Below are 236,416 nucleotides of genomic sequence, written 5' to 3'. Positions count from 1 at the left end.
TTGAAATAATTTAATTACCACAGCGTCAAATTAAAACACTACACAGTAAGAACATTTTCCAGTAACCACTTCCAGACCTTATTAACAATCGAATGTGAGATTTAACTTCTAAGTCTTAAAGGTATTTATTGAATAATGGCATTAGTGTAAGCGAACTCGATTGCAATTACTGGTAAAATACGTAAATGCCGCGGAGTCTGCCAGAAGATCACGGATTGGTCGGTGTGTGCGGGGAAAATGGCAAAGAGTAGATAACATACAGAAGGGAACCCATAACTGTATATCTATGCCCATTTTTTTGCATGGTCATGCGGTTGTTCTATGTGTCCTATTTTTTTTGTTCAAAGGGGAGGTTTTTTAAAAATTTGTGTTTTTTTTTTAAATAAATGAAGCATGAAGAATAATTTATTATTTTTTCATAAAAAACATGCTAAATAAAATAAGAAAAGTAATAAAAAGAAAACTAAGAAAAAAAAGAAAAGTAATAAAAATAAAAAATAAGTAATAAAAAAAGCTAATAAATACTCTTACTAACATTATTTTATTAGTAATCTGGCTAAAGCGCTGGATACCCCGGGTTCGATTCCTGACTGGAACATATGGATATCTTGACCGCGTCAATGCGTGTGTTTCGATGTTGTAAATAAAAAAAAATTAGAAAGTCTGCACATGGTCTGCACTGTGTACTCTATGGCCGTGTAGACGCTTTCCCGCGCGCGTGTGTGCGTGGCGCCATAACCCGCGGATTCTAACCTAAATCCGAATTCTGAGCTTTCCGACCAACCGAGCGAGCGCCCGTGCCGCGCTCGGCGAATTTAAAAATAAAACATTTCTTTTCGGCCAGCACGCCGACACCAAAAACTCCTTGGTTAAAAAAGAAAAAAGTTTTTACTGTTTTGTGAAAATTGCGAAAATTGGCGGCAAAGTGTAGTGCTTGGTGTGGATTATGGTTAAAAATAGTGTTTTTGCGTCATATACGAGACCGAGACCAGAAGTAGACGGAAAGCTGATAGTATTTCGGTGACATAGCGCAAAATTTTGTGTAGCGCGGGACGGTTTGACGGTCACATTGTGGATATGGCCTAGTTTTGTGTGTTTTATTTTGAAATGAGCGACTTTTTGTGATGTGACGGTGGTTGAGCTTCATTTTCAGGATAAGGAATATTAGGAAGATAAGGTAGGTACTTAATGCAATAATTGGAAGTTTTGTTATAATACAGTCATTATTGCTAGGCTGGTTTTCCCGCCTTTGCAGCACATGTAGCATGTGGGGACATCTCACTCACTGCCATCCGACCCCAAGATAGGCAGAGCTTGTAATATGGGTATCGGACAGCTGTTTTTACTACACAGATACATAGATAGGTGCATACATATTAACATCGAAGGGGTCTTACGGAGTACAAATACAGGGTGTTAACTAGAATGCGTTTGAGCGGGAAATGGGGGTTAGTATTAGTCTAACCAAGCACGTTTCTAAGAAAAAAAACATCAGAATCTCGAATATTTATGTTTAAAGTCTAAAGTAAAGTGGAAAGTTTTACCTTAATCAAAAACATGGTCACCCTACACAAACACATAACCAATGAGACATTCGATTGCAAAAGAACACACACTGTAAATTTGTTATCAACTTCACTTTTCATAATTTATTTGATGTAACTATGATTGTAATTAATTACACAGTAGGTAATAACAATTATTAAATAAAATTGAAATTATTCATGGTGATTAATGACATACTAATCAACAATTAAACAGCTGATGTGCATAAAGTTTCATAGATCGTACAGAATACAATTTATGACTTTCTAGGAGCTCAGAAAAATAATTAAACCTTTTTACTCAGAATAACGTTTTATTTTTCTTTTATTACCTAAAGATGCGTACAGACCGGCCCAACGAACGCCCACCGATGGACATTTATCACATAATACAGGGGCAGATTGAGCAACGAAGGTCAACAAAACCCGTTCGTTGGCGTTCGTTTGGCCGGTCTGTATGCAGCTAAAGATAAAAGCCCACAATGCATAACAGGATGATAACAGGGTCTACTTCAATGACGAATTGGTTTACTTACACTCGCTCATCTCGATTTGTGTTGTGTACTTGCGATTGAGACGTCTTTGATGACGAATAGTACGGAAATCCTCATAATAAGTATGGCCTCACTTTAAATACCAGTAGAATAATAACAATCTCCCGTATCATAACCATCGAGTATTTATGATAGTCATTACCTTCTCTGTGGATCTAGTCTGTCAGTCAGTCATTGTTGTTTACTTGTTTACAATCATTTTTTACAATTATTACCTAAAAGGGAAAAGGTACCTACAATTCTATCTTTTGATTACCAAGCCTTGTTCCTCATTTCGTTTTATGTTGTGCTGTGCTGTGAATACGTGTGACCTATGTTATTAAGCATAAAATGAAAATGTTCTGTATTCATAAAAGATAATTGTGTATCAATAAAGTCATACTTATGGAGTAAAATGAAATGTCTACAATGGATTGGGTACTTTGAGTACCCAAAATCTCGGTAGGTACCTTGACGATGTGGCTCCACGAGTGTGGTGCAGATACACGCATACTTTTTTATTGACCTTGGCTTTGAATTGTTTGGCCTTGATCTTGGCTTTCAAGTTCATGGTCATTCTGTCAAACGTACCTAAACCTGAATAGGGTGACTATGAAATTTTAAAATGTACTAAATAAAACTGTTTTATGTTGGTCAGCTTAAAGCAAATAAAATACGTTTTTTAATGTCTTATCGTGTTCAGTATCATCAGCTGTATCTACCATTTCCCGCTCCAACGCAATTAAGTTAACACCCTGTATATGTATCTTTAAACAAATATCTGCCCCGACCGGGAATCTAACCGGGCATGGTCACTGACCACCACGCGATATGAAAACCTACTACCTAAAGTTTCCAAACAGATCCTAGTCATATACTTACTTAGTAAAATTGCTCCAAATATTCTATACTTACATTGAGGAATTTCATCCAGAAGATTTGTTGATGTTAAGCTATAAATTCATAATGAAATAGAAATAGAAATAGAAATAGAAATATCTTTATTCATTTACAAACATCGGTAGTAGGTATACAACGTCAATTTTAAAGTAGGTACAACTATAATAGTGTGAGCATAAATGTTAACCTAACACAATACACATCGAAAACCAAACTAGGTAAACCCTGTATTATGGCTTTCGACGCCACCCTACGGACATCTTAAGCACACACTTAGAAAGTAGGTATTTATTTTATCATAGGTAAGGAAAGCAGTATCTAAATAACTAACTTAATTAGGTACTTACTTACATAAAGTTATCAACACGTAAAGTTAAGCAATACAATTTAACGGTTAAATATAGTTAGGTACAATCACCAGAATAGGTAAATAGGTATACTAATCATTTAATCACCCTCCTGCATGCCCTACGCTATGTGCTTGGGATCAGAATTACACTACATGACAAGAGGGTAATTAAAGCTTAGTCAAACAACAGCAAAAATAAATCACAACACTAAGTAATCTTTAATTCTTATGTTATCATGATCTGCATAAGTACAATTTCTAAATTATTAAATTCCGCAAGAACATGGAGGTAGTATTGAAACTAATGTACGCAGCCGTTGGTCAACGATACAAACAAGTTAGCGCAGAGAATCACAGGAATCTTAGGCGAACGCCATAAGGTGTAGTATTGATAAAAAATAATGTATACGCTTGTACACCGGTGAGGTGAGCCGGTTAGACCACTAAAACTGCGGAGTTATTGAATTTAAGAAGCTAACATGACGATAAAAATTTACATAAATGGTAAGTATTATTGTTACTTATATACACTAATTAATGAATAACAGTAGGTATTTTATTGCAATTTTAATCTAGGTAGGTACGTAATTGAACAGTGCATTTAAAGAAGCAAACATACATAAAATAGTTACTTATACCAATTAGTGAATAACAGCAGGCATTTTATTGCAATTTTAATCTAGGTAGGTAGGTAACAATAAGTCAATCTATTTTGTTTCTACAGTATAGCAACTTTTATAAAACAAAATAAAAAAAAATAAAAAATAAGTCCTTAATTATTGCTATAAAAAATAATTAACATTTTAATCTATTATTATAAGAAGATCCTCAGTAGAACTGTAGTTTAGCCCTTTCAGATAGTTAACCAACGTTGTTTTACAGCACTGCCTAGATAACCCACTAAGGTTTGTATATTTATTTATTAAGTTGTAGATATACGGGCCGCGGAAGTATGCAAAGTTTTGCGCAAATTTAGTGTTCAGTGTGGGTGAGATATAAACTTTATGCTGTAGTCTTTTGGTTGAGACATCTAATTTGGCATAGGTGTTTTGGCGAAGAACTAAATATTTTATATATAGTTGACGAACCGTAAGAACATTAGACTCCTCGTATAACTTAATAGTTGGGTAACGGAATTTCTTACTAAAAGCGACTTTTAGAACCCCTCGTTGCGCTCTTTCAACTTTGATAAGCCTCGATTTATCAGTTCCACCCCAAGATACTATTCCGTATGAAATAATAGATTCGCAGAGAGCGAAATAAGTCATTTTTATGATCTTGTTGTCATTTATATGTTTGATTTTTTTGAATATACACATTAATTTTCTAATTCTTTTACTAAGGGCATGAATGTGATCCGTCCATCGAAGGTTTCTGTCAACTACTAATCCTAGATATTTAACAGAGTTTGTTGGTGTTAGAACATAGCAGTTACAGATTGTTGGGTCATCACAGGCGTGTGCTTTAAGGTTGAGGTCTAATAATGGTTGTGTATTATTGCGGATGGAAAAGGTTATGTATTTAGTTTTGGTATAGTTCAGAGTCAGGAGATTCGAATTTAGCCATTTAATGATCTCACTAAACCCTTGCTCAGCCAGAGACTTAACTTCATCCCAAGACGAACCGTCAAACAACACAACTGTATCATCAGCAAAAGTTACGATTTTAGCGTTTTTTAATTCTTTTTTGCACAACTCATTAATGTAGACCAGGAATAAGGTTGGGCCCAGCACAGATCCTTGAGGAACACCAAAAGAGACACTAGCACTACAACTTAGCTCTCCGCCAACTCGAACCGATTGCGTTCGATTACTAAGGTAGTCTATGAGAAGTTGTAGTGGCACACCACGCACACCAATACACTCCAGTTTACGAATAAGTATTGGGATAGAGACAGTATCAAATGCTTTGGCTAAATCTAGATAGATTCCTAGACATTTCCTATGGTTATCCATTTTCTCAACTACATGAGTCACCATGGACTCAATGGCATCAGTAGTAGATGTATTGTGTCTGAAACCAAATTGATTGTTCGATAGTAAACCATGAGATTCGAGAAAGTTTAGGAGTCTTGAATTAATTACTTTTTCTATAATTTTAGCCAATGCAGGAAGAAGCGATATTGGTCTGTAATTGTCGATACTGCCTCTATCCCCAGATTTATGGACAGGAATAACAATAGCTTCTTTGAGTAAGAGCGGAAAAATACCTCTGTCCAAGCATAGATTTGTTATATGAACTATTGGCTGGGTTATATACTGGACCGCGTGCTTAAAGAAAATAGATGATATACCGTCACGACCTGTGGCTGAGGAGGATTTCATATTTAAAATAATCTTTCTGATTTCCAAATCATCTGTAGGCAATAACGTAATTGAAAAGGGGGTTCCATTAGTCAACTTAATTTTAGAAGCCAAGTCCATCTCAGATTGGTCCAACGTGTTTAGTGTTTTGTTAGCCAATGAACTACCCACGCTTACAAAAAAGTTATTTATGAAATCAGCAGAATCTTTTGGAGTTTTTTTGATATTTAGTAACTCAGAGGGCGAATCAGTGTTACTGTTAAAGTTACAAATTTGTTTAATAATGGTCCATGTTTTCTTAATGTTATTATGATATTTGTTAAGTTCTGATCTTTCATATTTCCTTTTTAGTTTATGAAGAATGTTAGTGCAGTAATTGCGATATCTTTTATATGATAGATGAAGGACAACATTTTCCGGATTCTTTTTATGCTTTTGGTGTAGTCTATCACGCCAACGCATACAACGTATAAGCCCAGGTGTTATCCAGGGCTTCAGAATGGCCTTCCGTTTAGGTATTGTATGTACAGAGGTATGTTTTTCGATCACAGATGATACGGTGGATAAGAAGATGCTGGTAGCCACATTTGGGTCGTTAGAATTAAAAAGATCGGACCAATTGATATCTTTTAGATCATTTACAACATTTTCATAGTCAACCCTAGTTGTAGTTAGCTGCGGTTTCGTTTTTTTGTCCCCTTTTTTCGCAACTGACACGACTACACTGCTATGGTCAGTGACAGATGATTTACATACTATACTCAAAGTTTTATCATTAATTTTTGCGAAAAAGTGGTCAATGCAATTAGGTCCATGAGTGGGAAATAAGTGACTAGGCAGGAGGCCATGCATAGCTAGAAGGTCTAGATAAAAAGCTGATCTTGGGTCGTCATTGTTGTCTTTTATGTCCACATTTATGTCACCTAACACATACGTGTTTGGAAATGCTTTAACTGAATCTATTACAACGCTTAAGGACGATAGAAACCGATCCAAACTATGGATTGAAGGTGACCGATATATACAAATAAATGCGTGATCATTACCAAGTTTAACAATGAGGCTATCCGCATCATCAATTTTTGGTTCAACAATATTAACATTAAGAGAGTTACGTGCATAAACTACAACACCACTATTTTGGTTTATGTGGTTCTGCGTGGTGTAAGCAGTGAAATTTGGTAAGACAGGTATATTTTGTAAATGTTGTAGCCAGCATTCAGTTAGAAAAATAAGATCAAAATCTATTTTAGATCTGTTGATGAGCACTGTAAAATCATCGAAATTGCAGTCAATACTGCGAATGTTTTGAAAAATTAAGTTGATTTTTTTCTCAGGATCAGTGAGATATTGACGGCAACTTTCAACATTATTTACTAAAAAGGAGTCACCAACATTGACATTAGTATCAATGTCGACTACAATTTCCTCAAGACTATTGAAGATAAATCCTGAAATGGTGGTCAAAAACATTGGTGGTTGATCTATTGAACATAATAACCCTACATATCATTGACGAGCATGCTGATACCTTAAGCTTTCCAAAAACATTTAAAATTAATGAGATTACAAAGATTATACCAAAATTTAATTGATATAGAGACTTTCTTATAACTATGATATTAAGTAATGGACTAATGTGGATAATCAGTCCGAACAAATAATCTCTGACCAAGAACAAAAGAGAAATACACAAAAAATACATGTTACCTAGTCAGGCGGATTTCAGTTGAGTGATTTGCGATTCGCTCTGTATCAGTACTGCGCTAGCTTCATCATTCTTTTTTACAAAAATCTTGCCATTGGTAGTCCAGCAATACTTGAACAGCTGAGATTTGACCAGATCACGTGCCAGGAAGAATAGTCGATTTGCAAGAGGCGTCAGGTGGTCAGACACATAAATGGGGGTAGTCTGCTTGAGGCCCATATGAGAAGCATTGAGCTTCACCGACTTGTTGCTCTTGTTATAATTCTTAGCTGCGGTAAGAATGCTCAACTTCGACTCCTTTGTAGTGAGTTCAACTATTAGGGGTTTGACAGCGTCCCGTTTGCCAGGAATTCTATAGATGCCTTTAATTTCCGAAGCAGATACATCAGACTTTATAGTTTTACATAAAGCGATGACAGCAGTGCCAAGCGTAGTCTTGTTTTCATTTGGTTCCACAGGTACGTTACGGATCTCTAGGACTGACTTCCGGGATTCTCGTTGCAGATGCTCCACTTCGTTTTTTAGAGCCGATATGACTTCATCCTGCACCTTAGTTTTCTGTTCAATATTATTCAATCTTATACACATTTCATCATGTACAGTTGATATAAAGTTCATGGCTTTCTCTAAATCCTGAGTAGTGCTTTTAATTTCACTCAGAGTACTCTCCCACTTCTTATGCTTTCCTTCATCCTCCGATCTCCAAGTTTGAAGCATTTCTAGTATCTCGGTTTTGAACGTCTTGAGTTCGCTGGATATAAGCGTCGAAATGTCTTCATCCGCACGCTTACGTTTTTGTCTTGTTAATATGGCTTCCCTACAAGGCGCGTCCTTATCCTTAGTAATTACTAAGTCGGAATCTGACCCGTACTTAGGAGACAGGCACTTAGCTGAAGACATTTTACCAAGTTCACTATTATAGTGGTCGCACCCTGCGCCTTATAGTGACCAGATACACTGACACTCGTACAGATGACACTTGTATGTTAACGAGGTTCACGATATATTGGACAAGTCACTGAATAGAACGATTTTTGCGAGATATTATTTAAAGTTTTACAACGATTCGCAGCAAATAACACGTCCACTCACTTGCGCTGTCCGGGCGGGGGGATGAAACACCACCATACCTAAAATTTACTGAAAATATGGACATCGTATCGGTACTAACTACAATAATGACACCCTTTTTGAATAATGGATGAGGCCGGGAGCGTTGACACGAAAACATCACTAGATATAAGATATTTATATTAAACAGACACAAGAAGATAAAAAAAAACAGTTATTTTTTTTACTTATTTATTACTTAGAAGGGCGTAGTATTGTACACAGGTATCCAATTAATTCTTCTACAGTATTTTGATATTTTAAATAAGTTTCATAAGTTCAGTCAGATCAAGCAGTACTTGTAAATTTTTAAGCTCCTTCTGAACTTATTATATTATTTAAACACTCGTTGAACGTCGATCTAGGTTTTGTGTGGTAACATAATAAAAATGAACATTATTAATCAAATTGAAGGCCGTTCAATTTCAGAACTTACAAAGTAATTATTATTAAAATTATAAACAGAAGCTTTGCATGAGAAAGTGTTATTTATCACGGTGTTAGTAGAAAAATAGCAACAAATATTTTAATTGGCAATCCTAATATGCTGTCAACATACCCTTAATTAGGCTAGTAAAATAAAAAAATCTGTGAATAAATTTATTACTCATTATTTAGAAACCCTAGCTACTTTAAGATGCTGGGAGTAGATGGATGAGATACTTAGGATAAGGAGAAAAAAAAACGGTTTCCCCATGTAGTCATAGAAAAAAGTTGTTCTGAATCCTGTTTTCGAGTCCCTTAAGTAACTAGGTAGGCATATATCCTTTTTTCATCTTCCTGTATAGCGGCACTTCTAAGCTGTTGCGACCTCTTCAAAAGAGTTAGGTAATTAATATTGCACAATGTAAAAAGAGTAGTTGCACAAATTGCACCATCAGGTGGACTTACTGCTAAAAACATTCTCTATCAGTTGGAAGTTCAGGAGCAGAAAGTTGGAAAGTTAATTTAGATCAGCAGGTTGAGGCCACCACTATACGATATAGCTGTTTTAATCTTATCATCTAACCACTTAATATGCTGGCTAAAGATAATTATATCGATTGCCTACCGCCCGCACTTTTGTCATAGTTTTACTACAGGATTACAGAACTAAAATAAGCTTTCTTTAACCATTTAACTGGAAAAAAGTTAAAAACTTAAACTTAAAAACCATTCTCATTCATAGCTTAAAAGTTCAAAATATGGTCGCTATAATATATAAAAAGTATGTTTATTTTATAATTTTCTTAATTGCAATGAATACAAGGTCTCCTATTAAGTAAACAAAAATGCCGCCACCCGCCACCCCACAACTTTTCGTTCCATACTTTCATGAAAATCCTCAATGAATGTATAAATACAATAAATGTATTTATAACTAGGTATGTTAATGTATCGAATACACTATACACACGATACTGTATAGTATATCGTATACAGTATCGCTTCAAAGTTTCAAATCTTGTTTGTGCCGGCGGGTGGTAAATAAAATACGTCACTTTCTCGTTTATTCGTACTAAAAGATCTGAGGAGCAGCGGGCGGCCCACAGAGCTTAGATTCTCATGCCGCATACACTGTTGTGTGACCATAGAGTAACCGTAAAATTAGATTCAGTCCCATGAAGGTTTTTTAGCGCTCACGCCATTTTATCCTAACTAATATTATAAGACGACCGAATGGCGTAGTGGTTAGTGACCCGACTACTGAGCCGATGGTCCCGGGTTCGATTCCCGGCTGGGGCAGATATTTGTTTAAACACAGATATTTGTTCTCGGGTCTTGGATGTGCCCGTAAAATGGCAATAGGCCCGCCCCCTATTACATTGAGACTAACATAACACTCTGGCGAAAAGTGGGTGCAGCAATGCACCTCTGCCTACCCCGCAAGGGAGTACATTAGTACAAGGCGTGAGTGCGTGTTTTTTTTTTTTTTTTTTTAATATTATAAATGCGAAAGTAACTGTGTCTGTCTATCTGTTACGCTTTCACGCCAAAACTACTGAGCTAATCTGAATGAAATTGGGTATACAGATGGTCCAGACCTTGAGAAAGAACATAGGCTACTTTTTATCGCGGAACTCCCACGGGAACACTTTTTAAGGCGAAGCGAAGCTCGCGGGAACAGCTAGTAGCAAATACGTTCAAAATGTGCAGTTCTCAAAATTAACAATTATTATAGGACATCAACTACTGAATGCAATGATTCTAGCCCCCTTATTCATAGAGAAGTTATAGGACGTTTTAGCTATTAAACTATTTTGTCCCTCTCTGTCAATGAACAATCTGTTCTTCGACAGAGAGGGACAAAACAGTGCGATAGCTAAAACGACCTATAACGTTTCTATTAATAAAAGGTCGGTTATAAACGTTTTTTTAACGGACCCTCGAAAACGTCGCGTTTGGAGTCTAAATTTAAAAATGAGCGTTTTCGATTTGTTTGCGACTGTATTTTAAGGAGAATAGACTCTCAGTTTGTATTCGATAGCCGAACCGAAGCTTTGTTACTAAAAGAATAACGACCAATTTAATAGCTTTCAGATACTGGCTGAATATTTTGTGCTACTTCCATTTACAATGATTGTGAGTCTATTGTTTTATCGTATCGGAGAGATCTGCCTCTTAAAAACAACAAAAGTGACAAAGCACAAAAGTGTAATTGCAGCCAACTTCCGACACTATCTCAAGTCGTTTGGACCGAACTGTAACTACGGAACCCTAAAAATCCTAATCCTAATCCTAACTAATATTATAAATGCGAAAGTAACTGTGTCTGTCTGTCTGTCTGTTACTCTTTCACGCCAAAACTACTGAACGGATTTGAATGAAATTTGGTATACATATGGTCTAGACCCTGAGAAAGAACATATGCTACTTTTTATCCCGGAATTCCCACGGGAAAACTTTTTAAGGCGAAGCGAAGCTCGCGGGAACAGCTAGTCATCAATAAATTAGTATTTATTTTGCTTTAGTAAGCAGCCACGTCTAATATTATAATATGGAGTATCTGGTTGACCTGGTTCCCGCTATGGCTGCGAGGCGACGCAAATAGACACGACGTGTCCGTCGATAGGTTTTAATGGCTAATAGTGAGCAATATTAGGGTTTCATCATTTTGTGTACAGTCAGCCAAAGAGATAAGTTTGCCACCCTGGTGTAAACAGCTTGATTTTAAGACTCATGGGAGACGCATGGACCGCGTGGCAGATAGATGCATGAATTAAATATCTAATATTTTTTAGATAAGTACATACAAATAATGTAATAAATATATAGGTTAAGTATTTTTGTTGTCACGTAGGTATTATCACGTAATACACTTACGAGTACGTGCAAAGAAACAGTCCCACTTACAAAATTCTGACAATTGCCCCCATTTTTTTTTTAAATTTCATGAGATATTTGAACAAAATATTCATGTTTTTTGTTGTTAATATTCTGATGCACCGTTATATTTACTTAAATATTGCAGAAAGCGTAATTAAGTTAGTTTTATCCGTTAAGGAGTAAATTGGCAATTTTCTCACTGGAACTTTTTCATTGCCCGTGAGTGTATTGGTGGCATTCGCGTATACATTATGTTTATTCGCGTATATATTATTTTTATTTATTTATCTTTATTATGGCAACAAACAGTCATGCATACAGACATTTATCAAAATAAACTTACATTCTATTATAGACCTTACTGTGCCGAAAATACATTTTTCTGACTCTACATAATTAGGTACACAATAATACAAGAACTTTTCCCGGCTCATGGCTCCTTTCCTGTGAACTACTGAGTATTGATATACTCAGGGCCTGTTTCACAATGTCTGGATGATTGCTACATGTAGGATAGTTAAAGTTAAACACATTTATTTACAAAAGCCCAATACAATTTACAGACACATAGATTTGCCAAACCGTGAGGCTTGTTGGCAAAAACATGCTCTCACTGTCTGTAATTATGTTTAAGACAGTGACACCATGACTTTTATCCCATAGGTAGCCATAATATTGTGAAATAGGCATTAAGTATAGATATTCAAATACGACGACCGAATGGCGTAGTGGTTGGTGACCCTGACTACTGAGCCGATGGTCCCGGGTTCGATTCCCGGCTGGGGCAGGTATTTGTTTAATCACAGATATTTGTTCTCGGGTCTTGGATGTGCCCGTAAAATGGCAATAGGCCCGCCCCCTATTACATTGGGACTAACATAACACTCTGGCGAAAAGTGGGTGCAGCAATGCACCTCTGCCTACCCCGCAAGGGAGTACATTAGTGCAAGGCGTGAGTGCGTGTGTTTTTTTTTTTTATTCAAATACATAATAATACAAGTTCAACGGTCTTATAACATTTGTTTAAGGGGTCAATCGGTCAGAGCTATTTATACTTATCGGAATTTATCATAATATATTTTTATGGCATTAGTTGCATTAAATGTAGCTACTTGAAATCTAAATTTGTAACCCAATGGAGCTTCCTGATACGTCTGTAACAGGTTTGATAGTTTGTCGAAAACTATAAGTAAAAGTTTACATTTTCAACTTTGCGGAAACTATCAAGTGCAAGGAAGCTTTTGACTGATGATTGATTGCAAATGACAGAACAAAATTGCAAAACATGTAAGGCCATGATTTTAAAGGAATATAGGTAAAGAAAATTTAGATATTGGGGACCATTTATGATAATCTATAAGTTTAGTAAATACTCTTTTTATATTAGAATAGGTATCAGTGTTTTTACTTATTACATTTTGTCCTTCACTCTTCATTGAAATAATATGAGATTATGAATCAGAGTTATTCAGAGGATAAAGTTCTAGTTGTAGATAATACTAGATCCTTGAGGACTAAATTATTGTCTAGACAAGTATATTAAATATTTCTGGCTAAGAACAGAGCTTTATTTATGATATAGGGTAATACTTGCTTATGATTATTATTTGTGTTTATTTATGTAGTGCGTGATGAATATTTATTTTGTAATATAAAAAGTACATAGGGTATCATTACAAATCTGTATGTAAATATTGTATATATTATTTATTCGCAGCTTCATACTAACCTTACTTATTGCCATTACATTTTCAGTTCCATCATTGACTCATTATAATACTTTCCATACTTACATTTTTTTCATACTTAGTCAAACTCAATAAGTCGTTTTATCATACCGCCCTTATGACCTACAACTTGACCCAACTTCTTGTTAAATACTAGCGTTGACCTTCGCAAGACTCACTATACTACCATAAAGACACACTTCGGCTTGATTGGACGTCGATTACTAAACTAAAAGGTTCCCCTTTTAATAAAAGTAACGTGCGATTAACAATACTGGGGTTCTTCTTCTTTGACACCGATGGAGAAGTGAATAAGTAAGCACGAATTTGTATGGCGTTAAAAAAAAACCTCTTCGGGGATTACAGTAATGAATTTCAGACTACGAACAAATACCAAGGTTTACATTTTACTGTTTCACCACAATACACTATAATAGTGTTTGTGTATTAGTTCGAAACCGTTTAATTATAGACAGATGTTTACTGAGATACGATTCGGTTGAAGATAATTTGTTTTGCTATAAATCAATAGTGCATTCGCATTTAGGTATTAGTACAAATACTATTTAAAAATATATTTAGTAAATAATAATATTAGACGACCGAATGGTTAGTGACCCTGACCACTGAGCCGAAGGTCCCGGTTCGATTCCCGGCTGGGGCAGATATTTGTTTAAACACAGATATTTGTTCTCGGGTCTTGAATGTGCCCGTAAAATGGCAATAGGCCCGCCCCCTATTACATTGAGACTAATATAACACTGGCGAAAAGTGGGTGCAGCAATGCACCTCTGCCTATATCAGTACAAGGTGTTAGTGTTACTGTTAATGTTATGTGTTTATGTAATAAATTGTAGTCATTAAAATAAAAAACCGACTTACTTTTTAGTGTATTTTTGTGAAGTCGGTTTTTTATTTTTTTAAATTATTATTTTATTTTATTCTTTTTAGTTTATTTGCAATAATTTTTAATCAAAAGTAACATGAAAATGATACCAATACTAGTCAATACGAATCATTCAAGCCTAAACACGAGGTAGTTATCATATACCGTTGAGGAGTTCCCTTGACTGCCTTCCGTTTCCATCATCAGATCAGCTCAAGGTCACCATCATATTTTTTTGTTATAAGAATTTAAGTTCTAAATTTCATTCCAATCGGTTAACAGGTCCCCAAAATGGAAATTCATATCCTGTTTTTACCCCATTTTTTTTCAGAATTTTAATCCACCATAAAATGGGACCACCCCTGAGCTTAACCCAATACATCAAAAAAGGAATTTTCAAAATCGGTCCATAAATGGCGGAGTAATCGGTGAACATACATAAAAAAAATACATACAGACGAATTGAGAACCTCCTCCTTTTTTCCAAGTCGGTTAATGAAAGGACACGGCACGGTATTCAATACAGATCTTCCACATTGAAAAATCGATCTACCTACAGAGGACAAATGAATCCGCTTTCTTCATAGTCACTCTTAATCTGTGCTTCTTAAGAATGGAATCACAATAGCAAATTCATTCCTATTGGTTTGGGAGGGGTCCACTGAATAAAGCTGTAAAATTAAGTGTCTCTCAATAAAATACGACATAAATCTGTTTATAGGAAGTGAATGCGTAAGTGAGTGAGGGGCCATTTTATAACCTGGAAATTAGGAGTCTAGAATCGTTTGATAGCAGGTTTCAATATTCAATATATTTCGGTAATAAACTTGCTAAGCAGGATAGCATTTTTGTCAGTATCGGTCGAATAGGTAACTTGAATTCCTGTAGGTTGAATGGGAGAAAATGCAATAAAGCGCTAAATCTGCCTGCTCAAATGTATAATGTACAATATTCAAATCACTACCATCTGTGTGCTTAAAACAGTATATAAAAGTACTTATAATGATACGTTGAGTTCATTGTCGTTTTATTATTTCTAATTCGTGAATCCCGGAACATCGCCACTTTGTAAATACAATATTACATACAACTGTTGTTATTTTTATTTTTATTCTGGACTGCGGCCAAGATAGTACAATAGCGACAGAGGATTATTAGCTGACTGATGGCTTTATTACGCCCAAGCATTAGAGAACGGTGAAAACAAGCGTTTATTTTACCTTATAGGCCGCGTCCCCAGTTGTCAAACTGTGCGTCCTTTACTACGCGTAGAATGAGTGCAAAGCTGATCGATAAATTGGTGTAGTGGTTTGTGACCCCGACTGCTATGCCAAAGGTCCCGGGTTCGATCCCCGGCCGGGGCAGATATTTGTACTTGGGCATTGGGTGTTTATCTGGTGTTATTATGTATAATACTTGCTCACTCGAGTGTATAATATGTATCTGCATAGATATTAAAATTATCAGAATTATCAGCTGTCCGATACCCAAATTGCAGGCTCAACCTAGGTTGAGGTCGGATGGACGTGTGTGAGATGTCTCCACACTAGCAAACTGGTGGCACTCAGCATACTAAACGAATACGCTGCTAAGTTGGCCAATGAACTATGACTTACAACGTCACCCTGTATACAGGCACTACCTCCCTCTACATCGACCCTAGATACCTATTTGTCTTTCAGGTGAAAATTTGGATTCTCGTGTGTTTGTGTTGAACAAGTGGGCATCTTTCATCATTCTAAGATTTAAGGTGAAGTTCTGGCAAATCAAAAGATTCTAAACACGCTGAATTGTAATGTACAGAAATATTGGTTCATAAAACAATTGCAAATGCTGAGAAAAATGGACTGCAGTATGAACGTTTCTTCGTCTTAGGATATGTACGATAGCTACTCATCCCCGAAATATCCCTACAAAAGTCCTCCAATTTCAACAACCGTCTCTCCCGTTCCAGGCAGCGATGGCGGACACAGCAGTGGCGGCATCAGCGACCCCTGGAGCCGACAGCACGGTGCTAGGTCCTGACGGCCAGCCAGTCCTGACGCAGCCCGCGCCCCGCAAGTCCACCAGGCCAAGGGGGAAACCGGTGCCAGAGAGGCCTAAGAGAAGTCTGTTCTGCCTAGGCCTAAAGAATCCGTTGAGGAACCTGTGCTATAATATTGTGGAGTGGAAGTATCCTTTTTAAATGTATATTGTATTTAAGTATTATTTATTAAGTACAACGTAAAGGTCGTGTCGTACCAAGAAATGAAAGAACTGGCTTGTGTTGTGAGTGTTGTGACAAATCGCGGTGCAGTGGTGAGAACTACACCGACCAGAGCAAGGCTCTTAAATTTAGTTTAGTTATTAAAGAAGAAGAAGTATTATTTAGTTACCTAGATATTTTCATCGCACGTTTTTTAGTTCCGTATGATCACAGTCTTTCAGTACCATAATGAGTTCTAGGGCCGGGAAGTTGGAGTAGGTATAAAAAAATATGGGTGAGATTTTCCAGGTCATTTCTAGTAGAACTTAAATATTGGATTGAATTTATGACTAAGTACATTTCTTTAGCCTTATCCCAGACCATTCGAGTACATGATCCTGACGACGATCTTCGCCAACTGCATCGCTCTCGCCGTGTTCACACCCTATCCCATGAGTGACACCAACGAGACCAACCAGATCTTGGTGAGTTTTGTCTTCTTCTTCATCATCATCATTATTATTTTCATCGTCGAAATCGTCATCATCTTCGTTACTATTCACCTTATCATCATTATCAACAACCTTATCACCATCGTCATCTTCATCACAATAATCACTATCATGGCGTTCATCATCATATTTATCTTTATCATTATCAGCCTTATCATTAATAATAATATCACTATCGTTGTCATCATAATCATTCACCAAAGCAAACAACTGCATCGCTCTCGCCGTCTTCACGCCCTACCCCATGAGCGACACCAACGAGACCAACCAGATCTTGGTGAGTATTGTCAAAAATTTTAACAAAATGTTACGTTTTTAGTTGGTAATATTCTTCTTCTTCTTCTTCTTCAATCCCGTTACTCCTCCGAGGAGTCTGGGGCTGACACCAGGCGCTTCCATCCTTCTCTGTCGTGGGCCAGCAAGTTGAGCTCTGGCCACGACTTCCCTTTCTCTTGGGCCTCGCTGTATATGGACCGCTTCCAAGTATGAGCTGGGTAATATTCTGGTGAGCATTTAAAGTACTTCAATATTGCAAACGGCGTCATTAAGCTAGCCTTTTCCGAAGCTTTTCCGCTAAGGAATAACTTGGTGCTTTTCTGACAGGAACGTTTTCATTGCCCGTGAGTGTATTATTGGTTTTTTGACATTCGAAATCCCATTCATTTTTGATGACTGCAAAGGAAAACCAACTTTACTTACCAGTCATAAGGAAACGTCAAAAATACAATAACATAGTGGAAGCTCTATAGTCAAAGCAAACAAAAGTTCGATGCCGCTCCCAAAAGGTGCCACAATACTTTGTTCTTGATTTTCAGCTGATGCTTCTATTAAAAATAAGTACCTAATGACTGAAATCCTTTTGCAACTTGGGTAGACATAGTAATTTATCTCATCCACGTGAGTTTGTACCAGAAGGCCTTTATAGTAGCGTAATGCTGATTTTTTTCTATATCTGTTTTCCATACTAAATATAATATTTTTATTATTATTATTGTAGTTTTAGAGGACAATTTAAAATAAAGATTTTAAACATTGGAGCATATCCGATAGATCAGTCGGTGTTGTATTCGTGTCATGTAAGTTATATGATATAAGTGATGGAATAGAAAGCTGCCCTTGTGTATTGAGCATACTCTTGGGAACTAATATCACTCAGGGAGATTGGCCGCCGTAGTCCACTTTAGGTTTGATGTTTACCACGATACCTATACAAATATTGATTAGAAAAATGGAATGCAATCTGTTATAAATAGGAAAAGTTTTCCAGAAAAACTGAACCTCGTAAAAATATAGTCTACTTATAACAACTGTCTATAGTTTTGCTACGTTAGAACCACTTTTGCTCCAAAGATTTTTATCAGTGGTCAAAACACGGTTCTATACCAGAACTATTATTATAAAGTTTCGCAAAAGCTCCTTGATTTTCCACATGTTGCCACCAGCAATAGGTACAGCAAAATGGTTGTTTTGGTTCTACAAAGTGTTATAAAACTTTTTCGTATCCGTTATCCGTAACATGCAAAGGAGAATGGCCATTTCTTTATGGTGCCATGACCCAGAGCGGCCATTGATGAAACATACACTGATGTGTAGTCCACGGACTACAGCATATACTGGTATTAATTTTATTATTATGAGGCATGGGAGAACGAAGATATAAGTGCTGAAAGATCAAGTCTTTCTACTGTAATAGATGTTACCCTCGAGCTAAAAATTGTTTTTAAAAGTGTTCCCGTGGGGATTCCTGGATAAAAAGTATTCTATTTTACTCCGGGATAGCGGGAAATTGAATAGAATAAAATAATTTTTGAAATTCGTCTCTTTATAAACATAGGTTTCTGAGTGTGAAATGTGCAAAAATAATTATAATATTATTTGCATAAATTAAATCATGTTATACATTTAGCGATGCACTATGTATTGGGAATCCCACGATTTACATTATAAAACTTATTTTGCGTGTAATATTCATCAAAATCCTCTAATTTACATAAATCTTTATTCAACGAAAAAATAAAAAATTTTTAATTAACTTTTGAACCCTAATATGTCAAGAACCCCATGGTTTAGATTTTTTTAAATATTTTTCCCTGATAGTAGACATTTTTATCAATAACTTAAAATAGGTTTGGTTAGTGGCTGCTAACTTACGCAAAGCGGGTCAGATTTCGCCATTCTTCTTTCATTTTAGAAAAACAAGTATTATATCTTCAGCCATGTCATAGATAGAATATTGAAGTCAATTCATTTTATTATAATCTATTAGTTATATCCCAAGCAGTTAATATAACAAACAATATTCTTGGAACTGTACCGCTCGTTACACGTTAGATTTAACTAAACAAATCACGTTATAATCTGCGAGCGCTGACTCACCCATTCATGTTCATGTGCATGGTACTTAGATTAAAGATATATGAACTAGATGGGGTGTCACGTAGTTACATACAAAAACACAGAAAAAAATACCACCCTGGAAAAGAACACAAAACATCAAAAAAATAATTATCAAAATCGGTCCATAAATGACTGAGTAATCGATGAACTTACATTAAAAAAAACATACAGATGAATTGAGTGGATGAATATCAAACTGCCATATGTCCACCTACCTGAAAAATTGACTTTTTGATTTGGTCGTGTTCTCCGTTAAAATGTCAGTTTGCCTATGCCCTTCAAGTTCCAATAAGTGCAAGGCATCCATGAGAAAAAAGCCGTTAAAAAAGTAAGTTTTTTCAAATCCTTTTAAGTCTAACCGTTTCGCATTACAAATTTTCACAAGTCCATTCCGGCCAGTCATAGAGCGTAATTTTTTCAACATGGCGTCATACTTGGTGAGAATTTCGAGGCTGTGGTGTGTGCTCCCAGTGTTTTATAACGAATATGAATGAAAATGTGATTGTGGACCCTGATAAAGCTCGGAAAAGGAACAGATTGAAGAGTGTAGCAAAAAAACGACAGAATACTATGGCGAAGTAAGTTTAAAACCCCTGTTTTTCCAACCCACGTGTCAAACACAAAGCATTTTCGTAGTAAACACAGGGCCGTATCGGGTAGAATATAATACGGTAGGTAGGTACTTTTCTACCGATAAATTTTGGTTGATTAACTTCATTGTATTTAATAGAATATAGACTATATTAGTCTTACTGAGTCCGGCCCATGATATTAGTATTTTTCAAACAACTATAAGTCCTTATGACTCATATCAAAACAGCATAAGTCTTGTATGGGCATATCAAACTGCTATAAGTCCAAACTGTTTATTAACTTTTACGCCTTTCTATGAGTGTTATAATGGATTTGTTTATTAAAATACATTCTTAAGGTCACAAGTCAACTGATTAAATCACGGGGCAAGTTCTATGACCATTAATTAATAGAGAAAACAAAAACCTCCATTTCCCAAATTTTGCGTGGACGTGACATATGGCAGTTTGATATTCATCCACTCAATTGAGAACCTCCTCCTTTTTTCGAAGTCGGTTAAAAACTGTCTACGGGAGGTCTACGGTTTGTTTACTGTCAAACTGTCTTAAGTTCAACCTAATGATTCTAATGACAACCATTGAATCAATCAATAAAGTCACACGTTTTCTAACCAAACTAATTCAAAATAAGAGTTACGCGGTAGAAATGGATTGTTGGTAGAAGTGGGGTGTTATTTCTTGTGACGTTTTCTTTGCACTGAGCACTGACACTCCATCTAGTTCGTATAAAAATATCGTTGGCGTGATATTATAAATACATTTTCACATCTCGGTGCGTCCCACATCGTTTATCACATGTGCTTTCATACGTACATTTTATAAATATCTGAAATATCTCGCAATTTTTATGGAATTTTCAGTCAAAGTATCAATGTCTCTTATTATCGTGTTGGTGACAAATGTAATGTATTATACTATATAGGGCTCATAGAATATAAAATATAGATTGTCAACGTGGAGGTTCTACCTTTTTTGGCATAACATTTATTTGCCTAATCTCGTATTGCATAGTAACGTTTGGTCAAAGTCTCGTTACGCCGAAAATCGTATGGCATAAATCTCGTTTAGTAAAAAGTTATTTCGCATAACACTGTTTAGCCTAATAATGGTATGGCCAAATCTTGAATAGTCTAATAATGCTATGGCATAGGTTTATTAGGTTTATACAAAGTAATAATATTCGTTTGGCTTTAACTTTGACGGAGCGTCTCCCTACATAGCGCAAACTGGTGCCTTGTATTGTTTCCGCTGTTTGGAAAACGCTCCGCTCCGCTTCGCTGCGCTCCGCTTTGGTTTTGATGAACATGTGCACCTAACACGCTCCTCCTCGCTTTGCTCGTCGTCGCACCTATTTTTAGGTTTCGATCTCATGGGGTTTGTAATAATTATATTGGTCGTTAACTTTCGATTTTTTGATCATACAATATCGTGATTTTCGGGATGTAGGAGAAAAATACCACAATTTGTACATTTACTACATACTTAATATATTATTTATTAAGATAAAATTAGGAGAAACAAGATTATACATAGGTATAGACGAACATAAATTTGAGCAAACGAAACTTAGGTGTTTAAAGATTGTGCCTAAAGAGTTTTAGACGAAACGAGCCTTATGCCACATAAGTCTTGGCAAAGTGATGGTTCGGCCAAAAAAGTTTAGACCATACGAGTTATGCGAAATGAGTTTTGGTCAATAAAGATTATGCGAGATGAGCGGAACCCCAACGTGGATAATAGCGTCAGTCTACTCAACGTAAGTCAGAAGGGCTGGCACGGGGATCAAGACGTGACAAAAGTCGTTCTCGAGGCCACGCGATGTGAGCTTCATGTGAGTGAACGCGATGCAAAACTCTTGTCATATCTTGGTGTGCATGTCTTGCGCCCCGTGCTAGCCCTTCAGTAACAAGTGATGAGGAGGCTGCGTTCATGGACAAAACTAACGTGATAGGTCGCGAGTTCCTGACCATGATATTATCTGCTTCGTAAATTCAGGAACTGACGTCATCTGCTCTTTAACGATAACCCGTGAAAGCTTTTTGTTATAAACATAACAATAAACCCGAATTTGTTTACAAAACATTCCAAATGGATCGGCAGCCTAAAAATAAGTATTTGTTCTGTTCGCTCGTAAACCGTACTTTTTAAATAAATATCAACTTTACGGTCAAATCTTACACATCAATTTTCATGGGTCGTGAAACTTTGGTATCTGAATACTTAAATTCTCTGATATGTCGTGAAAAATGTTTACGTTATTTATAACCTTATTGATAAATAGCTCAACGTTTTTCACAGTTCACATTTACAAAGCCATCTCTTCCAAAATATATCGTGTCATATGGTAGGTACTTACAAACCTATGTACTTTATCTTTGATAGAGCTTCTAACGTATCCCTGGTTTCTATCCTCCTGACCCCGAGAGGTATAAATGTATTCACTGTTATTAAATTTTTAAAAAAATTACAAAAATTACTACTGAACTGTTTTGTCACTTTGTCAAAGAACAAATTGTTTAAGGGATAGGTACTTTATAAAACTTTAAAGGAATAACAGGGATACTTTATAAAACTTTTAATATAGGTATTTTTAAACTATATATTATATTTTTTTTCAATGTCCTACTCATAGCACGCCAGGTGTCAGGAGGCTATGTATCTATATTTATGTATGGTTTAGATGAAGCTCCCTACCGTTCATCGATCGTTAACTTGAAACACTTAAGTACCTACCTAACCTACCCTTTACACTGGATTTGTTATGATTAGTTCCAAACCTTTCTATCTCCGTATTCCAGGAAAAGGTGGAATGGATCTTCATGGTGATCTTCACCGGCGAGTGCGTGATGAAGATCATCGCGTACGGCTTCCTGTTCCACCCAGGCGCCTACCTGCGCAACACGTGGAACAGCCTCGACTTCATCATCGTCACTATTGGGTAGGTTGAGAAAGAGAGGTGTTATAAGCGAGCGTGAAGCGGTGCTAGCTCAGAGAGAGATACGGGTTAGAATCTTCGCGTTTTTGACATATAGGTACCATGCACCAATGAGTTCTTTGGAATTTAAAAACAATGTATACCATCGCCCTTACGGTAAAAGCAAAAATAAGACGGAAAAGAAAAAGGTGCGGAACCAGGATTAGAAAGAAGTTTTAGACCTAGGGGATATTGGTCATATGGCCGACGGTTCTATTCGAGAGAGGCAGGTGCAGGTACCGGAATATAATAATAGAATAGAGGTGATATAAGTTTGTTTGTCTAAAGTAATAAAATTATTTTGTGTAATTGCAAAAATTGCATTTTACATAATAGGAACATCCCTTCCTTATTTCCTTAAAAATTAATAATACTATTTTTATAAACAAAAATATCATATATCTTATTTGCAGTATCATGAGTGTGGTTCTCCAGTACATCTGGAAGGACTTGTTCGACGTGAAAGCCTTGAGAGCCTTCAGAGTTCTGCGACCTCTTCGACTTGTGTCTGGTGTTCCAAGTGAGTATCATTATCAGTATCCTAATAATTATTGTCGTTAACATCATCATCGTCATCAGTCTGTAATGGTGCAGTGTCGTGCACTGCTGGATATCAGGCTTCCCTTTTAACTGGTCAATCCTTCCACGTGTGATTTGCCACCGTGGCTACCATAGAACCACACGGACCCGGGTGATGGTTACCGTTAAACCCTAGTCTTGTATTTGTTGCTGTCACAAAGAAGAAGGAGCATTTACCAAGGAGAAACCATGATCTATTATTATATCATGGGAGAAACATAAACTAATTTTGATCTGTCTCTGCACCAATCTGATAAAAGTGCAGTAGAGCAGTTCATTCGATGCAGCAATCTGCAATGACTTGGCCATGTATTATTTTTCATAAGTGCTCTTCTAATGCTCTAGCAAAAGCTGTTACAAATACATTTCAATTTGTCCAGGTCTTCAGATCGTGCTCAACTCGATCCTCAAGGCCATGGTGCCGCTGTTCCACATCGCGTTCCTGGTGCTCTTCGTCATCATCATCTACGCCATCATCGGGCTCGAGCTGTTCTCCGGGGCTCTGCACATGACTTGCTATACTATTGCTGATGGTGAGGTTCTGTTGTTCAAGTTATATAGGTATCATGATGGTGTTTGGCCATTTTGTTGGTGCGATGGAAAAGATAAAGCTAAAGAGAGTATTGTAATAGCGTATGTGATTTCAAAGGAATAAGAAATTGTATTGTGCATCAGCATATGGTGGTCAGGTTTTCATTGAATGGGTTTCCAATAAAAATCCCTATTGTATGTTTTTCTTAATCATCCCTAAAGGTAAGTTTACGTAGTATTTCGTAAACTTTGTACTTCGGTGGGAGTTAGAAAAGACCCAATTTTAGACTTCAACTGTGCTACCACAAAAAACTTTAAACACTGTTTAACTGGTGTTTGAAGCGAAATTTGACAGATTTCGTAGGCGTTTGACTCTAAACATCAGTTAAATCCTCTCTAAGTTTTTGTGGTAAGGCACCAAATATTTTACTAAAAATACGTTTATTCCAAGAACACGGAGTTCAAAACAACCTGATTATTAAAATCCCAGACAAAGAAGTAGACGGCGCCCACGCCTGCAGCAACGAGACCGACGTGGGCCTCAACTGTGATGAAGGCCAGGTCTGCAAGTCCCCGTGGCAAGGACCCAACTTCGGCATCACTAACTTCGACAACATCGGCTATTCCATGCTGACTGTCTTCCAGTGTATCACCCTTGAGGGGTGGACTGATATTATGTATGAGGTAATTTTTGGTTGGTTCTAAAATTTTGTGGTTATCTTTTTGGGGTTTTATGGTGAAGTTGGATTAAATAGTAACAATGAGATGGAAAGTAACTACCTACAAATAAAAACAAAACAATAACGTGTTAAATTCTTTGTTTCAGCTTTCTAATGTAAAAGGAAACACGTGGGTTTGGATTTATTTTGTATCAATGGTTATCTTCGGCAATTTTTTCGTCATGAATCTAATTCTCGGAGTGTTGTCTGGGTAATTATGAATTATTTATACTTTTTAACACATACGTAAGTATTATTGTTATAATTCATACATGAAAGTTTATTTTTCTTTTAGAGAGTTCTCCAAAGAAAGAGAAAAAGCTAAAAATCGGGGTGACTTTCAAAAATCTAGAGAAAGACAGCAGTTTGAGGAAGATCTTAAAGGTTACCTAAACTGGATCACTGTAGCCGAAGAAATAGATCTGGAAGACCAGCCCAAAGAAGATCAGGATAAAGATTCTCAAGGTAATTTTAATTGACATAAGTAATAAATTTGAAAGATTTAAATGAGGTGTAAGAAATAAATAACAATATCGTTATTGCAGGAAATAAAGACCGCACGAGTAATGATGGATCACAAAGCAATATGAATCAAAATGCAGAGAATGCAAAAACATCCACATGTAAAATATACTGCAAAAGATTTGATAAGGTAAGCAAATCTATTAAAATGTTGGATGCATTTAGTATGATTACTAGGAGCACTTTAATTATTATTTTTCACTTTGGTTTTAGATAAATCGCCGCATGCGCCGATCCTGTAGAAAAGCGGTCAAATCTCAAGCTTTTTATTGGGCTATCATTATCCTTGTTTTTCTCAACACTTTGGTGTTGGCTACTGAACATTATAAGTAAGTTACTTTTAATCATGAAATCATGATCCATTTTTGCATTATGTCACAAATTTGTTTCAATAATTACTTAGTAGTGGTTATAAGGATAATATCAGTTTTGTCAGTATTCGTTACGTTTTGTTTCCAGCCAGCCAGAATGGCTAGATGCATTCCAAAATTCGGCGAACTTTTTATTCGTCGTTCTATTTACAATGGAGATGTTAGTGAAAATGTACGCCTTGGGTATACAAGTAAGTTTTTTTAAATCGCCATGCTGTAAGACTTTGGCCTTTTCAAATTGACCAATCATGAATTCTTTAATTATATACTTATTATACTCTTTTGTTTCAGGGTTATTTCGTGTCTCTCTTCAATAGGTTCGATTGTTTCGTGATGTTTTGTTCCATAGTGGAGTTAGCTCTCACAATGACCCACACGATACCGCAGCTCGGTATATCTGTGTTGCGATGTGTCAGACTCCTTAGAGTTTTCAAAGTTACCAAGTAAGTTAATTTTTTGTAGTGTTGGCTAAAGTGATAAGTGATTGATATTGCGTTGGTAGGTATATAAGGATTAACGAATCCTCGTCCTTTTGATCTGAATTTGATTGGATGCAGTATATTCTTTAGTTTGGTCCATATTTATTTGTTTTGAATATTTATTCCATTAGTGCCCTTTGTAACATAATATACTTGTTTTTTTTTAGATATTGGCGGTCTCTGTCCAACCTAGTAGCCTCTCTCCTGAACTCTATCCAATCCATCTTCTCTCTCCTTCTACTTCTCTTCCTATTTATTATGATCTTCGCGCTACTCGGGATGCAAGTCTTTGGAGGAAGATTTGACTACGCTCCCGAAGAACAGAAAGAGAGACACAACTTTGACTCTTTCTGGCAAGCGGTGCTGACTATGTTTCAGGTTAGTCTTTCTATCTCATAAATAGTACAAACCTTTTTAAAATTTATAATTACCTACATTAGTTCCACCTAAACTATGCCTATTTTGTAACTCCATTAAGTCAACTCCAGTCATGTTGCAAAGTTGATCTGATTGTGGCATGTCTATTATTTTTGCCTAGTTCTACGAGTATATTTCATTTAATTTTTATTTTATTTTTCAGGTGCTAACAGGCGAAGATTGGAACGTGGTCATGTATCACGGCATCAATGCTTATGGTGGACATGACTCTTATGGAATGCTGGCCTCCATCTATTTCATTGTCATATTTATTTGTGGTAACTGTATCCTTTTCAAAAGATAACATATATTTATAATAAGATGCTTTGACAATACTGCTAGTTATCATTTTGCATAGAACAACGCAAACTAGGGTACATTCAATGTACCTACTTACATTTTTTTCATACAGACATTTGTAAAATTTGATATACATTGCTTACACATGGTGTTAGCATTATTTAGGTACCTACTCAATTTTTTTTAAAATAATCGGTATGATCATAATTTACTTACAACAATATAAAATCAGATATTTTACTGAACGTGTTCTTGGCTATCGCTGTCGACAATCTCGGCGATGCTGAAGAAATGGATGAAATACAAAAGGAAAAAGACGTAAGTGTTATTAGTAATGATGTCGTTACATTATTACCTTAACTTTTGTCATACTGGAAGGAAACGGTTTCAAAATGATTAACTAGAGACAGAAAAAGAGATTTGACTGGACTTCACACAAAATAAAAAGTAAATGTATCTATAAGAATACATATAGGCATCAATGGGTGCAATAGAAGAGGATGATGAAGTTTTAATATTAATGTGTTTGTAATTATTTCATAGGAAGCTGAGAATCCAGAAGCAGGTAATCCTCAACTTGACGAAGAAGGAGATCGTGGTGAGACTGAAGATGAATACAATGAGGATGAATTTGATACAGAAGGGTAAGTTGGTAATGTATTTGTAAACTATAATTTTACAAATTCAATGGGTAATTCTCAATTTTTCAAACTATATTTATTATACTTTTAAACAGCCGGCCATATAAGAAGGTACCGAGGTGGGTAAATAATATCAGAAACAATTTCAGTTGCTTTTCTAAGGACTTTTATTTAACTAAACTTGTGGTAATTTATAGATCTGATCGAGATTATGAAGAAACTGGATCAGAGCAAGACATTGAAGAGCAAGAACCTGAAGAAGGAGAGAATATTGAAAATGCACTTGTTTCTAATGAAATCAAACAGAACGGTACGAAGACCAACTATTTTCATTTTTATCATTAGTTCTCTAATCGTAGTGATATTGTCGCCTTCCAGGCCATTGAGACCAAAGTAGTTGATACTGAGTTAATTTTTCGACTATGTTACTATAGACTCATTATAGTCAAGTCGTAGTTTAAAATACTTCATCCTATAATCATTCAATATATTTCCAGGTGATATTATGAAAGACGCACCAAAAAGACAAGCCACGATATCGGCGCGGCCTCGCCGTCTCTCCGAGATCGAAATCAAGAACCAAGACAAACCCATTCCAGAAGGCACCTCGTTCTTCATATTCTCCAAGGATAACTGGTGAGTTTATATATAGGTACTATCAAAAGAGAAGAAGAGAATGCCTAAGTATACTAAACTGTATTTGAGCCCAGCAATATTCACGTTCTCTTTGTTCGTTGTGGTAATAACTAATATTATAATACTAAGATGTACTAATATTATAAACCTAAAAATTTGGCTAATTGACTACTGACGACTGGACCAGTTTTTATGAAATGGTAAGCTGACACTGTAAATAAACACATTTCTTTTAGGTTCATTTTATCCGTGAATGTATACGGGAAACTTTTTCAAGCAAAGCAAATGCCATAGCAAAAGCAATTTTAGTCGTCCTAAAGATAATTACTTAAAGGTATAATCTGTTGTCCGAAACAGCATATCAATGCATCCCTTTCATTTATTCACAGGTTCCGAGTGCTCTGCTACAACATCCAGAACAACTCGTGGTTCAAGAACTTGATTCTGCTGTGCATCCTCGCCTCTTCCCTCATGCTGGCCATGGAGGATCCAGTGCAGAGCAAAAGTGAAAAGGCTGAGGTATGAATCAAGTTATTTTTACTTCTGATTTATATGAAAATAATCTTAATTCCTAAAGAGTTAATCAGAACCGTAAGCTACTAATTTATTTAAAGCATTTTACTAAAACCGTAAGCTAGCTACAAATTTATTTAAAGCATTTGCTTAAATCTCCTTGTCGTTTATAATTTACATAAACTTTGTTTATGCGATGCGGCAAGCAACCTATGAAAAAAGTACATGTCATATTATTATGAACAACAAAAAGCGGGTGAATTACCTGTGACTACCCCTTCAGAGATGATAGTCGTGAGCATGTATGTGTAAACTTTGTTTAGTAATGATAGTAATATTCTTTCACAGATTCTGAAAAAGGTGGACTACTTCTTTACGGCAGTTTTTACGACAGAGTTGATGCTGAAATTGATCACATACGGCTTGATACTGCACAAAGACTCATTTTGCAGATCAGCATTCAACCTTTTGGACATGCTGGTCGTTTTTGTGTCCTTAGTCTCAATATTTTCGTAAGTGTTAAGTTTTTTATCTGGATTATATTTTACAGTATCTGTAATTTTAATTTTTTATTTATTTTCGATCAAGGATTGGCATCTTAAACTTAAATTTAATCTTTCAGGTCCAGTAGTGTTTCGTTTATTAAAATTCTCCGAGTATTCAGAGTTTTGAGGCCTCTCAGAGCAATCAACAGAGCTAAGGGTCTAAAGGTCAGTATTTAGGTACATTTCGCATTTCATTTTCATAAAAAATATACTTGAAAATATTTCAACGAATCCCTGAATATAGTTATTTCTTCTTCTGCTGCTAAGACGAGGCCTGTGTCCATTGGAATATTTAGTTAGGCACAAGAAAAATATCAAAATTAAGCTACAAAAATATTTTTCTAATTTTCTAGCACGTAGTCCAATGTGTAATCGTTGCTATAAAAACGATTGGAAACATTTTGTTGGTGACAAATCTTCTGCAATTCATGTTCGCCGTCATGGGAGTGCAAATGTTCAAGGTAGGAGGTAACACACGTTGTGACGACACCTTTGGGTCTATAACACAATCATACATTCTTGTCGTAGCAACGTAAGTACGGCTCTTCATCACAAAATTAAAGGAAAAAATACTTTGGATTCTTTAACTGTGAAGAAAAATACATTGCTTTGTTTTTCTGTATCTACTCACTATGTACTGGAAACCTCTATATTTTTGCATGTGTTTTAAATTTAAAGTAACGGGTTGAAAATCTAACACTTTTCTTTATAATGTTTTTGTTGCATTTACCTAATCATGATAAAAGCTTCATAGGGTTATTTTACCGCCAAATTCTTACATCATTTCATTCATCATGGGTCCAAAAAAATACTCACCTATAATAAAATCAAAGCATGATATTTATATTACGTTTATCATTTCGTAACTGAAACCCAAAGGTGTCGTCTGATACTCATAAAAAATCGGTTGCTGACTTTTTTTGGACTCAAAAATTGCTTTGTGTTTTTCTTTTGCACCTACCTTGACATTTCCACTCAAGTACCAGATATAAAGGTACTTTGATTATTCTTTGCGTGTGGGATTTAGTAACAGAATGAGAGTTAAAACTTGACAATACCTCTCTGTAATATTGTTTGAACCGAGGACTAATATCTCTGCAATGGCGCCTGGATTAAACCCTGTTTTGGTTTCTTTCGATTTTGTTTAATATTATGTTTATCATTTTTTATTTGGTCATGGTGTCAACTGGTGGATCGTTTTGGGATCATTTCATGAAATGTGGTAACTTTGTGTTGCGTGTTGTTTTTGAAATGTCCATTTTGCTAATAGTATGTCGTTAAATGCATCATAGCTGCGATAAGCTCTTTGGGAAATCTACTCATGATTAACTATATGCTTCAGTTTATGTTTGCCGTTGTGGGTGTACAGCTTTTTAAGGTACTTTATAACTTTCTGTTTGAACTTGTTCTTTGGTGTTGTTGCTTTATTGTGGTCTTGAGTATATCTATAACCTGGGGTCCATTACTATCCAATAGCGTTAAGTGGTGTACATAATATTTTATATATCTACCTACTGTTGTCCGTGCATGATCCGAGCTGCTTACTGGCTAAAACGTAATAGCTGAATTAAACATTGTTTAGTGCGAATGATTACTAGACCGGAAGGCCAAGGACTGAGTGTTGTGGCGCTCCTTGGGAGAGGTCTGTGTCCTGCAGTAGACGATTAGAAATAGTTAATAATATATTTGTTTGTAAATAGTAAACAAGACACCCAGCAATGTCTCCTAAACCCCAACTAATTACTCGCACCTAACAGTGTATTAATCAGCTTTTAGGCATTCGCGGGCAATGGTTGAATATAAATATTGTAAATCGTATCAGAAAATGGAAAACTCTATAAATGTTATCGTTACGCTATGTTTTCAAATAAGTAAACTTAATAATTGTTTTCAGGGTAAATTCTTTAAATGTTCAGACATCACAAAAATGACTGAGGAAGACTGCCAGTGAGTATAAATTAAAATTTGATAATTTTATTATTACAATTGTACCTACATTGTTCATAAATGTGAACTGATTTGCATAAAATATAAAATGTACTTATGTAACCCTCTTGATTGTGAAAAATAGAGTACCGAGTCAACTATCAACTACTTACTTTATATAAATACATATCTATTATAATTGTTTTATTGTAATTTTCAGTGGTCAATACCTTATATATGAGAATAGTCTTCCAACTGTAAAGGAAAGACTGTGGACTAAAAATAAGTTTAATTTCGACGACGTACTCAGCGGAATGCTTACTCTATTCACTGTTGCCACTTTTGAAGGATGGCCGGGGTAAGTTTAGAAACTAAAATTTAAAATTTTGTTATTTATCGTAACGTCTGGAACAGATGCTAGATATAAACCATAAGCGATAATATCTGGGTTGATATTATAATTGTCATTTTTTGTTGTCTTTTCAAGAAAGTTTATTAATAATTTTATTCTTTTGCAGTCTGCTATCGACATCGATGGATTCTAATGAAGAAAATAAAGGGCCAATCGAAAATTCTAGACCTTTGGTTGCGTTTTTCTACATCAGTTACATCATTGTCATTGCTTTCTTCATGGTATGTACGTTTGGTTCAATATTCTATTTCAATCTTCTTTACCTTTATACTGTCTGGTCAATTGGGCTGCGTTGTCTGGTCAAGTAGCTGGTCACTGCTGGTCTTAGATGGTTTTAGATTTTGTGCCTTCTAATCCTAAGTAACGTACTTAATCGACACATCGTTTAGAAAGAAAAATATCTACACTTATCCATGCCTTTCTTCGAAAATAACAACGTGAACTCATACAGAAATACTAACGTTATATATAATAAAATTTATCAATTTCCAGATGAATATCTTCGTAGGTTTTGTCATAGTGACATTCCAGAAGGAAGGAGAACAGGAGTTCAAGGACTGCGAACTGGATAAAAACCAAAGGAACTGTATAGAGTTTGCTCTGAAAGCTAAACCTGTTAGACGGTAGGTTTTACAATTATTATTTTTTAAAGACAGACTAGATGTTTAGTATACTCGTAGGGATGCCTTTGCCCAGCAGTGGGACACAGAAACGGTTTCAATTAAAGAAGAATATCGAATATAAATATAAGACTAATTTCAACCTCTCTGAAAAGATCCCGTAATTTAAGTTTAAACATATTTTTTACAGATACATACCAAAGCACCGTATACAATATAAGACGTGGTGGTTCGTGACATCACAACAGTTTGAATATGTGATATTTTTCTTCATCGTGCTCAACACTATTGCTCTAATGATGAAGTATCATGATGCACCGCCTTTATATCGACGGGTAATGTTTAGTCTTATTCATTTAAATTATTTTCTTCATCATCATCATCATCATTTGTCTACGACACTCTGTCCTCAACTTTCCTCATCTAACCACTACCGGTTCAAATACTACTGAACGTGTTACACAGATATACGAAGGAATTTTAAACTAAGGTTGACCTTAAATGTAATGTTACCTCGCTTCCAGAATGTACCTATGGACAGAAAGTAACAGACTTAGATTATATGTATTAGTATAGTATAGTAATTAGTATAGCTCTTTCATGCAACTTGGCTTGTTTGTTCGTTCTCTTCTAGCAAACTTTTCTACGCCTAGTGGGTCTCCGGCAAAACTCTATCATAAAATGTATTATGTTTTGTTTCAGTGTCTTGATTTCCTGAACATGTTGCTGACGACAGTTTTCATGCTGGAGTTTGTATTCAAGCTCGCCGCTTTTAGATTCAAGGTTTGTGAAGTTAAATCAATTAAAGTACTACTATGAGGTTTACTAATGTAAGAATTCTATAGTCATAGTAATTTTTATGCCTCAACACTTTTATACCACATGATTATGACGCGCTTACGATCTTACCACGCTTTTACGATCATGCATTCAGATCGATTCAATACTCGTGGAAAACTTTAATCTTTTAATGCTCTAGACCAAGAAATATTAGCTGGATTTGTATTTTATTTTTTTTACGTTTCAGAACTATTTTGGTGATGCATGGAATACGACAGATTTCATATTAGTGGTCGGTAGTATTATAGACATTGTGGTCACACAGGTGAACGAAAATAACCCTCGCTATTCTGTAAGTAGCACTCTTATTACTTGTACTTAAGTAAAATATTTATTTGTATATTTTTTTAAATCATTGATTATGTTTGTTTCAGGAAAGCAGTAAGGTGAGTGAACACTTTGTCCTACTTACTGTTTACCATAAACAAAAAATAAAATATAATAATCCTTGTAGGATATAAGTATACTTAACGTAAAATTTACAATAAGAGTCTAAGTAGAAACTAAATTCTTTCAAAAGTATCCAATACATTTTGTTATGTTGCATGATTTATTTTGAATTTTCAGTGTTATACATATAATAAACAACATTTTGGTCATTACACAAAAATGATTTAAATGATCAATAATTATCCAATTTCAAATTGTGTTCTTTAACTTCCATCCAATAGGTCAGCAACTTTTTTTCACCCCTGATTTCCACCTTTCCCCAGGGTTCCTCACTGCTCAAATACATCACATTCTTCCGTCTGTTCCGAGCCATGCGTCTGATCAAACTGCTGTCTCGAGGGGAGAGGATCAGGACTTTACTGTGGACCTTCATCAAGTCATTCCAGGCTTTACCTTATGTCGCCCTGCTGATTGTGCTACTGTTCTTCATTTATGCCGTTGTTGGGATGCAGGTTGGTATTGTCTTTGGTTCTTGTAGTTGGTAGAATTTGTTTTTGTTTGATTGCATCCGTTTTAAGTTGGTCACGTATATATCTGCCGTTTTGTGTAGAAAGTTAAAAACGGATGTTGGTACGAGAGTTTTTTAAAATATTTTATTTGGTAATTGTTTGTTCTGAATTAAATACGATGTCAATCAATTCCCTTTGTTTTACTGTTGGTCTCGTAATAAAAGTTGCTTATTGATATAATATATTCAATCTGTAATCTTCTCTCAATTACAGCTATTTGGTAAAGTGGAAGAAAACGACATAATAACAAGAAACAATAACTTCAGAACGTTTGGTGGTGCACTCATGGTGTTATTCAGATCAGCTACAGGTAAATAAACTAATTTCCAAGTAAGCTTCCTATCTGTATTCATTATATTCACAATTGTTATGTCAATTGAGGTAGTCAGAGGTGACTTGCAAGTGAGTTTCCCAATTTTTACTGTACCTACGTTATACGTACCACGTGATAAGTCTTGAGCAGTAATTCCGTTTTAGAATGAACACAATGTACGTAAATCTATGATTTCCTAACGATGTTTGACCGTACGAGCAAAATATTGTAAAGAAACCAAATTTTTTGACGTGTCAGGATTTCTACCCATGGCCCATCGAACAAGACCATATCACCAACGTCGCAATAGTTTTCTATTACTTACCAACAAACCCCTTATACCCCTCAGGAGAAGCATGGCAGGAGATAATGATGGCTCTCTCCACCAACGATGCGGAACACCCCGGGGTGCCCACCGGCTGCGTCAAGTCTGATGATGATGATGGCGATAGCAAGGGCGGCTGTGGGACCATCCTCGCCTTCCCTTACTTTATATCGTTCTCGCTGCTTTGTACTTTCCTTGTAAGTAATTAGACCTGCTACCGTAGGGGAGACCGGGGACAAAAGTAACAGCGGGTAGAAAGTAACAAAAACTCTGTGGACTTCCCCAATAGCCTTAACGTCCCAAGCGACAGCTGGTAGTCAGCATGCGATGCCCCCCACGCATTTCGTGATTTTACACACCCAAAGTAAGTTTTTTGGTGTTTATTCATTTAGTGTTTACGTAGAATTAAGATGCCCAGAACCATATGACTATTTGTTCATTGATTAATTATAAGATTGTCTGTAGCATGTCATAAATTGTTTTCGAATAACACGTGCTGTTTTAAAGTTATGTCGCCTGATATTTCAAAAATGGGGATGGGTACAAAAGTAACAGCTCGCGGCAGGTCAAAAGTAACGAATTACTTACGTAAGTTTGCCATGTCACATTATAAATTTTTATTTTTTCTTGTTTTGATTAGATATTTGTGTCATAATATTGTATATTATGGCACAAATAAAACAACTTCTTATCAAATAGTCAGTTTAAATGATGGATCTCATTTACAGTTTATATTAAGAAGTTTTTTTTAGTTTTGTCAATAAGTCATAAGCTTTTTTTAGTTTCGATAGTTTTTTAAGAAGTTTTCTTAACTAAATAATTTGCTTGTTTTTTTTGTTCTTTCTTTTGAATCGTATTTATAACATTGGGCAGAATTTATGGGTTGTTACTTTCGACCCATGCCTTGTTACTTTCGTCCTGACCATGGGGTCGAAAGTAACGATTTCCCTTTTTTTTGAGGCTTTAGAAATGCTAAGATTAGAGATGTATTAAGTAAAGTAATAATGGATATTTGTAGACTATATACGAAAGTTTTATGTGACTATATTTATTTTATCGTAAATGTTATTAATTACGAGAAATCAGACAGAATCTACAAACTGTTACTTTTGTCCCCGGTCTCCCCTACCACTGGCGTTGCAGTAGTCGTAGCTTATGGAACATTCAAATCAAGAACATAAAATAAATAATTTACGTAGAGGCGGTAGTCTGGCATGGAAACCCCTAAAATAGAAGGAAGTAACAAGAAAACAAATGATTATTAAAATCACTTTATATGAATTCATTTTGAATGCTTGCAAGAATTCGTATTTAGTAGTCTTGTCTTGTTCCAGATTATCAACCTATTCGTAGCCGTTATTATGGATAACTTCGACTATTTGACCAGAGACTGGTCTATATTGGGACCACATCACTTGGATGAGTTTGTCAGGTTTGTAATTTATCTTCTTACCTGACTATAGGTATTTTCTAAACACAGACATTCGTGTAATGTAATAGTTACATGTGCTTCCTTTCCGTATTTTACAGATTATGGAGCGAATATGATCCTGATGCCAAAGGCAGGATCAAACATTTAGATGTTGTCACTTTATTGCGAAAGATAAGTCCTCCATTAGGTAAGAATCAGTTTTCGCAGCCCGTATCCATCCATCGTTATACCTACTTATTTCGTTATAAGTGGTTTATGTTGTAAATATGTTTTATATTCTTACACATTATTATCCCTTTTTCCGTTTATAGGTTTTGGTAAACTATGTCCACATCGGACAGCCTGCAAGAGGCTGGTGTCGATGAATATGCCTCTGAACTCAGATGGCACTGTCAATTTCAACGCGACACTCTTCGCCGTGGTCAGGACACAGCTGCAGATAAAGACTTCAGGTTTGATCAATTTTTTTTATTCTGTTGGTCCACGGTGAAGCGGTCATTAGCAATAACTTTATTTTTCAATCCATCACCATATATACTTCTAAAATCCCAATCTTTCTAGTTTTCCTAACACCTACTTTCTTAGATCTGACTCCATTTACTCATTCATAATCATCATTAACCCGTAACAGCCCACTGCTGTAACCTGTTATTAATTTTTGGCTTCCCAAAAAGCGCCATTATACCCTGTGTTTAGCCTTCCTCATGAAACTGCTATATAATGAGTTCTTCAGTTCAGTGTGCTGATCCTACGCTATGTTTGCCTATTTAGGGTCCTTTAAATAACTCATTTTAATTCTCAGGTGTAATCGACGACTGCAATACAGAGCTCCGGGCGATAATCAAAAAAGTTTGGAAGAGGACGTCTCCCAAACTCCTAGACCAAGTGGTCCCTCCCCCTGGTGACCCCAACGAGATCACAGTCGGAAAGTTCTACGCTACATTCCTCATACAGGACTACTTTAGAAGGTACATCTGATTTTAGTGTTTTAGACGCGTCCGTCGTTCTGAATATTTGATGTTGTGGTTAGATCTGTAGTAGAAGCAAGTGCAATAAGTGTTTTAGATGACTCAATTATTTTGTTGAAATCATAAGTGTCTGTTTTTACAATTAAAATTACCTATATCACCGTCTTTTTTATATTTGCTGTAAGCTTTGATTTGTCAGCTAAAACATTTTATTGCCAATTAACTGTACCTAATTAGTTAGGTGTTTAGATTTCCCCCTCAGTTTCCAAAACCATCAAAACCTAGGGGATATTATTTTTGTTCTTCATGACATGTAGTATGTAGAAGATGCTGAATGTTTATTAATGTGTTTTGTTTGTTTTATAGGAACCATGCGTAAGTCCGTCTCAATTTTTAGCAACAAATACATAGCTGCTGTATTTTTTTGCTTACCCCGTTTTGCCATTTTGAATACTGTCCTGTGAAAGCTTGGTTTTTTGAGTTTGAATAAAGCTGAGTTGAAGTTCACTTGTAAAGTCATATAAAAGTGAATTTTGTGTAAGTACCTACCTATAAAGTCTTGATGAAAGGAATTTCGATATTTCTTTTCAGATATGGGACTATCGATTTTCAGCTTTATATCCGCACAGACTTAGGATGTTTCACACATTTCCATTTCAGCATGCCTTACAAGGTTTTTAAAACATTAATTTTCCAAAGCATGTTTTCTTCTGTAATTTCCTCCTTTTCCCACAATTCGTTTTATAATTTTGCTTACTAGCTTTCTTTATAAGTAAATGTTTTCTTTTGTGATTTTAGTGTGACCATTTTTGCATGATTACATGAAACTTTTCAGTTGTCTTGATACTATTCAAATTAATAATTTTAATAGCAAGAAAACATGTTTTGGAGAGTTAAAAGTGTTGGTTTCTGAATAATGCACCAATTCATGAGTTTTTGTTTGAATTGATTTAAATTACCATTTACGATAGAGACTGCTAGACTCTTCACCAGTCTAGTTCGACTATACTTACACCCAGTTCCCATTCTAGAACTCATTTTAGATTAGTGACCTAGTTGACCTAGCTGCCATCTAGCGGCCACCCTCATAACTAATTCCTCCGATAGCCCACCCATCGCTAAACCCTACTGTTTCCCCTCCGAAAAGATTCCGTAAGCGCAAGGAGCAAGCGGCAGCAGCTTCGGAAACGACCAATCAGATGACGCTACAGGCCGGCCTGAGGACGCTGCACGAGGCGGGTCCAGAGCTCAAGCGCGCCATCTCTGGGAATTTGGACGAAGTTGTGGCTGAGACTGTTGAGCCCATGCATAGGGTAAGTTTGCGCAACGGGAGGAAGTATACGGTGCGTTTTGACGCCGCACCGCAAATACTGTGCATTGTAATTTTGTCAGCAAAATACATATAATTAATTTATTTTTGTCTGACACGCTCCTAGCTAAAGTTTGTTTTTTAATCTCAGATACTGAATTCTGTCAAAACAGACTTTGTCATTGGACGATACGGTGAAGCGGTAGGCAAAGCCCGTTTTTAGAGCTAATTAATTTCAATGTTAAGATAACTTCTTGAAATTTCCCTTGTAGCGTAACCACACTCTGTTCGGTGCTGTGTGGACCAGTATAAAGAGGCATGGCCGGGAGAGTTTCTACAAACCGGATAAGAAGCCTAAATCCAAGTCAAGTGAGTACTCTACCATATGAGTATAATGGTGCATATTGTGATATTGATTACGTTTATCATTATAATATATCTGTGTTAGGTATACATTAAGTATAGATTAGTATTTAGTAGTATTAAGTATTTACTGTATTTTTATGTTTGTATTTGTTTGTTTCATGTGTTACAATGTTTTATGGACGTGGTCTGAAATAAAATTTTATTCTATTCTATTCTATTCTATTAAATGTTATTTTCTCAGGTACGATGTTGGAGAATCAATCTCTGACTTCAATGATGAGAAGAGAACTAGGATACGATGGAAAAATACCTGAAGAAGAAAATATGTTAGTATACCTGTAATACCTACATATTTTAACTAATTAACACTAATGATCTAGGTTAACGTGGACTTTTTTTCTTTGATCTTCACGGCAGCCGGTCAATAAACCAATATATTTGGTAGAGGAGCTGATTTTTTTCTATGTTGCTCACTGCTCCTTATGTTAGTCACATTGGACAGGCGTTGCGTTGTGAAGTCCACCGATAAAAAAACCAGTCTGTAAGCGACATTTTCAATATTTTGTTATATTTTAAAGGAGGTACGAAGACGGCAATCAAAGTGATGAAGAGATCGCGATGCAGCCGCTGCTGAACTGCAAGAAAGACTCGGAACGAATATTCCAGGCGATAGAGTAAGTCATACAGTTAATATAATACTAAATAATAATAATACTGCAATTTTCCAAGAAAAACTGTAACTTTAATTATATATTTTCATTTTATTTATTACTAGCTGTTCCCGCGAGCTTCGCTTCGCCTTAAAAAGTTTACCCGTGGGACTTCCGGGATAGTAGTCCTATGTTCTTTGTCAGGGTCTAGCTAGACCATATACCAAATTTCATTCAAATCCGTCCAGTAGTTTGGGCGTGAAAGAGTAACAGACAGACAGACACAGTTCCTTTCGCATTTATAATATTAGTTAGGATTTTCTGTCTTTTTTAAGCCAACTAGTAAACTATTTCACTTATCTTCTAAAGGATATTTTTTCATTTGTGGACCACATGTTTCTCTACGTCTCACGTTCTTTTTGCAATAACAAAGTATCGGTGTTGCTTTCATATTTTGCCAATATTATCCATTTTAATTACGTGTATATTTATGTAATTATTGAATGTCGTATAAGTTAGTAGAATGAATCTTTTCCATTGCTAAGAGATTGAAATCATAGCACATTAAAAACGCAAAATTAGTTTTACCTGGTTTGTGATAGCCTAAAAATATACTGCCATTAAAAACCGTTACAGAAAAACATCCAACGATTTAATGCTGACAATGAGAAGAAACAGTAAGTTTGGTTTTAGTGTGTTGTGATTGTTGGCCAATCTACCTTCGATTTACTTTTTGTGCATGAATGACTTTCTACCTACTGTAGTTTGCTATTGGGTAAAAGCTTTTCTCAAAGCACTTTGGCCTGAACTTTTTTACATTTAGTCTTTCGTTTCTGATCTAGACCATGTTTATTACCTCGCTGGTTAATTTCTGCATGAATGGTTTGTATGAATGTTTTAACATTTATGATACAAGACCACATAGTAAGGTGAATCATCTGTTTTTTCCATGAAATTTAGGTAGTTTGTAACATTTTCTATCATCATAATCCAATAATTTTAATTTTTCACCTGAATGAGGCAAGTTTTAATAAAAAAATAAGTTTTTCTAACAAAGTTTTGATTTATTACAACTAACGCTGTAATATGTATTAATTTATCCAAAGTAATAATTTGTAATGTACCTATAATAATATATTATTATAGAATAATCATCCTTATGTACGTTATTGCTAACTCTTCTTAACTACTCTTTACTCTTTTAACCGCGCCATCTAGTTTGGAATCATAGTTTATTACTTCTATGTTTTGAATACACTCATATCCAGTCCTTTCATCATACATCATTTTGTTCCCCCATCTTCGTTAATTTTTGCTAGGAACCTATAATGTGAGTACATTTGCCTTCAGATCGTGACAAGAAGCCAGGAGCTGTGAACAACAACGTGCCTTATTGTGTAGAGAGTCCAGCGGAGAATCTTATTACACGAGTAAGTACATCATCATTATCACCTTCATTATCATCATTGTCACTCCACTGTAAGCACTGATGGATTTGAGCCATTGTTATCATCATCATCGGCGTTAGAATGAAATGGCCCGTTTCTTATAGTGTCAGTGACAGATACATGGAAATAATAAGTAGGTACTTAGAAATGGTCGAAGCTTAGTAAGTACTTATTACTTCCATGGACAGATACAATAGAGCTAGACTAGGGTTTGCCACTGCGGTGAAATCAACCAGTGTTGCTTCTGCAGCAGCCTCTATGATCCTCCTATTATTATCTGTGAGGGTGCAAGTGGATATCCCCAAGACCTCAACTCTCTCCTAAGCTTCCTTTAATTTCCTGCCACGCTGGTCCATTGCCGCAGTGGGATCACACATCTAGACGTACAGGTTTCCTCACAATGATTTCCTACACCGTGTTTTCCTTCCACCAACCCACACTAGCCCAGCGTGGTGGATTAGGCCTAAACCCTTCCTGCATTAGAGGAGACCCGTGGCCCAGCAGTGGGGACGTGATGGGTCGTGATGATGTGTTTTCCTTCTCATATTTGTTGTTGATTCCTCTCTGTCCCCTATCATCCAGGTACTGACGGAGCAGGGCCTCGGGAAGTATTGTGACCGGGAGTTCGTGACGAACACCTCCCGCGAGATGCAGGAGGCGCTGGACCTGACGCAGGAGGAGATGGACACGTAAGGATCTTCTCTAGCCTGTCCCCGCAGCACGGGCCCTTTATGGACGTAGATAAATGACAATTTATGACGGTTTGAGTTTAACACGGCGGTGTGATTGGTATGGAACGAGCGAGTTTAAAGATGTCGGTAAAGGACCGATGTGCATGCCTCGGTGCCTGGCATATTATTTCTCATCCTACTAGTATTGTGAACGTTTGGATGGATTGCACGGCGAAACGGTTGGGCCATTTTTGAGGGACGTCAGAATGGATGTATGTATGTAAATACTTAGTAAGTTGGTTGTAATGAACAAATTTGTCCACAGTGCTGCCAATCAAATCATCCTCCAAGAGAAGATGAACCAATCAGTTGCATTGCCAAATAATGTGGTAAGTATCTATCACTGTTTAAGTACCTACTGTAGATACAGAACCCATGTTAAATGTAATCTTATAGTTACCTGAGACTTGAAAATACACTCACGGGCAATGAAAAGGTTCCACTGATAAAAGCACCAAATTATTCCTTAACGGAAAAGGTTAGCTTAATGTCGCCTTCTGCAACATTGAAGTACATTTGACAGAGCATCAGGATATTACCAACAAAATACGGTAATATTTTGTTACAATTTCAAATAGAATGTTTGAAAAAATTGGGGTCGTTTGGTGTCGGCATTTTGTGAGTGGAACTTTTTCATTGCCCGTGAGTGTAGATTATTGTTAATTCGTGTTAGTTAATATTATCTTTGCGCTGTGGGTTATACATATCTCTTTTTCTGACTGTACCTGCGCTCTTTTTTCAGGACAGTATACTGTCTCGGCAGTACCACCCGTTCCACCAGCCACCCATGCAGCCTCCTCGTCAAAGCTTCGTCTGACATCAGTAGATTTTGTACTTGTAAAGGATTTTTGAACGCAAACCTCCTCGGTTGGTAGCCGACTGGCGGTTTTTTTAACTCGAATTTTCGAGTTTTGTTTTTCCTTTGGGAAAGGCTGGCCCCGGAAGTAGGGGTCTTTTCAAGTTTTTGATGGGTGTGTAATTTTGCTATCGTAATATCCGAAACCAAAATAACTTAGGTACGTAACTGGTGGGAGAGCATTCATTGATGTTGATTCTGAAGGCAGAAATTCTAATTTTAACGCTGTCAAACTAAAAAATTTGCTAGCATAAAATGACATTTACGGAAACAATCATAGAGTCGAATTTTAAACAAAGAAATTAAGGTTTTGACATCGCTAAATTTAAAATTTCTGCCTTCAGAATCGATATCATTGTCATCCCATATCTCTCAACAATATCTTATTCAAATGCAATTTATGCAATACGTGTAGGTTTCCCAAGTCTTTTATTCACTCAAAGGTTGCCTCGACGAGATCGTTTTTAGCGTATTGAACTTAGTCGTCTTTAAAATTTAATTTAATTTACATAATAATGTTTTGTGTTTTATCAATAAAGATCTATTCTGATGTATTGTAAATACTATGTTCTCGGTTTTCCTCAACCAGTCGCTATCTGTGCAGCGAGCACCGGATTCGATACTATTTTCGAATCTACACGGACGGTCACTTTTACCAAACGCTAAACGTATTTAAATAAAATTTTAAATACAGACGTATGACAGGCTACTAAATACGTTTAGTGTTTGGTGAAATTCTACCTAACATAGAAAAACAAATGCCACTTTTGGAACCAACAAATTTGCCTTAGACCTGGTTTCTTATGATTCTGGTAGTTACAGTCTAAATCACGGATTTGCTGACGACTCGTTTAAGGATTAATACCCTTGTTAATTGGTTGAGTCCAATGACGAAAATTTAACAGACCATTCATAAATGGGGCATTCCACGGGTAGTGGGAAAATGAGATATTTTTTTATTAATCTAATCAAGATTATTTTATTGTTAATTCAATATTAGATATACATATTTACATGTTCTGTTATTTTTTTTTCTGAAAAAAACAGGAAAGTATTTTTTTACATACGTTTCATACGTTGTCTTTTTGTTCTGAACATGTGGTACGATTTTTTGGGTCATGTTCATGTCCCACCAGTCACAATTTATTTGGTCTATATTTCTTGCAGAAACAAAGCTTGCTCATAGTTTATAGTTCACGTCTTAATATATTTAATCATTTAATAGCACATTCAAATACATTTTGCTATGTTAAGTATTTGGACTAAAATCTCGTTTGACGGAGCAGAGGTCGGGGCTGAGGTATTTTTGGCTGTCCCACCAGTCACACTCCTTAAACCGTTAATATATCACCAATAAATGTACATGGGTTATTAATTTGGTAATCATTACATTACTTGGTTCATTATCTACTATACAGTATATATTTAATAAGACGACCGAATGGCGTAGTGGTTAGTGACCCTGACTACTGAGCCGAAGGTCCTGGGTTCGATTCCCGGCTGGGGCAGATATTTGTTTAAACACAGATATTTGTTCTCGGGTCTTGGATGTGCCCGTAAAATGGCAATAGGCTCGCCCCCTATTACATTGGGACTAACATAACACTCTGGCGAAAAGTGGGTGCAGCAATGCACCTCTGCCTACCCCGCAAGGGAGTCCATTAGTACAAGGCGTGAGTGCGTGTGTGATTTAATCATATTATTTGATTAAAATAAAAAGTTACAGGTCTAAACAATAGCAATTCTGGAGTAAACAGTCCCACCAGTCACTATGGAATGCCCCAAATCAAGCATTATGTGAATCATTCACTCACACTTCATTCAATATTCTGTCATATTCATTGAAATTGGTGTCTATGTCTCTGTAATGTCAAACAACCTCAAACTACCAAACTTTTTGGTTTTGAGGTTGCCATGGTTACTATTTATATCGAGGTTGTTTTTTGACATCCGTCATTGAAAATAATATTATTACGCCATGCTCTTTGAAAAACAATACAACGAACTAGATGGAGTGTCAGTGCAAAAGAAACGACTCAACAAATAACACCTCAATTTCTAAGTAAGGTCTTATTTTAAAATATTTTGTTAGAAGCTTTTTCACTTAATTCAATAGTTCTCATTAAGTCATAAGGTTTAACTTCTTGAATCTACCTTTGTGATCTAGTGGTAGAAGCTCAGCTACATCACCCAGGGATCCCAGGTTCGATTTTCAGGTAGGGCCATCAATTTGTGTTTCTATATTGCGGTTCCAAGTTAGGTTAGGACATTAAATTAAAACTTTTATCTCGGTTTGACAGTATATAAAACCCAGACAGTATTTCGCTTCATTTTTTATGTCACACAACATCTAGTTCGTATATTGTTTATCAAAGGCTCTGTTCATTTTTCCATCTTGAATTCTTGACAGATGTGTCAAAAGTCAACAACCCGTTGCCTGGTTACCGGTCTTAACAAAGTCTTAACGGAACCTCACAGCAGCAATTAAGTTAACCAACCGATAACCCCTTGATTTAGCATGGTGGGACACTCACTAACCTTAACAGTCCATCATGTAACCAAACCGAGGTATTTTTAACCTAACCGAATGGCGTGAAATTACAGTGCCACAAACTTATATATATAAATAAATAAATAAATAAATTATCTGTTCCGGTGAGAGCTCACGTAAATGTCTAATATTTCTTCATTTTTTAATATGTAAAGTTTTCCCGTAATGGTAATTTACCCTTGCGGTTTTAATAAACCCATCTAATCTATATCAATATATAATTTATTAGTAAATAATGAGATATGGACCAATTTAATTAACTGTCACCGGAACAGATAAGTTTGTCGCACTATAGGCCTTAGTGACAGTGACATTTGACGATACGCAACGTTAACGGAGGTTCGAAACTTGTGCTCGCGACTCTGATTTCTTACTTGTTGAGTGACGAATTTAAAACATACCAATGTGAGTTTTTATGCTACTTATCATAATTAGGTATTCGATATGGTATTTTGGTTTTGGAGATTAGGATACGTACCTACCCGATTTTGATATTGTAAATAGTTTTTGCGATGGAATGTTTTTGATGTAATATATTATCTACTATGATTTCGTGTGGGATAAGAGTATGTAACAGGTAAGTTTAGTCCAAAAATGCTTTTTAGGTAAGTTTGTATAGAGGGTGTTGAAAAACTGGTATTGTAAGCTGAAAGGGTGCCCAGTCTTCAACTCGTTATTCTGAAAAACTAATAAATATCTTTAAAAAAGATCTTCCATGCATGCAAGAAAATTGATAATTGTTGTTTAAAATTACCACCTGGATCACCTCTGTCGGCTCAAGATCATTTTTCTACCACCCTATGTAAGTATCTATATTTGATTGACCAAGTTTAAAGTTGTTATACCTTCTATCAGTGCCTAAGTAAATAAATAAAGTGCTTACCAAGGTAAGCACGTAAGGTAATATTTTAAAGATGGTGCATTAATAATAAATAAATAGTCATTTATTTCAGGCTATACACCCATATTACAATAAATGATAAAATAAAAATAAAAATTCTTAAACCTAAAATTAAGATATCGGTATTGTTCACAATGATAAAAACTTTTGTTATCATTATGGTTATCATGATTATTTTTGTTATTCAGTATCTAAAATATTAGAATGGATATAAATGAGTTATCTCTAGTCAAATAGCTTAAATTAACGGCTGAAATTAAAGCTGGAATCATAAGATTCATAAGCTAATAAGGCTTGAATTATATGCGCCGATAGAATAAAAAATCACAAGGACCTACTCCTTGTGACTGTAATGTCTAAAGATTTATATAAGTACCATAAAAAAATGTTAAGCTATCGATGTCGGGCCGGTAAACATGATACACTAAAATATATAATATTATGTAATTTATCTACTTTTAAAAACATGCTATGTTATTTATACTGCTGTTGAAATGACTGCTTAATATTTTACACTGTACAACGTATATTTTTATGTATCGAGAGACTAAGGGGAAATGAATGTTTATATTTTGTATATGATATTAAAAAATGTTATTGTGAATAAATATTGTTGCAAATTTTATTTTCTTTCACTTAAAAATGCTAAAATAGGTATATGTATGGCAGCGAAGACGCTGCGATGGTGCAACGCACCAATGTGGACCTCGCCATTATCCGTTGTGGTTAATGAAGATCTTCAGAACTTTTTCTATGACGCTTCTCGAGGGTTTACCCGAGTCCGCGTTGTTCTATGACAACGTGATTGTAAGGATAAATGCATAACTGAGTAAATTATTTGAAATTACATTGAGTAGTAGGTACTACTCTGATCCTACCCCTTCGGCCGCCGGCGAAACCACGCTACGTAATTCCTTAGCTTTGCCATGGCTTTGCTCACTTTGCCAGACGATATTGTAGACAAAGTTGGCAGCTTTGACGGTAGCATTCTCACAACAATATTGCCCTTACTAGTCTCTTTAAGATTTTAGCTGATAACTTGAAAAGTAAAACAAATTATTTATAAGAAAACCAATATTTATTTTTTTATCTCTTAAATTGCACAATTTTTAAGGTACCTATAAAATGTTTCATTTTATTCTTACTTGGTCCTGTTTGGTTCATAAATCATGTCAGTACTTTGTACCTTCAAAACAACAGTTTCTTCACGATTTTTGTATCGTTTTATAACGTGATGTTGTTTCCGTAAAATGTTAATATCTCCTAGCTGCCGGGTCAAAACATCTTCAGTACCTTTAGCATTCTTTACAATTTCCACACTCTCTATTTGTTTTGATGTGCATTCTTTAGCATGTTTGTTGGAATTTGCCATTTTGTTGAAATATTTTATTAATTTGTTACTTTTTCATAAACCAGACTAATAGTTGACAGTTCTTAATTTTTCCTCTGTCATTTACAACCTTTTCCTTTTTTTGGTTCTGGGACCACTTCTCGTCTGCTTACTGATATTATGATATCTGATGATGTACTAGCACAATCTTTCCGAGCCTTCCTAATAGCATCTTTATCCATTTTCACACTTTTTTTTATTACTTTTTCTGTACTCCCTCTAGCTTTCCTCATATTTGATTTAGAATTCGCTAGTCTTTTTTCAATTTTATCTTTACTACCTCTAGTGATGGATTTATTGCTGATGGATGGGCTTTTGATTCTTAAATCCTTGACTGACTTCATTTCTTGAAGTGAGCCATCGCTTAGCTGATTTAACGAAGTGATGGAATTTTGTCTTTTCTCTTCGATTTCCCATTCTTTGCACCTTTGATCCAAGTCGTCGTAAGGAGGCACGTTTTCTCTGCATTCTCTATCCTCTTCTTTAGTAAGTCTTCTGCCTACGGTGGGCTTAGATACTATCTTGGCATATTTGCCATCTTTGTAAGGACTGATAGTAACTTCTGATGAATGTTTACATTGCTTGGTAAATTTATTACTGAAAACGACTCCTGGAGGTATTTTGACATTATCAGTTCTTGCTTTCACTGCTGCATCGATGTAGTGAAATGTAGGCTCAACTAGCATGTCCGATCTTTTTTCCGTTTGTTTTCTCAGCTTGTTTTCGATCAAGGTCTTGGGTTGAATATTTTTCTTAGAAAATCCGCTATACAAAGTAAAGGGACACGATTGAACGCTGAGTGGGCTTGTATTGTTCTGAAATTCTGATGATTTCGTGGATATCGAGGTACTGGCTGATATTTTATGTGATTCTGATTCATCATCGATCACTCCATCTAATTTAGCTTGTAGTTTAATTATGCGAGTCTCTAGATGCGTTAATTTTTCATCAAAACTAAGCTGAGTTGGATTGTTCTTTGGAGATGTTTGTTTAGATGGTTCTGCTTGTGGCAAATTAGGCTTTTCCATAGACTCAGAATCACTATGATTCGATCGTTCCAAAGATTTATCCATTATGTTTATTAAATATAATGGATATGGATAATGGATTGGTATATTAACAAAGGAGACGTATTATATATACATATTTGTCAGTTCGTATCTTTTTTTGATTTTGTTTTGCCTTTAGCAGAGTTTTTCTGTATTTTGCTTCTGCAATGTGTTGTATCCTGCTTAGTGTTAATAACTAGTTCAGTATAATTTCCCGAAGGTTCAAACAATATATTCGCAACCGCTTCTTTTTGATGGGTTAACTTGTTCTCTATTATAGTTTTTTGAGTTACGTTCTTCTTACTCAATTTATTAGTTAACATGATTGGAAAAATATGTTTGGCATCTTGTGTATTCATGGAGGAAGTGCTATTCCCCGAGTAGGTTGAAAGACATCTAGATATTCCATCTTTTGTTTCAGTGCTGGAACTGATGTCATCAATTTCAGTTTGTAATCGAATAATTTCAGATTCAAGATGGGATAATCTTTTTTCAATGTTGTGATCAAGCTGTGGCTGTTGTAAATTATCATTGTGATGGCGATGGGAAACCACCTTCCCGTTTGCTGTAGTTTTTTGTTTATCCATGTTTTTGTTGAGTTTATAGTCGTATTAATGTTTATATTTATTGTGACAAGCTTTCATTCGTTGTTTTCTCTTGTATTCTTCACAAGGATCTAGTTCAAGCTCCGGTGGTGGTGGTGGTGGTGGTGGTGGTGGTATATCCTCCTTTTTTCTTTGTATATTGCAAAATGGGTTTGTTTGTTGAGTGTCGGCAACTTGGTCTTGTATTTTTTCTTCTGTAACTATAGTCTCTAAACCACAGGCTGCATGATTCTCCCCACGATCAGTATTCTCCTTTGAGTATTTTTTTTCGTTCTCTTTTATCTTCTCAGCTGCTCCCTCGCATATTTCATTAGTAGGTAACTTTCGTTGGACCCTACAAACTATTTGTTCTGTTTTTCCTGTACGATTAGTTTTATTTTTGTTATTTGGGTCACATATTTCTCCAGGGAGAGGAGGTACTTCTATGAATATTTCAGGGTTTTTTATCTTGTCAAAGCATAGTGCGTCATCACAAACCTCTTCTAATTCGGCTGGTTCTGGTTCCTTCTCGGCTGACTCCTGCTCGAGCGTCTGCTGCGCTTGCCGCCGGTCCGCTTGAGGCTGCTTCTTCTCCGCGTTTGTTTTGGTTGGCTTTTGGCAATTTTTCTTTCCTGTCGTTTCTCTTTGTTTTCTTCTGTATTCTTCGCATTTGTCGGCATTTTGCTGCTCTTTAAGTTTGTTTTCTTCAGTAATTTCACTAACAGTACTATTGATTACCTCAATTTCTTCTTTGAAGCATTTCTTAACATTCATTATATTTGAATAGATGTTGGGGCATGATTGAGAGATATGGTTGCTTGTAACTTCAGACTAATTTTATTTTATTTCATATTTATTGACCCGGCGTTTATGATGACATGATGTAAATTTTAAATAGTTGTTTTGACATGGTTTTGACATTGTTCTATGACAAATTATATATAAAAAAGAATTTTATTATAACATTCTTAAAAGAAGTACTACGTAAATAGGTTTGTAGAACAACGCAGAATCAGTTATCAGCATCAGAATAATAATGGCCAGTCGTTGTACGGGAGTCCCGTACAACGTCTGGTCATTATTATTCCGGGAGCAAGGAACATAACATGTACGGTGGCCTGCGCCTAAAAGTATACAGGCGGAGTTTTTATAATAGCGATCCCTTATGATGAAGGGACCAGCTACATCTGTTATAAATCTGGGGACGTGTTGTGTGTGATATGTGCAGCAGTGGTGTTTCTGGGGATGTGCTTGAGCAGCATGTGAGCTTGAGATCGCTATTTTAAAAACTCCGCCTGTATACTTTTAGGCGCAGGCCACCGTACTTCTCTAACAATAGGCGAGACCTATGCTGAACTCTCTTCATAGCGTAGCAGAGCGTAGCATAGGCTAAGTTTAGGATCACTAACCTCTACTCTATCTCGTTGTATTAAACGTACCCGTTGCTTTAAATACTCTTGAAATCTGGTTTTAATAAACTATAGTGATCCCCCTGTAACCATACCGCTCTTATCAAATAGGGGACTATAAACGACTCGTAAAAATAAATAGCGAGTGCCTTGAGTTTTTTATTTTAAGCATAGCTGGATGGACGCACCAGTCAGACGACCTTCGCCGAGAAAGAATTATGATTAGGTCATGTTCTTTATGAAGAGGAAAAAGGAGACCGTAATAAATTAATAAACAAACAAAGCAAGAAATAAATCAGATTTGCAAAAATATGGTTTATTTGGAATAAAAAATTTACAAAAACTTATATGAGCAGTAAAGTTGTGGATTAGCATTCATCATCTTTACTATCTTTTTTATCTGTTGGCTTAGAAGTGGGTGCTGGAGATGATGGCTTCGGTGGTGGTGCTGATGAAACTGGTTTTATATTTGCATTACTTTCAGGTTCACATTCTTCATCTGAAATACTGGTTGTTGATTTACCCCCAACATTTGCAGCGTTGACTGTCACTGAAGACTTTGATATATCCACAGCACTTTTACCGTCTTTCTTCAAAGAAGCTGTAGACGCCGGTGGCTTTGCAGTGATTGATTTTGCTGATGCTTCTGCTTTTGGTGGCGCTCCTTCATCCTCACATTCTTCCAGACCGGCTTTGGATGTTGGTTGTGCTGCTTTAGCAACTTCCTTCGGTGGATCTGGTTTTTTATCAGCTGGTTTAGCTGCATCTTTTGGTGGGTCTGGTTTTTTATCAGCTGGTTTAGCTGCATCTTTTGGTGGGTCTGGTTTTTTATCAGCTGGTTTAGCTGCATCTTTTGGTGGGTCCGGTTTTTTATCAGCTGGTTTAGCTGCATCTTTTGGTGGGTCGGGTTTTTTATCGGATGGTTTTGGTTCACAGTAAGGTAGATCTTTGTTTGGTTTGGCAGGTTCTGTTTTCTTATCTGAAGGAGGAACTGCTTTGGTATCAGGTGGCTTTGCCGTATCTTTTTGAGGCTCCTGTTTTTTATCTGATGGTTTCGCTGCTTCCTTTGGGGGCTCTGGTTTAGTATTAGGTGGCTTTGACGTATCTATTTGAGGCTCCTGTTTTTTATCTGATGGTTTCGCTGCTTCTTTTGGGGGTTCTGGTTTAGTATTAGGAGTTTCTGTTTTCTTAGGAATACACTCTTTTTTATCAGCTGTAGGCGCCGGTGCCTTAACAGGGTCAGGTTTTTTATCTGCTGGTGGTGTTGGTTTTACAGCTTCAGCAGGTTTAGAATCACTTGCAGGTTTGTCGGGAATTTTATCTGAAACTGGCGGTGCTTTAGCTCCTTCAGCGGATTTTAAATCACTGGCGGGTTTTTTTGGTATACATTCTTTCTTTTCTTTTGTTGATTGAGGTGCCACAGATGCACCTGTATTATCAGGTTTTTTATCCTTTGCGTCTGCTGGTTTGGAGGGTTCGTCCTTTTTTGGTTGCTCAGCCGTTGAACTTGAAGACCCCTGAATTTTTACACCAGTTTCTTCCTTCTTTTTTGGTACACATTCTTTCTTTTTATCACTCATGTTAATAATTTATTGATTGATTTTTTAGTAAAACTGTTTCCAATAGGTACCTAAATTGAGGTGAATATTGTAAAATGATTGTAAATTATTAAAATTTTTTGATTGACATGGTACTTTGTGGATTTATCCATTATAATATTCTAGTCTATGCATTGATCCTTCATGGATCCATCTAGGTCTATGGATCCATCCATCCATCTAAAGCTGCGTACAGACCGGGCCAACGAACGGCCAACGAAGGATATTTATCGTTCGCTAGCGTTGGCCTCCGCATGCTCGTTGGTGTTCGTTAATACGTCCAAATACAATTACTGCTCGAACGAACGTTCGTTGGCACTTGATTCCGGATCTTTTCTGTTTCATTCGCAATTTAATCATGGACGACGACGACATCATTATAATTGAAAACATATCGTCGTTACTCCATTCTTTGTTTTTCTGCATGATCTAAATGGCAGGAAATATCCAAGTAATTATCAAATTAGACGTCTACACGCTACGCTCTCTTGCTTCAACTGAGCGTTCGTTCGTTGGCCTTCGGCGACCGTCCAAACAGGGTTCGTTCAAATAGCTCGATTTTTTTGATGTTGCCGCCACGCTTTGGATCGCCGGCACACGCCAACGAAACCCGTTCGTTTGGCCGGTGTGTACGCAGCTTAAAATGACGAATTTAATCTCAAAAAAAAAAAAAAAAACACTATCAATATGCTATCAATAGTACTTATTAAGCCCGCTCTACACTCGCGCCGCGAAGTCGCTCCGTGAATCCGCGGCGTGAATTTACGCAGCGGATCGTCCACAACTGTGTCCCTCCGTCCCTCCACACCAACTCCACACTCACAAAGCTTCTACTTCCATGATACTACTATACTATACTACTTGAATACTATAGAGAAAGAGAAAAAAAACAACAAATCCTAGGCTATTGTTATTCTGAAGCCTGTGCTTATCTTTCGGTGGCCTTGGATCCTATTGATCCTAGAATCCCTATTCTTGAACATAAGTACTTCTCTGCTTTTGGTCTTCTCTACATAATATTGTATTCTTTGGTATACCGTGAGCGCAGAATACAGGTTCAAGTATACCACTTACCGGGTCTTGTATAAGTAGTAAGCTAAATGGCGGTGATTCTCTCAGAAAATTTACTATGTGTAACATTGATAATCGGTACAATCAATTTTAAGCATCCCAAGCCGTTTCGTGCGCCTCATCTCTTCGCCCCGCAACAGCGGACCCCGTACAGTCATTCGCATCACCCGTTTCCCTGCTGCATCACGCTCACTTGCGCCCCTTCGCGTACATTTAGTTTTATAAGCAGACTACCTAAGTTACATATGGACCGTGTCTGTAGAACTTTCAATACAGGGAGTGTTGTATAACGTATAACCCTGTATATTTGTTGTTACTGCCTACCACACCACCACAGTACCTTTCACATAATTATGAGAGAGCAGTTTGTATAAATAAAAAAAATTATGTCAGTATTTGTTTAATTTCATTAAATTTATACTAAATTAAAGCAATCATGTAATCTATTAGTTTAAAGTTAAAGTACTCACAAATTTTTCAAAAATGAGAGTTTCATACGATGGATTGCTTTATCACGTTAATTGCCATTAACATCAACAATATCAAGTTTTTTATTGGAGTTCGATGTTTTTTTCTATACTTTAGAGGTTTCGTCATTACATCTGCTGCCATTCCAAATATCTCTGGTTTTCGTAAACAGTGCTCCTACGGTAGCTCTTATAGATTCCGCAGCTTTCTCACCAAATATAGGTTTTTCTCTTTCTTTTTGAAATTTTTCAGGATCATTTGCGTCATCTTTGCAAGAATCATCTTTTTCACTCAAGATAAATGTTCCATCTTCGTTTCGTATCATCATTACAGGACTTTTTGGACCTTTTTTAGAATAGCAATATTTTTTTCCTTCTTTTCCTTCTTTTCCTTTTGATTGTGTTTCAGTTTCACAATCTTCGTCAGTTGCATTTTCTGATGGATTTTCCAGGGCCATTAGATTAGTATTGCAGTCATCTTCAGTTTCTGTTATTTGAGGTGGCTCTTCAGATATTTGGTCTTCACAATCATCGGTTCCGATCGCGAGGGGTTTAGATTTCATGTCAGTTTCACTTTTAAGTTCAGAATCTTTTTCCGTCTGCACTTCTTCTTTGCATACATTTTCTTTTTCAGATAAGCTTAATTGTAAAGGATCGCGAGTTTTAATAACTAACACATGATCTTTAGGTCCCTTGTTTGAATAGCAGTTTATTATCGGTGTTCGATTTTCTTCGTCATCATCACATTCTTCTACTTTAGAGTTATCCTTTTTTGAAACGTCGTTTTTTATCGATGCTCTGTTTTCTTCGTCATCATCACATTCTTCTACTTTAGAATTATCCTTTTTTGAATAGTCGTTTTTTATCGGTGTTCGGTTTTCTTCGCCATCATCACGTACGTCTACTTTAAAGTTATCCTTTTTCATATCATTTTCAGTTTCACTTGTTTGTTTTGTGATCTCTTTGGGTGTTTTGGGGGCTGGTCTTGTAGCAGAATTGGTATTTTTAGTGCATTTGTTTGAGGGTATCTCACAACCATCTTCATCTAAATCAGGTGGAGGGTTTACTTTTTTGCAACAGCAACCACACCTGTCTGTTCTACAATCCATCCTCTCAGTTGGATCTTATAAAATGCTTAATATTCAAGTTAATTTAAAACTGTCATGGGAGTTTACTACACGGCTGAATGTAGTTTGCATCTGAAATATATTCAAGATTTAAGTAATATTAAAATCAAAATCAAATTATTATTTGATCAGCTTCACTCGTTTCACTTATCCAGTAGGAAAATCATTATCATATTTACACTGGAGGGTGGAGGGCAACACACACCACAAACTTTTTGCTACTCATTGGAATTTAGAAACTGTGAAAGTTCTAGCCATTGTAGCTTATATTAAATAATTGAATCGACATCATTATGTACAATAATTAACACCTATTGGATTGAATTCGGATCTTCTAAGAAGATTCCAACTAAGGAATTACACCTTACCAGTATTGTTTATATTTTCATACTTTACTGAACATGCAGTTACCTGATTTGCTGGCATTGCATCATCACTTATAAAAAAGGGAGACTGTTGAACTGTTACAATTTTATTATTCTATTCCAAATTCCAATGACGAAAGAAATTCTATTCTTGTTTTGTATGGCACTTGTACTGTGCGTGACAATAATTTTATTATTTACATTTTGAATTCTGTGCCACTGGCGGTGGTGCAGTGATGTGGTGATGGCAGGGCAGATGAAGTAAGGTACCGTCACAGAGTACGTAATATAGGTACCGAATGGTACCGAAGAACCTAAAATAACCCGAATAATGACCTCTCCGATATAAACCCATCTCGACCTCTTCCACCACTATAAATAAGAGATAAATACAAAAAAGAAGTATCCTTGATACAATACTTTTAGTTATTATTCTGAGATAATTAGCTGTGTGACATAATAACAAAGTCCTTAAGGGTCAATTCAGACGTACCACAACCACACCACAGCCACAACCACACCACAACCACGCGGTGTGGTCGGGCGTATATTTTGTATTGACAATGAATAATCCAATTCACACGTGCCACATTTTGCCGTTGTCATCGACCACCTGTGTAATACGACCACATCGCAACCACATCGCAACCACAACGCAACCACATCGCAACGGCAACGCCGCCACGCGGCGGCAGCACCGCGGCAACCTGTTTTCCATATTAACTGCACACGACGACGTGGTTACCACATCGCAATGACAGCGACAACGCAACCACATCGACATTTTGTCGCTGCCACAACGCAACTGCAAAAAGCCGCTGTCACACAATTCACACGTAACCACAGCTTGACCACATTTTGTCGCTGCGACGTGGTGTGGTTGTGGTACGTGTGAATTGACGCTAACTGTGAACGCTCCTTGCCTCGAGGGGTTGTGGGATTGTGTCCCGGTGTGTCCCAAGTGTGTCCATTGGTTCCTAGATTATCGTGTTACCAACATAATTATCACAAACATTTCATATCACCATCATCCCTTCAACGTCCATTGCTGAAAACCATATTTTATCACTTAAGAAATTTGTACTAAAAGTTACGTGACCAACAAAATTTCCCAATTTGTTTATTACGAATTTTCAGAAGTAGTAGAGCATAAGTTGTTTTCAACACGTTTTCAATAACACGCCAAACTTTCACAAATCCAGTAAGAAAAAAATAAGTGTATGAATGTAAAACCATACTATAATTATAATTTCCAATTTAATTTATTTAAACTGTATCAATAAATTAAGTACACTTTGATTGAATTTTCACAACTCCGTCTGGTTCTGGGTTTTTAATTTTATCTTTTATCAGATGAGGAGGATAGCAAGCGCCTCTATTAGCTGCACAAACTTTGGCCTCACTCTCATCACAAGGATGATGAGGAGTACTTTGATTTACTTCATTTTCGTTATTATCTTCTTGTTCTTTATTTCCATTTTCGCTTTTGCCTCCGCAAGCACCAACACTCACAGACGCTCCGGGAAGGCACTTTGCTGAAAATTTATAATTGTTATGACAATGCTCTGAAACCAGAGCAATAATAATGTCTGCACGATAATCCTCAAAGTTGGTAACCAAGCAGGTAGCAAGATTGACTATTCAGTAAGCAAGTAAATCGAAGGCAACCGGTTGCCTGTTTGTTTTTTATTAGTAATTACATTGTTTACAAATAAGCCAGTCTTTTAAATCCAATTCACATCATGATACTCATATAGAGTCATAACTCTAGCGTAATAAAATATTGGTAAAGAAAGGAAATGCTTAAAACTTACTAATTTCTCCAGGCAATGCAGGATTTTTGAGTTTTCCTAAACAAAGGATCGGCTCTTTGCACAGCCTTTCTTCAGGGTCACAAGGTGGGGGTTTACCATCACATGGGTGCCAGTATATTTTCTTTTCTATACCTTTACCAATAGTAAATTTATTCAAATCTTCTTCATCTTCATTATCAGAGCTACTAGCTACTGTTAGTGAATATTTCTTATTTTTGCATTTTTTCATACTTTTTTTAGAAGAATCCATTCTCTTTAGAGTTATTTAATCCTTTGTTGTCATTAGTGGCAGTAGCTTTTTTAAGTAAGTATTCGTTTTTATTATTATGTTCTTCTAGAATTACTTATCTATATTCAAGAATTGCTGCCTTCCTCTATTGAGTTGATTACCAACTACTGAGTGAAAACCGTGTAGATGAAGACATAATATATTTTTAACTATTTCTTTGTGTTTAGGAATATTGATAATGATCATTTATTTTTCACCGAAAAAAGAGCTGATTTTACTTTTAATTTGTTTTAAAACTCCATTTGAAGAAGTTGGGGTCATCAGATCAGACTTTATCACTGGAACGTCATAGTTTGAGGGCTGATCATTAACTCTATCTTTCATTGAAAATATATCTTTTTGTTCGGGAAGATTTTGTGTTATTTTTTCTAGGGCTGAATTCAACTTTGTGCAGATCGTTGATTTTGTATTTTCCATTACAGTTATGGCATCTTTAGCTAAGTTTGGGGAGCTAACTTCTACAAAATCTATTTTCTTATTTGCCTCTGGCGCTGCTATGTTTTCAGTTGAATTTTCATTTACATCAATGTTAGATTTTTGCATAACAACAAACAAACTTTTAGATTTCTTACATATTACATCAAACGCATTTTTGACAGTCTCTACAGTCTGCTCTCCAAAAATTGGTGATTCTCTTTCTTGTTGATAACGCTTAGGATCATTAGTATCAATTGTATCACTCAAGGCTGTTTTGCACGCGTCCTTCCTATCACATAGTAAAAATTGATGTTTTTTGCCAGCAGGTTGCTCATTAAGTACTATAATAGGATCTTTAGGGCATAATTTTGAATAGCAGGGCTTTCTTGGTTCTGTTATTTCTATTCCATCATCTTTACGTGGTTGCGTTTCATAGTCATCGTCTTCGGGAGTTTCAGGGGCGGGTCTGGCCTGGGATTTGGTTGGTAATTCACTAGAATCTTCATCGACTATAGGTTCAGAATTCACAATCACGCGACAACAGGGACACTGGGGTGCCTCTTCGGAGTCAGCCATTGTGTCAGGGAATTACAACGAGTCTTGCGTGTTTAATTCAGTTAGTTCTGTAATTATTCGAACAAATAGTGAAGGCATTTTGATACTTGTAAGGTTTTCTCCCTGTAAATCACATAGAATAGAGAGTCAATAACGATAACGGTAGGAAAGGTACAATTTATTTACCGCAGCACAAAAATTACAAATTACCTTAGACCATCGCGATAAATAAAAAGTGGTCGATAGTAGTTTTACATAATTAATAGTTTTTGTAAGGTTTTTGTCGTGTTTTTATATACGGTTTTTGAGTGGTTTTTGCATTTTGATCCTCAGATTTTGATCATATTTTGATTTTTGATATAATTATCACAGAGTATATCTATGGTAGGTAATTAGCTTAGAGGCATATTATGTAGAATAATAACAGCCTAGACTTTGAATCCGTGAGTGTGAAAAAGACCGATGCTGATGGTTACAGTTAATATTTACGTTGGTTATGTTTGCGATGGGCATGGGGATAGTGGGAAAATGATTCCCACTATCCCCATCAATGGGGAATGGGGATGGGGATATTGGGATGCACCGTTATTTTATCTTGATTTTCGCTTCGCCCTAATGCCTGATCCAGACTCACGCCGAGACTTCTCGTGATCTCAATGAACGAGCGATGAACCGAGGAACCATCCACACTCACGGTGTGGTCTCACCATGGAAATAATAAGAACTGTTGTACGTAAGTACTTATTATGACCTATATGGCCTATGCTCGCGCCGGTTACCAGAGGCGCGAGCACAGGATTCGATACTATTTTCGAATCTACACGAAGGGTCGCTTTTACCAAACGCTAAACGTATATAAATCAAATTTTAAATACATTTTGTACCAACTGACAGACGTATGACAGGCTACTAAATACGTTTAGCGTTTGGTGAAATTCCACCTAACATGGAAAAAACAAATGCCACTTTTGGAACTAGGAACTAACAAATTTGCCTTACATTTTGACAGTGACATTTGACGATACGCAACGTAAACGGAGGTTTCGAATCCTGTGCTCGGGCAACTGATTATGCGAAAGTGCTCATGACATAAAAAAATGCGTAAATGCTCCGTGAGTGAGCGCTTTCGCATAATCAGGTTACCAGTACAGGTAGATACAGGGAACCCGATTCTCTATGTAAGCACCCTAATGCCTGATCCAGACTCACGAGAGTTATAAGCCTGCCTTCGCCTTATGTAATGCTCATAATTATAATCACTTCTCTTACAAAATTAAATACCAAAAGAATTTTACAAAATGGTTTATTGTTATCGTATTTTGAACTATATTACTAACAGTAAAGTTTGAACCTATTACAAACTGAATAACTATTACTTACAATATTTTTGATAGAAGACCGAAGAAAACAGAACAGACGGACATCAGAACTCATACTGTTTAGCATACACAACTTTCTGGAAGTTAAATGGACTCAATGTCTTGTCAACAAACGTTGGCGTTGGCATTGACTCCTTTGGATCCTTGAACAGTGGTTCCGAAATTGTGCTAATCATCTCTGGCTTAGGTTTCGGTGGTGGTTTTTCTATCTTTATGGTTGGTCGCTCAAACTCTTTGTACTTTCCTGCCAACATGAAATGTGGTTTGAAGTTTGGCCCTTGCGGAGATGACTCTATGTAAAGCAAGAAGGGCTCATCTGGAGAAACTTGAGACAAACTCAAAACGCACTCGATCCCTTTATTCTCATGAGTCCATGTGGTTTCGTCGTACTTTTTAGCCTTGAATTTGCCACATTCATGGCATGGTAAGTATGCCACAACTTTTGCTTCTTTTGCCACCTCAATGTTTATCCCACTTCTGCTGCTCTTCATTGCTAATTTCTGAGTCACCTTTTCCATGCCTCGTTTGAAATTGTTAAAATCAAACCCACTAGTCTTTTTTGGAATATCGCTCTGAGCTAGCATTGCTTGTTTCACAGCTTCTTTTAATTTTGACTTGTGAAGAGATCTTTTCATTGTCAGTTTATTCGTTAACTTCGATAAAGTCACCATTTTTAGTGTAAATGATTTTGTATTTTTTTTAAATTTATATTAAGTACTTACTAATGTGGATTTGGTGCTAGTGTACTATGGAATTGGTTTAAGTTTTTAATCAAACATCAGCGCCGTTACCATCTTTATTATCCGCCGCAGAAGTAATGATTGGTTCTGATTCCTTACGCTCGGGTCCTGATTGTTCGAAGCCGAATGCGGGTCCATCAAGGTGACAGGCAGCGTCTCTTAATATTAGTGTGGTAATGAATTGTTTTGTTTGTGTCCTGTTTGTAAGTTCGCCGTTTAGGTAAAGAATATTATTTCTTTTTTAAACATAGTATTTGGCTTCTTGTTGGAATTTCTTTTGTGGGTCCATTAAGTTTTGTTTTATTCTGAAAAAAAAAGACTTTTTTATTTACTATATCATATTCATGGCTTTACAGCAGTATTATACCAGTGAACTGCAGCTGTAGAGCTGTTGGTTGTAGCACATATATGTAGCTCCACCATAAAAGCTATACATAAGGCTATAAATTCATACATAGGCATCTCTTCAGTAATTATCGTATTCACTAATCATTTTTTTCAATGGTAAAATATTTTGATCTAAGCACGAATTACGAAATTTCTTACCACGGAGAAAAAATAATGTAAACTGCATTTTTACGGTGTTTTTATTTAGGTTTTACACATTAAGTTCGGTATTCATCTTGATGCGTATGAGAAACAAAATTACCAGGTCATTAGGACATAAAATGTATTATTGTTGATTGTTGATTATAATATTGTGGTATTATTTTATCTTTTATCTAGAAGAATGACAGTACACATCACAGCAATGAAATGTCATGTTCTTGTGACAAGCAAGTGACGGAAGAATGGGTATTTAAAAGTAAAAAGGTATACAAACTTACAAAAGCGAAAAACGTATTTCCTTCTTCTAAGTTTCACCAGCATCTGGCGCCACTACACGTCCGCGGATGCGTCCGGAGACGTCCGCGGATGCATCTGCAGACGAATCTCTACAAGCGACCACACGTCTGTTGATCGGTCAGTCTGAGTTGAATATCGGCAGACGCTACTCGTAAACATGGAAACGGCAGCCGCCGCAGCTATTTATTTGTTTAGTACTTTTAAATAGTTTTGGAAATTTTATCCAGTTTATGCGTAATTTCATGAGAATTATAAAGCAATATAATATATTTTAATTGTATAAGTACTTACTTACAACATTTTTTTCAATGATATTAATTGTTCTTTGGATTCCACAAGCAATTTTCTGCTTGATATAGGTAATTCTATAAACTGAAAAGTTTCTTCGATTGTCATAATACTCGTCATTTTACCTATTAGCACGCGTACTTTAGCTTCTGCGGTTTCTCAGTGACTGATGCGTTCGCGGACGTGTGGTCGCGAATGCAAGGCGCTCGCGCTTAAACCCTTTGATCTGTGCCACAAAAATCGACAACAAACGGATCGGTGGCAGATGCGTCTGCGGACGTGAAATACCTCGACAGATGCCCAAATCACCCCCTCTACACGTCCGCGGAGGTCATCTCCGGATGCATCTCCGGACGCATCCGAGGACGCCGTGTAGTGGGGCCTTGAGACCAAGATACCTTATGTTTCTTGCCATCAGCTATAGATACCAAAATGCAAAAGTGTAAGCATTCTTGAATATTATACCTAAAGATCTAATGTCAGAAAAATACAATTAACAGTTCTAGACCATTATAGTAATTTGCTATTGAGCAGGAGAGACTGTTTTACACGTCTGCAACCTGCTCATGCTGCACAAATGTTTGCCCTGGGCGGTATTCGAACCCGCGGCCACCAGCTTCGGAAGCAGCTTCACTACCGCCTTAGCTACGATGCCGTTCTAAACACTTTGCTTTGTGGTTCTTAATTTGGGACCACAATTTAGAAACAAAATATGGTGGTCTTACCCGGGAATCAAACCCGAGACCTCTGCTGGGCCATTCTCTGCATAATATTATGCATAGTGTAGGACCTACACTGTAGGTATTAAAGAAAATGTTACTTTCCTTCCTTCCTTAGTAACTGCATGTGTGGTCTAGAGGATTTTTTTTAATTTATTTTTTAAATATATTTTTTATTTTGGGACATTATTTTGAATGACAAACTTCGTGCTTGTTTTTTTTTTAACAGTTAGGGATTGTAGGCATTTTCACAATAATAAGATATTTACTTATAAACTCATATGCCTTTATTTCGTACTGGTGCGTTTTCCTTACTGATACTTAGTACAAATTAAACAAAATCTTTATTTTATTCCATCTATTATCATTAAAATGACATAATTAATTATATTATATCACTAAACTCGATATGCTCTCAGAAATTAAAGTTCGAAGTAACAATCAAATAAATAAGTAGTACAAAAATATAATACAAGAATAAACAATATTTGATGGATGCTTACATGACGTTATACAATGTTAGATTTCTTTGGTGATATACAAAAAATATTGCTTCGGAAAGAAAATAAAATAAAGTTAACTGGAATTGTAATACAGACATTTAAATATTTTACAAGTCTTTGGCATTCCACTAAACTGTATGCTGTTGATTCTCGATAAATAAAAAATAAAATAAGTATTACAGTAGAATGTTTCCATGGTACTTAAGGCGAAGAACAACTTAAGAGCTAAATATAATTTATATACAAAATAAAATATGGACGGAAATGATAAGATTCCCAACTAATAATACTAAGCATTAAGTATTCAAAAACATATAACCTACAACAATTTTGAACATAATATTTGTTGGAATAAAATATGCATTAAGTAATATAAATAATTATATCTACTTGTCCTTTGATGAAAAGGTTATTGACAGCTAAACATATATTTTGTAGCATATTTTAAGACATTAATACAAAAACCTAAAATATATAAAAAAGCGTCCATAATCTCAAAGTAATTTCAAAATAAATCCTGTCTACGCAGATTGCTTCGTGAAAATTGACAAGCATTTTTTATTTACAAGTAAAATCAATAAGTTATAATATCTTAAAATTAACTAAATTAAGTATATAACACATTTCACATCAAAGAAGACAACGTTTTCTATTTTGTGCTTTTAGACAACGGACTATAAAAAGATTTGTTTAACATAAAGCAATATATTATTAACTAGCTATGTATAGCATTGAGGTAAAGCAAAAGAAACTTACTCTTAATTGAATAATGACATCAAAATATAAATGATTACGATTTATCTAAAATAGTATTTACAGTTTATTATTAAAAAGTACATTTTATTGACACTTTGGCTTTACCGTATTTTTAACTTAATGAGTATAAAATGAACTGTCGGGAATTACTTAACTCGGAACTCTTATAATAAGTTGAGGAAATTTAATCAGCTAACTAAACAATAGAATTTCAATAAAGGTATTTAATTGGTATTACCCTTTTTTATTATTTGAGAATATTGGCCGTAAAATATTTCAGGTATGCACTATAAAGTACCGAAATAAAATGAAAAACTGGGCCTTTATAAAATCAATTTAACAAAAACTACATGTTTCAAACATTTGTACATTAATAATAGTAACTGACCAAAGCAAAATCTAATTTAAGAGAAGACATTTTATTATTTAGAAAATTTACAAAGATTCACAATGCCACATTGGTTTTGATAAGAGTGTCTTTTTGTTTATCACTTGATTATTTTTGTTCGTTGTTTTCCGCCGTCTGTCATTGCTCAGCGCACGGCGTTTTTTGATATCTGTGAAAAAAGGATAGTTATTTCTTTAATAATGTGGGTATACATTTTAAATAAGTACCTACAATGAAATTGTTATAAAAAATGCAGGCAGGCTTAATGATAAATTTTGCTGATATTTGAAATGTAGGAACCTAAAATTCACAAATGTGCAACAGCATAAACTGTTACAAAAATGGTTACCAATACAATAAAATGATTATTTTGACATAAAAAATATATATGGAAGTATGCGTGACATCGTAGCAATTTACGAATCCCGATGCAAAATCACAAAGAAGACAAAAGAAAATCAATTCAAGGGGTACATTACAAAGTTTTAAAGCATCGTAGTAGGGAATCACTTAAATTTAATGCCCTGTAAGTTATTGTAGTCCCTAGAGGTAGGCGGGACGTAGGGACGGTCCCTAGGGCCCCATCCCGGGTGTCGGCCGACAAATGTGCAAAAGGAATGCATATTCGACCTTTTCTCGCATTTGTTTTATAAGGTCTGTTTTTTGTACCGTCTAAACGATATTTATAACGCTTATTAAAAAGTATTGGTGTTATTTGAAGCCACAAGTAGCAAGTGTTAGATTGAATATTTTTTTGTGTGTAAGATTTTGCCGGCATTTTAAAATTTGGTATTGGTAAGTTTGTAAAAATTTTAAAAGTGGACTCGTTTCGTATTATTGATATTTATTTTACTTTCCGGGATATATCCTGCACAATTTCACACATTATTCACATTCAAAGCCGTGAAATCACTATATTCACCTTTCACAACTATCTCGATGACATATCAAATCTTCCTGATACTGCTGTGAATCCCCTTCGTATGTTCCGATACATTTCTCAGGTCCCCGGGGTTTCCGACTAATTTGATATTATGCTCAAAACAGTGCACCCTGTGAGTGATTTCATCCTCTAAGTATACTAACGTTATTGGGTTTTCATTGATCTCTCTGTCTGTTTTATTTGATAGGAGGAGGGGACTTTTTGTTAAATTCAGCGTAAGTTTAAAAATAGGTGATTGTTGTGACAATAAGAATAGTTTTTCATTGTAACACACTGTGGGTATAAAAATGCTATTATATTGTTTGTTATGCTTTGAAATACCTATACTCTTTTGTGTAAATCAATACAATGTAATTAATTATTTAAAAAATCTAGTGTAGCTTTACTGAATATACTATAAAGAATTGTATGTGTTCGGAGGTGCTAAAACACCTCCCTGCGGTACGCCCCGTAAACGCTTTGTAACGGGCAGTGGTTTCAGGTGATAAAATGGCTTAGATTTATTTGCGACATGAAAACATTTGTATTCCTGAACCACTGTAAGCGGATAGCCCATACGTAACAGTAAAGGGTGTAGATAAACCGAATAAATGTATTTTAACAATATATTTTAAGTTTTAATGGTATTTTTACCAATATCAAAATTATAATAACTCCCTTTTTAAGTAAGTAAGTATGTGGATTTATAACAAGGTTTATGTATAAAGGGTGGAACCTAAAATGCATCTGGTTAGCTTTTACTTTCAGTGCAGTTCGTTTAACGTCGGTATAGTGACTTTGGTTACTGTACATATAAACATGATAATTAATAAAATAAGAAAAAAAAATTAAAAACCTACTTCAAAAAACCACTAAAAAGTAAGAAATAATGTAAGATTTACACAAATTTCTTCAGATTACTTTGTCACCGCACCAACATCAAAAAAGAACAGTTCCTGCTTATGTATATTTGTACTGTCACATAGAATTGGTGTAAATCTTACATTATTTCTTACTTTTTAGTGGTTTTTTGAAGTCGGTTTTTATTTTTTTTATTTTACCAGCATGTGCTTAGATACAAACCTGCTAACCTAAACGTGAACCACGCAACAACGAATACAAACTCACCACTTGGACAGCAGCCCCGTGGCGGCGGAATGAGCAGCGTAAGGGCCCCCATACGCCGAGTACTGCGAGTACGGTGCCGCATACGCGTACTCGCTCGCTAGTGTTGTCGTACCTGAGGAATATAAGGCACAGAGTTATAATGACGTGAAAGTTTTCATACAAAATTATCAAAATTTTTGTTTTTTTTTTCTCGTAAACTAGAAATTTTTGATAGTTGAAACTTTGCATTAGGTATTGTATTAGTAGGTTATATGCGTGTGAATTTTTATAGGTAGATTGAAGACGGTCCGGTTACTAGCTTCCTAGCGGTGATTCAGTGTATCTGTGTCTACCTAAATGTTCTGTTTCTACCAGTTTCAATAACTCTATCTACCGATGTCTGGTAGTTACTTTTCATGGAAGTAGTAAATACTAAAGGCTTAGGTGAAGTTCCATGCATATTCTGTATTTTCGATTTATATTAACACTAATATTTTATTATATTATTATAATGTATCAATACTTCTACTGTAGGTATAGATCACTTAACGTAGTAACGGTTGAATGAACAAACTTTAACGAGCCGTAATCGGTTTAGTTACCGAACTAAGTAGATAATCAAAGGCGAAAGCTTAATGTAATTAACATAATATATCTAACATACATACGCTTTTCTACCCCTTAAACATAATGTAACAAGCGTAATCCGCGGAACCACGTATAAATAAGCCATCCTCACCCTCCAGAGTTACAGTTTAATATTTATAGCCGAAATATGGTTCAAAACTCGTTTGATGTACTCAAAGCCACTTCTGTCGCGTCACAGAGTAGTGTCTCGCTTCGTTACCCGCCACAGACAAAGCCCGTATGATTTCCCTCCACTCCGAAACCTCCTTGAAATTATTTGCATAGAGCCCCCGAATGAGCTATTAAAGTTGTCTGCCCGCCCCCTCCCACCTCTCTGCCCGGGATAAGCAGATTGCGGTAGATTAAAGACCAAAAGCATAAAGAGAAGTGGCGTCCCCAAGCGGGCGCCTTGCGGTACTCCATTTCGTGCCTCCCTCTAATATGCATAAGTGCGAAAATTCACTGCTTCTATATAAATTTTATGATATTATGAGCGCGGGGTGGGGGCTGGAGCGGCGGGGTCCGAGGGGAAAATTAGATTTTCCTCAAAGTGGCGTGCTCGACTCCGTCGAAAGCTTTCCTAAAGTCGTTTTGTTTTTTTTTCCTCGTGATTTCTCAACTGTTTTTCTGTTAGACCACATCTTGTTCGCTCTCATTGTTTTATTTCGGCTCGTGAATGGCCCTGTGATGTCTTTATTACGTTCCAACTTTACTGAGGGCGTATTTTGAATCTTTATTTTTGTAAGTGAAAATTTCTAACCTCGTTATTTGTCTACTTAATACTTACGAAAGAATGTTGTCTGTACATTTGGTAAAACCTTCGTTCAATATACAATAACGATATTCATACAGCCTATCTCTGCTGAAATGGCTGTTTCCGTTCGCTTTACGATAATATCTATGAGTACGAGTGAGATTACATGATCGTAAAATGTTACGATTTGTTGGAAGTACGGTGGCGCTGATGTATGTTATTATGTACCTATTGTCTTCCTATTCCTATGTGTAGAGAGATAATGTTATAGATTTGTCATCATTCGATGGACACTTATGGAATGATTTAATATAACAACAGAATATAACTTTTGTTTCGATTTGGGTTTATTCAACAGCTATCACATGAGCACAAAAATGTACAGCAGAAAGCGGATAGCTCCTTGCAATAAGTAACTATTATACATTTTTTTTTCTTTTCTTTGTGTATTACAGTCGTGAGAAGGTATGAATCTAAAGGGAAGAACGGATTGTCATAAGTGGATGGAGAAACGGCGGCTTCGGTAATGCGATGATGCCGAAAGGTGGTCGCTTGCTTTCAATATTTTCTATCATTTTTTCTTCGGGAATTACAGTCATGAGTACTGAGTATGTATTGTTTGAATCAAAGGATGAAACTGTTTTAGTTGTGACCGCGTATACGATTTGGTGACTGTAACTTGTATGGATCTGCCATGTTTGACGGGCGAGCGATGCTGCCTATGGATTGCTGCTAATGTTTCGATGGTGGTGCGGTATCCGTACTGTGCTGGTAACTCACCATCATAATGCGCGTAGGGCGGGTAGGGCGGCGCCGGGGGCTGCAGCACCACCAGGGCGGCGGCGTCGGGGCTCGCGGCGGCGGAGGGCGGCTCCCCGCCCGCGCCCCCGTTGGAGCCCGTCGAGTCGTTCGTTGCTGGAGAGGATGTAGACAATAAGTAAGATGAAGAGGATGGGGTACTGGATACAATGTTGGGAAATGGTAATGTTGCTTATCGGGTTAAGAAAATAACTTATAAAGGCTAATCAACAGTTTCACCATTATCTGTTAGATCATAACAAGGGATTAGTTGTTGACCTTTGACGCATCTGTCAAGAATTTAATATGGAGATGACGTATAATTGATATTATTAAAATGTAACAGGGGTGTTAATGATCTAACAGACTATGGTGAAACTAGGCATAAGTTAAGTTGTAAGTAGGACATAACCGATACATTTAAATTATAATAAACTGTACCTACTTAGTAAGAATATGTAGATATATTGCAAGAGTAAAATATACCCTTAGATACCTACAAATAATACTATTAGAAATATTTTTTTTATTGCCACTGTGAGTACAAGTTATAATGGATCGCTTGGCTTTTCACGAAAATTCAAAAACACAATCAGAAAGTACGACCAACCGCCATTGTTTTAAATGAACTCGCCAAACGCATGCACGCTGGCTGCAAAATTAATGCCATAGCCACTCGGTCGCGGCGGGAAAAAAGAAAACATTCACGTAAAAAATGGCGGGACTTGTTTTTCCGAGTGATATTTTTTGTTGTTGTTGTTGTGATTTATCAAGACTTTTTGCCTGAAAACTATGTAAGAGATTTTTTGTTCTAGATTAAGGAGTTGAGGATGTTACATACATTACATCCTTTGTAATCACCAAAATCTTTGAACGGCTAAAACAATTTCGATAGACCGTGGTCAAAACCACATTTTCAAGACCACAAACAAAAGCTTCTTCAACACGTAAAACTTATAGCACACATAGTTACAACCTATCACCGGACCAGAGTACAATGTCTATTATAAAACACCTATCCAATCTATATGATAGCAATAGCAGTGTAGATAAAATGAATCGAGGACGCGACAAAACCTGGGTAATTTATATTCGCAGAATTGGATGTATTTTTAAATTGAGTCGACACCGGCTGGCAAATGGCTCTGGTTTCATTTTAAAATACGTTTGGTTACATCACAGTCGCCTCAAAATAGGGAATGCATCTGTGTGTTCAAGTAGAAATGGCTTATTTTAATTGCTGAAAAGGTTCATTTTAAGCTTTAAACCACCACGCGACTTTCGCATCTCTCATTAACTCATTAAGTTCTTTTAAGTTTTTTCAAACAATTAAACCCTATCAATCTTGAACAAATAATCAATGAATTTCATCGATCATTTACTCACATATAATTCTATTAGATTTAACACCTTAAGAAAATAAAAGAAAGATGCCTAACCGTAGAGCGTCTTGCGGTCAGCAAACCGAATATCCGTTTCCACGGGAATTTCTCATTTATGTTTGTAGAAATGGTTTATTTATAGAACGCTTATTACGGAATTTAAAAGAACATATTTTAAGAGCTTCCTAAAACAATTGCATTAAAAAAACATAACGAAAATTGGATCAGTCGTTTGGGAGCTACGCAACCATTAAACTTATAACACCAATGTTTTTCCGTCAGGAGTCAGAAAAATGGTACACGAAAGGAGCATGTCCATAAGAACAATACAATAATGTACGACTTCGATCGCTGTTTTTTTTTGTTTATTGTTCATTTATTTATAATATTTCTTAATAATACAATGTACAGTTACTAATGGTTATTATTTCCCGACCAAAACAATCTCAGTGACAACGCAAATAAAACCTACCAACAGCAACATCCAAAGATCAAAAATCTAGGAAACATTCAAAACACAAGACTGTTGACCCTAGAAGATCATAAGGTTCACAATGCCGACCGCAACTAGACCAGCCTATCACATTACACTCTCATCTCACTTTACTGGGAAGAGTAGGGGGTCCCATTCACACAGAGGAAGTGGTCAAGGCAGGTGGTGATAGCACAGAATGTGGTATTGATATTGATCTCTTTGATGCTGACGGTGAGACCACGGATGCAAACGTTTGTCTTGTAGCTAATGGTGTAATGAGATATGGGATTGTTGCCATTTTGAACGAGGATTAGTATTTTGAAACTGAAGTCTTGATAATCGTTGAAAAAGACGAGTTCTCGGGTGGCCGCCTTGCCTACTTACTTTACTTGTAAAATAAATATTTTATTATTATTATCAATTTAGGTATATATACCATTGAATAGATTAAGGTTCCTCATTTATAAATTATTTAACCATAAGTCATTTATAACTACAATTCACTTAACCAAAATTGCCAAGTGTTCACAACAACAGTGCCATTATTATCACGATTAGCGCGATCTTCGCTACGCCCTAGAAACTGTTTTGCGGTGACATCGGCCCTTGACAGTGGTTTATCTAAGGTTTATCTTGACATTTACGGTGTTCGGTATTTTGATTGGATAACTGTTTTGTTGATTCCTCGTATAATTGGATATTTTATTAGTCAGCTGTCTCCTCCAGTTTGTGGTTGCATTGTTGGGGTCTGCCTTTTAAGGTTACATCTGCCGTTTAGTTGTGAGTTGCTGAGTTCTTGTCATTATGTGAAGAAGTGTACATCTGAAGTCGATTTGCAACAAAAAAATCAAGCTATAATACTGTGTCTCATTAAATCATTAGTTGAGCGTTGCTTTTTTAACTCACAACTTACATACTTAACTCGTTTCTATTTCAGTAACTGAGCGGCCTACTGCCACCATATTTTAGTAACTTGATGATACCTAATTGTTTATAGCACTCACCAGAATGTGGAGTATAGTGTGGATGCGCGGCGTGCTCGTAGGGCGCGTCGAACAGCTCGCCGTAGTACCCTGTGGCCGCCGTCGCAGTGGCGCCCCCTAGCTCCGACAGCAACTTGTACTCGTCCTTTAACGTCCATTTCGATGATGACCAGAGCTGTGGGAGGGATGTGAGGTTAGTATGTGTAGTATTGAAACTTGAAAGGTTCAAAGTCAAATGCTTTTAGAACGACGCGGAAACGGGTATAATATCCGTGTTTATCAATGGATACATACGGCCATACCCGAGTCCACGATGATATACCTACTTGTCTCAGGATGGATATTGTGAAATACTTTGTGTCTTCTCAAAAACTAAAGAGATTCTATTCTGGGAGGCAGAACAGTTCCTGTGGGTACGTGGCTGACACGATAGATTTATGTAAAGATTTTCATTATCAAGTTATGTCCTAGTGACTCCTAATGCTTGATTTGTAACCTAGAAGAAGTTAGTTTCCCTTTGGTTTCCCTTTCCTTGTTTTGTTTTGACACCATAAACATTCGCGCCAAAACAACACAAGAATGGCAACACAGAGAGCACATTAACCTCTGGTTTCAGGCGGCGGAAACGGAAGCTGCGTCGTTACCGCGCCACCGCCGCCATCAGTCAGATGAACAAAGATGGCCGCCGAATTTACTCGCTCATTCGCACTGAATTACCACTATTTTGCATCTACCGCCGAGACCAACGTTAATTTGCTAGTGAGAATGGATGTGTGTATTAACAGGCCGACGTATGGTCCAAGGATAATGTTGCCAGTAGAATATTACAGAGGTGAGAAGTTGAAACATGTATCCGGATAAAGAAAGGTGGCAAATATTAAGATCTTTACCACCCATTACACCACTGTATCTTTAAATTGGATTTGACAGCATACAAAAAGTCATTTTAGTTTCTGTTTTATGATAGTTCTTCACCGTTTTAATCAAACAGAAATAAATGCTGAGCACTGAAATGAAATTAAAACATAAAGTTGGTATGATGAACTCTACAACACTCACGTTAGAATATATTTGGTCTCCATTATAATGACTTCTTTGTCTCTTCACATCGTCTTCCGAATGACTATTGAAGTCTCGATTCTCATCTGAAAAATAAATTTAAATATAATTAGCAAACCCCGAGACAGGATAGTGCCTAACACTATATACTGTCAAAGCAAGACAGCAATAAGAGAATGAGTCCTCTCCTAATCAGAATCAAAGTACAAGAATAAGCCCACGCATGATACAAATTTCAAGCTTTGCAGCCCTTTCCATACACATTTTGAAGCAAGAGTTACTCGATAACTTTTTCCTTCATAGCTTCCTTAACTCTTTCCAACATTCATGGAATCTTCTTTCATGGTCCCATGCGGTTTGAATTAGGAAAGTTATGTAGTAATATAATATAAGTTCACAATTTCTGTTGTAAAATTAATAGCTCAGTAAATCTTGACGGTCATGCTCGGTGGTTGCCTCTACAAGGGGTAGTGTTGGGCTGCGGGGATTTGTCGATGGAAGGGAGACCTTATACGTTAATAACCCTATATTCTTTAAAATTGTAGCAATTCCGCTTATACACATGGATATTATTCGTGGAGAAAATTATATGTGTTTTGTTCCTCTTCATTATAAAAGTATATGGAAATATCAAACTAAAACAATCTAATGCAAATAGCAGAACCTTAATAAAAGTAGTTTTGATTTTGAAAAAATGTTGTGACTGCGACGCTCCTTAGAAGATGCCAATGCCCAGCAGTGATTTTAATGTGCTAAAGATGATGATGATGTAAATTTTTGATATCTCTGTACACTCGTGTTCTTGCAAAAAGTGTATTAAAATTTGAAAAAATCTACATTAGTTACTTAAATACGTATGTAATTCTTCTGTACATTCTAGCTTACTAACTTCTCCAATTTATCCATGATCAAAACCATCGACTATCGATAAACCCCATGCCTACGCGAGTCTCCCTGCTAAACCGAATACCTACCCTATTTTATTCCATATACTTTAGTGTACCACCGTGATATAACTTAGGGAAGTTTTCACTATGTCTCCACACTTTGCCGGGTTCTGTAGATATACATTACATTATGCAGGGTACTTGGAGCTATTCTTTATGGTAATTGGACCCAAGTGCGCAGTTCTTCTGAAGTTTCAGTGACTTGGCCTAAAGGTTTATTTAAAAGTTTAATTTCAATTGATTTAGGGACTTCTTAATGGTTCTTTTAGTCTTATCGATGGAGTGCATAATTAGGAAGAAATGCATATTTAAGAATTTAATTCCTACTTTATTTTAATCATCGCATCGTAATGTGAAGACGCGCGCAGTCGAAACAACGGTTGATGTGCGAATGTCTAAATATATGATAGACTCTAGACTCTAGACTGTCTACACCTCTACAATCCAATACTCACCTTGCTCCTCATGCCGTTTCCTCTTCAGCCCCCCTCCGTTATGCAGCCCCTCGACCTGCTCGATACCCAAGATCCCGTTGATGCTGTAGCTGCCAGAGTTGGTGACCTGGTGCTCGTTGCCAGCAGGCGACAGGACAGAGGTGGCGCCGGGCGCGTTGCCCGCGTGGGTTATTACCTGGAGGGAGATGGGAATATTAGATGAGGGTTTGTGGTGATGTTTGAGGAAGTTTATGTTTGAAAAGTGAAAATGTGAAGTTTGTTTCGTGCAAGTGGGGTATGCAAACATGGTGTTAAAAACCAAATTTGATTATTGGTCTGATATTATTAGTAGTCCTTAATTTGCTTGCCAAATAGAGCCCACTGCATCATTATGTAAAGTTGGGTGTTGTTTTGTGTAAATACCCTAGTCCAGCTCTAGAGCGCTAGGGTTTTCGAGATTGAGCTGGATGACATGATTGTTGCAGGCGTTGCAGCGTCATTTCATTGGGAAGAGGTTTGTGCACTGCTGGAAATGAGAATTGCGGCAAAATTTTTTCCATGGTTATAGAGTCCAGTTGCACTTTGGCACCTCCTGCCACAAAGATCGCAAGTGAAGCGTGAACACTTTCACCACGGTCTGTCGGTGACCAACCCTAGTCTGGGTTGTCACGTAGACCCCAATTAATCAGCTCTAGAGCACTAGGGTTGTCACTCATGTCCCAATTAATCAGTTCTAGAGCGCTAGATAGTGTCTGGAGATAGGACTGTCACCAATTAATGAAATAAGAACGAAGACTCCGAGAGACGCGCTGAGTTGTATGAAGAATGAGGCCCCAATTAATCAGTTATAAAGCGCTAGGGTTGTCGACCAATCAATCACATGAGAACATAGACTCACAGAGACCACGCTGCCCTGCGCGGAGCTGATCTCCTGCTCCTGCTGCTGCTGCTGGTTGTGCGCGTGCTTCGCCTTCTCCGCCGCCTTGTTGCGCACGATCCTGCCGGCGAACAGACAGGTGAGGGGTTAATTATTTCAAAGGTAAGAATGACAAACAGGTGAGAGATTAATGATTTCAAAAGTAAGAATGCACCCATCAGAACATTTTGCTTAAAGAATACCTTTGGTATTTTATTGGCAACGCGCGGGTGCCAGTTTCCTTAGTGGTCGGCCCGGTCCTTACGCTTGTAATATAGTGTGAACGGTGTATTTATGTGTAAACACTTTTTTGCACACAAAATAGACCTGCCTATACTGCATTTATTCATTCTTGGAACAGTAGGTAAACAATCTTATTGTGAATTTTTATTTGATTTTTGTTTAAACTAGGCTTTAAAATGAAACATTATAGTAGAAAAAGTAGAAAAATGATTAATTTCGCAATGAAACCATTTATTGATTGAAACATTTTTTACCTTGTATGCCAAGTATGCGTGAATGCTAGTTTAGATACTTATAGAGCTTACACTATGTTATTGTATTTTTGACGTTTCCTTATGTCTGGTAATTAAAGTTGGCTTTCCTTTGCAGTCATCAAATATGTATGGGATAGCGAATTTCAAAAAAACCAATAACAAGGTGGACAGAGATAACAGATAAAGAATAATCCGGGAGCATCAGACTCATAAAAATCCGACAACAATAATCCATTACTCAACAAAAATTAACCCCAAAAAACTGGTGCGCTCAATTCTCAAGTCGAAGTGCGGTAAATTAGACCCACGCAATGAATCATGCGAGCCACGCGGCACAACATCCTTTACCAATATCGCGAGCGTGCGCCGCGATTTGTTACGCTTCCGACGAAAGTGCGTATGCAAAAAGTGAGGTTAGTTTTTGAGGGTTGATCTGTCAAAACTGGGTTTTAGAATGTAGATGTTTTTGGACGTGAAACTGTAAATATCGGCTAGGAAAGGAATGCTGCATTAAGTAAATTTTACAGGTACCTACATGATTTACCATGTAGGTACCTGCCTACGTATATTTATATTATACGGTAGTATTTATTTTATTGTCCCCCCGTTTTCACTTTTGTGACAAATCACCCTGTCAAAGTCGAAACCAAATCCCAGCACCGCACACCTAAAACATGCTACAATAATGTGAAAATCGAGATTTTGTATGCAGCTCCAATGTGATTATTTTTGGTTTTCCCGCCATATTGCCGGCTGACAGTTCATTCCGCCATGATGGATGGCGCCGCGCGGTGAAATATGGCCAGTATCTCCTGGGTTGACATATGCAAAAATTGTTTCGCCAAGTTATTAAAAGGTCAGATTAGGATAATCTGAACTCGTGATAGACTCATCACCTTTAAAGCGAGGGGAGGTGATTTATTGTTCTTATTTTATGTTTATTATGAAATAAATTAAGTTAATTCAATGAGTATTATCTCTGAATTTATGCAAAAAATCCTCCGCTGAGTTTGCAAAATATATGCCCTGTAGGACTGTAGGTATGTAGCTAAAAGAACGTGGATGTAGTAGAATGTGTAGTAGGTCTATGTAGTAGAATGACTGTTATGACTGTATGACCTCATGCATCCGTTTCCGGCGGAAGGGTTACCAGCGATGTCCTAATATTTTACCCTAAAATTTTATTACCATTTCTTTAGCGAGGTTTTGCAAGTGCTCTTTTGTTGGCGAATATTTTGTGATTTATTTGAAAGCGCATTGCCGTTTCCTTGCTGTGTAAAAGCAGAATTAAATTAAGGTATCTGTATATAGCTCTACTCAGTAATTTTATACCATTGTACGTTTATTCTATGGTTGGAGTAAAAAAACGATTTTTCTTTTCAGAATAACTTAAGATACCTAACTGAAGAAAAAATGTACCATAATTATTAATACCGGCTTAGACATGAATATTATCTTGTGTAAAGTGGAGTCGGTGCATGGGACCGAAGTGATGGAAAATGATAGTTTAGACCTTAAAAGGATTATTTTTTATGTCATTTCTAAATTATTAACTGATCCTACTACGATTTTAAATTACGTTGACACTTTCATTACGATATTTTATACTAAATGACATATCTGACAAATTACCAGTTGAGCGCGGCAAAAATTTAAATGTCAAAATGGGGTTGCCAGAATTATTGCTTCAATTACCCGACAGGCAGCGGCGGGCCGGCCCTCGATTAAAAAATGTCTTGACGTTTTGCAACTCAGTCGTTTCTTTTTTCGAAGGGAATTTTTTATGATTATGGATTGTGATTATAATGCATCTACCAACTTAAGAACTAGACTATCCAAAGAGAGAATCAGTGCTTGGGAAACTAAATTCTACTCATTTAATTTATTTACTTTCATGATTCTAGTTGTTGAACATTGGGATGTTAGACACCTAGGTTGCAAACAAGGGTTTACACGCTAGCCTAGATATAAATCTATTTATTGTCCGTTCGAAAAATCCTCAATTCCCATCTTCCGGCAGCAGACTTCATCACGCTCGAATAGGTACACTTTCGACTCAATGAATTTTATTTAGACATTGCCCACATTTTGGAGTTCCGACACTCAGTGACATTAGCGTCACGTGACCGCCACGTGACTGGGCCTCGGGGGGTCTAAATGACCTTCGAATAGCATTTAGGGGTTAAGAATGGCTTTAAAATTTACTCTACTGTTATGGTGCTTGGAAATTGTGTATAGTGTTGAGTTGTTAACTGTTGATCTGATAATCTTATTGGATTTATCTGTTATCTTACGAAATTATTGGTTGGCGTAAGCATAGAAATTATAAATTGTAATAAAAGTGACCCAGTAAAAAACGCATATTTTTTTATAGCTGTCTAAAGACTATTTTAGATTGTCTAAGGGCATTTAAATGAAGCTGAAAAAGTACTGGGATTTGAGATATTTTAGAGAACAAATTAGATTTTATGTAAGTATTTTATAAATAAATACATTTAAAAAAAGATACAAAAGGTACGAGTATGTACAAAATTATCCATTAATTAATTTTATATTCTAATCCTGGCAATACACTAAACACCTTAAATTCAACAAACAAGCAGACACGACATCTTCAAACTTGTAACACAATTTGATTGTGACGGGGGTGAAAACAACATAGTGCAAAATGCAGCTATTTATTCCACCGACTGCCAAACGCATCAGACTCCATTTCAGAGGGGCGACAAACAACAGGGGTTCATTATTGGACAATAAAATAGTATTATTGGTATCAATAACTGAGCACTCACTTGAAGGGAGGGTTTTAAATTCGATTATTCGATTTCAATTGGCTGGTCCCCTTTAAAGTTTTCGAGACTTAAGGATTTTAAGAAGTGCAAAAGGTTTAGATTTTCCCTGCTTTGAGTATTTATAACTAAAAGCAGGGAAAATCTAATAATTCACACATAAAACTATGTCATTTAAATTTGTCTACCATTGAGGGATAAATCAATAGGTACTAGAGGTATACTAGTAGTACTAGTATGTATAACATTATGTTTATACGTAATTAAATACGTAATAATAAAGGTATTAATTATTTTACCTTCGGTTTACGATACTATTATCTATCCTAATCATAACATAACAGAAAGCGCCTCCAGTCACTGAAGTGTTACATACAATCCATACATCTAATTACGCGTGGTGATGCCAGATTAGATAATTTTCCCCACTTCTGGGCAAATATTTGCACAGGGTATCACTGATACGGCCCATCGACACGCTACCGTTTATTAATTTAGATAAAATGACAGTTGAATGGCGTGTATTTTTTTCAATAATCACTGATATGTTTAGTTCAGATAGTAATAAATTGGTTATTGTTTATTGGCTTACATTTTTGAGTTTTTACAATCAGTAATTTGAATATCGCTATCTTAGGAAACCCTTTTATTTTGCGGCTCGTATAGGTACCTCGACTACCTTGGTAAGTTCCTACATTAGAATAATTGGTTGGGCTAATACCAACATAAGTATTTTTATTAGTACATAGAACTTAACATACGGGTAAAAAATAAAATCCTAACAACAACGCTCGTAATGCACATTATTATTCTATTACCCTCTTTGGTGAATAGAAGTCAACATTTAGGAAATAGAAGGGATGCCAAACGATTCTGCCGAAACGACGACGTACCGAAACTTTCCCCTTTTCGCAAAAATAAAACTTTTCTAAGCTACGCATTTTGTGCGGTTATATTGTTCTATTAAGGACTTTGTATATGCAACAGTAAGATCCATTTTGATTCAGAGTAACCTGGGTTAGAATAGTTTGTTTATTGTGGAGGCTATACGATAAGCGAAATTATGTACGTAATGACTTGTTTCAGAAAACCTCAACTATGCTACTTACCTGACTAAAAGTTACCTTTAATTTATTAACATAATAATTTCGTAATAGGTATTACGCTGTACAACATTGAATAGTGAATTATACCCCAAAAAATCATAATAATATATCAATAGCTGACGGCAGTTTAATGCAGTAGGTCTATGCTCCCACGGAAGTAATACGTACGTACTTATTATTTACATGATGCTCCTGCATGTGCATGGCGATCACGAAAAATATAGAATCGAATGCGAGTGCGACTAGTGTCAACTTGACAGCACTTTCGAACACTTTTTACCTATAAAATTGACAGTCGCACTCGCATTCGATTCTATACGTTAGCTCTGTTTTTCGTGATCGCCCTGGTGATATATTTAATTTGACGAATTGACTAACCGACATTTAACACAGATTTTAAAACCAGCACTCAAGGTAAGAATTTTTAAAGTGCCTATTCTTTTTATTTATGACTGTTTAAGATAGCTGACCAATCGACTGCTTTTTAGTTATAAGCTAGATTAGATTATAAAACAACAACAATTACAATATTTGTACACCGAAAAGACGAGAATCTTCTAGCAAACTTTCAAATGACCTTATTTGGTTTTTCGCTCTTTTGCTGGCCCCAAAGAAGGGGTTGCGTGACTGAGCGGAGAGCAACACCGGAAGTGGGGGAAATAAAGATGGCGGCACCGGAACCAAAGACACGTGCTACACACCGGAAATCCCGCGCTCGCATCCATTGAATTATTGCCATTCTCCAAAAATAATAATATCATCTAAGTAAACTATCATTATTGTTGCCAGTTTTCCGTGAAAATAGAATAGACTCTGAAGTACATGGTTATGGTTTTAGCGCCTATTGTCGGTGTTAAAAGGGGCTATTATTGAGAAGAAAGGTTATTGATTTTTGCGCAGAAAGTAAAATGATTGATGTCTTCATATTCTTCGATTGGTATTGGTATTGGTATTACTATTATTTTTATTATATTACAGTTACAGCTCAACCGATTTTTCATTTGTTTTTTTTTTTGTACCATAGGTATCGCTACCACGAGTATTCTTAGCTATGTTTCATAAGAATCGGTTCAGCTGTCCAAAAGTTATGCGACTTATAAGAGTTGAATGTCCGGTGTTTTTAAGGTTTTAGAAAATCATTTCTTCAACGCAATAGGGCTAGTACACAATACTGCGTTTAGACGTCGTCGCATCGCAAAAACCAGCGACAGTAATCAAGCACTTGCCCTGAAAAGATTTTTTCGATGTGTCGTCGCAATGCTGTTTTGTGGGCAAGCCCTTAGGTAGTCATACAATCCTCTTACCTATTAATACTAGACACGCTGGGCACATTGTCCTGGCTGCAGATGCCCTCGCTCAGCAGCCGGTCCCGGATCTCCCACGCGAACATGGTGGGGTTCTCCCTCTTGTAGGCCGCGATGGCGTCCACCACGGGGGGTGTCGCCACCTTCGGCTTGGAGCCCCCGATCACGCCGGCTTTGAAGCTGCCGGTTTCGTAATACCTGGAATAGAGGGTGAGGTTGAGGTTTTGGTGATGTTGAGTGTTGTTGCAAGTTGTTGCCCAGGTATCGTATGGTTTGTTTAAAAAAATAGACATAGTGCCAATTTCTCCATAGTCGGTTAGAGCATAACCAGGTATTAGTGGTTGACTTTTGACACATCTGTCATGAATTTTATATGGAGATGACGTGTAATTGATAACCAATCCCTAGTTGGTTAGATAACCGACTATCGAGAAATTGGGGCTTAGAGTAGATTGTAACGCCATCGACACATTCATTTCCGCATAAGCAGTTTCTCTCTCTGATCCAATATATCTGAATAAGGTACCTATTTATTACCTAAGTCCATTTTGTAATTAAACAAAGGCTAGGTAGGTATGACAAGAATGAAAAAAGAAACCCAGAAACAGTAGTAAAAAAATGAGGTTAATTATGACAGTATCATGATTTTGGATTTAAAATAAGCTTAACAGACACCCTGGGCAACAATATAGCCGCAACACGCAAAACAAAGACGAATAATAATTTGACAAAAACACATCAAACAGCACAGATATAATTTCAATATCCACCAACAACAAGCGCGGGCCATCCATTGTTTGCTTTAAATTGAAAACTGGGGGTAGTGTTGGGACCAGTCGGCGCTAAAAGGGTTAAATGGAAAATCAAAACTGCGTTTATAAAACTGTTGGTTGATGAAAACTGATAGTTGTCAAGTTTACCGCTTTTAGGTGGAATTTCACCAAACGCTAAACATATTTAGTAGCCTGTCAAACGTGTGTCAGTTGGTACAAAATGTATTTAAAATTTGACTTAAATACAATTTTAAATACATTTAGCGTTTGGTAAAAGTGGCCCTTATACTTGTACCTAGGTATAAGTTAAAAAGAACCACTCTACTCAGACCCTTTAAAAATCAAAATTCCCGAACTTACAATTACCGTATTCGGCGAGCCCTTTTTCGAACGGAAAGTAAGGTTTGTAAAAAAAATACGTTCATCAGAAAGTTTTATATTTATATCTACGATGAATAAAAGCATTAACTATACATACACCTTTTTATTATTGTTTTACACAAACGAGTGTGTGAAGAGCAGGTAGGAGGGTACGCTGCACAACACTAGCGTCCCTGGGGACAGACCAACGGACAGAATAGAAACATAGACACAATGTGTATGGGGAATACCTTTGTTTTTCAATTTATTGTACTCTGAGGCTATTTCTGGACGGCCTTAGCTGCCGGGTAAAATAGACGGTTGTGAAATTGACGCTGTATGCGATTCTGCTTTGGAGATTACGAGTACTGTAAAGTATATCCCGTTTTGAATAAGTCATGAAAACGGAAATGGAGCCTTAGTTGTTTAAGCGGTATTTAATCGGCCTTTATTTAATTATTTAAGTACAAATCTGTTACAAATAGGTATATTTTCAATCGATAAGTATTTCATTTTTAACATAGAGTTTAGGTACCTAATAAATTAAATACCTTTAGTAAAAATGAGGTAAATAACTAAAAATGGTAAAAAGTTTAGGCAATTAACCATTCAAAATGTTTTTTTTTTAAACGTTCTAAATTTTAATAATTATTTGAACTGCAATGCTAGCTAGCAAGAGCTAAAATAGAGTTACCTATGTATGAAATCGTCAACGCAAATATTGAATCCCTGTTTCTGAAACAACAATAACAGTTACCCTCTCTTCATTACTTCCAATTAGGTACAAATGTAATCGCAACCAACGAAAGTAGTCCATCGGTCCTGAGTCCGTATAATAATTGCCCGGTTTTTCTGTCTGTCTGTTGGGCAGAAAGCGTGACGACCGGTACACTTCCGTTGAAAACTTTGTATCTGTGTGCGTTGTGATTTAATTTAGATTTTAATTCGATAATACTTAGTATAGCAGTGTTTTGTTTTAGGTTTAAACTGGAGGCAACGGGAATGGGGAATTCGTCAAGCGCGTGAGGCTGAGCCGGTAGTTGATGAATGAGCAAAGAGTATCCAGCGATAAACATGCATATTGATGATGATGATGATCATGATGCTGCCTCTTCAGTGACTAGGTGCGATAGAAGTGGGAACTGGGACACGAAAAGGAGAGTCCTGGAATAACGTAGCAATCACTTGTTGTTCCTTATATCATGTTCGGCGCATCCTCGGCCGTCAGCGACTGATGCTAATCTTTCTGCCAAACCTATCACCACACCACAGAATAATAACTAGTACCAGGTACAGAAGCCCATCTTCGCAATGGCCTGCAAAGAAATATGACTCCATCCCATAAGCAATAAGATCTATTTTAGATCGCGTTCCGGCCGCACACGTTTTTATTTACTTACCTACCAATTAATTTTTGAGGGAATATGCGCCTTATTTCACTGGACTACGGTGCATAATAAGTTATACGTGGTTATACGCATTGAAAAATAAGCCACCTTAGGGTTGCCTCAGCACCACAGACTACAACGTTTACTAAGCAACGGACTGACTTTGTAAAAAGAATGTCATGTTTTAAAACAAAATTAATTTGAATTTAGAATACAAAGCTATTCCAAACTTTTTTTCTATTGGAAATAACCAGTAAAAACAATAACAATTTCATAGTTAATATATTTTGAAGTACATAAAATGTGTATGAATACCTAAAACATTTAATTTTGTGAAAACATGTTTTTTTTTTCGTTATAATTTATATTATGGATATAATTTATATTATGATACAGAACGTGTTAGTTTCGTTAAGCACTAATCCCACTCAGCGCACATTTTATAATCGATTCATTAATGCATTTTGAAGGTAGTTGTGTCTGTAAATTTAATACTTTAACGAAAACAAAATTGGAATAGACTTTGTTCAACATGGAGAAAAAAAAGGGTTTGTAGTTCGGATTAATTTCATTTCAAATAAGGAACGTAGAAGAAATCAATAAAATACTTAGGACGTCTTGCACAACAAAGTTAAATAAAATTAAATCTATGACCTCTTGCTCTGACATTATACTGTCAGAGCAAGAGACAAACTATTTAATTTTATTTAACTTTGTTGTGCAAGACGCCCTTAGATTAGTTTTACCTGTCAGCATCTTTTGGTAATCTAAAAAAAAATTAAATTTGGATCCCGATCCGTATTTAAGCAATTAAATACATACAATATAATATTTTGCTGCTTTTTTTCTTTTTATGTCCATTTTTCTATTCATAATTTTTAATAAATACCTAAATACGACATTTATAAACTAGTACAAAATAGGAACAAATAGCGCGCGCGTGTATCGTCTTCCGCTTGCGGCAGCCGACTACCCAAGTAGCAAAAATATGTGCAATAAAGGTAACGGCCACGTTCCTGTTTTGCTAATATGTGCTGTAAAAGTCCCGTAATTAGTCGAATAATGGTCACGGCAGCGCTGTCTCGACGCGAAAAGGGCACAAATTATACAGCAATTCAGTGCTATGAAAGTCGAGTGATTGTAACCAAGAAGCTTATATAGTAGGTTAAAAGTCGAGTAAAAGTAAACTGTACCCAATTTAGGGTTGTCATAGCAATTTTGTTGCAGCTTCTACACTAAGGGTGCAGTAACAGCGATGTGGTGCTCATTAATCGACTAATAAGTAGAATAATAGCTGTCGAGTTGCTACAACTCTTCATTTTTGTGGGATAAATGCAACAAAATTACTTTTTCCCCACTATTTAGCTGAATTTTAGTCACACTGTTGCAGAAAAATATATGGAAGAAAATCTGTGGATTATTGTGACTGATCTATCGTAATGACTGATTACAAAAGCATAAAGGTAAGTAAGTCTCCATTAATAACTAAATGAGTTATTACTAGTGCAATTTCTATTGTTGCATTTTACACATTCGTATACGAAAAATCTTAGACGCATTTAACTTTATCGATAAAATAATAGGAATTCTTTAACATATGTTTAAGGGCTACGTTAAATCTTTCTTAAAAAATAGTAAATATGGTCAAAATTTATTAAATAAATTATAAAAATAAAATAATAGCCATGTTTGTTCGTATATCGCTATTACAGCACTATTAATCGATTTTTGATGCAATAATAGTTACAATGTTGCACTTATAGCAAAACAAGCAGCCATCATTAAATAAATTTAGGGTTCCTCAATGCGAAATCCTTAGCTTGACTAACCCGAGTTGGGGTGAATGTCATTTGATGTATTTTATTAAATGTAATTAATTAACGATTGGTTCATATTTGCTTCATTTCATACTTAATGATAAATTAGCAACTATATAATTATAAAAAAAAACTTCATTTTCTTCACACGATGAAAAATTTATTACATTGATTTTCAGAATAGAATATAGCAAACATTTAAAAGTGATTGATTGATTGCAAAGCAAGCAAGTATACAACTTGAATAAAGCAGAAAAGATACTAATCACGCTTTTTTTCCAGAATGGTTTTCAAGATTGTGCAGACAATTGAGAAGGGAGGATATGTTTTATGGACCGAGACACCAGGCCCACGATTTCTTCAGTTGTTTTCTGTGGAACAACGGAACCACTTGACGTTTCGGCCATCGCACTTGACGAATTTTGAGACAAATACTTTGTTTGAACCTTAGTTTGAATTTTTCCGTATCTTTGTTTTAATTTTCTTTTTTAATTTCCATGACTTGTAATCCATTTTATCACGTAATAAAAAAATGAATGTGCAATGGAATTATTTATTTGCTTGTCACATTAAAATACTATAAACTGTATAAACGTAACCAAAATGCTGTTACTGAATTATTTATCGAATTAATGTGCCATAAGAGCATTTCAAATAGTATGTGAGCTATTACAGTTATTTGAAAGCTTTTATTCGAAATGTCGATTAATGAAGCTATAAGAGTTACAATGATGCAGTATAGTAAAATAAAATCTTTTATTCAGCAAATTAGATCCAAATAATACAATGATGAGTAATAGTTCTATAATAGCAACCTGAACAATCAATAAGCGAATTAATAACTCTTAAAGCTCTCTTTCAGCACTAATGTGTGCGTTAAATAAAATAAAGCAGCTTTTATAGAAATGTCGAATAAACGGGCTATATAGGTCGAATATAGGTCGAGTAGATGTGTATTCGACATTGTTACAGCGCAAATTAGATAAAAATGCTTATTAATAGCTGTACCACTTTTATGGCACAATCTAGTAAAATTTCAGCTATTAATCAATACTTATTCGATTTTAAGTGCTATAAATGGGCCCTTATTCGACCATTTTGCTTGTTGGGTAGATTCGCCCCCTCGAGGCGGCAGGCGCCAGGCTGGCGCCTGCGCCGCCCATGCGCGGAGTGACACAGGCCTGACCACACTGACAAATCCTAGTCTGGCTCTTGTGTTTGTCACCGACACAAGAAGAAAAATAAGACTGTCTGTCTGTATGTCTAAAATAATAAGTTGACTCACATATATAATATTTATAATTTATACTTATTTATGTTTTAATTGCAATGCAATGTTTTAGGGTCGCTATAGATCATTATAATTTTGCATTAAAATTATAACACTCCATACCACAAACCCCCCGCACTTATAAAAACGGTAGCATATCAACACCACTCAAACACAAATTTCCCCAACAATTAACGCTTCCCGGCCACTCTAAGCCACTTTGAGCCAACATGAGCGGGATTAGGCCGGGGTAAGCCGGGATAACTCTATTAGAGCCAGCCCGCTCACGCTCCTATCTAGATCGGCAATATGTTGGAGACAAATTTGACGATATTGATGCGATGCGAGCTTGAGTGGCGAAGTATTGGCGTAGGTTATTAAGTTATTAGGCTTAAGGCCTGTTTCACAATTTCTGGACAATTGCTACCTGTGGGTATTGTACTCGTATTGTAATTATGTCTTAATTCTCTTGCGATGACATTAAACGGAATTGTAAGTGTCTGTTTTACAATATCTATCCGTATAAAGATTATCTTTGACATGGTGAAACACGATCAATAATAAATCAAGCCGCACATAACAACTAAGTCACATATATTTAGCCATAACCTGCAAAATCAAAATTCCAATTCAATACAAAAAGGCCATCAACATTATCCATTCAATCATGTCCGCTGCCCACGGACCCCTAAACTAGCTTTTATATACCTACGGGTCCCTCCGAAATGCCATTACAACAGTGTTGGCAAAAACAACCCCCTTGATACACTATCGACTGTCGCCCCTGTAAACTTATATCGTGTACTTGTGAGCACAAAAGTGATTGGTAAATATTTTTAAGTAAGTTTTAAACTGGATTAAATATAACAAGCCCTTTTAACAGATCCAAATTATTTAAAATCTGTCTATTCTAATCTTCTGTCAAGAAAATTGTAGGAGTATTTTTTGGTTTTTGTAGCCTCTTTTTAGCTACTTATAAACACACAAAATGACTCTTTATATTTCGACCTCTTTAGGTATTTATTCGACGTACTAGTTTATTTTGACTCAACATCTCAGGAAGCACAGTAGGCATCTCAATAGTCAAACATACTGAAAATTATCGTAATATTTTGGATTTTTCACTTTTGATCAAGCCAGTACCCAGCTACCAGCACTTAGGGTGCGAGCACACTATTAATTGACTTATCTCGGATGATTGTAATCTCACTAAACAGTCACCAGTGAAGATACGTCCTTACCCATGAGTGGTTTGTAAGCTTGTTATGGATTTGTTTTATTTTTATACGTCAGATTTAAGTTACAGTCAATCAAAGGTTGTCTGGTAGAAAATTATTTTTGGCAATAAGTCCGCTTTAGTGCGCAAATTATGTAGCTAGGTATGTTATCAAATCATTTTGTGCAAAATTAGTTTGCTATTGGGATTGACCTGGGCACAATAAACGTACAATGGATGATGAAGCGTCCGTAGTCGAGCGGGCCTCAGTGATCGTAACTGATCGCTGAGGTTAAGCAACAACTGACACGGTCAGCCATTGGATGGGTGACCAATTTCAAGTGGTGCTTTTCTGGACGCTTCCGTGCTTCGGACGGCACGTTAAGCCGTGGGTCCCGGTTGCTGCTTCGGCAGCAGTCGTTAAGCCTAGTCAGAGGCCTTCGGGCGGCTTGAAAACATCTGACAGTCGGGTTGCCCACTTACCCGACAACTTTCTCAGCACAAGCTTGCTTGTGCTGGGGTCCACCAACCCGCACTTGGCCAGCGTGGTGGACTAGGCCTAAACCCTTCCTTCATTGGAAGGAGACCCGTGCCCCAGCAGTGGGGACGTAATGGGTCGTGATGATGATGATGGATGATGATGATGATGAAATTGTACTCATAATATTTATTCTGTTAATCAAAGTTTCTACAAGGTACTTTCACAGCCATAATAAGAATTTAAAATAACATAAAAACGCTGGCAACACAAAGCAATAAATAAAAAATAATTGAAAAATAAATCAAACGTCAAACTACCCCGCGCTCACACAGCGTAGGGTGACCATGTATAATTAAATTGTCATAATACAGTCCCATTATTTTATTGAGGCCCCGGAATTTAATTCTCTCTCAGTGTTCCTAATGCCAGGTCCCATGGGACTGGCAGTGAGAGCTTTGTGGACACCCTATACTGAGTGTGTCAGCTAAATTGATGAGGTGAAGAAATGGAACTTAGAAGCTTTTTAAAATATTTTACTGAAGGTACTTAATATAATAATTAAAATAAAGTATATTTTTAAATCGCATGGATTTTGAATTCTGTGTTCTTTTGTTTTTTCAGTGACGTTAACTTGTGGTGGTATATGTATAAGGTACTTAGGGTGAATTCGTCCAAACATCACGTTACACGAGAATAACTATACCGGAATTAAAATTATACGCGAGTAAATATCTAGGATAAGTACATTTGCATTCTACCAAGTTATACCATGATTAAATTGAATGAACGAGGAACGAAAATGTAATGCAACTAAAATAAAAATAGCTGCGTTTCAAAGCATGCAATAGAAATGACATGCCAACTTAGTTTGAATGGATTATAAAAGTATGAAATTGTTTATGTTTTAATATTTTATTCGCTGTTTTTATTCTGAGACTTTGCCTTTTAACGTACTTTTGTTTATGTTTTGACAGATGTGTTTATATGTCATTATGACGGTTTTCTAATCAGCTGATGTGCTGCCGCCATTACAAAATTACTCTCGGATAAGCTCGTTACACGGTCAATTTTGGCGGTATAACATTTTATTCTTGGGATAAGCTAGTTATCTTGGTTTCAGGTTTGGTAGAATGCAAAATCTGCTTACTCGCGAGTAACTGGTACTTTACTCGTGAGTAAAAAGTTACTCGACGTTGGCCGAATCCGCCCTTAGTCGTAAACGTTATCGTTTTTTTTTATAAAATCTTCTTTGGATTTTTTTCCTTTTGATCTACGAAATATTTCAAAAACCAAACCCGAGTTGGAACATTTAAGTACATACCTATCTACACAATAAATCACGCTATACTAAAAAAACATCAACTCACGTTTTTTTGCCGCTAAAAATCTAAGTGTGAAACTTGCACTAACATGGAATAGGGCGCGATCCACTTGTTTATAAAGGGGTTGTAAGTTTATGGTAGATTAGGGAATATACCGGCACATTATAGGCCCATTGCCTCTGATTGCAACTGGTTCGCAATATGTTGAGATTTTACCATTACGAATGGCAGTGTGAAATTGGCTTTAGGTTTTTAGTGGTACCTAATACTCATCGTTTTTTTAGTAGGTAATTATACTTAAAAAATGAAGGCATTAGCCTAGGTATGTTTATGAAGAGCCACTTTATCCTAACTAATATTATAAATCCGAAAGTAATTGTGTCTGTCTGTCTGTCTGTCTGTTACTCTTTCACGCCAAAACTACTGAATCGATTTGATTGAAATTTGGTATACATACGGTCTAGACCCTGGGAAAGAACAAAGGCTACTTTTTATCCCGGAATTCCCACGGGAAAACTTTTTAAATCGAAGCGCGCGGGGACAGCTAGTTGTAACTATATACCTACAGGCTGTTGCAAAAGAGGGCAACTAAGCTCGACTATCTAAACCGCGACTGTCGAAATTCACGAATACCTACCTAAACTTTATCCTGAAATTATACCTACCTATAAATAGAGTAAAAAAACTATAGATAGATCCTAAAGTAGCCTATGGCTGGTAAATTTTAATGTGAGTAGTACTTAATAATAATCATAAGTGTTGCACCTAGTTCAAGTAATTTAGACCTAACAATATACACATCTGGTTAACCGCATTGGAAGCAAAGAGGTAATTAATGATATTCGCACATGCGAGGTATGTTCGTATGAATAATTGATTAATTAACTTCTTGAAATTCTGAACCAAGAGTAGGACTGGTAAATTGGTAGGAATATAATTGCTATAAAGATTTGAGTCATGTTAAATACTTTTTAAGGTTTAGTTAAGATAAAATGGAGTTTGACTACCGCGTGTATAAATATTTTACTATCTAGTCTATGCTGTTATTTTTCTAATTGAAATAGCAGAATAAAATAGAAAATTCAATTTTAATGATGCTTGTAAAATATTAACCTAGAAAAATGACAAAATAGGCCTGTCCATTTCGGCTTTACCACTTTTGCAACACCCTCGAACTCTAAGGTCCTGTTTCACAATGTCTGGTTAGTCGCTACCTGTCGGATAAAATACATGCTGTCACTGTCTAAAAAATAATAACAGAGAGTGACAGCATGTATTTTATCCGTCAGGTAGCCACTAATCAGACATTGTGAAACAGACCCTAAGTATAAAATCTAAACTATAAAACAAAACTGTACCATGCCTTAAAGAAGGCCAACCACACCGGTAAAGATCTGAGCGGACTACTTTTTTTTCACAATAAAACGTAAAACAAAAGAAAATGACATAAGTATGGGTGAATTCACTGAGAGGCGCACGCGCCGCTCAAACAGCGGAACCACAGATTATACACACACACACACACACACACACACAAGAAGGTATTGTTTGTCTGTGTACACTACAAACGCACCCAAAGACCTTTAGCAGGAGGGTTACTTTATACTGACGAAAAACGACCGAACAAGAGCTGTCGTGCAAACAGCACGTTCAATACAACGAGATACAGTCGTAGCTCTCACAGCAGCGCGTTTTTCGTCATATTATAGAATGACCCCCCATATACCTACACGTTACATACACCCATGTGTGTTCAGTTTGTATGCGTACCGTATAATATTGGTACATGAGGGGTTATCAAAACTGACGTAACTTGTATGGATCTGACAGGCATTTGTTTGACAGGCGAGCGGTTTCGGTGGTGATACGGTAGCAGTGTTGTTCGTTGGATACTCACAATACAGGGTGATATACTAAGAAATTTTATTAAGATTAAGATAAGATAAAGTATTTATTAAGATAATATTTGCAGAAACAGATCTTATATCTATTCATTACATCTAAATACACTTTGCCTTCATTGGATCTGGTACTCTGTCTTCTAAACTAGGACAGGGTCCTGTATCTTAGAAGACAGTTTTCCAGTTACAGGAGCTTTGTCGGTTGATACGCGTGTATCATTTCATAGGCCTAAGTTGTAGTGATTAAAAAAAAAGTATAAGTAATGTTAAGTAAAGTGGTCTACAAAGCAAAAGTACCTCATAGTAGTTTGTCCTTTTAATCTATATATTGGTTTTAGCTCAAAGGGCACACTAAACGTTCCGTGGAGTCGTAGTCAAAACCACGTAACCAATCTACCACAGCACTTTTGATCTTAATCCTATTGAGAATTCTAGTATTTGTATTTTTATTTAGTAAATTGTACAGTCTGGGAGCTTGGATATTGAAATGCCGATCCGCAAATGCCGTGCGCGTTCGGGGTACTGCTTACTATACTATCAGTGATGTTAAGTTACCGGGTCCATTTTCTTGACAATAACTTCCACAATTATAATAATAATGTAAAGAATTTCAACTGTCGATATATGTATTTAAAACGTAGGTATTAGATGATACATATAGCTCAATATTCCATAGTATTACTTTGCATACGTGAGAGTATGTACCTAAGTATTAAATATAATAAAAAATATACCTTTATCTAGGTAAGTAAATGGGACACAGAAAATTATTTAAAATACTTATTTTAAACTGAAACAACAGAATAGAGCAAAAGGTCTCCTAAAAAACGTAATCATGACCAATTTCATTATTCATCACATCCATTGTTCTATGCTTCCATTTCCTACTTTGCCCCAAAATGATAAACATACTATTACATTCATATGTCACAATGTTTATAACTTAAAAATCTAAACAAAATAGGAACATATAAACATAGATTTAGATTCTGAAATACTTCGGCAGAAGGCCACTCTAATTTTGTAAGAGCAACAGTATTTTGGACTCAGAAAAATAAAGTGTGGTCATTATTTTTGAAATAATAAAAACTTCTGAAGTGTAACGTATTGCTTTTAAAAGTTTTCTTTGATTATCTTACATACTTAGCACTATTAAGCTTTATTTAGAGCTTAAGAAATGCACAGTATTTTTAATTTAGATATAATTAGGTACTTATTATTTCAAAACTAGGCTCAGAAAAAAAACATGTTTGAAAAATCATTTTCCGTTTGTCTGTCACGTTTGCAACTGAGCAGTGGGGCTACCACCACCGAAAATCGGCAAACTCGCCTGTCAAACATCTGTCAGATCCATACAAGTAACTTTAGATTTGACAAGGATTTGCTTAAGGATTGTTAGTTGCTTGTTCAGTGGTGGTAACCCCAAGGAGCATCCTGAAGGGCTAGTACGGGGCGCATTTAAGACGTGACAAGAGTTTTGCATCGCGCTCACTCACATCGCGCAGCCTCAAGAGCGAGCGCGAAGGAGAACTCTTGTCACGTCTTAACAGCGCCCTGTGTTACAGGGCCTGGAGTGAACTACAGACAGTCAGCGACTGACCCTAGTCTGCCTGGTCAATCCTTCCACGGTGACAAACCCTATATAGTCTAGCTTTGTCACTGACACGGTAAAAAGTATCCATTGCCTCACTCACCTAGATAGTATCTTCGAAACGCACCCATGCGATACCCTGAGCTGTCTGCTGATGTCACACGGCCTGACTCCGCTGTGGGCCAGTTCCACTATCCTCTGCCTCACGACGTCGGGGAGCGGTCGGCCGTTCACGAAGACGCCGCCGAGCTGGTTCACGCCTCCGTGACCTGGTGGAGAGATGAGGTGGTTAGTGGAATTGGGTTGGAGGTGAAGAGAGAAAGATATAGAACATACATACATTGGTAAGATAAGCTGCTCGTGAGTTGGTGACCTCAATGAGATTGCTGGATAGGTTGATAAAGGGTTAAGAAGCCGCTACACGGCTTCGCTATTGACTTCGATAAACTGGTTTAATCACAGCGCAAAATAAGATTTCAGTGTAAATTCGCACAGTTGCTCAGTATGTATTAGGTTAAATTGACCTGACAACGGTAATATTTAACCCTACCAAAAATCTACCCGTCATTCATGATTTTCAGGTAGATATCGCAGTACGACTTCGAAATCTCTAAGAATCTATAACTAACTATAAATCTATGTGTTGTTTGTATCGCTATCGATCTCGCCCAGGTTTACCCGGCCGTGCGGCCCGGTTATCCGGGCTGGAACCCGGTTCATGGCCGAATGTTGTTTACATCGATACGGTTAACTTAGGGCACAAGTAGTTAGGTCTCAGTCGGATCTAGTATCCTTGGCATATTCGGTAGGATTAAGTTAACGCTGTATGACTACCAACGAACGTCTGTTGGTCGGATGTTGATTTAATTATGGCTTGTAAGCCTAATGAATTTGTACAAGTTATAATATTCAATCGTATAACACATATAAGATGATGGTAGGTACGAACTGGGCTGGGGCTGAATAGTTACTTAAATGCATGTATCAGGGCTGACCCAAATCGTTAGATAGAGACTTAATTCTTTAAGAAATGTCTGAAAAAATTTGGACTAAAAAGTATTTCAGCATTGTTGATCATTCTGCTTCGAGTGTTCCAAATGTTCTAACTATTAAAAGTCCCTGTACCACCCGAGTCTATCATCCGCCCAACAACAACCCAATATTCATAGAGCACAGATTCCCGCCCGCGATCAGCCCTGAAGTGCAATAGCCGTGTGGGGCGCATCGATCGCCTGACGAGGGGCGGGCGGGGACGGGGCGTCACGCTCCGTGCGCGGGGCGGCGAGTGTGTCTGTGAACGAACTTGGGGTATCTGGATCTTCGTCATAGGAGGAAGATGCGTTTGGAAGTTGCGTTTGGTTATGGAAGGAGTTTGAGGCTGTTGTGTTTATTTACTTAAAAGTAATTAAAAAGTTCCACTTGCAACAAAATGTTGACACTAATGTTCCAATATACCTACTGTGATATTTTGATGCGCAGTTATGTATTTCAAATTGCATACGGTAACTGTTTATTGCACATTTGATTTTCTTTCTAAACTGACCATTTATTGACAGATTCCAAACTTTAAGCTGGTCGAAAAAGAACATCTTGGGTCCAAAATCTGAAAGACTGGTACAAAACCGACACCACATCCTTGTCCCGAGCAGCAGTCTCGAAGGAAAGAATAAGCCAGATGATGGCCGACCTCCGATAGGAGATGGTACCAAAAGAAGAAGAAGAAGTAACTTTAAGCTACCGACGGCGGCGACGCGACGACGCCGACGGTGCAAGCATTATGGTTACCGACGGGATGTTCAGTGTTAACTAATAAAATCCCACCCCACATAAAACCTGGAGAAGTAAAACATTAAAGTATGGTACTTTGGCTAAAGCTATAGCTATAAATAATTTATCTAATGTAAATAATAAATACTGAGGCATTTTGATCGCCTCTGGGTAGGACAATAAAAAGGTGGGTATATAGGTTTAACTTCCTACCTATACTTAACCTAAATTCAGGGGTACCACCCGTACCACACTAAGACTTGTATTAAAGAATTCAATTTTTAATGCTTCCTCTTTTAATTTCTTCGTCAGATAAATCTTGACAAAACGAAACTGGCTAGTGGTAACAAGTGGGCAAGGAGAGTGGAAAAAATATATTATACGAAACTGCCCTTGTTTTCAGGGAGTAATTAACTGTAATGGCGGACAAGATGGCGTCCCGGAAGTGGGGCCGGAAGCGCGGGAAAACCTCTTAACTTCCGCTCTCGGCCAGGTGTCCGCTGTGGGAGTGCTTTGGGCTTTTTTCTTCTTTTTTTTCAAGATGAAAAAGCCTAGGAAATATGTTTCGGGCCTAATGAAAATGAGGGGAGTTTTTTTCATGATGAATTGAGGTAAACAAAAGACAGTTTATGATTTAAACAAATATTGCAATGCATGCATTTTTCTAAGTTACTGCTGGAATAGTCCAATTACTCTAGATACTTAGTACCTATGGTTTTGACGTAACAAATTATTTTTACTTCTAAATCCTGTAAAAAGATTCTTTTAAAAGAGGATTATTAGAAACACAAAAAATCCAACATAGGTTCCTTATATTCCTTAATTTATAGTCTTTCAGCGAGCGATAATAAATACGAATAACCCTTCAGAGCCTAATAATAATTCAAAATGGATCTAAACAGTAAACATCCGATTTGACCATAGACAGTAACAACTCCGAATGTCCGCCATTAACGAATCAAAGCGCAATCAAGCCCAGCATTCTAAATTCAAATTTGAATTTCCCTCCCAGCGGAAATGCGACCGGAAACGGGTCCCCTCCGCCACGCCGATTGGTCGCGGTGGTCACTTTTATTATCTCTTATTTTAGAAGGCTGTCAGCTTTGATTTTATAGTTTTGTTCCTCTCTTCTATAGGTACTACCTACGTAAATATATATATTTTTAATATTTTGAAGAAGTTTTATATTCGCCAATCCAGAATTTGCCTCAATAACAATAATGTATTGATAGAGAATTAAATTAATATTTAGATGAACTAACGGCTATTATACTTCTTATAGGCATAGGTATTATATTTTATTATTATCCTTGCCCCCACCGCGACTTTTAGCTAAAGATTTTGAGAAGAACAACAGATCTACTGCCTATTTTGAGAAGTTAGTTAGGTAGGTAACTACGTACACATCTTAGTTTTGTGACGGATTAATGTTGGTTACCATTACCTACCTACCCTTTAGATTACACGATACAAGGTGAGTTCTAGACATAATCATCTAACTGAGCATTTATTTTTGAATGTAGTGCAAGAAAATTCCATCGTGTTATTTGTTCAACCATACCAATCAGTACATCCATAAAGCCGCACACAACCTATTCCAACGGTCAAATTACAAAAAAAAAAACACAACACACAATCTATTCTCATTATAACCTCTCCAACGTGACCTTTACAAGAAACCCTTACCACTTTCCCTAGAGCCCTTTTTTCACTCCTAATTGTCATAAAACCTGACACAACTACTCATTTAACCTTTCGAACACCCTGTAAGTGCAAGTGCAAGCACCCTGTATACAGGTGCAAGGACATCGCGTCATGCGCCGGCGCACACCCTCGGTCCTGCTCGTTATAGCGTTTAACACAATTAGAGGGGTTCCCAGTCTGAGTGCTGGAATTCGATTCCCTGTTGAGGTATTTTTTGGTTGTGCACGCGATTTGTGACTTTGTATAGTGGAAGGATGGATGGATGGCTGATAGTCTGATTTCTGACTTATCTGATGATGACAAAAGTTAAATTCATAGGTTAATTTAGGGGATTAGGCAAAGGTATAGTGTAGGACGCCCTCCGGCTAGATGGGGTGACTTGTGAAAGGTGGCTGATGATGATTGGATGCAGAAAGTTGATAGAATGCATTCAGTAACAAGCTTTGGGAGAGGCCTTTAACCGCAGAGAGTCGAGCAGTGAGCTGCAATAGGCTGAAGATGATGATGATGAGTATGGCATAATAATATTGCCATCAATATGTGTGTACAACACCCAGGCTTGCTACTCCAGTTTACTCGGGAGCTAGGCCGGCTGAGCTGAAATCAAGGGGATATGTACAAAGGTTCCACTCGAGAGAGCCACGTACAGGAACTTCGCCCCTTCTCAGAATAGAATAGAATAGAATAGAATATGTGTGTACAGTTCGGTTCAAACAACTGGGTAGTCCTGTACGAACTGTAATATTGTCACTGTGATAATACAGTCACTATGCACACGCAATCCGTAAAATTATATCACTTTTAGCCTTTAAATCCTAACTAATATTATAAATGCGAAAGTAACTGTGTCTGTCTGTCTGTCTGTCTGTCTGTTACTCTTTCACGCCAAAACTACTGAACGGATTTTAATGAAATTTGGTATACATACGGTCTAGATCCTGGGAAAGAACATAGGCTACTTTTTATCCCGGAATTCCCACGGGAAAACTTTTTAAGGCGAAGCGAAGCGCGCGGGAACAGCTATTATTATAATAAATGGCTTTAGATGCATGAACATTATTTCTGGTTCCCTTTTTTAGTAAATAAAGATCCTTATTCCTTATGTTTATAGCAACAACCATTATCCTCGTCCTAAACGCATAAACTTTCCGATTAAAAAAAAGAAAGGCTCTCGGAAAAGCTTTTGAATTCCGTGCATTTGTACTTTATGAGTAAAACCAAGATGGTGGACAATGGCGTCGCGCGCACTTCCGGTTAGTATGGTAATGCAGCTTCCTCTGTCGTGTCTATGACCTTTGCGTGAGTGTGAGTGTTCTAAAGTTGAGTATGTTTGTTATTTCGGACATGTGAGTAATGAAAATACCATGAAAATATTTAATGATACCTAAAAATGAAAAAGGTTCAGGTGACAAATGGAACGTCAAAAATAGGTGGAACAATTTCATTGCTCATGAGTGTATCAATTATAAATTAATATCATGTAGGTACCTAGATATCAACTTAGCTGATTTTGAAAACTTGAGTTAGGTAAAGCCACTGAAAAATGATTTTTAAGAAGTTCGATATTTTGCCAGTTTAGAACAGAAGTGTTAAAGTCACTATCCACTTTTAGTAACAGTAGACTCGCAAGAGTATGAAATAGGTAAGCACTTAGTGTTATAATCTAAAATAGGTACTCCTCAATAGGTAGCTAGTTATAATTAGGTATTTTAAGTATTACGAAGATAGGCTACTATTAAATTATAACTAATGCAACCAGCCTAGATATAACAGACCGCCTTTACATAACTTGACATGTAAATAATCACCTATCAAGACCAATCTTTCCACCAGCCAATGGAGAGGCAGATATGCAACATATAACCAGTCCGTTACATTACAACAGACCTAAAACTAAAACACCTTTCTAAAATCTCCACAATTACCAACAAGGAAAACTGGTTTCAAAAGATCACCGTGATATATGCGCCCGCGCAGGCCTCCGGCCAATCAGGAGCGAGCGTTGTGTGTGTGCGTAGGTTATGTGATACCCGCGTTCGCATTTTGAATTGCGGGACCGTTGGATGGCCGCGCGCGAGTGTGCGTGCGTGACATATGAGAAGGTTTTGTGTTTACGTTTTTTGTGCATGTGTGCGTGTAATTTGTCGTCTCGGATTGATGTCATTCACATTGTCCGTGACGTCTTGTACTGTCTACTTTGTTGTTGTTTTGTCTCGATTTGTAGTTTTGTTACAAAGCACGAGGGCCTACTTTGAAATGGTAAAAGAGTGTTTGAATAAAATGAGTATTCTCTATTGTGTACCGGGCATTTTGATTAGATGTGTGCTATATGACTCAACATTTTGAAACGTGCGATGTGTCATATATATGATAAAAGTTTTATTGTTAATGTTTTTGAATCTACAGAAACACAAAACCTGAAAAAGCGGGAACATCCCTAAACCTGTATAGATCATAACTGTTAGATAAAGCTACTACATCTCGCCTAATTTGCCTCGGAGAGTTATCAACACAAGCAGCCTTAAGGCAGACACAGGCACAATAACCCTGGCAATTAATTCGAACGCATGCTCGCAAATTTGAACGCACCCGAGTAAGCCACGCCCCGCCCACTCCAGCCGGCCAATCGCGGCGCCGCAAACGCGCGGGAGGGCGACCGGCGAGCCCTGATTGGCTGGCACGGTAACGATCACGAATTTCGAGGGAATTTCGGCTGTTTTATGAAATCTCTTTCGCAGATGCGCGGTGGATGTTACAAGGTATTTTATAGAAGCATGATTGTAGCGCGGTTTTTATGTTACCGCTTTTGGTTATGATAATCTCGTTATGGTTGGTGGACTCGGTGTTTTTGCATAATGGGGATTTTCAGGATGGTTTTTTTTGGGGCGGGATTTTTGAGGATGAGCAATTGTTTGACAGAAATTAGAGATACTTAATTATGAATGTGTTTCAAATTGGTTTCAAATAAACTACTTAATAGGAGTAGGGTTAGGTATATGATGAGTACTAATACTACTAATGTTAGGTATAATTATATCCGAAGGCTGTCGGTTTTGTCAGTTCAAAAATATTACTTAGATCCTTTTGAGACCCCCCGAAACCGTAAATTTAATAAATACCTATATTCACCGTTGTAATTTTATAATTATACTCTAAACTTAGGTAAGTATTTGTCTTACACTATGTAATCATAGCAGGTATCTACCTATATCATTAAGCTTTTGAAAGGTCGATAGATTTTGTTAATACGTCGGTAGCTAAGCACACTCAAAATACTCACAATCACTAACAATAAACGCACTCTAGGTACTCAATCACAGATCTTCCTCAATCATGAGAATGTACCTACTCAGCAATGACCATCCAATATTTCGGAATCTTAATGAATTCCGCCATCGTTACCCTTCATGAAAATTTCACGACTACACAACCACACACTTTTATGTAGGTTGACAACACTTTGACAGTTAAAAAGACCGATTCAGAAACTTACACGTGTAGTATTCCATCATATTCTGGTTGTATCTGTAGGCCGCGGACAGGTCCACGCCGCCGCCGGCCCTCAGGCCGAAAAGGGCCGCGAACGTCGCTTTACTTTGGCCCTCCAGCTTGAAAACTCACTTCACTGTGGCCCTAAACACTCACACACAACCCCGTGTTAGTTCACCGAACATCACTCAACGTCTTTCGGAATTCAAATGCGGAAATAGTGATGCGTCACGTTTCGACTGTCATTTTTTAATTGCACTGGTTTTCGAATCGAGTTTTTCGAATCACTGCCCGGCTGGTTTATAAAGTCCTTGGTTGGTTTTTGTATTAGCACTATTCTGAATCATAAATAAATAGAAATTAGTAAAAGAAAGGAAAATTCTCTCCGCAATCCAATCGAGCAAAATCTATTTCATTTTTACCTAACCCGTCGGAAAAATCCTTCCTTTTTCAGACCAAACGGTGCTTAATTTCAATGCACTAATAGGTTCTTCGAAAAATAATAACAAAAACAGCGTGAAAGGGGCATGAAATCGTTAAGCGACGATTGGTCGGTTTTAAAGACGAATCGTTTATTGTAATTTCGCTGGTTTTCGGCCGATTTACCGGTGTTTGGCTACCGGTTTTCCGGTTCGGTAGAGGCAGGCGGGCCTGAAAGTTACTGTTTCTCACGAGAATCGCCTCTTTATGGTCTATGAACTTATAATTAGGAAACGACGGTTATTACAGTTTAGTTTTGCCTTGTTTTAATGGGCGGTCATTGATTAGGGTGGGTGATTTTTCGATACAGCCTCTTAAGTCTTAATCTGAAATAATTGGTGCAAAACCTTATGGACTGGGCATTTTTAGAAAATTTTAAGTTAATAAAGTGGATTAGTGAAATCGTACTTAATTTAATTGAGTACCTAGGCAATCTATCAAGTATTAAGATACCTATGTAGGAAAATATCCAAACAATCAGATTTTCCAGATGCCCAACAAAAATTTACAATGTAGACTTTGGGAGTTTTACACAAACATAATATCTGAGTCCGGATTTAGTTATGGGATAGATAATATTTTTCTTATACCGCACTACTTAACTACACTAGTAGGTAAACTGAAGCACTGTTTATCGACCGACAGTCAATATTATTTTTTACAAAACGCAATACTATGTGCGAATCACAAACTGTAGCACGAATCTTGATCCAAAAAACGCATCACTAGACACCCGCACTTAGTTTTTCTCAAAGTCTCTCCAGCCAGTAACGCGTTCCTTTTTTAATTATTCATCACTTCAAATTAGTAATCGAGATACGTCTTAATCGATCGCCGGACGGTCCAGCACAGATGGCGTGGTCTCGATTTTTGAGGTGTGTTTTACGCTCTATGCCTTCAGAATCGATGGACAGTGACAAGAGGATCGGTTTCAGATATCTTAGATGTCGGTATCCGGATCGACTGTTCCGTGGGATTGTCCCGGGTAAAAAAAACGCTTTGATCGTAGATCGACTGGTAATTTTGCTTATTTTTTGTCTACCTATGGGTGCCACCTTAAGTTTTGATATTCGTGATTATACTTAATTATTATTTTGAATTAATACACTAACATTTCGTTTGTTTTTTTTTTTTTATTAAAGATAATTATGACGTTTAAGACATTCATGTAGAGTTTTAGCATAGGAACTAAAATATAGTCACCAAGACTTAAATAAAGTTAAGGATGACCAGACATAGGTATTAATCGTGTGGGTTAATAATTTAAGACTATAAAAGTATCAAACATTTATAACGTAAATTTTTGGTGTGTTTATATTTAAACCTATAATTTACTAACACGTAGGTAACTAATGACTGGTTTTGTTTATAAAAAAATATGTGAGGTATATCCGAAGCAACAAAGGCTTGGGTTTATATAATTTCACACGGTCAGTCTCTTGTGTAGCGCAACCTGATCACGTAGAGTCCGATTTAGACGGGTATTAGAATTACATGCCGTATTAATTTACATATCCATCTATGTAAATAACTACATATTTATTGTATTGCAGAGAGAATGACGTACTTAGTGGAAAATATTATTTCTTTGAATATATATTTTTATTTTTATTAACACAGAAATTCCACTAAAACAAAAAAAAACTGCGCGCAAAAAATCACAACAATCATCACTTGTAAAAATTCGAATAAATCACAATCACCATTCTCGATTCGAATCCGATAAAAAACAACACTGGCTGGAATTTTCAAATATTTTCAAATTTGGAACAACGTTCTATTTTCGCGCGTTCCGCCCGAGTCCGCGGCCCGCGCCGGCGACATACTCTCTCTGGCACGTGGCGCCGCGCGCGGGTGCGTTCCGAAAGTGATGCTGGGGTTGAGGGAGGGTGTTTTCCACCCTTGACGGAAAAAAATGGGTGTTATAAATGCGGGCATACTGCATCTCGTTTTTTTTCCGAGAACAAAAGTTTTTCAAAGTGTTTTTCTTTACACGTATAGAGCTAATACTCTCAAGATCTTATTAAAGTGTTTTTTTATATTATTGGATAGGTTATTATTCTTAACAGTCAAAAATCTGTCAGTTGCAATATAATTATCTATCTATCCAGACCGTTTTCGGCCACAGCGACTGGGATCTGATTAGTAAGAGCTTTGTTCATGGGCTCTCATGTAACTAGAGTAGCCAATCTTTGCAATGCATGTGCGACCAATGCACAGCTGCTATTATAGAAGTTTGCGAAAGCTCCCCATTTTTTACTACGCTAACTTAAGATACTCGTATTTTGTTGACGACGACAACGGGTACATCAGAATTTAAGTAGCATCCGGTTCATTTTCAGATTAGGTACTGAATAAGATATTTCAGAGCATCTCGCTCAGATTTAAAGTCGCTCCCAATTTGTTATGACCTGTATAATAAAAGTTTATACTTAATTCATTTTATTAGGTAGGTACCTGCACAAATAAAAACAAAATACTCATCGTTATATAGTTCCAATAACATATATTATAAAATTGGAACGTTAATGGCAGGTGGAACTTTTTCATTGCACCTGAGTGTAATATTAAACTCACAATCCCCGATAACATTTTGAACGCACCTCCGTGACGTCACGTGCCATCCCTCTCCATCCCATTTTGTCACCCACTACCGCTATCTCCCTCGCACTGATAAAGAAGCTTTATCAACACCAGCGATAAAAAAAACTATCGCTGTCTCATCTATAATATTGCCAATTCTATTCTAATATCAAAAGTAAATTTTATCTCAGTCAGATACTTAATATGACAAGTGGAAATGTTAAGTTGATTGGAAATCAAAATTACAGAATTTGACATTTGCACTTGTCAATAATACCTACTTATTTATATATCTGAGACAAAATAATAGACTTATGGAAGGTGCTTTTAAAATTATTTCTAAAATTATGGTAATCTTCTTCTTAGCGTGTCGGCGACAAACACTGGAGCTTGACTAGGATTTGTCACCATGGTGGAAAGGGTTGGCCAGTCAAATGTAGGTTTTAGGTATATTTTACATTAGGTAAGTATGGTAAAGTTGATACCTAACTTGAAAAAGCTCCTTTCAAGCACCCCTGGATTATGGCAATGTCGATGCTAGAAATGGTAGTCACTATCTTTTTTGACAATAAAGACAGTTACCGTCTATAATCTACAGGATATGTTTCAAATTCGTATAGTAATCCGAAAGGAGGTTATACTCAGAGGGTCATTGTGTACTTACAACTTTTAGAAATTCACGTAAAAAGTTTGCTTCTTCATACTAAATTATCGGTCACGTGACCTTTAACTGTTGGTGTTCTATGGGGAAGCGAAACATTTTTACACGAATATCCAAAAGTTATGTGTAAAAATATAGCAGCAGTTTAACCTGTATCTAGGTATACTTGTACGAGTAGATTAATTATTATTGTATCTACACGACAGTCGAATCCTCTTTAGACGCTTAGTCTGGCTGAGAGCATTGTCGAATGATGAATTATAGTAATTTGATTTATAGCGAGTGCATGGTTCATTGCGCAGATGGCTTTACTAATTATGTCTCATTTGTAGCTTGTATAATGTTTGGCTAATGGATTGGAGGCTCCGTTAGATAGATTAAGATTGAGGATACAAATAGATAGCATTATATAGGTTTATTACAGGGTGTTCCACGTCGATGCTATATGGAAGTAGATACCTACCTGAAATATTGAAGTCAGGGCATTTTTATTATTATTTTATTATTTAGCATTATTGTTGGTTTGTCTACGACACGATAAGAAGAAGAAGGGCATTTTAATGAAAAATAGTATCTAAGGAATACAAATAGTATCTAAGGATTTTTTATTTGCGTAGGTACCTACAAACTTAAATAATAATAATCTAGGAAGAAAAGGATCAATATATATACCCTGGATCCCTGGATAAAATAAAAAAAACCACCAGTATAAGTGAAGTCTTAGCCTAGACTTTTGTCAAAAAAAAACATTTGAAATCAGAACACAAATGACGCTGCCAGTGAGCTCTGATTGGTCGGTGGACTGTCAAAATCGCGAGGCGGGACTAATGAAGCGGAACGAATGAATTGTATGGTTGTCTCTTTTGCACATCTTTAGTTTTTACTTTGAGTTAGTATACTGTATGCATTTGTGGAATCAATTGTTATAAACTGATAACCAAGTGATATAAGAAGTACGTGGGTCCTGGTAGGTCTTATTGGATTTTGTATTGGCATTAAAAAAAACTTACATGGGCTATTATGTAACTTACTACACAACAAACTAATAGTTATAAATTGATTCTTATCCAATCGTGTGGATTTCTAATTCATTAGTCTAATGTCAAATTTATCATCACCGCATCAGCCTTCAAGCATTCTTAATACAGCCTAGTTATTACTATGTGATACAGCCGTGATTCGAAACCCTGATCACTTTGTGAATGAAAGCAAAGATAGTAAAATGGTTCTCAGTGATCTAAAATGCTCTGGAATAGACAAGGGGGCCACTCTATTTGAAGAAAAACGGCGGGGGTCACTTTATGTTTCGGAGCGCCACTGCCCGCGCCACGACTCTCTCTCGTGGTTTTACTTGTGCCATTCTATTCTATTCTATTCTCTGTGGGGGTGTTAGTACCTGCACCTGGCTCTCTCGAGTGGAACCTTTGTGCATATCCCCAAGGTCTAAACTGCCTTCCTAAGCTTGGACCATTTCCCACCACGCTGGTCCACTGCGGGTTGGTGGGTTCACATATCTAGATGTGCTAAATCTAGATATGCAGGTTTCCTCACGATGTTTTCCTTCACCGTAAGAGCGATGGTATACATTGTACTTAAATTCAGAAAAGAACTCATTGGTACATGTCAGCGTCGGGATTCGAACCCGCATCTCTGGCGTGAGAAGCGGGCGCTTACCCGACTGAGCTACCACCGCTCCTCCGCACCGAGCCACGGCTCTATCTTGTGGTTTTTCTCGTGCCAGTTGCACGACAGCGTTATTTGTTAGTGTGGAGTAACCCTCAAGGTTTTGTTTTTATGAGTGACGCGGTGCTGTGGTAGAGATCTACTTGTTGGAAAGTTATCCCAGTTATACAGGGTGTTACAAAAGTTGTATGGTTAGCCGAAAAAGGGTTACTCGGGCAGTCATACTAAACAACTTTTTGAACTTTTTTCTACGACTTTTGGAAATTCTCTTCAACACCCTGTATTTTAGTACATAAGTAGTTACATTAAATATATCTTATGTACGGATACCTGGAAATAATTTCTGTATTGATTTTTTCTTTCGTTGTAAGTAGGTTTCTATAACATATTGGTGATAACAGTCTGGTTAGCGCCAAACACAGATCTATATGAAAAACAAATTTCCTCCCCGGAAAATAAAATGTTCAATAAATAAAAAATCACAACAGTACTTATTACCTTTTTTAGCCAAAAAAAATTACACAATAACTATTAAAAACTTCTTTAATCTTATTACTTCAATTCACAGTTCTTATCTAGAGCATATCCAGAGAGTGTAAGCACAAAGTCTCAGACACAAAGTATCGATATCACGGTGACCGCAGCCGCTTCCTTGGGAACTGATTTTTTAATACATTTTATAGGTAGGTACAGTCAGCTGCATAAGTAGCTATACACTTCTGTACCTTGTCAAACTGACGAACCGCCAATGTTTCAATGAATTGATAAGCGGTTTCAGATTGACAAGGTACAAAAGTGTATCTAGCTACTTATGCAGCTGACTGTACTTATTGAGTATTGACGTTGTTACATTATATTTTATTGGTAAAGGTAGGTTGTTGATAAGTGGAATTTATTTTATTACATTGTTGTAGGAAGTTCAGATTTCAAGGGTCCTCAGAAGACTAAGAACAATAGGATAATTTTGAATAACTTTAATTAAGTATATTAATTTATTCTGAGAAATTGAATAGGTTATGTTAGGTTCTATATAATATTATTATGAGTCTTGTAATATGTAGGTAAGTGTTAAATATAAATGCTATTGTTGTACCTACTTAATAGTGTAGTGAAGGTACCAAAGTATTATTAAAATCATTTAGCGTTAAGTCCACCCTTTGTACTTTTATTTGTAATATTTGTACAATAAAGAGTTAATAATAATAAAGCCTACACCAAGCCTCTATCAAGATAACTTTTCTCAGTTTTCTATTATTTATGTTACCTGTCCTATAGGTATTACATATATATTGTATATTGTGTAACATAATTTTAAAAAATAACAAAAATTACTACTTAAAAAATTCTTGTAGCCCTTGACCGATAACGATGAATTATAATAAATATTCTTTAGGTAATTTTCTAATTGCTTAATCTGTAACCCAATTACAAACTCCTGCACGTACACTACTTACACTTTATACTTTCACACGCCAACCAAAACCAAAACCTTCCGAAGGTAAACTCCAAACAGAGGCCCGCCTCAACATCAACAAAAAAAACATAACCTAAAAGGTGACACGTCAAGAATCGAACCCGTTCTACAACTTGTACACAATAAAAGCGCGGCCACGACGATCACGCGCCGGCCGACGAAAGCGAAATCGTTGCAGCTGTTTAAAAAAAAAAACTCGAGAAACTGCGACCAAAGAGGCGTAATCCGCTGAGGTTGACATGTCAAGTTGTGCAACCTTTTTGGGATTTTTTGAACCAAAAACTTGAACAAAAAGCTTTTTCGAACGGAGAGAAGTTTGTAAAAAAATAAGTTCATCAGAAATATTCAAATTTATATCTACCATGAATAAAAGCATTTCAAAATGAAAATAGTCACGTAAACCCTTTGTGACTGGGGTCACCTAAACAGCACCTATTATTTTGCAAAATAAGCGCCGTGACACAGCATTTGCTAATGCTTCTTGGGGCTCATGACAGCAATTTATTTTTGTTGTACATTTTACAGTGAGCCATAATCACGTTGTTATCAGCATCAAACATTTTTTTCGTCATTATATATCTTTGAAACGAAAACAATCTGCCAATATTTAAATATACTTACCATTACCAACATGTCTAAGGGCGTCTTGCTCTACAAATTCAATCAAAATTAAGTACCTAGTTTGTCTCTTGCTCTGAGAGTATAATATCAGAGCATGAGGTCATAGATTTAATTTTGATTAACTTTGTTGTGCAAGACACCCTAAATATACTTCAAGTTTAATTCATAAAACTTCATTCAAGTATCAAGACGTCACAGTCGCAGCACACGAGTGACTCGAGCGAGTGAATGGAGCGTTTTTTTGAGCGAGTACACTTGCCCAAATCAGTGTGAAATTAGTTTGGGCTACCGGCTCTCCGCGGCGTATGGAATTTGTATGTTTCTTCATATTTTCCTCATAATACCTATCTTGAATCTAGTATTTTGACTGCTACCGATTGGAGATCTTATTGATCATCATTGAAGAGATTCGAAGTTACTGTTTCAACATTATTTCTTTCATTTTAACCGACCGGCTACCGAAAAACATGCTGTTTCATAAGAGTTATTTTCCTAAAAAATACTGTAAATGCTTTTAGCATTAAGTTTACCCTTTGTACCTAATTTTATTTGTAATATTTGTACAGTAAAGAGTTAAATAATAATAAAAATCCCAAAGTATTGATGTCGGTTCTGAAGGCAAAAAGTTTAATTTTAGTGCCGTCAAAACCTTAAATTATTTGTTTAAATTTCTACTCTATGTGCCTTCTCGTAGATCTCATTATCCACTTGCATTTTTTTTCCCTTTAACATTGCTAAAATTAAATGTTATGCCATTCGACAGAATATTCATAAAAAGAAAGATCCCGACGAATGGAGAACCTCCTTCTTTTTTTGAAGTCGGCTAAAAACTGTCAATGTTATTACAAAATAATGTAAACAGTACTCACCATCACTGCTCTGGTTGCTCCCGTGCGCGTACTGCTCATCTGTGAAACCGTAATCTGACATCAGATTAGACCATCTGCTCTCGGCACTAATATTACACAATTGTGGGGCTTCGGGATTTATCATCACAACCCATCACGTCCCCACTGCTGGGACACGGGTCTCCTTCCAACGAAAAAAGGGTTTTGGCCTAGTCCACCAGTATGGTGGCTTAGTAACAAACTGGTTGGTTTCGAGGACCCCAAAACAAGCTTGTGCTAAGAATGCTGTCGGGTAATTTATATTTGGGAATATACATAAGTCCTGAAGGGAAAATTTACCAGACCACTGTTTTTTAAACAGTACAATTATTGTTGTAAAGATAAAAGAATAATAATATTGCTAACATAATAATATTATATAAGACAAAAAGTAAAATCATAGGAAACTATAAGTAGTAAAACCAACCTCCGTTCCGATGGTCGTTGCCCATCATATCCTGGCCCTGCATGGTCGGAGCGTGGATGAGCACCTTCTGCTGAGGACTGTGAGGGTCCAGACCCTCAACCTCCAACAGTGGGGCATGTGGCTCATAGCCATGGACCACCAGCTGAGGCGCGTGCAGATCCATCACGTGACACTGGCACAATTTGACAAAACTAAAATTTGAATTCCGAACTCTATATTCGAACTGGCAATTCGAATTCTGGCACGTGTTTGAATCGTTGGAGGTCGATGGACTTTTGACAGTTTTTTTGACACTTGAGTTGTTTTTGCACTGTTATTGGCACTTTTAATTGTTGTTTTGATGTGGTTTGTTAAACTAAATTTATAACTAGCGTGTGAAGAGAATTTGAGGAGTATTCTTGAATGTTAGGGAACTTTTTGTGTTAGTCTGACAGATTTGTCACTTTTAAGTCACATTGTCACTAAAGTTCTTATGGGGTGTCAGATGGTTTTTTTCCGGAATCTTGACTGTAGTTTCAGCATTTTGATGTCTGCAACAACAAAAAAAATAAAAATATTACAAGCTATTATTATAAGCTATTTACATTTAATTTTATACAACTTGATTCTTAATTAAAATAATACACATTTATACACTGATTTTGTTTATAATTTTCTTCCTTATCCCGGTTAAAAATAGCGTCCATTTTGTGAAACAAAGCTCGAAGGCGCGGGCATAACTCAAAAAGAAGCTTCCGTTTTGCAAATAAAATCTGGTCCCGGGTTCATGCCCCGGCCGGACCATTGTTCTACATCAGGCACATGGAGGTAGGAAGCAGGACTCACATAGACTTGACTATACAGGATGGGATATTATCAATGATTTGTCTGATGGCAAATTAATATACCATGCATCATCATGAATAACATCTATTCTGTAATCTTAATATTGATAAAATAGGAAAAATATGTTACTGAAATAAAATATGGAAAAGTATGTCAACTGTGCTTTCAGGTTTCTTCCAAATCATATTTTGTCAGTTCGTTTTTACCCTAAAAAATATATGGCATAAACAAAAACCAGAACATTAATTTTAGAGTGCGTTCATCTGCTTTTATATTGTTAATATTACGTAGGTATTATGTAGGTACTAAGTCACCAGTGTGCATTTTCTTAGTTCATTGTAATGTAAAGTCGTTGTTTAAAATATACTCTCATGATGCATCCTTTGTTTGCATAAATTCAAATGTTTCTGCATTTCTACTGGCTTACAAATTTTTACTACCTTAAAATATACCTGACTGGCTGGATGGTAAAGGACCAGCGAATAGTGGCGCACGTATACCTATTGGTATCGTATACGTATCGCACCAAACGGATTGTCATAAATGAATGGAGAGACGGCGTCGGCAATGCCGATGAAGTGGGCGCACATGTGTGTAATTCTATACCAATAATTGTTTATTCACTAACAAAATACACATCACAAATACGAAACAACATCAATAGGTACAGGGACATGAAGAATAACAACAATTGTGGAGTGTATTATGTCAGTAAAATGGCTCTGAAGCAGCATGTGCTGTACAAAAATGTATACAGCGCTGGTAATTATGCTATGCTTCCGTTGCGTACGTTGGCGAAAGGTGGACGCTCACCTCAAAGAAGCCTTCTTGACTGAAGTATCAACCAGAAGGCGTCATTAAGCTAGCCTTTTCCGTTTAGAAGTAATTTGGTGTTTTTCTTGGTGGAACCTTTTCATTGCCCGTGAGTGTAATACATAAATATACACCCACGAGCAAATACAAATTATACCTAAATCTGAAATATTGAAGTAGGTACGGTGGCCTGCGCCTAAAAGTATACAGGCAGAGTTTTTAAAATAGCGATCTCAAGCTCACATGCTGCTCAAGCACATCCACATAAACACCACTGCTACACACATCACACACAACACGTCCCCGGATTTATAACAGATGTAGCTGGTCCCTTCATCATCAGGGATCGCTATTTTAAAAACTCCGCCTGTATATACTTTTAGGCGCAGGCCACCGTACTTATATTAAATAAATTTAGGTAAAATTTCAGTAAGTTTATTTTTTTCGATTTAATAGATTTCATTGGCAGCTTAATAATTATAATAATAACAACATTTTTGAACCCACAATATTCAATATCTTCGTGTTTGACTGTCCATCCGTACGTAAAAAGGTTACCCCAAAGCACAGACAAGGCTGTGGGAAAAATTACAGAGACAATGCCCCTACCGACGCACATGATCGGAGTGGTCTCGAGATACGTCATAAGATAGTTAATTTTTTGTTATGATGGATACCTAAATTATTAGTTAAGGGGCTGGCTTGATTCCAATAGTTATAGTGATAATAATGTTTGTGTAGTGCCGTAGAGGTGTTAAGGCAAGCCTTTTGAATTTACACAAATGATTTCGTTTGGCATGGCTTTTCTATGTTAGACATTTCAATAACAGGTGACACATGACGTTAAAAGTAAGTAAAATCATATACATTATGATTCATAATTAGGTATAATTATAATAGCGTTCTTAAACGCAACATAAAATAAAAGGACAACACGATGTAACCGAAGACTCAAAATGACTGTTATACTTACGATAACATGACTGTATTGTTTCTTGTTGTCTTATTGTTTAATATTTAATTTTATAAAAAACATCTACTGCTTTGCCAAAAACAGACGTACCTATTTCACATTTTAATAAAAACAACAAAAACATTTTGTACTTAGGTTAGTTTAAAAAAATGAGTATATTTTATCTGAAGATCTTGTCTTATCCCCAGATAGCCATACCGTGTGCGTGGTGTCTCCCACGTTACCCTCATGTTGTGTCCGACGATGTTTATCGCGTCTGTATGGGTAAGTATTATCTTTACGAATGTATTTACTCGAAGGTACGTATTTTCAAATAACGTAAGTTTTATTACACCAATTTATTCGTCTTATTAACGTTAAAACAAGTTTTTTTAAGTGTCATCATTAGCATACAGAAAAACATAATATACTTATTACCTAACATCGGTGATTTCTCCATAAAAATATATAGTGCAGGTGGCTTATTCCGAATTTCGGGTAATTCCGATTTTTGTCAATTTCTTCCAAACGCAGCCATACTTTGAACCGTGGAACCATTCACCTTGATGGCAACTTAATCTTCTACCTTGGAAGAAATTCCTTCTCGTTTGGAAGAAATCGGCAAAAATCGGAATTATCCCAAATTCGGAATAACCCACCTGCACTTATTTAAAAAGAAAAGTTCATTTTTTGGTTGACAGAAAGATTTTTTTATGTAACTTTAATATTTAAAATATTGACATTACAAGTACCTCTATACAAGTAAGTAAAAACGTATTTTATCTGTTTGTTGTTCCATTTAGCACTAATAATTTAAGTTTTATTTCTCAGAAACCCTCGTTCCTTTGCACCTGACAATCAGATCCGTGAGTGTTGGTAATTCGGAATACAAGAAACAAGCATATAATAAAATAATCATTAATTCCGTGAGAACACCACCTCAAATCGAAACCCACAAACAATTGTTTTTTTTTTGTATATATATAAAGCTATAATCTTTGCTACCAGTTCTTGATCCTGATCGCTAAATAAATACCACTTGTCGCCTTGTACCTTATTTATATCTCTAAGTTATAAGAGTTAGGTTAACTAAAGGTGAAAATTAAAACAACAAAAATAAAATGGGTTTTTTGGTAATTTTTGTGTTGGGCTGTTATTTTACGTGTGAAAAGGGCATCATAATTTGAATAATATATTATTAGAACGTTTGTAATGTGATTGTTTTGTGTTGTGAATTGTACAAATCACTTTCAGTATAAACTACTCTGTTCTATTCTATTCTCTGTGGGGGTGTAAGTACCTGTTACTACTATGTTATTGTAAGGGTATGTTAGGAGCAATTCTAAATACAATTGGTCAAAACTCAAAAAGACAGACATCAGAGACAGGTAAATCCAAAATGGTTGCCAAAAATTTGATTGTTCTCACGTCAATTAAATACCGTCGGATACATCATGATGTTTTAATTTTAGGCGAAGACATTTAATTTTAGGGGGTGACCATGCAAACGTGAATACGTTATTTTATAATTAACTAGCTGTTCCCGCGAGCTTCGCTTCGCCTTAAAAAGTTTTCCCATGGGAATTCCGGGATAAAAAGTAGCCTATGTTCTTTCTCAGTGTTGCAAAAACTGTATACTTATTATTTTCGGACTTAGATTTAACATGCTGCACATGTAGGTTTCGGCTTATTATACATTTTTTTGCAATACCATGTATACGTTTCCTTGCCTAACCTAACTTAACCTAGCCAACCTTAAAAACCCCCGACATTCAACCCTAAAAGTCGCACTTTTCAACGGCTTAGCAGTTTTTTATATACTTAATAAAGCTAAGAACACTCGAGGTAACAATACCCATGACCAAAAAAAACAAATCCAAAATCGATTCAGCCGTTTGGAAACTACACTACCACTACATATGCTCTTACGACTGTAATCCCCGAAGGGGTAGTCAGAGGTGGCTCACAAGCGAGCCACCCACTTTTCGCAGCACATTAATTGTACTCACATGATAGGTTGCGAACCATATCGCCGTTTTGGAATAAGTACAATGCACTTAGGATACACATCTAGAATCTAGTCAGGGACTAAAAAGTCTATAAAACTACTTATAAAGCGGACTGTACCTGTATGTTGTTAGTCATCGTCGTGAATACTAAACTCGTTTTAAGGATTTTTACCGAAATGCGTAATTAGCATGTTGTTCAATAAGATTCATGTTTTATTCATTCAACTAAATTAAGTAATACTTACCTCACCCACTGTTTTAGTTTGCTTGCCTACATTATTTAATTTGAAGATTTCAGTTATTTATTATTCAGGGCAGGTTTTATTTAATAGCGATTATCGATAGGTTCTATCAAAACGTTATATATGTAAGTACTTTGTTCAAAGTTCTACTTTATAAATTCTTCTACCACGTGAGTACAAAATTATGTGCTGCGAAAAGTGGGTGGCTCGCTTTTTGTTTGACCCACCTCTGACTAACCCTGCGGGGATTACAGTCGTGAGTGCATATGTTTGTATGTATGTAATGATTCTTGATTGAGTTACAGTTTTACAGGATTTAAATTTATTTGTGTGCCTTTAGAATCATCCAAATTAAGGGTAAAAAAGATAAAGACTCAAACAGAACGGTCAAAAGTAGAATAGATTTCAAATTCTGTGAGTTTGCACAAAATGTCTGAAACATGGCCATTACTGGCATGACGCATCGGCCTTGGCCACTCCTGCTGTAATAATAATACCAATGATCACCTTACAGACACTACATACGAATAGGTAAGTATATAATATAGTATACTAGCTGTTCCCGCGCGCTTCGCTTCGCCATAAAAAGTTTTCCCGTGGGAATTCCGGGATAAAAAGTAGCCTATGTTCTTTCCCAGGGTCTAGACCGTATGTATACCAAATTTCATTCAAATCCGTTCAGTAGTTTTGGCGTGAAAGAGTAACAGACAGACAGACACATTTACTTTCACATTTATAATATTAGTTAGGATAGGTACCATTTAAATAAGTAGTTTACAATAAGTACAATATGAGTAGGGACTTACTGGGTGTTTTAAAAAATATACATAGACATCATAATTTTTAATTTTCAAAACTCATAAAACTCAATTTTGCTTAACCTGTATTGTATTTTGTATACTAGTAAATAGGTCAATAATGTTGCTTTCGGGATAGTAATGATATCCATACATTATTTTTATGATAAAAAGAAAATAGTATTTCCTATTAAAAAGTAACAGAAAAACGATTCCAAATTTAAACTTCACCATGATCTCGAAACACTGCTAGTGGCACCAACCTCATAATATTAAAAACAATTGACATACAGAACTCGGTCCCACGCACCAATGTCTAGGCCAGGCCTGTGAACTCTTCCAACATTGTTCAAATTGCCCCGTCCCATGAACAACACTGTTCATCCGACCCCATGACTCTTATACTGCAGTCATAGAGGCTTTTTTCGACTGTACTGGTGTAGAGGTAAAGGACAGGTTGTGATATGGAAGTTTGGTTCAGCTAGCATTACGTCAGGTTATGTGCTGATGAAAGGAAAATGCTCCCATAGTTATATTGTGTTACGATGGGTTAGTAAGACTTCTTTCTTGGTCTACTTACTCTAGTTTGTGTTAGTTATTTTGCTAAGGACCAGTATTTAAAATGTAACAAAACCTAGTTTTAAACCGTAACCTGTGAAATTTAGTTTTAACTTAAAAGTTATTTTGTTAAGGCAATTAAGTATTAAAATATTACCAAACCTAGTTTTAATCCCTAACGTTTGATAATAGTGTTTATGTTTAACTTGTTCCTCAGTATATTATGTCTATTTGTACATCAGAATCAACATTAACTCCGATCAAAATACATGGCGTGTTTATTTTTCACGCTAGGGATAGGCGATCGAAAAGCTCACTTTAATACACAGGGTTGATTGGGGCAAGTGCGACAGTGAAGGAATGTAACGCATGGCTTAATAGGGGGTCAGTTAGAACAGGGGGCGACCAATTATGCACAATGTTAATTTGTATTACTACCTGCTTTGCATAGTTTTATTCGTGTAATTTAGAAGTTTATGTGGGAAAATGCTAAATCGTTAGGGTGGTATGGATAAGTTCCGGAATATGGGTAAATATGACATTGCTATACTTTCACTAGGTCTAGGTGTAATGGAAAAGAGGCTAAGTTTATTTATTAAATTAATAAATTATGGATTAGTAACAGATCTGTAAGTTTGTTGTAATATAAACCTTTAATTCAATTGGGAATAAATTATGCATTTTTTTTTGTGATTATTAATTTTTATGTTCCTGCTATTTCAATTCTTTTGTTTTAGGTACGTAAGTACCTATATATAACATAATTAATGATTAATCTCGCATCATCAGCACCAACTATTAATAATTTAGATATTGTATATATTTTTGACATACTTAATATTGCTTAAAATAAGTCCATAAACACAAAAATGCATGTTCGTTTTTTTTACATTTCGTATTTGTTTTTCCATTTATCAAAGAAGGGTTGCTGACGGTCAGTAAAGGTAATCTACCGTAAAATTACCATTGTTTACTAAATAACTCATTTCTGTATTAAAAACAACTTCCTCTTCATCAAACGAACAAAAGGATGTACACGAAAATGCACTCTAAAATCGAAATTGTAGAGACAAAATTGAAACCGCCATCTTTTAGTATGTCCGTATTTTTAAGTCACTGAAAAATCGCTTCTAAGTACCGTCACTGTAGAGTCTCTAATCAATAAATCAATGGCGTAAAACAAATATAAAAATGATAGCGCTACATTCAGCTTTATTCCAGAATGATAAGGTACAAAATAACTAAGCACAAGAACAGTTGGCAAACACTACAGCTAAAATGACAATCAACAGGTTTTTTTTTACGTTACGCTCTATTGATAATTGGAGAACCTAGTTTAGTACGAAATAGAACAATTTGTACATTATTGGCGGGACAAATTCCGATTAGGTATGATTTTGCATTTCATATTTGTACTTTGCTTTTCCTCCTATACTTTGGACTGGAATTACTAAAATGATTTAGTTAAGGTTAAAATATACAGATACACAATTAATGGTGTTACAAAAATGATATTGTAAGCCAAAAGGCAAAATAAATGTTTAAAAACTGTTTTCTACTACTTTACAAAATCTGTGAAATAATTTTTAACTCTCCATAGAAAATTTTGTAGATCATGTGACTATACTTCATAATATGGAGAGTAAATATTTTTTAAATTAATTTTCGGTAGTCGATCAGAATAACCTCTTAAGTCACCCCTTTAGGCTTACTATATGTACTAGTAAAAAATACCGTAAATATTGGAAATTGAGTGTAATAATTCCATATTCACTTAAAGAAACAATTGCTTCCGTGGTTTACATCCGTTTTGCCCCATTCCACCCTTCCAAGTTTAAAAACTCCTGAGCAACGGTCTTACGGTATCTAAGTTCAAATTGTAACCGTTTTTACCGACTTGTCTTTCGAAGGAGGTTGTGGTTTGCAAAGAGTATTTTACTAGGATATTTATTAGAGTTCATTTTATGTAAATTAGTACCTAGATTATCTAGTACTCCTATGATTCTATCTCTCTTCTCTTATCTTCTCGTTATTTAAATGGTGTAGGGATGTAAAATATAAATCACTTCACACTTCAATAATTAATTAACTATAGTTTTACGGAGAGTTTTAGCTCATCTGTTTTGTTGAGTGAATAATTTGTGCGAGCTGTATTTTTGCTCAATAAGAACTTATTTTTACTTATTTTTACTAACATATGTGTGAAAACTTTTAATTGGCTATGTATTATTAATCGAAATTTCTTATGTATAATATTTAGCTGTAAGTTTTCCTATGAATAAATAAATAAATAAATAAATACCAACTAAAATGTAAACTTAGTAATAGTCTTTTTTAAATTAATTACTCCAAGTTTCCTTCTATTGTTTGCAGCTGGTAATTATTGGTCAATGAACTATGTAAGTAGGTAAATACATAGTATAATATCAACAGGGTAGGTATATGTTAATGTATCGGTGATACTTCGGCTTGGGTATAGGTACTAAAGTGTATAATTAAGAAAAAAATGAGTTAAGTAAATGAGTTTGTTTGATGCTACTCTTTAGGATAGGCCGAAGTAGGTATGTCCAGATTATCTAGGAGTGAGCGATAATGTTTTGACGATGATCCAGATGAAGAAAAGACCCCTAGGAAGTAGGAAGACTTGCACCAAAATCTAGATTTATAAGCGATAAATCTCGATTTAAGGCATACATTATTATGACACTAAAGCTAGATTTAAGATTTTGGTGCGAGTCACCCCTTGAACAAAATCAATTACATGTAATGTAACCTAACCTTAAAAAATACAAGACAAAACATAACCTCAAAATAACTCCCGCCAAATCCAACCAACTAATCTTGACAGTCAGCTGAGCCGTTGAAATTAAGAACGCGATAAGGGATCTCCCAACCTGTTCAGAAACGCTTGTTTCCTGGGGTTGGCCACCCCGCGGTCATTACTCGCGGGGGGAGGGGGGGTGCACCTGACAGTAACGGAATCCTGCGCACGTGCCGCCTCTATTTGTCTATGGCAGGTTTTGGCGGCAAGCTTGGAAAGAAAAAAGTGTTCGAGATTTGAATTTTTGAACAAAGATATTTTATTTTTTATTTTAGAACGTTGGGGTATTTAGGAACGTCGCGCACCTAGTAACTAAAATATTTTCCTTAGTACCTAACCTACTATACCTGCTAAGTCTTAAGATACTAGACATAATGTAGGAACTAACTTAAAAAAAACGTTTGATTTTAATTTTTGAGGGAAAATTACTGCCACATATTTTATTCCATATTTTTTTTAATATTTTAATTGTTATTTTTTTTAAAACAAAATCTCCCTGTTTGCGTAAAACCGTAATTTAACGTTAAAATTCTACCCCAACTTATCACTACTAACAAAATTACTAAGATAATTTAATTTTACCGACATTATGCAAAATAAACAACGTTCCCACATAAATTCCACACCTGTTATGAACTGAATTTTGTATTTATGCACTCATTTACATAAGGCATTCCTTCAGTTGCATTGTGGCAGTATATTTATTTTGTTAGGTCATTGAGGTAAGTCAGTCACAACGCATTTTTCAGTAAAAAAATCTTACTTTTTGTACAAAATCAGGATTAGGTATATTGATTAAGTAATAAAACTTACTTACATCGATCTACAATCTGATTAAACCAAATTGGCACCGTACCAGAGGCTGATTAGGTTTAACAAAAATAAACTAACATAATTGTAAAAATAATAATATTTACAGCCAGTGCTAACATAACGCTACTTCTTTTATTTGACCGAAAGGTATACATAGGATACTTGTATGTATAAAGTAGGTGAACCTGATGTATAAATCGGTAAGTTGGTTTCAGCCAACAACAGATACCTATATATTATGTAAACACCCACAATTAGAAAATGCTTTTAGCATTAAGTCCACCTTTTGTACACTTATATTTCATATTTGTGCAATAAAGTATCAAATAAATAAATAAATAAATAAATTATTTTTTTGTTACTTTTGTCAACTTATGTGAATCGTAGTGTACAGGCAGGGCATGCACTAGGGCAATGCACTAAAGCACCTTTTACACCCAGGGTTAACTGACCTACGAATGACATGAACAATTTATAATTGCATAAAAAAATCTTACTCCTTTAAGCAGGTGAAGTCAGGCTTCCGTATAGGAAAATATTCAAATACATTGTAAAGAGCCATTTCTAACCCCAGACGGAAAAAACGTGGTGTTATAAGCTTTACTTGTTTGTATATCTTTTTCGTAGATTTCTTGGTAACAAAATAATATGAGGTCTTATTATAATATGGTCCCCTCCGAGTACCTAATGTGACATCTGTAAGTAGGTACTAGGTTTTTTTGGGTTTTCTATAATTTAAAATCAATAATTATTATAGATCTAATTAATATTGAAACTGTATTTGATGGTTCCCAGGTATTATAAAACTTCTGCAATCTACCTAAAAAACTTTAATATAGATGATAGGAGGTTATCAAACCATAATTACTTATACGAAATTGTCACTATTAACTTTATCGACTGAATATTATCAATTTCATAGAGCCAACTGTCACTGGCAACATAGAGAATAGAACGAAAAATAAACGACAGAGAGACTATTAAGAAAATTTAAAATGGGAAGAAAAAACTCGAGCAACATGTTGCCAGTATTCAAATAACAATAAAGCGTTATTTTTTTAATTCTACGGCGCGTGTTCGGTATATCGACTTCAATTATTGGGGTGAAGTTATTTCCTGTGATGACAAAGATACGGAAAGAGCGTTTTTAGAAAAAAAAACCTGTCTCTAATTATGCGCGGGCGCTGGCCGTTTAACGGAACCCTGGATTTGGCGGGAAACACGACAATAGGTTAAAGGTGTGGAGAAAGGTTAAAATAGGGGAAGAAAAAGGTACTATTAATCAAAAATCTTGTCTTAACTTTTTCATAGTTAATAAAATCAGGTGTCTTTGGAAGTTTAGGTTTTACACGAAAAAAAAAGCTTACAGTAGGTACTAGCATTATAAGTGTTTCATATTTTTTAATAACCATTGTATAAAATGAAAATCTATGAGCATAAATACCTAATCAAAATAAAAACTGTAACTTATCCAAACCGGCCTTGGCATAAAGATTCAAAGCATAGACCTTCAATTAAGTAGAGAGAAAAAAAAGCGCGGCAAACCTTCAACGTATAAAACAGCTGATTGGGGTTGCCCACTACAAGTAAATAAAGAAAGGGGAAGATGATTTTTTACAGTAACGGAAGTTTACACCTGCCGGGTCACAGGTTGATAACCCTAGGTCTTAGACTGGTGATATTAATTGGAGCCTAGAAATGTTAGGGCTAAATTATAGTGGTTAGATAATTTGTTGAATACCTTGTTAACGTTTGCAATAGCGGTTCATGTTATTGATGAACCTATGATTAAAAGTGGATTTAAGAATCTCTAAAATAAAAGTGATGCCATTTTATATATAAAATTAAACAAAATAATATAAGTTTTACTATTCCACAGACACATTTTATGGCAGACGCCAAAAGCTTTGACTTATATATATTGAGCTTTTAATTTAAAATTTGAAACGATTTAATGTACATTTTAAGAAGTAGGTAAACCGATTTTTAAGTTATAGTGATTCTACTGTATATTGGAACTGTCTAGGGAAGGTACTCGTAAAATTAGCTATTATACAATACTAGCTGTTCCCGTGCGCTTCGCTTCGCCCTAAATAGTTTTCCCGTGGGAATTCCGGGATAAAAAGTAGCCTATGTTTTTTCTCAGGGTCTAGACCGTATGTATAGGTATGTAGTTTTGGCGTGAAAGAGTAACAGACAGACAGACAGACAGACAGACAAACAGACACAGTTACTTTCGCATTTATAATATTAGTTAGGATGGTAGAGGTACCTATTATCTTTTATTTCGAAGTCCTAGTAAGTTTGCATCTATTCCAACTTGAGCCTATGTCTGTGCACTATAAACTAGAGTTAGAGCCTTGGTAAGTAACAGTAAAGCTCAGGACTAGGTTATTTGATAGCATCTGATGATAGATGGATACTGACAGGCCAAAGGCAAACGGGATCAAGCGAATTTAATGCAAGAAAGTATAGTTACGAGAGCTTTCTATAAGGCTTAGGTTTTGACCAAAAGTTTAATAATACCTATAGTCTATACTATAACCACTACATTCTTTTATTAAAATAAAATTGTCATTTAAGGTTTAAACAATCTTACTGAGCATTTGAAAATAATTTATTTCAATAATTCTATTTATTTATGACGACTAAAATAAACGTGGAACATTTTTTTTTGCCGTTTTTAATTTCTTAGACATACCTAAAGCTAAATACTGTCCTCAGACCTCCTTCTGAAGTATTCATCCATAAGGCCATTTGTCTATCTTATCAAGCAAGTAATTCAATTACTATATCAACAATCTATCTAAACCTTTATCCAAATGCAAAAGAAAGTTACAAGCCTCTGGCGTTAGTGTGTATTTACTTTAGGTCCCTCTCTATAATCTGGAATATTCTAGACTCCAGTTAGGGCTAGTCTAAATCTAGCCGCAGGGGTTTCGGCTGACGTCTCTCTTAGATAGCCTTTAATGGAATTTGGACTAACATTTAGAGTGTGTTCACATCGATTGTTTTTAATGTTTTTATAAATTATATTAAAATAATAAGGTGTGTGACAAATTTATTAAAAAAAAAACAAACATTTACACCTTGTACTAATGTACTCCCTCGCGGGGTAGGCACCCACTTTTCGCCAGAGTGTTATATCAGTCCCAATGTAGTTGGGGGCGGGCCTATTGCCATTTTACGGGCACATACGAGACCCGAGAACAAATATCTGTGTTTAAAAAATATCTGCCCCAGCCGGGAATCGAACCCGGGACCTTCGGCTCAGTAGTCAGGGTCACTAACCACGACGCCATTCGGTTGTCAAATTTATTAATATTGTCTATTCGGGAGCTATCTGGCTTGTGTATGTCTATCCAATAGAATTCAATCCAAATCAAATGTTGGATATCCAAGGGCAATGTTAAAGGCCCTAAGTTTCAATCAGTGTTAGCCGTTTGCCGTATGTACAATCAGCAAAAGAGACAATATTTATAAAACACGCCAGCGGATACACTTTAATTTTACATACACTTTAATTTTACACAGCTTATTCACTGACGGAAGAAACATAGATAAACTTATTTACACAAAATCCAAACTTAAACTGCCTGTTATCTCAACTCAATAATAACAAAAAAAACTATCAGCAACTACAAGTTAAACCTTATCAGCACAAGCGTTGCTTGCGGGTGTACCGACCACAGCTTCTGCCGTTTGTGCCGCCGGGTGTACCGAGAATTAGGTCAGTGAGAGAAAAATCAATAGGAAAGAGAAATTTTCTATAAGTAGGAAAATATCGGATAAGAGACGAAAAAAATATTGTTAAGTATTACTAAAATTCTTTTGGAAGGATATTGTTGGTTTTTTAATGAAAGTGATTAAGTTTGTTTGTAAGTTTCAGTAGATCAGTAAAAAGTCAAAATCAAGTATATTTTTTTCTTACAATGTCTACAAATATGAAAGAAAATCAATTGAGACACCTCTATAATTTATTCGTAATGCCTTTCTGATCTTACCAACGGTAATCAAACAAAATTACTTCTTCAACCTTTCGTTTACCCCTTCACAATGTATCAATACAACAAAATCAAACAATAATCAAATCGGAGCCGTTCGGGATTCGAACCGGCGACCACAACCGCAGCTACCGCGGCTAACTGCGACAATTAGCGGTTTGTTTACGACTCCCGGCCATTATTGCGAGTGACCGATTTGTACGGTTTAACCGTAACATGCTCGGATGTTGCCGAGAATACGTTGTGTGCCTTGTTTTTTGGGATTCGGCGTGCTTTTGTTAGAATACTATTATCGAATGGTAGCAATATAACATCATGTTTCAAATATAATTTGTAAAATGTAGGATTTATTACGTTTGATTAACAGATGCTTATCCTTTTTTCAACGCCCTACCAGCACCTAAATACCTTATCAATAGAATACAAAGCATCTCTTGGACTTATCGAATACTCTTATCGAATATTCTACCTAACCAGTGCCGTAAAGTTATCGCGTTTTCACATAGAGAATGAAAAACCTTTGCCATCTATTTCCTGAATAAAGAATCTGCTTATATACAGTTTACTGAAACATGTGAGTAGCCATTTATCATAACTATAACCAGGCTCATGCAATATTCAATCAACCTCGATCATGAAAACAATAATAATGAAACGAGAGCGATCTACATTTCGTCGCAAGCGCACTCATTGTAACGTCTTCCCGCACCGGATGTGCCGCCATTGCTCGCTCGACCGTTCCGAATTCAAAACGGAGTCGTTTCCGCCGTGACGTCAGCGCGGCGGCCATTTTGTAGTCTCTGGCGCGTCTGCCCGGGTTTTTGTCTGTTGTCCGATCCATGGGAAGTCGAAGCGAGAGAAATGGATTTATTTCCCGTAGGAAAGAAGTTTTTTTTTAATGCGGTCGGAAATATAGGCTTTATGGGTCTTTGAACTTGGTTCACGTTGGGAGGTTATGGGATAGAGTGGGTTGTGCTTGTGACTGTCAGAATAAATATAGTTGTTGTACTGACTCACGGAAATTAAGTAAATCATCACGACCCATTACGTCCCCACTGCTGGGGCACGGGTCTCCTTCCAATGAAGGAAGGGTTAATAAAGTAAATAAGTACATTAAATAAATCTAGTTATGTTTCGTCATAAAAATACTGAAATAAAAATCAAATATTATTATACATTGTCCACGCTATGTCGATACCTTTAAAAATACGAGTATAAATATCTACTCTACAAAAAAAATACGAACGGGAGCTGTCATGCAATTGGCACGTCTGATACAACATGATAGAGTCGTGCTTAGTGCTAACCACGACGGCAGTAGAGCTCCAAAACTTTATCCATAAAAGCCACAGTTGCAGAAGGTACACTCAATGCGGTACCAGACCAGATAAGAGATAAGAAACAAATCTAAACATGCACAAAAAAGCGTGAAATCGATCAACCTCCGTACCAGCCGCGGTCTTGGCCTAGCCTCGACTGAAATTGAACGAGTATTTAAAATATAACTCCAATTTGCTTAATCTTAAAACTAAATTATGTAAAGATTCGATAGACGCAGTGAGACGAATTTTCTGATTGATTCAGTAAGTTTATCCTTCAAAACGTCTGTGGTTATCGAAAATATGCTATTATAGATGGATTAAAATATCATACATAGGCAAACTCTAATCCCACTAATCACAACGCAAAAAGAACCGAATTTAATAAGCCATTTTAAAATAAATAAAACCATAGACTAGGAAACAGGATGCCGGTAGAGAAGTGTGATACATTCTTTTTAAAAAACAAAACTTTACCAAGCGTGAAGTGGCCAGCACGCAACGGAGTTGCCAGTGTAAAAATTATAATTTCTCATTATATCGACACCGAGTGTGACACTTGCCGCATACAAAGCTAGGAATATACGTCACATGTATGATATTGAGCTGAATAATTAGTTTTAATTATATTAATTTACTTATCAACACTTTAGCGACAATAAGCTGCTTAAAAACAGAATACGTAATTACTTGCCCATATATTCAACTTCATTATACGAAAACTTACCCAGTTAGTTTTAAAATAACTTGAGTAAACGCTACCTGAGTAATAAAATTGTATTCTCAGTAAAGTAAGTATAGGTATAGATAGGAAGGTACATAGAATGACCTCGAAGGCGCTAACAAAAAGTTTGCTAGTCGACGTCTAACCTCCGAAGGTTTTTTCTAACCTAAGGATGACCAACGATGGCCATTTTTTAACAAATGAATAATCGGGTCAGTTTTAATTTGGAGTAGGCCGATCAGGCCATGACTTCCAACTGAATTAGATAATGATTGTTATGAAGAAATACTTATTACAATAACAGTAAGTACCTAAATGATCGTTTAACCTTCGATTACTTATATTATTTTATGATTATTCTGTGGACTAGGGATAGAGACAATTAACTAAGACTTATAAGCATTTATTATATTATATAGCAAGAACCTCATCATAAACCTACATTCCTACACTCTAACACCTAACCATAACTCCTGCCCACTCATAGACAAGTCTTACAACCAAACGTTCAGAAACGAAAAGCAATAGTGTCTTTCGAACGCACTACTAGGCTCGTGACGTCAGTTTCTGAACCAGTGGTCAGGATCGAGGAGATGCACCCAGCCCTGGCACCAGCCGAGCATGATGCCACGTGGGTCTTGCTCTGTAGCACCGGCAATTGTTTTTGTTTTTTAACCCACTCACGGATATAGGCGAACATTGAGTGTGGAGAGTATTGGGTTGCCGATTTTTCTTCAAGTTGTGAAGTCACCATTATTTTACAGTGTGCCTGAGCCTATTACAAATGACTTTAGTAACATCTACTTACCAAAGTCCACGACACACGCTCAGCTGTGGGACTTCACTGAAATCTCATGCGCTCTAATATCATCAGTTACTATAGACAGACGACTTTTATAAATATTTCCCACTGTCTAATTGTCCATATTCTATGCTTACATGGTGTGTAAATAAACTATTTTTGATACTACCACCACCAGTTAAAGGCGCTTTGCTTTTGGAATAACTTTCTGAAAAATACTTTTAGCTTACAGTGATGGTACCATCCGCTATTCCCACTGGCCTTTCATGATTTTCCTAACCTAATGTAACTACTACTGATTAAAGTGGTTGCTATAAATTATATCTCTATACTTAAGTTTCTGTTTTTTATAAACTTATAGTTACTTGACTTTCCTGTCCAGACTACTGCCCTTAAATTGTGTATCCTTCTTCTTATTTAAATGTTTGCTTATTAAACACACATCCATAGCACCGTTTCTCAGTTCAGCACACTGTATCAAACTTGAGCATAACTACGTCACAACAGAAGTCTCAGTGGAGCATGGCCCCAGTTTCTGAGCCACTGGTCAGCATCGAGGTATGTTTGATTCGCCCAGTGACCACCCCCAGCTGCCTCCAGCCATGTGGGAAGCCAAGGTTGAGAACTAACGGGTTACGATGATGATAATCTAGTAGCTAGTAAATCTGTGGATCCTAGGTTCGATCCCCAACCGGGGAAGTTTTTTTTGGGGTTTTTTTTTTTGTTTATTAGCAAGTGAATAATATGTATAATACATTGATTTCTGTAATAAAGTTGTATTAAGTGCTGTTTTCAGTTAATAGAATACGTAATTAGAATCACGAAGGTTACGCTTTTAAGGTTATCATTGCTTTAAACGACACTGCGGTTACGGAAGTAAAATAAAAGAAGATAGATAAACAACTGGCTAGGTTTACAGGTAACATGGCGACAAAAATTAGACTTTTTTTATACCTAAGTAGAAATAATTAAAATACATACAAAGGTATTTGATATAACTGAGTAGGCATGATGAGTATTTAAACCCTACAAATAAAACGGTACCTGTGTATGTTCAAACGATAGAAATTATACCTACCTAGTATAAATAGCTCCCCCAAGAGGCTCTACATTAGTAGGACCAAAATCTTCCTCAGTCACCCACTTACAGCCTATTCAATACATCTATTAAGTGCCAATTTTAACTGGGAAAATCAGATTTCCAATCCTAAAAAGCTAAGCTGCAGTGTGCGCCTAAAACCTGTCCTTTAAACAAATGGCTATAATATCCATCAACATCAGGCCATCAACGTATAATTCGATACAATGGCTCGATGAGTGACTGTGAGCAGTAGCTATCGCTTGTCCGTCATTTTAGAAAGTGCCCGGTTCTGACAAGACGGCCTTTGTTGTTTTTTTTATGCAGTTTTTTTAATGGCCGCTAAAATGCAATGGAAAGCCTGATTGAAGAAATGTTTATGTTTTGTTGATGTAATTAGGTGTATTGCAAAGATTTTGAGGTTTTTAATTAGGCGAGTGGGTTTATTTGAGGCGAGTGTTTTGTGTTTGTTTTCGTAACATTTTGAGTATTTTTTTTAATTTAGATTAAGAAATGAGCTTACTAAGTTAACTTGGTTTAAATTTATTGTGTGCATAACTTTGTTCTTCTGACTATTAAAGTGTACCTATGGATTATATTGTATCGCTACTATAATTATAATTTAATCAAGAAGTACTATGTAACTAATAAAGGTACCTATCGCTACTATCTATGTGTGTACTTACTTAATTTTATTTTGTTTTTTATAATATTGTCTTGTGTGTTATAATTAATTATGGGTAGGTATAATAGACCGGAATTAAATGAAATGTAAATTTTTCTGTTAACAGATAACAGCATAAATGATTGCTAGTTTTTCCTAAGATTTAACATTTTTTAATAGAATAAATATCAAAATATAGTAGGTAACCAGTCGTCTTGTTTCTAAAACCGTCCATGTCCAATGGGTTAAATCTCTGTTGCAAAAACTATACACGTGGATTTTAAAGTTAACTTTTAAGTACCTATAAAGTTTTTGTCACAAAACATCACCCATTTCTAGTGACAAATGAAGAGAACAACAAAGTGCAGTTAGATTCTTAGAAGTTTTATCTAAACTGTTCTTATTGGAATCTGGAAGATGAAAAAGTTTAGCCAGAATAATATTACTACTTGAGTTTGAAGTGGCAGTGGGCTGGTCATGTCTGCCGAAGAACCGTTGGAGTGTACGAGTTCTCGAGTGGAGACCACGAACAGGCAAACACAGCGTAGGACTCTCCTGCCCGCTAGACTGACGACCTTAGGCGGGTAGCCGGTAGTGGTTGGATGAGGAAGGCCGAGGACCGAGTGTTGTGGCGCTCCTTGGGAGAGGCCTATGTCCAGCAATGGATTATTATTGGCTGATGATTATGATGATGAGTTAAATTCCAGAAATTGTAGTTAGGTACAGCGGGCAATAGAACAAGGCGGTCTCAAATACACTATTGGATTGGTCAACTACTCAGATATACATAGGTCTGTGGTCAATTATTTGTTTTCGTAGTACATATACATTCGCAAGTTTTCGCCCGTGCTAACATTTCACCCTGTATACACCTAGCTATTAGACAACAGAAGTTACACCCAAACTTCTTCAGTGCTGAATTAATTTCAATAAGTAATTTTAAATAAAGTTGTTCAGACCAGTTTTTGTGACTTCAAGTTGTCTGGAAATAACTGATTAGTGTACCTACAATTTATAGACATGTTAAGTTGGTGCTATTTCAGTTTTTGTTTCCTACTTAATTTGCTTGTATTTTTAATTGCATATAAATATATGGTTATAACTCTAAGCCACGAAGGTATGTAGGTAGTCAGGGGGTAACTGAAAAGCATGATATTAGCTAGTTTTTGGTGCACATTTTGAACCCGTAATATGAGGGCATAATGGAAAAATATGAGGTTTTCAGTTTTAGTGATCCACGATCTAGAACTGCTAATTTAGTGCCCGTCCATCATAAAACTTCAAGCCTCTTTCATTTTGATTGGTCTCATTTTGACATGTACCTACCTATCTAACACAGAAGGCCTCTAAGACAAAAATAACAAAATGATAAATCTTAATCAAACAGCGTCGGTGAGCGTCAAAACTAAATTCACCAACAAAACCTCAAGTTTAAAGTCTTTTCCGTCATTAAACATGATTATACAAGCATTATCTCATATATTCAATAAAGCTTTACCCACATAATAGTGAGACAAAGAACTCAGTAACCTAGACCTCTCTCTGTACAATAGCTTTTCCCACACTTGAGTTTCCTACTTCGTTGTTGAGAAAAAGTGATGATTTTCACTTGTTTGTGCTCAAAAAGGTTATGTCACTGTGGTGTATGGTTGTACGTACATTTTCGTGTAAACAGGTGTTTTATTATGTAAAAGGATGTTTGGGTTTGAATGTGAAGCGATAATTTTTCCGACGGAAAAAAATCTGTTGGAATTGCAACATGTTTATTTATTTCTTATCGAACATAATGTTAAGACACTATATATAAGTAGTATGGTGTGGGATAAAGAACATTTTCATGAAATTTACAGGGTCTTAAATTTATATTAAAATAAATAATGTAATGAACAATACACGATTACATTATGTTTTTGTTGTAAAATTCAAACGTTTAAACAAACATAAACTGTAGCCCATATCGAATAAAAAATTGAAAATGTTTGCCTAGCTTAGTCGTGAAAAACTGAACCACTGAACAACAAACCAGGAACAAAAGGCTACAAATTATTTAACCCATAAATATCGGAGCGGACAAGTGAAAATGCAACAAAAAACGCACATACCTCGACCGGAAAATTATGACTTGGCCAGCAGAATCACGTAACTGGCTTTTTTCGTTGCAAAAACTGCCGAAAAAAAGTCGCTGCAACTTTCTACGAAACAACACTTTGTCATTCACAGATTAAAAAGTTACAACACTGGCCACACAGAAGCACGTTTTGAAAAAAGTTTGTGTTCGATTTTTGAATGCGCGCGAGACGTTCGGCCGGCGCGCCGGGCGGGAGCCAAATGCGGTTGAGTGGAACACCGTGCGCGGGCGCAGGTACTAGGTACGCTTCGCGAGCTATGTGCTATACAGGTTTTCCACACACGCACACATACACGGATTTTACATAAGGATCTTTATGTAAAGTGTGCGTGGCTGTAATGTTAAGTTTGGGACGGAAAGGCGTGATTACTCTGTGATGATGCGACGGTATATTTTTTTTTTCACTAATTGGGCTGTTAAGAGGATGTTTTTAATGTCAATTAAAATAATTAATTTGGTGTCTATCCTAGTACTTAAATAGTAAACGACTAAAGTACTTAAAGACAGAAAAACCTTTTTGAAACGGAGATTCAGTACATACTTTGTATAAAAAAATACGTTCATTTGAAAATGTTGTATTTAGGTATACGATGAATAAAGGCCTTTGGCTTTAATTTTACTCATCAGTCAGTAAAAAATATACATAGTCTGCGGACTTTATAACTTCAATGAAGTTGTCGTCGGTAAAACGACGTACTACGTAGTACCATCAGCTTTTCATAGTTCCGGACACATAAATCATAGAGAATAATATTAAATTTAGTGGATGTGAGTTTCATTTTTTACTGGCTAAACAATATAAAAATAATCATACAAAAGCTTATTATATTTTGTTCAAAAATGTATTTTCGGAAAATACGAAGGCTCCACGTTACCTACCTACTGTGTATGTAATGTAAATAGGTAGGTAGGTTCCATGTTGTTCCATATGATTTTATTAGGAAGGGTCTAAACATAGAGCTACTACTTTTTCTCTATAAATATTTTTGTGACATAATTACAGTATTCAATCCTGTGTTACAAAAAAAACTATTTTTTTTCACATATGTTACTTACGATATAGGTACTTTTAATCCAGAAAACGTGAAAAAAGTATCATAGTCTACCACGTTAGCTATACCAATTTCCAATAATAAAAAAATAGTAAAATGAAAAAAATTATCAGATATTATAGTACCCCGCTTAGTCCAAGTGATATTTTTCTTAAGAAAGAGTTCAACGGGCGCGCGCGCTTTCTTTCCAGGCATTTTCTAGAGACTCCACTTTTGTAACTATTATTAATTTGTTTATAATTGAGTATACTTTAGAAATTTTTCATCCCTAATAGAAAATACAAAATTTTATTATAGTTTGTCTAGTTTTTGGTCTTTGTAATCAAATTGAACAGAATTTGAAAGTAAAAAATAAGTAATTCTCATTAAAATAAGAATATCTTAGGATGTATGGCTTATAAAATAAATGAGATTATAAAAAAAAAGAATATCTGATTTTGAAAGAAGAATAGTCTCGGTCGATAATAACTTATAAGTACAAAATCGTATACGTATTTTAAGTCAAATGCCTATACAGACACCTAGGGCTTTACCACAAAAACTTGGACAGTGTTTAACAGATGTTTACTGCTGTTAATCGCCTACAAAATCTGTCAAATTTTGCTTTGAGCCCTTGTTAAACAGTGTTTAAAGTTTTTTGTGGTAGCACAGTTACAGTTTAAATGTTGATACCCCTTTTTTCGGGACACATAAAATATGTATGTAAAAGTTCCATGAAAGAGTGAAATTCAGGATTTAATTTATTTGCCTTTGAGATATCTGCTTTTAATTATATTAATTAGCCAAACAGATGTATTCTTATTACTAAAAATAACTCTATTTTATTCCTAGGGATTCTACAAATTATTCTACAAAGCGTGATGCTACCGAGTAACAGGTGGAACTGTGTCTGTCTCGCTCGCACCCGCGGCAGGTGGCATATCGCCGTCCCCGTCTACCGGAAGACTGATCTAAATTGTAACGGCCACTTGTAACTGACTTTTGTACATCTGCAGTTCTCAAAGTTTACTTAGTTTCGAAGCGAGGTTGCTGCTGGAAGAAATATTATTACAGTAAAACTTATCTGTATCTATTAAATAATATGAGGTAGGTAATTTGTTACAAACTAATTAGTAAGTACTATGGTGTACAAATAAAGAGTAAGTACTCTATCTATCTATCTATCTATCTATTATGATGAGACTAATTGGACGAAATAACGACGTATGTAAGCACCCCAATTTTTTTAAAAGAACAGTTCTTAAATTTCAAAATTACGCTTAAATAGTATTGCGAATTCTGTTTCAATTAATAACATTTCCTTGGATACTACACATACAATAAGTCAACAAAATCTATAGCATTTAGTTATGGTTATCAGAAAAACCCCAAAACTCAAAACGTCTCCATAACATCACAGAAATCATCTTAGCTGAAACGAGGTATGGGAGCACTTATAAAAAAATACTTACTTATTCGCCTATAAAAGTATAATAATAATAAATAACGTTTATTTCGTTTAAAGCTTAACCTAGATTACATACAAGGTTTCAAGTATTACCGTGGATATTCCGCGATAAAAGTAGCCTATGTATTAATCCAGGGTGTCAGCTAACTCCACACAAGCACGCACTCACAAACTTTCGTCTCCATAATATTAGTAGGATTATCTTATTATAATCCCATACCACAGTTTGAGAATCCCGGGTCACTAGTAGTGAAGACTGCAGGCCGCACGCGCCGGCAGCGCCACTGTAAAGTGCAATCTTATTATCTGCTAGTAACTTACCCGACTGTGGAGAAAGAGAGTTATGATTTTGACCGTGTCTGTATGTTTTATTATGTTTTGTAAAGTACTGGTCATTTTTTAAGATTACAGAGTTGGTCACATATTTGTTTAGTTCTTCAAATTCCTAGCTACATTCACCTAGCTAAGTCAATATAAGCCACCCTGTAAAGGGATTACAGTAGGTCGAATTATTAGTATTGATATTTGAGAGTTAGACCAATCAGATTTTTAATACATAAACAATTAAACATGTTTTTCGTCCATTGGAGATGGAAGGGAGGGCGTCCCGTGCTACTCATTCTAAAGAAGATATCGGATAGTACAGTAGATGCAGAGTTATTATATCTAATGTTAAATATCCCCCTTGTTCTTCTTCTCTTTAGTACAGCGGGCTCACTCTATAATATATAACCAAAAACTAAGTTTTAGAACGCTGCTGAACGAACCAATACTATCTCGTTGTATTAAAAGTGCCGATTATAAGACAGCTCTCGTTTGTTCGTTTTATACTAGAGTATGTACCCATAAATTTTAGTACACTCACGGGCAATTAATGAGTTCCAGTGACATATGGAACGTCAATGGCAGGTGGAACTTTTCCATTGCTCGGGAGTGTACTTTTTTAAATCAAAAGAAAATACTCATAATAAATAACTCCTATCCACCCATGCAACAATTTCCAATACATTCCATCACAACTCAAATGCCAACCAATCATTTATTCATACACAATACGCACAAGAGTTCATCAATTCATAAGTAAGTAGTATTATTATGTACGAGAGCTCGTTCCGAAGCTAAAAAGCTCGTCAACATTATCTTGTATCCTGCGCAGGCGCAATGCGAGGGGAAGACGGGAACAATTATAGTACTTCCGCTGAAGGAGGGTAGGGATGGGACGGGAGTTACAATAAGTCGATGGAAGCAGTCGAAAGGTAGCAATAAGGTTGCTGTTGACTGTTATTGTGGTGGCGCACAAAGCAGGAGGCCTATGTCCACCAGTAAGTGGACACAGGCTGATGATGATGATGACTGTTGTTGGGCGTGTTTTGAAACTATACAAGGCCAGAACGCAGAGGTTGGGACTGCTCGCGTATATTTTCAAATTAAAATTGTGCCATGATTTACTTGAAAGTATACAAGGCCATTACGCACTAATCGCGTATATTTTCAAGTAAGTTGGACCAAAATTATGGCTTGAAAATATACTGCAGCAGTTACCACTGCGTACTAATCGTGTATATTTTCAAGTGCCAAGCGGCCATGTGAGCACTTGAAACTATACGTGATTAGTTACCAGGTAGCCCTTTTGAATTGTTGCTCTCTCTTTCTTTCATGCGAAATAGTAATAAGTCTATTGCTTTCTAAACATTGCATCATCATTCCGCACTTGGCATTGCTTTCGTAACGTGTTTTTTGTTTACATCGTACAGTTAAAAAGTAAATTGATTTAAATTAAACTGTACAACTGTTGTAAATAGTAAAAAATATCTCAGAAGAGGGTGTAGAACAATTCGTATAAAAGACAATTACGGTGAATTCAAAACTTGATGAAAAATATGTCAGTAATAGGTCTATAGGGTAATACCTACTCACTAGCAATGAATAAGTCCAAGTAGCAAAAAGTCAACACCAAATGACCTAAATTTTTTAAAACCTTAGTTTAGAATTTGATCAAAATTTACGTTTTTAGTTGGTTATAATAATATTTTGATGCGCTGTTAAATGCACTTTAATATTGCCGAAGGCGTCATTATGCTAGACTTTTCCGTTCAGTAGCTATCGTAACTGGAACTTTTTGATTGCTCGTGAGTGTAGTAGGTATTACTCCTAATTCATATAAATAATAAGATATTAGTATTCTTACTTGCAAGTATTATTGCTATAAATATCAATTTATCAATCAGACACACACTCACGCCTTGTACTAATGTACTCCCTTGCGGGGTAGGCAGAGGTGCATTGCTGCACCCACTTTTCGCCAGAGAGTTATGTTAATCCCAATGTAATAGGGGGCGGGCTTATTGCCATTTTACGGGCACATCCAAGACCCGAGAACAAAAAATATCTGTGTTTAAACAAATATCTGCCCCAGCCGGGAATCGAACCCGGGACCTTCGGCTCAGTAGTCAGGGTCACTAACCACTACGCCATTCGGTCGTCTAATTCGGTGTGTATGTTTATCAATCAAATTAGAGCTCGTTCACCATTATTTATAAAAATTATAAATAATGGTGAACGAGCATAAGTAAGTATAAGTAAATTGTAGTCATGTACATTTTCCCGAAATTGTTAAGTAAATCAGAATCAGCATGTAGGTATAGGCCTCTCCTAACGATCGCCAAACGCTATCTCTCCTAACGATCCTGGCGATCGTTAGGAGAGGCCTATGTCCAACAGTGGACTACAGAAGGCTGAGAGAGATGTAGGTATAAATTATATGCGACAAGTACGCCAATCAAGCAATGTGCGTAATAGCAATGTATATTTTCAAGAACGATTCGGTAAATCCCAACTTGAAAGTATACGCGATTAGTACGCACAAATCGTGTATATTTTCAAGTAAAATTTTTTTTTTTTTCACTTGAAACTATACAGTGCTAGTACACTATGGGTGCGTTCTGGCCTTGTATAGTTTCAAAACACGCTGTTGTTGGACATAACAGACGTATTTTTCTGCCAAATCATAATCTTGCAATTCCCAAAGAAACAGCACGCATAATACCTACCTACAAGGATATAGAGTCGTGGCAAGCGCTGCAGTTTTGTTTTCCGAAGCTTCAGAACTTCGGAGTGCGGTGCCAACCACGGCTCTATCTCGTTGTATCTCGCGTGCCAATGACAAGATAATTCTGTTCGTTCGTTCGTTCGTCCAGCTTGAATCTACATTCATCTATTATTATTCATAAATTTTGTAAGCAAGTCCCTGCGTAGTCGTCCTGCAAGCTCCTCGATCACTTTACAATGCAGAAAAAGTATAGTGAAAAAGAGGGTGACAAAGGATCCATGCTGCAGGCCTATCACGGGGCCAAAGACGCGCACGTCAAGACGTGACAAAAGTTTCACTCACATCGCCCGATTTTTTTCACATCTTGACATGCGCCTCTTGCATGATATACATTCTGAGCAAGTCTTGTTCTACGACTATTGGAAATTAACTATCGAAACAACATTTCTCCTTGCACCAGCACATCCCTAGTTGCCAACCCCGCGGCGGCGCGCGGCGGAGCGCGACGAAGAAAGCCTCAACCGCCGCGGCAACGGACATACGGGAGCGCTGTTCTCTATTTGAAAATATGTACATTGTTTCTTAAAATATGGAGGTAAAGTCTGTTTTTTAATCTCAGATACTAAGTGCCAATTCCTCCTTCCTCGGTTAGAGCATAACCAAGGAGTAGTGGTTGACATTTGACATATCTGACAAGAATTTTATATGGAGATGACGTATAATTGATGAACCAATCCCTGGTCGGTTAGATAACCGACTATGGAGAAATTGGGGCTAAATTGGACATATTCTGAACGGTTCATCAACAGTCGATTGTCCCGCGATTACGTGACGTATCGTTCTATTGGCGGGACAATCGACTGTTGATGAACCATTCAGAATCTGTCAATTTAGTATCTAACATTAAAAAAACAGACTTTAGGTAAGTACTCTTACATGTAGAGGCAAAAAGTTGAATAGGTGATTCTGAAAAAATATAATTCAATCTTGAAAAATTTTTCTCAAAAGTATTTTTGTTCTGTAATATTTCTATTCGTGCTACCTACTCTACCTACCGAGTAACACTCACGGTGTTAATTTATGCTATGTGAAATATGGAAAAATACTTATACAGTTTTCTGTATGTAAATAATAAACACCTATTCGTACCATTTCCTCATACTAAGTAATTACTAAAGGAACGGTACAGTAATAACTTTTTAATCAGAGTCCATCTATCAACTTATGAAACCGTGTTATATGAAATTCCTTACGCAACCAGTAGTGTTCTAACTTCTAACTATGTATCATGTATGTACCTAATATTGTATATAGGTAACGTATTTCTTTGCAAATACATTTATTAATAGTTACGATTGTTATTACTACTGAGCCGATGGTCCTGGGTTCGATTCCCGGCTGGGGCAGATATTTGTTTAAACACAGATAGGTATTTGTTCTCAGGTCTTGGATGTGCCCGTAAAATGGCAATAGGCCCGCCCCCTATTACATTGGGACTAACATAACACTCTGGCGAAAAGTGGGTGCAGCAATGCACCTCTGCCTACCCCGCAAGGGAGTACATTAGTACAAGGCGTGAGTGCGTGTTTTTTGTTATTCCTGAAGGAGTAGTCAGAGGGGACTCGTAAGTGATTCGCCCGCTTTTCGCTATAAGTACCTACATTTGTACTCACGTGATAGGTCGTGAGCCGTGTCGCTGTTTTAAAATGAGTACAATGCCGTTTGAGTACACCGAGTTATAAATCTAGATGTCCAGGCTTTCAAAATCCACGTTTCTGCACCCCATCCTAACTAATCCTAATCCTAATCCTAACTAATATTATAAATGCGAAAGTAACTGTGTCTGTCTGTCTGTCTGTCTGTCAGTCTGTTACTCTTTCACGCCAAAACTACTGAACGGATTTGAATGAAATTTGGTATACATACGGTGTAGACCCTGGGAAAGAACATAGGCTACTTTTTATCCCGGAATTCCCACGGGAAAACTTTTTAAGTCGAAGCGAAGCGCGCGGGGACAGCTAGTAAGCTAATATAAGTAAGGTCTATAAACCCCCGGTTAAAGGCCACACCATTTACACAACCTATAGAAATAAAATAAGCAGGTGGGGTAACCCTCTAAATATTCATGTGTAACTATTTAATTCTCACGAAGACCACAGGTGGAATGGTTAACTTCTACACTGCCTCAAGCGCTGGAGATCCCGGGATCGATTTTGCCAGCTCGGACATACACAATACAGACAAACAAAATTTTCCTCTTAAGAGTGTCTTGCACAACAAAGTTAATCAAAATTAAATCCATGACCAGCAGGGCGATCACGAAAAATATAGAATCGAATGCGAGTGCGACTAGTGTCAACTTGACAGCACTTTCGAACACTTTTTACCTATTGAATTGACAGTTGTCGCACTCGCATTCGATTCTATGCGTTAGCTCTGGATCCCCCTGCTGTTGCTCTGACATTACACTGTCAGAGCAAGAGCCAAACTATTTAATTTTGATTAACTTTGTTGTGAAAGACAACGTTAGTGTATATTATATTATAAGATTAGGATTATTAGTATACTACTGTGCATTTTGAGCCTCAACCCCAATAACGACGCACCTTTTTTTAAAGGCTTTGTTACGTAGTTACACCTATAAGCTGTGTACTTAACAATAATATAATATGTATATCTATGTAAATAAATTGCCTGGAAATAATAAAGTCTGTAACTTCCTAAAACCATCACGTTTATTTCATTACAGCAGTTCTAATAGGAGTTCATTATTGTACAGATAAAGTTGCCATCATTAAAAAACCTACACAAACCGGTCATAGCAATAATATTATAAACTTTTATGTATGTGATAAAATCACTATACCGGAGGGACTATAAGATGAGTAATGTACGGAACAATTACATACTGGGTAATCTTCGAGTGCGACTGAGATAGCTACATCTCATTTAGAACGCGAGTAAAAGAGACGACACCACTCGTCTGACGTATGGCTCATGTATATGCGCACGCGCCTATTCTTTTTATTCTACACACACACACTGACATATCACTCACACACTCGCGTCACTCACACATGCAAAGGCATCGCAGTCGGTGTTTTAACGGAAATTTCTAGTACCTACTTATGATGGATGTTATTACTTGACATCATGAAGGCTCGATTGGGATCAGTAAATTGCTTTTAGCGATAAGTCTGGACCAATTAGGCGCTCGTGAAAGCCGGTGAGGTTGTAAATGTTGGGTTGGGATTTTTATGATTTCTTTCAGACGTAGGTATATGGTAGGTACTTACATATGGAAGTGATATAAGTACCACATCATCATCACAACCCATCGGGACCTCACTGCTGGGGAACGGGTCTCCTTCCTATGTAGAAATGGTTTGATTTTTAGGGTTCCGTAGCCAAAATGGCAAAAACGGAACCCTTATAGTTTCGTCATGTCCGTCTGTCCGTCTGTCCGTCTGTCCGTCTGTCACAGCCGATTTACTCGGAAACTATAAGTACTACAGTGATGAAATTTGATAGGAATATGTGTTGTATGAACCGCTACAAAAATATGACACTAAATAGTAAAAAAAAGAATTGGGGGTGGGGCCCCCCATACATGTAACTGAGGGATGAAATTTTTTTTTTCGATGTACATACCCGTGTGGGGTATCAATGGAAAGGTCTTTTAAAATGATATAAAGTTTTCTAAAAAACATTTTTCTTAAAGTGAACGGTTTTTGAGATATCAGCTCTCAAAGTCGTAAAAAGTATGTCCCCCCCCCTCTATTTTTATAACTACGGGGTATAAAATTCTAAAAAAAATAGAGGTGATGCATGCTAATTAACTCTTTCAACGATTTTTGGTTTGATCAAAGTATCTCTTATAGTTTTTGAGATAGGTTGATTTAACTGTAATTTGCTGCTACGGAACCCTTTGTGCGCGAGCCCGACTCGCACTTGGCCGGTTTTTGATTTTTAAACCTTATCCACCACGCGGACCTATTGCGGGTTGGTGGACGTAGAAATACCTATGATACGGAAAAGAGATTGTCATGATTATAAATTGTCATCACGTAATCATCCTCTGCCGGACTGTCTAACCCTTGCTGGTTGGAGGACCCAGCAAAAGCCTTATATTAAACCACATCGAGCTCCAGCTTCAGCTCTATGGCCGTCAATCCTGGCTGAAGGGTGACCCACGATACCTTTGCTCGAGTATGGTTTCAAGTACTGTGGGGTTATCACCACCGAATATTAGCAATTAACTAATTGTTAAGCTGCTTCTAATGTGTTTGTGGTGGTACGGTATCTGTTCTTGTACCCCACCTGATATCAGTTCTTATACAGCAAATATGACGATGCCACAGCGACGTCAGCTTGAATATTTTACTTCTGTAAGCTTCGTATATATTAAGTTGTCTGGTAGACATTGCCTTAAGCAATAAGACCGACTTTTGTTGTACTATTTTATGTATAAGTTGTGAAATTGTAATGTTTTTTTAATGGTACAAAATAAAGAGTATTCTATTCTATTATATTCTAGTATCTATGTAACTTAGGAACTTCTGACTAGCTGTTCCCGCGCGCTTCGCTTCACCTTAAAAAGTATTCCCGTGGGGATTCCGGGATAAAAAGTAGCCTATGTTCTTTCCCAGGGTCTAGAGTCTAGACCGTATGTATACCAAATTTCATTCAAATCCGTCCAGTAGTTTTGGCGTGAAAGAGTAACAGACAGACAGACACAGTTACTTTCGCATTTATAATATTAGTTAGGATGTGGTTCTCCGTAAAACCTGAAGCAGGGTGAGGGCTGAGCTACTTTAATTGAGTAAAAATTAGACCATCCAGATGCTAATATCTATGATTTGGCATCATACCTTATCCACCTATGGCCAAGGAGAATATATGCGACAAAGCTTCATGAAGAACAGAATAGAGTTTCTGCAATAAAAGTAAATCATTTGTGAAGATTATTTGATACTTACTTATAAGACTAAATCATTTGTCAAGATTATGTTCAGTTTTGTAGACCAAATAAGAAAAAAAGAGATGTGAAACTTACTGTACGAGTAAACTGTAAGTAGGTACTTAGCATATTTAATACACCATCACCTTATTAGAATTAACTATTGTAATAGGGTGCTGAGAATATAACAAGCTATGGCTTTGTCCGGCAGAAAGAAAGAAAGCTCGAAACCGCCCCCTAGAGTTCGCGCTAAAAGCTCGCGTTCGAAAACTTTCAACGCAACTTTCTTCAAAGTCTGTCTCGTGAGTTGTTGACCCAGCGGGCACGTGCCGAGGCATTTATTTATCAATTATACTGGAAGAGATTTGAACTTCTCGCTCTGTCGGCCGGCCGTATCGACGTGGAACGGCGGCCGCTACGTACAGACGGAGGCACGGGCGGTGCGAGCTGGGCCGTCTTAGATAAGTATACCGTCCTGTACATCATGTAGGTTGGCTGGTAGAAAAGGATCTTAGCATGAAGCCCTCCTTTTGAACTCATTTATTTATTTCAAATATTTGTCCAATAAATAAATAAAAAATAAGTCTAACTAGCGTAGGCACAACGTAGAGGCGTCGTTCGAGATTTAGAGAATACATTCATACATTCAATCGAGACAGTATCAGAATTTTGATAAGTATAGGACTGAATTAGATTTAAGACCTTAACTTGTAAACCTATGTTTCATACAAATAGGCGATTCTATTCCGTTTCTTTTGTTGAAAAAAATCATAGGGTTTCAAAATCATACATTAAGTTTCATTTTTGTAACTGTGTCTTCAGTATACAATAAAGTGTTAATAAATAAATAAATACATAAGATACATAATGTACCTAACATAAATTATTTTGCTCAGACGACTGGATAAGATGACACATTTTTAGTAATAGTGACAATAAATTTCGTACAGACTTAACTTTTCAATATCTTTTCATGTCCGATAGTCAGGTTTAGAAAATCCTTATCTAGCTTAGCTCAGCCCTAGAATCTGCTAATACTTACTTCTTACATTATAAATGCAAAAGTTTGCGACTAAGTTCCTCGATGCCATTTGTTACTCTTCCATGAAACATGAATTTATAGAGTAGAAACTTTACAGTAGACTAAATTAGAAGATCTAACTCACAAAAAAACCATGTAGATTCCTAATTTCATTTTATTTTATTGGCTCTATGTAAGTTTTTTACGATCTTCTACCACTCGTTCTAGAACAAAACAAAATTGTTTCATCATTCCTGGAGCACCAACCGTGTCGCTGACTGTACTCAACTCAGCCCGAGCAAGTAAGGCACACTTAACGCAATTTTTTTATTTCTCCCCTCAATTACTTACATACATACATGCATGTGTTGGAAACCTCTCTCTGTGTGCGTTACCCGGTTAACTGTTAACTTAATGAGCTCTTCACTTTACGTACCCACTAAGATTTTATAATGGTCAATAATTTATTTCTTAAATTGCATTTTTTGTCTTCCATACGGTTTTTGGATTCCGTTGTTTACTTCTTGCCTTCGGTGAACAATACTTTGTAACAGATGCTAGGTATAGGCATTCATTAAACAATATAGAGAGAGATAAGCAACGACGATACGGCTCGTAACCTATCACGTGAGTATAAATCTATAGCGAAAAGTGGGTGGCTTGTTTGGGAATCACCTCTGACTACCCCCTCGGGGATTACAGTCGTGAGAATGTGTATGAGAGAGACAAACATCAATAAAATAAAACAGACATAATTTCAACTTGTTTAAAATATCTAGAGAGGTATATGCGGATGTTTGAAAATGAAAATGAAAATAGTTTATTGTTCAAAAACATTACAATACAATAAAATAGCCAGAGCCCCTGTGCTAGGTTAAAAAATTGTATTACTGGGGCCCCACTACCAGCACGAGTTACAAAATGAACAATAACAAAATTAAACTAAAAAGACTCTAAATATACCTACTCTTAAAATTTATAAATTTAAGATGGCAATTTTATATTTAATTAGTAATAATTACACTTCCCTTCATGTTTCATGTTATAATTTACAGGTACACCTATAAAAAATCATATATTTAGCTCCTTGGTGGTAATGAGAACGAGACCTTAGTTACGTCAAAACATAGCTTATTCATTATTCATAATTTATTTGATTATTCACATTGATGAGATTCAGCAATAACATTCTTTTTTTAATTTTAGCTGACGCCTGTAAATGCGTGTAAGTAATTAAGATTTGAAGTAGGACTGTAACTCACACTTCACTCTGTCTTCAGCTTTTCGCATCTACCAGTCATCCATCTAAGGTCGTCATTCCAGCGGGCTGGAGGGCCTCCCACACTACGTTAGCCTGTTAGTGGCCAGACCCATTAGTAAGAATTTTCATCGTGAACGTGAAGTAAAATTACTCGATGAATTTTGTAGGAAAATTTTAGTTCTGCTATCGACCACCAGGGGCGCTGTTCATATTTTCATACAAAATTACTCGATGAATTTACTTCACGTTTACGATGAAAATTCATGCATAGGGGTCAGAACTTTAGTTATCCGAGAAATAACCATGACATAATAATGATGAAACGAGAAAGTAGCAGATTTTCTACTACTTAATGAAAAGTTTTCCTTTGAAAACCTAGTTATGCTATTCACCTACCCGTTCTATAGTGTAACATACTATTAATGTATGTAACCGAGCAATTAAAGGCAAAGCCAATACATCAGACATGCATTGGAGCGTAGATTATTGGATATAGGCAACATAAAGCACGGGTCGCCATCTTTGTTACAGGTAGCCTAGGAAGCCTAGGCTAGGACATAGACTACCCTAAAATTTCCAAAGGAGCTCTTAGATTAACAATATAGGAATAAGATGGTATGTCACACACAAAAACAAAGCGAAAAAAACGGCATTTTGTTTAAGTACTGTCAAACCGTTGAACGTTTGTATGTACGTCTTCTTCTTCTTCCTAGCCTTGTTCTTATTTAGGGTCGGCTTTGTACGTCATGTCACGCCATTTTACCCTATCCTCTGTCATATCCTCATTCACTCCACACTCTCTCATATCTTCTTTCACACAATCAAGCCACGTCTTTCTTGGTCGTCCTCTCTTACGCCTTCCTTCAGGTCTCATTTCCAACACTTTCCTAGTAATATGATTGTCTTCTCTTCTCCTGACATGCCCAAACCAAGAAAGGCGATGGCTTTTTGTATGTACGTACAGTGTGACAAACTTATCTATTGATCCATATCTCATTACCTACTAATGAATTATGTATTGATATTATAAACAAGATGGGTTTATTAAAACCGCAAGGGCGAATTACAACTAAAATGTTATAGAATAAAGAAGCATTTACGTTAGCTCTCACCGGAACAGATAAGTTTGTGGCACTGTAAATGACAATCATTGTACCAATGAATAAGGTCACAAATCATGTAACAGTACTTATTCAAAATAAGAGCTTAGTTGTAGAAGTAGGGTGTTATTTGTCAAGACGTTTCTTTTGCACTGACAATCCATCTTGTTTATAATAATAAATCCTAATACTAACTAATCCTAATCCTAACTAATCCTAATCCTAACTAATATTATAAATGCGAAAAAAACTGTGTCTGTCTGTCTGTCTGTCTGTCTGTCTGTCTGTCTGTCTGTCTGTCTGTTACTCTTTCACGCCAAAACTACTGAACGGATTTGAATGAAATTTGGTATACATACGGTTTAGATCCTGGGACAGAACATAGGCTACTTTTTATCCCGGAATTCCCACGGGAAAACTTTTTAAGGCGAAGCGATGCGCGCGGGACAGTTCAAAATAAGAGCTTAGTGGTAGAAGCGGGGTGTTATTTGTCAAGACGTTTCTTTTGCACTGACAATCCATCTTGTTTATAATAATATATTGTTCATATAAGGCAGAACAACACTCTGTCCCTGGCCTTCTTCCTCCATCATAATCCTTTTTTTTTGTTGCACCTTTCTACTAGTTTTTCTGTACCTCCTGTAGGTTGGCTGGTAGAAAATGCTTTTAGCATTAAGTCCACCTTTTGTACACTTACATTTCATATTTGTGCAATAAAGTATCAAATAAATAAATAAATAATCCAAGTAAACTAGAGTCCGTGCCACTACTGAAATTCGCACTGAAGCGCTGTTCTTAAAGAAGTCTTATTTACTCTTTGGCTGCACTAATATAGCACTAAAATAAAATAGGTGATTAATTAAAGTGAAGAAAATCGGTAGATATAGAGTGGCTCTGAAATTCATAGTAATAGTACAGACGAAACACATATTCATAGTACATAAGTACATCCAGAAATGCATTACACAGATCTGATGTCCTTATATCACCAGCTTTAATTTAGTTTTGATCATTGCTAAAAAAAAATGAGTCAGTAGGAGAAGAAATTTAGGTATTAATATAATACCAAATAACATATAAAATGCCACCTATCGCTTCACCTCCTGAACGACGTTGAACTAGAAGAGTACAGAACCATGCTTTTTATCACACGCGTTAACGACGACGCGACACATGAAACGTAGATAAAGTAGTACTCAATAACAGCGCTAGATGGCGTCATTCAACATTTTTTTATTAGCGGTATGGTAAGGTTGATATTTTCACATCGTCAAGGATAACATAATTAAATATTAAGTTATTAAATAATAATATTTGGTTAAAATCCTCGCGTTCCCGGAGTAAAAGGTTGTGAAAGAGTAACAGACAGACAGACAGACAGACAGACAGACAGACAAACCGACAACAAAGGTTTCTCTTTTACCAGCTAAGGTCCGCGGAATCCTAAAAACATAATGTAACTTCTGTTTAAAAGCGTTTTTTCTTACTGCTAGCTAAATTGACGAACATATACTGAGTGAAAATGTTTGAACCTATCCTAATACCACGGGCCATTATCGCGTAAATTGTTGTCAAAACAAGTTTGCGATATAACCTGTATACCGAGAGTATAGAAGTATTTTTTACAACGCTAAATTTGTACTTAGGTACTTACCTGGTGCTTCTGGATTGATGCAAGTTGCGCACGGCAGGATGGGCTGATGGTAATGTTGGGATGCGGAAAACTATACAGGGTGTTTCAAAATTGGTATTCTAAGCCGAAACCTACATCTGCAGCATGTTATATCTCTAACCCCGAAACTGAAATCAGAATTTGGAAATTCGCGAAAAAAAATATTTTTTTTCCATAGTAAAAGTCACGTGACCAACAAAGATTCTATGGAATAATTAAAAAAATATTCGCGAATTTTCAAATTCTAATTTTAGTTTCGGGCTTAGATATAACATGCTGCACATGTAGGTTTCGGCTTAGTATACCCTTTTTGCAACACCCTGTAGATCGCATCCAGTGCCATACTTTGGGAGACGTCCAATAGACTGACGAAGTGCGGGTAGTAAAATAAAACTTCCATGAACGACATAATTAATCGTTTTATACAATTAAATTTATTTTTTTCCAAAATAACAAAGAATTAAGCTAGAAGGTTTATAACCGAGGACCTTATCTACCTTATTACTTTATATAACTATAAGTACAATTAATTAATAATTAAAATAGTTAGAAATTAAATTTCAAAATCCATACACACTTTCCTAGACCGTTTTTTATTAAATCTCAAATGTGAGTTTCATATACAATGCCAAGTTTGGTCCATCAACTCTTCAAATATTCACATTGTTTAATATAAATATTATTCTTCTTCTTCAATGCAGACAAAAAAAACTGTATTTTTATTTAAACTTGAGGCAGTGGCTAAAGATAAATACATTTATTCGAATTTAAGTCATCCAAAAAAGTTATGTGGCACTTAATTCTCGACTTATGTAAACAAGTGGATTTCTTTTTATATTTAATTTTCCTGTGACTGTATTAAAATAGATTTGTAATACTATTCGTATTCACATTTAGGTATTTCTTATGTTAGGAAAATATGGATAGATAAATAAATAAGTACTTATTTTAGACTATTATTATTGTGTTAAAAATTGCATATTACCACTTTTTGCACTTACCTACTCCTTATAATATGGCAATTAAAATCTCTGTTTAAATTACACAGACGGTAAAAAAAAACAATTTAAATTCTTCGTAGGTTATTCATTTTTTTTCATTAAATTTAAAAGAAAATTTAAGTTTTGTGTATGTTCTTAACAGTCAATTATGTAAAGTGTAAGTAAGTATTTAATACTAATTAATAATTATTCAAGTCAGGACTAGGCAGGAGGTACTTGTAACATTGATAAATATTTTAATAAATAAACAAACATAGCAGGTAATTTAAAAATAATCATACCGAAGCATTATGTTAAATGTATAATAACAGCCTCAAAAAATCACAGGGCTTAAATAAATTTTGAAATATTAGAGACAATTGGAGATTCAAAAAACACTATTTACAATCAATCAGCATACCTAGCACGGGGCGCAATGCAAGACACGCACGACAAGACGTGTTACGTACCTAGGAATATTTATCGCTCTCGAGGTCGCACGGTGTGAGCACTCAATACTTTTTCTGTATACCTACGTAGGTATGCAGGAGTTGCAGGACAGGATATAATTCGATCGAAAAACTTAGGGTGGGTTGCACCATTTAACTTTAACTATTACAGACGTCAAATCTCTTGAAGATTGATCTGTCTCGCCAAGAGATTTGACGTTTGTAATAGTTAAAGTTAAATGGTGCAACCCACCCTTAAAAGTCAATAAAAAACTGAATTTATACGTAAGCAGGGCAGTATCCATCAAAAGCTTACGTCAACATTATTTGTTATAATAATTATAATGTTTCTCGAAATTTAGTTTTCGACCCCAATGCAAATTGTTATGATATTTCGTGTTTCTATTAAGTATATAATATTTTCAATGAAAGTTAATTTGGGCCAGTGTTTGATCCGTATTTAAATTAACCTTCGTTCATAAATTAATGGCAATGAGACTTGACTAATGATTAAATTTGACAACGGATCAAAAAACCGCCTTAGTTCTAGATACTGAGAGATTTGCTTCAGGGTCCTGTCTATGCAACTTCAATTAGACAGGTCCCCAATACGCTTTCAAACTGAATTATGCAAGTTATAGTACGGTCATGTGCAGAGAAACCTGACCCCCTCTCACAGTAACAAAACAATGCTTCTGAGAGGGGTCAGATTTCTCTACCTTATACTACTCGTGTGTATCTCATTTTTGTTTGAATGGGGCGACACTGAAAAAGTCATTATTATTATTATGTAGGTATCTAGTTTCAAGCCTATACCTAAAGAGTATTCATTGTGTGTTATTTAACGATGGCATATCGCTTTTTGATAAAAATTGAGGCAAATTTTGGAAGAGACACGGTAGGTCCTCATTGTCGAATTTGGATTTTAAACCTACAAATACCTTTCTAAATTAATCTCCTACTCGTAATGCATAATATCGATAAAATTGAATGCATTCAATGCTGTAAGAAACAATTGTCACATAAAACCATTATTAATAGGTACAACTCGTTTTGACTACTTTTATAAAAACCTACATTCATTTTAAACATATCTTTCTATCATAACCACATATATTCATCTATCTAAGTCAAATAGTTCAATCACTATTACATTCATAAGACATCAATTTCCTAGAATAGCTAACTTCATACAGTTATTCAAGAATTCATACTAACGAGATATTTTAATGGGAACAATCATAGTAGATTTTATGACTATTCTATAAACTCTGACTTTTAGAGTTATAAACGTTATTACTTTATACGAATTAGGATCCTATACCCCGCGTTCGTACTTAGTATGGAGGTAGTAACTAGTAGTAACCTCAAAATATGTTATGTTTTAACAACACACTAGTTAGGAAAAAAAATATCATAGTAAATAAAACAAGCCATACGAAAGTATAATGAATTTACTAAAAAAGTTCCTCAATGTTTATTAAAACTCTCGTACGTAAGTTTTTTTTACAACGCGCACGCGGGTACCTATGCATCTGACTGAATCTGACAAAAATATTTTTTGACAAATACCTACTTATAATATATTATTATGTCATTCGATTTGATTCCAACACTTTTGCAATTGCAAAGCTTTTTATGTTTTACCCGACAATCGCGAAGCAAAAAGGAGGGTTATGATTTTGACCGGTATGTATGTAGGTATTTACATTTACAAAAGAAATGCCATTACATTATACCAATGCAACTTTTATTTATCGACGTAAACAAACTCACAGATATGCTTAACGCGAATCACGATATAGTGTATTTATCTACGTCGATAAGGGTGGCCGTGCAGCAGGGACTGGAATCTTTTTTATATGAACACCTATTTTTACCTTAACTTTGTACAAAGTGTTAAAATTTATCATGTTATTTAAAATTACTTACTGAGAATTTAATAATAAAATGTAGTCAACACTACTCAATACTCGTCTCTCCGATCATATTCGTTTATGTATTTCTAAAAATCAATGTATTTATATATATAATTATTTCAGTAATTACAAGCTAAATTCGCAAACACTAGATCGTTTTAATTTCAATCACCAATTAAGTGTAAATGTTTTTAAAACTAATTTGTAAAAAATGATTACTTAATTACTCGGACTCGATTACCAATAGAACCTTACCGAGTTTTCCATGTATGTTCTTATATAGATACATATTTAAATTTCAGTGAAATTAATACACGTACTAACTAGGTACGTAAATACTTACACTTAGAACAATGACTGAGAAGTCGTATCATTTTATACAATATCAATCAACCTATAGTCTCACTAACATCAAGTAAGTAACAATTTTCATAATTAATTATTGATTTAAGGAAAAGATTTCAAAGGCACTAAAGTGTGCTAATTTTTTTATACAAAAGAAATTTGGGGTTATGCGACTTAAATACGAAATAAAAGACAAACCAAACTTTCAATAAGATTGAAACATTGAAACGACACAAACACACACGTCTTGTATAAATTAATCGTTACTTTAAATTTAAAAATAATTGGAAACTGCGAACCAATTATAATTGAAATATAAACATATAATGCGCATACTTGGACCCCAGATGAAACCAATGCCTTAGACTATGTATTACATTATGTACTTAGCTAGAATAGAATGTGTCTTAAATTCTCAGACGGTTATGATATCGATAAAATCATTACATCATTTAATAAAACAGTTCAGCAGTCAAATAAGTGATATTTCGTTTAAATTGTCTCTAACATTGATATGACTTGCACTAGTCTCTATTAAACAGCTACAATCATCTCAAAATTAAATAAAACACAAAAACAGTAAATGTATATCGTTGTTATAGATATTTTAAGAGGTAAGTTGTATCCAGCAATAATGACGAAAAGTTTTAACTTTACTTATATTATAGTTGTGAGTGTAATGTGACATTTAAATTATGTACAACAAATGATTAAGTATTTATATACTAACATAAATTGTAAGATTTCAAATGGCCGGTATTAAGAAATTTACAAGTTATGTAGTTTATTATACTTATTTGTTTTTTATATTTTAAACTTCACCTGACAATTAATTTACTATCACCTTAATCAACATATTAACATTATCATATTTACCGTCATCGTCATTGAATGCACAAATACAACCTTTCACAGAAAAATCTGAGAAGGAAAAGGAAACACTTTCTATCGTCATCTAAACATCATCATAAAAACGTGATAGTTAACATTAGGCAGTATTTTGTTAAAACACACGCATTCCATTATTATAACTAATAATTGCTGATTTATTTTTTATAACACCATAGTCTTTGGCAATTGAGGAAAAACGTCACTATTATTTATAGTTATACCCCGGAGGTATGTATAATCTTCCGTCACGGAAGGTCCAGTTAAACTCACACATAGCTTTCGGAGTGCAAGTTTGAGGTCGGACCCTAGAAAGATGCTTCCACTAAATAAGTTCCGTCCAGACCTGTATTCTGGTTACTTTGCACTGTGCTTCCAGCTGGAATGTATTTTCCGCACGCTTGCTGTAAAAGAAAAAAACATATTAACATTCCAAAATGGGAGATATCGGATAAAAAATAAATGTAACGAATAAATGGCACACGTATTTCGATAAGAAAATATTTTCGTACAGTTCTAGCACACATTTATCTTGATGACGCAATAATACAACAGTATGTAACAACTCTGAATACTCAGAAACGATTATGCCCAAAAAGTTATCCAGTCCTCAAACCCACCATTTTGATTGTTTGCATAATACTATTTAGTTTTGTATAATTTATCAATTTAATAGTACACTAAGTATATCATTTCTAGGGTATTCTGAGATTCACAATAAAAACATCAAAATACAACAATAAAAACGCTCACTAAATACAAACAAAACCTACCTACCTATAGAAGAATCTAACTACATAGTGTTTTCACAATATACGGCTTAAGCTTAAACTGAAATGATGAAATAAAAAAAAACATTGACACAGTACAAAAATAAAATAAAACCGTGATTTGTAAATCAGTAGATGAACGTATAGTAATGAAAAGTGGCAAGTAGCTAATTTTGTGGTCAGTGCTTTGTTGCTTACCTATTTACATAGATAGGTAGATTATAATTTAAAAATATATTTATGTAGGTAGATCCAATAGTGTTTGTGTTGTTTGTAAAAATGTACTGACATGAGTGTTACATAAATAGCTTTGTATAGATGTCGGTATAAATGGTTTTATTGAATCAGTTAACTTGCTTACTTGTATTTTTCTAAAATAGGTAGGTATTGTTGCCAATTGGTCAATGTGTGCAGTGTGTTGGCATTCTGTTACTGTATGTTGATTTGGTATTTCAACACATTCATCATAGGTAATACATTAATTAAAATATCAAAAAATCTACGACATCTTGATACATTAATTTATAATAACTATATTACAGCACTTCTGGATCTACTTGAATAACTTTGTCATCTTATTTTTTACGATTTAGTTGGGTACTTACATGTACTTCGTAAGTTGTTATAAAATAAGGTGACAAATGTACATTATTTCATAGGTTTCTGTATATTTACACAATTTCTCCACAAAATACAAATAAGTACAAGGACAAATAAAATACAATATAATCAAAAATACAGTATTGGCAGCATAGACAACAGCGGAAGCTTTACAAAAATAATACCACATTTATACAACAACAATAAATCAAGTATAAGTACATCGAAACGTTTTGAAAGCATTTTTTTAAGTAGCAGCCAACACCCTGCAGACATTCAAGTCTTAACTTAGGGCAGTGCTCAGTTACCACGTAGCGAAATAAACAACGATATTTTTAAATCGTTAAAGTAAGGAAATACAAAATGAAATTAGCTGTTTTTACAAAAGCTCGAAATAGCGCCATCTATATTACGTCACAACTACACCGTAAGGCCGGCAGTAGAGTGTGCGATTTCGCTGCGTGGCAACGCGACTGCGACACATACTTCTAACGGCTCGTCACTGGCCGCCGCTGAGACTGACGTGTCAGACGGCCTCGACGTGGCGGTGTATCTTCGTGAGCCGCTCTTGATGCGAACCTTCTTACTCGAGTCTAATAGCAGAACCTGCGAGCGCCAAGGAAAGCCTCAACTTTTGTGGTTTTTTATTACTTAGATAGATGGAAAGATAGATAGAATACTCGTTATATTGCACTATTACAAAATGACAACTTATATAAGTAAAATAGTACAAAATTATTATTTAGCTTAAAGGAATCTCTACCAGATAACCTTTGGATGGAAGAGACATCTTTAATAACATAATTTATGGGAGTTGAGGTGTAAAGTTAGACAGCAAGCTAAATACCGCTGTGCGCTGAACTTGGGGGTGAGTGGCTAGCTGAAGGTATTACATACAGTAGTATTTTGGTATGGAAAAGTGTAGTAGTAGCTTTTACTATAAGGTGTGGTGTATCAAGATCTACTTAGCCTGAATTTGTGAATTAGAATTAGTATTTTGAGATATAACATATGATATATGAGAGCTAAACTTAGAACCTTATTCTAAACACAGGTAGGTACAGATTTTTATCAAAAATACATAATAAATCTGTTCACATTTTCATCACATTACGAAAGTACTTACCATCACCACCCTGAATTTAATATTAGCTTGTACATAAAGAGCGAAATTCAATTAACTGTTAAGCTATAGCTCACAATAAAACATTACACATATTATTTTGTAAATGTATAAAATATGTAGGTAATATCATGTATAAGTACGTAAATAGCGAACGACATTGAATCGCGAGTTTGCGTCTAGCCTATATTTCACAGTTCTTTTTTATTTGCAAAGGCAAAGACGCGTACACACGCAGCCCGATGCTAGCGACACTAGCGGGAAAAAGCGACAACTTTGTTTATTTTTTAAATCTACCTCTCGACGCCGACACATTGGCCCCATTGGGCTCACGCAGCGAACTGACCGCCCTCGCTTCTGTTAGTGATAACGCAACTATACTTTACTTTAAAAGCATGTATTTTTTCTTAGAATGTATTGGCTTATTCAGACCTAAGCGATATCGCAACCGTGCGGCCGGAGTTGTTTCGAGACTGGGTTAATCTGAACCTTTATTCATATTAGAGAGTTTAACGAAAATTACTGGCAATAATGGCTCTACTAGATATTGTGATCGGTGACCAAATACATCTGTATCCGGCTCGAAGGACCATAAAAAAGGCTTGGGAGCCCTTTTTGCTAGGATTGCTGGTATATGAAGCAAAGTTTATTGATTTAGAACAAATGGTTAAGTAATAACAAGGAAGAAATATAGATACTCAATACTCAATACTCAATCTTTTATTGCATCCATAAGTAACGAGATAGTGACATCTATTGATACCTATTTACAACTGAACATATTTCCAACATTGCCAACATAATCTTGCTCGTTTAGATAGTCATTTACTGACTGGGTAAATGTCAAACTCGTATTTACTGCACCGCTATCGTTTAGGTCTGAATAATAACAACTGTTAAAGAAAAATGTAAAGTTAGGGTACCTAATTATAAAATATGCTTATTATATTATTGCCTATAAAGAGACATTATGGATATTTATGGAATCCTTAATTTTATGTAAATAATGTTTATCTAACAACCCCTAAATAAAACAACAATTCACAGTCTGTGATCTATGATTTATGCTTAAAAATGGAAGATCACTACTGCGTATGCTACGGTTTGTCAATTTGCAACTAACGGCTATCATCTCTTTCAGTACCCTCACCTATCAATCCCACACAACCTAACACATCCATATCCCCCACCCGTACCCTCACCGACCAATCACAATCATCCTAGTAACCCAACAGCCAATCACCTGATACTTCAGCAGCAGCGCGCGAGCAGCGCTTTCTAACATCCTATCCCTATCATCCCCCACCCGTACCCTCACCCACCAATGACAAAAAAGCTAAAATCCCAACAGCCAATCACCTGATACTTCTGCGGGCAGCAGCCGCAGCGCGCGCAGCACGCCAGCAGCGCCGGCGCGCGCCCCGAGTGGGCCGGCGACGCCATCGGGGACGGTGACCCCGGCCGCTTGGCCGCACCGTTGAAAGGGTTCTCTATTTCCACGAACTCACGGTCCTGCGAATGAAATGGAGTTTAAAAACGTTCAGGTTTTGTTGGGTGGATTGGATTGCGTAAAGGCTTGTTCAGGCGATACAGCTGCCATGCTGTGCGTGACAGTCGTATTGCTCAGATCTGAACACAGCTTTAGGTTTGATACACATTTGGTTTGTTGTAAGTTTTTGTTTTTTTTTTCAATACAGTGCCTTTAAAGTGATATGAAATAATTGGTATTTTACAGATCATAACGCAAATATCTTCGCCTTCAGAACATGATTATACGATCCGATTCCCCGATGACATTCCCGACGTTACATGAATAAAAATTACAATTACAATTTAAATCATCACCAAAAAAAATATTTGTACGCTAATAGGTACATTGCACCAAAAAAAATAATTAAAACCAAACTAATTAAACCAACTCCAAAATCAAAATCCTAAAGAAAAACATTTACGTTCCAAAATAAATAAACACGCCTCCAAATAATTGCAAGTTTACAATAGATAATCTTTTTAGTCACCAAAACGGATAAATCACCAAATCATGTTTCCTATAATATTGTAGAAATTTTGGCACTATTTACATAACATAAAAATTATATGAACATCATTAAAATTTATTTCAAACCAAATAAGGTATGTTGCCGTCCCCGTCCCGCCCCCAAGGTGTCCAAGGTGCCCAAGGTGCCCAAGATGCCCATTTTTTTTGGCTTAGCAGGGTTAATAAAATGATACTCATAAAATAAAATATTGGTTACATTTACTTAGCGACTATATATATAGCTTATCTGGTTTGAAATAAATTTAAATGGTATTCATATAGTTTTATGGTATACAGTAAAAAATTAATTGGTTCATTTCTGCAATATTATAGGACACATGATTTGGTGACGATTTATCCGTTTTGGCGGAGATTTCGAATTTATTGGAGGCAGAATTGAATATTTTTTGGTGGTGGTTGAAATACAAGCCATAAAAATTGACTTTCAATAGTGGTTGATTTGAATGCCTTGTAAAGATTTGTCCATAAGAAAGTGGATTGGATTTATTAGAAGCAGAAAGATGCGGTGTCTATTGAAAATTACATAAAATTGGTCTAATTTTAGTTTAAAACCAAAACACAAGGCAACGTCGCTACGTACAAAACGTCAAACGGACTTCATTCGGGAAATCGGATATAACAGTATGAGATTGCTATTGTAGTGGATGAAAATATTGAAATGTGGCGTGATGATTAGTAAAGTTAAAGGTGAATACAGAAGGGAGATGTTTGCAGTGGGGTTACCACCACCGAACATTAGTAATTAACAATCCTTAAGTAGCGTAGCTCGCTTGCCAAATCTGACGTAACTTGTATGCATCTGACAGATATTTGACAGGTGAGCGATGCTGATTATGGATTGTTAATGACTAATGTGGCGGTGGTGGTACGGTAGGAGGTAGTGAGAAGATAAAGTGGGAGTTTATCTAAAGAGATTTATGAAAGTATGAAATTAGTTTGGAAAGTGTTTCAAAATTGTGAAATAAGGTTTGTTTAAGTATCAAAAAATATCAGGTAAGTAGTGAAATAGAAAATTTAATTAGTGAACAGAAGCTAATTTAGATAATGAAGGTATTAATAATATTATAGTGGTAGGGGTTCAATTTCGTACTAAAGTAATCAGAGTTCCTCCTTGATTACTCTTTTGAAAAAAAAAAAAAAATTACACTTTATGTTTATTCATTGGAGGAAGAAATAATATCAACCAAAAATAATATGGATGAATTGAATAATGATAAGACAGTGAGATCAGATAGAGAAACAATTAGAGATAATCATTTTGGTAGGTACAGACGACATTTAGATGTAAAACTTCGAGTAAGTACCGTAACAATGTAATAAAACACAGCTATCACCATCATAAGAAAATCTATCAACTGAAATATCAAATAAACCAAAAAAAACTCAAATAACACTATACTAAACTAGAACACCAATACAAGCAACAACTTAAGGAGGCTACAGACAAACTACACCTCAAAAATCGCCCGCACAAGTAAGGAAAAACCGAAACCACTGTAACATTGGGGCGTCTTCAAACGAGCGACAGTTGCATGCGACACAAAGCATGCAATGGACAGCGAACACTGACATGCTGAAACCCCATACGATCGTGTGGCGCGCGGCATTTGTTTTCAGTCTTCTTAAATCGTAACACTAAACAGTTTATAAAGTCTTTGTTTTTATTTATAAAAGCAGCAACGGCAATGTCTCTTCGTCCGCGGTCTTCGCACGCTCGGTACGAGAATCGCGGTGTTGCATCGTTGCTGCGGCGCTACTTCAGTCGCATAGTTTGAAGGCGCCCTAAAAAAGAAATGATTTGTATGAGCGATGGACATTGCGACTGTGCGACCACGAAATGAGTCCAAACTAATCTAGCGTTTTATTCAAAGACGCTAGTCAGTGATAAGTTATGATTATGTTTGTATTCTGCTGCCGCTATACGGGATCGTTATGTTCGTGGTATCTTTATTCGCCATAAATACGGCGCTGTGATTGGTGGAAAGCGCGTTAAACGAGTTTATCGACGTCGATACCGAACCCGTGTAGCGGCCGCTGAAATGCCAATTGTTCAGCTCAGACTAATTTCGTGGGACGCCCTTTATAATTTTGCGACCGAACTTTGCTTGCAAATGGCTTCATATTTTGATCTAATTTATATGAATTACCTCCTGTGAGGTAACCACCACCGAACATTAGTAATTAACAATCCTTAAGTAGCGCCGCTCGCTTGTCAAATCTGACGTAACTTGTATGTATCTGACAGATGTTTGACAGGCGAGTGTTGCTGCTTATGGATTGTTAATTGCTAAAGTGTCGGTGGTGGTACGGTAGCAGAAGTGAGATCTATGATTGCTCTATGTCATGGTTCATAAGGTCACATCAATATACAGGGTGATATTTTATCATTTGAGTCCATCATAATGAATAATCAATCTATAACAAGCACATTGATAGGTTTAATAATTCATAAAATACCACGCTGTATATTTATTTTCCGAAACATAATGATGCCAGGGTGATATTTTTTCATTAAGTTCTTACGTTTATGAATATAGATACGTGCCTAGATGTAGATCATACAACCTTCATTATAAATCAATACCTAATTCATGACATGAAATGACTACAGCCCATTTAGCATTTAGCAAGCAAAACTATGAGAGATTAAGGATTTAATATATTCAGCTGAAAAGTCAAAAGATGTATAAATTATGCACTATTATCTGAAATAAATTAAGTTAGGTCTAGCTTTAATGCGATATGCTTCTAAGTTTCTATTTAGAAAAGCTTTAAACTATTTTCCTGTACCTACCAACTCCTTAGCTTACATCATCTTCCTAGACGGTACCTTACAAGTTTTTTTTCCACACACAACTTAATTACTGAATATTTCATTGCTTTACATTTTTGTAGCTTTCATTTTAACTAGGTATGTTGTGACGGAAATGGATGAAGTTTTTACAGCGAACGTGAAAATGATAGTTAGTATGGTGGTTGTTGAATCCTAACTAATATTATAAATGCGAAAGTAACTGTGTCTGTCTGTCTGTCTGTCTGTCTGTTACTCTTTCACGCCAAAACTACTGAACGGATTTGAATGAAATTTGGTATACATACGGTTTAGACCCTGGGAAAGAACATAGGCTACTTTTTATCCCGGAATTCCCACGGGAAAACCTTTTAAGGCGAAGCGAAGCGCGCGGGAACAGCTAGTACTGAATAAATTTCAATGCACTCCGATTCAGCGAGCATAGTCAGTGTCCGACATAGCAAACGACAGCAAGTCAGCAGCATTTTCTATCATGATCTCTGCCCCCCTAAACATTAATCATATTAACTCAACGGACTAACTTTTATTTTGTGTTGAGTTGACATCTGATAGAGCCGCCCAAAGTACTCATCAGCCCCAAATACCGAGGACTTGATGGGAGTTTTTAACCGTTCGAGCAGAGACTTGAGCGACCACTAGATGTCGCCGCCCGCGCCATCCAAAATCGAGTTTATACCACCACCACCGAACATAAGCAGAGTCGCTTGCTTGTCAATTCTGACGAAACTTTTATGGATCCTCAGACCAACAACAAATATGGATCTGAGAGATGTTTGACAGGCAAACGACGCTGCCGCTGCTTATGAATTGTTAATTGCTAATGTTTTGGTGGTGGTACGGTAGTACAACTTCGAAACCCCGCACACCGCTGCAATAACATCTCACGCGACGAAAACACCAATGACCACGATAGCCAACCGCCACACACACCGACCCCCACCCAACATACCGTGGTGCGTTCCAGACAACGCAGTAGATGGTGATGCTGCAACTCGAAGATGTCTTCGTCCCGGCCGGCGTCGTCCAACTCCACGCCTGACTCCTGGGCGGCCAGGCGGGCTTCGGCAGCCTTCTTCTTGGAGACGAAGGCGGCGCCTGATGAGGCTTTGGCGATGCGGATGCGGGCCAGACGCGCTTTCTGGAAGGGTTTTGGGAGGGAGGTTTAGGCTGGTGTTTTATAGAAAGAGTTATGCAATAATAATAATAGAATACCTACATAAAAAATAGAATTCAAAAGATTTTTTTTTAATGATCTCGCATTTTATAAGTAGGTACCAGTACCAATAACTAAATTACTTGTGGAAAATAATGTGGAACTTTTGGTTCACCTTGCATTTTTAACCCCCGATATAAAATAAGTGTGTTATAAGTTAACGTCACTATGTGTATCTGTGTGTCTGTATATCAGTCTGTGGTAGCGTAGCTCTCAAACGGCTGAACCGATTTTCGATTAGTTTCTTTTGTATCGTAGCCAATATTAACCCAAGTGTTCTGAGCCATATTTTATCAGAATCGGATTATCCGTACTAAAGCTATGCTACTTTTAGTGTTGACCGTGGAGGGTTTTGAAAAAGCCTTACCCTTTGCGCCTTCCGCTTGTCAGCGCGCTGGTTCTGGTGGTAGATGCGGGAGAAGTTGGACACGATGACGGGCACGGGCAGCGCGATCACGAGCACCCCCGACAGCGAGCACACGCCGCCCACGATCTTGCCGGCGATCGCTTAGGTTAACGTGTCTATGTATGTGTGTCTGTATATCTGTTTGTGGTACCGTAGCTCCCAAACGGCTAAACCGATTTTTGATTAGTTTCTTTTGGATCATAGATAATGTTACCTCAAGTGTTCTTGGCTTTACTTTACCAAAATCGGTTTAGCCGTTCAAAAGTTATGCGACTTTAAGTTGTCAATCTCGGAGTTTTTATAAAAAGCCTTACCCTTTGCGCCTTCCGCTTGTCAGCGCGCTGGTTCTGGTGGTAGATGCGGGAGAAGTTGGACACGATGACGGGCACGGGCAGCGCGATCACGAGCACCCCCGACAGCGAGCACACGCCGCCCACGATCTTACCCGCGATCGTTTAGTTTACCGTGTCTATGTATGTGTGTCTGTTTATTTGTTTGTGGTAGCTTAGCTCCCAAATGCCTGAACCGATTTTCGATTTGTTTTTTTTTTTTTTTATCATAGTAATGTTACTCTGAGTGTTCTAAGATATATTTCATGAAAATCGGCTAAGCCGTTCAAAAGTTACACAACTTATAGTGTCGAATGTCAGGAGTTTTTAGAAAAAACGCATTACCCTTTGCGCCTTCCGCTTGTCAGCGCGCTGGTTCTGGTGGTAGATGCGGGAGAAGTTGGACACGATGACGGGCACGGGCAGCGCGATCACGAGCACCCCCGACAGCGAGCACACGCCGCCCACGATCTTACCCGTGTCTATGTATGTGTGTTTGTATATCTGTTTGTGGTAGCGTAGCTCCTAAACGACTCAACCGATTTTAGATTTGTTTCTTTTGGATCGTAGTTAATGTTATCTCGAGTATTCTGAGCTATATTTCATCAAAATCGGCTGAGCCGTTCAAAAGTTATGCTTCTTTTAGTGTTCAATGTCGGGAAGTCTTAGAAAAAGCCTTACCCGTTGCGCCTTCCGCTTGTCAGCGCGCTGGTTCTGGTGGTAGATGCGCGAGAAGTTGGACACGATGACGGGCACGGGCAGCGCGATCACGAGCACCCCCGACAGGGAGCACACGCCGCCCACGATCTTGCCGGCGATCGTGCCGGGCACCATGTCGCCGTACCTGGAACGGGACATAGGGAGAGGTTATATAAAGAGTCAGAATTTGGGTAGTTCTTTACTGTCCTATAGGTTTAACCCTGAACTAATGTGTTCGACGTTGGTACGAGTGGGGCGCCGAACTGAAATGGGAGTGGGCGGGACACTTGGCTCGTCGCGAGGATGGAAGATGGACAAAGGCGGTGATAGAATTGAGGCCTAGAGACGGACGAAGAGCTGTTGGCAGACCAAGTGCTAGGTGGTCCAGAGTCTAGTGGGCCGGAGCGCAGCAGGATCGAAAAAAAGAGCCAGTGTCTCAATATCTGAATAAATAAATAGGTTTAAGACTTATATTTTAGGTACCTATATTTTTATGATACCGATAACTATTCTATTGTTGTCTAAAAACGTTTCGTCAGAAAACTTTCATTTTGCGCAGTTTTATCAATCACGTCAGTAGTACAATAGTAACACCTACACACCTTCTTCAAATAATTTCAACAATATGTTTGCATTGTACCGCCAGGATCATGTCTGCAGTTTCATGGCGGCGGTCGATGCCAAATCAACTTTTACGACACGAAAGTAGGCAAGCAAAATACACGTGAAATATGTAGTAGTGATAAAACCACGTAGCGAAGGTAATGGCTAAGTACGAATTGGGATAATTCGTTTAGAGATTTTTCATTTATAAAAAACACGGTAGTTAGATATTAGCAATTTTGTTTATCTGCATATATTATTGTTATTTAGCATTCATGAGTCAATTTTAATTTACCAGCTTTTCACTGTAAATTTGCACTCGCCTGATAGGTCGCAAGCCGTATCGCCGTAAACGTAACGTAATAAAACATTTCATGTTCGTTTATGACGCCTTGTCTTATCCCCATGCCACAGCTGCTGGGCCGGTTTGCGCAACATAAATATAATATTGAACATGATGTAATTACAAATTTACGAAGTCCCTAACGTATGGACTTTCCCGATATTCATACGACTGAAGGAATATTTAATAGGTAAATGTTTTCATAAAAAATATCAAGCGTCGTATCGTTTCGGTGGACAAATTCATAAAATATGGAGTAGGAATATTCGCTTATTCGTGTTATGGTAGAGACCTAGGTAAATGAATTTACTTTTTAAAGGTCAGCTTTGGATACAAAAATGTTGGGAGGAAAGTTAATACAAGCGTGTTTTTGAAAGCATAATTTACTCTTACCGAAGTTTGTTATAAGTTGTGGTTCAAATCTAACATGAACTTCTTTATTCATTACCACGAAGGTCCCGTAAAAGACACTCGCAAATATGCACTCGAAAACGTATGTTTGCGACTGTCATTTAAGGAGGAGAAATAGGAGAATAGACCAACTTGCCTTTCACCACGAGATTCTAGAGCGCCTAGTAGTCTGGAGCTTCTAGCGTTTGCCACCTACCCTAAGAAGAAGAAGGCTCGCAGAGTTTCCCACGCACCCCCAAAAGCCGGCGCGTCGCGACAGAGCTCTCGCAAAGTGTGTGATTTTAGACGCATCGTGTAAAATACAATGTTATTTGTTTATTGTTGCGCCGCGGTAATGGCGCCGTTACGGGACGCCTTTGTGGTTTCTCCTGTGTTTAATTTTATTCACGGTTTTATTGGTTCGGCGTGATCGCCGCCGGCCTAGGAGAGTTACTCTATACTGATGAAAAATTTACGAACGAGAGCTTTCGTAAAATCGGAACTTTTCAATACAACGAGATAGAGTTGTGGCTTGCACAGCGGCTCTGCGAAACTTGATTTTTGTCATATAGAGTGACCCCCTGTATTAACTAGCTGCTCCCGCAAGCTTCGCCTTAAAAAGAGTCCCCGTGGGAATCTTGGGATAAAACCCGTGGCCCATTAGTTAATCCCGATGTTCAAATTTCATCAAAATCCGTAACCAAACATCCATCCATTACTTACACCCAAGTTAAATACAAGAATATGAGGATTATAATCTAATTTGTCAATTTTTTTACTTCTTCCGACCTCCTGAAGTCCTGAACGGTTTCCCGCGCCTGGTTCAGATCCCATTTGACCCTCTGTTTGGTCTCGTTTCGTTACAGGCTCTGCCTAGCTTGGGGTCAGATGGCCGTGTGTGAAATGTCTCCACATATTAGTATATTATTATTATTTTCGAACTATTTAACTTTAGAATGTTTTTATACTTAAATATACATAATATTGAGCCTTTTCATCAATAAAGTTATATTGTCATCTACAGCTATCTAGATTCATAATAAACTATTTTTATTCTCTCAGCTTTTTAAGATATTCTTGTATTGTAGATTCCACTTTGCACATATAAAAGTTATTTACTTATCCAACTTTCTATTCTATTAGAATCGGAAGTAAGTAATTATATTAATTAACTATCACACAGATAAAATATTATAAATATAAAGACTCGAAACTTTTTACACGGTAAAAGCAATACTATGCAAAAATACGCGCAAAACAACCAGGTGTAATCGTTTATCATTATCACAAACATTTCACTGTCGAACATGCACTCAGAAACAGATAATAATAAATTTATCTGGCCCCATCTAGTTTCCAGCGGGTTCAACATATAGGTCAGATCGGAAATAGACTGTCTGACGTCACGAGCCTGACGTTTTGCGCAATGACAACGAGACAAATTAAAGTGCAGCACTGACTGCCTAGCATGGCACGTACGATAAGATGTAACAAAACATATTTATCACATTCACTGTTAAAGAAAGAATATCAAAAAATATATGAAAGCGACGACGCAACGCACCAATGGGACCTCGCCCTTATGGCTGTACATAGTTCCATGCGCAAGTGACACAGGTTATGGAGGAATCTTTTATAGTCTAGTTTTACAAAAAGAGCTACCATGCAATCGGCACGCTTAACACACTGACATAGAGTCGTGGTTGGCACAGCAGCGTGAGCTAGAGTGGTCTGTTGTCGCATGCCATGCTAGGCCCACTGAAATAACAGTTTAGGCTAGCCGGAGTGCAAATTGGTGGATCTATTAGTCAAGTGCAGCGAAGTGGGCTCAGTTTGAGTCTTGGCACGCTTGAGTGTGTACGTACATTTAGGTGGATTTTTAACAAACGCTAAACGTATTTAAATATGTTTTTAATTCATTTTGTACTAACTGAGCGTTTGGTGAAATTCCACCTTATTTTACGAAATCAAACAAAGATTAACTTAGGGCTGATGTTTCAATAGAATATCTGATTAAAGTTATCTCGAGAATAGGTGCTGATGCTGTTGCATCTGAATGTTTGTATTACATAGTGACAACAACAATTTTATGCCACGTCTAACATTTGTAAAGACTATTCCTAAATCAGTCTTTAAAGCTACTTTTAATATTTATTATCTAATACTCAACTAGTAAGTAGTCATCGCATACCTATTACAGGTATGATGAACAGTCAAGATAAACTAAAAACTTCTATATTTTTGAAGTCGTAACAATGTATGGTCTATTCACCTGTGTTTATGGGTACTCTGGACCAACTCTGGACTACAAAGGAGTATTTGCGACCGATCGTGGTGGAAATATTCTCAGTGTAAACACGCGTTAATATGAACTCTGACGTGTATGGCACCTTCAGTTAAGGCCTGGATCACTATAGAAATGTACTGATGCGGTCTCCCTCACACGCCGACGTTGGCGCGTAGATATAGTGAGCATCGTGACGCGGCCTACGGCGTGACGCTGGACGCGACCTACGGCGTAAATAGGAGACCCGGGCCTAAGCGTACGTACAGTCAGCTGCATAAGTAGCTGTACACTTTTGTACCTTGTCAAACTCACAAACTGCCTATTCAAACATTGACGGTTTGTTATGTAGTCAGTTCGACAAGGTACAAAAGTGTATAGCTACTTATGCAGCTGACCGTACCTACGTATCAAACAAAAACGTACAAACGTACGTAAACGAAAACTACGTAAAAAACTGATTGTCATAGATGTATGGAGAAAAGCTTAACGCTTACCTTTTTAAGTACAAGTCATATCCAGACAGGAATGCACGGCATCTTTATCGTCGTAGATAAGCTTGTTTAATGCACGTTGCACCAATTACATAATTATATAATTATTGTGAATCACGTTTTTTCACTCGCACTGTCAACTGAGTACCTATTACAAAAATGAACTAAGACTGCTCCATCACGGCAAAATTAGGCCTACAGACGTTTATTCAGGTAGGTACTTATTTATTTATACTTGTATATTTATTTTATTCTTCATTGCAAAATATACAAAAGTAATTATGTACAACTAGGTGGACTTAATGCTAAAAGCATTTTCTACCAGTCAACCTGCAGGAGGTACAGGGAGTAAATTGTATGGGAGTGCAAAAAAAAAAGAACTTACGTATTTTATAGATATTCTACAGGTAGTCTGAAAGATCACAGGAGCCGGAAGATTGCTTTGACGTAGTTTAAGAACGTACAAAGCAAGGAATGCGGTTTTCAACCGAACTTTATTTATTAGTTTTTTATAAACAAACGTAAGAGATCAGTGAATCAGTTTTATGAATGAGCGCGTTCTTGTAAATACACTCGGAACCTGAGTTTATGTTTTTGTTTTTTGTTTAGCCTAGAAATAGCTTCCTGAGCTAAGTTTGTGCTCGCCTCATCAATCATTGAAGCGGTTTACTAATGCACAATCTTAAAATTAGAACTGTCAATGTAACATATTCTAAAGCACTGCGCAGCGATCACAGGATTCGAAACTACACAAACATAATATGAAAAAAACAAATGTCACTTTTGGAACAAACAAATTTGCCTTACATTTTGACGGTGATAGTTGACAATACTGAGCCGCGAGCACAGGATTCGAAACCTCCGTTTACGTTGCGTATCGTCAAATGTCACTGTCAAAATGTAAGGCAAATTTGTTAGTTTCAAAAGTGGCATTTGTTTATTCCATATGTTAGTGTAGATTCAAAAATAGTGACAGTTGAAGATACTGTTCTTTTTCCATATGTTTGTGTAGATTCGAAAGTAGTATCGAATCCTGTGATCGCTGCACTGAACTCTTTGAAAGCCGAAGGGATGACCCTAGGTGTAATTTTGAACAAGTACTCTTAAAAAAGACGGAGTCAATATATAAAATAAACACTAAACAGTGACATAAATAAATATTACCTACACAGTGACACTTTACAAAAACCCATAATTTTGAATAGGCACAAGAAGATGGCTCGCTTGCGACTCAACTTTGCCTACTCCTTAACATTGTCGTGAAAATAATTAATTCACATACCTGTGTATTAAATGTTATAAATAGATCTACCTAAATTCTGTTTCAAAAGCTACACAATATAATTTGAAGCTAAATTTACGAAGCTCGTTACATTTTGCTAAGCTAATATTCCTCTTTTGTTTTGATTCTCGGCGTAGGAATAATTTACTTTACCGGTAACTTCAAACAATGTTTACGTATATTGTATTATTTACGAAGGTTGTTATTTTGAGACATACATTTATTATTATTATAATTAGATAAAGGGCTGGCTGAGCAGAAAACAGGATAAATAATTATTGTATACTAACTGACCCGGCGAACTTCATACCGCCTCTTACCCTACACTAGCCTACGCTAGCGTTATACGATACAACACAAACATATTATAGGAAAAAAAGAACAGCTCCAACTAGTCACTTTTGGAACTATCAAATTAAATTTACCTTACATTTTGACAGAGACATTTGACGATACGCCAAGTTTACGGAGGTTCTAATCTTGTAATCGCTGCTCTGGGGCGCGATCGCGAAGACAAATTGAAGTAATATTTACGAAGTAATTATGTAATATCTAAGGAGTGCGATTTTGTCATTTTCAGTTATTTAGGTACTAAAAGTTAAACACTTAAATACTAAAAATAAATGACCGATTGATAATCTCTTGGAGCGAACGAGCGATGGAGCGTAGCATACTGGGTGTGACCAGGCTAGACCGCGTCAGAAATACCACACTGCGCTCCGCCACTCGCATAAAAGACGTAGGTGCACAGACCGCTAAGCTGAAGTGGGCCTGGGCAGGCCACGTCATGCGAATGCACCCGGACCGGTGGGCAAAAATTATAACCGAGTGGGTGCCGAGCGACGGACGCAGGCGCCCAGGTAGAACTAGGCGGAGATGGCGGGACGACCTGGACAGATATTTGCCGGATTGGCGTCAGGTAGTCGACAATAGAGACGTGTGGAGTAAACATGGAGAGGCCTTTGCCCAGCAGTGGGACACTGAAATGGCTACATAAAAAAAAATCTCTTCGTAATGCTTCGTAAAGATTTGATATGAATTATGAAATACATTCATTTCCATTTGCATGACTTTACTAGTGGGATTTTAAAAACTAAACTAAACACAGACTCACAACACTTATGTAGGTAAGTATATCATGTTAACTTTGTTATGTTATATTATGTAACCTTGGCCTTCGTAAGATACTCACAAATTATTTAGCCACTTTTTATACTCCCAAGTAAGTACTTTGTTTGTTATCCCATAAATTCCGACTTTTATTTCATAAGGCGAGGATAGAAATATTAACAGAGAATTATGGTTTTAGTAAGCTTTTGACTTGTGTTTATTTGGAAGTATTGGTTTATGAGTTTACATTGAAGATTTTGTTTTTGAACTCTGGTTAATGCTCTAGAAGTACTTCTAGTCCATGCAGGAGCTATATAACTTGAATTCACATAAACTTTGACGCCTTATATTCCTTCTTGGGATGCGTAAAAGGAGCTTATTTGAGTATCGCATCGCCTTTGGGGTAGCCAAAGTAGTTTAAGTTTAAGTATCCATAAGCAGCGTCGCTGACTTGACTAATCTGACGTAGCTTGTATGACCTGTAGAAACACCTACCTGTGATAAAATTCCATTATGCTTACAATGCACGTTACTCTCCCACATCTTCTTCTTAAAATAGTATTTTTAATGATAAATAAAAGAACAAAACGTTTTGCAAGAAACTATTTTGTTTCACAATAGTTACCGTCATTTTACGTCTTTTTTAACAGCTCGTTTAAAAACAGAAACTTGTAAACGTCTTTTTAATGTGAAATTATGATGGCAGATATACAAACCGACATTGTATTTTCGAAATCATGTCCAGTAGAGAAGTATATTTGTAAATAGTTTATAAGTAGGTAAGTACTAGATTTTCACAGCTCCATTTTGCGTTTACAAAAAGGGTACCTGCTATACTAATTTCATTTCCGGGCTTAGATACAACATGCACACGTAGGTTTCGGCTTAGTATACTCTTTTTGCAACACCCTGTACAAAAGTTCCTCGTGAGTGTAGGGTTTATACTAACTTGTTTCTGCAATTTGAAAACCGCTGCATCTTCCTATCTTTATGTATTTTTAAAATCATTAAATGTGTAGGAAGGAAGTAAGGTAGTTACAAGTCTGCTTCTTTTTTGGTACAAAAGATTGAATACCTACAGTAAAACTATTAAGTCTAACTAATTGTTAAAAAACCGTATTTAATCGATCTATTATATTTATTAAAGGACAAATTCGTTAAAAAGCCATTATCAATCGGTAGATACTTCATTTTTTTAATATTTTAAAAGTACGTAATTAGCTGAAAATTGTAAAAAGTCTTAGCAAATCGCGCTCTTTATTGTCAGGACTTTATAGTTGGACTGTACCTAATAGTTTATACCTACGAATAAACACTTATAAATACAAAAAAAAGATTAATGTTCCTATCAGCACCTTCATTATTTATAACTAGTTCCTTTCTTATTCCTTTCAATTGACACAAAGGTAGGGCCCATATTTTATTATTGTGCAGAAATAAGAAATTTATAGCATGTTATGACAAATGGGTAGGTTTCCTTTATACATACATATAAAGAAGGTACAATGTTGAATCAGCTGCGAAGTTTAGGCTTATGTATAACGGCTTAATGTATAATAGCTTGGAACTTTCAAGTGACAGTAAAATTATTTATATAAATAAATAAAGAACATAATAGAAACCTATCGTTAAGAAGTACATAAACCCTTTTTTAGTTTTACTAACTCACATGCTGCTTTTAATACTAAGTATAAAAAACAGTGTATATGTTACTGTAAAAGCCCGAACAACGGTAAATCCTAAGATTTACGCGTAAAACCTAAGATTTACCAACTCTTAATGGTAAAAGCCCGAAAGATTTTGCGATTCGCACTTTTACCACTATTCACTTGGTAAATCTTAGGATTTACATTAAGGCACGGTAAATTTTGAAAAAGCCAGGTCATAACTTATAACCTCCGTAGTCGAACAAAGCGTCCGTAGTCAAGCGGGCTTCAGTGATCATAACTGATCACTGAGGTTTAGCAACAGCCAGTATGGTCAGCCATTGGATGGGTGACCGATTTCAAGTGGTTCTTTTCTGGATGCTTTCGTGCTTCGGACGGTACGTTAAGCCGTGGGTCCCGGTTGCTGCTTCGGCAGCAGCCGTTAAGCCTAGTCAGAGGCCTTCGGGCGGCTTGAAAACGTCTGACAGTCGGGTTGTCCACTTACCCGACAACTCGCTCAGAACAAGTTTGCTTGTGTTGGGGTCCACCAACCCGCACTAGGCCAGCGTGGTGGACTAGATCGAAACCCTTCCTTCATTGGAAGGAGACCCTTGTTATAATACTTATAGATGTTATAATACTTATAGATCAAAGTTGGAACAAAACATGCAAAAGAATCCAAAAGCGTTCTGGGGCTTTATGAAATCAAAGAGAAAATCATTTGCTTGTCTTCCAGCCGAAATGAAAAACAATGGCACTATTGCTGACACCGGTCTTGATATTGCAAACCTTTTTGCTTCTCATTTCTCATCAGTTTACACATTAAATTGTAATACTACACAAAATAATATGAACAGTCAACCTTCATCAACTATTCCCCCTAACAACATAAGTAATTTGTCCAATTTAGCATTTACTGAAACGGATATACTAAAACAATTAAAGCGAATAGATACTTGCAAAGGTGCTGGACCCGACGGCATTCCTCCTATTTTTGTAAAAAGATGTGCATCTAGACTAACTTTTCCTCTATATCTAATTATAAACAGTTCCCTCAAATATGGCATCTTTCCGGCAGAATGGAAAAAGGCAAGAATTATACCAATCTATAAAAAAGGTGATCAAAGTGATATTAAGAACTACCGACCAATTTCTATTCTATCCTGTTTTTCTAAAATATTCGAATCACTCATATATAAATCTCTGTCTCACACCTTTCGAGAACTGATTTCTGAATTCCAACACGGTTTTACCAGCGGCCGCTCAGTTCAAACCAACTTAGTTGAATACATCTCAGAACTAGCCGATTCACTTGATAAGGGACATGAAGTTGATGCTATTTACACAGATTTTTCTAGCGCGTTCGACAAAGTTGACCACAATCTATTGCTACATAAACTCAATTATTCAGGAATTGATGGTTCTTTGTTGCTTTGGTTTATATCATACCTACACAATAGACCACAAAGTGTTGTTGTCAACGGTTATGACTCTAATATTTACCCTGCTGTATCGGGTGTACCTCAGGGCTCTCATCTTGGTCCACTATTATTCTTGATCTTCATTAATGACATTACTTCCTGCATTCAACATTGTAAATTTTCTCTCTACGCTGATGATCTTAAAATTTATAGAACTGTTCATTCCGTAAACGATATTAATCTAATTCAACAAGACATTAATAGGATACAAATCTGGTGTGACATAAATAAAATGTGCCTCAATATAAATAAATGTTACTTTATAAAATTTACCAAAAAGAAAAACCCTTTAAAATCATTGTACAAAATTGGCAACCAAAATATTAGTCAAGTTCAAGAGATAAAAGATTAAGGCGTTATTCTTGATAGCCAACTAAATTTCAAAAGTCACATAGACAGCGTCACTAAAAGAGCGGCTCAGATGCTTGGTTTTCTGAAGCGTAATACAAGGGGATTTCGTAATAAAACGAAAATCAATTTGTATAACGCTTTGGTTAGGAGCATTTTGGAGTTCGCAAGTGTGGCGTGGAACCCGCACTACGCCGTGCACTCGCAGCGCCTCGAGGGCATCCAGCGCGCCTTCACCCGCCACCTCGCCTTCATCAGCCCCGGCATCTCACACCGGTGTCCGTACGAACAGCGGTTGACATATTTCAAAATGATTTCCTTACGCCATCGACGGATTCAGCATGATCTCATGTTCTTATATAACGTTGTTAATAATAAAATAAACTCTAGTAATATCTCGAGTAAAATCAAAATATCAATTCCATTTAATTACCCGCGTAAACGTATAACAAATTTATTCCACTCAAACCATTCCAGAACCAACCTCGGTGTACACGCTCCACTCAATAGAATGTGCAAGGGATTCAACACTATTAATAGTAAATATGATAATTTGGATATTTTTTGGGACAGTCTTGCAGTTTTTAGAAATAATGTACTTGGTGCGATCTCGAACTATTAATTTTTAATATGTTAGTGTTAAGAAATTGTTTTGTTTTTATAGTTTAAATAAGTTTATAGACTTATCTGTTAAGTGTCAGAAATTTTTAAGAATGTAAGCAAAGTTTTGTTTCTATCTCTTTTTTTAATTTTAAACTGTATTTGATTGTGTTTATATTTATGTTTTGTTATGTGCCTATATGAAAAGTGTTGAGCATATCTGTAATTGGTACATGTTATAGATAAGTACCTCTCTAACCTTTTTTTTTGTAAGTGTATTGTAACATGTACTGTTGATGTGCCTTAAATAAATAAATAAATAAATAAATAAAGACCCGTGCCCCAGCAGTGGGGACGTAATGAGTCGTGATGATGACGATAACTTATAACTAACCGAACTTAAGAAATATTTATAATTGCAATCTACTTTACTCGACGTCAACAATAATAATACGTGAAAATTATTTTACTTCCGGTTTCCGTGTTTAAATTATCGTTCAGTGAATGAGTGAAAATAAAGTTATTTTCCAATAATCCAAAATATATAATATCGATTCTGTTATGTTTTTGAGAAGACATTTTAATAGTTTTAATTTTAACTATTTAGGAAATAATTTAGAGGTGGATAATAATTACAAAATGAAAAAATATATGATTATTACACATTGTTAAAATAATTATGTTGATTTAAAGGTTTTAAAATGACTGTTCATAAAAAATAATATAAATTCTGAAAGAAAATAATTTAAGTTTTTGATTGAAATAAATGAATAGGTAATAATTAATCTTTGTTTTATTCCCAAAACCAACTTTTACTAGGTGTCAGTGGTAAAACCTAGCATTTACTAAATTCTAATGGTAAAAGCCCGAAAAAAATGACCCATTTTCACAAATCCTTACATTTACCAACTCATGTTGGTAAATCCTAAAATTTACTGGTAAATCCTAAGATTTACCGTTGTTCGGGCTTTTACAGTAACATATACATACATGCTAATTGCAAATACACACTGTAATATCCGATAAAAGGTAAATTTACACGTTCGTAACAATATAAATCAAACACGCCACCCGCAGTGAACATCACCCTGTATACTCAGAGCGAGTCCTGATCACGAGACGTCTACATCCTGTATCCTAACTAATATTATAAATGCGAAAGTAACTGTGTCTGTCTGTCTGTCTGTTGCTCTTTCACGCCAAAACTATACTGAACGAATTTGAATGTAATTTAATTTGGTATACATAATTATGGTCTAGACCCTGAGAAAGAACATAGGCTACTTTTTATCCCGGAATTCCCACGAGAAAACTTTTTAAGGCGAAGCGAAGCTCGCGGAAATAGCTAGTACTTAATCTATAAAGACATGAAAACCGAAATGGATTCTAACTAATTGTGTAAGTAAGCAATAAGTAAATCGATTTATTACCTAAATTAAAGCACAATTATGTAATACAATAATACTTAATAATAATATTATTATGTGGCGAAATCTCACACACGACCATCCGTCCCAAGCTAGGCAGCGTTAGTAATAATATGATTTAAACGAAGAGCAATGAAACTAAAGTTTAAAAAAAATACAAAAAAAACGAAAAGATGTCGATATTTATAAATTTTATCGTCAATAGATTTCTAATCATTCCGTTTTTTTTAAAGTATTAAATCATTATGCTTCGCCACATCTTGACGAAAAACAATGACTATGCAGTAATACTTACTACGGGGTGGAAATGGGAACACTTTTGTGACCTAAAAATGGCGGAATGTGTCGTATCACGGCCCGTAGGGTGGCCATAAAGCTGAAAAATATAATTTCCGTTTGGAAAACGAGTCGAAACACACGCCCTTCAGATTTTATCATTATAAAATCTAATATATAATATGTGGGTACATTTCACACACGGCCATCCGACCCCAAGCTAGGCAGAGTCTGTGTTATGGGTATCGGACAGCTGATATATCTACACAAATACATACTTAGATAGATATTTATATTAAACATAAATATCAACAACCAAGACCCGAGTACAAATATCTGTCTTTAAACAAATATCTTCCCAGCCGGGAATCGAACCCGGGACCTTCGGCATAGCAGTCAGGGCCACTAACCACTACGCCATTCGACCGTCATCATTGTTACATTACGTTTGAATACAATCATACACTCGCAAGGAATGCAAAAGTTCCACTTACAAAATGACAACAGCAAATGACCCCTATTTTTTTAATCCAAGCGATAGTTGAATAGGATCAAATAAAAGCCTTTATAACAGTTTCATAGAAAACAAAATGTGTACAGAATTTAGATTTAGACACTCCATCTAGTTGGTATTGTTTATCGAAGGTCGGACTCTACATCACACCGCGAAGTTACGGTAAAACCTCCTAATTCCGTGAACATATCCTCTGCTAACAGAAACTGACGTGTGACGTCATGTTACAGACAAAGTCATGCTATTGTAATATTACTGCTGAATCATACGCTAACCTTTATTGAATATGGCTATCAAAGTGAAACCTATTGCGAATATTATTGGGAAATAAAGAAAGGTAAAATATACATACATACAGTAGAACTATAAAATCCTGACAATAAAGAGTGCGATTTTGCTAAGACCTTTTATCATTGTCAGTTATTTACTTACTTTTACATACATTAAAAAAATAAAATACCGATTTATAACGGGTTTGTCCTTTAATAAATATTCAAAATTCAAAATTCAAAATTCGCAAGCAAGTCCCGCTATTCGTTACTGTAGGGACTTGTTTTTTTTAGTCTTAAGTCACTCAGGGAGGCTCCAACGACGCATATAAATTCATATACAATACTAGCTGTTCCCGCGAGCTTCGCTTCCCCTAAAAAGTTTTCCCGTAGGATAAAAAGTATAGTGTAGTATAAGATAAAAGGATTCCGGGATAAAAAGTAGCCTATGTTCTTTCTCAGGGTGTAGACCATAATATATTATGTATACCAAATTTCATTCAAATCCGTTCAGTAGTTTTGGCGTTTTTGAAAGAGTAACAGACAGACAGACACAGTTACTTTCCCATTTATAATATTAGATTTTTGACGACCGAATGGCGTAGTGGTTAGTGACCCTGACTACTAAGCCGATGGTCCCGGGTTCGATTCCCGGCTGGGGCAGATATTTGTTTAAACACAGATATTTGTTCTCGGGTCTTGGATGTGCCCGTAAAATGGCAATAGGCCCGCCCCCTATTACATTGGGACTAACATACCGCTCTGGCGAAAAGTGGGTGCAGCAATGCACCTCTGCCTACCCCGCAAGGGAGTACATTAGTACAAGGCGTGAGTGTGTGTGTAATATTAGATTTAGGATTGTCCATATTACCAACTTGCATAGCATATTAGTATAGCAAAACTCAAGCGTGATAGGAAAGGCACTGCAACACAACATTGAAAAGCCAGCGTAAAACTAAAAGCTCTGTAATCGGAGCTTTCACTTGAAGCTATAGATAAACTTTCAGCACGTTACATGGTATGTTCACTTTGTTTAGTGCTAAGTACGACAGGAGGGATTCTTTGTTTCAATGAGAGTACAGGTAGATAAATATAGTGAAAATATATTGACTAAACTAAACTATAGTTATCAGGAATGAAGACGTTCCAGTGACATAGTGACTGAACTGAGTGAAAATTACTCGAAAACGAAAAAAAAATATCTTAATGATGCCGTCTGCAACATTAAAGTACATTTAACAGCGCATCAGAATACTATCAACTAAAAACATAAATAATTGTTTGAAAACGTAACGTAAATTAAATGTTTGGTGTTGACATTTTGTAAGTGGAAACTTTTAATTGCTCGCGAATGTAATTAATATTTCACGGCTGCATTTTACAACACCCAATCACACATTCATACAGAGAATAATAATGCCAAATTAATCAGCAATTTCATAAAGTGACCGCAACAATATCAAATGGAAAGCAAATATTGAATTAAAATCCGATTTCCTGATTGGTGGAGGCCGACTGGCCACGCCCACTTTACGTCATCATAGTTTCAGCAATTTATAATTTAGGTACGTTTTGCTAAAACTAATCTTCACTGGTAATAGCAATGAGCATACAGGATGATTGCTGATACGTAGGTAGGTATTATTATACAGGAGAGGAGTTGTGAAAATCCGCATAATTATTGTGTTTAGAACTAAATTATGTAAGATTGAAAAGTGGTGAAATAACATTATAATTAACTAACGCTTTTGCGGTCAAAAACTTATCTGACTAGCTAATCTACTTATCTGTAGTGTTAGCCACCGACTTGATAAAAAGAAGAGGTATAAAAAAGAGCGAGCGGTGGTAGCTCAGTCGGGTAAGCGCCCGCTTCTCACGCCAGAGATGCGGGTTCGAATCCCGGCGCTGACATGTACCAATGAGTTCTTTTCTGAATTTAAGTACAATGTATACCATCGCTCTTACGGTGAAGGAAAACATCGTGAGGAAACCTGCATATCTAGATTTAGCACATCTAGATATGTGAACCCACCAACCCGCAGTGGACCAGCGTGGTGGGAAAATGGTCCAAGCTTAGGAAGGCAGTTTAGACCTTGGGGATATGCACAAAGGTTCCATTCGAGAGAGCCAGGTGCAGGTACTGTTACCCCCACAGAGAATAGAATAGAATAGAATAGAAGAGGTAAAAATACTCATAAAAGAATTAAGTTTTTAAAAATACTTAAATTATTATTTTCCATTTTTAAATTTTGTTTGTCGAGTCGGCAACTGAGAATGTGAGTTATGAGTATGAGTTATGTGTGAGTTATGAGTTATAAGGCTCTCTTGTGTAATGATTTCAGCGACATCCTGTATGAACAAATATTACAATATTAAACAACGGACTGGCTGATTCGGACATAAATCCAATCTACTAGCGAATATACTGTTCTGTCTGTACCAAAACCACAGTGTATTTTCACCATATGAAATGTAGCCCTGAAATTCATAGAACGTATTGTAATTTTACAAGGTAAAATTGACTTTTTAACACACGAGTTTCTCTTTATGTCAGTCAAAAAGTTGAAATTCGTAGGTATACCTAAACGTCAATTTTAAACCTATTTTTAAGTATCAAAAAGCTCTATGAATTCATAGATCATTAAACTAGCTGATAAAATCTTATTATTATTGTTTAAAAAGTTACCAGATATCGCAAAGCAATGACAACTCAATTATTTTAATTACAGCAACAGTATTTTTTGGACGTAACTAATTTATCTCAGCCTCACAATTAGGCTTTTTGAAGAGGCACTATAATCTAATCACTCACTATAATCCTTTAAAAAATCCGTATTCATTCGCTAGAGTAAGAATTTAAGCACTCAGATTAGATTAATCGCTATGGCCGGCGATGAAAGTGTTTTAACTCAATTTATGGTTATTTTTACGATCGCCTTACGAGTAACACACCCAGACGCTGATAATAAACCGGGGAAGACTTAAATTGTACCTTTTTGCATATTGTACGAGTTTTCCGAGGGAACAAGATGCCACCAACATCGCTATCTATATTCCTATCTATCGTGGCGTACCACATTTAGCCCCGGGGGTGTGCCATTTATGCGTAGGATATTTTGGGTAAGTAATAGAAAGAAAGGAAGAAAATACGGAAATACCTACATTTATTGTTGCTGCAGAATGGACTCATCGCTTCTTACAGACTCATTTACGAAAAGTAGGTGCTGAAATTGCATAAATCCTTCCCGACTTTGACGATTGAATTGTGTAGTGGTTAGTGACCCTGATTGCTATGCCGAAGGTCCCGGGTTCGATCCCTGGTCGGGGCAGAGAATTGTTTTAAAACAGATATAAGTAATTATGTAATCGGGTCTTGGGTGTTAATAATAGACAGAGCCTGTAATATCAGCTGTCTAATATTACATGCTATGTCTATCTAGGGGTCGGATAGCCGTGTGTGAGATGTCCCCACATACTATATTAAAAAAAAACAGTATTTCATGAAGTTTATGCTGTGAGATGTATGAATGAGTCAGAATCGTGCCCAGTGGAAATCCGTAATCTCTGCCTACCCCTCTGGGAGACAGGCGTGATCGCGTATGTATGTATGTGTTTATGCTGTGCAATGTGCATGTCAAAATTCAAACACTCTTCCATCTAAAAGCGTACGTACTGCTCGAGGCGCCTCGTATTGGTTCCAATGTTTACAACTTCCTTCGTGTAATTTTGATTTAATGGCTCGTATTATCGACCACCCGCAGTGTATCAAACTGGAGCTGGTAGAGACTAGAATATGAGGAGTACCTTGCTTGTACTGCTCTGGGCCTAGTGGCAGTTTTATAATACCTAATAATAATATAAATAAATATACTTATGTAAATATATGTGGGGACATCTCACACAAGGCCATCCGACCCCAAGCTAGGCAAAACCTGTGATATTGGTGTCCGACAGCTGATATATCTACACAAATACATAGATAGATATATATTGAATACATAAACGACAACCATACACAAGGCAAACATAAATACTCATCACACAAATATTTGCCCTGGGCGGGATTCGAACCCGCGGCCCCCAGCTTGAGAAGCAGCTTCACTACCGCCTTAGCTACGGTGCCGTCAATATGTGGGGACATCTCACACACGTCCATCCGACCCCAAACAAGGTAGAGCCTGTATTATGGGTAATTGGGTATATGACAGCTGATATATGTACACAGATACATAAATTATATACACAAGATCAGAGTACAAATATCTGCCTTAAAACAAACCCGGGACCTTCGGCGTAGCAGTCGGGGTCACTAACCACTACACCATTCGGTCGTCAACATAAAGTCAACAAGGGAAAGATCTAAAGTAGCTTAGCTGGACTCTTATGTATGTCGGAGGACCGATAACCGATAAACGTATTCTAGCGTGCAAACCACCACTTAGCAAACATAGGGTGAAAGTTTATTAGTGATCCGTCCGTAGCTTAGTGTGACTTAGAATATGAGCTAATAATCCTAACTATCCTAATCCTAACTAATCCTAACTAATATTATAAATGTGAAAGTAACTGTGTCTGTCTGTCTGTCTGTCTGTTACTCTTTCACGCAAAAACTACTGAACGGATTTGAATGAAATTTGGTATACATACGGTCTAGACCCTGGAAAAGAACATAGGCTATTTCGAAGCGAAGCGCGCGGGAACAGCTAGTGTTAGTATAAATACTTAAACCCAGATTATTAAAAAAACTATAATAATTTAATTATTTTATGTGAGCTTTCTTGAATAATAAACTTATTAGAGCATGATTTCAGCGTTTAATTTTAACAATTGTAGTTTCAAACATAAATAAAGTAAGTGCATTCAGGAAAAATATAGTACAATATTAAGGCATGATCACTAGTAAAATTTTACTTTGTATCTAGTCTAATGCTATATAGCCGACTGAGGTGGTGCGACAATTTGCTAGAATTGCATCTAAATCGCAGCACTAGTGGTTTGGTACGGGCGGTGCTGTGGAAAGGAATTTAGTTTTATACCTTGTTTCATGGGGAAAGACATCTGACAGAACCCTTATTACACTCGAATAAGGGTAGTTTTTGTTTGTATCAGGTGACTTTCCCCGTGTAACAAGGTATAAGCATGGTACGCTCGAGTCAATGTTCTATGATTTAAGTTTATACTACACTAGCGAGTAATGAAAAATTTCCACTTACAAAATTCCGACAATGTCTGGTTAGTGGCTACCTGTGAGATAAAATACATGCTGTCACTGTCAAAAATATAATAACAGAGAGTGACAGCTTGTATTTTATCTCACAGGTAGCCACTAACCAGACATTGTGGAACAGGGCCTAAATGGCCTAAATTTTTGATAGGTAGGTATTGTGTAATTAAACAGAATATTTACGTTTATGTCTATCTCTTAAAATCTATCTTAGGGCTAATTTTTCAATGGTCAGATAAATGTTATCTGAGGAATAAAGTTGTTACTGTCACTGTCTAATACTAACATTCAGACACGAAAGCGTCAGAATTATTCCTCAGATAACTTTTATCTGACTATTGAATTGAGTCAGCTTTAGTAGGTGTTGTAGGCATAGAGTGTAATATTGTATAATCTATTAGTAAGTAGGCTATAAGTACAATGGAAAGTAATTTTGTCGTATTAGTAATTCGCTCAAGTCCATCGCTGAAAGTCTGTGAGCCAACTGAAACTCCTCATTTTTCTTTTTTAATTTGGCAGTGGAAGATTAATTGCTTAAGAGCAGAAGCACAAAGAGTCGAGCTGAAGCTTACAATAAAGATATTTCAATCTCATGCCTCGTTCTGAATCATTCCAGAAACGTTCCAGTGGGGTCACTCTCAAAATGTACGAACGAATGAACAGGGCCTCAAGTCTGCTAATGAATGTCGGCTCAATGCTGTGTCGTCTGAATGGTTTTCCGACTTTAGGTATCTGTTTTCTCTTGGTTAGTGAGTCCCAGTAGTGCAATATGAAACACTTAACACTTGTTACTGTTTATTAAAATTAGTTCTTTAAAAAAGATGCAATACATGTTTCCTTAAACGCAGATAATGAATACCTACAGTGCGAAACCCATGCTGCCGACACACAACTGTGCCGCCATTCTTTAGCAGACTTGGGGCCCAGGAATTTTCACACAATCGGCACCATAATACAACGAGCTTGAGCCGTGACAGCGCATCACTCTGAAGCTTACGAAAAATAAAAATGCAGCGTTAAACACGGCTCTATCTCATTGTATTAGCGTCCCGATTGCGTGACAATAAAATTCTTGTTCGTTCGTTCTTCGATTTATAGAGTGACCCCAGTAGGGACAGTCAAGTGCAACAGCATGTTGCGAAAGTCGTATAGTAAAAAATAATAGTATTTTTACAGTAAAAAGACACATGACCAACGGATTTTGTGTGGAGACTATAAATGAAATCATTTTTTATTGTCACAGTGGGTCGGTTTTAGTATTCGTTATTATCAAAACAACCGGCTTTTCTACGACCGGAACTTTTTTTAAACTTACAAGAAAACACAATGTTATATCATCTACCATGGTAAGTAACAGCAAGAAATAATTTCTAGGTAATTTTAGTTTTACTTAAACCAATATTTTTAGATGTGTGTTATTTTACAGCACGCCTGAACTACGGTGGAACAATTCTGTCAGATTTCAGCTTATAGCTTCGGCTTTGTTAAAATGGAACTTGGCAAGGATATATTATGATACATTTCATCACAAAAAAACCTTTTCACTCGAATCTAAGCTCGCGAAGAAAACTGTCTAAGTCGCCATAAATATGACGGTCGGTAAACCAACGCCGGCACGCCACTGGAATAATGTAAACGAAGCATAAACCACTCTAAAGAAGGGATTATTCAGTGAAAGAAAAAAACCTTTACGTTTACTGAAGGACGTCGGAATATAACTTTTGTACTCCTATTTTTTAATATCTGGCAAGTTGGTAATAATTTTCAAAGCATCTTACAATGTTTAAATTATTGTACCTATTTATATTAAGGATTCACGTGCCGTTAAATTTAAAACTTATCACACTCGTCTTTTGGAATATAAGAATAAATGTGAAACGGGCATTTTAGGATTTTGGACATTATGAGCGGTCGCGGCTTTTAATTTCCCCGCCGGGTCAGAAGGAACTGGGCATAATTAATGACGGACCAAACAAGAGTGACATTGCTAGTGATAGAGTACGTAGCCGAAAATTTTGGTTATTTATTTTTATTTATTTAATTCTTTATTGCACAGATATAAAATAAATGTACAAAAGGTGGGCTTAATGCTAAGAGCATTTTCTACCAGCCAACAGGAGGTACAGGAGAACTGGTACAAACATGTGCAAAAAAAACAAAAAAAAACATGAAAGATGAAAGAACTAAAAACACGTCACTTAATAATTATCTAAATATATATAATAAAAATACATTCTAATACTTATATAAATTTATACAAAGGATACATAACTATAATATTCGGCTAAGTAGCTGGACTTGTACTAAAATTTTATTGAATTTTTACTCTAGGTATGCAAAGTGGTAAAATGAAGTTTGGGTCTTTAGATCTCAGCAGTTATGTCTATATATTGTGGTCACGTTTAGACCGAACAGTAAACAGCGATTTTAGTTCTCCTTACGGCACTTTTATTACTAAACTACGCTAATTACTTCAAACATAGGTACCTACTTAATTGAGTGTTTATGGGTCTTTATACTGACAGCTACTAGGAATTAAATGAGGAAGGTAGAGGACATATTCATAAATACGATTCTTTAGGTTGCGTCCAGTCGAATTTATTGCGACATTATAAATGTCATTGTTAATATTTTATCTCAGTTTTATAAACCAAAATATAATCGGCCAACAGTGTCCAACACTAGTAATTATGAGTTGCCGCTAAACCCATTAGTAAATCGTTAAGGCTTAGCAAGTTTATTTATATTCACAAATATATACTTACATAATAATTATATGAAATGAAGTCTGTTTATAATTGTATGTTTTTCACCTTCTTATATTAAGCTCCAATGACGATTTCCCCACGATACCTTGACTTATACATGACTTTTAGGTAAGTACAACCTCACGGGAGGGGTATACAACTATACATAGTGTCCAATAGATATAAATAAACAACATTCATAGATAAGCAATATTTTTTTTGCGAATGTCTAACAGTCATAGAAAAAAATTGATAAGATTGGCTGATCCGATGGTCCACTATATACGGGACTCTCTGTATATATCTATCTTTTTTGCTGACTGAACTTAAGGTATCTGTGCAGCGATTCTAAGATTCGACGCCTCCGTTTACGTTGCTTATCGTCAACTGTCATTGTCAAAATGTACCTAAGGCAAATTTGTTAGTTCCAAAGGTGACATTTGTTTTTTCCATGTTAGGTGGAATTTCACCAAACGCTAAACGTACTTAGTAGCCTGTCATACGTCTGTCAGTTAGTACAAAATGTATTTAAAATTTGATTTAAATACTTTTTTTTATATACGTTTAGCGTTTGGTAAAAGTGACCCTTAGTATAGATTCGAAAATAGTATCGGATCCTGTGATCGCTGCACTGGGGTACATAATATTTTACATTAAAGTTTATTATATCGAAGATTCGTGACTTTTTCCTGACTCCTGTAGTTGAATTTTAAGAAGCCAATTTTTTATATTTACCAGATCGACGTGTGATTTAGCTCAGGTTTTGTTTGCTTTTCTTCACGAACACAGTTTCAAATTAAAAAGGAGTTTCTACTTTCTACCATATTTATGTACATGAACCTTATAATTTTCGCAAAGGAAAACCTCATAACTTAAAAATAAATGGATTTTGTTTAAATAAAAATACACATTTCAAACTACTTCGACAACTTACAATAACGAAAGTCAAAAAAAATTAAACATTGACGGTTTTCTAGTTTGACCAGATACAAAAGCAAGACAAGATAAGCAACTTATTAACTTCACCGTACGTACGTACAGTCGAACTATAAAGTCCTGACAATAAAGAGTGCGATATTTATCATTGTCAGTTATTTACTTACTTTTACATACATTTAAAAAATGAAACACCGATTGATAAAGTATTTTTAAAGAATTTGTCCTTAAATAAATATAATAGATCGATTAAATACGGTCTTTAACAATTAGTTAGGATCCACTTCCGTTTTCATGAATTTATAGTTTTACTGTAGAAATATATTCATGCCATCCCTGTTTTGACGAACATCAAAAGGGGGGGTTAAAAATCATGGCTGAAGTTTCTGAAAGGCTATATACAGTTTGTTGCAAAAACGTTATATACTAAGCCGAAAAAAAAAAATCATTCTCCATAGTAAAAAGTCACATGACCAAAAAAGTTTCTACGAAAAGTGTTTTTTTTTTCGCTAATTTTGAAATTCTGATTTTATTTTCGGGTTTACATATACCATGCTGCAAATATATACATATACTTAGTATACCCTTTTTTCAACACCCTGTATAGCCCTTGATAATCCGCTGACGACGATCCATTAATTCTTAACGTGACGTGATCTTTCCGTGAAAGTTTCCCGAAGGCTTGGCAGGCCTCCATGTTTGCCGCCATTTTGTATATTTGAAACAGCTGGGGAGACCATATTATACAGGGTGCTCGAGAATGGCAGTGTAAGCCGAAAAACTGCCACACAACATGTGATTTGCAACTATGTCATTATTATGTTTAGTCTTATGCTATCTTGTTTTAATAGCTATTTGCTCCGACATACCCTGGAATAATTTCCTTAAATATGATTTATTATTAGTACCAAAAACAACAGATATGGCAAGAACATTTTAAACCTTTCGTCCAGAATGAACTCACTCACTTATACTTATAAGAGATATGTCTACTAGCATTGTAATCTCCCATGAAGCCGTATTTCATTTTAATATACTAATTTCTAAAATATTTCTGAACTTCTAAAGTTTTTTCGATTTATCTAGTCAAATCTAGTGTGTAATCTTTGCAAATAACACCAGCATTATTTGCAACACCCTGTACATACAAATACTGTAGGACACGTAACCGTAGAGGCAATATTTTGATATGCAACCGTTGTATTCCCCGCCTTATGTGAGATCCTTTTTGAGGCTTTATTTTCTTTCCGCTTAAATATACAGTATTTTTGCGTCAATTCTGAGCCTTTTCCCATCAATTGATAAATTTATGTGTGACTCGCATAAAATATGTAGGTACCTCTACCTACATTTATCTATGCTAATACCTAGTTTCACAGAGCCAATTCTTAATATTCCTAAGGACACCCTGTAGTTGGGACAGAAAGGTACGTTTGGCGAAAAAGGTAAAGTTTACATGTTCTTCTTTCATCTGAATAAATTAGAAAGAAAGAAAGAAAAACTTTATTTGGCTTAGACAGCAATTACGTGAAAAAGTTTGATGATAGTTTCCGACCGATGTACCATCTTGTCCCCGTTGCAAAGTTATCATAGTATGTCTCTAGGTACACAAGCCGATGAATCATAAACACAGCTTATTTCAATCAGTAAACTTTACCCTCAACAAACATGTACGACATAATTACTGTATTAACAACGTCGGTTCAGTCTCGTTAGTCGAGTGATCAATCATTCATTAATGTGTGTCATTATGTGCATAAAGTCAAACACAATTTGTTAACCGTATTATAATTTTACTGTTTATTAATCCCGTAATACTGAATTATATTTTACATTTTCCCAAAACGGCGATATGGTTCGCAACCTATCACGTGAGTTGAAATGTGCTGCGAAAAGTGGGTGGCTCGCTTGTGATCCACCTCTGACTACGCCTTCGGGGATTACAGTCGTGAGTGCATATGTAGGTATGTATGTTTGTATATTTTACATCAAACAAACACAATTTATTTATTTATTTATATTGTTCATGGAGAACCAACAGAATTTGCGTCAACTTATATGGTAACAAAATTATAAAATTCTACAAAACACGGAAATGCCATTGATAGGTATCCCACCTATAGTTAATACGAGGGCGATACCGAAATGATCGGGAATAGAAAAAAGTACAAAGATATCATAATATTATTTACTTTTATTGTTTTTCAAAGTAGTCTCCGTGACATTCAATGCACTTTTTCATTCGATTAAACCAATCATTGAAACAGTAATTCCAGTCTGAAGTGGATACTGTCAAAACAGCTGATTTGTAAGCTTCGACCGCCTCTTCTGGGCCGCTAAACCGTTGACCACGTAGCATATCTTTAATTCTTGGGAATGTAAAATAATCATTGGGGCTCAGATCAGGGCTATACGGAGGATGGTCCATCAACTCCACGTTTTCCATATTTAAAAACGTTCTTGTTTTGCGAGCGGTATGAGAGCTTGCATTATCGTGGTGAAGGATTATACGACGATTCGGGTTAGTTTTACGAAGTTCTCTTACGACTTCCAGCAAACAAACTGTTGTGTACCAATCAGCAGTAACCGTCCTTTGTTCTTGTAATTGAATCGTAGCCACATGGCCAGTTTTCGATACAAACGAAGCGACCATTTTTTTCGACACGCTGCGTGAGCGAATAACTTTTGTTGGCTTGACCTCACCTTCGAAGACCCAAACTGCCGATTGATGTTTTCTTTCGGGCTCATATGAATAAATCCACGATTCATCACCAGAGACGATATTGTAGACAGCATTTAAACTGCCTCCATTGAACCGTTGCAGAGCAGATCGACACCAATTAACACGAGCCGACTTTTGTTCCTCGGTCAAACGGTGGGGCACCCAGCGCGAAACTAACTTCTTGACACCCAGTTCTTCATGTAAAATGGTTTGAATGGCTGTCATACCAATGCTGAGAGAAGCCCGAATCTGCTCGTATGTCACATGTCTATCTTCTTTTATTAACTGGCGTACAGCATCGATGTTATCTTGTGTTACCGCTGCCGCGCTGTTTTTGGCCGACCAGTAGAAGGGACTGTGGTAAGAGAGGAACGTCCACGGCGAAACTCAGAATACCAACGATATATAGTCGTTTTACTTGGTGCTTCAAGTTTATAAATAGAAACAAGCTCGGCGAGGCATTGTTCTTGAGATAAACCTCGACGAAAGTTGTGAAAAATTATTGCACGGAAATGTTCCCGCGTAAGCTCCATTTTTTACACCGACTTGTCAAATTCAAATGGTCAATACTCTTTTATTTTTAACTTTTTTTAAAATTCGAAAATGGAATTATGTTTGAAAAAACACTACATTTGATACACCAAAAAGGTTTCACTCTAATTTATTCCTAAGTACCTATTCTATTCCCGATCTTTTCGGTGTACTCGTACAATGCTAGAACAATAGCATTCGCATTTTTTACGCAAATTTCCAACAGCTATTGACCCCCTGAGTCACCCTCTTTCGTTGTATACCACTATTGCTAGCATTGCAAGCAATATTACACAATAAATTATGTACCTTATGTACATAATCCTAAATACATGATTATGTCATAAACATAGCAAGCATTTAGCGAAGATTAATGTAGCCATTGTCACAATTTTGGTCCAAAAAAATATGTTCAAAAAATAAAAGTCACTAACGAAGAAAAATTTATGCTCAATAAAGAGTCATCTGGCATTCCGTCAGATGCTATACTTCTCTTTGATTGTAAACATCCTATTCGATATGGCTCTTCGCTTACATAAAAACAAAATTAATACGTTTTAAACGTCCACGTACAGTGCCACAAACTTTAGCCGTTCCGATGAGAGCTCGGGTAAATGTGTAATATTTCTTCATTCTATAAGATTTTAAGTTTGATCGTAATGGTAATTCGCCCTTGCGGTTTTAATAAACCGATTTAATCTATATCAATATATAATTTATCAGTAAGTAATGAGATATTGATCAATTTAGTTCACTCTCATCGGAACAGATAAGTTTGTCGCACTGTAAGAAATTTTTTGGCAGTCGGCCATGTTGGATTTACCACGATTGGCCGGCTATACACGTGGTTTTCATTGACGGTCAGAGACGAACAAACGGGAAAGAAAATGCAGCTATTGCAGCGCCATTGAACTATCTTGCCTTTCCTGTAGTAGGTACCTATACTATATGATATTAAGTTCACTGAATGCAGCCAAAGAGTAAATTATACTACGTTGAAAAGAACGCCGACGCGTAACCGTATCCTTTAGAGTACGACCGAATATTAAAGTGGTTAGTAACCCTGACTGCTATACTGAAAGTCCCGATTTTGATCCGGCCGGGGCAAATATTTTATTTAAAAACAGATATTTGTACTTGGGTCTTGGGTGTGAGGACATATAACAAGGCAGAACCTGTGTTATGGGTGTCGTACAGCTGATATATCTACACAAATACATTCATAGATAGATAGATACTAAGTATAAGTATCAACACAACAGCCAAGACCCGAGTACAAATATCTGTCTTTAAACAAATATCTGCTCCAGCCGGGAATCGAACCCGGGACCTTCGGCATAGCAGTCATGGTCACTAACCACTATACCATTCAGCCGTCAATTAATGTTTGTGTGGTATGATATCTCCAGCCCGCCTACCAATCGTGAAGATTATGACAATAACCGGACAGGAGGTCTTTCAGGAAGCTTATGTCATGCTTTGGATTATTACGGCAGTGCGGTTGTGTCTATTCATAGAACAGAGCTTTTATGTTCAAAGGGGTGAAGCTCCTGTACGTGGCTTTCTCTCGAGTGAAACCTTTGTACATATACCCCTAATTTCGATTCAGGCAGCTTAGCTCCCGTGTATATTGGAACAGCAAGCCTGGTTGTTGCAAAAGCTGAGATAGGCTCTCTATTTTTGAACAGAACAGAGCTTTACACAATCCAAATATCATTGCAGCTTACAGGATTATCCGACCATCTATGAAGATATTATGTTTCAGTATTGAACTTAGATAGAGGACCCTTATCACGATGGGCTTTTGTTTTCAAATTCGACCCGCCATTGGCCGCTTTTGTGGCTTTTGTTTAAGAATTGGAACGCACATTTTGTGTTTGTAAGTACCTAAATTACCAAATATTTCATAAGAATAAAATATATATCTGATATTTTATGTAGTGCTTAAGTAGTGTATTATACTCTGGCACCACAACTACCTCTAATCCTATTTTTTAAATTTATATAACTCTCTTCCATCCAAAGGTTGTCTGATAGAGATTGCTATAAGCAATAAGGCCGCCTTTTTGTACTGTTGTAATTTTTAAGTTTTATTTTGTATTATTTCTGTTTTTAGTGCAAATAAAGAGGATTGTATTGTATTGTATTTTAATATAGTATTAGAGTTTCATAATACATACAATAGTACCTACATTCCTACTTACACACACGGCCAATTATTTCGCTAAGTGCTAACGCGTATTTTGTACCCCCAAAGAAAAGGAGGAGTGTTATAAGTTTAACCTTCCTTCCAAACAGCTGAACCTATTTTAGATTTTTTTAAGTTACCTCGAGTGTTTTAGCCATATTTTATTAAAATCGGCTTAGCTATTATATATACGCCCGCCGGCTAGATGGGGTGACGACTTGCGAAAGGTGGCTGGTTATGATTGGATGGGGAAAGCTAAAGAGTGGCTAAAAGCTAAAGCTAAATCCAGTGGCGTGCTTTGGGAGAGGCCTACGTCCAACAGTGGACTACTATAGGCTGATGATGATGATGATGATGATGGCTTAGCTATTCAAAAGTTTTAGACCTTGTATTGAATGTTGGGGGTTTCTAACTTGGATAAGTTAGGTTATAACTATCATCATGGTTGAGACGAATGTACGGTCTCCTTGTTGATTGGTCGGTTCAAGATGACGGCATGCCACGACTTCACGAGAGTGGTCGGCAGCAATAAATAATAATTGGCTCTGATTGGCTGGCTGCTTTGTAGAAAAATTATTCTGGTCTGAAACTATTACTTTTACTGTTCAATTAATCGTAGTCATTAATTCACTCAGTTGGAGCACGCCCCAATAGTTCTTGTCGCGATAAAGCAATAAAACAATGACAATATTCCTACAATTAATAATTATTATTTTATTGTATGAAGTTACCTAATTTCTCACATAAATTCAAAACCCAGCTTGCATTTATTGTAACGGAATATGACACATTTATAAAGGGGTTTTACCGCATAATATTATGCCGATTTGCACAAAAAAAGTCTATGATAATTTGGGCAATAAAATCTAGGCACCTATATCTCAAGCAAGGCAATAAGGTCGACCATATATATATATATATATAAGATAAGATAAGATAAGATATTCTTTATTTGCACACAAAAATATGGACAACAATACAAAACTTAATCTAACACATATGTACAAATTTCCGATTTCTTCCAGACAACCTTTGGGTGGAAGGATATTTAGATGTAAAGAAGGGTAAAGTGTACTAATATATATATATATATATGTTATATATAAATGTTAAATTCAAATACAATAAGTTAATAGTTTACTGAATAAAGAACTGAACTGAACTTTGCACAAATATAAAATTATAATTATTAATCTTAGGTACCTATATTCTGAAAGGAGTGTGAAACGTCTTTTGCATACCTATTACACTTCTTAATCTTGTCACGAAGCGCAGAGATCCAGTTATGAAACCGGCCAGCTGACAAAGCGGCTTTCAGGGTTGAACCTGTGTACACAGTAGTACGGCTTCAGCAGACGTGTCTGGCAGAATCAGTAATGTAAAATCACCCTGTAGGTTACAAGTTTTGTTTATAAAATATGTTATGGATAAACAAATCAGAGGTGTTATTTTCTGACATTTGTGTTTGTTCGAAAATTTACGCTACTGTAGAAGCAGTTATGAATTTCTATGTGTTTATTCTATATTATTAATTTACTCCTGTAGTGCCATGCTGTCTGCCATCCCCAAGCTCTGGCAAAGGGATATTTCACCACCCACACGAATAAAAGACACATCTTCATCAAAGTGAGAACGTAAGATTTACACCAAGTACAACGCGACGCACACTGAAGGGTTACCTGCTCTAGCTTTACTTGAAATCCGTAGTTCAAAATGAGCTTTTGCTTTCAAAAGACAAGTAATCTGTCCTAACTTTAACAGTACCTACCTACGTATATATCTCTATAATATAGATATATAGGTACATACATACACACTTGTACGCCTTCCTCATTTATTCCATAAGATTTTCCTCTACCCAAAGGTTGCCTCGAAGAGATAATTGTAAGCGATAAGGCCGCCTATTGTGTTGTGTGTGTTTTCTATAAAGTCATATATACGAACTAGAGCTCTCCTGCAATCGATACCTTTAATGCAACGAGACGAGAGAGTTGTGGTTCACAAGGAAAGTTACTTTTTCGTAAGGTAGAGTGACTCCCTTGGGTATAAAACGCTGACTGTCTCAGAGCCTTGTCACTCGACGCCTCTTGACTACGCTGAGTGACCGCAAGAAAAAGGTCCTTATTCAAGATTCACTGGAAAACTTGTGAGGTATTGTTTACTAGCCTGAGTGTGAGTTACACAAAGGTACTTTAAGCTATAGTCGACCGTAAATATATTGCTGCCTTGCTTTGATAGTATACGGACAGAAAGCGACAGAAATTGATTTAATTTTGGCATTAAGTTCCTTTCTGCAACTCGGTATAAGGGTGCCGTTATCCATATGAATGACCCTCAGCATCCAACTTTTTTTAATATGAAAATAGAACGTACCTAATGATTGCAATACTGCAACGCACACAAGTCGGTAAGTAAGTCCTACAAAAACTCTGTCATACGTGAAAGTTGTGTAAATGAATGAATGTTTGTTAATCCTTCAAGGTAAAACGGCTCGTCTATTTTTTTAAGAAATTTGACTTGTAGTGAGTTTGAATTAACACGCAGGCTGTTTTTAAACAATATTTTTGGCCAAGCTAACCTTCCGGGGAAGTCTAGTAGGTATCTACATTACAGTGATAACATATTTGTTGTATTTTATGTTTGATTTTGTTTAATTTTAATTGTATTTGTTGTGAATGCTAAATTCTATTTTGTATATAATTTTTGTAAGTACTTATATATTTTTGTACTACCTAGCAATAATCGCGTGTTGGCCGTAGCTGTTGAGCATTATTGTTATTATAATAAATGAATAAATAAATAAATATATGCGTTTATACATATGTATTTTATCGCACAGAATACACCTATACTGGTAGGTCTATCTAGACTTCAGACATCGATTCCTGGCTATTTCGGGTCGCCCTACTTACATTTGATGCAATATTGGCTAAAATTATCATCTATTTTGAGTCACCGTTTATGTCTGTTCAGAAATACATTTCTGTAATTATAGTTACTCGATCATTGAGTCGGGGAACGTAGTGTATGCCGTACGAAGGCAGAAGTGGTACTGACACACAACAGATAAATAAATAAATATTTGTACCCAAAACTAGACGGAAGCTGTGATTTTGGTGTTCGGCAGCTGATATACACTCACGGGCAATGAAAAGGTTGCACTAAGGAAATCACCAAATTACTCCTAAACGGAAAAGGCTAGCTTAATGGGGTCTTCTGCAGCATTGAAGTAGATTTAATTAGGCATTAGGATATTACCAACTAAAAACGGTAAGATTTTGTTGTTTTCTTTAAATTAAATGTTTGAATAAATTGCGGTTGTTTAGTGTCGGCGTTTTGTGAGTGGAATCTTTTCATTGCCCGTGAGTGTATCTACACAAATACAAAGCATGTGTCCAAAAGTCTTAGCACTGGGTGCAATACATTCACGTGAAGACTAGACAAAAGCTTTCCTTCGCACTCGCTCTCGATGCTGTGCAATGTGAGAGAGCGTGACGCAAAACTTTCGTCAAGACTTGGCGTGTGCGTATTCTGCCCCGTGCTAGTCTTCAGTGTTATAGTCAGCTGAACTCTGAAACCGCCTATCAATTCATTGAAACATGAACGGTTCGTCAGTTAGAAAAGGTACAGAAGTGTATAGCTACTTACGCAGCTGACCGTATATTATGTGTGACTGGATAAATCGATAAATGTAGACTGACGGCTGGATTTGAGTTAAGGTCCTGATGATAGTTTGTGGTTGTACTTATTTGAAAACACGTATTTTATATTATTAGCACTGTTTATTAATTTCACACACACACGTATAGTTTGTACAATATAGCAGAAGAAAGACAGCAGGAAACGGAAATACATTAAGTTTTTAAATCTTAGTGTTGGTGTTGCCAACAGTGACTCAAGCAAGCACAACTGTCCAAAAACAGACAATCATTTCAACTCAACAAAATATACGCACAGTCATAAAATTCAAAGTCCATTCACAAACCTTACAATAAATAACTTCAAAAGTTATCAACATAGTTACGCGTAGACGCAAAGCAGCCCATTTGCTTAACATTAGCAATGAAAGCCAGATCCTAGCAATTAGCATCTGAAAACGTTTCTCGGAACATAAATCCTGCGAAAACATTCGGCATATTTCGTCCTTGCCCGAGGTAGGTCACATGAGACGTAAGAAGGGAGAAAGGGGGGGGGGTAATTAATTGCTTCGGGCAAAACACGTCTTATAAGAATTATCGCGTGGCAGTCGGCTGTATATACTTCAACCTTTGCCATAATTAAGAGGCACTCTGTTTTTTAACCGGCCAGTGTTGAGCTGTCAAAATAAGAAACAATTTTTTAAACCATAGAGCATAAATTTCGAATTCCGAATAGTATTTCATGTCAGTGTAAAACTGCCAGTTGCATGCCTCGCCATTCATAAAAGCTGTTTTAATAAATGAAAACCATTTTGTTTTCTGATTCTGAAATATCAGTTCTTTGTGTTTTGATCAAAACAGAATTTATGAAACAAAAGAACAATGACACAGAAATCCACAATATAATATGCATATAAGTATACATACAGGACTATATAAAATATAATAACCTCCGCAAAGCACAATAAACCGACACACCACACATATACCTACAAATTTATTCTTTATAGATTTATTTTGTACGGTTCACGTGTTAGTTGGCTGTTTAACTGTGTAACCTTTGCTTTGTTTGTTTTTTTATTGAACAAAGGTTTTGTTTTTCTACCAATTTGTCTACAGAATAAGGTTAAATGTCGGTGGTATATTTTAGCTTATTAATTAAATAAGTATGCCATTCTTTTGAGAGTCATTTATAGGTACCTACTCTTTATTGAAATCAGATATTCCTGAGAAAGATAATGATTAGGCTATAACTTTAAACCTACATAGTGTTGAAAAAGTGGTATAATAAGCAGAATTAGGCATACCCTGCTCGTCATTCTGTGCAACTTTTCAAAATTCGAATTCCACTGTTTTTAAGCATACATATTATACTTAAGTGTGTGTCATTATCGATGGTAACAAGAAAGCCATTTTTCGCGCACATGAAGCATTATTTTCGTCTTAAAACAACTCCCAAGTAATAATGGCGGGAAACAGGAGCTGTCACTCAGAGTGACGTTACAACGAACTTCGGAATTTGAATCTGCCAATCGCGGACAATTGTTTGTAAGCAATATGGAGAGTTGGAGAGGGGGGGGGGTCCTCTTGAAATGGACGCGTCATTGAGAGAGACCGAAAATGCTTACTTACAGAATAACATGTAATAATAAGAATTACATAATCGATACATAATGTAACATTACAGATTTATGCATTAACACCCTGGGTCAAACTTCCAGTTTTGACCAAAGTATTTTCATTCAGGCTATAATAATATGTTGTTCTTATTTAAAACTTAGACCAAACCAAAGAGGTTACTAACTTCCAAAAAGATTTCTACCCCATATTCCGCCTCCTTGAAAATACTGGCCAGAAATAAATCATTCCAATTAACATAGCACAGTGAGCTGAGAGTCGGCCCCCTGGGAATTAGGTCAGGCGGAGTCAAACCCTTATTGCACTGTGGGTAGGCAATGTAGGCATTAATAAAGTGGCAGCTTCAAATGTGAGAGGCTGTGCGTTCGAATACCGGAAGAGCGTTTAGCTATGAGATCTGTGTGGGGTGGCACTTCCAATTATTGTGGAGCTCTGTATTAGATTTATGGAAATCTAGAATCTAGATGTTTTCTTATGGTGTTTTCCTTTATTGTAAGAGTACGTTGTAATATTTGACTGAAATTTCTTATATAGTACAAGAAAAATTGGCTTAACAGTTTTTCATTACTTTTTTTACTAATTGATATATACATATATTAGTCATTTAACATTGCCTTTAAAATATATTGCAATTAATATATTCCATGCTTTTATATTTAGAAAATAACTTTATCTTAAATGAGCCTTAAAAACCTAAGAATAAAGTCAATAATTGGACTATAATTTCCACAAAAACATTTAACCCGCGACTATAGGCTCGTTTATTCTATCGAGTGACGAATAATTTCGTTATTCTATTACGGGCCGCGTAGCACCTGCTACGCCGCCGCTACGCCGCTACGCCACGCCGCTACGCCTCGCGTAGCAAGTTAATTGCATTTGGAATTATGAAATTAACGACCTGTAGATGAAACAAATATTGTGAGTACGTTAATTAGATTTAATTGCACGTTACGATGTGTTTATTTGTGGAATAGTTTAGTAGTCATATTATAATTTTACGGTTTCTTACTTTTGATACTTGATCTCACTTCATTCATCAAAAACCTCTTACCTCTAAATAGAGATATTTTGAGCAAATGCTCCCACTCATAGGTCGGGAGAGTTCACGCGATTTCGTATTTTTGAATACAGTGTACTTATCGCAAACTTTTTTTGACCACGATTCCGATGTAAATGTTATTTAGTTTTGACTTTACGATATGGCCCTCAACCACTAACCTAACTATTCACGTCCTGACCAATGTTTAGACCAGATACACTAGATTTTCAACAACCGGGACGTGACGAGTAAAACGGCAGTTTGTTACATCAAATCGAAACACAATGTTCGGATTACTAACAATATCATTTCAATACGATTCTGCCAATAACATAATCCTTAGCTTTTCTGCGCCCACATACAGCCTAACCATACATGAAGATGGAAAATAATCTTTATAGCAAGCGCTTTAGGGATGAAAGCGGAACGTCAATGGTATCTAAAGCAATCAGGGCTGATTGCAACGATCGACGCGATCAGGGGGTCACTCTATGTGACGAAAAACTAAGTTACTAAGCGCTACTACGCGAGCCGCGACTCTATATAATAATAATATAGTATAAACTCCCACACCTTGTACTAATGTACTCCCTTGGGGGGTAGGCAGAGGCACCCACTTTTCGCCAGTGTTATATTATTATTTTTTATTATTCTCAATGTAATAGGTAGCGGGCCTATTGCCATTTTACGGGCACATCCAAGACCCGAGAACAAATATCTGTGTTTAAACAAATATCTGCCCCAGTCGGGAATCGAACCCGGGACCTTCGGCTCAGTAGTCAGGGTCGCTAACCACTACGTCATCCGGTCGTCTCCACGACTCTATCTCGTTGTATTAAACGTGCAGATTGCACGACAGCTCCCGTTCGTTCGTTTTTCTTCAGTATAGAGTGACGCTCCTGATATCTGAATACCGGCGATGTAATCTGCGAATCATTGAGAGTGATGCGGGAGCACACGAATACCGGATACTCAAGCCGAATACCGAATATAAAATACCGGATACCAGTATAAATATGTATATAAAACTAGTAATCCTAATTATCCTAATTAAAAACTGTGTCTGTCTGTCTGTCTGTCTGTCTGTTACTCTTTCACGCCAAAACTACTGAACGGATTTGAATGAAATTTGGTATACATACGGTCTAGACCCTGGGAAAGAACATAGGCTACTTTTTATCCCGGAATTCCCACGGGAAAACTTTTTAAGGCGAAGCGAAGCGCGCGGGAACAGCTAGTGTAATATAATTTATGAACAACGAACAACGACGGGTTGTCATATATGTATATAATGCAGTACCTAATAACATTTTTACTATTCGATTCACATTAAATTTCTTCATCATAAAGGTTGATTGGAAGAAATCGGAAGTGTACATCATACTAATTCTAATAATTGTACCTATAATTTGTAAAATATAGTTTTTTTATGTATGCAACAAAGTGTTTAATAATAAAACCAGTAAAAGTCCGCATAGGGAGGCCTTTGCCCAGCAGTGGGACACTAATATGGCTACTTAAACACACATCAGAATCGCACATCATTTGAACAGCAGAAAATAATACACTCACGGGAAATAAAAAGGTTCCACTGATAAAAGCACCAAATTTCTCCAAAACGGAAAAGGCTAGCTTAATGTCGCCTATATAGAGCATTAGGATACTACTAACTTTTACTTTTAGTTGGTAGTATCAGTAATATTTTGTTAAAATTTTAAATTAAATGTTTGAAAAAAATAGGGTTGTTTGGTATTGGCATTTTGTAAGTGGAACTTTTTCATTGCCCGTGAGTGTAAAATTATCACACACACACGCACTCACGCCTTGTACTAATGTATTCCCTTGCGGGGTAGGCAGAGGTGCATTGCTGCACCCACTTTTCGCCAGAGTGTTATGTCAGTCCCAATGTAATAGGGGGCGGGCCTATTGCCATTTTACGGGCACATCCAAGACCCGAGAACAAATATCTGTGTTTAAACAAATATCTGCCTCAGCCGGGAATCGAACCCGGGACCATCGGCTCAGTAGTCAGGTCACTAACCACTACGCCATTCGGTCGTCTTATCAAATAATTTAACTTAATTAGAACTTAGTTTTACCAAAGAAAATTGAAAACAATTGAATAACTTTCTTTATTTATATCATGTATCATATCCGAATATCCGAGTCTCTGTGTCCCTATTCTCTTCGCAATAGGTCGTATTCCTGTTGCATTAATTAGCATGGCGCAGTAGATTGCCATTTTGCCTTATCTGTGGCCTTTTTCTCAGGATTCTCTTTTATTTGTCTCGGGGTCGATCAGAATACTGGGGTTGATATAAGATTCCTTTTATAGTAGTGTAACAAAGAGAATATTGCTAAAGAGTTATAACCTGAAAAACTAGTTAAGTTCAGATATTCTATTTATAATGCTACATTTACATTATCACGGGGTCCGTGAAAAACGTCTTCCGTGCTTATGACGTGCTCCTGAAGGTTCTATTCGTCTGTCAAATCTATTTCAGCACTATTTATTTATTTATTTAATTAATTATTTATTGCACAAATATAAAAAAACCGGCCAAGTGCGAGTCGGGCTCGCGCACAAAGGGTTCCGTAGCAGCAAAATTACAGTTAAATCAACCTATCTCAAAAACTATAAGAGATACTTTGATCAAACCAAAAATCGTTGAAAGAGTTAATTAGCATGCATCACCTCTATTTTTTTTAGAATTTTATACCCCGTAGTTATAAAAATAGAGGGGGGGGGACATACTTTTTACGACTTTGAGAGCTGATATCTCAAAAACCGTTCACTTTAAGAAAAATGTTTTTTAGAAAACTTTATATCATTTTAAAAGACCTTTCCATTGATACCCCACACGGGTATGTACATCGAAAAAAAAAATTTCATCCCTCAGTTACATGTATGGGGGGCCCCACCCCCAATTCTTTTTTTTTACTATTTAGTGTCATATTTTTGTAGCGGTTCATACAACACATCGACTGTAGCAATTAACAATGTCGTAAGTGAAAAACCGCTACTTTTCAGTAGAGCCGTTTTAAGTTTTAAATATGACTAAAATAGTTCTAAAATTTACATTACTCTATCTATCTTAACCAAATTCGGCATGGTGACTTAGTTTTAAATGTGCTACAAGGTAGTAAGATAAAAAGTTAGTATTTTTGATAGGAAAGGTGAAAAAAGGCACATGTGACATTATTAACCGTCAAATCCCAGATTAACATTGTCGGAAGAGTTAGATTCAACAATGTTCACTGAACTTAGTACTCAAAATTTTGTCGGAAGTGGGAAATCCTGCTATTTTAAGTGGACTTTATATTCTTTACGATGTCGGATTTATGCTTTCCTGAATAAATTTTTCCATGAAAATTGTAGTTTTCCATTATTTTGTTTCTATTTTTTAAGATAAATTTTAGTTATCAATTATAATAATGCAACGATAATCTGCTTATAGTTCTAGACACAAAACTGAATGTCGCAGTTTCTTAAGGCATGCTAAGAACGGGAAATTCGGGAAACTTCGTCACATATTCTCCTCGGCCATTCCTCAGAGCCTGAAGACAAAAGTCTTCAGCCAGTGAGTCCTGCCAGTGAGGACGTATGTTGCAGAGACCTGGACACTGACGGTAGGACTGGTCCACCGATTTCAAATCACTCAGCGTGCTATGGAGAGAGCTATGCTTGAGGTTTCTTTGATAGATCGTATCAGAAATTAGGTTATCCATCAGAGGACTACGGTTACCGACATAGCTGTCAAAATATGCAAGCTGAAATGGCAGTGGGCTGGTCATATCTGCCGAAGAATCGATAACAGTTGGGGTAGACGAGCTCTCGAGTGGAGACCACGAACAGACAGACGCAGGGTGGGACGCCCTCCTGCCCGCTGGACCGTAGGCGGGTAGCCGGTTGGAGGAGGAAGTCCGAGAACCGAGTGTTGTGGCGCTCATTGGGAGAGGCTGCAACTGAGATTTACCAACTCCTCAATGAGTGCTGGTGTTGCGGTACAATGCCAGGTAACTGGAACGGAGCGGTCATAGTTCCTTTGCATAAAGACAAAGGCTCTCTCCAGGTCCGCAACATTCACCACCCGCATCACCCTCTTAAGTATCGTTGATTCTGTATGCAAAAATATTGATTGAAAGGGTATATAGGGAGACAGAGAATAAAAAATCTTGGATGTGTTGGCATGGTATTTGAAGAAAGGGAATGGGATTTGTGGATTACGATCTTATCACTACGTATAATGTCACAGATAGGTCCTGGCTTAACAGAGTTCTGTGCCTTCTTAGATTTAGGAAATGCTTTTATTTGTGGGACACAATATCCGTTTATGGAGTGGACAGCCAATTGACGCGACCACTGGGATCCCTTTAGGGACTTTGGCTTGCGTTAGAATAAATAGAGCCTACACTGACTGGTTTAGCATCCACAGGGGTGTTAAGGCCTGCTTAATGTGTGCTTCGCCTTGGGTGTTTCATTTATTTAAAGAAAGTTATGTTAGGGATATAAAAGATGATAAAGAGGATTGCGAATCGAAAAGTTACTTCTTAAGTGCATGCTGTACGCTGACAATTAAGTCTTACTATCATCGTCGGTAAAACAGCTGCAAAAATAAGTAACTTTCCGGTATGATGTTTAAAAATGAAGGAATGAAAGGCGAAAGTAATGATGTTTGAAAGAGATGAAACGGTGACTGAGTGTAAGATCACGATAGAGAATTAAAGATTACAGCAAGAGAATGAGTTTGTATTGTTTGGGTATCCTGTTAACGAGAGATGTAAGGGGGTTATTGAAAGTGAAAGTGGGTAATCAGATAAATTTATTGGAGCCTGGAACTCTGTAATGAGGAGTCAGAAAGTGTCTCAAAAAGCTCTTTTGGATGTTCATGAGAGTGTTGTTCCCTACGCTGATGTCATTTATTATTGTTATCACTAAAGATCTAGCATACTCGTATCCTTGCAGCTGTAAAGTAAGAGGCCGAGAAACCTGCAGGTTACAGTGCACGTGACTGCACTAGTTCATCTTCAAATCCAATAGGAATTTTACTGACGGTTGTTATCCAAAAAACAACAAATAAATAATATAGTATCGGTACCTATAAACATACAGAATGTAAAAGCAATGCTCCTGAAATCATGAACCACGTGCTCCTTCAGTCCAACTAAAAAAGTCTAAGGGACATACCTACGCAAATTATCATTTTTTTCAGTTTACCATACAGAATTACCTACTCTGGAATATTACGAGTATGTATGGGATTTCTAAAGATGTGAGTGTTAAATTAAAGTAAACTATTTTTGCAGATACCAGAGCTTTTAACTGTTTTTGAAAAAGCTGCCCTTAATAAATTTACAGTAAGAGAGTTCCTTACTAGGCTATGGTCACATCAGCAACTACGTATCCAAGCAGTACCTAGGTATATTGAAATTTCTGGTATTAGCGACGATGCCACACCGTCGCCAAGTGAGTTAGGTACCATAAATTTCAATACTTACAGCTTGGACACGTTGCTGGTAACGCGGTCAATGAGGTTCTAGTGAGGCTGGGCTCTAACTTTTATAGAGAGCCGGTCGAGATTTTACAACGTTAACAGAAAATAATGGTACATTGTACCACATCCAACTCAATAGTTTAACATTATGAACAAATAACAAGGTCGGTTCTTCCATATCCGACAATCACAAGGGAAAGAAGAACAAATAATAAAGTCGGTAATACCATATACAACAGTAGTACTTGAAACGCAAGCAAGTAACAATGTGGGATGTGGTACATCCGACTCAAAATTAAAATAATGCGCAGTTAATACTGTTGGATGTGCCGTTTGCTACAATGTTACCTGTTCAGTACTGTTTATACAACTTCTATACGAAAATTTAATAAAATATTAATTGTTAAAAAAAATACATTGTATTAAGCAAGCATGTTAATGTGAGATGCTATAAAAATATATATTTGTTTAATTGTATCCGTTTTAATGGAACATGTTTGTACACAAATCTTGAAATTCTGTCATACATTGTCTTGAGATCTTTACCCGTTCCTTGATACACTAAGTCTATTATTGTTTAGAGCAAGACATTATAGTTTCATTATTTTTATAAATTAATTGATCTTAAAGACCACATAATAAAATTGTATAACGCAACTTGGGCTCCTCCCACTAACATGGCGGGAAGTGGTAGATACGACCGGCCGCCCCACTCGCCCGCCCCGGGAACAGTGTCGCAACATACTTACCGACAGTGTTAAGCGGTCGCCATGAATAGATCCGACTTTTTTCCATAAGAAAAATCGGGAAATATTCATAATTAAGAGCTGAAACTTTCCTAACACCTTCCTTATTGATATTATGACCTTCTAGTGCAATAAACTGAAAAATGGCCAAAAGTCAGTTACGACATTGTTAATTGCTACAGTCGACATATTCCCATCAAATTTCATCACTGTAGTACACACGGCACCTCCAAATGGTTGGCAGGGCACACAAACGTAGTGTATGTGTGCACACTAACGTGGTCTATGTGTGCAATAAAGCAGAAATCGGTAAATACACCAGTAACAAACCACACACACACACACAACAGCACAAACGAGTTTGCGCGTAGGCAAACGCCCTTACACCAGCTGTGACATAAAAATATCAACCGGTCGAGTAAGTCAAATAGTTATAAAATTGACTTGAAGCAAAATTTCACAACTTGTAGCTATACTCTTCGTAGCTCATTGGTAGTATGTTAGACTTATGAAACATAGGTCGTGAGTTCGAGTCCACTGATGGGTATTTTTATTTTACTTTATTTAAATTTAGCGTTAATTTAAACGCTGTTGAGTATAAAATAAATTTATTTGAAATTGACAAATGACTACAAGCTGCATAGCTGTCGACTATTTCTCTTCGCTAAAAATATATGATTCGTTCTTCATTTGAGAAGTAAAACCATTCTACCCTCATACAATATGAATAAACGAAATTAGTTTTTAGTTTTAGTGACAATTCACCTCTGCGTCTGCATAGTGATTCACTTTGTGATTTGTCAATTTATAATTAAGTAATTTATCTTCGCAGTCACTATGGAAAGTCATTTGACCATGTTCAAAAAGGCGGAGATAATTGAAGGGTCCGCAGACTAAAGCACATAAGTCATTTTTTCCTCAATTTTTTTTTAAATCGCCAGGGGCATTATATTGGTTCGACTCATAGCTGGACTAAACCACACATGTCAAATCACTATTATAAGTTGCTAAGTCTCAAATTGTTCCTTATGAACATTTTGATAGCTACCAATTTGTAATCAGGCTAAACAACATAAGTGAACTTATGTGAAAAGGAACAAATACTCCACAGTCGCATTGTGCCGATAAGGAACGACTTATGTTATAAGGTACGTAATAATTTTAACACCGTTTCTCAAGTGTCTTACTACCCACTTAATAAAAAATATATCGTCAAAGAATTTTGTTGAACACCAGTTAACTACGGGTGGTCTACAAGTGGTTACACGATATTTTTTATAACAATCCTGTGGGATATAAGTGATATTTTGCTTCAGTCTTAACTTTGATTCTATTTAAAACAGTACGTTCATATTGTGTGAAGTGAATTATTCTTAAAATGAATTTCGGAAGAGGAAAAAAGCTAGTGGAACTAGTGCAGCTGAGAAATGTACAGGATGAAAGTCCCACACAAAGTAAGTGTTTAAGCACAGTATTTATAAATTAACTATAAACTGATGCATATTTTTATATATACTCATTAATTGAAATTGCTTATGCTAATTTGTCTTTTACTTTATTCAAGGTGAAAATCAAGAAGAAAACGAAGGCACCATAAGCGTGTTGACGACTTCTCAAGCAATGAGATCAACCGATGATCCATACATGGAGCCAGTACCATCCACGTCAAACACATTCAGAGGAGTTGAGATCAGGTACGAAGATTCAGATGATTCTATAGCTGACCCCGACTTTGTATTGAACGAACCGGTATCGTCAAAAACGGGAACACATCGAACTGAAAATGTGACAAATGATAGTTCTTCAACGACTTCAGACTTAGAAATTGCAAATGAACCACCAAATGCAACAAATGATAGTTCTTCAACGACTTCAGACTTAGAAATTGCAAATGAACCACCAAATGCAACAAATGATAGTTCTTCTACGACTTCAGACTTAGAAATTGCAAATGAACCACCAAATGCAACAAATGATAGTTCTTCTACGACTTCAGACTTAGAAATTACAAATGAACCACCGGCGGTTGCTGGATTAAGCTTGCGTGTGTTGAAACAACAGAAGAAAAAAATGCGTAATACAGGCCAAAGTTATAAAACATTAAAAGGCAAAGAGATTCCTGAAAGAAGGTTGAAAGATCTGACACCATGTAGAATGAAATGTAAGGACCGACTCTCTTTAGAAGTTCGAAAAATCATTTTTAAGGAATACTGGCAATTAGGTTGTTATACTAAAAGATCTTCGTACATGGCTTCTTTATTAGATATAGAAGATAAAGCATCTGTATGGATACGTACAGAAGATCCCGATAAGCAAAAATTTAGAACCAAAACATATAAGTATAATCTCATTGTCAATGGAAAACGTGAACCAGTTTGTAGAGGTTGCTTACTTAAAACTTTGGATGAAAGTGATAACTTCATAAAAACAGTAGCTTTTAAAAAAAGATCCTCTACCGCTGGTACTGAAACAGACGATAAACGTGGAAAAAAAACACCTAAAAATAAAACTTCAGATGACACAAGATTACAAATAAAAAATCACATACTTTCCTTCCCATCTTATGAAAGCCATTACACGCGAAAGAGTACTTCAAAGAAATATTTACCATCACACTTGACAATACAACGAATGTATGATCAATACAAACTATCTCGACCCAGTGAACAAACACATCCCTCTATAAAAATCTACACACAAGAATTCAAGAAATTAAAATTATCATTTAAAAAACCCCGCGCCGATACTTGTTTCACCTGTGATAAATTTCAAATGAAAATAAAACTGTGTTCAGATGAAGAAGCAAAACAAGAACTGATGTCGGAGCACCAAGAGCATGTGCAATTAGGGGATGGTGCGTACAAGGAAAAGGCATTAGATACAAATATGTCTACAACAGATGACACCTATCAGACTTATACTTTCGATTTGCAACAATGTTTGCCCACTCCTATGCTAAAATCATCCGTTGCTTTTTATAAACGCCAACTGTGGACCTTCAACTTAACTATACACGACAACAAAACGGGAAAGTCTCACTGCTATGTATGGTACGAAACTATAGCAGCACGTGGAGCGAACCAAATAGCCTCATGTTTATACAAACACATCTGTACTATGGTTCCTCCATGTACCAAGCATATAACATTTTATTCTGACACATGTGGTGGTCAAAATAGAAATTCCCATGTCACTGCTATGTTTACATGGGTCATGCAGAACACACCAGTCCAGACAATAGATCATAAGTTTATGATTCCAGGACATAGTCACTTAGAGGTAGATACGGATCATGGTATCATAGAAAAGAAAAAGAAAAAGACCGATATAGAAATTTATCACCCCCATGACTGGATACAGTTAATAAAGTCCAGTGGAAAAAAGTTTAATGTCATACATATGAATCGCAATGACTTTTTAGACTTTTCTTCATTATTAAAAGGACCATTAGTCCTTAGATACAAAGATACATCGGGAGACCAGTTCAAATGGCTGGAGAAAAGATGGCTAAGGTATGAAAAAGACTTTGGTATTATTTTTTTCAAGAATACCTTAGACCGAAATTGTGATTTCCAGACTTTGAATCTGAAGAGAAGAGCTTCAGTAGTGCCCGATTCTATACCAGTGATAACTAACCAACCTTTACCTATATCTAAAGAAAAAAAAGATGATCTGATATCACTTTTACCGCTTATACCTGACACATTTCATAGTTTTTACAATAATTTGCCTACTTCTGAAACAGCTCGAAACACACTCCCAGATGTTTTCAGTAGTGAAGAAGAGTCAAATAATTAGATAATTATTAATCATACACACACACCTCTCTTCTGTGAGTGTATGATTAATATTATTATCTGAAATAAAAGCAACACTTCACTAGGCCTAATCACTTAAGTCATGTCTAAGGTGTAGTTAGTAAATAATACGTATCACATAAGTCACTCAAAGTCCGCTTTTGTCTTATTTTTATAGATTTTTTATGTTCATCTAATGTATTTCTTGTTTAATAATGTAAGTGTAATAAATAAATTATTAATTTCCAAATACATTGAGTTTTATTATGTTTTTTGTTGTTCCTGTAAAAACTAAAGTGAAAATGAATTATGACTTGTGTACTTTAGTCTGCCGACCCTCCAATTGTATTCTATGAACAAAATATTACAATTAGTGAAATCGCAAGACGTTTAACGGTAAGTAACATAGAATTGTAAATATTTTATTTGACTGTTAGAATATTTGTATTTGTATAAGCTAAGTATTTGTTTTTTTTGTTTGCAGAGGAGAACTGTTCAATTATGGGTTCACCGATACGCAGATTCGGGACAGTAGTCGTCTATACGGATGCATCACCACGCCATCGAGAAATCGTAGCTGCACATAGCGCTGATCCATTCTGCAGCACCCGTTCTACGGCCACAACACATAATCTATCCCTACAAACCGTACGGGTTCACTTGCGTGCTGCAGGGTTGCGGTGTCGGAGGCCGACGAAGAAAATTGCTCTAACCGATCAGCATCGTCGAAACAGAGTGCGTTTTGCGACTGACTATTTTAAACTTTGATTGGTGCAACAATGTGGTGATATTTAGTGATGAAAAGTCCTTTAAGTCAGACAAGGATGGATGGTAAGATATTATGGCGAAAAAGTGGTGAAAATTATAGTTATTGGGGTTAGCTCAGTAATTTTTATTTTTCCATTTGTATAAGATTTTAGTTATTTTGTTAAATACTTATTATTATTTACAATTATGGGTAAGCCAATGTGTTAATGATGTTATTGTTACTGAGGTTGGAATAAGTTATCTTATTTCTAGCTAATTAACATGTTGATTCATATAACTAATGACTTGCCTATTTACTTTAGTAAAACAGCCAGTCCATCCTTTTCTGATGTTTATTATGATTTAAAACTGCAAATTGAAAATTTTCCTTATTAATATAAACTACAACTATGTTTTAAAACGAAAAACAACAAAAACGTAACATCCTTAATGTTTATGTTACGGCAAGAATAAATTTTGTAATTTTAACACTTAATAACTTGTTTCATTTACTTTCTGTGTTGCTTTTATTCGTATATACTACAATACTATTATTAGCCATATTAAAAAATAAACTAAATCTATAAAAAAAAACAAAAAAGGAATTTTGCAAGTTCACAGGGATTTGAACCACCATACCGATTACAGTAAGTCTTGTATCATACCAACTGAGCCATTCAATCTATTACAATGCATTGCAAAATTTTGCTTCATATCATAAAAACAATGAATCATTGTCACTGGCACAACTACATGCTTACAATATCCGTGTGTGGGTTGCCCAGAACTAAATAATTACGTCGACGTCGCTGACACACACATACACTACCTACGTTAGTGTGCCCTGCCAACCATTTAACGTTGCCGTGTGTACTTATAGTTTCCGAGTAAATCGGCTGTGACAGACGGACAGACGGACCGACGGACAGACGGACATGACGAAACTATAAGGGTTCCGTTTTTGCCATTTTGGCTACGGAACCCTAAAAATATATGTACAAAAGGTGGGCTTAATGCTAAGAGCATTTTCTACCACTAGTAGGTACAGTGCGACAAACTTACCTATCTGTTCCGGTGAGAGCAAACTAAATTGATCCATATCTCATTGCTTACTAATGAATTGTATATTGATGTAGGTACTTATATTAAATGGGTTTATTAAAACTGCAATGGCAAATTACAACTACGGGCAAAGTTAAAACCTTATAGAATTAAGACATATTAGACTTTTACGTGATCTCTCACCGGAACGGATAAGTTTGTGGCACTGTATTTGTCACCGACATGCTAAGAAGAAGCCTAATCATTGTGTTTGATTAGGGAATCCTTACGGTGAACAGAATCAGTCGAAATATTTCACAAATTATATTATTTTCGGTTCAGTACACACAATCTGTATTAAACCACAGAAACGACTATTGTAATCTTATTTAGCAGATGTAGGTACTATCGGGGAACCGGTCAGTCGCACACTAAGTAGCATATTTATTTCTCAAGTCAACAGCACAATATTTATTATTTATTAAGATAGGCAGTTTTATAATAGTATTAATAAATAAATAAATATGTGGGGACATCTCACACACGGCCATCCGACCCCAAGCTAGGCATTCTATTTATAGGTTCTCTTTTAGTTTAGGTTGTTAATTAGTTTTAGAGCTTATTATTTTAATTTATTGTTTGTTTAAATAAAAAGCTCATTAAGAAAATATATAAATTCATATACACTCCCGGGCAATGAAAAAGTTCCACTCACAAAACACTGACGCCGAACAACCCACATTTTTTCAAACATAAATATGTATTTGAATTAAAAATTTAACAAAATATTACAATTTTCAGTTGGTAATCCTGATACTCTGTTAAATGTAATTCACTGTTGCAGAAGGCCTCGTTAAGCTAGCCTTTTCCATTAAGGTGTAACTTGGTGCTTTTCTAAGTGGAATCTTTTCATTGCCCGTGAGTGTATTTACTTACCAACTTCACAATATTATAATGTACTTTGCACACTCTTTGTCATCATATTATTGTCATGGATAAAAAATACATTGAATAAACTGCGAGCACTGTTTTAATACAAAACAAAGCAAATTATTAATTCTACACGGCTGAGCAGTTATCGGATTAAACAGGTAAAGCAAATAAAACGGTGGATTTAAATTATAGTTGGGAATGGAAAGGGCTTCAAATAAATATAAATAAGAACACTCACACCTTGTACTAATGTACTCTCTTGCGGGGTAGGCAGAGGTGCATTGCTGCTCCCACTTTTCACCAGTGTTATGTTAGTCCCAATGTAATAGGGGGCGGGCCTTTCGCCATTTTACGGGCACATCCAAGACCCGAGAACAAATATCTGTGTTTAAACAAATATCTGCCCCAGCCGGGAATCGAACCCGGGACCATCGGCTCAGTAGTCAGGGTCATTAACCACTACGCCATCCGGTCGTCTTCAAATTATATTGAGGATTTTCGATTTGAAAGATGAGCTATTGAGCAATTGACTATGCAAAATTTACTAAGCTATATGAGGTTGTATTCTTCAGACCCAACAAAATTGCAAAGATTCGTAAAAAAATTACTCGAATTTGTGTATTTTAGAACAAAAGTTGTTAAAAAATTACGAGTGTGATCTTACTATCTTTCAGACTTTATGTTATGTTTTATATTTATTAAGTACTTGCATACTTGTTTAGTTTTTAAGAAAATGTTGCCATGCCCTGCAGGGAGCTATGTTAAGGATACTTAATGTACATAGATGTAAGAACAGTGTAACAGTGTAACACCAACATAGTTGCAATAATAAATGAATATGAATATGACTATAGCCGGGACACCCTGTATTTCGTAACTCACAGGTAAAGTCTAGGATATTTTTTTACGCAATCTTAAACCCCGCTGTGACATAATGTTCCATATGAAATAAATTATTCCTTGCAAAGACCAAAACAATGAAGATTTTTTCTTAATCTCAATGAGAAAGTTCTAGATAAAATACTGTTTAAGAATTTATGTCGTAACAAAGTCGCGAGACAGCAGTTCCACGAAAAGTCGAGCATCACATAATCAGTTCAATATGGCTCTTAAGTAACGGAGATAAGGATGTTACTTGTACTCGTCGAGACACTTTTAAACATTATTTATTTAATTTACTGTTTTCTTTAACGTTGTTTATAACAATTTACGGTAAAGAGATGGAGGAGTTTGTTATTTATTTTATAACGAGTCAAATCCTCGGGGCTCTTTATTAATAATACTAGCTGTTCCCGCGCGCTTCGCTTCGCCTTAAAAAGTTTTCCCGTGGGAATTCCGGGATAAAAAGTAGTCTATGTTCTTTCCTAGGGTCTAGACCGTATGTATACCAAATTTCATTCAAATCCGTTCAGTAGTTTTGGCGTGAAAGAGTAACAGACAGATAGACAGACAGACACAGTTACTTTCGCATTTATAATATTAGTTAGGATTATCATCTAACAAAAGCTACTAAACCGAATAGAGAAGCCTGAAATGTAATCGGAAAATGTGTATTCAAATATGGAAAATATATCTCACACAAAAAAGGCTATTTTAAACCACATAGTTAGGTATACATAATATGTATAAGATCGAATTTAGCCGTGAGCATATATACTGTTGGCGGATTTATTTACCACATTACTTAAAATCAGGGGTATTAGGTATTTGTTTTACGTGTCAGTGTCTGTGTATCTTTCTGTTACAGCGTAGCTTCCAAATGACTAAACAGATTTTCATGGTCATGACTAATAACAGTGTTCTTAGTCATATTTTATCAAAATGCGCTTAGCCGTTCAAAAGTTATACGAGTTTTAGTGTTGAATGTCGGGGATTTTTAACGTTAGTTTTTTTAGGAGATTACTAATCTCGTTAGCATATAGTATTTAACTTGCTACTTTTATTAGTACTTAGATCCAAACTTTCATTATTATAGACGTCCGCAGACAAGACACACTGCGGCAACTTAACGAGTGAAGTGATGCTGACATACACTGCGGCGTATCCACTGCGGTGTTTGCGTGATTGTGTAGAAAGGCAGCAATGTTGTACGCACGTAGCGATAATGTCGACTCAGCGTCGGGCTCACGGCTTGCTGGTATGCAGATTGAGTGGATAAGTAAGGTTCGGTCGGACATTTATTGAGTGAAAATACATTATTTGTTTTAATGCGGACCAAATTTTTTGCTTCAGCCTGTGGGTGACAAATACGCGACGCTAAAGCTAATAATAATATGTGGGGATATCGCACACACAGTCATCCAACCCCAAGTTATATATTATGGGTATCGGACTGCTGATCTGTCTACACAAAATAAATAGATAGATACATAATTATTATACACTGGCAAGCAATGAAGATGTGCCAGTGACATATGGAACGTCAATGGCAAGTGGAACTTTTTCATTGCACGTGAGTTTATTATACGTCGTAGGTATCAACACCCAATAATCGAGTAAATATCTGTCTTAAAACAAATATCTGCCTGGCCGGGACTAGAATGACAGAGTATTAGGTAGGATTTCGATTTTTTTATTACAATTACTAATTTTATTTACATATTTTAAAATTTCTAGATGTAAAAAACTTTCGTAGTCAGTAAATAATGAAACAAAGCTTGCGTAAATAAGTTTCTTGTGAAAGTTTATAATAAAGAAGCGCAGTTGTAAAAGCTCCGAGTTGGAGCTTAATTATGATGAAAATACAAGTTTGATTTTTGTGTTGAACAAAGACGTTTCTTTGTTGATGAAATTTTCAGCATCTGCTTTTTAACCGATTGCTAAAAAGGAAGATGTTCTCCATTTGTCTATATCTTATATTACATGATAACTTCTTAAATACGTTTGATCTATAAAATGATCGTTAATTTCATGATATCATTAGTGTCATTACGTTTCTTTACGTAGTTTCCATGGTAAAAGTGGAAATTCTCTTTTGTCCGTATTTTAAAGAATGAAAAAATAACATAGTGCCACAAACTTATCTGTTCCGGTGACAGCTCACGTAAATGTGTAATATTTCTTCATTTTATAAGATTTTAAGTTTGCCAGTAGTGGTAATTCGCTCTTGTGGTTTCAATAAACCCATCTAATCTATATCAATATATAATTCATTAGTAAATAATGAGATATAGATCAATTTAGTTCGCTCTCACCGGAACAGATAAGTTTGTCGCACTGTACATGGAACAATGAACGAATGAAAAGACAAACTAAATGAACGGTCTGTTAGCTGAACGTCGTGGTAGCATGCCGGATACTCGGCTTTACACGCAGAATGGTTTGTAGCACGCCACCTCTTAGATTGACGATATAGGTACGAACTAGATGGTGTGGCACGTGGCACATACAAAAACAAGGCAACCCCACAGACAAACTGTATATAAACAGTTTTGTGGGACATTAACTGTAAAACCAACATAAATTATGTACACTTTAATAAATAAATAAGGCAAAAACGGTCCGCATTCTTTTACTGTCAAACGTTCCACCGAATAACAACCATTGCACCAATTAATTAAGTCACAAATCTTCTAACCGAACTCAATCAAAATAAGAGACGAGAGAGAGAGAGAGAGAGAGATTGACGGTCGAATGGCGTAGTGGTTAGTGGCCCTGACTGCTATGCCGAAGATGCCGGGTTCGATTCCCGGCTGGGGCAGATATTTGTTTAAAGACAGATATTTGTACTCGGGTCTTGGGAGTTCTTCTTCTTCTATCGTGTAAAATGCACTAAGCTAACTTCCTCCAGTGTTTTGCTACTCTTATTGCGAGATCATTGGCCTTCATCAGGTCTCCTTGACTGCATTTTGGGAGTTGATATTTATATTTAATATGTAACTATATATGTATTTGTGTAGATACATCAGCTGTCCGATACCCTTAACACAGGCTCTGCCTAGCTTGGGGTCGAATGTGAGACGTGTGTGAGATGTCCCAACATATTTATTTATTTAAGATCGCAAAAGTGTGGTGTTATTTGTGGAGACATTTATTTTGCACTGGGACTCCATCTAGTTGGTATATCGCTAATCTAACCACGCCACCATACCGGCACGTCTTTAGTCAGGGCTTCATGGCCAATAATAAAAGCCAATGTTTGATATCGCTGTTAAATAAGTAACTAGGCGCAGAGAGCACTTCCGAATAATCGTACGCACGCCATGTTGTTTCTATGCCAAGCAACTTTTTATTTTTGCTATTATACTATGAAGTTTATACCATTTTGAAACCCTGTTTAAGACAGCTTATTAATATTTTTTTTATGAAATTGCTCTATTTATATTTCTTTAAATAACACTTAAATTTAAAAACACGGTTTATGGACCAAACTGAACTAGGTACTTTCTTCAAGAAATTACCCTTGGAAATTATGTTTTTTTACAGCACCATCATAAATAATTACCTACGTACTTAACGATAAAGAAATCAGCAATAACTACTGAAACAGTCCTTGACCCCATCTGTACATATAGGTATATGCTATGAACTAGTACAGTGTACAACATACGTATAGATACTTATTTAATTTACTACACAAAGTTTTTTTATAATAAAATTATAACGAAGTTCTTATAAGATAGTGTCTGCTACTGCTTCACGGGTTAGTTATTGACTTAGACAAACGTCACTATTATTGCGATCGCCATAAATACGGCACTGTGGTTAGAGGAACTCGCATTAAACGTGTTTATCGTTGTCGATAATCGCAACCCATGCCGCGGCCGCTGAAAACATGATAAAATTCCCGCCAAATAACACATTTGACAGTTCCCCGTCATCGACCAATCAGACAAAAGGCAAAGGAGCGGCGCTCCAACAACCACGGCAAAGGCAGAAAGCTCAAACAGCCTAGACGCTTGGCACCAGATTTGTTTACATTTTTCGAATCCCACTCCTTCAGTCTGACTCACGTGGTGGTAACGTTGTTTACACGCTCCGGCCATGGCAGTTGGATAGAGGCCACGTGCGTTGTTGTATGTGTATGTGCGAGTGTCCGTGCGTTGTTGTATGTGTGTGTGCGAGTGTCTGTCAGTGTGTAAAGGAATACAGTTTAGCGCGCTTGCGTTTTGTAGCGTTTTCGGTTTAGAAACTTAATGTGGATGGGATTTTGTTGATTGTATCTTGCGACAAAGACAGTCTGTTTAAAAATAAAACCTTACTTTAAAAAAAATATGCAAAACGCAGGAGAGAGGTATGGAATTTTTGGGATGGAGTTATTGTTTTAACTGCTATCGAACAGCTGTGATTGGTTATTTTAGAGTCTTTTATTGAAAGTTTTTCAGTATACCGGGTACATTGACCTACTGAAAGGGAAATCACAGATAAAATTTAACCCTGTACCTATACCACTAAACTTTTGTCGATGATAGTAATTTCCTGCAAGTCTTCCGTTAGTAAAGTATGTATTACAATGTTATAAACTAAAGGTGTTACCTGACATTAAAATAATATTTATGTCAGACGCCACCTTAAATCGCAGTCATTCTCATTTTCACATAAAGTCCTAAAATTTTTGGCCAAACTTATTTCTTATTCATGATTGTCCAGCTGAGCGATATAAAGAAGCCATATAAAAATACGCACAGTACGAAAAACTTCGCAAACCACTTTTACATAATTTATATGTCACGTGACACGATAAAATATGCGTTATTCATATTTTATTATCACGTACCTACGCCGAAATTCTAGTGTCTGCTCGCGAGACATTTAAATGGGCTGGCAATATTCCAAGTGTGTTTTTTTAAATGGAGAAATGTTAAGTATCTGAAAACACAAGTTCAGGAAAGTCGGTTAAGGATTGCGTTTGAGGTCAAGGGCTTATGGTAAGCATCCACCTATCAGTATCGTACATATCGGATGAAACGGATTTTCATAAATGTATGGAGAAACGGCGTCGGCAATGCCGATGAAGTGGACGCACTTGTGTGAATTTCTATAGAAATTATACGTACTGAATGCGATGCTTCCGTTGCGTACGATGCACGATGAAAAAACCTAGATTCTTTCTCAGGGTTTAGACCATGTGTATACCAAATTTCATTCATATCCGTTCAGTAGTTTTGGCGTGAAAGAGTAACAGACAGACAGACAGACACACATAGGTACTTTCGCATTTATAATATTAGTTAGGAAGTTAGGATAAAGTACTTGAGTAGCATAGTATCCATGTGAAATGGACCTAAATATGGGTACTTAACTTATATAAGCCAATCTTCGACGTCTAAAAAGGGTTCAATTTTTACAAATATTCACAAATCTAAGGTAAGGGTAAGAATCGGATCCCAATAAATCCAATATGTAACCTCTTATCGAAATATTCTCAAAAGCTATTGTACAACACAATAGTATACATTTATATGCGAATAAATAAAATATGACTTCCAGAAGGGGCCTACAGAAATGGGTCAGCGCTTTTGGTATCGAAATTCGGGGAAATATTGTTCGGCGACTTTGAGAAATAAGCTCGTCATTTAAAGTGTATCCTATATTATTTCAGTTGATATATTTAGTGGAGCTTATACAGAATGAAGCCGAAAGGGTGCGAGAGCCTTATTCTGGACAACTTTTGTTCCTCAAGTTACTCTTCTCCGTAAGCTTGTATCCGTAACCGGGTATAGAACACTTGTAAAAATTAATGCTTAATCTGAATATGGTTAGATACCATTAATTTACATGATACCACTGATAGGGAAGAGGCAGTGGGCAAATACGGGCTGAAAATGATGATGATGATGATGAAACATTGTATGTCTAGCACTCAGTTTTTTTGTTTGATGGGAGGTTTTGTTTGGATATTTTTTTCGAAGTTTGGGAAGGTAATTAACAGCGATGGTATGATAATTATCTCTATGTTTTCATAGTTTCATGGGTGCATGCTATAATTTTTAGGTGAAGAAGCTTAGGGGCCGTCCATTAGTCACGTGAGGTCGTTTATCTAATTTTTTGACCCCTCCCCCCCCCCTTTGAACCTCACGTGATTAAAATGGACGGCCCCTTATATTATGGCTAACAAACCATAAGTTTTAAGTTCATAATCGATACAGTTATTATTTATCGCCCATGTGAGTAATACTACGGCAACTTATAAAGGCCTCGCAGCAGAAATTGACCTATTACGTGAATTACTGTGCGATGAATCCATTGGAATATAAATAATAAATACGAGACGTGATTAAAGTCATTACGTATACTTGGTAACTGAACATGCCAGTAAATACTAAATCGAAGTTAGTCGTAACTATTTTAAATGGGTTTTGAAAGCTGCGGTTAGATGCAAAATCCTGGACGTTTGACACAGGTCGGTCGTAGTAAGGACAGTATAGACAAATGGTGATACTCATGTGCACAAAATGTGAGGATGGTGTTAGTTTTGGGTCTATCAGTATTAGGTACTAAAATAACAATAGATATACGTCCTATTACACTGCATACACTTACAAAACTATCGCCCAAGTTACGACAGCATATACAGGATGAGTCTTTCATAGGTGCACATCCGGGAGTATGTCACAGAGCTTTTCATTCCGAACAATTTTTGTTATTCCAGAAAAAAAAATATCTACTCTCCATACACAGTGTCATGTAAACAACCAATTTTTGTGTGGGAAGGCATCTTTTTTAAAAAATTAAATAACTGATTAATTTCAATATTGTCAGTACTGTCGGACACCGGATCCTAAAACAGTTACCTCTGCCGTCGTCACCTGAACTTCGGCGCTCCAGGGCGCAACTACCTGTGGGTCACTCTATAATCACGAAGAACTAAGTTTCTGAGCGCTGCTACGCGAGCCACAACTCTATCTCGTTGTATTAAACATGCCGATCGGACCACAGGTAGATAAATCATTTATTTACTAAGAAAACTAATAACAAAGGATGAGATAGATACAGAACAGTTAAGTCAAGAGGCGAAATGTGTGTCGAAGCAGACGAAAAGAAAGAAGCAACTCAGCGCATATGTTTGACCTTAGGAACAAACCACAGATTTTCAGTTACTCCTCCCATTTAATTTAATTTTTCTCTCTTCGCTCTCGTTCGTTCGTTTTTCGTCAGTATAAAGTGACCCCCCTGCAGCGACGTTGATAGCTCACTTAAGTGGATTTTCGCATAATTGAATCTGGCTTAACTTTCCTTCATCGTGCATGACGTGCTCACCTCGAAGCAAGGGGTTGGGAAATGTGTCGTAACTTGTGTGCAGTAAGAGCGACATTTGACACGCAGGCGTTGAGGATATCTAGTAGCAGTGAAAGGTAAAGATAAAGATACATTAGCAAAAAGTTCTTGAATGTCGCCTACATTGATCGGGGTCAAGAAAAGATATCACCCTGTATTTATTGCAAATAACACAGCCATCCGATGACCGTCGGATAGGTTCCTACAGACACACGTACTTAAACTGCATTCGTTTATGTTTGGCATAAAAGGTAAACAATCTTTGTGTGTCTTTTTAATCAAAATATTATTAAACTAAGAAACTACTGCAAAAATAAATGGTACGTAAAATTTATTCAACAGTTTGATGGCCACGCTAGAGAGCAACGCCAAACATATAACCTCTTTTATTCACTGTGGGTCAAAAAAGACTACCTTCTTTGTAAGCGAATAGCACTGAATAACATTTTAAACGTTATCTCATAATTAACCCGCGGGGGGTTGCGTAAACTTTTAAGACCAGCAATGAAGCATACGGGGTTTATTATGCCGCTATTAAAGTTATGGAATCAAATAAACTGCCTACCCTTGTACAGTAAATTAGGTGGAGCATATTTAAACCTCCCCAGTTTCAAAGGTGCCTTATAAATATATTTGAGGAGATCTTTGTATACAGGTAGGTGAGTTCTCGAGTGCAGACAACTAATATCCTAATGTTGGTGATCTGACCCTTTTGGCTTCCTAAACCCCTTTAATACTCTTTTATAACATACTTTATTTGATGGACCTATTCGAGGTTTTTTTAAGTTATGTACCTAACCCGTCGTCACTTTGATTGATTAGATTAGGTTCAAATTGTCATATAAAAAGGTAAAACCCTCCCTTTGCCGATTACATCTACTGGTACCTCTTAAAAATATAGTAAAATCAGTTTCAAAAAGTTTAATAGTAAAGACTTTTGAATGAAAATGGCACGAACAATTTTCTTCGAAAGAAATTGCTCTCGCATAAAACCGTACTAAGATTGCTTTCATCTGTATGTTGGTGGATCTAGTGGGGAGTTTATAATTAGGTAGGTACGTACAATAACAAAAAAAAATGTGAAAAACTTAATTTTACACTTGTGTTCCTAACGCAAACTTGTTTTAACAAAGATTTTCAGATTCAAAATGTATACACTAATTTCATTCTTAACTGTTATTTTGTTTTGACTCCGCGATAGGGCCCCCGACAATATGCAACAAAAAAATATCAACAGCCATTCAACAGCCTTCACCGACGCAACAGTAACGACACGTAGGTACTAACCTGACAAGTTTCAACATAATGATAACGTAGCAATGACACATTGTTGCACGAATCCTAATCCTAACTAATATTATAAATGCGAAAGTAACTGTGTCTGTCTGTCTGTCAGTCTGTCTGTTACTCTTTCACGCCAAAACTACTGAACGGATTTGAATGAAATTTGGTATACATATGGTCTAGACCCTGAGAAAGAACATAGGCTACTTTTTATCCCGGAATTCCCACGGGAAAACTTTTTAAGGCGAAGCGAAGCGCGCGGGAACAGCTAGTTATAAATAAAGCCATGTACGGACTATGCTTTAAAGGGGGGTTACTCTACACTGACGAAAAACAAACAAACGAGAGCTGTAGTGCAATTGGTACGTTTAATACAACGAGATGAAGTCGTAGTTCACACATTAGCGCTCTGAAACGTGGTTTTTAGTCTTATAAAGCGACTCTTAGTACGATTACGCGTATGTTTACTGCCTATAAACGGGTAATTCTACGCGCGTATACGCTTAGCTACAATACTGACAGTGCGGTCCGAGGATATGCGTAACCGGACCACGCGTATTTGGAACGTACAATATGCCTACACGGCTTTATAATAATAATAGTTATTATTATGTCGTTTGCATGTTTATTTTACAGAAAATTCAGGCGCCATATTCAGAGAAACATTGGGTTTCCATTGGTTATTTATATTAGTGTTAACAATTACAATGATACCTATATTATGTGCATATTGAGCCGTGTGTCTCGGTTGCTGCTTCGGCAGCAGTCGTTCATCCTAGTCAGAGGCCTTGACTTCGGGGCAGCTTGAAAACATCTGACAGTCGGGTTGGTCACTCTACGCACAATCTTGCTTGTGTTAGGATCCATCAACCCGCACAAGACCAGCGTGTTGGACTAGGACTAAACCCTTCCTTTGTTAGAATCAGACCCGTGCCCCCGCAGTGGGGACATGCATGATGGGTTGTGATGATGAAATGTGGTAAAATTAATTGGGAGCATATAATTAACGTTCAGCATAGTCACGACTCACGTTATTTCCACTTACATTTAACGGGTAAACCCGAGGACAATAAATATAAAATGTTATCGAATTCGCCTGATGTAGGCTTTTAATGCCGGCCGTAAATAAACCTGCGAAGCCTTTGTTGATTGACGGACATTATCGTAATTTTTGTGACGAATCGAATATTTACAATAAAATAAAACAAGTTGAATGAAATTTTCATGCAGACAACTCGACATAAATCACTTTTTTTTTGTTGTGGAATATTTGTCATATTTTTGGCATCTGGTTTATTCCAATTTATTGATTATTATAGTTTGAAAAAGTACCAATAATAAAAAAAAACAAAAAAAAAGTATACTAGTACTAGTATTTTATCAAGACATGCTTCATAAGAAGAAACGTGAATATTTAAGAGAGTTAATACGCTAATAATACGTAATCTTTACTAACTAACTAAATAAATAAAATATTTTTTTAAATACACATGGGTGATTTTTACATGTTTGAACTAGGTACTTAAATAAATCGTGGAAACAATATAAATTATACCTCTACTCTATTGCCATATTTGATATTGTGACCACTGCTGGTATAAAAGTTAATATTTACACAAGCACTCACGCCTTGTACTAATGTACTCCCTTGCGGGGTAGGCAGAGGTGCATTGCTGCACCCACTTTTCGCCAGAGTGTTATGTTAGTCCCAATGTAATAGGGGGCGGGCCTATTGCCATTTTACGGGCACATCCAAGACCCGAGAACAAATATCTGTGTTTAAACAAATATCTGCCCCAGCCGGGAATCGAACCCGGGACCATCGGCTCAGTAGTCAGGGTCACTAACCACTACGCCATTCGGTCGTCAGTTAATATTTTATCACGTGTTATAATTAAATTTTCTTCGCATTGGCAATCATTGTGTCTAGTTAAACGTATATTAACCTGAAATAGCCTATTAGATACTGGTCGTGAGCTCGAGTTCTTTACAAAGACAAGCGGATACTATAACAGACATACATAGTAGGTTACGGCATTGGGCATAGATTATAAAGGCTGCTAGTTTTAACGATCTCGTAATTATTCAGTTTCTTTTGAATCATTTTTTTACTCTGTCGAAAGGCTATCTAGAAATTCTAGTATTTAAAGCATTAAGCATTACCTTTTCGCTTGGCTCGCAATATAGGAACTTATTCAACTATTTTTTGCTGTGCTTGTCTTAAGTTAACGGGAAGAAATTGTATCTAAAGCTATACAAATGAGAACTTATTGCGTGCGCATCATTTATAATGCAGCGCAATGTACATAAAGAATCATCCACATTGCCGGAAGAAGTACGCACTCGAAACAACAACTGTACTTACTAGCCAACTTCTGAAAGACTAATCAAAACTTCCACAAGAGGCGATCTCCATAAACGCCCGACTTTATACGAAAAAAACTCAATGATCCGAAAAATCTTTACGAGAGCGCCGCCGCTCGGACGTTATTTCACAAAATGAAAAGGAAATTAAATTGCGCCATCAGCATCAATAATTCAGGGGCTAAAGCTTTTATAGGGGCGAAATCTCGTTGCCGCCATGACAGTTATTATCCCGCGTCAATTTTTAATGCCGCCGACAGGTGTCAGCGGTGCACGCGCCTTGTTGACACGCCGCCCACGCACCACGAGGGAACAACAACAGTACTCACCCGAGCGTCGTCATGGTGACGATGGTGTACCAGAAGGCGGCCGGAATGGATGTGAAGTTGGTGTCCTGCTCGTTCTTCTCCGCGTAGAACATGACGGTGGCGAAGATGATGATGGCCATCGCCAGCGAGAACACCAGGAAACCCAGCTCGCTGGCGCATGACTTGAGCGTGTAGCCGAGGATGCGGAGTCCCTGCGAGTGTCGCGAGAACTTGAAGATGCGGAACACCCGGAACACTCTGAGGGTCACGAAGGCGCCCGACACGTCGTCGTTGTCCGTGATGCCCAGCCCGATGTAGTAGGGCAGGATGGCCACCACGTCGATGATGGACATGACGGAGCGCACGAACTTGCAGCGGTCCGGCGCCGCGAACAGCCGCAGCAGGTACTCCGCCGTGAAGATCATCACGCACGCCGTGTCCAGGCAGAAGAACACGATCTTGTACCGCTCCCCGCACGGCAGCGTGCCGGCGCGGCCCGGCCGGTGCCCGCACGGGACCGTCTCCACCACGTTGGCCATCACCGACACGGCGATGAAGAACCCCGTCACGTAGTAGAACACCAGAGCCGCCGTGGACGTGTGCGGGTTCTCGAACGCGCGCCACATTTTCTGGCGCAGATCCGTGAGCTGCGGCAGCGACTGGTCGCCTGCCTCGCTGAGCTTGTCATCCATGAGACGCTCGGCATTCTCCCGCTTCCTATCTCTGTAGTCCTCGTAACAACAGTCCCCAATGACATCTGGAAGAATGCCGAAGAAGGCAAGCTCCTCATCGTAGCCCGTGAGACACTCGTGCTTGGGGTAGTGGAGCTTGCCGGTGCGGTAGTAGTTTAGTATGTGTCGGAAGATATCCGGGTCCCGGTCGAAGAAGTACTCCCTGGAGTCCTCGTCGTAGAAGAACTCTCTCTCGGTGGATCCGAGGAGGGAATCGGGGTACTTTTCGAGCGTGTTGCGCCAGGTCTCGAAGCGGCGGCCGGACACGTTGATGAGTAGCTTCTCGTCCTCGGCGCGACGGCGGTCCTTGGGCACGGGCGGCGGCGGCAGCGGGTGCGTGGCGATGGGCACCCAGCCGATGGCGGCGGCGCGGGCGAACGGCAGCCAGGCAGCCACGGACGCCATGCCGGTGTCCGCGCCGGCGGTTGCCGCGAGACTGCCGCCCCCCCCGCCGCGAGGAGCCGCCCCCCCGCCGCGAGGCTATTTCTGTCCCGCCCAGATGGTCCGGTGTTGTCTGCTGCGGCTGGTGCGAATAGCGCGTTTCACGAGCAAATGGGACGGTCGGGTTTTTGTTCTGTGTTTTTAATCGGCATGGGAGTTTGATAGGTATTGGATTTATTGCTGGCGGTGCACTATTTTATTTATAACTCAATCTATGTTCACCCGTGGTTAAATTTACCACTGATTTCGCATGGTTGGGTCATTGTGTCTCGGCAACATTTTCCCTGTGACTGCGGGGCGGGGGCGCGCTGGCAACTCGCTCCCGGGAGGCGCCGCAACGCGCGTGCGCGGCCCGTGACGTCACTCTCTAATAAATTGATTTTCATACGCCCGTCCCTTTCCCCCACCACCCGTCGCCATATCCTCCATCTCTCTCTGCCGCCTTTAAGCTTTGGTGACCTTTTGTATATTTTCACGGCTTTAAAGAGGTTTTTTTTAAAAGGCTTTCAGTGGACCTGCTGAAAAGATCTGAAAACAGCCCTCGGCCGCATTTATTTTTTAAGAACATTGCGCGGCTATTCGCAAATGTAACGGTCAAACAGACGGGGCGTTTTTTTAAAGAAGCTTGTTTATTTTATAGCCTTTTCGCTTTTTATTATTACTATTCTCAAGTAAATGTATAATTCAAGGACCTGCCTGAACTATAAACAACCTTACTTTATCTTTTTCTGCTGGCTTTAAATTTGCATGACAAAAATATATTTATTTGGAGATTCCTCTCTTACGAGTTAACTGTTTCAAAATTGTATAATTTTACGTAAACTACGATAAACATAACTGGTAAAAAAAATATACTAAGTATTATGGTCATTATGAGGGTTCTATGTCCAGCAGTTTGTTGATCAACTTGACTTCAAGCTAAAGACTACAGCACAATAATATAAGTTCAAATACAACGAATAGTGAGTGCAGCCATTAGAATTTCATAGATTACTGATTCATGGGAGATGAAGGTTGAAAGAGTATTATGGCGCTCTTTGTAATAGGCCTATCTCCAGCAGTAGCTAAATCAACCTGACTTCGAACCTGGCACACTGTAATACAAGTGAATTGACTTTCTACCACATACAGGGCGCAATTCAAGTAATGTAAATTTCATGTTGACATTTTTATATTGGGACTTGCGAGTGAAAAAGATACAGGAGGTTTAATTTTGCTACACGTTTGCTACGCGCTACGAAAGTTGTAGCAAGCACGTGGCCCGTAGCCGTAGTGCGTAGCCAAAAGGCTTTCAAAGCTCGCACCAAGGTACTTACGAAGTAGTTGCGATGATTACCACCAGATGGCACTGTAAAATAAAAAGCTTGAACCATAATTTTATAAAGCTACGAATGCGAAAGCTTCCTTTCCTTCATATTAATTTGTTAAAATAAGACCCTGATTATGGTTATTTCAGAACTGAACTTTATTGTCTAAGTAATATATTATATTGATATTTGTACTCGAGTTTTGGGTGTTAATACACTCACGGGCAATGAAACAGTTCCATTCAAGAAATCCCGACACCGGACGACCCCAATTTTTTCAAACATTTAATTTAAAATATAAACATAATAATACCGTATTTTGTTGGCAATATCCTGAAGCTCTGTTAAATGTACTTCAATGTTGCAGAAGGCATCATTAAGCTAGCCTTCTTCGTTTAGGAGAAATTTGGTGCTTTTCTGAGTGGAATCTTTTCATTGCCCGTGAGTGTATTTGTTTAAAGACTGATATTTGTAGTCGAGTTTTAGGTGTTAATATGTATATATTTATCTATGAATCTGTGTAGATATATCAGCTTTCCGTTACCCATATTACAGGCTCGGCCTAGTTTGGATGGGTGTGTGCTCCCACATATTATTATTATGTATATGAAGGCGGGCTAATAATTATGAAAATGAAACAAAACCAATAATTTTTGTAAAACGTACATTTAATCTTACATCATACTCACGTACTATGTACAGTTGAAAGCGCACTATACACAAATAATGATATTTTTGAATAAAATGTTGTTAAAATGTATTGGTTTGTAAGTTTAATTAATTAACTGATTCAAATGTAAGCATTTTTAAACGAATAATCAAGTATTTGTGCGCGATCATAGTAATTCATCTGGATTGGTATAAATAAAGGAAATAAAGTTATGGTAATAATTACAGTTTAAATTAACTATGTTATTGAATAGGCACTTCATCCTTCATGTCTGTTATAAAGTCTGCAATATGGTTATACATTAAAACTTAGCAACTCAGAAAAATACTGTGTTTTTGAGCTATTTAGGCTTAATATAAATCCACATTTTACGTTGAGTTGGATAAAATAAACAAAATGTAAAGAAAGAATTGCACACTTTCAAATCTTTGGTATCTACATACAAACTTAAAATAAATGACTTACGGTGACATTGCAAAACAAATAAAATTATTTTAGATATTATGTAGTTTTAGAATTATTGTTAGACATTGCAACAATTACTTAGTCTTACAAAACACATTTTCAACAAATTAATAATATTTTTGTAAGGAAAAGAAATAATCAAGAGAAGAAAAAGATACAATAGTGTTTTTAAATAATTTAGACGGAAGTTACCTTTGCTTTCCATTGCAAAGCCGCCATTTTGTGAACAATAGAAAATTCAAAATGGCGTTTAAATTAATTGGAACAGTAAAAAAGTGACTATCATTGTTTTTTATCCTATATGTTTGCACAACTCGGACTAGTATTCTTACCAGCTAAAAAGCTGTCCTTAAGTAATTTAAAATCTAGTTATTATTCTTTTAATTTACGTAATATCACGCTTGATTTTGCTTACGCTTGTGTTTGCTAAGTCCTTCCGATGCCTTCTCGAAAAATGGAATGTCTTAGAGATCTCATGACTAGAGAATACAAAATTAAACTAAGAATTTAAGTGATTGACGATGGTTTTTCATAAAAAATACGATTTTGGTTCATAAATAAAGTGTTATTTTACTTTATGATGGATATTTAAGGTTCACCAAAGTAAACATAAATCGTAAATTTTAGGGAATACCGACTACTAAGCCGATTAAATCGGCAGTATTCTAGTAAAAAAGTACATTGTACAATTTCATACTAGAAAACAACAAGTCATCGAAATTGCAATAAAAAATTACAAGTCACTTCAGTACAGCCCTGTCGAGTAACAAATTAACATTTTTGAATAAAAAATCTGTTGATATGTTAACGAACACGACTGCACTATTAGCTATTACTCGCTAACGATTAAATAAATAATAATTTATTCAAATTTTAATACTAAAATTACAACTAAATTTAAATTATTACGCAACTATGTGAATACGTTTGACTAGAAACGTTTGGTGTAAGCAGAGATCATAGAATACTGTATGTCCGACCCAGCCCTACCCACTTCCGCATTAGCTCTTAGCAATACTGTACACTTACACTAAACACTTGAAGTTGTCATACGAACGTAGAAAAGGCGAGATTTCACTCCGAAAGTGAGCAATTTCGTAGAGGTTAGTGTGGCTATGAAAAGAAGACACCTAACATGACCTAACACATCTAAATCAACTTTTAAAATCGTCCTCTAACCCTATGTACAAAGAGCTGTCATATTTAAAACTCTTTTTGAACAAAACTCGACAAAAAATACAGTATACCTCAAACATGAGTTGCCAAAATATTAACGTTATATTTTCTTCTGTCATCTCCGAATATTTTCTGACAAAAGTTTCACTCCAGTTTCCACTAGAGGCGCCACATTGTATGCGTAAAACGCACAGTTGACAGAAGAAAACACGAAATTTACTTTCCCAACCTTCGCTTGAGGCACAGACCGTCCAACAAAACAGCCGACAACGCCAATACCAAATTCGGTGGTGACAACTCCAAGAATCGTTCATAGTACTAACAAGTGTTGCTGTGGCATGCGGCGTCACAACAGATGGTCATCATCCTCGTGATCTTCGTCGGAGTCGGCTGAGTCTAGACTGGGCACGTGGTCTAGGTCCTGTCCATCATCAGTCATGTCCAGGTCGGTGGAGGGGGCGTCGTCGTCCTTCCACTTGTCCATGGACCGCCTTCGGGCGTTCATGAAGAAGTTTCCAACGGTGGTTGGCTCTAAGCCGAGTTGTCGCGCTATTGTCACTTGCATCTCTTTTGAGGGGCGTTTGGTTTCCTGGAATAGAAGGAAAATATATTTGTAAGATTCGGTTTTTAAGCCTTGTGAAATAATGTGATCAGATTGAGAGTTGGGGAGCGCGAGGCGATTTACCGATTTTTTCTTCTACGTACGCATTATAGTTGGTGTGATATAAAAAAAACATGTTATGTTTCCGCAGCCAACGACATTGTCCACATTGTATATTGCCTAAATATTTTAGATTTCTCTCCAGAATCGGCTGTGTTACTATTATTACAATATTTACCTTAAAAATAGCCTGTAGAGTACGCCGCTGGAGGTCTGTGAAAACCAAACGCGGCTTCTTCGGGGAAGGCAGAGTATCCGAGCCCAAATCCTCCTTGCGCTTGCAGGCTGGAAACACCACCACAAAATACTCTTTAGTAAGTTAATAAACAACAAATGTCGGGCAAAAAAAACGTAAGAAATTTATAAGCACTCTGTACCATAGAGCTACATCGATAGATGATAGATAGAATTAAGTCAGATTTTCAACATTATAAAATGAGTCACAGATGCATGCTGTAAGGTACAGACAAGGGAAATAGACAAACAACATGTGGAACGATTAAAGTAAAATTTGAGAGGGAGAATAAGCAACTAGAACAAAATTATAAAAATAAAGAACATCAAATTCATTTTGTACCGTTTATTATGTGATACTCACTGCCTCTCTGTGGTATCTGGGCCGCTGTAACAAAATAAACATGCTGTTTAGTTAATTTCAATACCAGGGTCTCATACTTAATCTAGAATTATAACAAACAACGACAGCCAAAGTAATTTTCCTAAAAATCTATAGACAACGATCATGCTTCTATTGACGAACATCAACTAATTGTAATGTTTTTCATCTCCCAGTCAGTAAAGCATTTTTGAACAATCAATGGACTCTTCTAGTTCATTTAAAATGACCATGAAAATAATTTTATCATGGGATCTTAGCCATTCAAATCATGTTATGGAATATAATATTTTTTCATTTTCTTCAAAAAATTATCAATCAATATTTACAATCGAAAATCCGAATGGCTCATAAGAACATGAACATTTATGAACAATCACTCATGACAACCATTATCTCATTAAGATATTTCAACAACATCAATAAGACTCCCAAATAAATGATCATGAATGTTTATTCCAAACGTTCGAAGCCAACTAGTCTAAACATAAAACGTATATTATATAAAAACGCATACCTGGCGACAATGTAAACAACATTAATAAAGGGTTCTGAAATCTCGCAGGCACCTAAAAATCATATTGAAACAAATCTATGGCAGCCCGGGCGTTGGGGGCGAAACAAAAAGGGAGGGATGGGGAGCAGCAGTAGCAGTCTAACATACATCTTGGCTTCTTAAAGCTAACAAAATACATTTACCGCTAATAAATTATGTAGAAAAAACAGTTACTAAGACAGTTATTTGTGTTGTCTAGGCAGTATATTCAGTATCGTATGGAAAATTAAAAGAAGTTGAATATAAATCGAAACCAATACAAGAAGAGAATTATACTGCCTATCCAAGTAACAAACATCTATGTATGCAAATCATCTATACAATTTACACATTTAATTTGTATGAGTTGTAAAGAAAAAATAAGATAAATCAACCATTCATCGTACTTTCAGTCGCAAAGTAAGAGGCTTTAGAAGCATCTTCTATAAATAAATATTTGAAAACACTCATAATATTGTAGATATACAGAATATTGGTGTAGGTGTATAATGTTATGTGTATGTTACCTTTATGACAAGCAATAAAACATCTTATTGCAATAGCTATAAGAAACCAAGTCCACTGCTACGCAGCCATGGGTAAAAGGAAGGATTGTAAAAAGGATGTAAAATAATAATTTAAAAACATAGAAATGAAAATAGTGTTAAATTCACATCAATACATACTACAAATCAGTCATTTGATTATACTGTTATTTAAAAATACTATGATATCATCCTAATAGATTTGATTGGTCATGGATAACCGACACGTTAATTCTTAGTAAAAACCAATTCAGTTTTTTTATGAAACCTATCCAAGTTATATTTAGAACCAATACCAAAATTGATAAACAACAAAATGAACAAAAGGGTAGGTAATAGGACAATAGGAATATGGTGGAATCCGGGAGCTAAATCGAGGCGGGAGGACTCACAAGCAAGATACGTCCCCGGCCGGCTCATAGGGCGTCTCCCAATGATGGGACGGGGGACCATTGTACCCCAGATTGCCAGGACCTTGGGGTAATGGCTGGGGTACTGGGGCATTCTGGTATTCCCTTGGTGGGCAGTAGTTCTGCTGCATATTGTTTACATTGTCGCCCTTATGCATAGGCTGCTGGTTTGGCGTATCTGAAAATTTTATAAAATTATTTTTGATTTTTATTTAGCGTCTCTTTGGAGTTAACATAACGTAGATGACCTACTGTAGTGATATAAAAATAAAACTACAGATGGATAAAAAAGCAACCGTGAAGAGCTTGAATACAAAAAATAACATCGAACTACGAGTGAATTGTAACGATACAATACAGTAAACAACTAGGTATAATCAAGTTAACCGTAGATTGGTTCCCAAAAGTAGTAGAAACTAAAATCTTATCCAAAACCAATAAATCGATTACAAAATTGACCAAAACTCTATAAATTGATAAGCAAACTATATCTAAAAACTCATCCCATACAAAAATAGAACGATTCCAGTTAAAATACCCAACTAAATCCGAAAGCATCGATTCACAATTGAGCAGAGAAAGAATTCCAAGTAAAAACATACAGATACGGTAAATCTAGGACTGTCTGAGCGGCGGGCGGGGGGGAGGCGATCGATACGCGAGGTGAAGGGGGCGGGGCGTGACGTCACCGCGGGGCGACACGCCATGTGCCTCTAATGCTTCCCTGCCGTGGTTTCCGAACGAATTGGGGTGAAAATACATCTGTAGGTACCTCTAGGGCCTACAGAAAGAATACTGTACATCGACCATGGGTTGCCAAAGTTAAATCTAACATATTCTTCTGCCATCTGTACTATACATTTTCTGTCAAAAGTTAAATGCTACTTTTCAAATACTATTCTAGACGTACGGTTTAATGATTATCATTTGTTTGCTATAAAAAACAATGTAAAAACTCGAACTAAAATCCTAAATATATATATATAGGAAGACACCATTATTATAGAATTTAGTATTTAAATAATGAGCCCTATAAAGAACCGTAGAGCATTTTGACCATTATGATTTTAAAAATATAAAGCAACTCAAAAAATAGGCCAAAATAAAATGGCACCGACCAACCCTACACTTACTAACCCGAGCGACGACAAAAGAGCTCGCACCCTCGTTTCAAAAAGAAACGACCCTTCAACAAATACGCTACCCATCGCTCCCCTACCTCGCAGGATAATTCCATCAACTGTACCGGTGGATCGATGGACACCTGACATCATCGGATCGACCGGTGAGTTGACCCCAGCATCGATTCCGCTAAATCGATGCACGCAGCTGACGCTACTGGTAAAGGGATAGAATGTGACGGATATTTTTCAGATAAAAAATTAAGGGTGGGTTGCACCATTTAACTTTAACTATTATAAACGTCAAATCCCTTGACGAAAGAGATCAATCTTCAAGAGATTTGACGTTTGTAATAGTTAAAGTTAAATGGTGCAACCCACCAAATGATCATCAAATTCTAATAATGCAAATCATAAAGCAGTACCGTATAAACGTCCTAGAGTTGATTGTTTGTTTCAAATGAAGTATTTACTAGTCCGTGGGTACCTACTGTGTTTTAAGTGCTTAGTTTGAAACCCTTTTTATAATGTTACAAGAAATCATCTAAAACATTGTATTTTTAATCTGCCCAACTAACCGTCTCACATCTTTTCAAAATCATGGATCTGCTCCACATTACCTGCTTCTGAACTTAAAATATTTGCAACAGTTACTATAATTATTATATACCGACTTTATTTAAAGTTAGTAAACAAGGAAAAACATTACACGAAGTAACATTTACTTAGAAGATAATTGTTTATTACCCCCCTAGAAAATTATCAAAATTAGTTATAGAAGCTTATGATTTCGAAACCCACGAATAATCATATTTAAATATAAATTGAGTCCACAGACTTCACGTCCCTATTTCCCCTAACACGCCTTACACTACCGCTTCACACCCACTCCGGCGTGAAACCGTCCATACAAACAGATCGATGTACAGCCAACTCACTAGTGACGTAACACGTCGACCGAGCAGGGCTGACCTCGCATCGATTGTACGGAATCGATGCACGGAGCGCAGCTGACAATGTCGATATGTTTGTAAACTCAACTGGATTAAAAAAAACAGTTGTCCGTGACGATTGACAGCTCTGTTTGAGTGAAGAAGAAATGGCTAGTCTGAGATGGGAAGGAAAACACGCTGAGTCATTGGCTTGACGACCATAGTAGCTAAGTTAACTTTTAACGTGACAAAAGAAACACGTTTTATTATCGCCGTTTTACCAACACCTTATATCTGTGAATAACATGCGTTTAAAAACTTACCTTTCTCGAAATACTGACTGTATAAAAAACTAAGAACTACAGATATTAAAATAAAGAATACTTAGAGTCATGCAATGCAACATCGTACCTGCTAGTCTGAGCGCCGACATTCTCTGAAACTCGGGTTCTTGTAGCCATTTCCACATTCTCCTGAAGGTTTCTCTCCCGGACTTGAGCTTCGACCAGGGCTTCGGATTCCTCAGCAGGTCACTGAGCGTGCCCTGAGACCGACACAGCACCCTTTGCGCAAATATCGCCTGAGGGATGCTATACCTCTTCAACTCCCCGCTTATCCTTTGCGCTAACTCTTTCGTATTAATCTCTTCCAAGTCATTTTGTGCTTGCTGCTGCTCCTCTCTCGCTAGCAGACTAGCGTTTAAATCTAACCCTGGACTGGGCAGCGGCGGCGTGGGGGACCTCCGCTCGAAGGAGTTCGGTGATACGCTTCTCCGACTGTACGCGGACTGTGGTGACAGAGGTTCGTTATAGGCGGCCGGAGACAGAGAGGCGTAGGACTGCTGTTGTTGGATAACGGTGAAGGTTCCCCCAGCGTGGTAGGCGAACTTGTCAGAGACGGTGCTGATGGGCGGTAGCGGCAGCAGCGGCGTGAGGGTGGCGTAGGAGGCGGGCTCGAGGCCGGGCGGCGTGAGGCGTCCGTTGACTGCAGACAGCGGGTGGAAGGCAGCGTCCCCGTCGGGCAGCAGGTCCGCGGGGGACAGCCGCGGCGGCGACGCGTTGCTCGGCGCCACGATGACGGTGAGGGGCGCTCGGTCGCGGGCTCGAACCTCGTCCATTGCGCGCGGCCGGCGGCGGCGGGGTCGCGCGGGCGACTGGCCGAGCCCTGCGCGCGCACACCCCTCGTCTGCCCTCTCGCCCTGCAAACACCCCTGTTTACTACCCTTCGGCTTCTACCGGCCTAACCGCCGTATCCTGTCGCACTGTTCTCATTCGTATTCCTATCTGGCTTGGTGTGATTTTACGTTGACGTTGGATGTCCTATAGAATTGTCTGACGCATTGAAACTAAAATGCACCCTTAACCTACCCCGCGGCATTTCCACTTCGAGCTCCCAACGTTTTGCCGTTGTTTAGTTTCCACTGGTGCTCTAGAATTACCTTACAATAGAGTGGTCTAGATAAAAAACGTAGTGGATGGCATTTATAGGACATTATTGTAATTTTTGAATCGTGGTAATGAATCGGTAAAGGTTCTGCCCTCGTTTGGCGTACTGTCACTTGGTAACTTACTATAACCAAATTCGAATTCAAATTGAACGTAAAGCACGAATGCTTACGCAGCTTTCATTTATACCTAGTTACGGACAGCTCCCGAATACCATAAAAAAGCAGTATTTTCTGATCTAACAAAGAAACATTATATCGCACGGAGCCCCTTCATTACCTTACAAATGAAAGTACCATCTGCAATCACCCTTACTTTCACCCATAGCAGAACAATATCTATCAGTCATTCCTGGTCCACCTTGCCCCCATTACCATACATTCATACCTTCCATTAAAGCCCATACACATTACCTCTTTTACGAGAATAAAGGAACCAGAATTCCAACAAAGAGTTTCTTAAAAAAAACACCTATCGTTGGACGAAACAAGTTTGAGCGGTAAAAAATATTCCGGGAGACAGATTTGACTCTATACTTTACAATATACATGTAGTGTAGCTATAGGTAAATGTATGTGTATAACAATAGGATAGCGGTAGCACCCATAGCGACCCGACACCTGGCGCGTACCACAAAGGGAAGTTAGGGATGTAATCCATAGGATATCGATAGTAAATTGATCTTGAGCAGACTTTAGAAGCTCTCACTATTTTCTAATTAATAAATGAAGGTAACGCAATATTTTAAATACGTTAAACCTGTCTAGACATAAGTAATACCCACTAAGTTAAGTAATTTTAAGTTTGTTTTTTATGTGATAGGCTGTTTTTATTACACTAATTTAAAATTATCATGACTGTGTATACTCTAGATAATATTTATTGGAAAGGTGATGGTTAGAAAATGTTAATCATCACAAAACAAGAATCAATCGCTTTGTAACAAAAGTTAAAAATAATTTGTAATTTGTATTTGGGAATTTATTTAGTTTCAAGAACTAATAAAAAAAAATATCTTTAAAAATAACGAATCTCCTAATCCTTGAGACCTATCAGTTATTCAGTATGCACTACCACCTTAGCCTTACCACGACATATACATATACTTTAAATTAAATTGTCGACAACAACAAAACATCGATATCGATAAAAGTCCCTTGCCCTTACCCTGAGCCAGCCGGCTGCGCCCCTATACCACGTCCTGTGAGGCGTTGCGTCACCGACCGAGCACCGTACGGTATTAAACGACAACCTAGAAGGGTAGGTAATTACTGAACGAAAATGTACAATTTGTAATGTCATGTGCGTACATAACCTATAAGTATCTATAAACGTATGCTAGGGCATTTCCTGCGGAATTTAATTGGTGTAGTTTGTGGTAGTGAACTTAGAATTACTTAAATTTAAATACTTTTCCAGGCCACAATGAAATTTTAACAAAAAAAACATAAGTATCTAATATGCTAACATGATCGCACGCAAGAAAATAAGAAATTTTCTAGTGACTTCACTAATATTTTCAGTTAGTTAGTTAATGTTATTCCCTAAAAACGGCAGACTTGGTGGAGACAATCTCGTAAGAACAAAGAAAGTATATACTACTATGAAGTTTTATATTTCTGGAGGAATATAAATAACTGCAAGCCATTAAGTATAGTACACATTATAACATAGTGTAATGTAGTAAAATATAGGAATATTAAAAAGTAATATCTTCATTACGTACGTACTTACTTTGATTAAGGCTGTGTAATTTAAAGTTCCGGTTACAAAAAATCCAGGTGTCTACAATTATTAATGCAGCTATTATTTATAATTATTCCTATTTACAAAAACCAAATTATCAAGAATCACTCTCCAAAATATTGCACTGCAATCAAACTTTCTGGCTTGGAGTAACGGGGCAATCAAAATACACATAGGCATACTGCTTCAAACTTCACACATATTTCAAACGTAAAACACCCTTCTTTTTTGGTCATCAGACAAAAAAAAACAGCTGTCATAGATTTTTCATATCATCATTATTGTAATAATAAGTACTAGTTAGTATCATGCAAAAAAGGGCATTTTATTTAATTTAATCACCCTATCAGTCAGTACCATCGCCCTTATTTAAATAATTCATGTTTTTTACAACGTGCCAGCTGCGCTCGACGCCATTTTGCGCGTGACGTGCTAGATATCGATCTTTGTGAATAAAAAATCGATGTTGTGTTTATCGACCCTATCGACCACACCTGTGGTGGCGCGTGCCACACTATCTTCCGGGGTCATTGGCCTTTTGCTTTTTTTTTCTTTAAAACTTGAGGGCTATGGCCCTCTGTGGTTTGAGGATATTAAAAAAATAGGGTTTCCCTTTTCCTTGAGTTACAATGTATTGGTCGGATGTTTAAACAAAGGGGAAGTAATTTTGTCAGGAAAGGGTGCATTGTAGTTTTTTGTTCTATTCAAGACAATTTAACTCTATTTCTGATTTTCTGATTAAAAACTCATAAGTAGGTACCTATCAAGAAAAAGATCTTCATCAAACTAAAACCCTCGCAAAGAAACATGCAATTATATGGAAGATCGACGAAAACCTTATTTTCGACGGAAGAGATTGGTATTAGCATTTAGCAGTAAGTTCGACGAGGTACAGATTTGCGTACTTACTTAATTACCTATGTGCGTAAGTATAAAGAAAGTTATTTAGTTTAGCCAGTAGATTCTAAAATATAACATGCACATTTTATAATATTTGCATGCGAATATTTTTACAGAGCGTCCATGCACGCCGCCATTTTAGAAACAATCAAACATGACAAAAGGGAAATTCTTACCAAATCGATCGAAAAATCTTTTCCATTTACTTTCAGACGAATATCCTCATCATATTCATCGCTGGAACTTCCGAAATTATTGTTTAAAACTACATTTATTACTATTTGGTTCATGTTAAAACTGCTGACCTAATAAAATATCGAAAATTGATAATAGGATCCGCGTATCGGAAATCGTACCCTCGGTGAATGTCCGGTTGCCATGGCAACGCCCGAGCTCGCAACCCCGCTAGACGACACGCCGAAAATATATCTCTATCTCTCGCGAACACTAGCATTTTCCTCGTATGCATGAAAGAGATAGATATAGGAACGCCGACGTCGTCGTAGGGAGGAAAGTAGCCCCTTGTAAAATCGATATCGCACAAGGCTGAGCGTCGATTATCCGTTCTATGAAGCGTTGGTGGAACAAAGTTCTATAACGAAGCAAGTCAGTTGAACAGCACTGTATGTCCGCGCAGTAAGGTCTATTTTTCTATCGCAGTTTGTGAGGGAAAATTATGTCTACGTAAGCTTTGCTTTCGTAGCCCCGTAGACTGGAGTCTGAAAATGGGTTTTGCCATCGACTTTACTATTGATTTTAGCGATCGGCTAGATAGTAATGGAAAATTATGTTTGGAACGACAATATTATTGGGACTGGCGTTGGTAATGGTAAGGTAGGAGAGATCGTTTTCAACGATAAGGCTGCCAACTGTGCATTGCCTCATATACTGAAAAACTCGAAAGCTTTTGTTCATTTCATCAACTTTAATAAGACAGTACCTACTTAAGTATAAGATTTTTTCCGGCACTAACTTCTTATACTTACTTTAGTGCAGTCCCTTATAAAGGATATTGCTAACTAACTAACTAAGCCGAAAGGGTGACTCAGGGGGTCAATCTAAACCACTTTTGCTCTACGACGCTCTGAGTCACCGCTTTTCGGCTTTGTATAGGTACTTATACTTAGGCCGGGGTCTCCTATGGGTACAATTTAAATCATCACCAAAAAAAATAATTGTACGCTAATACATTGCACCAAATTTTTTTATTAAAACCAAATTAATTAAATCAACTCCAAAATCGAAACCCCAAAAAAAAACGTTTACGTTCCAAAATAAATAAACACGCCTCCAAATAATTGCAAGTTTTCAATAGAAAATCTTTTTCGTCGCCAAAACGGATAAATCATCACCAAATTATGATATACTAAAATATCAACATTGACACCAAAACTAAGTGTTGATTTTTTTTTATATCACCAAATTATCCTACCCAAAAACAATATAAAATATAGTATAAAGGTAATCGATTTACCTGTTAATTTTAATATGTAGGCATTTACGGCTTTAAGAGTGGTGCGGCATGAATTTTGAATTTGCGCGATGCTTGTGGACGCAAAGACGTCTAGTACATCGACCTCAATACATCGCGGCAAATTCACCCCTTCTGGACAAGGTCAAATTTGAGCGGCGCCATCCCCCCGCGCCCGCATACTCATATACAAACATTTACCTATCATCATCATGATCATCAGCCAATAATCATCCACTGCTGGACATAGGCCTCTCCCAAGGAGCGCCACAACACTCGGTCCTCGGCCTTCCTCATCCAACCACAACCCGCCTAAGGTCGTCAGTCCAGCAGGCAGGAGGGCGTCCCACGCTGCGTTTGCCTGTTCGAGGTCTCTACTCGAGAACTCGTCTACCCCAACAGTTATTGGTTCTTCGGCAGATATGACTAGCCCACTGCCATTTCAGCTTGCATATTTTGACAGCTATGTCAATAACCTTAGTCCTCTGACAGATAACCTCATTTCTGATACGATCCATCAGAGAAACCCCAAGCATCAAGCACTTAACAATAATAAATTGTATTTCAATTCCTTATTTCTATAGAATTTATTGGTACATGGCAAAATTCAAACCCTCGGCCACACGAATGGGAGTCGAGATGGCGTAACGGATAGATTTTACTATGCACATACTAATGATTAAATTAATTCATAAAGCAATTTAAAAAGTGACTTTGTTTTGGGATAAGCTATTTATTATTTGGTATAAACTAAATTTTTAATATTTACTTTTACTTTTTTTGGTTAGAGAGGATTATTAAAATGATACTGATAAAAGAATATATTGGTTACATCTATATAGTGATGATATACTTTATTTGGTTTGAAATAAATTTTAATGGTGTCAATATAGTTTTACAGTATGCAGTAAAAAATAATTTGGTTCATTTCAAAAATATTTTGGGAAGCATGATTTGGTGATGATTTATCCGTTTTGGCGGAGATTTCGAATTTATTGGCGGCAGTATCATATAATTTCTGGTGGAGGTTTAAATACAAGCCGTCTCCTATTTACGCCGCAGGTCGCGTCCAGCGTCACGCCGTAGGCCGCGTCACGATGCTCACTATAGAAATGTACTGATGCGGTCTCCCTCACACGCCGACGTTGGCGCGTAGACGCCGTAGGTAGGCCGTAGAACGTTGATTGAAACGTTTACGTCAAAGTCGGACGCCGCATATAGCATAAAATAGGAGACCCAGGCCTTACCACTTTAGCAACACCCTGTATAACTTATAAAATATATGAGTTAACTTTACTAGCTGGTGCTAAAAAATGTTTCACGTGCGTTGAACACTAAAGTAAAACTTTTAATTACCTATCGTAAAAATTTGGGTCTATATGCCCTAAACGCAAAGTTAGGGTTAGAGCCATCGAAGTAGTTCGATGGTTATCATCATCATCACGACCCATCACGTCCCCACTGCTGGGGCACGGGTCTACTACCAATGAAGGAGGGGTTTTAGGCCTAGTTCGATGGTTAGAGCACACTATGTCGGCACAGCGTGACAGCCTAATCGGGTTTAACCCCTGAAAAAAGAGCGATGTCATAAATGTAACCTGCCTGTGTATCTGTGGGTCTGTGTAAGTGCGTGTGTGTGTGCGTATCAGTCGGTCAAATTTTATATTAGCCTGGGTGTTCTGAGCCATATTTTATAACAATTGGCTTAGCCGTTCATAAGTTATGCGACTTTTAGTATTGAATATCGGGGGTTTTAACGTTGGTTAGGTTAGGCCCGTGGCGGCCCGACACAGTGAGCTATCGCTATCGATAGTAAACTATAGCTATAGTTATCGTACATATAAAAAGCGATGTAGAGTTTTTTTGTTATTGTGTGACCCTCCAGGAGTGAAATGGTGGCGAGTGTCAGTTTTTTGTAAAATAAATAAGAAAGTATAGGACCTTACTTTTACAACCACACAAACACGCTGCCACTTCAACTTAGGTACTAACTTGCTTAGCTATGTCGATTACTTTGGTTCGTGTACGGATCACTTCATTTCTGATTCGATCACGTAGGTAGAGACACGCTGAGCATAGCTCTTTCCATAGCTCGCTGAGTGAATCCGAGTCTTTTCAAGAGGCCCAAAGTTAGCATAAATACTCTCATGCAATTTTAAATTGACAGCACCGAAGCTTAGGCGGTTGTGAAGCTGCTTCCGAAGCTTGGGGCCGCGGGTTCGAATCCCGCCCAGGGCAAACATTCGTGTGATGAGCACTTGTTTTTTCCTTGTATCTGCTTGTCGTTTACCTATTTAATATGTATGTATATATGTAGATATATCAGCTGTCCGACACCCATAACATAGGTTCTGCCTAGCTTGGGGCCGGATGGCCGTGTGTGAGATGTCCCCACATTATTTTTTTTATAAATGTAATGTACTTCAATAATGTAGACGGCGTCATTTAGGAGTAATTTAGTGATATGGTTACGGTAACTTTTTCATTTCTCTTGAGTGTATTTGGTTAAGGGTTAAAATAAAAGTCAACTATTCTGTTTGTCCACTGTATTGCATCAACTGTAACATTTCAGTGTTTTGTCGATATTGAGCAAGTTTACCTACATTATTATAACTGCTTCTATTTTGATGCAAAATGGCTCCTCAATGCGAATTTTGAATTAATTAAGCACTAAATTAATGAGATCATTACGATGATTTATTGCGAATATTTTGTTTTTCGGGCCTTACCTACTTTATAGTGTAAGTAAACAAATGAACACCTAATAATCAAAACCAAGTTTATAGAATGACACCGCAAAAAAATAGACAAATAAGATTATTGATGTGTCAGTTAAATAACATCCATCTTCACGAACTTTCGATCGGTTTTTGAGGTACGGTCATTTGCAGAGAAACCTGACCCCCCTCTCATAGTAACAATGCTTCTGACAGGGGTCAGATTTCTCTGCCTTATACTGTACACACGTTCATTCATGTTATGTGACCTTGCATCGACGTTCTATTTTATAGTCATTTTAATCCATTTTGCACCAAAAAGAGGCATAACAACGTATGCTATGTCATTTGCTCGTCCTCCATGACAATACATACCCAACACGCATATCGTGTTCATATTTTAAGCTTCAAGCACCAATTTTGTTTATAACAAGTCGTTCGAAATAATTAAACGACTAAAATTCTATAAATATCTTACTATATATACGTTAAAAATACATGTTGTAACATTTTTACATGTCTATCTTTAGTTATTATAATGCGAGAATCAAATGATCTACTCAATAGGTAATATGCTTAATTAGCTTTCTTGAAAAAAGAAAGTCAGAACAATTTTTTATTCGCTATTTCATTCATAAGTTAAGTTTCTTTTGATCATTTGATTCACTTTGTGCCTACTCCTCGAAAATATTAGCAGTTATAAAATAATCTCAAATAAATGGTAAGTTTACAAAATAGTTAGGACGAGAATCGAAACAAACATAATATAACGAAACATAATTTTATAATTCTACAGTTAAATATTTTTATACAGATTCGGAACTTATTTACAAAAAACAATGGCGTGGACACAATCATACTCTACAAAATAAAATAGTAAGTAGGTATGCTACTCACTCACATAAATTCGCTAAAAATAATCATAATTGCACATCATATAAAAGAAAAAAAATTACAAAAATGTTCCTAGAAGAGTATTTGATCACGCTATTGATTAATTATTCTCTAACGTTTAACTCTATTTACGTATGTTATTATTTAAGAAATTCACAAACTTAATAATAAGACGGATCTGTTTTTCATTACATGTTTTTACAAAAGTTTATTTTTTACAAAAAACATACTGTGCAAAAGTTATATCATACAAACAAGTTTGTATTTTAGTTTAGCTGTTATAATAAATTCAAAAAGCCATGCGAGAATCAAAGTTTACCCTATTTATGGAAACAAAAGCTTGTCTAATTCGTTAAACTTTTCATAGATTTAGAGATACATACAAATACTTTCCAGTAAAGTATATACTTAAATGGGTACAATGTATTTCAGTGCTTAAAATAATTATACAATATATAAGAAGTAGAAGTAGATATAGTTCGCAACACTACGCATATAAGCGTTACTTAAATAGGTACAAGTATTAGAGGGTTACAATAGGTTTTAAACTAAATTTCTAGACTGTTGGATGTCTAGTTTTATTCATAATTTCGAAAACACAAGTAAGTATGATTGGGATTCAATGAAGA

General features: G+C 36.6%; 9 protein-coding genes and 1 long non-coding RNA gene across 16 annotated transcripts; 2 read left to right on the top strand and 8 right to left on the bottom strand.

Moving 5' to 3' along the window:
• The first annotated feature begins 754 nt into the window (after nucleotides 1-754).
• On the top strand, nucleotides 755-42,618 carry LOC105387767 (muscle calcium channel subunit alpha-1). Its single transcript, XM_038110180.2, has 48 exons — nucleotides 755-1,177; nucleotides 16,321-16,538; nucleotides 16,931-17,036; nucleotides 22,852-22,991; nucleotides 23,441-23,547; nucleotides 23,987-24,139; nucleotides 24,628-24,821; nucleotides 24,964-25,067; nucleotides 25,152-25,321; nucleotides 25,402-25,508; nucleotides 25,592-25,707; nucleotides 25,838-25,940; nucleotides 26,041-26,192; nucleotides 26,396-26,606; nucleotides 26,809-26,929; nucleotides 27,178-27,263; nucleotides 27,489-27,589; nucleotides 27,784-27,896; nucleotides 28,084-28,222; nucleotides 28,612-28,741; nucleotides 29,084-29,247; nucleotides 29,358-29,445; nucleotides 29,634-29,741; nucleotides 31,175-31,227; nucleotides 31,427-31,564; nucleotides 31,725-31,839; nucleotides 32,111-32,241; nucleotides 32,429-32,573; nucleotides 32,941-33,021; nucleotides 33,266-33,370; nucleotides 33,453-33,464; nucleotides 33,792-33,980; nucleotides 34,251-34,347; nucleotides 34,700-34,872; nucleotides 36,010-36,107; nucleotides 36,206-36,294; nucleotides 36,419-36,559; nucleotides 36,910-37,075; nucleotides 37,442-37,450; nucleotides 38,223-38,388; nucleotides 38,657-38,753; nucleotides 38,992-39,076; nucleotides 39,329-39,424; nucleotides 40,037-40,077; nucleotides 40,751-40,830; nucleotides 41,431-41,537; nucleotides 41,845-41,908; nucleotides 42,322-42,618. Exons 2-48 carry the CDS (start codon nucleotides 16,327-16,329, stop codon nucleotides 42,394-42,396), a joined length of 5,478 nt encoding a protein of 1,825 aa, XP_037966108.1. The 5' UTR covers nucleotides 755-1,177; nucleotides 16,321-16,326; the 3' UTR covers nucleotides 42,397-42,618.
• LOC125490782 lies at nucleotides 7,344-8,237 on the bottom strand. The gene has a single exon (XM_048631098.1). The coding sequence runs from the start codon at nucleotides 8,235-8,237 to the stop codon at nucleotides 7,344-7,346; it is 894 nt and encodes a 297-aa protein (XP_048487055.1).
• An 8,069-nt stretch (nucleotides 42,619-50,687) lies between the features above and the next one.
• Nucleotides 50,688-51,899, bottom strand: LOC105387778 (extensin-like). The gene has a single exon (XM_011558561.3). The coding sequence runs from the start codon at nucleotides 51,897-51,899 to the stop codon at nucleotides 50,688-50,690; it is 1,212 nt and encodes a 403-aa protein (XP_011556863.3).
• A 1,479-nt stretch (nucleotides 51,900-53,378) lies between these two features.
• Nucleotides 53,379-55,183, bottom strand: LOC105387777 (helicase SWR1). 2 transcript variants are annotated; one of them, XM_038110417.2, is made up of 2 exons: nucleotides 54,951-55,183; nucleotides 53,379-54,654 (listed from the first exon to the last, which is right to left on the bottom strand). In XM_038110417.2, the coding sequence occupies exon 2, from the start codon at nucleotides 54,562-54,564 to the stop codon at nucleotides 53,563-53,565; it is 1,002 nt and encodes a 333-aa protein (XP_037966345.2). In that variant the 5' UTR covers nucleotides 54,565-54,654; nucleotides 54,951-55,183; the 3' UTR covers nucleotides 53,379-53,562. The 2 variants fall into 2 exon arrangements, with proteins under 2 accessions (XP_037966345.2, XP_011556862.3); XM_011558560.3 differs by having other exon boundaries at nucleotides 54,994-55,183.
• Nucleotides 55,184-56,168: 985 nt separating this feature from the next.
• Nucleotides 56,169-58,409, bottom strand: LOC105387766. Of its 2 annotated transcripts, none has more exons than XR_007267907.1 (3): nucleotides 58,233-58,409; nucleotides 56,762-58,145; nucleotides 56,169-56,482 (listed from the first exon to the last, which is right to left on the bottom strand). XR_007267907.1 is itself a non-coding variant. In XM_048631076.1 (3 exons), exon 2 carries the CDS (start codon nucleotides 58,041-58,043, stop codon nucleotides 57,237-57,239), a length of 807 nt encoding a protein of 268 aa, XP_048487033.1. In that variant the 5' UTR covers nucleotides 58,044-58,090; nucleotides 58,233-58,372; the 3' UTR covers nucleotides 56,169-56,482; nucleotides 56,762-57,236. The 2 variants fall into 2 exon arrangements, 1 of the variants encoding a protein (XP_048487033.1); XM_048631076.1 differs by having other exon boundaries at nucleotides 56,762-58,090; nucleotides 58,233-58,372.
• Nucleotides 58,410-59,308: 899 nt separating this feature from the next.
• Nucleotides 59,309-60,885, bottom strand: LOC105387765. Its single transcript, XM_011558545.3, has 2 exons — nucleotides 60,688-60,885; nucleotides 59,309-60,446 (listed from the first exon to the last, which is right to left on the bottom strand). The coding sequence occupies exon 2, from the start codon at nucleotides 60,070-60,072 to the stop codon at nucleotides 59,446-59,448; it is 627 nt and encodes a 208-aa protein (XP_011556847.3). The 5' UTR covers nucleotides 60,073-60,446; nucleotides 60,688-60,885; the 3' UTR covers nucleotides 59,309-59,445.
• A 2,577-nt stretch (nucleotides 60,886-63,462) lies between these two features.
• LOC105387776 (paired box protein Pax-2-B) lies at nucleotides 63,463-128,398 on the bottom strand. Of its 3 annotated transcripts, none has more exons than XM_048630894.1 (12): nucleotides 128,160-128,398; nucleotides 107,637-108,166; nucleotides 107,192-107,245; nucleotides 91,964-92,129; nucleotides 79,742-79,939; nucleotides 74,028-74,127; nucleotides 73,151-73,325; nucleotides 71,749-71,834; nucleotides 70,711-70,864; nucleotides 67,832-67,966; nucleotides 65,692-65,803; nucleotides 63,463-63,810 (listed from the first exon to the last, which is right to left on the bottom strand). In XM_048630894.1, coding segments are annotated over exons 2-12 (1,344 nt in total). In that variant the 5' UTR covers nucleotides 107,800-108,166; nucleotides 128,160-128,398; the 3' UTR covers nucleotides 63,463-63,809. The 3 variants fall into 3 exon arrangements, with proteins under 3 accessions (XP_048486851.1, XP_048486852.1, XP_048486853.1); XM_048630895.1 differs by having other exon boundaries at nucleotides 107,192-107,230; XM_048630896.1 differs by lacking the exons at nucleotides 107,192-107,245; nucleotides 107,637-108,166; nucleotides 128,160-128,398 and adding exons at nucleotides 98,825-99,158; nucleotides 101,004-101,153.
• Nucleotides 83,234-84,623, top strand: LOC125490721. The gene is made up of 2 exons (XR_007267863.1): nucleotides 83,234-83,725; nucleotides 84,362-84,623. It is a non-coding gene; the product is annotated as an uncharacterized LOC125490721 (long non-coding RNA).
• A 17,527-nt stretch (nucleotides 128,399-145,925) lies between the features above and the next one.
• On the bottom strand, nucleotides 145,926-218,482 carry LOC105386680 (potassium voltage-gated channel protein Shal). 2 transcript variants are annotated; one of them, XM_038110172.2, is made up of 6 exons: nucleotides 217,026-218,482; nucleotides 158,322-158,484; nucleotides 156,642-156,830; nucleotides 152,181-152,333; nucleotides 150,185-150,304; nucleotides 145,926-148,732 (listed from the first exon to the last, which is right to left on the bottom strand). In XM_038110172.2, the coding sequence occupies exons 1-6, from the start codon at nucleotides 218,138-218,140 to the stop codon at nucleotides 148,637-148,639; spliced, it is 1,836 nt and encodes a 611-aa protein (XP_037966100.1). In that variant the 5' UTR covers nucleotides 218,141-218,482; the 3' UTR covers nucleotides 145,926-148,636. The 2 variants fall into 2 exon arrangements, with proteins under 2 accessions (XP_037966100.1, XP_037966101.1); XM_038110173.2 differs by lacking the exon at nucleotides 150,185-150,304.
• Nucleotides 218,483-220,130: 1,648 nt separating this feature from the next.
• On the bottom strand, nucleotides 220,131-227,796 carry LOC105382643 (homeobox protein onecut). Of its 2 annotated transcripts, none has more exons than XM_011552561.3 (4): nucleotides 227,026-227,796; nucleotides 223,033-223,077; nucleotides 222,634-222,740; nucleotides 220,131-222,383 (listed from the first exon to the last, which is right to left on the bottom strand). In XM_011552561.3, the coding sequence occupies exons 1-4, from the start codon at nucleotides 227,729-227,731 to the stop codon at nucleotides 222,141-222,143; spliced, it is 1,101 nt and encodes a 366-aa protein (XP_011550863.1). In that variant the 5' UTR covers nucleotides 227,732-227,796; the 3' UTR covers nucleotides 220,131-222,140. The 2 variants fall into 2 exon arrangements, with proteins under 2 accessions (XP_011550863.1, XP_011550864.1); XM_011552562.3 differs by having other exon boundaries at nucleotides 223,054-223,077.
• Between the last annotated feature and the right edge of the window lie 8,620 nt (nucleotides 227,797-236,416).

This window comes from Plutella xylostella, chromosome 27 (genome assembly GCF_932276165.1).
Source record: "Plutella xylostella chromosome 27, ilPluXylo3.1, whole genome shotgun sequence".
Classification (NCBI taxonomy): Eukaryota; Metazoa; Arthropoda; class Insecta; order Lepidoptera; family Plutellidae; genus Plutella; species Plutella xylostella.
Note: the sequence above shows the minus strand (reverse complement) of the source record. Positions and strands in the feature narration are given on the sequence as shown.

Excerpts from the sequence above, each read along its gene's own strand:
- LOC105387776 (XM_048630894.1), bottom strand. The coding sequence starts at position 107,799 with ATGGATCTGCACGCGCCTCAGCTGGTGGTCCATGGCTATGAGCCACAT. Across the intron at positions 74,128-79,741 it reads AGCGTGTCTAGTATTAATAG|GATCGTGCGCAACAAGGCGG; the intron begins GTAAGAGGATTG and ends GTTCGCCGGCAG. Across the intron at positions 67,967-70,710 it reads ACACTATACTCCACATTCTG|CAACGAACGACTCGACGGGC; the intron begins GTGAGTGCTATA and ends CATCCTCTCCAG.
- LOC105387778 (XM_011558561.3), bottom strand. The coding sequence starts at position 51,899 with ATGAGTGATAAAAAGAAAGAATGTGTACCAAAAAAGAAGGAAGAAACT.
- LOC105387766 (XM_048631076.1), bottom strand. The coding sequence starts at position 58,043 with ATGGCTGACTCCGAAGAGGCACCCCAGTGTCCCTGTTGTCGCGTGATT.
- LOC125490782 (XM_048631098.1), bottom strand. The coding sequence starts at position 8,237 with ATGTCTTCAGCTAAGTGCCTGTCTCCTAAGTACGGGTCAGATTCCGAC.
- LOC105387767 (XM_038110180.2), top strand. The coding sequence starts at position 16,327 with ATGGCGGACACAGCAGTGGCGGCATCAGCGACCCCTGGAGCCGACAGC. Across the intron at positions 24,822-24,963 it reads GGACTGATATTATGTATGAG|CTTTCTAATGTAAAAGGAAA; the intron begins GTAATTTTTGGT and ends TCTTTGTTTCAG. Across the intron at positions 27,264-27,488 it reads AAATACAAAAGGAAAAAGAC|GAAGCTGAGAATCCAGAAGC; the intron begins GTAAGTGTTATT and ends ATTATTTCATAG.
- LOC105387765 (XM_011558545.3), bottom strand. The coding sequence starts at position 60,072 with ATGGTGACTTTATCGAAGTTAACGAATAAACTGACAATGAAAAGATCT.
- LOC105387777 (XM_038110417.2), bottom strand. The coding sequence starts at position 54,564 with ATGGATTGTAGAACAGACAGGTGTGGTTGCTGTTGCAAAAAAGTAAAC.
- LOC105386680 (XM_038110172.2), bottom strand. The coding sequence starts at position 218,140 with ATGGCGTCCGTGGCTGCCTGGCTGCCGTTCGCCCGCGCCGCCGCCATC. Across the intron at positions 158,485-217,025 it reads GTCACCATGACGACGCTCGG|GTACGGCGACATGGTGCCCG; the intron begins GTGAGTACTGTT and ends GTCCCGTTCCAG. Across the intron at positions 152,334-156,641 it reads GTTGTCTGGAACGCACCACG|GACCGTGAGTTCGTGGAAAT; the intron begins GTATGTTGGGTG and ends TTTCATTCGCAG.
- LOC105382643 (XM_011552561.3), bottom strand. The coding sequence starts at position 227,731 with ATGGACGAGGTTCGAGCCCGCGACCGAGCGCCCCTCACCGTCATCGTG. Across the intron at positions 222,741-223,032 it reads TGAGTATCACATAATAAACG|CCTGCAAGCGCAAGGAGGAT; the intron begins GTACAAAATGAA and ends TGGTGTTTCCAG. Across the intron at positions 222,384-222,633 it reads CTCTACAGGCTATTTTTAAG|GAAACCAAACGCCCCTCAAA; the intron begins GTAAATATTGTA and ends CTTCTATTCCAG.